The sequence below is a fragment of the Natrix helvetica genome (assembly GCF_964273705.1).
Source record: "Natrix helvetica genome assembly, chromosome: 1".
Taxonomy (NCBI): domain Eukaryota; kingdom Metazoa; phylum Chordata; class Lepidosauria; order Squamata; family Natricidae; genus Natrix; species Natrix helvetica.
In genome coordinates this window covers 9,955,256-10,243,613 of record NC_138548.1, presented here as the reverse complement: position 1 = coordinate 10,243,613, position 288,358 = coordinate 9,955,256, and the positions used below count along the sequence as shown (strand labels likewise).

Here is a 288,358-nt window from a genome sequence, read left to right as displayed (position 1 = left end):
AACCTACACCATGCCTGACAAATGGCAGTCCAATCTCCCCTTGAAAGCCTCCAGTGATGAAGCTGATGGTTTGTCTATTGCTGCCTTCCAGCTGATCGGCTGAGACTTCTTTTGTTGCCCTGCACAGGAGAATAGAGCTGGAAAGCAGATTAGTGGGGCGGGGAGGGAATGGAGATTTTGCAGTATCCTTCCCCTGGAGTGTCGAGGGAATGGAGATTTTGCAGTATCCTTGCCCTGGAGTGGGAAGGGAATGGGGATTTTGCAGTATCCTTGCCCTGGAGTGGGAAGGGAATGGGGATTTTGCAGTATCCTTGCCCTGGAGTGTCGAGGGAATGGAGATTTTGCAGTATCCTTCCCCTGGAGTGGGAAGGGAATGGGGATTTTGCAGTATCCTTGCCCTGGAGTGGGAAGGGAATGGGGATTTTGCAGTATCCTTGCCCTGGAGTGGAGAGGGAATGGGGATTTTGCAGTATCCTTGCCCTGGAGTGAGGAGGGAATGGGGATTTTGCAGTATCCTTGCCCTGGAGTGAGGAGGGAGTGGAGATTTTGCAGTATCCTTGCCCTGGAGTGAGGAGGGAATGGGGCTTTTTCAGTATCCTTGCCCTGGAGTGGGGAGGGAATGGAGATTTTGCAGTATCCTTGCCCTGGAGTGGGAAAGGAATGGGGATTTTGCAGTATCCTTGCCCTGGAGTGAGGAGGGAATGGAGATTTTGCAGTATCCTTCCCCTGGAGTGTCGAGGGAATGGAGATTTTGCAGTATCCTTGCCCTGGAGTGGGAAGGGAATGGGGATTTTGCAGTATCCTTGCCCTGGAGTGGGAAGGGAATGGGGATTTTGCAGTATCCTTGCCCTGGAGTGTCGAGGGAATGGAGATTTTGCAGTATCCTTCCCCTGGAGTGGGAAGGGAATGGGGATTTTGCAGTATCCTTGCCCTGGAGTGGGAAGGGAATGGGGATTTTGCAGTATCCTTGCCCTGGAGTGGGGAGGGAATGGGGATTTTGCAGTATCCTTGCCCTGGAGTGAGGAGGGAATGGGGATTTTGCAGTATCCTTGCCCTGGAGTGAGGAGGGAGTGGAGATTTTGCAGTATCCTTGCCCTGGAGTGAGGAGGGAATGGGGCTTTTTCAGTATCCTTGCCCTGGAGTGGGGAGGGAATGGAGATTTTGCAGTATCCTTGCCCTGGAGTGGGAAAGGAATGGGGATTTTGCAGTATCCTTGCCCTGGAGTGGGGAGGAAATGGGGATTTTGCAGTATCCTTGCCCTGGAGTGGCGAGGGAATGGAGATTTTGCAGTATCCTTTCCCTGGAGTGAGGAGGGAATGGGGATTTTGCAGCATCCTTGCCCTGGAGTGGGGAGGGAATGGAGATTTTGCAGTATCCTTTCCATGGAGTGAGGAGGGAATGGAGATTTTGCTGTATCCTTGCCCTGGAGTGGGAAAGGAATGGGGCTTTTGCAGTATCCTTGCCCTGGAGTGAGAAGGGAATGGGGATTTTGCAGTATCCTTGCCCTGGAAAGGAATGGGGATTTTGCAGTATCCTTGCCCTGGAGTGAGGAGGGAATGGAGATTTTGCAGTATCCTTCCCCTGGAGTGTCGAGGGAATGGAGATTTTGCAGTATCCTTGCCCTGGAGTGGGAAGGGAATGGGGATTTTGCAGTATCCTTGCCCTGGAGTGGGAAGGGAATGGGGATTTTGCAGTATCCTTGCCCTGGAGTGTCGAGGGAATGGAGATTTTGCAGTATCCTTCCCCTGGAGTGGGAAGGGAATGGGGATTTTGCAGTATCCTTGCCCTGGAGTGGGAAGGGAATGGGGATTTTGCAGTATCCTTGCCCTGGAGTGGGGAGGGAATGGGGATTTTGCAGTATCCTTGCCCTGGAGTGAGGAGGGAATGGGGATTTTGCAGTATCCTTGCCCTGGAGTGAGGAGGGAGTGGAGATTTTGCAGTATCCTTGCCCTGGAGTGAGGAGGGAATGGGGCTTTTTCAGTATCCTTGCCCTGGAGTGGGGAGGGAATGGAGATTTTGCAGTATCCTTGCCCTGGAGTGGGAAAGGAATGGGGATTTTGCAGTATCCTTGCCCTGGAGTGGGGAGGAAATGGGGATTTTGCAGTATCCTTGCCCTGGAGTGGCGAGGGAATGGAGATTTTGCAGTATCCTTTCCCTGGAGTGAGGAGGGAATGGGGATTTTGCAGCATCCTTGCCCTGGAGTGGGGAGGGAATGGAGATTTTGCAGTATCCTTTCCATGGAGTGAGGAGGGAATGGAGATTTTGCTGTATCCTTGCCCTGGAGTGGGAAAGGAATGGGGCTTTTGCAGTATCCTTGCCCTGGAGTGAGAAGGGAATGGGGATTTTGCAGTATCCTTGCCCTGGAGTGGGAAAGGAATGGGCCTTTTGCAGTATCCTTGCCCTGGAGTGAGGAGGGAATGGGGATTTTGCAGTATCCTTGCCCTGGAGTGAGGAGGGAATGGGGATTTTGCAGTATCCTTGCCCTGGAGTGGGAAAGGAATGGGGATTTTGCAGTATCCTTGCCCTGGAGTGGGGAGGAAATGGGGATTTTGCAGTATCCTTGCCCTGGAGTGGGGAGGGAATGGGGACTTTTCAGTATCCTTGCCCTGGAGTGGGAAGGGAATGGGGATTTTGCCGTATCCTTGCCCTGGAGTGGGGAGGGAATGGAGATTTTGCAGTATCCTTGCCCTGGAGTGAGGAGGGAATGGGGATTTTGCCGTATCCTTGCCCTGGAGTAGGGAGGGAATGGGGATTTTGCAGTATCCTTGCCCTGGAGTGGGGAGGGAATGGGGATTTTGCAGTATCCTTGCCCTGGAGTGGGGAGGGAATGGAGATTTTACAGTATCCTTCCCCTGCATTGGGGAGGGAATGGGGATTTTGCAGTATCCTTGCCCTGGAGTGGGGAGGGAATGGGGATTTTGCAGTATCCTTGCCCTGGAGTGGGGAGGGAATGGAGATTTTACAGTATCCTTCCCCTGCATTGGGGAGGGAATGGGGATTTTGCAGTATCCTTTCCCTGGAGTGGGGAGGGAATGGGGATTTTGCAGTAACCTTCCCCTGGAATGGGGAGGGAATGGAGATTTTGCAGCCACACCCACCAAGCCACGCCCACCAAGTCACACCCACAGAACCGGTAGTAATTCTTTTTTTAATCCCACCACTGTCAGGAAGCCATCAGCAGCCAATCACGAGCCATCAGGGGATTGCCAGCAACTTTGAATCAATCAATCAGTTTCTACTCCTCTTGGTGCGTCATCCCTCTTCTGCCCACCTTGCCAACTTCCTCTGTGCTCTCTTAGCTGCCACGTGTCCTCTCTGGAGATCCTAGAAACTCTGCTCTCTTTTCTGATCCAGGCAGCAGCAGCAGCTGGTGTGTTGGGTTCCCTCGCCAACACAAAGCTTCTCTTTCTCGGGGGAAGCCCTGCCAAGCAGGAGGTGCGGGGGGGGGGGGGGGGCTGAAAGCAGAGAGCCAGTGAACATGTGGATGGGCAGATGGGTGAGATGCTAGGCCATATGGAGGAATGCAGCAAGCAGGATTGAGAGCTATTCTAAGGCTGAGATGGCCCCGCAGCTGTCCGCCTGCTGCAAGCGACGGGCCCTGGTCCAGAAAACGGAGAATTGGGGTGGGTGGGCCCTCCTGGCTTCTAAGGCCCTCCATTTGAAATCCACACAAAGAGCCTAAATATAACCCACTTAAGGAGCCTGGCGTTATTTGAAGTGGGCAAGGAAAATAGGATGATTAATGGCTCCCACGCTGTCAATAGCCTTCGTTGGTTTTTTTTTTTAATGCAAAATTATCTATGTGATTAAGGATAGAAGCTGAGAATGGGAGAGTGTCTGAGAAAGGGGAAAGAAAGAAAGAAAGAAAGAAAGAAAGAAAGAAAGAAAGAAAGAAAGAAAGAAAGAAAGAAGAAGAGGAGGGAGGAAAGAAAGGAAGGAAGGAAAGAAAAGAAGAAAGAAACCAGACAGAAAGAAAAAAAGAAAGAAAGAAAGAAAGAGGGAAGGAGGGAGGGAGGAAAGGAAGGAAAGAAAGAAGGAAAAGACAGACAGAAAAAATAAAGAAAGAGGGAAGGAGGAAAGGAGTGAAGGAAAGAAAAGAAAGAAAGAAAGAAAGAAAGAAAGAAAGAGGGAAGGAGGAAATAAAGAAATGAAAGAAAGGAGGGAGGGAGGAAAGAAAGGAAGGCAAGAAAGAGAAAGAAAAGAGAGAAAGAAAGAAAAAGAGGGAGGGAGGGAGGGAGGAAAGAAAGAAAGAAAAGAAAGAAGGAGGGAGGAAAGAAAAAAGGAAGGAAGGAAGGAAGAAAGACACAGAGAAAAAAAGACAGACCGACAGAAAGAAAGAGGGAGGGAGGAAAGAAAGAAAGAAATGAAAGAAAGAAAGAAAGAAAGAAAGGAGGTGGAGAGAGGGAGAAAAGAAAGGAAGGAAAGAAAGAAAAGATAAAAAAGAAAGAAAAAGAAAGAAAGAGGGAGGGAGGAAAGAAAGAAATGAAAGAAAGAAAGGAGGAGGGAGGGAGGAACATGACAGAAAGAAAGAAAGAGGGGAGGGAGGTAGGAATGAGGGGGAGAGAAAGAAGTAAAGAGGGAGGGAGGGAGGGAGGGAGGAAAAGGACTGAATACCACCTCTGATCATCACCCAGCAAGAGTCAACCAAGCCTGGGACTCAGGACAGCCTACAGAGTTGCCCCTGCATGGCCCCACGGGAGTCTGACAACCAATCAGAATACAAGCTCAAATTCAAAAGCCCAGAGAGGGTATAAAACCCAGGCACTCTCAGCATCTCTTCCCTTTTTTCCCCCTTCACCCAACATCTTCAAGGCATGTGATCCCGTCCACCATTAAAACCAACTTTCCAAACAGCCGCCATGTTTCCAGTGTCTTTCTCCCCACTTGGAACTGAACCCATGTGGACATTTCTTCCAACATCACTTTGTAAATGATGAAGGCAAAAAACCCTCCACCAGGGCTGGGTTCCTGCTGGCATTGCTGCTGGTTCGGTGCGTCAAAATTTTTTGCTCGCGGGCCCCCCAGACTGCATCTGCACATGTGCAAAACCTTAAAGAATGAAAAAATAAATACATTTTTCCACTGAAAAACAGAACCGAAAAACAAGATGGTGGCCCCGTAGGAGAGTCAGTTCTGGGACGTGGCAGGCATGGGGCACTACCAGCGACCCAGGGCACCAAGATACTACCGGTAGGAGTCCACCTCTGCCTCCCACCACCCGCAAAAGGCTGCTCCTGGGCCTTCGTTCCTTTCATTCTCCTATTTCAAGAATCCGTTTTTTTTTTCCAAACCAAGGGCCTTTTCTCCTGCTGATTTCCTCTTTCAGAACCTCTCTGTCCCCACCCCACCCCGCAAAAAAAATACCCAAGGAAAAGTGACAGAAAAAATGAGGTTCTTTTTTTAAAAAAAAATATTTATTTCCTCTTGCTTTGTTTTGGCGTTCTGTTTATTTCTTTATTTTTATTTATTTATTTGCCAGCACATACAAGGAAACAAGCATGGAAACACGTGAAAAAAAATGGCACCAATAAGTGGGTATAAATAAGCAAAACATAGCCGTAAACACATTAAAAGAGTACATATAAATGGGGACAGTAGGACAGGGACGGTAGGAACGCTGGTGCGCTTATGCACGCCCCCTTAGGGACCTCTTAAGACATGTGTAAGGTCCATGGTGGACAGTTTAAGGCAGTGATGGCTGTTGTTGGGTGCCAAAAAATTCGAGCACGAGCGTACAATAGCCCACACATCAATGGTGGGTTCCAGATCCTGTTGCAATCGGTATGGTGCAACGGGCCCCAGCATCCACCACATGAACGCAAGCAGCGCGGGCATTTCTCCCCACCTTACCTCTTGCGATGCTCCGTGGCGCCTCTGCTGTGCTCCAGCTACTTGGCGGATAAGCACTGAAGAGCTCAAATATAGGCAAGGACGGTGGGCGGGTGGGCCTTCCAGAGCACTGTACCGAAACGGTACCCAGTGCTCCCGGCAGGCACCAGTACGCCTGTACCAGCGCATACCACCTGCAACCCACCATGGCCACACATATCCCGGCGCCTATAATGCAAGGACAGGAAACTGATTGTTTCCGAATCTCCGGTAGGCCCGTTGGGCCCATTTTTCACCCTCCCCAGGCTCCAGAGGCATTCCTGAAGCCCGGGGAGGGGGAAAACGGCCTCCCCGGTCCTTAGAAAGGCTGAAAATTGGCCGGCTGGTGCACACATTCACGCTGGAGCTGACGGCTTGCGTGCTGGCAGATATGGCTCTGCGTGCTACCTGTGGCACATGTACCATAGGTGTGCCATCACGGGTTTAAGGTAAAAGGTATGGGAGTTAGAGGAAATAACAACATGATCGGGTAGGGTGTTCCACACATTTGCTACTCTATTGCTGAAATCATTTTAGAAGGGATTACACTTAGTTTGTATCTATTGATAGTCCTTGTGTTACTGCAGTCCTCAATGGAACTGCATCTACATGGAGGGAAATATGCAGTGGAGTACCCCAAGGCTCTGTTTTAGGCCCATACTCTTCAACATCTTCATCAATGATTTGGATGAGGGAATAAATCATCATATTTGCAGATGACACCAAGCTAGCAGGAATAGCCAACACTCCAGAAGATAGGCTTAAGATACAGAAGGATCTTGACAAACTTGAACATTGGGCACTATCTAATAAAATGAAATTCAATGGTGAAAAGAGTAAGATTCTACATTTAGGCAACAAAAACGGAATGCACAGGTACAGTATAGATGATACCTGGCTCAGTAGTAGTAACTGTGAAAGGGATCTTGGAGTCTAGTGGACAACCATTTAAACAGGAGCCAGCCGTGTGCAGCAGCTGCCAAAAAAGCCATCACAGTTCTAGGCTGCATCAACAGAGGGATAGAATCAAGATCACGTGAAGGGTTAATACCACTCTATAATGCCTTGGTAAGGCCACACTTGGAATACTGCATTCAGTTTTGGTCGCCACGATGTAGAAAAGATGTGGAGACTCTAGAAAGAGTGCAGAGAAGAGCAACAAAGAGGAGTAGGGGACACTGGAGGCTAAAACATAGGAAGAACGGTTGCAGGGACTGGGTATGTTTAGCTTAAGAGAAAGAAGGACTAGGGGAGTCATGATAGCATTGTTCCAATATCTCAGGGGTTGCCACAAAGAAGAGGGAGTCAAAGCTATTCTCCAAGGCACCTGAGGGCAGAACAAGAAGCAATGGGTGGAAACTAATCAAGGAGAGAAGCAACTTAGAACTGAGGAGAAACTTCCTGACAGTGAGAACAATTAATCAGTGGAACAGAAATTGCCTCCAGAAGTTGTGAATGCCCCAACACTGGAAGCCTTTAAGAAGATGTTGGATAGCCATTTGTCTGAAACGGTATAGGGTTTCCTGCCTAGGCAGGGGGTTGGACTAGAAGACCTCCAAGGTCCCTTCCAACTCTACTATTGTATTGTATTGTATTGTATTGTATTGTATTGTATTGTATTGTATTGTATTGCAGTTGAAGTAAAAGTAGTCATTAGCAGGTAGGACGTTATTCTTATTTTATTTTATTTTCCATTTGCACCCAGTAAATTCACTGGCTGCAAAGATCCAAGGGGACGGACACCATTGCTCTTCCCACCCCCCCAACCCCCCACAAATAAAGAAAATAAACTGGAATTTCTCACCGGTTTTGTATCGGTGTCCCTGTCAACACAGGTGGGACCCCCCGGATGCCCACTGAAAATGCCGTACGACTTTCAAAGTATTTTGTTTTTGCATTTTGTTTTCCGATCACGGCTGCCTCGTCAAAGGGGGGGGGGGATTATGGTCCAGCGCAGCGTTGAATCAAAGGAAGTGGGCAAAAGACGGTAGAAAAAAGACGAGTGGAAACCCCAGGAGAACAAGCTGTGCCCTGGAATTTATTCCCTTTGATGGAAAAGAATAGAGGTCTGCGGTTCCTTTCAAAAGAGGAGAGCTTTAGGCAGAAGACGTTTTGATGCTTATTTGGGGCCAGGGATAACCAGGGGATTTGCAGAAATATGTTTCTTTCTTTCTTTCTTTCTTTCTTTCTTTCTTTCTTTCTTTCTTTCTTTCTTTCTTTCTTTCTCTTTTGTTCTTTCTTTCTTTCCTTCCTCCCTTCCTTCCATTTTTCTTCTCTCTCTTTCTTTCCCTCCTTCCTTTCTCTATCTCTTTCTTTTTCTCTTTCTTTCTCTCTTTCTTTCTCTCTTTCTTTTTTCTTCCATCCTTGCTTCTTCCTTCCTCGTTCCCTCCTTTTTAATTAATTTATTTTCTTTTCTTTCTTTTCTTTCTTTTCTTTCTTTTCTTTCTTTTCTTTCTTTTCTTTCTTTTCTTTCTTTTCTTTCTTTTCTTTCTTTTCTTTCTTTTCTTTCTTTTCTTTCTTTTCTTTTCTTTCTTTTTGTCTTTCTCCCTCTCTTTCTTCCTTCCTCTCTCGTTTTCTTTCTTTCTTTCAGTTTCTTTCTTTCTTTCCTTTCTTTTTCTTTCTTTTTTCCTCCCTCCCTCCTTCTTTCTCTTTCTTTCTTTTTCCCTCCCTCCTTCTTTCTTTTTCTTTCTTGTTAGAATAGAATAGAATAACAGAGTTGGAAGGGACCTTGGAGGTCTTTTAGTCCCTGCTTAGGAGGAAACCCTAACCACTTCAGACAAATGGATAGCCAACATCTTAAAGACTTCCAGTGTTGGGGCATTCACAACTTCTGGAGGCAACTTCTGTTCCACTGATTAATTGTTCTAACTGTCAGGAAGTTTCTCCTTAGTTCTAAGTTGCTTCTCTCCTTGATTAGTTTCCACCCATTGCTTCTTGTTCTACCCTCAGGTGCCTTGGAGAATAGCTTGACTCCCTCTTCTTTGTGGCAGCCCCTGAGATATTGGAACACTGCTATCATGTCTCCCCTGGTCCTTCTTTCTTTTAAGCTAGACATATACAGTTCCTGCAACCGTTCTTCATATGTTTTGGCCTCCAAGCCCCAAATCATCTTGGTTGCTCTTCTCTGCACTCTTTCCAGAGTCTCCACATCTTTTTTATATCGTGCCAATGTTTTCCTTTTCTTTTTTCTCTCTCTCTCTTTCTCTCTCTCTCTCGTTCTTTCCTTTCTTATTTATTTGTATCCTGTCTTTTTTTTTTTTAACAAAAATTTTATTGGTTTTTCAAAATTTATAGGGAAAAGGGTAAATGGACAGGTATACAAATTTTGGCAGTTGCAAAATGTGACAGGCGCCCCTCTCTCCATACTCATAGTATACATTTATATATAATGCATTGGTATATAGTTGATTACAATCAGCATATTAGTTCTATTACTAAATTCAATCAAATTAGACATTACAGTATAAAATCCAGATATAATTCCATTATCACTTTCGGTCAGTTTATAATAATATGATTTTCTTGTTTATTTTTGTGATCTGAGTCTTCTTGCTATTGCCCCATCTCCCTCCACTGGCAGAGCTCTGGCCCCTCCCGTGTCCTGCGTGTCCGCTGTAGTGTCTCGTGTTTTTTCTAGGAGTGTTTTGTTTTTTTCCATAAAGGCCTGCGCCTCTATGGGTGAATTGATTCTGATTCTTGTCTCCTCCCAGAATATCAGCATACCTTCAGGCATCAACCATCTAAACCACACCCCTTTCTGGTATAATTTATTCGCTAATTGCGAATAATTCTTCCTTTTTTCTCTAATCTTCTTAGGGATCTGCTTCAGAATGGTTATCTCTATATCATGGTATGTCAATGCTTGCCCCCTTTGTACACCCAGAATTTCATCTCTTGTGCTTTTTCTAAGAAATTTAATGTGAACCTCCCTGGGTACATTGTGTGTTCTAGCATAAGCTGAGTACAGTATAGGTGGTACCGTGCTCAATAGTAGTAACTGTGAGAGGGATCTTGGAGTTCTAGTGGACAACCATTTAAATATGAGCCAGCCGTGCGCAGCAGCTGCCAAAAAAGCCAACACAGTCCTAGGCTGCATCAACAGAGGGATAGAATCAAGATCACGTGAAGGGTTAATACCACTTTATAATGCCTTGGTGAGGCCACACTTGGAATACTGCCTTCAGTTCTGGTCACCACGATGTAGAAAAGATGTGGAGACTCTAGAAAAGAGTGCAGAGAAGAGCAACAAAGAGGATTAGGGGACTGGAGACTAAAACATATGAAGAACGGTTGCAGGAACTGGGTATGTCTAGCTTAAGAGAAAGAAGGACTAGGGGAGACATGATAGCAGTGTTCCAATATCTCAGGGGTTGCCACAAAGAAGAGGGAGTCAAGCTATTCTCCAAGGCACCTGAGGACAGAACAAGAAGCAATGGGTGGAAACTAATCAAGGAGAGAAGCAACTTAGAACTGAGAAGAAACTTCCTGACAGTTAGAACAATTAATCACTGGAACAGAAGTTGCCTCCAGAAGTTGTGAATGCCCCAACACTGAAAGTCTTTAAGCAGATGTTGGATAGCTATTTGTCTGGAACGGTATAGGGTTTCCTGCCTAGGCAGGGGGTTGGACTAGAAGACCTTCAAGGTCTCTTCCAACTCTGCTATTGTATTGTATTGTAAAATGGCCTCACCCGCCCTCAAGAAGGCCGTAAATCAGCCGGCCAGAGCACGTATGCTCACTGGAGCTGACATAGGGCAACGCCTCACATGCCCTCAGATATGGCTCTGTGTGTCGCCTGTGGCATGCTTGCCATCAGTTCGCCATCATGAACCTAAGCAGTCAGTGTGAGCTTAAATCAGGGGTGGTCCAAACTTGGGAACTTTAAGACTTGTGGACTTCAACTCCCAGAATTCCCCAGCCATCTGGCTGGGGAATTCTGGGAGTTGAAGTCCACAAGTCTTAAAGTTCCCAAGTTTGGACCACCTCTAGCTTAAATGGACTCCGGAGGATGGTAGAGGACAGGAAGGCCTGGAGGAACGTTGTCCATGGGGTCGCGATGGGTCGGACACGACTTCGCAACTAACAACAACACCTCCTCAATTATTTTAGGCTTATGGAGTTTCCTCTCGAAAACAGCTGGACAATTGCACAGGGAACTGAAATTGTATTCCAGGAAAGTTAGCTGCTGCGTTTTTGGCTCTGAGGAAGAGGTTAGGAGGCTGAGTGCAGCCCCAGGGATCGAGATGGCTGGAGGATGCTACACTTCGAGGGGGAGACAGTCAGCAGTCAGACAAGGCTGTGACAGCGGCGGAAGAGGTAATTAATTTAATTGTAGAAAGTCGCAGCCAGCTGAATCAGGAAGGCCCAGCGCTGCGGACTTCACTCTGCCCGTCTCCAGGTGAAAGGCCTTCCTAGAAGAGGTGATTCGGTTGAGCAACTCTGCAGCGTTGGTGGGGGAACGAAATACCAAGGAGAACAGAAAGAATGAGTAGATTTTACAGGCTTCTTTGATTGACCTAGAACATTTTAGCTGAGGATCAGGAGGCTGGTTTAAGATAGGGATAGACCTAAATGGAGAGGAGGAGGAGGAGGAGGAGGAGGAGGAGGAGGAGGAGGAGGAGGAGGAGGAGGAGGAGGAGGAGGAGGAGGAGGAGGAGGAAGAAGAAGAAGAAGAAGAAGAAGAAGAAGAAGAAGAAGAAGAAGAAGAAGAAGAAGAAGAAGAAGAAGAAGAAGAAGAAGAAGAGAGGCATGAACAATCTGCAAAGACTTCTTGGATTTGAATGTGGCTACAGAGATTATTTCCAAAATAAATGATTGGAAAAATTATGAAAGACATGAAGAACAAACAAAATAGGCCTTTTTTCTTCCTTCCTTCCTTCCTTCCTTCCTTCCTTCCTTCCTTCCTTCCTTCCTTCCTTCCCTCCCTCTTTCTGTCTTTCTTTCTTTTTCTTTCTTTCCTCCCTCCCTCCCTCTTTCTTTCTTTCTTTCCTACTTTTCTAAGGCCACCCAACTCTGCAATGTGACTTCGAGTGCCATACAACCAAATAATAAGCCACAAAACCTCAAGTAATATATGGGCATATGGACATATATACTTTTTTCCCCTCTTCTGTTTAATTGTGTTCGATTCTCAGGGACGGCCTGGGCTAGAGCCTGCCATTTTCTTGGCAGGGTTTTTCAGAAGTGATTTGCCATTGCCTCCTTCTTAGGGTTGAGAGGAAGTGACTGGTCCAAGACTGGCTTTTATGCCAGAGGCAAGACTAGAACTCCCAATCTCCTGGTTTCTAGCTGGGCGCCTTCACCACTGCACCAAACTGGCTCTCTTATATATGTGGATAATACAAGTGACCAGGGGTGAAATGCTACCGGTTCGGACCAGTTCGCCTGAACCAGTAGTAAGAAATGCTACCGGTTTGGGCAAACTGGTAGTTCCAACGATCAGCTGGGCAACAATCAGCTGACCATCAGAATTACCGTTTGTCCGAACCGGTAGCATTTTTTTTTACTACCGGTTCGGGCGAATGGCGCACATGCAGCAAACCAGTAGCAGACTTCAGAGTCTACCAGCTGAACCAATCCAAATCAGTAGGAACCCACCACTGATACATACATACATACATACATACATATCAGTGGTGGGTTTCAAAAAATTTTAGAACCTCTTCTGTAGGCCTGGCCTGCTTTGTGGGAGTGGCTTGCTGGCCATGTGACCGGGTGGGAGTGGCTTACCAGCCATGTGACTGGTGTGGGCGTGGCCAACTTGTAAAATGTGGTGAAACTCACTTAACAACGCTCTTGCTTAGCAACCAAAATGTTGGCTCAGAAATTCTGGCATTTGAAGCACGCAAGTCTTAAAGCTGTCAAGTTACAAGACCCTCGCACCCCTAACCCTTTAGAAAAGAAAACCTCAGGGGTGTTCAAACTTTACAGCTTTAAGACTTGTGGACTTCAACTCCCAGAATTCCTCCTCTCGCTCTTCATCTTGATGATGTGCAGACGGGCGGGGGGGGGGGGAGGGAGCTGGAATCGGTTCTAAATGGCACTGTAGATTTGTGGAACCTCTTCTATAGAAGAGGGTAGAACTGGCAGGAACCCACATAAATACCACAACACACACATAGGGTTTTTACCGTTTGTAAGCTACCCAGAATAAGTGAGTAAGTGGACAGCCATATAAATCTTCCACATAAATAAATACTATATTTTGATCATTTAATTTCCCTCCCCCTCTTCCCAAGAAATGATTTGGTTGCATGCAGTCAACCAGTATAATGCAGAAGAAATATAATATATAATAATTCTCCTTGGAAGGGGAAATGCATTGGATGGCTCTTTGGCTGTTGTGTCTGAAAAGCCCAGGGACTAGAGACTTAAGGTTAGTTTTATTTTGCAAAAAGACAATGTCTGGTGGGAACCCCAGGGATTTAGACAGCCTTGGGGTCCCAAGGAGCTGGAAGAGGCCAATTCCAGTCAGCGGAATGACCGATGGGGACACTTCAGGACATCAAGCCTCCTCCTCTCCCACCCCCTTAAAACAAACCCTGGCTCTCTTTCATCAGCCCCACCCTCCTCAAACACACACACACACACAACAACCAAGCATCAGAAGTATGCAGAGGCTCCCCCCCCCCATGGGTTGCTAAGCAACAGGATGAAACTTTGCTGGGCTTTTTTTCCCTGCCTGCCTGAAATAATAATCAAAATACCGTATGCCCCTTCGTCCCTTAAGTGTTAGAAGAGTTGTAAGGAAGGGGAAAGGGACTCAACGGGGTTTTGGGGAATAAGAAAAGGGATGCCATCCTAAAATCAGGATAGTTTGGTCTAGTGCAGGGGTCAGCAAACTGTGGCTCTGGAGCCGCATGTGGCTCTTTTCTCCCTCTGCTGCGGCTCCGTCACCGGTCGGTACCACAATTTTGAGAGGAGCTTCCGGTGGGGAGGGGGGGAGAGAAGCAGAGTGCGTCAGGAGAAGACTCTATGGCAAGGGGAGGGTTTTCCAGTCATCTCCACCATTGATAGGGCTTTCGGTTACGACAGGTAGAGGAAAAAGTATGCCACTCTAGGAGGAGACTCTATGGTGGGGGAACTGAACTTCCGGTCAGCGCCAGAATTGAACGGGGGGCTTCCGGTTAGGACCTTTGTGGCTCCCAGTGTTTGTTTTTTTTTTCTGTGGGAAACGGGTCCAAATGGCTCTTTGGGTGTTTACGTTTGCCGACCCCTGCCCTAGGGCAGTGATGGCAAAACCTTTAGGCACCGAATGCCCAAAGTGTGTGTGTGTGCCCAAATAGCAAGGTACACCCCTGTGCATGTGATCTGCGCATGCGCAGCATAGACCCAAAGACCAGCTGGTCAGTGGGAGGCGCACGCGCCTACGCAGCATAGACCCAGAACAGAGCAGGGGAGACGGTGCAGGTGCCCACCGAGTGGGCTGTGTGTGCCACCTCTGGCACACAGGCCATAGGTTTGCCACCACTGCGCTGTAGTAGACTTTTTCATTTGCTTTTTCTTGCCTAAGTGTAAGAAAACCTGACTTTTCTCCTCGTTGCATTTCATTTTCTTGGCTGTCCAGGTCTTTGTGGGTTGGCTCTTTGTTGATGTTCTTGTTTCATTTCCATGCACGTTTTTGCATTACCTGATGCTTTGTTGGTCCAATCAAGAAGTGGGGGGGGGGGTTCCTTTCTGAATGTAACGTGTTTCTTTTTTGTGTGTGTGTCTGTGCCAGGGGTGGCTTCAGTCTTCTCTTGCTGCCAGTTCGCTCCGGGACATGCTTCACGTGTGTGCGTGCGTGCTTAATGTGCGCTATCTGTGCATGCGCAGTAGTCAAAAAAATTGCTTCGGTGCATGCAAAGAAACAAAAAACAAGATGGCTGCGCCTATGGCACTGCTAATAGAACCAGTTCAGGGGCGTGGCCAGCCGAGTTACAACCTACTCAGCCGAACCGGTAGGAACCGATCTCTGGTCTGTGCCAATATTGTGCTAACATTATTATATTTTTTTCTCTCTCCCTCCCTCCCTCTCTCTTTATCTTTCTCCCTCTCCCTCTCCCTCTCCCTCCTTCTCCCTCTCTCTCCCACTCTCTTTATCTTTCTCCCTCTCCCTCCCTCCCTCTCTCCCTCTCCCTCCCTCCCCCTCCATCTCTCTTTCTCTTTCTCTCTCTCCTTCTCCCTCTCTCTCCTTCTCCCTCTCTCTCCCACTCTCTTTATCTTTCTCCCTCTCCCTCCCTCCCTCTCTCTCCCTCCCCCTCCCTCTCCCTCCATCTCTCTTTATCTTTCTCTCTTTCCCTCTCCCTCCCTCCTCCTCTCTCTTTATCTTTTTCTCTCCCTCCCTCCCTCTCCCTCTCCCTCCCTTGCTCTCTCTCCTCTCCCTCCCTCGCCCTCCATCTCTCTTTATCTTTCTCTCTCCCTCCCTGACTCTCCCTCCCTCCCCCTCCATCTCTCTTTTTCTCTCTCTCCTTCTCCCTCCCTCCCCTCTTTATCTTTCTCTCTCCCTCCCTCCCTCCCCCTCCCTCCCCCTCCATCCCCCTCCATCCCTCTTTATCTTTCTCCCCCTCCCTCCCCCTCCCTCCCCCTCCCTCCCCCTTCCTCCCCCTCCCTCCCCCTCCCTCCCCCTCCCTCCCTCTTTATCTTTCTCCCTCCTTCTCATTTGCTCCCTCTCCCTCCCTCCTCCCTCCATCTATCTTTATCTTTCTCTCTCTTCCTCCCCTCTTTATCTTTCTCTCCCCCTCCCTCCCCCTCTCTTTATCTTTCTCTCCCTCCCCCCTCCTTCCCTCTCCCTCCCTCCCTCCCTCTCTCTCTGTCCCTCCCTCCCTCTCTCTTTATCTTTCTCTCTCTCCCTCTCTCCCTAGCTGGCTGGGGAATTCTGGGAGTTGAAGTCCACAAGTCTCAAAGTTGCTAAGGAGTCTAAGATAAATTCAGACCCTGGAGCAGACACCCCCTGCCTGCCTGCCTGTCTGTATGATGCGGAAGCAAAGCAATTAAAAATAAAGACATATTTCCCAGTTGAGATCTTTGCCACAACATTATCCAGCGGTTCACTAGGTGACAATTTGCACTTTCTCTCTCTCTCTCTCTCTCTTTTTCTCGGCCAAGGCTGATCGACTGGAAAATTTGCATTGCCGTTCATAGATGCCCCCCAAAAGCCTCATCGTTATGAGGCAAAATTGGAACCTGCTACCAGGGCTGCCCTATTATGACTCTGGGGCACGCGGACGGGAAAAAAGAACTTTCTGGACTTCTCAGAGGGAGGTTATGCCCAGGGAGGGGGTTGAAAAGAGCAACACACCCCAGTGATGTAAAGCAAAGACCCCGGCCTCTTTCTATGTGCAGGGCGGAACTTTGGTGGCATGGCTCTGGCTGCCATTTTGACTTTTCTGACTCACCGGCAACACAATACAATACAATTCAACACAATAGTAGAGTTGGAAGGGACCTTGGAGGTCTTCTAGTCCAACCCCGTGCCTAGGCAGGAAACCCTATACCGTTTCAGACAAATGGCTATCCAACCTCTTCTTAAAGACTTCCAGTGTTGGAGCACTCACAACTTCTGGAGGCAACTTCTGTTCCACTGATTAATTGTTCTAACTGTCAGGAAGTTTCTCCTCAGTTCTAAGTTGCTTAATTTAATTTATTTTTCTTTTCTTTCTTTTCTTTCTTTTCTTTCTTTTCTTTCTTTTCTTTTCTTTCTTTTCTTTCTTTTCTTTCTTTTCTTTCTTTTCTTTCTTTTCTTTCTTTTTGTCTTTCTCCCTCTCTTTCTTCCTTCCTCTCTCGTTTTCTTTCTTTCTTTCAGTTTCTTTCTTTCTTTCCTTTCTTTTTCTTTCTTTTTTCCTCCCTCCCTCCTTCTTTCTCTTTCTTTCTTTTTCCCTCCCTCCTTCTTTCTTTTTCTTTCTTGTTAGAATAGAATAGAATAACAGAGTTGGAAGGGACCTTGGAGGTCTTTTAGTCCCTGCTTAGGAGGAAACCCTACACTACTTCAGACAAATGGATAGCCAACATCTTAAAGACTTCCAGTGTTGGAGCATTCACAACTTCTGGAGGCAACTTCTGTTCCACTGATTAATTGTTCTAACTGTCAGGAAATTTCTCCTCAGTTCTAAGTTGCTTCTCTCCTTGATTAGTTTCCACCCATTGCTTCTTGTTCTACCCTCAGGTGCTTTGGAGAATAGCTTGACTCCCTCTTCTTTGTGGCAACCTCTGAGATATTGGAATAATGCTATCATGTCTCCCCTAGTCCTTCTTTCTCTTAAGCTAAACATACCCAGTTCCTGCAACCGTTCTTCATGTGTTTTAGTCTCCAGTCCCCTAATCCTCTTTGTTGCTCTTCTCTGCACTCTTTCTAGAGTCTCCACATCTTTTTGCAGATAATAACCGTGTGCCAGGATTGCAAAATAACAGAGCTGTGTCTGCCGTGGTAGCTTTCTGCTAGCCAGGCAAAAAGTCCCTTTTGAAATGCAAAATGTTATTAAGTTTCAACAAAATGTACAATATAAAGAAAAAGAAAAGAGGGAGGGAGAGAGGGGTGGAGGAAGGAAGGAAGGAGAAAATGTACAGGGAGAAGGAAGGAAGGCAGCAGTGGTGGATTGCAGGTGGTATGCCCCGGTATGGGTGTACCGATGCCTGCCCGGAGCACAGGGTACTGTTCCGATATGGTGCTCCAGAGGGCCCACTCACCCACCCGTCATCCTTACCTATCTTTAAACTCTTCGGCGCTTCCGCATACAGCACCTGTGAGACACTCCGCCAAACAGCTAGAGTGTCACGGAGGCGTTGCTGAAGGGTAGGATGCAAGCGCGTGCTGCTTTTGTTCATATGGAGGACGCCGGGCCCCGCTGCAACTGTACCAGTTGCAACGGGATCCAGAACCCACTACTGGCAGGCAGGCAGGGGAAATGAAGGCGGAGGGAGGAAGGAATGAAGGGAGAGGAAGAAAGGAAGGGAGGAAGGAAGGGAGGGAGGAAAAGAGGGTGGGAGAAAAGAAGGAGAATAGGAAAAGGGAAGGAGGAAGGAAGAAAGAAGAAATGGAGGAGGGAGGGAAGAAGATGGTGAGAGGAAGGAGCAAAGGAAAGGAGGAAAAAACGAGGCAGGAAGGAAGGAGGAAGCTAGAGAGAAGAAATGGAGGAGGGAGAAAGGAAGAAAGAGGGAGGAAGCAAGAGAGAAGAAATAGAGGAGGGAGGGAAGAAGAAAGTGAGAGGAAGGAACAAAGGAAAAGAGGAAAAAATGAGGGAGGGAGGAAAGGGAATAGGAGGAAGGAAGGCGGAAGCAAGAGAGAAGAAATGGAGGAGGGAGAAAGGAAGAAAGAAAGAGGAAGAAAGAAAGAAGAAATGGAGGAGGGAGGGAAGAAGAAAGTGAGAGGAAGGAGCAAAGGAAGGGAGGAAAAATGAGGGAGGGAGAAAGGAGAATAGGAGGAAGGAAGGAAGGAAGGAAGGAAGGAAGGAAGGAAGGAAGGAGGAAGCAAGGAAAAGAGGAAAAAATGAGGGGGGGAGGGAGGAGAATAGGAGGAAGGAAGGAGGAAGCAAGAGAGAAGAAATGGAGGGGAGAGAAAAGAAGAAAGAGGGAGGAAGGAAAGAAGAAGAAATGGAGGAGGGAGGGAGGCATAGAAAAAGAATAGCTACAATTTTCTTCCGCACAAATACAAATGTATTCATCTCTTCCTCTAAAATCAACAATACACCTTATGCCTCTCGTCTTAAGCAGACGTGTTGAAGAGAAGGCCTAATAAAAGTTTGCTTCCTCTGCAAATTGAGCATCTCTGCTCTTTTCTAGCGCAGTCTGTCTGCCTTGCTGTTTCCGGCTGGAGCAGTTCATCCTTCTATCAACCTCCCAGCATAGGGGCTCTCCAATCCCATATGGAGGCCATTAAATACGGTGGGAAGTCCTCAAGCCAAAGAGATATTGGAGTCAAAATGTCACTGTCCGTGCGGCTTTCATTATAAAAGCCCAGGCTAGAATTAAAAAAGGCCAACAGTGAAAGAAAAAGAAGTAATTCACATCAGAAATAGCAGAGATGCATACCTTAAAGCCACAGACAAGGAAAGAATTAAAAAAATACCTCTAACTACACCTGACTGGTGAAATTCTCTTTCACAGTAATCCTGCTGGGGAATTCTGGGAGTTGAAGTCCACATATCTTAAAGCATACTGGCTGGGGAATTCTGGGAGTGGAAGTCCATCCATCTTAAAGCATGTTGTCTGGGGAATTCTGGGAGTGGAAGTCCATCCATCTTAAAGCATGTTGGCTGGGGAATTCTGGGAGTGGAAGTCCATCCATATTAAAGCATGTTGGCTGGGGAATTCTGGGAGTGGAAGTCCACCCATCTTAAAGCATGTTGGCTGGGGAATTCTGGGAGTGGAAGTCCACCCATCTTAAAGCATGTTGGCTGGGGAATTCTGGGAGTGGAAGTCCATCCATCTTAAAGCATGTTGGCTGGGGAATTCTGGGAGTGGAAGTCCATCCATATTAAAGCATGTTGGCTGGGGAATTCTGGGAGTGGAAGTCCGCCCATCTTAAAGCATGTTGGCTGGGGAATTCTGGGAGTGGAAGTCCATCCATCTTAAAGCATGTTGGCTGGGGAATTCTGGGAGTGGAAGTCCATCCATCTTAAAGCATGTTGGCTGGGGAATTCTGGGAGTGGAAGTCCACCCATCTTATAGCATGTTGCCTGGGGAATTCTGGGAGTTGAAATCCACCCATCTTAAAACATGCTGGCTGGGGAATTATGGGAGTTGAAGTCTACACATTTTAAAATTACCAAGGTTGAGAAACACTGATTTAGTCGTTGCTCGTTTCTCTGTTGCCTGATAAGCAGTTTTTAGATAGATTTTTTTTTTGTTTTAATTTCAAAATTGCTTGGTTGGGTTTTAATGATGGATGTGTTAGATTTAAAAATGGGGCAGTTGTTGCTGAAGAGTGAGGTTTTTTTGTTCATTTTTCCAATGCCAAAGGCTGCATCAAGTCTATTTCTTACCCTGATCTTTCCCCCCTGAAAAAAGATAAGCACGGTGCCTTTGCCAAATGTTTTATTAAATTAAATGACAATCTCCAATGGCCAAACATTTGATCTCAAAACACAGCAGAAACATTACAGGCAATAATCAGCGGCACAGGAATAAAGGTGGCGAAACCCAGTGGGTGTTACTTCTGAGTAGGCACACACATAATTGCACCAGGCATCGGAGGAGACCGAAAGCGAAGCAGGTGTACCTTATTTTGTGGATTTCTTCCATTCTAGGAAACCATAATGAGCATGTATTTTTTTTTCAAATCACATAATCTGTCAATTAAAAAACCAATAAAATTGCAATTTTATTCGAATTACAGGCCTCCAGATTTTTTCGCTTTCTCATAATGCAGCTCAGTGAGAGCTGAAATCTAGTTTTGGAAAAAAAAAAACCTGGCTTATGCCTTTTGTTGGTTGTCTTCAAATAACACAATAGTTGCTTTCCACCTTCTCTCTCTCTCTCTCTCTCTCTCTCTCTCTCTCTCCCTCCCTCCCTCCCTCTCCCTTTCTCTCTCCCTTTCTCTCTCCCTTTCTTTCTCCCCCTCCCGCTCCCCTTTTCACTCTCTCCCTCTCCCTCTTCTTTTCTCTCTCTTTCTCCCTCCATCTTCCTCTCTCCTTCCCTCTCCCTCTCTCTTTCCCTCCCTCCCCCTCTCTCCCTCTCTCTCATTCTCATTCTCTCCCTCTCATTCTCTTTCTCTCTTTCTCTCTCCTTCCGTTTCATTCTCTCATTCTCTTTCCCTCTCTCATTTTTTCTCTCCCTCTCTGTCTCGCTTCAATTCTCTCTCATTCTCTCTGTCCCTCTCTCATAAACCCTCTCTCTTTCTCTCTCCCTCTGCCTTTCTTTCATTCTCTGTTCCTCTCTCATTCTCTCTTGGTCTTTTGCTCTCCCTCTGTCTCTCATTGTCTTTCATTCTTTCTCTCTCCTGCCCCCCCTCTTTTAAATTAACCTTTTCTCTCTTTTCTTGCCCCCCAGTTGAGCATCTGTTCTTGAGAAACTGAGAAAAGATTCCCACTGTGCCATAGCAGAAAAGAGTATTTTCCTCATAAAGGTCTCCGAAAGGTGAAAAAAACATTTTAATCTGCGATTGCAGGCTACCAAGAATTGGTGGACAAGGTGAGTTCAGTTGCCCACACTTCAACCTGCAAGGGATTATGGAGTCATAAAAAGGAGATGATGATGATTTCCACCTCATTTCCTTTCATGTTGTGACTTTGAAACTCTTTACCCACATCCAACAACCGTATTTTATTTTATTAGGTGTATCCCAGTCGCCCAAGTACTGGTATGTATTCCTAGCTAGAACACAGGACAAACTTCCTCTCAATAAATTTGATTCTTTTCTGGGACTACCGTATTTTTCGGAGTATAAGGCTCCGAAGTATAAGACGCACCTAGCTTTTAGGGAGGAAAACAAGGGGGGGAAATCTGCCTCTGCCTTCCAGCAATTTGCCTCATGCAGCAAACAGCAAGTTTCACTTTCAGTTTAAGTGTCTCCCGATCATCAGCTGTTTCAGGCTGCAGGGATCTCTATAGCCTATTGCAGCCTCTGCAAGCCCCATTTTCCCCGTTTGCTGCAAGGAGGTAAATTGCTGGGAGGCAGAGGCCAAAGGGTGGGGGCCAGTGGGTGGGTGGGTGGGGCTACATTCGGTGTATAAGACGCACCCAAATTTTCACCTTCTTTTAGGGGGGGAAAGGGTGCATCTTATACTCTGAAAAATATGGTATTTCCCTCCCAGAATTCCCCAACCAGCATTTGTGTGCTTCATTTCCCAGCATATCATAGCCAGCTGTGCTAGCTGGGGAATTCTGGGAGTTTGTTAGCTGTCAAACTTTGCTGCAAGGGGTTCGAAATAATCCTGCCTTGAATGGATTACCAAATCTGCATTTCTAAAAGCTTCCCTCCTCAGTTTCTGCTTGGGGGCAGGGCAGGGGTGGGTTTCGGCAGCCGCTAATGCCGGTTCACTCGTGGTTGCCCAGTGCACGCATGCGCTGTACTTAAAAAATGCTTCTGCGCATGTGCAAAAGCCAAAGACAAGATGGCGGCACCAAGAACTGGTTCGGGGGCGTGGCAGGACTGGGTTGCTGCTAGTTCCAGCGATCCAGACTGCCAAATTAATACCGGTTCAGCCAAACCGGTCCGAACCGGTAGGAACCCATCTGTGGGGCAGGGAGACTGGGATTGGTTTCTGCCTCCCTTAAGATTTCCCCCCCCCCCCCTATTTCTCCTTTAGGGAAATATAGTATTTTGCCTTTTTAAAATATTTCCTAATTTTTTTCATTCTTCTAAGAGGGGTGGGTCCTAATTTTCCACAGAAGGAAAAGAAGGAAGGAAGGAAATATTAATTTTTTTAATATTTCCCAAAAATATTTCATTCTTCTAAGAGGGATGGGTCCTAATTTTCCACAGAAGGAAAAGAAGGAAGGTAGGAAGGTAGGAAGGTAGGAAGGTAGGAAGGTAGGAAGGTAGGAAGGAAGGAAGGAAGGAAGAAAGGAAGGAAGGAAGGAAGGAAGAAAGAAAACATCAATTTTTTTAATGTTTCCCAAAATATTTCATTCTTCTAAGAGGGATGGGTCCTAATTTTCCACAGAAGGAAAAGAAGGAAGAAAGGAAATATTAATTTTTTTTAATGTTTCCCAAAATATTTCATTCTTCTAAGAGGGATGGGTCCTAATTTTCCACAGAAGGGAAGGAAGGAAGGAAAGAAAGAAGGAAGGAAGGAAGGAAGGAAGGAAGGAAGGAAGGAAGGAAGGAAGGAAGGAAGAACATTAAATTTTTTAATATTTCCCAAAATATTTCATTCTTCTAAGAGGGATGGATCCTAATTTTCCACAGAAGGAAAAGAAGGAAGGAAGGAAATATTTAATTTTTTAATATTTCCCAAAATATTAGGGGTGGGTCCTAATTTTCCACAGAAGGGAAGGAAGGAAGGAAATATTATTTTTTTTAATATTTCCTAAAATATTTCATTCTTCTAAGAGGGGTAGGTCCTAATTTTCCACAGAAGGGAAGGAAGGAAGGAAATATTTTTTTAATATTTCCCAAAATATTTCATTCTTCTGGGGTGGGGTGGGGGCTTCCCACAACATTAAAACAATATTATTTGTTTCAACCGAAATAGCCCTCATCTATTTCATCTTTCTCCATTCTCACATCCGCTGGATAGATAGGATTTCAGCTCCCTTGATCTCCCACAAACACTTTCGCTGTTGTGAAAAGGGTATCAGAGACCACCAGCAAACAAGTTGTCACGAAGTTTGAGCGTTTTAAGGGTCGGAAGAGGCCACAGCACTGAATCGAGGCAGAAAACGAGGAGAAGCATGCAAAAATTGGCATTTTGCAGCCGAATGTTAGCCAACTAATTTGGCCCTGCTTTGAAGGGGTTATAGAAATGGTCTTCAAAGGATGCAAGCTGGCCCTGGATTGTCAACTTTTAATTTAATTTATTCCATTATTCTGGAGACAGAATTTCTTGCTGCATGCGAGAAGAAACTTGGCTACTCAGCCGCCGATTAGACAAAGCCGAGAATCGTTTAAAATCCTCTCCGGTAGCTGCCATGCCATTTACTTAAGGGTGCTTGAAATAAACAAGGCAGCTGAACCCGACTTTTGCTGGCAAATTCAGGAAAACAGGCTGCCGCTCAAGTGTGTCAGCTCCGCAGTCTGTAAAATTAAAACAGGCTCAAAATGTGAAAATCGAGGCTGCCCATTCCCATCATTGAAAGTGTTGCTTTAAATCAACTGTGGTATAGCAGTGAAGATGCTAGGCTAGGAAGCGGGGAGATTCAGGTTCTAGTCCTCCCTCCCCCCATCACCCCCAGCCATGGAGACTCTTGAAAGTCTTGAACTGCCGGACTAGGAGACTAGAGGCCCAGGTTCAAATCTTCCCAGAGTCACAGTCACTCCCTGAGGAACTCTGAGTTACTGTATTGTCAGAGTATAAGACACACCAAGGTTTTGAAGAGGCAGATTAAACAAAAAAAAAGTTTTTGCACTCTGCAAACCTCCCCAAAACGGCCCATTTTTCATAAAAATGGGCCTCCTCCCCCCAAAAAGGGTATGAATAGCCTTTAGGAGGCTTGTAGAGTGCTCCAGGGGGGGGGGCAAAATGAGCAAAAACGGCCCATTTTTTGCGAAAATTGGCTCGTTTTTTGTCAAAAAAAAAAGGGCATGGATAGCCTTTAGGAGGCTTATGGAGAATTCCTGGGGGCTGGGGGGGGGTTTCCTATATCCTAAAATATTTCATTCTTCTAAGAGGGATGGATCCTAACTTTCCACGAAAGGAAAGGAAAGGAAAGGAAGGAAGGAGATTATAATGAGAGTGAGTGAGGGTCTGAGGGAAGTCCTGCCTTAGCACTTGGCCACCACAGGTGCCCCAACATGAGTGATGTCAAGCTGGCCACACCCACCATGCCCCTCCGGCTACACACACACACATCCCACCAACCGAGATCCAACACAACCATGATGTGGCCTGTAATGAAATCGAGTTTGACAGCCCTGAGGTAGAGCATTGATTTCTGAATTACGCTATTGTGTCATTGACAGATTGAGCATTCCTGCTCAATTCTACTTATTACCGATAGCCGATAGCAAGTAAGCAAAGCAGAGGCTGAAATCCGGCCCTCCTTCAGAAAAGAATATCATCCCTGGAGAAATAGAAAGAGAAAACAACACAAAATAACAATAACAAGCATTTGCATCTGTATGAGATTCAAGGCTTATCAGGATAGTTGGTGTAGAACTTCTGCAAAAGTTTGGAAGCCCTGCCATGGGATTTGTCCACCCATTCAGCTTGGGAAGGGGGAAAATGTCTCCAGGACACCAAATATTGAATGCGTCCCATATGCTTTCTGGAATCTAAGATTTCTTTAACCTCAAAATGTTGCTCTCCTTCAATAAGAAGAGGAACCGGGGGTGAGAGTTGGGGCGGATGGAAGAAAGAAGTGTCCTCTGGTTTTAGCAGGTTCACATGAAATACAGGATAAATCCTCCTTAGGGTCTTTGACAACTCCAATTTTACTGATACAGGATTTATGATTTTCACAATGGGAAACGGACACACGTATTTCGGGCCCAGATTCTTCGATTTCTGGGTAGTCTGCAGAAACTTGGTGGACAAAAACACCCTATCCCCAAGTTGGTAATCTTTTGGTTTGGTTTGGTACTTTTTTTATCCGCCTGTTTTTTGTGAGCTTGGTGAGCCGCGTCTAAAGCTTTGCGGGTCATGGGCCAAAACTGCCGAAGTTGATTACTCCAGTCGGATAAGGATAAAATTTGCGGTTTTTCTTGAGGCATTTCAGGAATTGGCACAAAGTCCTGACCAAACACAACTTTAAAAGGGGTCATTCCGGTACTGCTGTGCACTGAATTATTATACACCACCTCTGCATGTGACAAAAGTTCAGCCCAATTATCCTGTTGATAATTGATAAAACACCGAAGGTACTGCTCCAGAACTGAGTTAGCCCGTTCACAAGCCCCATTAGTCTGTGGATGGTGGGCGGAGCTTAGTCCCTGGGCGGAGCCAATTAGCTTCAGAAACTCCTTCCAGAAGAGGGTGAACTGGACCCCCCCCCATCCAAAATTATGCGTTCAGGTACTCCATGTAACCGGTATACATGTGAAATAAACAACTTAGCTAACGACTTAGCTGATGGGATTTTGGAACAGGGTAGGGATCCTTTGCAAGTTGACATATTGTCTCGCTTAGCAATGGAAATTTTGAGCTCAATTGCGGTCAAAAGTCAAAGGCTACCTGTAAACAGATTTCAAATCTGAGTTTCAATCCATGCATGTATCTTTGCTGTGCTCTGAACTCTGAGTCCTTGGTTAACCTCGATCAAATCATTAAAAGTAAGTAAAAGCTGGTAATTGGTGCATTCTATCAACTCTGTAAATTATGTAACAGGGTAAAATATTGGCTCCGTAACCCACCGGATTTGAAGTGTAACACAGTTCTGCGTAGTCCGAGAAGGGCTTCCACTAAAGTTAAATTCTGCATCCAATTTACTTTTTAGTTTTTCTAGACATGGAGACACACTCCCACAATTTAATGAGCTACTTGTCTAAAGACAAAAAAGAAGACCTTTTGCAAGGCTAGGTACATAAAATCCATGCAGTCACTAGTGTGCACACTTCCAACTCAGTCATTTTGAAGAGATGAACGGAGTGGTAAAACGTTCTTGTGTCATTGTATACAGTAACTAGATGGATACCCATGCTTCGTGACAAAACTATGTAATTGGGCAATGCAGGAGAAATCGGGTTCACTCCAGTTCAATCCGTTGGCTCAGTGGTGGTCGGTGATTGAAACACATAAGGGAATATCACTCCCACTGCCTTGAGTCCGGAAGCAGTTCCATAGGTGGAAGGCGTAGACATTTTGATGAGGGACCAACGTTTAGTACTGTAAGGAGTCCCAGACCACTTCTGAGTGAAGGAGTGGAACGTCTGCCAGTTTGAACTGAGATAACAGAATGTCAGGCAACTGGCAGTTGAAACAGAGTTCTTTTCAGGTGGGGAGGGGGAGTAGAATGTCTAACTCCTTATCATCAGAGCACGTTAATTACTGTATGAGAAATACTAATGATCCGATGGTCATTTCGAAAAATCCTTTCTTAGCGAGCACCTAGAAGCCAAGAGGAACATATGTGCCAAATTTCAAGTTTATAGGCTTTACAGTTCTGGAGATTTTGTGATGTGTGAGTGGTATTTGGCTTTTATTCTGTAAATAGATATTATCTTGAGCTTCCTGTAGGATACAGTTTAAAAGAAAGTCAAGAAGTTGGTTGTGATTGAGGCTCTGCCATCTCGCGTTTTTTTTACCAGATCCTGCCTTTGTAGTTAATCATTGTTGAAGGTTTAGTACAGATAGTCCTTGTCTTACAACTGCAATTGAGCTCGGCAATTATGGTCATAAGTCATGACAATTATATAATGGATCACCACGGGATCAGGTCTGTTTTTATAACTTTTTTGTGGCCATTTTAAGTCAACGTGGTAGTTGTAGCACAAACGTTGTTAAGTGAATGTCACAGTCATGAAGTGAACTTGTGGTTCTCTGTAGCCCATTTTTTGCCAGAAACTGGAAGTAAATGTCGGCAAAATTATCATAAATCATGATCGGACAGCTATGGGGCACTGCCAATGACCTTACATCCATGCCAGTAGCCAAGTCCACAAATACAGTCACATGACTGTGGGATATTTGGAGATGCGTCAGAACTTCCAAAATAGTCATAAATCTTTTTGGAGGGTCTATTGTAACTTTGATCAGTTGTTAAGTGACCAGTCATAAGTCGAGAACTACCTTTAAAAAAGGAAACAGCAGCAATTCATGAGGATAGCCATATATATGTGATTTGTTTCACAACTGTGGCAAAAATGGTTGTAAACGGTTGCTTTTGTGACGTAGAGCAGGGGTGGGTTCCTGCCAGCTCTAACCTCTTCTATAGAAGAGGTTCCACAAATCTACTGTGCCGTTTAGAACCGGTTCCAGCTCCCTCCCCCCGCCCGTCCACACATCATCAAGATGAAGAGCGAGAGGAGGAATTCTGGGAGTTGAAGTCCACAAATCTTAAAGCTGTCAAGTTTGAACACCCCGGGGGGTTTTTTTCTAAAGGGTTAGGGGTGCAAAGGTCTTGTAACTTGACAGCTCTAAGACTTGCGTGCTTCAATGCCAGAGTTCCTGAGCCAACATGACTGGAGGAGGAATTCTGGGAGTTGAAGTCCACAAGTCTTAAAGCTGTCAAGTTTGAACACCCCTGGGGTTTTTTTTCCTAAAGGGTTAGGGGTGCGAGGGTCTTGTAACTTGACAGCTTTAAGACTTGTGTACTTCGAATGCCAGAGTTTCTGAGCCAACATTTTGGTTGCTAAGCAAGAGCGTTAAGTGAGTTTCACCACATTTTACAAGTTGGCCACGTCCACCCAGTCACATGACTGCCAAGCCACTCCCACTCGGTCACATGGCCAGCAAGCCACTCCCACCCAGTCACATGGCCAGCAAGCCACTCCCACAAAGCAGGCACACCTACAGAAGTGGTTCTACACCTCTGGTCTAGAGCCAATAACTTGGTCCTTAACACCAAAAAGACCAAGGAGCTTATAGTGGATTATAGAAGGAATAGATCGGAGATCCAGCCCTTGCTTATCAATGGAGACTGAGTGAAGCAAGTGGCCAGTTTTAAGTTTCTGGGTGTTATCATAAAAGAGGACCTGACGTGGGGCAACTCACATTGCAGCCCTGGTCAAAAGGGCCCAGCAGAGATTAGACTACCTGGGATTTCTCAGGAACCTATGGATACAAGTTTGGTTCAGGCTTCAGCATTTGTTATTAATACAATAGGCCAAGAGAACATAGCCTTTCAAGGCTTCCTTAGAACTGCCACGTATCGCCTACCCATGTATATATAAGGAAAATTTTGTTATAATTGTTTAACCATAAAAGTATATGCTGTCTAGTTTTAATATCTGGTGTGTAATAGAGCTATTTACCAGCCTTATTTAGGTTTCGTTTCTTTACTAATGTTAAGTTTCGTTTCTATGATAAGTTTCCTTTTCTTGTATTTTAAGTTTTAAGTTTCTGTTACGTATGCGATGAGTCATGCTTTCTTGTGATTTCTTATATGCTATTTTCTTATGCGTGTACCTCCCCCCGCTTGAATGAAACTGCTCAATAAAAGAGTCTGCTGCGATCTGTTCGGGGGACATAACATCACCCTGGGCACTTCGTGCTCTCTCACTCCGAGAAACTTCTGGTGTGGTGTCTTTATTGGCTAACTCACCCTTGCGAGGGTCCCTCTAAATTCACTCCTGCGGGAGCTATCAACAAGGAAAGTCCGGGAACCTCGGACAACGAGTGTGTTGCAGGCTCGCTGCGACAGGAAACAACAACCGAATGGAAAACTGCTGGTGAAGAACTTCTACCGCTGTACCATAGAGAGTATTTTAATTGACTGCACCTGTGTATGGTTTGCCAATTGCACAGTGGCAGATAGGGCAGCACTCCAGAGGGTCAACATCATTGCCCAGAGGATCATGGGTTGCCCTCTCCCCTCTTTGGAAGAGCTTTATAGCTCCCACTGTGTCAAGCCGGCCTCCCTCAGCAACCAAGAAAGAAACCACTTAACTCCATTTTGCAGGATGAAGAGTACTTTTACTGGTTGTGAAAAGATAGCAGCTAAGCAAAGCAAGACCTGAGGCAAAAGCGTGCGAAATCATACATATCAATATGTGACCAAACGCCCTCCTCCTGGTAGCCCTCATCCCAGTGTCCAATCTGCAAATCCCTTAGGTGTCATGTGAGTTCCATCTTCAAGGAGCATCATCAGGTTGGTATGCAGGACGGTTGGCCTTGACCGACACCAAGCACTAATCTCCAGCATGCGCAGTAGACGGCGAGACCAAAACTCCCTTTTTACAATCTCTCCTGTACTTAAGCTTCCCCTCCCAAATACCAGCCCCCCTCCCCCTGTTTCAATGGCAGGCGAAAGCAAATAGCAAAACAGAGGCTGACATCCACTGCCTTAAGAAAGTTCAAAACATACTTGAAGATCCATCTTTTCCTGGGCATCCTTTTGTTTTAACTGCAACCATCTGGCCGGTGGTACAGGATAATAAAAACAAGGACAAAAAAGCTGAAAAACAACTTCTGTCCCAGAGCAGTAACTATATTGAATTCGACGGTATAGTGCAATATTAATGCAATATCAATTGTATAGAATGTGAAGGACATGGGATTGTGTTTTTAGTTTTATAGTTTTCTTATGTATGATGTACACTGAAGATGGCGTTTAATTTCGTTGTACGAGGTGCAATGACAATAAAGTAAACTTAACTTAAAACAGGCCACAATTCACTTAACAACAGCCATGCTTAGCAATGCAAATTTGGGGTTCCATTGTGGTCAAAAGTCAGAGGCTACCTCTATTTGATTATCCGGGTTCTCCAAAGGGCCACGAATTTGGTATGAAAAGGGGGCAGGTACACCATTTGCTCCTAATGAACGGGGCCTGTCCTTTGCTCTCTTTTGTGACGGCTTCACCCGTTAGCATCTTCGGTGGCTATCAGTCACTCTCCTCATGGATTCAAGAGTTGTTATCCATAAGTCGTTATCCATGTACATTGGACATTAATATAATTTAGCGAGTCCAGAGGTACTTCACGAGAAGAGTCCTTCACTCCTTTGCTCACAATAGAATTGTCACTGTGTTAATTGTTTGCTAGCCGAACTGATGAGTTACTGCGCAGGTCATAGGCAGGTCATAGGTCCTTATCAGCAATGATTTACTGCGCAGGCTTCTTAACACGTTTCTATATACATCACACATTCCAGAGACTTCTTTCCTTTTGATCTTCTGTTCGTCTGCCAAGGAGGTGGTCGATAATTTGCTATTGCCAAAATGTAACAATTAGATAGATTTGATTTATTTCTATTTTCTTATTTTTGTACTAAAGCTTGTTTTAATTAGAACATGTTCTCGGATTTTTTTATTTTCGCATCTTCTGAAGATATGCTGTTTGGAAAGCCATCGATTCTAGACCTCGTTAGCTCAGGGTGAAATTTTTCCCCTGACAAGAATCCCTTATGCCACCAAGCTCGAAATTTTGGGCTTGGGCAACTTAGAACTACGCTGCCTTCGTTGTGACCTAAGCGTAGTACACAAAATTGTCTGCGACAACGTCCTACCAGTCAACGACTACTTCAACTTCAACCGCAATAATACACGGGAAAATAAAAGATGCAAACTCAAGGTAAACCGCTCCAAACTCGATTGCAGAAAACACAACTTCAGCAACAGAGGGGTCAACGCCTGGAATGCTCTACTTGACTCCGTTGTTACCTCCTCAAACCCCCACAGCTTCAACCTCAAATTGTCTGCCTTGGACCTCACCCCATTCCTAAGAGGTCTGTAAAGGGGGCCGTGCAGAAGTGCGCTACCGTCCCCATTTACGTCCATGTTCATACTTATGCCTGCTGTCTTGTACACGTTTGACAAACCAAATAAACAAAAAAGTAAAATAAGAAGAGTTTTTAAATCTGCCATATGGCGGTTCCGAGATTTAGAGACGGTTGCAATTCAGAGTACATTTGCCCACTGATTGTGCCTTTAAGGAGGCACACACACACACACACACACACACACACACACCGGCTGAACCAAAGAAGCCTTCACTAAGCTGGCAATGATTTGCAGTATTTTTTTGCAAATGATAAGGTGGAATAGATGTGTTATAATGAACTCCGTCTCCTCTCCTCTAAATTGCAATCGTTCATACGCTCTTGAGTTTTGCAGACTTGCTTGACGGCAGATGGAAAAGTCACAAATGGTGATCGCACGACCCTGGGACATGCAACCATTGTAGATACGTGCTGTTTGCCAAGCACCTGAATTCTGATCATAACAGAATAACAAAGTTAGAATGGTCCTTGGAGGTCTTCTAGACCAGCCTCCTGCTCAAGCAAGAAACCCTATACCAGTGATTTTGCCATTGCGTGCCAAAAGTGGGGGGAGCGCAGGAGGGTCGTGTGCAGACGTGCCCACACCCATAATTCTATGTGCGCGACCCCCCGCACATGCGCGCATGACCCCCGCCTTCCCCCACCTCCCCCCCTGCTTTTTGAGCGCAATGGTCTCGTTTTTCGCCCTCCCTAGGCTCCAGAGGCTTTCTAGGAGCCTGGGGAGGGCGGAAACGGCCTCCCCTGCCACCCCAGAGGCTCCAGGAGACTTCCTTGAAGTCTCCGGAGAGCAAAAAATGCCCCTATGGGCAACCCGGAAGTCTGTTCCCGAACTCCCAGGTTGGATGTTGCTATGGTCGTAAGTATGTGGATTGCTTCTAAGTCCCTTTCTTCAGTGCCATGTAACTTTGAATGGTCGCTAAATGAATAGTTGTAAGTCAAGGACTACCTGTATACTTCTTATCTTTCCATTAAGCTCATCGTTGGCCAACAGATACCCATCACGACAGCCTACAGGAATATATAATCTATTCCATGTTGATTAACAGGTGAGAAGAACATATCGTTCAAGTATTCCGCTGTGTTATACCATCTGTACTTCAGGGGGTGGTTGATTTTAACAGGAACCCCCTGCCTCCCCCTCACAGATCAAATATTCAATACATGCTTTGAGGTTTGCTCCACCCAATCATAATTCTGATTAGATATTTACAGAACCTCAGTAGGCTAAAACATATGAAGGATGGTTGCAGGAACTGGGCATGGCTAGTCTAAGGAAGAGAAGGGCCAGGGGAGACATGATAGCAGTCTTCCAATATTTGAGGGGCTGCCACAGAGAGGAGGGGGTCAAGCTATTTTCCAAAGCACCTGAAGGCCAGACAAGGGATAATGGATGGAAACTGAACAAGGAGAGTTTCAACTTAGAAATAAGGAGAACTTTTCTGACAGGGAGAACAATCAACCCATGGAGCAGAAGTTGCCTTCTGAAGTGGTGGGAGCTTCATCACTGGAGGCTTTCAAGAAGAGACTGGACTGCCATCTGTCAGAAATGGTACATGGTCTCCTGCTTGGGTGGGGGGGTTGGACTAGATGACCGACAAGGTCCCTTCCAACTCTGTTAATCTGACTACAAGAAACCATGGAGGGAAGTTAATCAAGGAGAGAGGCAAGCTGGAATTAAGGAGAAACAGTAAGACAATTAAGCAGTGGAACAGTTTGCCATCAGAACTTGTGAGAATTTCATCCAGTTTTGGTCACCACACTATAAAAAAGATGTTGAGACTCTAGAAAAAGTGCAGAGAAGAGCAACCAGGATGATTAGGGGACTGGAGGTTAAAACATATGAAGAACAGTTGCAGGAACTGGGCATGGCTAATCTAGTGAAGAGAAGGACCAGGGGAGACAGGATAGCAGTTTTCCGATATTTGAGGAGCTGCCACAGAGACAAGGGGGTCAAGCTATTTCTCAAAGCACCCGAAGGTCAGACGAGGAATAATGGATGGAAACTGATCAAGGAGAGATTCAACCTAGAAATAAGGAGACATTTTCTGACAGTGAGAGCAATCCACCCATGGAACAGAAATTGCCTTCCGATGTTGTGGAAGCTTCGAACGGTCACTAAACGAACTGTTGTAAGTCGAGGACTCCCTGTACTCACTTTTGTGATCCTTCCTTCTCCTACCTGTGCTATGCAATTGACTACACAAACTGGAAGGCACCTGCAAAAAAGCCAAGGATGCAACTGCATAATTAAAGCTCTCTCCCTTTTCCTGGTGTTGCTTAAGATCAGGGGTGTCGAACTCAAGACCCACGGGCCGGATACGGCCCACGTTGTGCTTAGATCTGGCCCACGGGATCACCCTGCAAACTGGTTTGGACCGGTTCGGCCGAGTAGGTTGTAACTCAGCCAGACACATGCCCAAAGTGGTTCTATTGTTTTTTGCTTCTGCACATGCGCAGAAGCAATTTTTTTACTACTGTGCATGCATGCATCAAACACCCACAAAGCGCACATGTGCCAGAAGCGCGTCCCTGAGTGAACCAGCAGTAAAAGAAGCCGGTACCCACCCCTGCCGCACACAGTCCACCCGGGCTCTGTTTTCAGCCGTGGCAGCCTCCTGCAGCCCCATGCCAGTGAAAATGGAGCTCAGGCTGCAGGAGGCTGTCACAGCTGAAAACGGTGCCTCAATGAGTGATTTTGAGTTGGCCACGCCCCTCTTGTCCCACCCACCAAACAGAACCCTGATGCAGCCCTCAATGAAATGGAGTTTGACACCCCTGTTTAAGATGGAGCCAAAGAAATTGAAACTGGAATGAAATTGCTTGGAGGAATATCAGCCCTGCTCAGATAGGCTGAGGGCGCCCATTTAATGCTGGATGGGAGAAAGCCTCTGGGATTGCTCACCCAGGAGAAGAGTGCGGAAGTCGCTTCACTACTCGGCATTAAAGACAAGGAGAAGATGTCAACAAGCCTTGGAAAGCCAGAAGAGACAGGCAGAGAAGTTGTTGAAGGAATCACAGGGGTTTTCAAAGGTGTTGGGCTGTTTGAAGCCATGAAATGAAGAGAGGCCGGCTACTGCTTTCTCTCTCCACTAAGAGAGAAAGGCTATGGCTGATGCCTTCTTCAGCGGCAGAGACATCACAAGAAGGAGGGAGGAGGAAGAGGAGGAAGAGAGGAGGGGAGAGGGGAGGAGGAGGAGAGAGAAGGAGAGAAGGAGGAGGGGGGAGAGAGGAGGAGGGGGTAGGAGGAGGAGGAGAAAGAGAGGAGGGGAGGGGAAGAGAGAGAAGGAGAAGAGCAGGGAGAAAGGGAGAGAGGAGGAGGAGGAGAGGGAGAAAGAGGAAAGAAGGAGGAGGGGAGGGAGAGCAGGAGCAGGAGGGGAAGGGGAGGAGGAGAAAAGGAGGAGGAGAAATAGAATGAATAGAATAGAATAGAATAGAATAGAATAGAATAGAATAGAATAGAATAGACAGAATTGGAAGGGACCTTGTCGGTCATCCAGTCAACCCCCTGCTCAAGCAGGAAACCCTATATCATTTCTGACAGGTGGCTGTCCAGTCTCTTCTTGAAAGCTTCCAGTGATGGAGGAGGAGGAGGAGGAGGAGGAGGAGGAGGAGGAGGAGGAGGAGGAGGAGGAGGAGGAGATGAAGAAAAGAAACTATCTGAAAGGAGACATCAAACAGATACAGGTAGACCTTGACTTATGACCACAATCGAGCCTTCTCTTCTCTTCTCTTCTCTTCTCTTCTCTTCTCTTCTCTTCTCTTCTCTTCTCTTCTCCTCTCCTCTCCTCTCCTCTCCTCTTCTCCCTTTTCTTCCGTCCTCTCCTCTTCTCTCTCTCTTTCTCTCTCTCTCCTTCTTTCCACCCCTCTCTCTGTCTCTTTCCTCCCTCTCTCATTCTCTCTCTCTCTTTCTCTCCATCTCATTTCTCTCCCTGTCTCTGTCTCCCTCCCTCCCTCCCTCTCTGTCTTCCTGGCACCTCCTCATTAGAACACGTCTAGCCCACCTGCTTCCTCTTCCCTCCCCAAATTCCGTGTTTTCTCCTTGGTGGCCAAGTATAATCCAATTCTGTTTGCATCTCCTTCTCAATTTCCCCACGCACTGCCGCTTCTTAACACAGCCCAGTTTGGTGGCTCTCTAATTTCATGCAGCCCCGGGAAAGGACGGGAGATAAAAAACCAGCAAGATAGAAAATCAGAGATATGGTGGCCAAATCTCTCCAGAAATGTTTTTTTTAGGGGGAGAGGAAGCAATGGCAGATGGACAAGGGGGTGAATTTATCCTGACAAAAAAATCAGAATGAACATGCCAGCCCCTTTCCTGACTGCAGGTAGTCCTCGACTTACGACCACAACGGAGCCCAACATTTCTCTTGCTAAGTGAGACAGTTGTTAAGTGAGTTTTGTCTCATTTTACGAGCTTTCTTGCCACCGTTGTTAAGTGAATCGTTGCAGTTGTTCAGTTAGTAACACAGTTGTGAAGTGAATCTGGATTCCTCATGGACTTTTTTCTTGTCCAAAGGTCACAAAAGGAGATTGCGTGGCCCGGGCCAGGACACTGCGACCGTCATAAATATGAGTCAATTGCCAAACATCTGAATTTTGATCATGTCACCCTGGGGATGCTGGAATGGTCATAAGTGTGAAAAATGATCCTAAGTCACTTTTTTCAGTGCCATTTTAACATTGAACGATTCCTAAACAAACTATTGCCAAGGACTACCTGTACAGTTATTGTAACTTTGGGTTGTAACTTTGACCCATTGTACAAGTAGTCTTCGATTTATGACCGTCCATTTAACAATAGGTCAGTGTTATGACCCAAAGTTACGACAAAGTTATAAAGATGACTTATAACCTATCTATCCTAAAAGTTACGATTTTTATTCTTAAAGTTAGGATTGCTACCTGTAATTAGAAATTAAGTTAAGTTAAGTTAAGTTAAGTTAAGTTAAGTTAAGAATTAAATTAAGTTAAGAATTAAATTAAATTAAATAATTAAATTAAATTAAATTAAATTAAATAATTAAATTAAATTAAATTAAATTAAATTAAATTAAATTAAATTAAATTAAATTAAATTAAATTAAATTAAATTAAATTAAATTAAATTAAATTAAATTAAATTAAATTATTAAATTGCAGGAGCTGCAGCTCACCAATGGATGTATCTGTTAGTTGGAAAAGATTATTTGGTGAGAAATGAGAGAAATGGGAGAAGTGAAAAGGGCTTGCAATCCATCCACTAATGTCTCCTAAAGTTTGCATGAAGAAAGGGTGACAGAAGGAGGGGCCTCAAAACAGCATAGGGGAGGGCTACAATCATATGATCAAAGCCCCACCTCTTATTTACATGCATCCGTCAATCAATCAATAATAGGGATCCTACTGAGATCAGCAAGAGCAGTGTTGTTTAGTAGTTAGCCTGAAGGGTGAGAAAATGTGTCTTCACGTCCCCATTTCCCAGTGAAAGCAAGCAGGCTCTTCCCTTTCGGGGAAAGGCATCGGAGAAAGTTTTAGAAAGGATCAAATCGGGATGGTTAAAATGGGCCAATTTGTGGGCACATTCTACCACATGTGGTGGACTTGTTCTGAAGCTAAAAGATACTGGACTAAAATACACATGTGGTTGGAGAAAGTGATACATAAACATATAGACTTAAAACCAGAACTCTTTTTATTGGGAATAATACCAGAAATATACAACAAGGACTTGAAATATTTGATCATAAATGTGTTAACAGCTGCTAGAATTGTATTTGCCAAAAACTGGAAAAATGAGAAATTACCAACAGAGGAAGAAATTATTCGGAAAATAATGGACTGTGCTGAAATGAGTAATCTTACATTTGAAATTAGAGAACTAGAGGATGAGCAATTTTATAAAGTATGGGATTTGTTTTATCAATGGCTGGATAAAAAAACCTGGAAATGAAACTTCCCCCCCCCCTTTATCTTATCTTATATGTAATAATAATAGAAAGCTATACTTAATGTTGTGAAAGTTTTTTTTCCTCTTTTTATATATGTTAATTTTTTTTACTATGAAATAGATTACTTACTTATACGATATATGAAGAATAATAATGTACTTAATGCATAAGAGTGAGATGATTCAAATTGTTAGGTATGATTGTAGGTGGTGACTATTTTATAAAATGGAATAATGATGATGTAATGAACAATGGATATATATATATATATATATATATATATATATATATATATATATATATATATATATATATATATATATATATATATATATATAATTGAAACACTTAATGACTACATGGATTGATAATTAATAATGGAAAACTATATTTGGAGTTGTGGATGATTGAAAATTCTATGGTTAACGGAAAGTAGAAATGTGTAATATGAATTAATGGGAATTTTTTGACTTAATCTTTATTTTTATTTCTTAGAGATTGGTGATATAATTTTATAAAGACTTATTATTACCTAGTAGATAATTATGGATGTAAGGAAATAAGGGCTGTCACAAATGAAAGAATACTAATGGTAATTTGAACACACAATGCTCAATGAAATATTTAACTATGTTTAATGGATAATCAGTGACTTTATTGTTAATTGTAAAAACCGCTGCACAAAAACTTGTAACCAAACAACATGCTTGATGAAATTGTTTTTCTTTTTTTCTCTCCTTGCTCTTGTTCTGTATGTGTTGTTTTGTCTTTTTTAAAGAAAAATTAAAAAATGATTATATAATATTTATTTATTTATTTATTAATCCATTTTATATGCCGCACCCTTTCCACCAAGGGACTCGGGGCGGCGTACAATTTACTACACAACAAATAAATAACAAGGAGGAGATATACAAAAAGCGTTATACAACACATAATAAATAAATAATCAATTAGTTAAAAACAGCAAAAGCAATTAAAAACAATTAAAACACCCAAAGTCAAACCTAATTTAAAATTTTATCCAGAGGGATTAGAATAGCTATAATTCAGGCCAGGCCGGCTAGTTGGAACAGGTGGGTCTTGAGTTTCGTGCGGAAGGAGCGGAGATCCGTCGTTATCCTGATATCTGCGGGGAGGTCATTCCAGAGGGCTGGGCCCATCACAGAGAAGGCCCTGCCCCTCGGCGGCGCCCTCTGGCATTGCTTGGTGGACGGCACCCGGAGAAGTCCCTCCCTGTGAGAGCGAATTGGTCGCAGGGATGTATGGATGTATGGGCCAATTTGTGATGTTGGAGGAAAGGAAGGATATCGAAGGATGTTCAGCTAAGGAATAGGATAAAATAAAATTAAAATATTGGCACTCCTCCTCCCCCTCCTTCTTCTTCTTCTTCTTCTCCTCCTCCTCCTCCTTCCCCTTCTTCTTTCTTCTTTCTTCTTCTTCTTCTTTTCCTTCTTCTTCTTCCACTACTACTTCTCCTCCTTTCTTCTTTTCTTCTCCTCCTCCTCCTCCTCCTTCTATTCCTTCCCCTTCTTTCTTCTTCTTCTCCTTCTCCTTCTTCTTCTACTAATACTTCTACTTGTCCTCCTCCCTTCTTCTTCTTCTTCTTCTCTTTCTTCTCCTTCCCCTTCTTTTTTCTTCTTTTTCTTCTTTTTCTTCTTTTCCTTCTTCTTCTTCTTCTTCTTCTTCTTCTTCTTCTTCTTCTTCTTCTTCTTCTTCTTCTTCTTCTTCTTCTTCTTCTTCTTCTTCTTCTCTTCCTCCTCCCTTCTCCTTCTTCTCCTCCTCTTTTTCCTTCTCCTCCTTCTCCTTTCCCTTTTCTTCTTCTTCTTCTACTACTACTACTTCTCCTCCTTCTTTTTCTTCTTCTTCTTCTTCCACTACTACCTCTCCCCCTCCTCCCTTCTTCTTCTTCTCCTCCTCCTCCTCCTTCTCCTTCTTTCTTCTTCTTCTCCTTCTTTTTCTTCTACTAGTACTTCTACTTGTCCTCCTCCCTTCTTCTTCTTCTTCTCCCCCTTCTTCTCCTTCCCCTTCTTTTTTCTTCTCCTCCTTCTCTTTCTCCTTCTTCTACTACTTCTACTTCTCCTCATCCTCCCTTTCCTTCTCCTCCTCCTTCTCCTCCTCCTCCTTTTCTTTTTCCTCCTTCTCCTTCCCCTGCTTTTCTTCTTCTTCTTCTTCTTCTTCTTCTTCTTCTTCTTCTTCTTCTTCTTCTTCTTCTTCTTCTTCTTCTTCTTCTTCTACTACTACTACTACTACTACTTCTCCTTCTCCTTTTCCTTCTCCTCCTCCTTCCCCTTCTTCTTTTTCTTCTTCTCCTTCTCCTTCCCCTTCTTCTTTCTTCTTCTTTTTCTTCTTCTTCTTCTCCTCTTCCTCCTCCAACTCTTCCTCCTCCTCCTCCTCCTCCTCCTCCTCCTCCCATCCTTGTCTTTCTCCTCCTTTCCCTTCCCCCTACTCCCCCACTTCTCCTTCTCCTTTTCTTCCCATCCTTCTCCTTAACATTTATACTTTTTATTTATTCTGATTGTGTTTATTTTTTATTATAAACATTAAGGTGGCCCAGCTCCACAATGTCACGGTTCACCTCTTGCAAACAACATCCGGAGGGAAAGGATTTACTCTCTCTGTCCCTCTTCCTCTTACAGTAAATCTCTTGTAAAACTCATCCCCAAAGCCTGGCAGGAGAATTTTCCCTCCTTGCAAAACAGACAACGAAGTTAGGCAAAAGGAAAAAAGGGAAGCCTGTGAAAACGTTATGCCAACCCAGGACGCTGGGATGGAAGGCCAACCGGCGAGCCAAGGCCCAAAGCTGAAGCAGGAGCGCTAATAATATTACAGAAAGAAAAGTCAGCTGGCGGCCGAGCCCGACTAAAACCAGCTCTTCAAAGCCGTAATTTCTAGCACTGCCACATTATTTATCTATATTAATGTTGCTTGAAGCCAAATTAAGCAGCCGGGAGAAAAAGAAAGCGCCCTGCAAAAACAGTGATTAAAGAAAAACAGCGCCTGGCGATCAGAGCAAGCCAAGAGCTTCGGGGTCTTGCCTGTCGCCCCAGAGAGGAACCCATTGTGTGTCTCGAGCTGTCAAAACAAGGCGAAATAAAAAGGCAGCAATTGGCTGGGTTTCTTGGTATCCACCGTGGGGGATTCCCTTTGTAAGACGATTCCTCTTCCCCTCCTTCCTTCCTGCTCCCTCCCTCTCTTTCTCTGCTTCTTTTCCTCTTTCATTCTCTGTCTCCCACAATTTCTGCTACCGGTTCAGGCAAGCCAGTCCGAACCAGCTGAATACCACCTCTGTTGGGTTTAGCCAGTCTAGAGAAAAGGAGGACTAGGGGTGATACGATAGCAGCATCCCAGTATTTGAGAGGCTGCCACAAAGAGGAGGGGATCAACTTATTTTCTAAAATGCCTGAAGGCAGGACAAGAAACAATGGATGGAAACTAATCCAGGAGAGAAGCAAACTGGAATCGAGGAGAAACTTCCTGACAGGGCAAATGATTATCCAGTGGAACTGCTTGCCTCCAGAAACTGTGGCTCCTCCGTCATTGGAGGCTTTTAAGAAGAGACTGGACAGCCACTTGTCTGACATTGTATAGCATCTCCTGTTCGGGGAAGGGGTTGGACTAGAAGACCTCAAAAGTACCTTCCAGTTCTATTTTGATTATCCACAGGCAATCCATGACTGAAAGTTGGATCATAAGGAAGGCTGAGTGCCAAAGAATGGAGGCCTTTGAACTCTGGTGCTGGAGAAGACTCCTGCTCTGAGTCCCTTGGACCGCAAGGTGACCCAACCGTCAGTCCTAGAGGAGATCAACCCTGACTGCTCTTTAGAAGGCCAGATCCTGAAGAGGAAACTCCAATACTTTGGCCACCTAATGAGAAGGAAGGACTCCCTGGAGAAGAGCCTCATGCTGGGAAAGATGGAGGGCAAAAGAAGAAGAAGGGGACGACAGAGAATGAGGGGGATGGATGGAGTCACCGAAGCAGTAGGTGTGAGCTTAAATGGGCTCTGGGGGATGGTAGAGGACAGGAAGGCCTGGAGGAATGTTGTCTATGGGGTTGCGATGGCTTGCACACAACTTCGTAAGTAACAACAGCAACAAAATCCATAACTGGCAACCACAATTGGGGCCAGAATTTTTGTTGTTAAGGAAAAGCCGAACCTGATTTTATGACAATTTTTGCAATGGTTAAGCCAAAAATTGCCGTTCTTAAGTGAATCATGTGGTCATTAAACAAATCTAGGTTTCTCATTGACTTTGTTTGTCAGACGCCAGCTGGGGAGATTGCAAATGGTGATCTCATGACCTCAGAAAGCTGCAACCATCATAAAATACACACCGGTTGCCAAGTGCTCAAGTTATGATTATGTGACCATGGAGTTGCTGCCATGGTTGTGTCAACTCGCAAAGCATTCCTGGCCTGCTCTCGAGTTGCCATAAGCAAGGGGGAGGGCGAACTGAAGAAGCAACATGGCAACCAAAGACCGGAGCACATTCTAGACATATCTTTCTCAAGGTTGTCTCCCAGGGTTACCCTCAGCTGCCGGAGGGGAGTGTTCTTTACAACCCCTGAAATTGCTCCATTGGTGAATGTGATTTATGATACACCCTGGGGATGGGTAGGGTGTGGGAGAGAAATAGAGGGAATAAATGGGGAACTCATCAAATTTGCAGATGACACCAAGCTGGCAGGAATAGCCAACACTCCAGAAGATAGGCTTAAGATACAGAAGGATCTTGACAAACTTGAACATTGGGCACTATCTAATAAAATGAAATTCAATGGTGAAAAGAGTAAGGTTCTACATTTAGGCAAGAAAAACGGAATGCACAGGTACAGTATAGGTGGTGCCTTGCTCAATAGTAGTAACTGTGAGAGGGATCTTGGAGTTCTAGTGGACAACCATTTAAATATGAGCCAGCCGTGTGCAGCAGCTGCCAAAAAAGCCAACACAGTTCTAGGCTGCATCAACAGAGGGATAGAATCAAGATCACGTGAAGTGTTAATACCACTTTATAATGCCTTGGTAAGGCCACACTTGGAATACTGCATTCAGTTCTGGTCGCCATGATGTAAAAAAGATGTGGAGACTCTAGAAAGAGTGCAGAGAAGAGCAACAAAGATGATTAGGGGACTGGAGACTAAAACACATGAAGAACGGTTGCAGGAACTGGGTATGTTTAGCTTAAGAGAAAGAAGGACTAGGGGAGACATGATAGCATTATTCCAATATCTCAGAGGTTGCCACAAAGAAGAGGGAGTCAAACTATTCTCCAAAGCACCTGAGGGTAGAACAAGAAGCAATGGGTGGAAACTAATCAAGGAGAGAAGCAACTTAGAACTGAGGAGAAACTTCCTGACAGTTAGAACAATTAATCAGTGGAACAGAAGTTGCCTCCAGAAGTTGTGAATGCCCCAACACTGGAAGTCTTTAAGAAGATGTTGGATAGCCATCTGTCTGAAAGGGTATAGGGATTCCTGCCTAGGCACGGGGTTGGACTAGAAGACCTCCAAGGTCCCTTCCAACTCTACTATTGTGTTGAATTGTATTGTATTGTGTTGCCGGTGAGTCAGAAAAGTCAAAATGGCAGCCAGAGCCATGCCACCAAAGTTCCGCCCTGCACATAGAAAGAGGCCGGGGTCTTTGCTTTACATCATTGGGGTGTGTTGCTCTTTTCAACCCCCTCCCTGGGCATAACCTCCCTCTGAGAAGTCCAGAAAGTTCTTTTTCCCCGTCCGCGTGCCCCAGAGTCATAATAGGGCAGCCCTGGTAGCAGGTTCCAATTTTGCCTCATAACGATGAGGCTTTTGGGGGGCATCTATGAACGGCAATGCAAATTTTCCAGTCGATCAGCCTTGGCCGAGAAAAAGAGAGAGAGAGAGAGAAAGTGCAAATTGTCACCTAGTGAACCGCTGGATAATGTTGTGGCAAAGATCTCAACTGGGAAATATGTCTTTATTTTTAATTGCTTTGCTTCCGCATCATACAGACAGGCAGGCAGGCAGGCAGGGGGTGTCTGCTCCAGGGTCTGAATTTATCTTAGACTCCTTAGCAACTTTGAGACTTGTGGACTTCAACTCCCAGAATTCCCCAGCCAGCTAGGGAGAGAGGGAGAGAGAGAAAGATAAAGAGAGAGGGAGGGAGGGACAGAGAGAGAGGGAGGGAGGGAGGGAGAGGGAAGGAGGGGGGAGGGAGAGAAAGATAAAGAGAGGGGGAGGGAGGGGGAGAGAAAGATAAAGAGGGGAGGAAGAGAGAGAAAGATAAAGATAGATGGAGGGAGGAGGGAGGGAGAGGGAGCAAATGAGAAGGAGGGAGAAAGATAAAGAGGGAGGGAGGGGGAGGGAGGGGGAGGGAGGGGGAGGGAGGGGGAGGGAGGGGAAGGGAGGGGGAGGGGGAGCTATTCTTCAAGGCACCTGAGGACAGAACAAGAAGCAATGGGTGGAAACTAATCAAGGAGAGAAGCAACTTAGAACTGAGGGGAAACTTCCTGACAGTTAGAACAATTAATCAGTGGAACAGCTTGCCTCCAGAAGTTGTGAATGCCCCAACACTGGAAGTCTTTAAGAAGATGTTGGATAGCCATTTGTCTGAAACGGTATAGGGTTTCCTGCCTAGGCAGGGGGTTGGACTAGAAGACCTCCAAGGTCCCTTCCAACTCTACTATTGTATTGTATTATTGTATTATTGTAAATAGGGTCATGATTGGGCTGTAAATTACGTGGGGTCAGACTTGGCTTCATTTGGGTACATGCAAACATGTTGTTCCTAATAAATAACTGATTTTCTTTTGAAGCTTGGCTTGAGGCTCATGATTTAATTAGGGCATCCCCCACCGCCACCGATCCGCCCATCCGCCCATCCGCCCATCCGCCCATCCGCCCATCCGCCCATCCGCCCATCCGCCCATCCGCCCAGGCTCTATGTCGTCCTATTTAGGCACATTTTTGAGGCCAGGCATAGGAGTGAAAGGTGCGCACATGAGCAAAGCGCATGCATGGAAGGGCGCATGTGCCAGTGAAGCAGGTGCACTTGCAGGGGGTGAACCAGTGGTAACAAAATGTGAAACCCACCACTGATGCCTAAATCCTTCAAGTGTGTGTGTGTGTAGTTGCCCTACGATGCAGCATTTTGCTCAATTGTAGGTTACAAACAGACACAAGAGTTTGCGATTTCTCTTATGTAAGTGTCTGTGTGTGGGTGGGTGGGTGTTTTCGTAGATTTTCACGGGTGTAGGTATGCTGGTCTTGTTCTATTCGGGTCTTTTCCCGTGTAAGATTGAGATTGTCTTAGCAGCATTTCAGGTCTCACTCGCCATCTTCAGGCTGGGTTTGGGGCTTAAAGCATGATCGGAGCTGCCATCTTTCTATAAATCTTGGTGTGTGTGTGTGTGGAGTGCTGGCTTTGTTTCAGTAAGTGGATTGATTTGGCTGTGTGGTTGTATCATGATTGGTAGATTGGTGCTGATTGGTGCTGGCTGTGTGTCCGTTGTTGTTTTGTGTTGTAACGCCCTGGGTGCTGGGTGGGGCTCGTTTGTTGACTAGGGCTGGTTTCCAGATGTCTGGTAGGCGGGAGGTATCATCACGTTTATTCATGTTGTGGGGGTGTTTCTCTATCTCTATTTTGGCTGTGTTGTTACATCTTGATTAGTTGATGGAGTTGATGTGTGCAGCTTAGTCAGCTGTTTCGTAACATCCTGTGTGGCTGAAGTACTAGCTGTGTGCCCATTAGTCTTTTGTCTTGTAACGACCTGGGTAATGGGCTGTGTGATGACATCTTGAGCTCTAGTGTAGTGATATCCTAAGTTCTGTGCTGTAACCTCCTGGGGGGTTGGCTGCATTGTAACATCCTGAGCCTTTGCGTTGTCACCTCCTGTGTTCTGTGATGTAATGTCCTGAGCAGATGGCTGTGATAACATCCTGGGCTTTGGCTTGCCTCCGGGTTTGTGGTTTGGCCATGTGTTCATGGAGTGTGTCAGTTTGCTTTGTGTGTGGGTCGGAGGGGGTTGCAGCAGTTGGTGATGCCGCCGTGGTTTGACTTCTGGACGGTGGTTGCATTTGGTCTACGGGATGGGTTTGGGTTTGAGTCTGGTGAGGGTGATTGGTGGTTGCATCCAGTGTTGTTCTGGGTCCGGTGTCGGTTTTCGTGGCTGGGACTCGTTTGTTGCCTAGGGCTAGTTTCCAGATGTCTGGTACGCGGGAGGTATCATCACGTTTATTCATGTTGTGGGGGCGTTTCTCTATTTTGATGGTTTCCATAATTATTCTCTAGTTGAAGTGTTCAGTTTTGGAGATTAATTTGGTTCCTTCAAAATCAATTTCATGTCCTGTTGGTTTAAGGTGCTGGAAAAGGGAGGAAGTTTTTTTCTTCTTTTCTGACTGCGTTCTTGTGTTCTGCGATGCGTGCATTTATTCTCCTATTAGTTTGTCCAATGTATGTGGCCGGGCAGATTTTGCATGGTATTTCATATATATATGGCTGTGTGTGTGTTTCAGCATAACTCTGGAACAGTGACGTGCAGTCAGGGGAGGCAGGGGAGGCAGAGCCTCACCGCTCTCATCATGAAAATAAAAAAAAATACTCTGGGAAGCCGCGAAAGTGGCTGGGAGAGGCGCACGGCTTGGTTTAGCCTCCCTGGACATCTCAGCAGCAGCCCCAAGTGTGCCGATCTCTCCATTTTTTGCAGCCCGCGAGCCCGGGATCCTTGCAAGGGGAATGGGACCACGTGTGCAGGTGGCTCCTCAATGCCAGCCTCAGATCAGCGCAGCCGCTGTTCCCTTCATGTTGGCTTAGGAAGGAGGGGAATGGACCACGTGTGCAGGGGAAGGGGATCGCGGCTGTGCTAATCTGAGGCTGTGCGCTGCTGAGGAGCCGCCTGCACACGTGGTCCCATTCCCCTTGCAAGGATCCCGGGCTCGCCTAGGTAACATCATCAGTGCTAGAAGGGGGTGGGGAAGGAGGAGAAAGGAGAAGTTTTTCTTCTCAGAAATGTCTTTTCAGTGGAGCTGCGGCAGCCTGTCTGTCCCTTTCTGACATTTCTTTTTAAAAAAAATTATTGGTTTTTTTAACATTTATAAGGGAAAAGGTAAATGGAAAGGTATACAAATTTTGGCAGTTGCAAAGTGTGGCAGGCGCCCCTCTCTCCAAACTCATAGTATACATCTGAGTATAAAACATTGATACATAGTCATATATAATCAGCATATTAATTCTATTGGTATTTTCAATCAGTTTATACATTGTAGTATGTAATCCACATATAATTCCATTACTACTTTCGTTCAGTTTATAACAATGAGATTTTCTTATTCATTTTTGTGATCTGAGCTTTCTTGGTATTGCCCCTTCTCCCCCCGCTGGCAGAGCTCCGGCCCCTCCCGTGTCCTGCATATCCGTTGTAGGATCTTCTGTTTTTTCTAGGTGTGTTTTGTTTTTTTCCATAAAGGCCTGTGCCTCTATGGGTGTATTAATTCTAATTCTTGTCTCCTCCCAGAATATCAGCATACCTTCAGGCATCAACCATCTAAACCACACCCCCTTCTGGTATAATTTATTCGCCAGTTGCGAATAATTTTTCCTTTTCTCCCTAATTTTCTTGGGGATCTGCTTCAAGATGGTTATTTCCCTATCGTGGTATGTCAGTGCCTGCCCCCTTTGTACACCCAGAATTTCGTCCCTTGTGCTTTTTCTAAGAAATTTAATATGGACCTCCCTGGGTACATTGTGTGTTCTGGCATAAGCTGAGTTCACTCTGTAAACCAGATCTATCTCCCATTCCATCTGTTGTTTTTCTTTGTGTATATATTCAGCCAAAATGTTTGTCATAATGTCCCTTATATTTTCCCCATCTGCTTCTATGACATTTTGAAATCTAAGATAAAAGGACATTCTCTCAAATTCTGTTTTCATTTGCTGGGTATCAAGTTCTTTGTTTCCCTTCTGCACCGCTTCTACCCCACCTCACCTCCGCCACCCCACCCTCCACAAGGTCCAGTCTCTGTGAGTTCTTATAGATTTGGACTTGGTTCTCTTTAATTTCTTCTTTCATTTCCTTTAATTGTTTCTTAATTTCTTCCTGGCCCTGTATAAGTTGCTGAAGCATTTGTTGCAAATCCATCTCTGTACTCTTAGGTTGCATCAGGTCTGTAATCTTTGATTGTGTGGCAGGACTGGATGTTGCAGATGTCGGGGCAGAGGTAGCAAAGCCAAGTTTTCCAGGGGGTGGTCTTTTAGGAGACATAGTTAATAAAATAAAGAGTTCAGTCAGTATGGAGAATGGACAACTGGAGAAGCAGAGCAGCCAGATGAGTTCAGGAGGCAGAAGATCCAAGCAGAAGAGAATTTCTCTAGTCAGTCTGGCAATAGAGAAAAATTTTCCCCCCAGAGAGTTCAAAGAATAACAATCCACAAGAGATTATTCTGGGTGGCACGGAGACAAAGACCGGAAGCCTGAATTTTAAAGGTGGAGTCAGGTTTCACAGTTCATGAAGACAACGGAAGTGTGCCATCTTGCCCTGCCAGCTTTGGGCTCAGAGGCATAACAAAGTTTTAAAAGTTCCCAAAGTCCTCAGATCATCAATAAGTTATGGAGCTAGATTCAATGAAAAATCACTTTAGCAAGGGTGAGGCATAATTGGTTGGCTCTCTCCCCTCCTCCTTCCCCTGGGGCTGAGAGCAGAATTGTTCCAAGCCGCTTGTCCAAGGGGGGGGGGAATCCCCCTCCCTCCAGCCGCGCCTCCAAAGTAATCCGAAAGTTAAAGTTTTAAAATGCTGAAAAGTCCTTCAAGTCAAGAAAGGGAATGAAGGGGGGTAGCGCCTCACCACACCGGCGCTGCTTCCTTCTATTTTTTCATCTCCGATCAGCCTGTTGCGAAGACGCGAAGCGCCCTCCAAAACTGCTCCCCGATGCCTAGAGCGAAGCGGGGGGGCCCCCACCAGCTGCCGCCGATGCCGGGATCCCCCGCGAAGCCGCTCCTCCGGCAGGACGCCTCTCCGAGGTGTCCTGTGCCCCCCAAGAAGTGGGGAAGCCCACCGGGGAGCCGGAGCGGGCAAACGACTTGCCCGTCGCCGTCAGCCGCCGGAACCGGAAGTCCCTTTCTGACATTTCTGAGAAGAGAAACTTCTCCGTTTGGGCTGCACCAGTGCGATTGGAGCAACCACACGGTTTGATGACATCACCAGCCTCACCAGTCATAAACCTCACCGCACGTCACTGCTCTGGAATGCCTCAAGCAATTTAAATCAAACTTGTTACACAGATGACTTACTCTCTGGAGAAAAATACTGGGGGGGGAGGTGTCAGACACCCCTAACACCCCTCGGGGTCCGTGTTCTCTTAAGATGCAGCCTGTTGTGCCGTAAAATGGCTTCTACTGTGCAGCGCAGAGGAGTTGCCATGGTAACGGCTTCACAGTACTCCACATGGTGGCTCCCTCTGGTAAGGGGGAAAATCCAACATTAGGAATTATGTTTGGTCCGGATATTTCCCCCCCCCCCCTTATAAATAAATACCAGGACAAGGGCGGGTTATTGGCTAGTGTTTTATAAAAACGTGCCCAATTCCAATTCTACAGGAGTCACGTGTCTCAGATTTTGGAAACATTCTGAAAGTTAGCCCATTCTGAGGGCCCTTAGGGGAAAACATTTTGCCTTTACGTTTTGCCCAGTTAAAAGGTTACAGGCACAAGAGTTCTTCCGCCGTAGTAGCACATAGATAAATATAGATGGGCTTTTATTTTTACGCGTCCGTGGGCGGCTGATTTGTCAGAATGCCAAGCTTCAAGGGCCCTTCAAAGCTTTAAGCATCTCCGCTCAGAATAAGGATGGTCCTTAAGAAATGGCCAAAACATGTAAACCTTATTTATTTAATTTCTACAGCTGCCCATCTCAACAAGGGGTGGCGTACATCATAACTTCACTTGATGCTCTATTACAGAAAGAGGAACAAATCAAGGACCGGCATTATCTGTTCCCAGCGAGCAAAGATTCAAAGGAAGAAGTGTTCACACAACACTTTTTTCCAGATCAATTAGAGAAGGGGTCCTCGAGCTTCAGGCTGCAGATTGGCACCGGGCCGCAGCAGGCCAGAAACTGGATTGCGCAAACAAGCGAAGCCACATCCAGAGGATGCAGGCAGTGTTAAGATCCCAAGTACCGTATTTTTCGGAGTATAAGAGGCACCTTTTTCCCCTCAAAAAAGAGGGTGAAAATCTGGGTGCATCTTATACACTGAATACAGCATTTTTGGACTGCTGAAACCCCGCCCCCTTTTGCAAAAATGGCCGTGTATAGCTTTTAAGAGGCTTCCAGAGTGCTGCTTGTGGCTGGGGAGGGCAAAAATAAGCAGAAAACGGGTTTTTTTTTTTTGCTCATTTTTGCTCCCCCCAGCCCCCAGGAGCACTCTACAAGCCTACTAAAGGCTATTCATGCCTTTTTTCTGATAAAAAAACAGGCCCATTTTCACGGAAAACGCACCATTTTTGGGAGGTTGGCAGAGTGCAAAAACATTTTTTAAAAAATTTGCCTCTTCAAAATCTTGGTGCGTCTTATACTCCGAAAAATACGGTAATAGATCCATAGTAAGGAAAATTCCGAGGCTGGTAGATTCCTCAAAGAATAGCTTTATTGGATATTTATGGCACGCATGCACAGGTGTCACACAGAGCCTTCTCTGTGGGGCATGTCAGCCGTTCACCCGAGCCCTGCTCCACCACAAATGCCCGCGCGCCTCCCGCCAGCCAGATCTCTGCCACGCATGGGGGGTTGGGGTGCATGCGGGGACATGTGCACACATGCGTGGGGCAGGATGTATGCACAGGGGGGGCACTTGCATTGTATTTTTGGGCCTTGTGCAGCACTCCCATGTCCCATTTTGGCTCCCAGGTTGGTGCAGGAGGCCTTCCAGGCCCAAAATGCGGCACAGGGGCGTAGTATGAGGCCCCCTCCCCCATGCTCGCTTTTGGGCCTGGAAGGCCTCCTGCACCAACCTGGGAGCCAAAAATGGGCAAGGGGAGAGGCGAGGCGCATGCCCTGGGTGGGTGGGGGAGCATTGCACATGCATTGCATTATGAATATGGGCAGGCACGATTTTGGCACACGACGACAAAAAGGTTAGCCATCACTGGGATATACCATATTGGCACAGATCTGGTGAAAACAGACTCTGAAGACTCCTGCGGTTTTCATCTAATTAAAGGTAAACGTTTTCCCTTTCCCAAAACAATCAGTCATATGGTCCAATCATGGTGCAATCTGGCAGCCAGGTGACATTGCTCCACCTTCCTCCAACCAGGTGTGAGAATGTCCTTGGTTCCCAAGAGAAAATAGTTTGCTTTGGCTACAGAATCTCAACTATCTCAAATCCCCCCTCCCTATCCCTCAGCTCCAGTGTGGCATCATTGAAGCAGTCAAAAATGGCTTCGGTCAGCTTCAGGTAGTTGACAGGTAGCACACCTTCCAGTCTGTGGGAAAACCTCCCTCCATGGAACCGGTCCATGGCGCCCCAAAGGTTGGGGACTTCTGAGTTAGAGATCTAGCAAACTGTCTGTTGTGGCCCGCCAGCGGCCAGTGGAGCTGGCAGCATATTCGGAGAGTGAGGAGGTTGGGGAGGAACCTGGGCCAGTCCTGAAGTCTGGGAAAGGCTCTGATGAGGGCTCTGTGTCAGAGGCAGAGTGAGGGCCAGGGCCATATGCCAGTTATCAGCTGCCTTCGGAGTCAGACATTAGTGAGGCAGAAGAACAGCTGGAGCCTGTTCCCAGTGTGCCCATGTGCAGAGTCGCCAGATGAAGGGAGCAGCAAAGGAACATGTATCGACTTGGGAGTAAGGCCACAGGCGGATGATGAATGGCCCCTCCCAGAGGAAATAAAAGAGGAGCGAAAGGGGAGTGGAGTTTGCAGGAGACAATTAGTTCGCTTAATTGGTTCGTGACTCTCCAAGACTCCTTGCCAAGTTCTGCAGATATCAGCCTGGCAGCTCTTCAAGCCAGATAAGGTCTGTGACTGCAAATCCTCCCTTGAAAGACTTTGCTGGATGTGAATGAGCAGAATTCACAGTAACTTATTAAAAAGGATTTTTTGTAAGGACAAGGAGTCTGCTTCGCAGTTTCGGGAAGCCTAGGTCATTCATCCAAAATGACAACCCGGAGTTAGCATTAACATGGCTGATTGATACACATGTGTTGCGCAAACGAAGACAATTTGGATGATGGTTTAATTATTTATTTGGAGACTTTGTAACCCGATTCCCATAACCTCTTTTGATGTTTGAAAGCTAGGTTAATCTAAATAACACGCTTGAGGTAAAATGTAGTCATTAAACTCACCAAATGGGTGGAAGAGCAACTGAATGAAGTGGAACGGGGAAACTAAAATGCAGCTAGTCCTCAACCTACCCTGTTTCCCCGAAAGCAAGACCTCCCCAGATAATAAGCCCAATTGGGGTTTTGAGCACATGTGCTAAAATAAGCCCTCCCCCCAAAAATAAGCCCTCCCCGAAAATATTGCAACACAGCAGCAGCCATGAGGTGACCACGCTCGCCGCCTCCTGCACCTCAAAAATAATAAGCCCTCCCTGAAAATAAGGCCAAGGGCTTATTTCGGGGGGGGGGGTCAAAAGAAAATAAGACCCTGCCTTAATTTCGGGGAAATACGGTACGACCACAGCTGAGCCCAACATTTCCGTTGCTAAGCAAGACCATGAAGGGAATTTTGCCCCCTTTTATGACCTTTCTTGCCACAGTTGCTAAGCAAATCACTGTGGTTGTTAAGTGAGGAACAGGGTTGTTAAGAATCTGGGTTCTCCGTTGACATTCCATGTCAGAAGGGCGCAGAAGCGGATCGCGTAACCCTAGGACAATGCAACCATCATAAATATGAATCAGTTGCCAAGCGTCTGAATTTTGAACCTGTGACCGCATGGATGCCACAGTTGTCATAAGGGTGAAAAATGGCCCTAAGTCACCTTCATTTCAGAGTTTTTGTAACTTCAAACAGTCACTAAACAAATTGTTGTAAGTTGAGGACTAGCAGTGTAAAGGAGTTTCTCTAATTCACACAAGCCAAGAACTCCTAAACTCCCCCAAGAAAAGGACTAGAGGACTATCTGTAGTGTAATAGGGAAGGTACTGGATTAGGAACAGAGGGACCTGGGTTCTAATCCTTCTGCAGCTGAATTTGGGCCAGTCTCTCCCTCTCAGTCTAAGAGCCAATCGGGTGTGGTGGAGAAGAGACTGGATGTTGTGGCCCGCCGGCGGCCAGTGGAACAGTGAGGAGGTTGGGGAGAAACATGTGCCAGTCCTGGGAGGCTGAGGAAAGCTCAGATGAGGGCTCTGCGTCGGAGGCAGAGAAGGAGCTAGACAGCAGTGAGGCAGAGGAACAGCTGGAGCCTGTTCCCAGTGTGCGTATGCGCAGAGCTGCCGGAAGACGAGAAGAACTAAGAAAGCAGGATCGACTTGGGAATAAAGCCACACCTTGGAGGCGATTGGCCCCTCCCACAGGAAACAAAAGAGGAACGAATGGGGGAGGGGGCTTTTGCAGGAAACAATTCGTTCCTTCAGTCATTTCCAGAGTGGAAAGTTCTGTTTCTGACGATAAGAGACTCTGTGCCAAGTGTTGCCTTGCCCTGCGTTTGGAAACTAGTTATCTGGCAGCTCTCCAAGCGAGATAAGGTGCGTGTGGATAAACATTCCTCTGGAAGACTGTTTGCTAAGCCTTGCTGACTGTGGATGAAAGGAATTCACAGTCATGTAAATAAAATGGGGTTTTGCCCGGATCAAGACTTTGCTTCTTGCTTTCTAAGGAAGCCTGTGTCAGAACAGTGGACTAGGCGTTGGGAGACCCGGCTCTAATTCCCCTTGAGGGCACGAAAACTCATTGGCTGACTTTAGGCAAGTCCCTCCCTCTCAGCTCAAGACCCAGGTGTTATAGTGGGAAAAAGTCTACCTGTCAGCCTCTATATTGCTTGCTTGCTATCGGCTGCCATAGTAACGGGGAGGGAGGGGGGTTATGGTATTTGGGAGGGGAATTGTGCTGGTGTTGACATCTCGAAAGAGGGAGTTTTGTTCTCACCATCTTCTGCGCATGCTGAAGGCTCGTGTTTGGGTTTGGTCAAGGTCAACCGTCCCTGCATACCAGCCGGATGAGGCCATCTGAAGATGCACCCCATATAACACCTTTGGGGGTTGGAGATTGGACATTTAGGCCAGGGTAACTGGGGGGGAGGGATTTGGGTAAACGTTTGATATGTACAAGTTCGCGCCTTTTTGCCTCAGATCTTGCTTCACTTTCACTGTTTTCACTTCATATCCAGTAAAAGTACCTTTTCTCTAAATCAAAGGAGTTTGGGGGTTTCCTTTCTTGGATGTTGAAGGAGGCACGTCTGACACTACCTCACAAGACCGTTGTTGTGAGAAAAGGAACAATGCTGTATTTTGCAACTTTGAGCTGAACCATGGCAGGATTCAAATCAAATCCATCCCCCATAAGCCTTTCCCCCTCCTCAAACAGTTTCTGTGTTTCTCTCCCTCCTCCTCCTCCTCCTCCCTCCTCCAGGCCACCTGCTGCTTCCCCTCTGAGAATTTTGCATATTCATCTTAATTTGATATTTTATTCCTTTCACATCCATCTTCCTCTCTTTGAGTTTATTTCCATTTCTTTTCTCCAAAATGTTGATGAAAAATTGAAGCAGCTCTTGACTCAACAGGAGGAGTGACTGATTAGATACAGATGATATAACCCTTTACAGCAGAGTTTTCCCAACCTCGGTCATTTTAAGGTTGGGGCATTCTGGGAGTTGAAGTCTACACGTTGTCAGGTTTCCGAAAGATGCCCTAATTGATTCATGAGTCTCGAGCCAAGTTTCAAAAGAAAACTAGTCACTTATTAGGAGCACCATTTGGCAAGATCTTTTTGCAGTCAGTTCTGAGCCTCATTTGAATTATAGCTGAACTTTACCCCTGTTCCTTCCCTCCCCTCAGTCTGTGTCATAAATCACATTCCCCAATGAGGTGCACGCCTCCTAAACCTGCTGCACACATCTTAAAATGCCCAAGGTTAGGAAATCCACTTTACAGAAAGAGCCACTCACTCTTTGCTAGAGATGCTCCAATAGAGGTTGGAAACCCATCTGCCGAAATCCCTTCGTTTGCATCCCTGCACCAAGCAGTGGGCTGGACTAGATGACCTCAAGGGAATTTTTCATTTCTGGGACTCTTGACCGAGTTACTACCCTGTTTCCCTGAAAATAAGACCCAACCGGAAAATAAACCCTAGCATGTTTTTCCAGGATGCTTGTAATATAAGCCCTACCCCCAAAAATAAGCCCCAGTTAAGATCATCAGCCTGATGGATGCAATTAGTACCATATTTCCCCCAAAATAAGATCTAACAAGAAAATAAGCTCTAATGCATGTTTTGGAGCAAAAAATAATATAAGACCCAGTCTTATTTTTGGGGAAACGTGGTAAATCATTGTTCAGTCTTGCAGAAGAAGAGCAATAGCTAAATTTAGTTAAGAGTTGACGCTGGCTGAGCAAACAAACGTTTATAATGCGTGTGCATGAATACACATTGCCGGCGCAACGTAGTGCATAGTCCCCTGGCAATTGGAACACAGAATAATTTTTAAACTTAAATGCTAAACTAAATGTAAATCTAAATTTAAATTCTAAATTTAAATTCTAATTGGATTTCAATTCTCAATTAAATTATAATAAATTCATTTTGGCAATGCCTGAACTCTGGGAAGATTTTGCTTAACTCTGGTTCCTTCGATAAGAAGCTTCTTAGAAATTCAATTTCTTTTTACTACCAGTTCTGGTGGGCATGGCAGGGGAAGGTTACTGCAAAATCCCCATTCCCTCCCCACTCCAGGGGAAGGATACTGCAAAATCCCCATTCCCTCCCCACTCCAGGGGAAGGATACTGCAAAATCCCCATTCCCTCCCCACTCCAGGGGAAGGATACTGCAAAATCCCCATTCCCTCCCCACTCCAGGGGAAGGATACTGCAAAATCCCCATTCCCTCCCCAATGCAGGGGAAGGATACCGCAAAATCCCCATTCCCTCCCCACTCCAGGGGAAGGATACCGCAAAATCTCCATTCCCTCCCCACTCCAGGGGAAGGATACTGCAAAATCCCCATTCCCTCCCCACTCCAGGGGAAGGATACTGCAAAATCCCCATTCCCTCCCCACTCCAGGGGAAGGATACTGCAAAATCCCCATTCCCTCCCCACTCCAGGGGAAGGATACTGCAAAATCCCCATTCCCTCCCCATTCCAGGGGAAGGATACTGCAAAATCCCCATTCCCTCCCCACTCCAGGGGAAGGATACTGCAAAATCCCCATTCCCTCCCCACTCCAGGGGAAGGATACTGCAAAATCCCCATTCCCTCCCCACTCCAGGGGAAGGATACTGCAAAATCCCCATTCCCTCCCCACTCCAGGGGAAGGATACCGCAAAATCTCCATTCCCTCCCCACTCCAGGGGAAGGATACTGCAAAATCCCCATTCCCTCCCCACTCCAGGGGAAGGATACTGCAAAATCCCCTCCCAACTCCAGGGGAAAGATACTGCAAAATCTCCATTCCCTCCCCACTCCAGGGGAAGGATACTGCAAAATCTCCATTCCCTCCCCACTCCAGGGGAAGGATACCGCAAAATCTCCATTCCCTCCCCACTCCAGGGGAAGGATACTGCAAAATCCCCATTCCCTCCCCACTCCAGGGGAAGGATACCGCAAAATCTCCATTCCCTCCCCACTCCAGGGGAAGGATACTGCAAAATCCCCATTCCCTCCCTACTCCAGGGGAAGGATACTGCAAAATCCCCATTCCCCCCCCCCCACTCCAGGGCAAGGATACTGCAAAATCCCCATTCCCCCCCCACTCCAGGGGAAGGATACTGCAAAATCCCCATTCCCTCCCCACTCCAGGAGAAGGATACTGCAAAATCCCCATTCCCTCCCCACTCCAGGAGAAGGATACTGCAAAATCCCCATTCCCTCCCCACTCCAGGGGAAGGATACTGCAAAATCCCCATTCCCTCCCCACTCCAGGGGAAGGATACTGCAAAATCCCCATTCCCTCCCTACTCCAGGGGAAGGATACTGCAAAATCCCCATTCCCCCCCCACTCCAGGGCAAGGATACTGCAAAATCCCCATTCCCCCCCCACTCCAGGGCAAGGATACCGCAAAATCCCCATTCCCCCCCCACTCCAGGGGAAGGATACCGCAAAATCCCCTCCCAACTCCAGGGGAAAGATACTGCAAAATCTCCATTCCCTCCCCACTCCAGGGGAAGGATACTGCAAAATCTCCATTCCCTCCCCACTCCAGGGGAAGGATACTGCAAAATCTCCATTCCCTCCCCACTCCAGGGGAAGGATACTGCAAAATCCCCATTCCCTCCCCACTCCAGGGGAAGGATACTGTAAAATCTCCATTCCCTTCCCACTCCAGGGGAAGGATACTGCAAAATCTCCATTCCCTCCCCACTCCAGGGGAAGGATACTGCAAAATCCCCATTCCCTCCCCACTCCAGGGGAAGGATACTGCAAAATCCCCTCCCAACTCCAGGGGAAAGATACTGCAAAATCTCCATTCCCTCCCCACTCCAGGGGAAGGATACTGCAAAATCTCCATTCCCTCCCCACTCCAGGGGAAGGATACCGCAAAATCTCCATTCCCTCCCCACTCCAGGGGAAGGATACTGCAAAATCCCCATTCCCTCCCCACTCCAGGGGAAGGATACCGCAAAATCTCCATTCCCTCCCCACTCCAGGGGAAGGATACTGCAAAATCCCCATTCCCTCCCTACTCCAGGGGAAGGATACTGCAAAATCCCCATTCCCCCCCCCCCACTCCAGGGCAAGGATACTGCAAAATCCCCATTCCCCCCCCACTCCAGGGGAAGGATACTGCAAAATCCCCATTCCCTCCCCACTCCAGGAGAAGGATACTGCAAAATCCCCATTCCCTCCCCACTCCAGGAGAAGGATACTGCAAAATCCCCATTCCCTCCCCACTCCAGGGGAAGGATACTGCAAAATCCCCATTCCCTCCCCACTCCAGGGGAAGGATACTGCAAAATCCCCATTCCCTCCCTACTCCAGGGGAAGGATACTGCAAAATCCCCATTCCCCCCCCACTCCAGGGCAAGGATACTGCAAAATCCCCATTCCCCCCCCCCCACTCCAGGGGAAGGATACTGCAAAATCCCCATTCCCTCCCCACTCCAGGGGAAGGATACTGCAAAATCCCCATTCCCTCCCCACTCCAGGGGAAGGATACTGCAAAATCCCCATCACCCCCCACTCCAGGGGAAGGATACTGCAAAATCCCCATTCCCTCCCCACTCCAGGGGAAGGATACTGCAAAATCCCCATTCCCTCCCCACTCCAGGGGAAGGATACTGCAAAATCCCCATTCCCTCCCCACTCCAGGGGAAGGATACTGCAAAATCCCCATTCCCTCCCCACTCCAGGGGAAGGATACTGCAAAATCTCCATTCCCTCCCCACTCCAGGGGAAGGATACTGCAAAATCCCCATTCCCTCCCCACTCCAGGGGAAGGATACTGCAAAATCTTCATTCCCTCCCCACTCCAGGGGAAGGTTACTGCAAAATCCCCATTCCCTCCCCACTCCAGGGGAAGGATACTGCAAAATCCCCATTCCCTCCCCACTCCAGGGGAAGGATACTGCAAAATCTCCATTCCCTCCCCACTCCAGGGGAAGGTTACTGCAAAATCCCCATTCCCTCCCCACTCCAGGGGAAGGATACTGCAAAATCCCCATTCCCCCCCCCACTCCAGGGGAAGGATACTGCAAAATCCCCATTCCCTCCCCACTCCAGGGGAAGGATACTGCAAAATCTCCATTCCCTCCCCACTCCAGGGGAAGGATACTGCAAAATCCCCATTCCCTCCTGACTCCAGGGGAAGGATACTGCAAAATCCCCATTCCCTCCCCACTCCAGGGGAAAGATACTGCAAAATCCCCATCACCCCCCACTCCAGGGGAAGGATACTGCAAAATCCCCATTCCCTCCCCACTCCAGGGGAAGGATACTGCAAAATCCCCATTCCCTCCCCACTCCAGGGGAAGGATACTGCAAAATCTCCATTCCCTCCCCACTCCAGGGGAAGGATACTGCAAAATCCCCATTCCCTCCTGACTCCAGGGGAAGGATACTGCAAAATCCCCATTCCCTCCCCACTCCAGGGGAAAGATACTGCAAAATCCCCATCACCCCCCACTCCAGGGGAAGGATACTGCAAAATCCCCATTCCCTCCCCACTCCAGGGGAAGGATACTGCAAAATCCCCATTCCCTCCCCACTCCAGGGGAAGGATACTGCAAAATCCCCATTCCCTCCCCACTCCAGGGGAAAGATACTGCAAAATCCCCATCACCCCCCACTCCAGGGGAAGGATACTGCAAAATCCCCATTCCCTCCCCACTCCAGGGGAAGGATACTGCAAAATCCCCATTCCCTCCCCACTCCAGGGGAAGGATACTGCAAAATCCCCATTCCCTCCCCACTCCAGGGGAAGGTTACTGCAAAATCCCCATTCCCTCCCCACTCCAGGGGAAGGATACTGCAAAATCCCCATTCCCTCCCCACTCCAGGGGAAGGATACTGTAAAATCTCCATTCCCTTCCCACTCCAGGGGAAGGATACTGCAAAATCCCCATTCCCTCCCCACTCCAGGGGAAGGATACTGCAAAATCCCCATTCCCTCCCCACTCCAGGGGAAGGATACTGCAAAATCTCCATTCCCTCCCCACTCCAGGGGAAGGATACTGCAAAATCCCCATTCCCTCCCCACTCCAGGGGAAGGATACTGCAAAATCCCCATTCCCTCCCCACTCCAGGGGAAGGATACTGCAAAATCCCCATTCCCTCCCCACTCCAGGGGAAGGATACTGCAAAATCCCCATTCCCTCCCCACTCCAGGGGAAGGATACTGCAAAATCCCCATTCCCTCCCCACTCCAGGGGAAGGATACTGCAAAATCCCCATTCCCTCCCCACTCCAGGGGAAGGATACTGCAAAATCTTCATTCCCTCCCCACTCCAGGGGAAGGTTACTGCAAAATCCCCATTCCCTCCCCACTCCAGGGGAAGGATACTGCAAAATCCCCATTCCCTCCCCACTCCAGGGGAAGGATACTGCAAAATCTCCATTCCCTCCCCACTCCAGGGGAAGGTTACTGCAAAATCCCCATTCCCTCCCCACTCCAGGGGAAGGATACTGCAAAATCCCCATTCCCTCCCCACTCCAGGGGAAGGATACTGCAAAATCCCCATTCCCTCCCCACTCCAGGGGAAGGATACTGCAAAATCCCCATTCCCTCCCCACTCCAGGGGAAGGATACTGCAAAATCTTCATTCCCTCCCCACTCCAGGGGAAGGTTACTGCAAAATCCCCATTCCCTCCCCACTCCAGGGGAAGGATACTGCAAAATCCCCATTCCCTCCCCACTCCAGGGGAAGGATACTGCAAAATCTCCATTCCCTCCCCACTCCAGGGGAAGGTTACTGCAAAATCCCCATTCCCTCCCCACTCCTGGGGGAAGGATATTGCAAAATCCCCATTCCGTCCCCACTCTGAGGCCAGCCACAGGTAGTATTTGCCAGTTCTCCAAACTATTCAAAATTTCCGCTACCGCTTCTCCGGAACCTGTCAGAACCTGCTGAATTTCATCCCTGCTCTGGGTTTACTTCCAAGTGGGGAAAAAAACACTGGATTCATGGAGGTTGTTTGGAAAGATGGTTTAATGGTGAACAGGATCAAATGTCTTGGAGCTCCTGGGTGGAAAAGGGAAGAGATGCTGAGAGTCCCTGGGTTTTATGCCCTCTCTGGGCTTTGAACTTCCTGGGGCAAAGGAAGAGTATCCTGATAGGTTGCTGTCAGAGGTCATAGGTAGCTTTGTAGGTTGTCCGTGTGCTATGTTTGGTTGAAATTTGGTGGGTGGTGCAATGACGGGCAATGAAACGGCTCTGCCTGAAGGGGGTAGATATTTGTTATGTAGAATAGACTGGCTCAGGCCTTAATGGCCCATTGACAAAGGTGGGAGGGGAGCTATTAAGAGTGAGTCTGTTTCCTGCCTTAAAACATGTTTCTCCATTCCAGGGAAATATAATATTCTGTCTTTTTAATATTTCATTTTTCTAGGAGAGGGGTGGATGCTAACTTCCTTCCGCACCAAAGACCCCAAATCATAATTTATACCCCCTGATGCCTTCATGTTCCCAGTTGTCCTTGCTGGTCCTTCTTCGAGTCAAGTTTCCCATTTTTGTCTGATTTCTGAAAAAAAGAATATTAAAGGAAGGGGAGGAATCTGCAGAATTGAGGAACGCAAGTTTTCCTGGAGGTTAACTTGTCCAGTTTTGATAACCATGCTCCTGATTTAGATACCGGATGGATGGCTTTTTTTCCCGCCTGGTTAATCATTCGTCGATATCTTCAAAAGCACACAGCTATCGGAAGGTGTTATCTAAGGAAAAGAAGAAGAAAAAACACCAACCTGACATTTTACTTCCTAATCTACTCTTAGTTCTTCGATATTCTGTTTGCATTGCTCGCCCGGATGAAGAAACGGAGATAATCAGGGGATGGTTTAATTTAGTCCTGTCTTGAGGACAAGCAAAGACTTCTAGGTCAAAGCTTGGTGGTGGTACACGGTTACTATGCCAACCGGCATCCCCGGATGGTCTAGAGCCCCAGCGAGCAGGGCTTCTGGTTGCTATAGCAACAGGCCTGGACCATTCTAGAGTGAGAGGTCTACTTGTGTACAACGCAAGGCCTGGTGGCTGGTCTTGCTCTGACCGAGGCTTCCCAAGAGTATGAAGCAAACTCCTGGTCCCGACAAAAAAAGCCTTTTATTCATTGACTGTGAATTCTGCTCATTCACATCCAGCAAAGTCTTTCAAGGGAGGATTTGTGGTCACAGACCTTATCTGGCTTGGAGAGCTGCCAGGCCGATCTCTGAAGAACTTGGCCAGGAGCCTCGGAGAGTCACGAACCAATTAAGCGAACTAATTGTCTCTCCTGCAAACTCAACTCCCCTTTCGCCTTCTTTTATTTCCTCTGGGAGGGGTCATTCATTGTCCACCTGTGGCCTTACTCCCAAGTCGACCCCTGGTCTTTAGTTGTTCCCTTCGTCTGGCAACTCTGCGCATGCGCACATTGGGAACAGGCTCCAGCTGTTCTTCTGCCTCACTGATGTCTGACTCCGAAGGCAGCTGATAACTGTCAAGACGGCTCTGGCCCCATCTCTGCCTCTGACACAGAGCCCTCATCAGAGCCTTCCCCAGACTCCAGGACTGGCTCAGGTTCCTCCCCAACCTCCTCACTGTCAGAATCTTCTGCCAGCTCTTCTGATCACTGGCAGGCCTCAACAGGCCCTCCATGCCATGCCCCCCACCATCCAGGGAAGGTGATCAAGGGACCTTTGTGCCTTTGGTAGAGCCCTGTTTGACAAAACAAGATGGTCACCCCAAGCTGAGGATGCCAGAGGTGGTGAATGCTGGCGGGATGTTGGGGAGCTAATTTTTTGGAGAGACACTTAGGTGTAGTGGTTGTGATGCAGTGGCCTAGAGCTCTCCCCTCACAATCAGGAGGCTGTGAGTTCAATCTTAGGTAGAGGCAGATATTTCTCTCTCTGGGCATACTGAGAATATATATCTGCTGGGAAAAAACTCCGCATTGGCAACAGGAAGGGCATCTGGCCAGTAAACACACAGCTCCATTTAATTACCCCTGAAAGGGATTATGGGGTCGTTTAATAAGGAGGAGGATGACTTAGGTCCGGGATTGCGAACCCATGGCACGCATGCCACAGGTGGCACGCGGAGCCATTTGTCAGGGCACGCGAGGCGTTGCCCTGTCAGCTGGCCAGTGCACATGCGCGAGCTGGCCAGCTGAGTTCAGTCTTTTTAAAGCCATTTTTTGCCCTCCCCATGCTCCAGAGGCTTTATAGGAGCCTGGGGAGGGCGAAAAGAGCCTTCCCTGACACACACACACCCCGCCAGAGGCCCTACAGAGGCTTCAGAAGGCTTCCCTAAAGGCTCCGGAGGGCAAAAAACAACCCTATGAGCAAACCGGAAGTCACTTTGCTCGCAGGGTCATTTTTTGTCCTCCGGAGCCTTCAGGGAAGCCACCTGAGGGCTCCTGAACGCTCCGGAGGGCTAAAATCGGCCCTACAAGCAATCCGGAAGTGACTTCTGGTTTGCTCGGAGGGTCGTTTTTTGCCCTCCGGAGGCTTCAGGGAAGCTCCTGAAGCCTCTGTAGGGCCACCGGGGCGGGGGGGAGGCTGTTTTTGCCCTCCCCAGGCTCCTATAGAGCCTCTGGAGCCTCGGGAGGGCGAAAAAAGCATTTTAAAATGGGGGGAGCACATGTCATGCGTGCATGCACGCTGGGGGAATTGCGTATTGCATTATGAGTGCAGCACACCCGCGCATGACCCCCCTGCGCTGCCCCCACTTATGGCACGCGAGTCGAAAAATGTTCGCCATCGCTGACTTAGGTGTAGTAGTTAAAGTCAGGGCTAGAAACCAGGAGACTAGGTGAGTTCTAGTCCTGTCGTATGGAGGAAACCTGGCTCGGTGGCTTTGGGCCAATCACGAGGAAGTTGTGTATTCTAGTCCCACCTTAAGCATGGAAGCTGGCTGGGTGACTCTGGGCCAATCACCAGCAGGTGTTGTGTTCTAGTCCCGCCTTAAGCATGAAAGCTAGCTGTGTGACCAGATCAATCACTTTCTCTCAGCCTAATCTACCTCACAGGGCTGTTGTTGTGAGGAAAATGGGAGAAGGAAGGAGTATTACGCATGCTGCTAAGTGAGAAATTTGTTAAGTGACTTTGGCCCCAGTTTATGACCTTTCTTGCCAGAGTTGTTAAGTGAATCACTGCAGTTGTTAAGTGAGTCACATGGGTGGTTAAGCGAATCTGGCTTCCCCATTGACTTTCCTTGTCGGAAGGTCGCAAAAGCTAATCATGTGACCCTGGGACAATACAATACAATACAATAGCAGAGTTGGAAGGGACCTTGGAGGTCTTCTAGTCCAACCCCCTGCCTAGGAAACTGCAACCGTCATAAATGTGAGTCATTTGTCAAGCACACAAAGGTGAACCACGTGACCGCGGAAGATGCTGCAACAGTCACAAGTGCGAAAAATGGTTGTAAGTCACTTTTCCCAGTGCTGTTGTTAACGGTCACTAAGCTGTTGTAAGTTGAGGGTTACCTATAGAAGGTTTCCTGCTTGATCGGGGGGAGGGGGGTGTTGGGGTTGGACTGGAAGACCTCCAAGGTCCCTTCCAATTCTGTGATTCTGTATGCACCGCCCAGCATCTCCGAAAGGAGAAAGGCGCCTCAAATAACTTCTTTTCAAACCCGGGAGTTCGAAAATAAACTCCAATCTGGGTTTGTGGCTCCCTCTGATCTGCCATCGTCCCAGTGGGAAGCGGGGAGAGGAACGCCACTGAAGCAGAGCTAGACGTATGAAGGTGGATCCCGGCGGGAATTTTCAAAAAGAAAAAGAAAAGAAAAAAACCCATTGCATTATTTGGGTGACTTATCTTGTCTCTTCCTTTCAAAGCTCCCAGTGATATCTCCTCTCCTGATAGCTGCAAGAGGAGAAGGGAGGAGGAGAGGGGGAAGAGAGGGGAAGAGGAAAGAAGGAAGGGGAGGAGGAAGGAAGGAAGAAGGTAGAGAAGGGAAGTTAAGATGTAAGGTGTCGCAAAACAAAATGGAGGCACGGGGTGGCAAGACATTGACTCAAACTGTATTATATGTGTGTGTGTAAAAATGAATATAGACACTATGACGAATTGACAAATGTTACATTGCAGTTATAAGAATGTGTATCTAAGAATGAAGTTGAAAGGGAAAAATAAAAAACTTTTTACACACACACACACACACACACACAGCTCCCAGCGTGTTTGCAACACAGGAAGAGTTGTCACTGTACGCAGCACACTTCTTCCTATACGTAGCACACTCAAGGGAGGGTGATGAAGACTAAAATAAAAATAAAATAAAATAAAACCCAAGATGACAAATCCTGGCAAAGCTGGTTGTGACTCTTCTGGATGAAAGTGAGCAGACAATTAAGATTAACGATTAACAACATTAGGACAATTAACAACATTAAGAGTTGTTTACTGAATTTTGGGAAGCTTCTTCTCCTGTAACATTGTACTGCTAACTAGGGCATACAAAACCTTTGCTAGACCAATCCTTGAATACAGCTCATCTGCCTGGAATCCACACTGTATATTGGACATTAATAAGATCAAGCAGGTCCAGAGCAGAGGTGGCAGGGGTGGGTTCCTGCCAGTTCTAACCTCTTCTATAGAAGAGGTTCCACAAATCTACCGTGCCAGCTCCCTCCCACCGCCCGTCCGCACATCATCAAGATGAAGAGCGAGAGGAGGAATTCTGGGAGTTGAAGTCCACAAGTCTTAAAGCTGTCAAGTTTGAACACCCCTGGGGTTTTTTTTTCTAAAGAATTAGGAGTGCAAGGGTCTTGTAACTTGACAGCTTTAAGACTTGCACACTTCAGTGCCAGAGTTCCTGAGCCAACATGACTGGAGGAGGAATTCTGGGAGTTGAAGTCCACAAGTCTTAAAGCTGTCACGTTTGAACACCCCTGGTTTTTTTTTTTTTCCTAAAGGGTTAGGGATGCAAGGGTCTTGTAACTTGACAGCTTTAAGACTAGCGGGCTTCAAATGCCAGAGTTTCTGAGCTAACATTTTGGTTGCTAAGCAAGAGCGTTGTTAAGTGAGTTTCACCACATTTTACAAGTTGGCCATGCCCACCCAGTCACATGGCTGGCAAGCCACTCCCACACGGTCACATGGCCAGCAAGCCACTCCCACAAAGCAGGCCACACCTATAGAAGAGGTCCTAAAATATTTGGAAACCCACCACTGAGAGGTGGGTTCCAACTGTTTCAGACTGGCTTGGCCAAGTAGGCAGTAACTTGGCCTGCCATGCCACCGAACTGGTTCTCTCCACGGCGCCATAAGCACCACCATCTTGGGTTTTTTTTAGTACTGCGCATGCATCAAGTGTGTGCACACGGCGTGTCCCTGAACGAACCGGCAGTAGCAGCATCCAGAACTCACCCATGGCCCAGAGGTATTTCACGAGACTCCACTCCTCTGCTCACAATAGAATCCCTATTGTGGTCATAAGTCAGCGGCTACCTCTATTTGACTATCCGGGTTCTCCAAAGGGCCACGAATTCGCTATGAAAAGCGGGCAGATACACCATTCGCTTCAAATGAACGGGGCCTGTCCTTTGCTCTCTTTTGTGAAGGCTTCACCCGTTAGCGTCTTTGGTGGCTGTCAGTCACTTTCCTCATGGATTCAAGAGTTGTTATCTGTAAGTCGTAATCCATGTATATCGGACATTGGCACAATCAAGCGAGTCCAGAGGTACTTCACGAGAAGAGTCCTCCGCTCCTCTGCTCACAATAGAATCCCTTATGCCACCAGGCTCAAAATTTTGGGATTGGACAACTTAGAACTACGCCACCTTCGTTGTGACCTAAGCGTAGTACACAAAATTGTCTGCTACAACGTCCTACCAGTCAACGACTACTTCAACTTCAACCACAATAATACATGGGCAAACAATAGATACAAACTCAAGGTAAACCGCTCCAAACTCGATTGCAGAAAATACGACTTCAGCAACAGAGGGGTCAACGCCTGGAATGCTCTGCCTGACTCCGTTGTTACCTCCTCAAACCCCCACAGTGTCACTGCGTTAATTGGTTTGCTAGACAAGCTGAACTGAATAGTTACTGAAGACTTATTGCGCAGGTCATAAGCTTTATCAGCAATGATTTACTGCGCATGCTGAACATGTTTATATACATCACACATTCCAGAGAGTTCTTCCCTTTTGATCTTTGTCCGTCTGCCAGGAAACTGGGAGACAAACTGCTTCTGCCAAAATGTAACAATTAGATAGCTTTGTTTATTTCCTTATTTCTTATTTGTGTATTAAAGTTTGTTTTTAATTAGAACTTGCTATTGGACTTTACTTTCATTTCTTGAAGATATGCCTGTTTGGAAAAGCCGTCGACTCCTAGACCTCATTTAGTTCAGGGTGAAATATTCCCCTGACACACAGCTTCAACCTCAAATTGTCTATCGTGGACCTCACCCCATTCCTAAGAGGTCCGTAAAGGGGGCCGTGCAGAAGTGCGCTACCGTCCCCATTTATGTCCAGGTTCATACTTGTACCTGCTATCTTGTACACGTTTGACAAACCAAATAAACAAAAAAGTAAAATAAGAAGAGTATAAGCCCACCAGCGTGCCTACCGTCCCTGTCCTACGGTCCCCATTTATTTGTATTCATTTCTTGCATTCATGTCCATGTTTATGTTTATACCTGCTATCTTTTACATGTTTGACAAACGAATACAAATACAACTACAAATACAATTCAAGAAAAATAAGTCCGTTTCCCCTGCATGCCCAACCTACAAAGTTTTGGAAAATGCCAAGAAACCCTGCTGCAGATCTGGAGCCTCAATCTGGTCTAATCCTGGTTGTCTTGCGTCGGGAGGGTTGGTTAAAAAAAAGTAGAAGTCAAAATGGCAGCCGAAATGGTGGGATCGAAGCCCCGCCCCCTGGGTAATCCACAAAAAAGAAATGGAGTGGCGTATTGACTCATTGGTTGTGGTTGCCATCTTGACATTTGTGACGCCCCCCTTCCCTGCTCTCAGTCCCAGCAAAACTCAGAGGAAGGACAAGATGGCATAATCACAGCCAGTGTGGTTCTAAAATCAGGGTTTATAGTACACCATGACACTGTCATGGTTCCAAATAGCACCCAAAAGTAAATCAGAGTCCGAGGCAAAGGATTGCTCAAAGTTCCAATTGATTAAGAGAGCCATGTTGGCACATCTGGGAAAACCCGGATCTGAAAGCTTCCTGGTTTCCCCCACCCAGTTGAAAGTTCAAGATCTTGCCCCCACACCCACAAGCCCATCCCATGGTCCAATCTCCCACTGCCATGCTGGAATCTTCCACCCACCCAGTTCTGGTCAGGTGCAGAGGAACAAAGACAAAGGATGACCTTGGCTTTCTAGAAAGAATGTTGTTATGGCTACATATCATCTAACTCCGTCCAATCCCCCCTCCTGTTTTCCCACAATAGCAAATGCATAGTAGAATAATAGAAAGTGTGGCAGGCCGAAGATCCAAAGAAAAGATGGCTACAGGCCTGATAGACAGGTGAATGCAGCCTGCTGAGAGTCTGTAGAGATTTCTCAGTCCTCCAGGACATGGTCATCCCAAAGGTGCTTTTTTCAGGAGGCAACTCGACTTGGTTTTTTTTTTTCTTTTGAAGACGTTTCGCTTCTCCTCCAAGAAGCTTCTTCAGCTCTGACTGGATGGTTGGGGAATGGAAGGATTGATATTCCTTGCAGACAGCTGGTCATTTGCATCCTTTGAGAGGGCCGTTGAGGCCACCTGGAGGTTTCTCTGTGTCCTCAGGGTCACCAGAGTGGTGCAAATGGTTCCTGTCGCCTGCAATTTATCCTCTGGAAATCCATTCCTACTCCCACACCATTCCAAGGGTTCTTCATCCCAAATTGTATTTGGGGCAACCATGACCTGGATGACTGAGAATCTCTACAGACTTTTAGTTATACAATTTGGGGTGAGCACCCTTGGAATGGAGTGGGAGTAGGAACGGATTTCCAGAGGATAAATTGCAGACGACAGGAACCATTTGCACCGCTCAGGTGACCCTGAGGACACAGATAAAGGATGCAAATGACCAGCTGATATTTTGATTTTGATATTCTGCAAGGAATATCAATCTATTTGATATTCTATTTTGATTTTGATATTCTGCAAGGAATATCAATCCTTCCATTCCCTACTATCCTGTCAGAGCTGAAGAAGCTTCTTGGATGAGAAACGAAACCTCTTCAAAAGACAAAAAAACCAAGAAAGTTCAGAAGCCTCCTGAAAAAGCATCTTTGGGATAGCCTGCTAAGCTAACTATGGTTTAAGGCAGTGCTTCTCAACCTTGGTCACCTGAAGATGCGTGGACTTCAACTCCCAGAATCCCCCAGCCAACAGAGCTGGCTGGGGAATTCTGGGAGTTGAAATCCACGCATCTTCAGGTGACCAAGGTTGAGAAACACTAGTTTAAGGCAATATGTGAAGAGGAGTGACTGAAAACTAGGCATATTTATCCCATATTAACCTAGCTCACCATGTATTTCCGTACATGAGGGAGGAAAAGAGAAACAGGTGACTGTATTTCTAAAAATAATTTCTTCGGGTTAAAACAAAACAAAGCGAAGAAAGGGGCCTGAGAAAATGATTTTTTTTTTAAAAAAATCTTCTTTTGAAATAAAATAATAATAAAAGCGTGGACCTGAACAAACCATTGCTGAATTTTAAAAAAATCAGAACGCTCCTCTGAACACACAGCTGAATGGCAGAATGGATGAAATAGTCATTTCATTTATTCGTTCATTTATTATTTCTAACCCATCTTTATTATTTTTATCAAAAAACTCATTGATAGAAGTTAAGACTCTTAAGTCGCCAGGCATACCTTAAACATGATTTCAAAAATAAAAATAAGTCACTGTCATTTTCGGATGAAAGGAAATTTCTCAGTGCAATATTTATTTTATTTTTTATTATTTTAGATTTGTTATCTCGCCTTTATTATTTTCATATGCCTTGAATCAGAGGAATTCTCTTTTAAGGAGCTTTAGTTCAGCAGGGAGATATTTCCCTGGCATAAGAGCTGCTATCCCTTAACCTTCAAACAGGACATTTTTTTTTAGCTTTTTAGTCTGGCCTATTACACTCTGGATATCTCCAGGTGGTCCCCCATCCCGAGGCCTAGCTACCACCCGCATTGTTTATCTTCTTGAAATCAGCTGCGATTTCTGCCATGCAGAGTCTACAATGATCTCTCATGTGCCAAATTGCCAGCAATTCCTTCTGTTTCTCCTGGTTTCTGGATATATTTGGGCTACCGAAGGACCAAGCTGGACTCCAAGCAGCTGTTAATGGCTTCATAAAATAATTTACCTCTTGCGCTAAGAGGGTATCATGATTCGCCCAAAGGTAATTTCTCCCCTCCAAACAGCAGTTTTCATTTTGCGAGCAGGGAACCATGCAGCGAAGATACGGAAAAGATTTGATCCTGGTTTATTCTTGCCCGCTTTTATTGTTGCTGCGGGCAAGGCATGAGGTCAGCGGGCTGACTTTGGGGGTATTTTGCACCTGGAGGATTGTGATGCTAAATCAACCTTGTGTTGGAGTCGCTTCTCAAAGGTTTTTTTTTTGCTCCTCGTATTGTACAGGGGGCAGGCAGAACAGATGGGGCTGTTAAAAGGGCTAAATAATGACCACAGGTCTTCTGCTAGCTGGAAAGGAAAGGATCTTGTATATCTTAATCCTGTTTTCTTTTCTTATCTTGTGCTGCCAGGTGAGCTGAGTTGCTGGAACGAAATGGTCCCTTATCTTTCCAGGTGCTTTGGGTTAAGAAGGTGGGTTGTATGTCAGCAGAGGAATGTTAACAGAGGAATACACTTTCTGTATAAAGAAGTGAAAGATAAGTTCTTCTCTCCTTCCTTCCTTCCTTCCTTCCTTCCTTCCTTCCTTCCTTTCCTTCATCTCCTTACTCCCTTCTTTCATCCCTCTATTCCTTTCTTTCCTCCTCTCCATTTTCCTTCCCTCCTCTTCTTTCCTCCTCTCCTTCCTTTTCTCCCTTCACTCCTCCCTCTCTTCCTTTCTTTCCTCCTCTCCTTCATTTTACTTCCCTCCTCTTTTTTCCTCCTCTCCATTTTTCCTTCCTTCCTCTTTTTTCCTCCTCTCCTTCCTTTTCTTCCTTCCCTCCTCCATTCTTTCCTTCCTCTCTTCCTTTCTTTCCTCCTCTCCTTCATTTTCCTTCCCTCCTCTTCTTCTTTTTTCCTCCTCTCCATTTTTCCTTCCTTCCTCTTTTTTTCCTCCTCTCCTTCCTTTTCTTCCTTCCCTTCCCCATTCTTTCCTCCATCTCCTTCCTTTCCCCTCCCTCCCTCTCTCTTCCTTTCTTTCCTCCGTCTTCTTCCTTTTTTCTTTCTTCCTTATGACCTTTCTTTCCTTCCTCCCTCCTTGTCCCCCTTCTTGAATAAAACAGAGCTGGAAGGGGCCTTGGAGGTCTTCTAGTCTAGCCCCCTGCTCGAGCAGGAGAACCTATACTATTTCAGATAAGTGGCTGCCTAGTTTCTTCTTAAAAGAAAGAAACTTCCAGTGATTTCTGAAGACAAGCTATTCCATTGGTCAATTGTCCTCACTGTTAGGAAGTTCCTCTTTAATTCCAGGTTGCTTCTCTCTTTGATTAGTTTCTATCCATTGTTTCTCATCCTGCCTTCTGGTGTTTTGGACAATAGTTTGACCCCCTCTTCTTTATGGCAGCCCCTCAAATACTGGAGTACTGCATCATGTCACCCTTAATGCTTATTTTCTTTAGACTAGCCAAAGCCAAATCCTGCAGCCATTCTTCATATGTTTTGGTCTCCAGGTCTTTGTTCATCTTACTCTTACTCTTCTCTGCACTTCTCCCCCCAAGTCTCAACATCTTTTTTTGCAGTATGGTGACCAAAATTGGTTGCAGTATTCCAGGTGTGGTCTTATGAGGGTTTTATGAAGTGGTGCTAGTACCACTTCATGTGATCTTGATTCTATGTCTCTGTTTAGACAACCCAGGATTGTATTAGTTCTTTTGACTGCTGCATACGGCTGGCTCAGGGGTGGGTTGTTGCAGGTTTTACACAACCCCTACATGTGTGTGCTGTTCAATGTAAATAGTTCTTCACGCACTATCATCTATTTATCTTGTCTGTCTGTCTGTCTGTCTGTCTATCTATCTATCTATCTATCTATCTATCTATCTATCTATCTATCTATCTATCAATCATCTATCTATCATCTATCTATCTATCTATCATCTATCTATCTATCTATCTATCTATCTATCTATCTATCTATCTATCTATTACCTGTCCATTTATCTGTCTGTCCGTCTATCTATCTATCTATCTATCTATCTATCTATCTATCTATCTATCTATCTATCTATCTATCTATCTATCTATCTATCATCTATCTATCTATCTATCTATCTATCATCTATCTATCTATCTATCTATCATCTATCTATCTATCTATCTATCATCAATCTATCTAACTATCATCTATCTATCTATCTATCTATCTATCTATCTATCTATCTATCTATCTATCATCTATCTATCTATCTATCTATCATCTATCTATCTATCATCTATCTATCTATCTATCTATCTATCTATCTATCTATCATCTATCTATCTATCTATCATCTATCTATCTATCTATCATCTATCTATCTATCTATCATCTATCATCTATCATCTATCTATCTATCTATCTATCTATCTATCATCTATCTATCTATCTATCATCTATCTATCTATCATCTATCTATCTATCTATCTATCATCTATCTATCTATCTATCATCTATCTATCTATCTATCTATCTATCATCTATCTATCTATCTATCATCTATCATCTATCATCTATCTATCTATCTATCTATCTATCTATCATCTATCTATCTATCATCTATCTATCTATCTTTCTATCTATCTATCTATCTATCTATCTATCTATCATCTATCTATCTATCTATCTATCTATCATCTATCTATCTATCATCTATCTATCTATCTATCTATCACGTATCTATCTATCTATCTATCTATCTATCAATCTATCTATCTATCTATCATCTATCTATCATCTATCTATCTATCTATCTATCTATCTATCTATCTATCTATCATCTATCTATGTATCTATCTATCATCTATCTATCTATCTATCTATCTATCATCTGTCTATCTATCTATCTATCTATCTATCTATCTATCTATCTATCTATCTATCTATCTATCTATCTATTACCTGTCCATTTATCTGTCTGTCCGTCTGTCTGTCTGTTCAGACCAGTTTGCCCGAACTGGTAATTAAAAAAATGCTACTGGTTCGGGCAAACCGAATTTCCGACGCTCGATTTATATTAACTGGAACCGTCAGATTTCCTGCTTTCTACCTAATCTAAATCGCCTGGCACAGCTGATTCCCCCACCCCACCCGTTTTTCTTACCTTTGTAGACGAGCTTGATAGCAGGCTCGTCCCGTTTTGATGCATGTGCAGAAAGTCCTGCGCATGCACGGAAGTGACATGTGTGTGCGTTCACATTTGCGAACCAGTAGCAAAGGTAAGTTGATTTCACTCCTGCATCTATCTATCTATCTATCTATCTATCTATCTATCTATCTATCTATCTATCTATCTATCTATCTATCTATCTATCTATATCTATTTATCTATCATCTATCATCTATCATCTATCATCTATCATCTATCTTCATCTATCATCTATCTATTTATCTATCTTCATCTATCTATTATCTATATTATCCATCATCTATCATCTATCTATTTATCTATCTTCATCTATATTATCTATATTATCTATCATCTATCTATTTATCTATCTTCATCTATCTATTATCTATATTATCCATCATCTATCATCTATCTATTTATCTATCTTCATCTATATTATCTATATTATCTATCATCTATCATCTATCTATTTATCTATCTTCATCTATCTATTATCTATATTATCTATCATCTATCATCTATCTATTTATCTATCTTCATCTATATTATCTATATTATCTATCATCTATCATCTATCTATTTATCTATCTTCATCTATCTATCTATCATCTATCATCTATCATCTATCAATCTATCTATCATCTATCTATTTATCTATCTTCATCTATCTATTATCTATATTATCTATCATCTATCATCTATCATCTATCAATCTATCAATCTATCAATCATCTATCATCTATCTATTTATCTATCCATCTATCTATCTATCTATCGTCTATATTATCTATCATCTATCTTCATCTATCTCTATCATCTATCAATCAAGTATCTATCTATCACTATCATCTATCTATCTATCATCTATTATCTGTCTATCATCTATCTATCTATCTATCTATCTATCTATCTATCTATCTATCTTCATCTATCTATTATCTATATTATCTATCATCTATCATCTATCATCTATCAATCTATCTATCATCTATCTATATATCTTCATCTATCTATCTATCATCTATCTTCATCTTTCATCTATCTATCATCTATCATCTATCATCTATCTTCATCTATCTATATATCATCTAACTAACTTACTAATTAAGTAATTAACTATATCAGTAGTCCTTGATTTACGGCAGAGGTGGTATTCAGCCAGTTCTGACAGGTTCTGGAGAACCGGTAGCGGAAATTTTGAGTATTTCGGAGAACTGGCAAATAGGCTGGTCCCGCCCCTGCTGCCTCCCAGCCACCTAGCTGATCTTCTTTTGTTGCCCTGCACAGGAGAACGGAGCTGGAAAGCAGGTTCGTAGGGCGGGGAGGGAATGGGGATTTTGCAGTATCCTTCCACTGCCATGCCCACCGAGCCACGCCCACAGAACCAGTAGTAAAAAAATTTGAATCCCACCACTGACTTACCACCATTTATTTAGTGGTGTTTATAGTTGCAATGGTGCTGTAAAAAGTGACTTAGGGCCAGTCTTTGCACTTTTAACCATCTAAGCATCACTACCATCACATGATTACAATTTGGGTGCTTGGCAATCAGCACGTATTTATGATGGTTGCAGCATCCCGGGATCATGTGATTGCCATTTGGACCTTCCCCAATTTTATTTATTTTTTATATCCCAGAGCTTTTGGCAACAGGTTGGATCCTTTTGTTTCTCCCCCCCCCCTCCAAAAGTGACTTGGACAAAGGCATCACCCGAAACCCCCTCGCATCTTTCTCCCCCACCCCTCTGATTTAAAAAAAAAGTATTTGAGAAGTTGCATATAAACAGGAGTAATTACGTGTTTTTTTTTTAAAAAAAAGCGTGCGGTAGAGAAATTTACATTAAAGAAGCTTGAAGTGGGAAAATCTATGTGTCATAGAATGAATGCACGGTAATTTGCATTAAAAATATAACCGGTCGTTAACGTAGCCATTGACGTAAGTGGGAGCAATTGCACACAAAGGATCTGTTTGTTAGGAGACGGAGCAAATATACGGGGATCTTTTTTTCAAATCCTAAGCGGGATCCTGCCTTGAGAACAGGGGGGCAAAGTGCATTTTTATTCTTTGCACTTGCAAGCCCATCTTTACCCATGATGCACCTGATTGGCAGGCAATCCTTGACTTACGACCAGACTTCCTACTGCTAAGAAAAGTGGTTGCTAAGTGAGTTGTGCACAATTTTATACTTTTTCTTTGGCTTTCTTTAAGCCAGAGGTCTCCAACCTTGGCAACTTTTAAGCCTGGCGGACTTCAACTCCCAGAATTCCCCAGCCAGCAGAATTCTGGGAGTTGAAGTCCGCCAGGCTTAAAGGTTGCCAAGATTGGAGATTTCTGGCTGGGGAATTCTGGGAGTTGAAGTCCGCCAGGCTTAAAAGTTGCCAAGATTGGAGACCCCTGGTTTAAGCAAATCACTATATAGATCTTCCTCGACTTACGAATACAATTGAGCCCAGAATGTCTGTTCTTAAGGGAGACAGTTTTGCCCCATTTTACGGCCTTTCTTGCCACAGAACGAATGACTACAGTTGATAAGTTAGTAATCCGGTCTTTAAGAATCTGGCTTCCCCATTGGCTTTGCTGGACATAAGGTCACAAAAGGGGGTCAAGTGACCCTGGGGACACAGCGACGACGGACGTAAATAGGAACCAGTTGCCTAGCGTCTGAATTTTGATCACATCACCATGGGGATGCTGCAAATATTGTAAGTGTGAAAAATGTCGTTGTTGTGGCTCGCCATAAGCCAGCGGAGCTGGTGGCAGACAGTGAGGAGGGTTGGGGAGGAACCTGGGCCAGTCCTGGAGTCTGGGGAAGGCTCTGTTGAGGGCTCTGTGTCGGAAGCAGGGATGGGCCAGGGCCATGTGACAGTTATCAGCTGCCTTCGGAATCAGAGATCAGTGGGGCAGAAGAACAGCTGGAGCCTGTTCCCAGTGTGTGCATGCGCAGAGCTGCCAGGAGAAGGGAACAGCTAAGGAACAAGGGCCGACTCAGGAGTAAGGGACAGGTGGACGATGAATGGCCCCTCCCAGAGGAAATAAAAAAGGAGCGAAAGGGGAGTGGAGTTTGCAGGAGACCATTAGTTCACTTAATTGGTTCGTGACTCTCCGAGACTCCTCGTCAGGTTTTGCAGATATCCCCCTGGCAGTTCTCCAAGCTAGATAAGGTCTGTGACCGTAAATCCTCCCTTGACAGACTTTGCTGGATGTGAATGAGCAGAATTCACAATAAATTAATAAAAGGGGTTTTTGTCGGGACCAGGAGTTTGCTTCATGCTCTTGGGAAGCCTCGGTCAGAACAGGCCTTTTCGGTAAGATGAAAAGAGTTCCCTCCGCTTTCCCGACGACTCCCGAGACTTGATTAGTTTTACTTTAACATTCGCGCATCCTGGCTTGTTGTTCCACCCTTTCCCCAGCCTGTTTATTTAATTACGGCTGCTCTGGAAACCTAACAAATGAGCGATGGCTTGCAATGAGGAGCAGGTGTCCCCTTGATCTGGTTTCCATGACTCCAGCGTGCAGCCGGAGCCGGGTGGGTGGGTGGGGAGGCTGCCGGCTTGGTGTTATTATAATTTTATTACAGCCGCTTCAAAAATTATCACTGGGAGAGGGAGAGATGTTTTTTTAAAAATAGAATAAACGAAAGGCAGAATCAAAGAAAGAACGGAAGAGGCTGGGAATAGGGCTGCCTCAGTTTCTCTCTCTCTCTTTCTCCCTCTTTCCTCGGGCCCCCTTCCCCTCCCAAAGTGGGATCTGGGAAACAATTGGATGTGTCTTATGAAAAATGGGGAAACAGCAAAGATGTGTCGCAGGGGAGGGGGTTCAATCAGAATAGAGCTTGAAGGGACCTTGGAGGTCTTCTAGTCCAACCCGCTGCTCAAGCAGGAGACCCTTTACCATTTCAGACAAACAGCTGTCTAGACTTTAAAACCTCCAGTGTTGGGGCATTTGCAACTTCTGGAGGCAAGTTGTGCCACTGATTAATTGTCCTCACTGTCAGGAATTTTCTCCTTAATTCCAAGTTGCTTCTCTCCTGGATTAGTTTCGATCCATTGTTCCTTATCCTGCCTTCTGGTGCTTTGGAAAATAAGTTGATCCCATAATTTTACCACCAGTTTGCCGCGCACCAAAAATGTGTATGCTCGCACATGTGCATCTTGCAGGCATGCACAAGGCTTAGAAAATGTAGCTAGAAAATGACTACTATATATATATATGTATACTTTTTGTTGTTGTTTTTTTTAAAGGAGAATACATGTTAAAATTAAATATGTATATTGAAAAGGAATTATACAGACCATCAACATAAAATGGAGCTTGCTCAGAAGATGGAATACACCAAGAAAATGAGATGAAGAGTGGGAAATAGAGAGGGACGTAGAGGAGAGAGGGTAAGGGGGGAAGAGGAGGAGAGAAAGAAGGAGTGGAAAGGGGAGAGAGGACAAGGAGAGAGGAAGGGGAAGTAGAGAAGAGAAGGACGACAGAGGGAAGAAAGGAGGTAGGGAGGAGGAGAGAGGGAGAAGAAAGTGATGGATAAGGTACAATACAATACAATACAATAGTAGAGTTCGAAGGGACCTTGGAGGTCTTCTAGTCCAACCCTCTGCCTAGGCAGGAAACCCTATACCGTTCCAGACAAATGGCTATCCAACATCTTCTTAAAGGCTCCAGTGTTGGGGCATTCACAACTTCTGGAGGCAAGTTGTTCCATGGATTAATTGTTCTAACTGTCAGGAAGTTTCTCCTCAGTTCTAAGTTGCTTCTCTCCTTGATTAGTTTCCACCCATTGCTTCTTGTTCTACCCTCAGGTGCCTTGGAGAATAGCTTGACTCCCTCTCCTTTGTGGCAACCCCTGAGATATTGGAAGACTGCTATCATGTCTCCCCTAGTCCTTCTTTCTCTTAAGCTAGACATACCTAGTTCCTGCAACCATTCTTCATATATAGGGTGTACGGAGAGCAGAAGAGCCAATAATTGTTTTGGGGAGTGGATGGCAAGACGAATCGATGTAAACATTTAATAATACAATAAGGTGACCAACCGTCCTCCTTTAGGGAGGACAGTCCTTCTTTTGTAAGTTCTGTCCTCCCTCGAAAAGTGTCCTCCTACATGTCCTCCTTTTTGATATTTGAAGGCTAATCTGTTGCACGTTTTGTGACGTATTTTATTAAACAGTTTTTAATGGTGTTTTTTTTACTTCATCGCAAGTATATTGAACAGATATTGAATCTTGTGTTGAATTTTTATCTAAAGAAATGCTAGACATTAGAATAGACGACAATTGTCTCTTTGAAGAAATTAGAAGACTGAATGTATATTTAAATTCTGAAAAATTAATACAATGGGAAAATCAACATGTTGAAATTGATAAAAGATGGGTAGATATTTTCAGCCATTTCAAAAATGAACATATTCCATGTGAACATTTCTTTATACTTGTTCAATTTACGTTGTGCTGCCCTGGAACTAATGCAGCAGTTGAAAGAGTTTTTTTCAATTGCCAATGATTTTTCGACAAGTGAGAAATCGAGATTGAATGTTGATACTCTAGCTGTAGCACTTGCCGTAAAATTCAATATGAAGGATATTTCTTGTTCAGATACTTCCAATATATTGTTAGAAAATGATACATTGACAAAAAATATTAATTCAATGGAAAAGTACTCATTTAAATAATAATTAACAGGCATGTAAGCATAATTACAATATAAAATGTTGCATATATCATATTTTAGTGTATTATTGTTGCAATGAATAAAATATTTCTTTTATTTACGATATATTTTTTCCAATTTATTTGTCCTCCTTTTCATTGTAAAAAAGTTGGTCACCTTAAATAGAATACGATGTTGGCTATGTAATAGTATACATGTGGTTATATGTTATGAAAATGAAAAAAGAAAACACTTTATAATATGAAAATGTAGCTAAATAGGACAGCATAGTGCCAGGGTGGATAGGCAGGCCCACCCACAGGTTGGCACTACCATTTCGCCCGAACCGGTCCGAATCGGCTGAATACCACCACTAAGTTGATCCCTTCCTCTTTGTGGCAGCCATCGTGATTTTGGTGCTTGTATCTTTCCTGTCTCCTCCTGCAGAGAGGGACGTTTTGGCGCCTGGTGCCAATTTTCTGGGAAGAAAACGAATCCCAGGAGTTGGATTTTAATTAGTGGCAGTTTGTCTTCGACTTACAACCATTTGTTTCAGCGGTTCGAAGTTACAACAGCACTGAAAAAATTTGATTTGCAACTTACAACTCTTGCAGCGTCCCCACGATCCAAATTCGGGCACTCGGCCACCTGCGTGTTTTTGTGACGGTCACAGCATCCCGGGGTCACGGGAGACACTTTTGCGACCTTCCCAGCTGGCGTCTGACAAGCAAAGTCAATGGGAGAGTTGGATCCACTAGTTCTAGTCCCACCTTAGGCATGAAAGATTGCTGGGTGACTTTGAGCCAATCACCAGGAGACGGTGAGTTCTAGTCCCACCTTAGGCATGAAAGATTGCTGGGTGACTTTGAGCCAATCACCAGGAGACGGTGAGTTCTAGTCCCACCTTAGGCATGAAAGATTGCTGGGTGACTTTGAGCCAATCACCAGGAGACGGTGAGTTCTAGTCCCACCTTAGGCATGAAAGATTGCTGGGTGACTTTGAGCCAATCACCAGGAGACGGTGAGTTCTAGTCCCACCTTAGGCATGAAAGATTGCTGGGTGACTTTGAGCCAATCACCAGGAGACGGTGAGTTCTAGTCCCACCTTAGGCATGAAAGATTGCTGGGTGACTTTGAGCCAATCACCAGGAGACGGTGAGTTCTAGTCCCACCTTAGGCATGAAAGATTGCTGGGTGACTTTGAGCCAATCACCAGGAGACGGTGAGTTCTAGTCCCACCTTAGGCATGAAAGATTGCTGGGTGACTTTGAGCCAATCACCAGGAGACGGTGAGTTCTAGTCCCACCTTAGGCATGAAAGATTGCTGGGTGACTTTGAGCCAATCACCAGGAGACGGTGAGTTCTAGTCCCACCTTAGGCATGAAAGATTGCTGGGTGACTTTGAGCCAATCACCAGGAGACGGTGAGTTCTAGTCCCACCTTAGGCATGAAAGATTGCTGGGTGACTTTGAGCCAATCACCAGGAGACGGTGAGTTCTAGTCCCACCTTAGGCATGAAAGATTGCTGGGTGACTTTGAGCCAATCACCAGGAGACGGTGAGTTCTAGTCCCACCTTAGGCATGAAAGATTGCTGGGTGACTTTGAGCCAATCACCAGGAGACGGTGAGTTCTAGTCCCACCTTAGGCATGAAAGATTGCTGGGTGACTTTGAGCCAATCACCAGGAGACGGTGAGTTCTAGTCCCACCTTAGGCATGAAAGATTGCTGGGTGACTTTGAGCCAATCACCAGGAGACGGTGAGTTCTAGTCCCACCTTAGGCATGAAAGATTGCTGGGTGACTTTGAGCCAATCACCAGGAGACGGTGAGTTCTAGTCCCACCTTAGGCATGAAAGATTGCTGGGTGACTTTGAGCCAATCACCAGGAGACGGTGAGTTCTAGTCCCACCTTAGGCATGAAAGATTGCTGGGTGACTTTGAGCCAATCACCAGGAGACGGTGAGTTCTAGTCCCACCTTAGGCATGAAAGATTGCTGGGTGACTTTGAGCCAATCACCAGGAGACGGTGAGTTCTAGTCCCACCTTAGGCATGAAAGATTGCTGGGTGACTTTGAGCCAATCACCAGGAGACGGTGAGTTCTAGTCCCACCTTAGGCATGAAAGATTGCTGGGTGACTTTGAGCCAATCACCAGGAGACGGTGAGTTCTAGTCCCACCTTAGGCATGAAAGATTGCTGGGTGACTTTGAACCAATCACCAGGAGACGGTGAGTTCTAGTCCCACTTTAGGCATGAAAGATTGCTGGGTGACTTTGAACCAATCACCAGGAGACGGTGAGTTCTAGTCCCACTTTAGGCATGAAAGATTGCTGGGTGACTTTGAACCAATCACCAGGAGACGGTGAGTTCTAGTCCCACTTTAGGCATGAAAGATTGCTGGGTGACTTTGAACCAATCACCAGGAGACGGTGAGTTCTAGTCCCACTTTAGGCATGAAAGATTGCTGGGTGACTTTGAGCCAGTCACTAGGAGACGGTGAGTTCTAGTCCCACGTTAGGCATGAAAGATTGCTGGGTGACTTTGAGCCAATCACCAGGAGACGGTGAGTTCTATAATACAATACAATACAATAGCAGAGTTGGAAGGGACCTTGGAGGTCTTCTAGTCCAACCCCCTGCCTAGGCAGGAAACCCTATACCGTTCCAGACAAATGGCTATCCAACATCTTCTTAAAGGCTTCCAGTGTTGGGGCATTCAAAACTTCTGGAGGCAACTTCTGTTCCACTGATTAATTGTTCTCACTGTCAGGAAATTTCTCCTCAGTTCTAAGTTGCTTCTCTCCTTGATTAGTTTCCACCCATTGCTTCTTGTCCTGCCCTCAGGTGCCTTGGAGAATAGCTTGACTCCCTCTTCTTTGTGGCAACCCCTGAGATATTGGAAGACTGCTATCATGTCTCCCCTAGTCCTTCTTTCTCTTAAGCTAAACATACCCAGTTCCTGCAACCGTTCTTCATATGTTTTAGCCTCCAGTCCCCTAATCCTCTTTGTTGCTCTTTTCTGCACTCTTTCTAGAATCTCAACATCTTTTCTACATTCTAGTCCCACCTTATGCACGAATGCCAGCTTGGTGACTAGCAATCACCAGATAGTGAGTTCTAGTCCCACCTTAGGCATGAAAGATTGCTCGGTGACTTTAGGCCAATCACCAGGAGATGTTGAGTTCCTCTGTGGGGGGAAAAAAGTGTATTATCTTCATTTCTATCTGAATCGCCTGATGTTTAGTTCTGTGAAATATTAGGGGGAGAGAAGGTGGCTTCTTTCTTGGCCAGCAATAGGCAACTGGGTCAATCTCACACAGGACCTGCAGACTCAAGAAGATGCTTTGATGCGTCCTTTCCGTTTTGCAAATTTGCAGACGACCGTCGGAACGAGAGAGAATGGCCAGTTCTCCACAGCTGCATCGGATTGTGGATTGGGGGGAGAAAATCAGGGGGTCAGAGGAGGAACGTCAGAAAGCGGTGGGCGGGACAGAAATTAAAAGGCAATTGCTCCTGGGTCATCCACCCAAGATCCCCAGCACTTGGCCCCCCGTACGGAAAGAGTGACCTACAGGTGGCAGGAATGAAGGCGGATGAAAATATGCTGCTGTTAACATTTGAGTGAGTGTTTTTATGACCCACGGTCAGACAAATTGAGAACAACGTGGTGAAGGTTGGTGGCATTCATTTAGTTCGGATCTCATTTTCCAAGCTTCCCTTCCCCCGACCCTCCACACATCCACGGTTCTGTGTTGCAGTAGGACAGGGGTGTCCAAACTTGGGAACTTTAAGACTTGTGGACTTCAACTCCCAGAATTCCCCAGCCAGCCTGGATGGGGAATTCTGGGAGTTGAAGTCCACAAGTCTTAAAGTTCCCAAGTTTGGACACCCCTGCAGTAGGAGGTGGGTTCCTACCACTTTGGACCGGTTCGACCAAGTAGGAACTCGGTCTGCCACGCCCCCAAACCAGTTCTATCGTCGTCGGTGCCATTTTGACTTTCGGTTCTGCGAATGCGCAGAACGATCTTCATTGCAAAAATGCAATTTTCCCCCTTTTCTAATTTGTGCGCATGCGCAAACCTTGTCGGGTGCAAACACGCATGCCCGCCGAACCAACAGTAATGCCGGCATCAGCCCACCTCTGGTTACAGTCCTTTGCTAATTACAGCTATAAAGCATAAAGACATACATATAATAATAGGGTTAGAAGGGATATTGGAGGTCTTCTAGTCCAACACCTTGCTCAAGCAGGAGGCCCTATACCAGCCACCCCCAACTTTTGCGGCTTGGTGGCCCAGTTGGGGGTGGGTGGGGTAGGGAGAAGGGAATTGGGCCGCGCACTCTGACTAGCCAATTCCAAATAGGCCACCGCACAATATTGGGCCACGGCCCAGAGGTCAGGGACCTCTGCCGTATACCATTCTGGACAAATAACAGAATAACAGGGCTGGAAGGGACCTCAGAGCTCTTCTAGTCCAACCCCCTGCTCAAATAGGGAAACCTTAGATCAGGGTGTCAAACTCAAGGCCCGCGGGCCGGATCCGGCCCACAATGTGATCGGATCCGGCCCACGGGCCATCCTGGTCTACCCAGTGCTAAGAGGAAAGATTGGGCAGCCTGGCTTCGGCCTGGTTTACCCAATGCGAAGAGGAAATATGCCAGCAGTTTGGGGAGTGGCGTCAAGCTGGCCACGCCCACCCAGTTGGCCACACCCACCCATTCGGTCACTCCCACCTCCACCCCACCTGACATCAACCACAGCCCTCAATGAAATTGAGTTTGACACTCCTGGATTAGACTACCCAATCCCTACAACTGTTCTTTGTATATTTTAGCCTCCAGGCCCCTAATCACGAGGCAAAGCCACCTGAAGAAGCAATGGATGAAAACTAATCCAGGAGAGAAGCAGCTTAGAACTAAGGAGAAATTTCCTGGCAGTGACCCAAAATAAATAAATAAATGGAATGGCTTTGCTTCCAGAAGTTGTAAATGCACCAACACTGGAAGTTTAAAATAAGAGACTGGACAATCATTTGTCTGAAATGTTATAGGGTTTCCTGCCTGAGCAGGAGGTTGGGCTAGAAGACCTCCAAGGTCCACCTTCCAAGTCTAATGCACAAGACTATACAAATGAGGCTCAGACTCTAGAAATAGTGCAGAGAAAAGCAGCAAAGATGATTAGGGGGTTGGAGTCTAAAACGTATCAATATTTGCAGGAATTGGGTATGTTTAGTGAGCAGAACTGGGGGTGACGTGATAGCAGCCTTCCAATACTTGAGGGGCTGCCACAAAGAAGAGGGAGTCAAGCTATTCTCCAAAGCCCCCGAAGGCAGGACAAGAAGAAATGGATGGAAACGGATCAAGGAGCGATCCACACTAGAACTAGGGAGAAATGTCCTGTCAGGGAGAGCAATTAATCAGTGGAACGACTTGCCTCCAGATGTTCTGGATGCCCCAATACTAAAGGTTTTTAAGAGACTGGAGAACCAATTGTCTGAAACGGTGTAGGTCCATGATGGCGAACCTATGGGACATGTGCCACAGGTGGCACACGCAGCTATTTGTGAAGGCACGTGAGGTGTTGCCCTGTCAGTGCTGGCCAGCTGACTTTGGACTTCTTTTAAGGCTGTTTTTCGCCCTCCGGAGATTTCCTTGAAGCCTCCGAAGTGCGAACAACTGGCCCTACGGGCAAACCGGAAGTTCGGGAACAGACTTAGGGGTTATCTCTTAGGGCCGTTTTTCGTCCTCCGGAGCATTCAGGGAAGCCTCCTGAAGGCTTTGGAGGGCGAAAAATGGCCCTACCGGGGGGGGGGGTACACCACAAGCAAGGCTGTTTTCCTTAGGCTCATAGAAAGCCTCTTGAACCTGGGGAGGGCAAAAAAAGCACGCCAAAAGCAGGGGGTTCATGCTGCACACACCCTGGGGTCGCACACATAGCATTATGGGTGTGTGCACGCTTGTGCACGACCCCCCTGCGCTCCCCCTGCTTTTGGCACGTGATCCAAAACAGGTTAGCCATCACTGGTGTAAGGTCTCCTGCTTGAGTAGGGTGTTGGGATAGACCTCCAAGGTCCGTATCAACCTTATGATTCTATACCTGTTTTCTTGGACAACTTCCTTCCAAGAAATTGACCACTTACTATGGTGGCATCTTCCATGGGCTGCCACAAAGAAGAGGGAATCAAGCTATTCTCCAAAGCAGCTGAGGGTAGAACAAGAAGCAATGGGTGGAAACTAATCAAGGAGAGAAGCAACCTAGAACTGAGGAGAAACTTCCTGACAGAACAATTAATCAGTGGAACAGAAGTTGCCTCCAGAAGTTGTGAATGCTGCAACACTGGAAGTCTTTAAGAAGATGTTGGATAGCCATTTGTCTGAAGTGGTTTAGGGTTTCCTGCCTGAGCAGGGGGTTGGGCTAGAAGACCTCCAAGGTCCCTTCTAAATTTGTTATTCTGTTAAATAAACTGTGTGGCTGTTTCAATCAAGAATAACGCTCAACGTTTGCCCAGAGTGGTCCATTTCTCAGGATTTGACATCAACACATGGAATGTTGTCCCTTAACTCTTCCAGTGTAAATGCAAAACCATGACCCAAAACATTTGGGAACGCAACAGTTTCAATCAGCCTCCCGCATTGCTTCTCACATACTCCCAATGGAGCTAAGGGTGCAAGTTTGGCGCAAAACAGCTTTGCCCGTTTTGAAAGGGAGGCAGTGAGGTGTTGTTGTTGCATTTTCCTGCGTGGGGGGAAAAATATAGGAGCCCATCAATGTAAGGACTGCCCTATTGTCAAATCAAAGTCAAGAACAGGCGTCATGGAAATCTGGAATTTACATTGTGGGGATTTAAAAATAAACTTTCCTTGCGGAGGCTGCCTCGCTCGATCCGGTAAAACATTTTTCCCTGACTCATTTGTTCTTCAACTCCTTTCCTTCATTTCATTAAATCAGTGTTTCTCAACCTGGGCCGCTTGAAGGTGTGTGGACTTCAACTCCGCACACCTTCAAGCGGCCCAGGTTGAGAAACACTGCATTAAATGGGAAACTATCTTTTAATTTGGGCCTTCAGCCATGCCGCAATTTCTACTGTGGGGAAACTGAGAGGCGGGATTATATGGAGTATGGGAGATATATAGTCAAAATAACATTCCTTTCTCAGAGAGTCAAGGACATCTTGCCCTGCAGCTGCGATCCTGGGCAGCATCTCCAGTTTTGGACGGTGCCTGATTGCAACAAAGTCCATATTTTGGGCAGAGAGCACATGTGGGTGCTGGGCAGGGACTTGGACTTTCTTTTGAAAACCTTTCAGATTCGGGGTTTTCCCAGATGTGCCAATATGACACCTCTAATAAAATGGAACTTTGAAGAAACTCAAAGCCTCCGAATCTTCTTTCGTTGAGGGGGGTTACTTGGATTCCGGACATTATCCCAAATCTGAAAGTTTCCAGGTTTTCTCCACCCAAGTGAAAGTTCACGTCCCTGCCCATCATAATCCTGACAGATACACCCTGATCCTGAGGCGGAATTCTGCGGAAAATGCAGCAGGTTTGATCCCCAAGGACTTACATTGCAAACGGAAGTTGCAGGCAATCAGGAACAGCAGGAGTTAACAATGGCAGAATTAGTACAGGAGAACAAACGCATCAGGACTAGATTCAGCCGTCCGCCTGCATTTAAAAGACAAAAGCTGCTCTTTTGAAGACAACAAAGTCCATATTTTGGGCAGAGAGGACTTCTGGTTTGAAAGAGGGGTCAAAGAGGCCATCTATGTCAAAATAGAACAGACTGATTTAATGTTTTTAGTTCTTTTTTATGGTTTTTCTAGTTTGGTACGCCTTTCACTGGTGTCGGTTTAAATTAAATGATTTAATGTTGCAGCTTTTTATGGTTGGTTTGTTTTTTCTAGTTTTCTACACAGCCCAGGGTCCGCCGAAGACAATTTAAATTAATCGATCAATTAATTAACCATAATATTTCCTTCTATAGCCTCGACCTTACCAAATCCCCGGCATTTTGCTAGCCATGCAACTTGGATAGCAGCTTCAAGGAAACGGTTTTTAAAAATGCTCCTTTTTCCCCATCTCGGATGCGGGTTAAGGTAGATATTCTTTTATGCGTCGCAGAAAGTTGTGAGTGCTAAGACTTTCATGGGGGTCGCCTAAGACCATCTACATGGGGCTTCCTTTGAGATGCACTCGGAGACTACAGTTGGTCCAGAACGCGGCCGCGCGGGTGATCATGGGGAGGACTAGATTCTCCCCTGTAACACCTCTCCTGCGCGAGCTGCACTGGCTTCCTGTGGTCTTCCGAGTGCGTTTCAAGGTCTTGATTATGATCTTTAAAGCGCTCCATGGCACAGGGCCTAGTTACATGCAGGATCGCATCCTGCCCCACACATCCCTACGACCAATCCGCTCTCACAGAGAGGGACTTCTCCGGGTGCCGACCGCCAAACAGTGTCGGGGGGCGACACCCAGGAGCAGAGCCTTCTCTGTGATGGGCCCAGCCCTGTGGAATGACCTCCCCCGGGACATCAGGATTACTTCCGATCTCCGCTCCTTCCGTGTACAACTGAAAACCCACCTCTTCCAACTATCTGGCCTGGCTCAACCGTAATTTTCTCGTACTCCTCCTGACTGTCTGTTTTTTAACATTTTGAATTTGGATTGTACATGGGGTTTTGTAATTAGGGTATTTTAATGGTTTTTAATTGTCTATGTATTGTATCTGTTAACCTCCTCCGAACATGTGTGTCTTTGTACTTATGTATGTCATGGATTTATGTAAATGTTATATGTTTTTTACTCCATTGTACGCCGCCCCGAGTCCTTTTCGGAAAGGGAGCGGCTAATAAATTTAAATTATTATTATTATTATTATTATTATCGGAAAACACATATTTTCAAAAAAAATATGGAAAACATAAAATAATGTTATGGTTGGGGGTCACCACAACATGAGGAACTGTATTAAAGGGTCGCGGCATTAGGAAGGTTGAAACCCATTGATCTAGGTCAGGGGTGGGGAACTGTGGCTCTTTTGCGACTTGTGGACTTCAACTCCCAGAATTCCAGAACCAACATAGCTGCCTCAGGAATTCTGGGAGTTGAAGTCCACAAGTCGCAAAAGAGCCACAGTTCCCCACCCCTGATCTAGGTCCTTGAAGATAAACGAATGTCACGCCTTCCACAGGTGGCACACGGAGCCATTTGTCAGGACACGCGAGGTGATGCCTTGTCCGCTGGCCAGCTGCCTTTTTTTGAGGCCATTTTTCGCCCTCCGGAGGCTTCCGGTTTGCTCGTAGGACCGTTTTTTTTGCCCTCCGGAGCCTTCAGGGAAGCCGGCGCATGGCGCATGACACACACACCCTGTGCTTCCCCCGCTTTTGGCACGGCAGCCAAAAAAGGTTTGCCATCGCTGATCTAGGTCAATGTTTCCCAATCTCAGAACATTTAAGAGGTATGGACTTCAACTCCCAAAATTACCCAGCCAGAAATCTATGTACCTTAAAGACTGAGAAACACTGAAATATGTGGTGAATAGCAGATGTCAATTCTAGTCCCGCCTTAAGCATGAAAGCTGGCTGGGGGATTTTGGGCCAATCACCAGGAGACTGGGAGTTCTAGCCCCTCCTTAAGCATGAAAGTCATCTGAGTGGCTTTGGGCCAATCACCAAGAGACTGGGAGTTCTAGTCTCTCTTTAAGGATGAAAAAGCCAGCTGGGTGGCTTTGGGACAACCACCAAGAGACTGGGAGTTCTAGTCTCACTTTAAGGATGAAAAAGCCAGCTGGGTGACTTTGGGACAATCAACCAAGAGACTGGGAGTTCTAGTCTCACTTTAAGGATGAAAAAGCCAGCTGGGTGACTTTGGGACAATCAACCAAGAGACTGGGAGTTCTAGTCTCACTTTAAGGATGAAAAAGCCAGCTGGGTGACTTTGGGACAATCAACCAAGAGACTGGGAGTTCTAGTCTCACTTTAAGGATGAAAAAGCCAGCTGGGTGACTTTGGGACAATCAACCAAGAGACTGGGAGTTCTAGTCTCACTTTAAGGATGAAAAAGCCAGCTGGGTGACTTTGGGACAATCAACCAAGAGACTGGGAGTTCTAGTCTCTATTTAAGGATGAAAAAGCCAGCTGGGTGACTTTGGGACAATCACCAAGAGACTGGGAGTTCTAGTCTCACTTTAAGGATGAAAAAGCCAGCTGGGTGACTTTGGGACAATCACCAAGAGACTGGGAGTTCTAGTCTCACTTTAAGGATGAAAAAGCCAGCTGGGTGACTTTGGGACAACCACCAAGAGACTGGGAGTTCTAGTCTCTCTTTAAGGATGAAAAAGCCAGCTGGGTGACTTTGGGACAATCAACCAAGAGACTGGGAGTTCTAGTCTCTCTTTAAGGATGAAAAAGCCAGCTGGGTGACTTTGGGACAACCACCAAGAGACTGGGAGTTCTAGTCTCACTTTAAGGATGAAAAAGCCAGCTGGGTGACTTTGGGACAACCACCAAGAGACTGGGAGTTCTAGTCTCTCTTTAAGGATGAAAAAGCCAGCTGGGTGACTTTGGGACAATCAACCAAGAGACTGGGAGTTCTAGTCTCTCTTTAAGGATGAAAAAGCCAGCTGGGTGACTTTGGGACAATCAACCAAGAGACTGGGAGTTCTAGTCTCACTTTAAGGATGAAAAAGCCAGCTGGGTGACTTTGGGACAATCAACCAAGAGACTGGGAGTTCTAGTCTCACTTTAAGGATGAAAAAGCCAGCTGGGTGACTTTGGGACAATCACCAAGAGACTGGGAGTTCTAGTCTCACTTTAAGGATGAAAAAGCCAGCTGGGTGACTTTGGGACAACCACCAAGAGACTGGGAGTTCTAGTCTCACTTTAAGGATGAAAAAGCCAGCTGGGTGACTTTGGGACAACCACCAAGAGACTGGGAGTTCTAGTCTCTCTTTAAGGATGAAAAAGCCAGCTGGGTGACTTTGGGACAATCAACCAAGAGACTGGGAGTTCTAGTCTCTCTTTAAGGATGAAAAAGCCAGCTGGGTGGCTTTGGGACAATCACCAAGAGACTGGGAGTTCTAGTCTCACTTTAAGGATGAAAAAGCCAGCTGGGTGACTTTGGGACAATCAACCAAGAGACTGGGAGTTCTAGTCTCACTTTAAGGATGAAAAAGCCAGCTGGGTGACTTTGGGACAATCACCAAGAGACTGGGAGTTCTAGTCTCACTTTAAGGATGAAAAAGCCAGCTGGGTGACTTTGGGACAATCAACCAAGAGACTGGGAGTTCTAGTCTCACTTTAAGGATGAAAAAGCCAGCTGGGTGACTTTGGGACAATCAACCAAGAGACTGGGAGTTCTAGTCTCACTTTAAGGATGAAAAAGCCAGCTGGGTGGCTTTGGGACAATCACCAAGAGACTGGGAGTTCTAGTCTCACTTTAAGGATGAAAAAGCCAGCTGGGTGACTTTGGGACAATCAACCAAGAGACTGGGAGTTCTAGTCTCACTTTAAGGATGAAAAAGCCAGCTGGGTGACTTTGGGACAATCAACCAAGAGACTGGGAGTTCTAGTCTCACTTTAAGGATGAAAAAGCCAGCTGGGTGACTTTGGGACAATCAACCAAGAGACTGGGAGTTCTAGTCTCACTTTAAGGATGAAAAAGCCAGCTGGGTGACTTTGGGACAATCAACCAAGAGACTGGGAGTACTAGTCTCACTTTAAGGATGAAAAAGCCAGCTGGGTGACTTTGGGACAATCAACCAAGAGACTGGGAGTTCTAGTCTCACTTTAAGGATGAAAAAGCCAGCTGGGTGACTTTGGGACAATCAACCAAGAGACTGGGAGTTCTAGTCTCACTTTAAGGATGAAAAAGCCAGCTGGGTGGCTTTGGGACAATCACCAAGAGACTGGGAGTTCTAGTCTCACTTTAAGGATGAAAAAGCCAGCTGGGTGACTTTGGGACAATCAACCAAGAGACTGGGAGTTCTAGTCTCACTTTAAGGATGAAAAAGCCAGCTGGATGACTTTGGGACAATCACCAAGAGACTGGGAGTTCTAGTGTCACTTTAAGGATGAAAAAGCCAGCTGGGTGACTTTGGGACAACCACCAAGAGACTGGGAGTTCTAGTCTCTCTTTAAGGATGAAAAAGCCAGCTGGGTGACTTTGGGACAATCACCAAGAGACTGGGAGTTCTAGTCTCTCTTTAAGGATGAAAAAGCCAGCTGGGTGACTTTGGGACAACCACCAAGAGACTGGGAGTTCTAGTCTCTCTTTAAGGATGAAAAAGCCAGCTGGGTGACTTTGGGACAATCACCAAGAGACTGGGAGTTCTAGTCTCACTTTAAGGATGAAAAAGCCAGCTGGGTGACTTTGGGACAATCACCAAGAGACTGGGAGTTCTAGTCTCACTTTAAGGATGAAAAAGCCAGCTGGGTGACTTTGGGACAATCAACCAAGAGACTGGGAGTTCTAGTCTCACTTTAAGGATGAAAAAGCCAGCTGGGTGGCTTTGGGACAATCACCAAGAGACTGGGAGTTCTAGTCTCACTTTAAGGATGAAAAAGCCAGCTGGGTGACTTTGGGACAATCACCAAGAGACTGGGAGTTCTAGTCTCACTTTAAGGATGAAAAAGCCAGCTGGGTGACTTTGGGACAACCACCAAGAGACTGGGAGTTCTAGTCTCTCTTTAAGGATGAAAAAGCCAGCTGGGTGACTTTGGGACAATCAACCAAGAGACTGGGAGTTCTAGTCTCTCTTTAAGGATGAAAAAGCCAGCTGGGTGACTTTGGGACAATCAACCAAGAGACTGGGAGTTCTAGTCTCACTTTAAGGATGAAAAAGCCAGCTGGGTGACTTTGGGACAACCACCAAGAGACTGGGAGTTCTAGTCTCACTTTAAGGATGAAAAAGCCAGCTGGGTGACTTTGGGACAACCACCAAGAGACTGGGAGTTCTAGTCTCACTTTAAGGATGAAAAAGCCAGCTGGGTGACTTTGGGACAATCACCAAGAGACTGGGAGTTCTAGTCTCACTTTAAGGATGAAAAAGCCAGCTGGGTGACTTTGGGACAACCACCAAGAGACTGGGAGTTCTAGTCTCTCTTTAAGGATGAAAAAGCCAGCTGGGTGACTTTGGGACAATCACCAAGAGACTGGGAGTTCTAGTCTCACTTTAAGCATGAAAGTCATCTGGGTGATTTTGGGTCCATCACCAGGAGACTGGGAGTGCTAGTCCTGCCTTAGATATGAAATCTGGCTGGGTGACTTTGGACCAATCCCTGTCTTTTCAACCCAACCCACCTAACAGGGCTGTTGTTGTTGTGGGGAAAATAGAAGCTCAGTATGTTCAGGACCTTGAATCATTTCTAAAAGAGGCAGGATAAAAATCAAAGAAAGAAAGAAAGAAATAAAATAAAAATAGGAGCATCTAAACCCTGATGAGGAAAGGTTGAGTCTCAACCAATTTTGGATTGGTTTTAAGGTAAACAAACCAATCTGGGGTACCAAATAAACCCTGTTCCCTTTCTTCCCCCCACTATTCACTCCCCCTTTTCCTTCCCTAATTTCCCTAATATTTTCTTTTGTATTCTCTTGTATGTTATATTACAAACTGTAGGATGTCAGCACCTACCCCTCTCCTAGGAAAATGAGATATTTTAGGAAGTATTAAAAGGGCAGAATATTTCCCCCTAAAAGGGAGACAGAGACTCAACGCCCCCCTCCCTTTGTCAATGGGGCCATTAAGGCCTGAGCCAGTCTATTCTACATAACAAAGATCTATCTCCTTCAGGCACAGCCATAGTATAGGAATTGCCCAAAGCCCCTTCATTACATCATCACCCAGCGAGAGTCAACCAAGCTTGGGACTCAAAAGACAACCTACAAAGTTACCCCGGCATGGCCCCATTGGAGTCTGACAACCAATCAGAATACAGCCTCAAATTCAAAAGCCCCTTAAAGAGGGCATAAAACCAGGGCACTCTCCGCATCTCTTCCCTTTTTTTTTTTCTTCTTTTGCCCAGGATCTCAAACCATGTGGTCCTCTCCACCATTAAACCATCTTTCCAAGCTGCCTCTACGTTTCTAGTGTCTTCCTTCCCACTTGGAACCGAAACCCAGGAGGTCATTTTGTCAGGCCTGCAGCCATCTTTTCTTTCCGGATCTTTGGCCTGCCACACTTTCTATTATTCTGCTATGCATTTTTCTATGGTGGGAAAATGGGAGGGAGGGATTGTAGGAGTTAGATGCAATGTAGCCATAACAACATTCTTTCCAGAAAGCCAAGGTCATCCTTTGTCTTTGCACCTCTGCACCTGACCGGAACTGGGTGGGTGGAAGATGCCAGCATGGCAGTGGGAGATTGGACCATGGGATGGGCTTGTGGGTGTGGGGGCAAGATCCTGAACTTTCAACTGGGTGGGGAAAACCGGGAAGCTTTCAGATCCGGGTTTTCCCAGATGTGCCAACATGGCTCTCTTCATCAATTGGAACTTTGAGCAATACTTTGCCTCGGACTCTGATTTACTTTCGGATGCAATTTGGAATCCTGACACATTTCTTCCCCCAAAACTAATCAAACTATATATCGGAACACTAAAACTCAGTCATTTCTGGGCTGATTTCACACCCTGTTCATTTGGGCAACACACAGTGGCTAAAAGGCACTCGTGTTCAAAGCAAAATAACCTCAACAACAGAACGACAACAAAGCAACAACCTCGGTCAAAGCTTTTAGCAAGCAGGTGATAACTGACTCCCGCCCTGCACATCGTTCGCATGCATGCACACGGAGGCCCCAGGAAGCCGTCCTTTAGCAGCAACTGGGGAGAGGAAAAATGTCGTTTATCTCTCTGCCATCGTGCCTCCTCCTGACATAATGTGAAGACGGGCTTCCCCCTGGGGGATGCAGCTGCAGGCAGCTCGCTCTCTCCCAGCCGGTGGCTGTTTGATATGCATCCCTGGGTCTGTTCTTGAAGAGGTGGCGATCTTCCTTCCCCCAAGAGCAATGGGGCTCTTCCTTCCCTACATCCCCCCCCCCATTCCTCCTCCTCCTTCTCCTCCCCGTCCCCCTCCAACCTCCTTCTCCTCCTCTTCTTCTTCTTCTCCTCCTCCTCCTCCTCCTCCTCCTCCTCCTCCTCCTCCTCCTCCTCCTCTTCTCCTCCTTTTCCTCCTCCTCTCTCCTCCCTCTTCTTCTTCTTCTTCTCTTCCTCCTCCTCATCTTCTTCTCCCCCTCCCCCATCCTCCTCCTCTTCTCCTCCTCTTCTTCTCTCTCCTTCTTCCCTCCTCCTCCTCCTATTCTCCCCCTCCCCCTCCCCTTCTTCTTCTTCTTCTTCTTCTTCTTCTTCATCTTCATCTTCTTCTTCTTTTTTATCCTCCTCCCCCTCCCTCTTCTTCTTCTTCTTCTTCTCTTCTTCTTCTTCTTCTTCTTCTTCTTCTTCTTCTTCTTCTTTTTATCCTCCTCCTCCCCCTCCCCCTCCTCTTCTTCTTCTCTTCCTCCCCCCTCTTCTTCTCCTCCTTCTCTTCCTCTTCTTCTTCTTCTCTTCCTCCTCCTCTTCCCCCTTTTCCTCCCCCTCTTCTTCTCTTTCTTCCCTCCTCCTCCTCCTCTCCTCCTCCTCCTCCTCCCCTCCTGCAGCTGAAAGCTCTGCCCTCTTTTGCAAGGAGAAAAGGGCCTATCCAATGCCAGGGACAGGATTTGGCCAGCACTAGTATGGAGGAGGGGGAGAGAGAAAAGAACAGGAACAAAATGGGGAGGGGGTTTTCCCCTCTCAATTGGATGCCTGCCAGATGTGGCTGAACCTCAGCTCCGGAATTCCTAGTGAACTGGATCCACTAAGAAGCTTGGGGTCCATGCAGCAGGCCAGATGTCCTTGGATTGTGCCCCCATCAACACAGGTTGGCCTTCGGTGAAGGCCTCTACTGATTGACACTTTAGAGTTTAGTTTGATAGTGTGGGGAATAACCTTATCTCAGAGGGGGAGGAAGAGGAGGGGGAGGAAGAGGGAGGAGAGAGATGAGAGAGAGAAGAAAAAAGGAGAAGAAGAGGGAGGAGGAGGAGGTGGAAGGAGAAGGAAGAGGAGGAGGAGGAGGAGAAAGAAGAAGAGGAGGAGGGGAGGAGGAGGTAGAGAAGAAGAAGAAGAAGAAGAAGAAGAAGAAGAAGAAGAAGAAGAAGAAGAAGAAGAAGAAGAAGAAGAAGAAGAAAAATAAGAGGGAGGAGGGGGAGGAGAAGAAGAAGAGGGGGGAGAATTAGAGGAGTGGAGGAGGAGGAAGAGGAGAAGACAAAAAGGAGGAGGAGGAAGAAGAAGAAGAAAGAAGGGGAAGGAGGAGAAGGAGGAGAAGGAGGAGGAGGAGGAGGAGGAGGAGGAGAAGGAGAAGGAGAAGGAGAAGGAGAAGAAGAAGAAGAAGAAGAAGAAGAAGAAGAAGAAGAAGAAGAAGAAGAAGAAGAAGAAGAGGAGGGAGGAGAATTAGAGGAGTGGAGGAGGAGGAAGAGGAGAAGACAAAAAGGAGGAGGAGGAGAAAGAAGAAGAAGAAAGAAGAAGGGGAAGGAGGAGAAGGAGGAGAAGGAGAAGGAGAAGGAGAAGAAGAAGAAGAAGAAGAAGAAGAAGAAGAAGAAGAAGAAGAAGAAGAAGAAGAAGAAGAAGAAGAAGAAGAAGAAGAAGAAGAAGAAGAAGACTAATTGGATAGGAGGCCACTACAAAATATGCAGGAAAATAAAAAAAGGCCAACTCTAGTCTGCATTGCTGCCAAGAAAACCCCATGGAGGGCCATGAGTTCAACTCCAGAGAGGCATCTTGAGAATAACAGCCCCCTCTGGAGTACTTCTTAGAGCCTACTACTTGATTGCATGTTCACCAAATGTCTACACATCTTGATGAATCATCCCATTTTCCACATTGATACAGTCCTCTGAGGGTGCAAAATGAGGTCTAGTAGCATGAAACGTTCCACCAGTCTACAACACAGTCCTTTCAACAGTTCCAAGAAGGCTCCACACCCATTTGACCCTAAAGACACAGGCAAACCTCCAGGTGACCTTAACAGCCCACTAAAAGGAAGCAAAGGACCAGCTGTCTGCAAGGAGTATAAATCCTTCCGTTCCCTGCCAACCAATCAGATCTGAAGAAGCTTCTGGGATGAGAAGCGAAACGTCTTCAAAGAAAACCACCCAAAAGTCCAGTTGCCTCTTGAAAAAGCACCATTGGGATTTTATTCCTTGGGATTTATTTAGGAGCAGAAATCCAGAGCCACCAAGCCTCCAGAGAAGGAAACCACAAGGCAGAAGGGAAAGTCCTGATGCCTACAATCATGGCTGGTGCAATATCTCTTTTGAACTGTGGAGATTTTTCACTCATCCAGGGTTATCCCAAAAGTGCTTTTTCAAGAGGCAACTGGACTTTGTTTTCCCTTTGGGAAAGAAGACATTTCGCTTCTCATCCCAGGAGCTTCATCGTAACTGCAAAGAAATACAATCTTCCCATCCTCCCCAGTCACAAATAGAATAGAATAGAATAGACAAATAGAATACAGAACAGAATAGAATAAGAGAGTTGGAAGGGACCTTGGAGGTCTTCTAGTCCAACCCCCTGCCTAGGCAGGAAACCCTATACCATTTCAGACAAATAGCTATCCAACATCTTCTTAAAGACTTCCAGCGTTGGGGCATTCACAACTTCTGGAGGCAACTTCTGTTCCACTGATTAATTGTTCTAACTGTCAGGAAATTTCTCCTTAGTTCTAAGCTGCTTCTCTCCTTGATTAGTTTCCATCCATTGCTTCTTGTTCTACCCTCAGGTGCCTTGGAGACTAGTTTGACTCCCTCTTCTTTGTGGCATCCCTTGAGATATTGGAAGACTGCTATCATGTCTCCCCTAGTCCTTCTTTTCATTAAACTAGACAAACCCAGTTCCTGCAACCGTTCCTCATATGTTTTAGTCTCCAGTCCCCTAATCCTCTTTGTTGCTCTTCTCTGCACTCTTTCTAGAGTCTCCACATCTTTTTTACATCGTGGCGACCAGAACTGAATGCCGTATTCCAAGTGTGGCCTTACCAAGGCATTATAAAGTGGTATTAACACTTCACGTGATCTTGATTCTATCCCTCTGTTGATGCAGCCTAGGACTGTGTTGGCTTTTTTGGCAGCTGCTGCATATTAACTAGGATTATGAGGTAGTGGCTTCCAATCTTCTTGACAGCAGTTATAAATACATTTATATTTTGCCTTCTCTCTCTCTCTAAAGTTATATCATAATTTCCTTCCTTTTATAATCTACCCTGCCCAATCTTCAAAGCCATAAATCACATTTTTCTCTTTTCTTTTCAGCAAAAAGTCATAAGGGGTTCCTAGTCACTGACTAATGTAGTTTTTATCTGTCTGTAATCAAAAAAGTTAATTTTGCCATCCCTGCTAGTCCTGTCATCTTCACCATCCTTTCCCCTGGGGTGGCATTTTTGCACATCTGAATAGCCTCCCAGCAGTGAACTTATATAAAAATAATCTTTCATTTGACAGGGTTCCAAGTAACACCCCTAAGGAAAGAAAAACCCTGAGGCTTAAGTTTCCTCAAAGCTCCATTTTATTAGAGATCTCATCTTGGCACATCTGGGAAAACCCCGAATAAGTGAAAGTCCAAGCCTCTGCCTAGCACCCACATGTCTGTCACATGGCCCAATCTGGTCCCGTAAGACTGGAGATGCCTCCCAGTCACACCACTCCAGGTACAGGGCAAGATGTCCTTGACATTCTGAGAAAGGAATGTTATTTATATATCTATATATCTCCCACATCCATACAATCTCCCCTCCCATTTTCCCACAGCATTGAATGTGGCAGGCCAGAAGGCCTAATGCACAGGATGGCTTCCAGGCCTGACACTGTGACTCTTTCCTAATTGGCTTTCCATTAATCCCAATGTAGTAAGTTAAAACCCGTCCCCCTCTGCTAGAAAACTGAAATATCCTGGGAAATATTAAGAAGGCAGAATATTATATTTCCCTGGATGTGAAAAGGGAGAAACATGTTTTTAAAGACAAAGTAGCTCCCCGCAGCTTCCTACTCCCCACCCCCAACTTTGTCAACGAGGCATTAAAGCCTGAGCTAGTCTACTTTACATAATAAAGGTAGAACTAGCCTTCCACAAAAACTCACCACATGGCATCTGGGAACTCAACCAAACTTGGACTCAAAATACAGGCTAGAGAGTTGCCCCTCCATGGCCCCATGGGAGTCTGACAACCAGCAAGCCCCTTCTTTTCTCTCTTTTCTTCTTTACCCAACTTCTGGAAGCATGTGAACCCCCCCCCCCTTTTCTGTTCAGGAGTTCAAGCCATGGGATCCTGTCCACCATTAAACCATCTTTCCAAGCAGCCTCCATGTTTCCAGTGTCTTTTTCCCCACTTGGAACTGAACCCAGAAGGACATGTCTTCCAACGCCAGCAAGAATTATTCTGTTTTCAAACGAATGTTCTTTAAAATTCCTTGCATTTGTTTGAACTCGGGAACTTCTGCTTATTTTACAAGTCTACCAGACCTGATAAAAAATAATCCTTCATGTTGTCCACATTTCCAGCATGCGGGAAGAAAGTGACTTCCGTACAAACTACTTTTCGTCGAACAAACGTAATCCTAAAGCAGGATTAGAACTCAGGATCTCCTGATGTCTTTCACCACTGCGTGAAACTGGCTGTTCAAAGCCATTTCTTCTCCTTTAGTGGGTCCATCCATCAAAGAGGGAATGGACTGAAGTGAGGGAGTGGAGATGGGATGCTAGACATCTCCTTTAAAATTTTCCGGGTGGGGGCAGATGGGATTGACCCATGTAGAATTATATCGAATTATATAGAACAACAGAGTTGGAAGGGATCTTGGAGGTCTTCTAGTCCAACCCCCTACTTAGGCAGGAAACCATATACCACTTCAGACAAATGGTTACCCAACCTCTTCTTAAAAACTTCCAGTGTTGGAGCATTTACAACTTCTGGAGGCAACTTCTGTTCCACTGGTTAATTGTTCTACCCGTCAGGAAATTTCTCCTTAGTTCTAAGTTGCTTCTCTCCTTGATTAGTTTCCACCCATTCCACCCTCTAGTTTGACTTTGTTCTATTGCCTGTGCTTGCATAATGTTGAATTCCAATATTGCATGGTCACTTGCCCCCAGGGTTCCTATGGCTTCAACACCTTCTGTCCTTTCCTCTCTGTTAGTGAGAATTAAGCCCAATATGGCTGATCCCCTTGTTCCCCTTCTCTCTACTTTTTGGGAAACAAAGTTGTCTGCTAGGTTTGCTAGGAACCTGTTGGATCTTCCACTTGGTGCAGAGTTTGTCTCCCAGTTGATGTCAGGGTCGTTAAAATCCCCCATTACTATTGTGGTGTGCTTCCTACATACCTTAGTTAGCTGACTAGCAAAAGGTTCATCCATTTCCTCTGTTTGGTTGGGTGGCCTGTAGTGTAGACCTATGGCAATGTCACCCCCCACCACCACTTTAATATGCATTCAAGGTAGTTCTCATCATTGTTGTGCTCTATTTCTGTAAAGAGATAAGGTGGATGCAGACTCTTGGCTGATATTTTCTTGGCTCTGGGGCTCTGTATGACTGTTGGCCTCTTCCAGGGACGTGTCTTTTTAATTGCTTGTATCATAAGGAGCCGGAGTCTTGTGGGAGTCAGATGTCTCCTAAATCTAATAAAGGAAGGAAGAAACTGCTCACAAGAGTCCAGCCAAATGGCTTAATTGACTCTTCCCCAAATGACCCCAAATTCCTTTCTAACATTGAAGTGTGTGGGTGTGGGTGTGCATGAGAGAGAGAGAGAGACAGAGAGACAGAGAGTCAGAAAGAAAGAAAGAAAGAAAGAAAGAAAGAAAGAAAGAAAGAAAGAAAGAAAGAAGGAGGGAGGGAGGGAGGGAGGGAGGGAGAGAGGGAGGGAGGGAGAGAGAGAGAGAAAAAGAGAGGGAGAGAAAGAAATAAAAAGAAAGAGGGAGGGAGAGAGAGAAAGAGAGGCAGAGAGACAGAGAAAAAAGAAAGAGAAAGAGAGAGAAAGAAAAAGAAAGAGAAGGAGGAAGGGAGGGAGAGAGAAAGAGAGAGGGAGGGAGAGAGAGAAAGAGGAAGGGAGGGAGGGAGAGGGTAAGAGAGAAAGAAGGAAAGAAAGAAAGAGAAAGAGAGAAAGAGAAAGAAAGAGAAAGAAAGAGAGAGAGAGAGAAAGAAAAAGAAAGAGAAGGAGGGAGGGAGGGAGAGAGAAAAAGAAAGAGAGAGGGAGGGAGGGAGAGAGAAAAAGAGAGGAAGGGAGGGAGGGAGAGGGCAAGAGAGAAAGAAGGAAAGAAAGAAAAAAGAAAGAGAAAGAGAGAAAGAGAAAGAAGGAGAGAAAGAGAGAGAAAGAAAAAGAAAGAGAAGGAGGGAGGGAGAGAGAGAAAAAAAGAAAGAGAGAGGGAGGGAGAGAGAAAAAGAGAGGAAGGGAGGGAGGGAGAGGGTAAGAGAGAAAGAAGGAAAAAAAGAAAAAAGAAAGAAAGAGAAAGAGAGAAAGGAAAAGAAAGAGAAGGAGGAAGTGAGGGAGAGAGAAAGAGAAAGAAAGAGAGGGGGGAGGGAGAGGGTAAGAGAAAAAGAAGGAAAGAAAGAAAAAAGAAAGAAAGAGAAGGAAAGAGAGAGAAAGAAAAAGAGAGAGAGTAGGAAAGAAAGAAAGAAAGAAAGAAAGAAAGAAAGAAAGAAAGAAAGAAAGAAAGCAGAGAGAGAGAGAAAGAGAGAGAAGCCGCCAATGAAACCCAGCAGAGTGCTTCTGAATATGAGACAATGTTGCCCTCTTAGGTGGCTTTGAGAGTAAAAGCAGTAAATGGTAAAGAACAGGTGTGAATGAATAAATGAAAGGAAGGAAGGAAGGAAGGAAGGAAGGAAGGAAGGAAGGAAGGAAGGAAGGAAGGAAGGAAGGAAGGAAGGAAGGAAGGAAGGAAGGAAGGAGAATGAGATATGTTGTGTGTGAAACAAAGACAAAGTAGATAATAGGTTGACCTTGTAGAATGGAGGAATACCTGCACGGAAATACAACTGTGGGTAGTCCTCAATTTACGACTATGGCCGTTCATTTAACAACCATTGGAAGTAACCATAGTGTTGGGGAAAAAAGTGACCTGGGTTGTAAGGGTCTTCCCTTAAGTGTCTTCCCACTTTAAGACTGTTGTTGCAGCCGCCTAGTGGTCACGTGATGGAAAGGCAGGGGCTTAGCAACTGGCACGTACTGTATATAATTGACTTTTGCAGTAATCCCGGGGTCCCACAATGGCCGTTTGCAAGCTTCCCAGGGGGCCTCTGACAAGCAGAGTCAATAGAAAAGCTGGATTTGCTTCAGGAGCGCTGCAAAAAAAGATAGTAAAATCAGGGGCAACTCACTTAGGGACGGCATTGCTTAGAGATCGAACCTCGGCTCCCCATTACGGTCATAAATTGAGAACTACCTGCATGGATTGAATTATGAATTCTTTAAAAAGCTAAGATGTATGCCCAAAAAGCATTAATTGATGAGATTTAGATAGTTATGGGTGGAAGGAAGGAAGGAAGGAAGGAAGGAAGGAAGGGAGGGAGGGAGGGAGGGAGGGAGGGAGGGAGGGAGGGGGTGAGGGAGGGAGGGAATGAGAAATAGGTATGTTGTTGTCCCTGTGAAATTAGGAGAAAGGGGAAGGATGCAAGACGCCTGACCTTAGGAAGGGAGCTGCTAAATATATCCAGGGAAATGAAGTTGTAGGTTTAATTAGGAACAAATTGTCTAAATGGATAAAATGTATGCCAGAAAGTAATTGGTGTCATTCTGATGGTTGAAAGCCAGGTGCATATGAAATTAGGTATCTGTAGGTTGGTGATAATTTCATGTTACTCTCCAGTGAATGGTGATAATTGGAAAACAATGTGAGTCTGGGAGGAAATTGTGGGAGTTTGGACACAAGGAACCGAAAAGGCCATTTGGAGATGCCAAAATGAATGAGGAAGGTGGCTGTGCGTTGACTATTTACTTAGCAGAAGACCGAATGTAGTTTAAGCAAAAATCTATTTAAGTGTTTGCATGGAAGAAAAGAGAATCGTCTCCAGCTCAAAGTTCAAAAGATTCAATGCTGTTCTTATTTTTCGAAGTCCAAGACTGATTTGAGCCAGTCTAATGTGTCTTGTCTAGTGGAAAGAAGGACCAGGGGGATGACATGATAGCAGTCTTCCAATATTTGAAGGGCTGCTGCCCCAAAGAAGAGGGAGTCAAGTAAAAACTCCTGACGGGTTTTTTTTAATTCTGTGACTTTGGGAATTTTATTAGGGGATTTTAAATTGTGTTTTAACTGTTTTTTATTTATCTTCCTACCTCCTCCATGTACATGTATTCGTTTATTTCGTTTGTGTATTGTCCATACTGTTTTTATGTGTTTTATTGTACGCCGCCCCAGTCCTTCGGGAGAGGGGGCGGCTAAGAAATAAATTTTATTATTATTATTAAGCTAGTCTCCAAAGCACCTGAAAGCAGGACGGGAAACAATGGGTAAAAACTAATCAAAGAGAGAAGCAATCTGAATCAAGGAGAAATTTCCTGATAGTGAGAACAATTAATCAGTAGAATAATTAATTTAATTGCCTCTAGAACAGAATGGCAAGGAACAGAACAAAACGAACAGAATAAGCAGAGTTGGAAGGAACCTTGGAGGTCTTCTAGTCCAACCCCCTGCTCAGACAGGAGACCCTACACCATTTCAGACAATTGGCTGTCCAACATCTTCTTAAAAGCCTCCAGTGTTGGGGCATTCACAACATCTGGAGGCAAGTCGTTCTACTGATTAATTGTTCTAACAAGTCAGGAAATTTCTCCTGAGTTCTAGGTTGCTTCTCTCCTTGATTAGTTTCCACCCATTGCTTCTTGTCCTGCCTTCAGGTGCTTTGGGAAATAGCTTGATGTTAAAGCAAGGTTGCCTGGATCCAGATAAAGGAATTCAGAACCGATAGAAACAGCTGGCCAGGTAGCCTTAGGAGGTGACCTTCTAGATTCCCATTGAAATGTCCCTTTGAATTGCCTTCATCACCCCGCCACCCACCCCGCCCACCTCCCATAAGTGATTCATTCATCCATCCATTCCAAAACAAACACACCCTCCTGTCAATGATGCATTACATCCCCAAAGTTATGATGATGGCTCTTTTTCTTCTAAGTCATCCCAATCCTTCCGAGACACCCACCAGGGTGGAAGCAAAATGAGGGGGGGGGCAGACAAAAGACAGGAAAAGGTCAGTCTGAGCATTATCACAACGTGGTCTGAACACAAGGGTGTGGGGGTTTTGTGCGTGTGTCTACATGCATTTTCACAGCTGGCTCCAAGAGGCTCCTTGCCAAGGAAATCACGGCCATTGAAAGAACCGCTGTGTCTTTGGCAGGAGGAGAAAAAAAAACCTGCAGGCTCTGCTTTTAAAAATCTGGGCTACCCGAGGAGTTTGGGTAGCCAAAAGGGATCCCGAAAGGCACAAATTGTCGTTTCAATCCGTCACAGGAAGCGAGGTTGCCATTCAGTTTTGCCCCAGGTGGGTGTGAGATGATCGCAAGAACACAAACTTTGACGTCTTTCTTGCCAGCAAACTTTTCCAATTTTGTGAATCCTTCTTCCATAAAGTACACCTAAAAATTGAGTCTGAAAATCCTCCCAGTGTAATTAGAATAGAATAGAACAGAAGAGAAGAGTTGGAAGGGACCTTGGAGGTCTTCTAGTCCAACCCCCTGCTTGGGCAGGAAACCCTGCACCACTTCAGACAAATGGTTATCCAATCTCTTCTTCAAAACATCCAATGTTGGAGCATTCACAATTTCTGGAGGCAAGCTGTTCCACTGACTAATTGTTCTTACTGTCAGGAAATTTCTCCTCAGTTCTAAGTTGCTTCTTTCCTTGATTAGTTTCCACCCATTGCTTCTTGTTCTACCCTCAGGTGGTTTGGAGAAAAGCTTTGAACTTTAGCTTCCTGTTCCTGTGGCAAGGGCAGGTATTCTATTTGTTGCAGACTCCCATGTGGAGTCATGTGCAAATCGGGTCTGAGATAAGTTTCGTTGAACCTTGTTGGGTGATGTAATGGAGGAAGGGGCTTGGTTGTGCCATGTGGTGAGTTCTTCTGATAGATAGTTCTATTGTGTCCCGGAGGGTCCTGTCTTAATCCCATCACCCTGGAGCTGGAGGTCTTTTGTTTTGCAGATAGGTTGGCCCAGTCTTAATTCGCACCAAATATCTGCTGGGGGCAGGGAACTGCTCTTTGTCTTTAAAAACATGTTTCTTCTTTTCTCATCCAGGAAATATAATATTCTGCCTTTGTAATATTTCCTAAAATATTTCATTTTTGTAGGAGTTGGGTGGGAGCTAACTTTCTACAATTGAATATCCCTGTTTTAGACACAGAAAATCGAAGATATTTAGTCATTCCTGCAGTATGTCTCATGCAAATAAAGGTAAAGGTTCCCCTCGCATATATGTGCTAGTCGTTCCCGACTCTAGGGGGCGGTGCTCATCTCCGTTTCAAAGCCGAAGAGCCAGCGCTGCCCAAAAACGTCTCCGTGGTCATGTGGCTGGCATGACTAAACGCCGAAGGCGCGCGGAATGCTGTTACCTTCCCACCAGAGGTGGTCCCTAATTTTCTACTTGTATTTTTAACATGTTTTCAAACTGCTAGGTTGGCAGACATGGGACAAGTAATGGGAGCTCACTCCGCTATTTGGCGCTAGGGATTTGAACCGCTGAATTGCCGACCTTTCTGACCGACAAGCATAGCATCTTAGCCACTGAGCCACTGCGTCTCTTTCTCATGCAAATAAAAGACCCCAAACTGGACTTTTATGTCACAGGACACAGGAGGAAGATATGGGAAAATTATTTTCATGGACAGCCTTCCCCCCCGCCCCCTCCCTTGCTGAAATGGTGGAGGGCTTGAAACATTCAATCCCTTCGTCTGAATGGCATATTCTGTAGAGATATTTGCCGCATAATCAGCTCCTGTTTTCTCTGAAGGTTAGCAGGCCGTACAGATCAATATTATGCCCATCTATTGCTACTGGCAATAGCTTGTTTAACAACTCATAATACACTCAGGTTTTGCGTAGCCCAAAGCTAAAAGCTGGCAGATCTGACAGTGAAGGCTTCACTGCGCCAGGAATACTTTACATCTGTGGTTTGATCTTCGCTGTTTGTCATTAAGATGCATGGGGTTTTAAAATCAGTGTGGGAAGTTAGCACCCACCCCTCTCCTACAAAAATGAAATATTCTAGGAAATATTTAAAAAAGGCGGAATGTTATATTTCCCCGGATGAGAAATGGAGAAACATGTTTTCAGGCAGGAAGGAGACTCACCCTTAATAGCTCCCACCATCCTCAATAGCCCACAGAAGATGTCTGCACTTAAGAGAGAAAGAGATAGCTGGGTCTATTCATAGGCAAATGTCCTCAAACAAGATCCAACAAAGGTAGGATTAGCCCTTTACCAGTTCCTACCAGTTCGGACCAGTTCAGCAGAGTAGGTAGTAATTCGGCCTTCCATGCCCCCAAACCGGTTCTCATCTTGTTTCCCCCCCCTCCCCTTGTAACGAGAGTAATACAGGGGGTTAAAAATCATACACCTAAACACCTCTTAGGGTGGATTAGCTAGATCGAGGGGGGGGCAGCCTGTCAGACCTGGAAGCCATTTGGGCCTTCAGGCCTGCCACTTTTTCTACCATGGGAAAATGGGAGGGGGGAATTATATGGAGTATGGGTGAGATATAGTCAAAATGACATTCTTTCCTCAGACAGTCAAGGACAACTTGCCCTAAAGCTGTATGGTGTGACTGGGAGGTTACAGAATAATTCTGTAATTCTGGTTCTTATTCCCCAAGACATCTTCCCTTGAGTCTTGGGAATAGATGCTTCTTATAAAGGACACCTTCAGCTTTCCCTGAAAATATCAGACACCTGCCTACCTCCCAAAATATGAGAGAGAAAGAGAGGAGAGATTTGAATTCTACATCTTGGGGTTCATACGTGACTGAACCTGGGATAACGAACCTGGCAGATCCAGGTTGTTGGCCAAGAATCAAAAGGAAGGTGACCAGACTGAGCTCAACTCTTGTTCTTGCTCTGCCTTCCAAGTGTCCCTGGGATACCCAGCCATATGCTTGGGGGGGGGGGGGGGGAGAGAAAGAGAAAGAGAAAGAGAGAGGGAGAGGAGGAGAGAGAGAGATGGTGAGAGAGAGAGAGGAAGAGGGAGAGAGGGGGGAGAGAGAGAAAGAGAGAGGGGAAAGAGAGAGAAAGAGAGGGGGGAGTGGGAGAGGGGGAGAGAGATAGAAAGAGAAAGAGAGAGGGTGAGAGAGAGATGGAAGGGAGAGGGGGGAGAGAGAGAGGAAGAGGGAAAGGGGGAGAAAGAGAAAGAGAGAGGGGAGAGAGAGATGGAGGGGAGAAAGAGAGATAGAGAGAGAGTGGGGAGAAAGAGAGGGAGAGAGGGGGAGAGAGGGGGAGAGAGAGAGAGAAATGGAGAGGGGAGAGAGAGATGGAGGGGAGAAAGAGAGATGGAGAGAGAGTGGGAAGAAAGAGAGGGAGGGAGGGGGGAGAGAGAGAAATGGAGAGGGGAGAGAGAGATGGAGGGGAGAAAGAGAGATGGAGAGAGAGTGGGAAGAAAGAGAGGGAGAGAGAGGGAGAGAGGGGAGAGAGAGAGAGAAATAGAGAGGGGGAGGGAAAGGGGGAGAGAGAGAGACGGAGGGAGGGGGGAGAGAGGTAGAAAGAGAAAGAGGGGGAGATAGAGAGGGGGAGAAAGAGAAGGAGAGGGGGGAGACAGAGAGAAAGAGAAAGAGAGAGTGCAGGGAAAGAGAGGGAGAGGTGGAGAGAGCGCTAAGGATCTGTAATTTGAATTCTTGCTGAGTTTGAACCTCTACCAAGTGGCCTCTACCCAGATCCTATGTCTGGGGCAAGTGTGTCTGTGTGGGCGCCCGGTGCTTTTATTTCCATTAATCACGTACTTCGTACGGTGCATTTAGCTTGCCAAAGGAGAGGAGACATGAAGTCTCCAGAAACTGCTTGGAAGAAAGCCAGTTATTTCCCTCTGATCTCATCCAGCAAAAGTTCATTGGTTTACAACGAAGCTGAGAAGACTTTCTTATCACCTGCTTCCTTCGATCTTTCTTTTTTTAAATGGGTGGCCCACCGCTACCTCACCTGAACCCTTTTTCTCCCTCTTGGGAGTCAGCCCTTCATCTCAGTCCTGCTACGTCTTGGAGGTGTTTTTTTTTTTTTTTACCCCCAAACTAAGAGGCGAAGGAACACCTGGGCAACTACAAAGCTTGACTAATTGCCTCCCTCGTCGTTCTGGGTGCCAACTCTAATGCCCACTCAATTCCTTTGCCCATCAGACTCCCCACTTCGGCCAAGAGCAGAGATGAGAAAGTGTTCCTCCGTTTGAACAGGAGACAGTAGTTTGCGCCAACGGCCAAAAAACCTAATTGGATCAGAGATGGTATCCAGTCGGTTCGGACCGGATCACTCAAACCTGTAGTGGAAATCGCGGGTGGGACTGCTCTATGCCATCCTATTTAGGCATGTTTTCTTTTTCTTTTCTTTTTTGTAATTTTTTAATATTTTTTCCTTTCAAATTCATTCTTAGATATACATTCTTATAGTTGTTATTTAACATATGTCAATTCATATCATTTTTACGCCTGTATATTTACAATACAATACAATAGTAGAGTTGGAAGGGACCTTGGAGGTCTTCTAGTCCAACCCCCTGCCTAGGCAGGAAACCCTATACCGTTTCAGACAGATGGCTATCCAACATCTTCTTAAAGACTTCCAGTGTTGGGGCATTCACAACTTCTGGAGGCAACTTCTGTTCCACTGATTAATTGTTCTAACTGTCAGGAAATTTCTCCTCAGTTCTAAGTTGCTTCTCTCCTTGATTAGTTTCCACCCATTGCTTCTTGTCCTGCCCTCGGGTGCCTTGGAGAATAGTTTGACTCCCTCTTCTTTGTGGCAGCCCCTGAGATATTGGAAGACTGCTATCATGTCTCCCCTAGTCCTTCTTTCTATTAAATTAGACATACCCAGTTCCTGCAACCGTTCTTCATATGTTTCAGCCTCCAGTCCCCTAATCCTCTTTGTTGCTCTTCTCTGCACTCTTTCTAGAGTCTCCACATCTTTTTTACATCGTGGCGACCAGAACTGAATGCAGTATTCCAAGTACATTTTAATATTTTCTTATTTCCCCTCCCCCTATATTAATCATGTGTCGTCTGAGATACTTATTTCATGTTTTGTTCCTTTTTCTTTCTATTTATACCTTTTTTTTCAAACCGCTCGTAAAATCGCCCCCATGTCCTGCAGTAGACTGATTTCTCTTTGTCCTTTATTCTCAATGTCAACCTGTTCGTTTCTGCACAATCCAATATCTTCTTTATTACTTCCCATTCCAACGGGACTATTTAGGCATGTCTTCAAGCCACACCCATGCATGCCAGCAGTGCCTCTGATCAAAGCACATGCACGGAATGCCACATTTGCGAACTGGTAGGGAAAGTAAGTGAATACCCCCCCATCCACCCCTGAATATGATCCTCGATTGTATAAACAGAGGCACGGAATCAAATACAATAATACAATACAATACAATAGTAGAGTTGGAAGGCACCTTGGAGGTCTTCTAGTCCAACCCCCTACCTAGGCAGGAAACCCTATACCGTTTGAGACAAATGGCTATCCAACATCTTCATAAAGACTTCCAGTGTTGGGGCATTCACAACTTCTGGAGGCAACTTCTGTTCCACTGATTCATTGTTCTCACTGTCAGGAAGTTTCTCCTCCATTCTAAGTTGCTTCTCTCCTTGATTAGTTTCCACTCATTGCTTCTTGTTCTACCCTCAGGTGCCTTGGAGAATAGTTTGACTCCCTCTTCTTTGTGGCAACCCCTGAGATATTGGAAGACTGCTATCATGTCTCTACCCTAGTCCTTCTTTTCATTAAACATTAGACATACCCAGTTCCTGCAACCGTTCTTCATATGTTTTAGTCTCCAGTCCCCTAATCCTCTTTGTTGCTCTTCTCTGCACTCTTTCTACAGTCTCCACATCTTTTTTACATCGTGGCGACCAGAACTGAATGCAGTATTCCAAGTCAAAATAACGTGAAGTATTAGTACCGGTTTATAAAGGCTTAGTAAGGCCACGCCCGGAATCCTGCGTCCAATTTTGGTCAACGCATTACAAAAAAGATGTTGAGACTTTGGGGAAAAGTGCAACGAAGAGCAACTAAAGATGATTAAAGACCTGGAGACTAAAACACCTGAAGAACATTTGCAGGAATTGGGTCTGGCTAGTTGAAAGAAAAGAAGGAGTAAGGGGAACATGATAGCAGTCTTTCAGTATTTGAGAGGCTGCCACAAAGAAGAGGGGGTCAACTGATTTTCCAAAGCACCTGAAGGCAAGACAAGAAACGATGAATGGAAACTAATCAAGGGAAGAAGCAACGTAGAGTTTTAAGGAGAAACTTCCTGACAGCGAGGACAATTCACCAGTGGAACAGCCTGCCACCAGAAGTTGTGGATGCTCCATCACTGAAGGTTTTTGGAATGGACGTCCATTTGTCTGAACTGATATAGGGTTCTCCCACTTGAGCAGGGGGTTGGATTATAAGACCTCCATGGTCCCTTCCAGCTCTGTTCTGATTTTATTTATTTATACATTAGAAGAAGGAGAAGAAGAAGAGGAAGAAGAAGGAGGAGGAGGAGAAGGAGGAGAAGAAGAAGAAGGAGGAGGAGGAGGAGGAGGAGGAGGAGAAGAAGAAGAAGAAGAAGAAGAAGAAGAAGAAGAAGAAGAAGAAGAAGAAGAAGAAGAAGAAGAAGAAGAAGAAGAAGAAGAAGAAGAAGAAGAAGAAGAAGAAGAAGAAGAAGAAGAAACGGACGGAAAATTCCACCTCAGTAACTAAATGGACAATTTACTCTTGCCATAAAATACAAGAAAAGGGTTGCAAATGTTGACACACAGCCTGCAAGCAGAGAGAGGAAGAACTCATTTTTGCTGCCTGTAAATAATCTATGGAACAATGGTTTTGTGTCCACGGTTAGGGATAAATAGAAGATATTAAATGTTAAGTCTGTTCTGCCTTTTTATGAGGCAATAGGAATACCATGTCAAACTCAGCTATTGACCAATTTAAATTTGTGTATTCCTGGAGCAGAATGTGCAAACTTTCTTTTGGCAAACGTGTCCCTTTATATTAGTCAGCAAGTAGCCATTTTAATTCGATTGCTACTTAGACGTAGGCAAGGAGGACGCCCACAAGGCCTTCAAGTCATCTGGAGAAGTGGAGTGTTTTGTTTTTTTTAAGGCTAGTTTTATTCCTGTATTTGAGAGGCTGCCACAAAGAGAAGAGGGTCAATTTATTTTCCCCAAGCACCAGAGGACAAGACAAGAAACAATGGATGGAAGCCAATCAAGGAGATAAGCTATCTGGAACTAAGGAGAAACTTCCTGACAGTGAGAACAATTAACCAGTGGAACAGAAGTTTCCTCCAGAAGTTGTAGGTTGCTTTATCACTGGAGGTTTTCAAGAAGAGACTGCACTGGAAGAGACTTGTCTGAAATGGTATGGGGTCTCCTGCTTGAGCAGGGAATGGGGTGGGGTGGGGTGGGGTAGAGTAGAGTAGCAGAGTTGGAAGGGACCTTGGAGGTCTTCTAGTCCAACCCCCTGCCTAGGCAGGAAACCCTATACCAGTGGTGGGCAACCTTTTTTTTCAACTGAGCCAAATCTCGCCAAAACCACAATTGAAATTTATTTTGAGAGCCACATTTTTAAAACCGAAAATACACTGTTTTTAGTTTCAATAAACTCTGGTATTTGAAGCACGCAAGTCTTAAAGCTGTCAAGTTGCAAGACCTTTGCACCCCTAACCCTTTAGAAAAAAAAACCCAGGGGTCTTCAAACCTGACAGCTTTAAGACTTGTGGACTTCAACTCCCAGAATTCCTCCTCCAGTCATGTTGGCTCAGGAACTCTGGCATTGAAGCATGCAAGTCTTAAAGCTGTCAAGTTGCAAGACCCTCGCACCCCCAACCCTTTAGAAAAAAAAAACCAGGGTCTTCAAACCTGACAGCTTGAAGACTTGTGGACTTCAACTCCCAGAATTCTGAGAATTGAAGTCCACCAAGGGCATCAATCATATTAGCCCAGGGATCTGCAAAATTGGCTCTTAAGACTGGTGGACTTCAACTCCCAGAATTCTGAGAATTGAAGTCCACCAGTCTTAAAACAGCCAACTTTGCAGACCTCTGTGTTAGCCCAAAGCCTGGCGCTGGGCGGGCTTTGCTCCCCCATTGGTGGAGCCCCAAGAAGCGAGGAGGGAGAAAAAGAGACTGAGGCCAAGGAGCTTCCCCCCCGCCCCCTCCCAGCAAAAATCTAACCGGGGAGCCGGGCGGGCAGTAGCAAATTAGCCGATCACGCCGCGTGGGCAGTAGCAAATTAACCGATCACGTGGCGTGATCGGCTAATTTGCTACTGCCCGCCCGGCTCCCCGGTTAGATTTTTGCTGGGAGGGGGCGGGGGGGAAGCTCCTTAGCCTCCGTTTCTTTTTCTGCCTCCTCGCTTCTCGTCCCCGCCCGACTTCAGGATCCTCCCTAATCATTGTGGGTCGAAAAGAAAAAAGGGAAAGGGGCGCTTGTTTTGAAGTGCCCGAGAGGAGGGAGGGGAGCGGGCGCCCGGCACACAGAAGAGCCGCATTAAAATATGTAAAGAGCCGCATGTGGCTCGCGAGCCGTGGCTTGCCGACCATTGCCCTATACCATTTCAGACAAATGGCTATCCAACATCTTCTTAAAGACTTAAAGAATGCAAGCAGCATTCATGACTTCTGGAGGCAAGCTGTTCCGCTGGTTAATTGTTCTAACTGTCAGGAAATTTCTCCTCAGTTCTAAGTTGCTTCTCTCCTTGATTAGTTTCCACCCATTGCTTCTTGTTCTACCCTCAGGTGCTTTGGAGAATAGCTTGACTCCCTCTTCTTTGTGGCGGCCCCTGAGATATTGGAAGACTGCTATCATGTCTCTCCTAAAGTTGCCGAGATTAAGAAATTCGGGGTTGGAGAGTATGCAGATTTCATTTTTGTTGAAATTCTAGCTATATTTCCAACTCCTTGTAAAACAAAAATATACACACACTCATTCACACATGTAGAAAAATGCCCTATAAGCACTGCCTCCATAGGCATTCATTTTCATGAGTCTAGAACCCTGACAACAGAAGTGGGTCTAGTCAAGGCTTTGGTTTTCCCAGTTGCAATGGATGGCTGTGAAGGTTGGACCATAAGGAAGGCTGAGTGCCAAAGAATGGAGGCCTTTGAACTCTGGTGCTGGAGAAGACTCCTGTGAGTCCCTTGGACTGCAAGGCGATCCAACCGGTCAGTCCTAGAGGAGATCAACCCTGACTGCTCTTTAGAAGGCCAGATCCTGAAGAGGAAACTCAAATCCTTTGGCCACCTAATGGGAAGGAAGGACTCACTGGAGAAGAGCCTCATGCTGGGAAAGATGGAGGGCAAAAGAAGAAGAAGGGGACGACAGAGAATGAGGTGGCTGGATGGAGTCCCCCAAAGCAGTCGGCATGAGCTTAAATGGACTCCGGGGGATGGTAGAGGACAGGAAGGCCTGGAGGAACGTTGTCGATGGGGTCGCGATGGATCAGACACGACTTCACAACTAACAACAACAGAATTTAAATTCTTTGTAACCTGTTTGATTTCTGGATTTTTTTTTTTCTTTCATTGCAAATTACAAGGGCATTGCACATCACTGGAGAAATAGAAGGCAGCAGATCTGCAATTCTTTTCTTCCTTATCGGCATCTCGGTCACCCGATGAGAGTTTTTTAGCATTGTTCTTCCTATCAAAGAGGGATTTCCTAGCGCGAGCCAGAGATGACCCAAGACATTGGGTTGAACTTCAAAGGAAGTAAATTAATCTGTTTCCATGGGAACAAGGAGCCGTCAGAAACTTTTTTTTTCTCATCCTTCTTCTGAGCCGGCACAGAGGGAGCCTGGGTGTTTGGATGCAAGCATTCAAATGGCCTGAGGAAGGCAGGCAAAGGTGAAAAGGGGACAGGTAATCTCGATGGAGGGTGGCTCAGTGGCTAAGACGCTGAGCTTGTCGATCAGAAAAGTCGGCAGTTTGGCAATTCGAATCCGGAGTGCGGCGTAACGGAGTGAGCTCCCGTTTACTTGTCCCAGCTTCTGCCAACCTAGCAGTTCGAAAGCACGTAGAAAAATAGGAACCACCTTTGGTGGGAAGTAACAGCGTTCCTTGTGCCTTTAGTCATGCCGGCCACGTGACCACAGAGACGTCTTCGGATAGCGCTGGCTCTTCGGCTTTGAAACGGAGATGAGCACCGCCCTCTAGAGTCAGGAAGGACTAGCAAATATGTTGAGGGGAACCTTTACCTTTATGGCTTTCTTTGCTTACCTGGCCAGGGGATACAGGTGAGTGATGTTGTTTGCTACTCTAGACTTCCCACTGCCCCCCCCCCCATCCCATGGCTCACGATTTCTCCATTACGGGTAGTCCTCTACTTATCACCATTCATTCAGCTACCGTTCAAAGGTACAAGGGCATCAAGGAAAATAACTTATGACCGGTCCTCATACTTACGACCATCACAGAATCCCCACTGGCACATGAAGCATCCCCACTGCCCTACTGCCAGTTTTAGTCACCACGATGTAAAAAAAAAAAAAAAAGATGTGGAGACTCAAAAAGAGTGCAGAGAAGAGCAACAAAGACTGGAGGCTGAAACATAGGAAGAACAGTTGCAGGAACTGGGTATGTCTAGTTTAATGAAAAGAAGGATTAAGAATGACAAGATAGCAGTCTTCCAATATCTCAGGGGTTGCCACAAAGAAGAGGGATTCAAGCTATTCTCCAAGGCGCCTGAGGATAGAACAAGAAGCAATGGGTGGAAACTAATCAAGGAGAGAAGCAACCTAGAACTAAGGAGAAATTTCCTGACAGTTAGAACAATTAACCAGTGGAACAACTTGCCTCCAGAAGTTGTGGCTTTTAAGGAGAGAACTGGAAAGCCACTATAAGGTCTCCTGCTTGAGCAGGGGGCTGGACTAGAAGAGGGTCGTGATTATATATCCGTTTGTTTTGTCCTCCTGCAATCCCCATTTCTGTCTCATCTACAATTCCTCTGTGTGCTTTTGTTATCGCTTTCTGTCTCTCGCCCGCTTGCAAGATCGCCCATTTGACATTCAGTCAAGTAAAAAATTAATTGGACCGGTTAAGTTGCTGTTGGATGGAAATCAGCCGGCTTTTGGGTGCAGATTAAATGGACAGCTGCGTACACACCTAGCCTAGTCCAATCCCATGAACTCCATTCCACACATTAGGAAAGCTTTGTGTTCTGACCGAGGCTTCCCCCAGCAGCACGAAGCCGAGTCCTCGTCCCGATAAAACCCTTTCATTTAATGTACAGTAAATTCCTCTCCAGCACAGCCTTTCCTCTCCCAGTCTTGCAAGATAGTTCACAATTACCGACCTTGATCAGGCTTGGAGAGTTTCCAGGCCGATATCTTTCAGATGCTGCAATACTTGGCAAGAATGCAGGAATGAACGAATTTCTCTTGCAAACACCCCCAACAATCTGGGTCCTCGTTTTACCCACCTCGGAAGGATTGGAAGGCTGAGTCAACCTTGAGCTTGGTGAGATTTGAACTGCCAAATTGCAGGCAGCCGGCAGGCAGCAGAAGTAGCCTGCAGTACTACACTCTGACCACTGCGCCACCGTGCCTCATGTGTTTATGCTAAACAGGGAAGAGGAGTGAGGTTTAGTTTGTATTGGATGGAGATCAGATTCAGCTTTTGTTGATGCAGCCAGGATTTTAATCGGGTTTTTTGACAGAACTCCACCTGTCCCCTCTTTACAACACAGTCCTTTCAGTTTGGGGTGTCCTCAACTTGCAACATTTCCTTTAGTGACCATTCAAAGTTACGACGCCACTGGGGAAAAAAGTGACTGGTGACCAGTTTTCACATTTACGACCGTTGTAGCATCCCTGCGGTCACATGATCAAAATCCAGCCGCTTGGCAACTGACTCCTATTTACGATGGTCGCAGTGTCCCGGGCTCACGGGATCGCCTTTTGCAACCTTCTGACCAGAAAAGTCCTTGGGGGAAGCCACTGGACCTACAACGGCGGGACTAATTTAACAACTGCAGTGAGTCACTTAAGAGCTGTGGCAAGAAAGGTCGTAAAATGGGGCAAACTCGCTTCACAAATGTTTCAGTTAGCAACAGAAGTGTTGGGCTCATTTGTGGTCATAAGTCGAGGACTACCTGTAGTTCCAAGACAGTTCCACACCCATTTGCACTATGAAGGTGGTGACCCTTCTCCTATGGGATCCAAGTGGCCTCAATGTCTCTCAGAAAGAGTGCTAATGACCAGACGGCTGCAAGGGATATAAATCTTTCCTTTCTCACCTTTCAGTCAGAGGTGAAGAAGTTCCTTGTATGAGAAGCAAAACTTCTTCAAGGAAAAAGAAAGAAAGTCCAGTTACCTTTTCATGGATGGCTCATGCTTTCATATCTGTGAACTACCTGGACACCCAAACCCTACTCTCAAAACCTACTCCTGAGCCTGATATCACTTGTACCTGTGCATTTAGAATATAGAATAGAAAAGAAAAGAGCATAGAATAGAATAGAATAGAATAGAATAGAATAGAATAGAATAGAATAGAATAGAATAGAATATAGAATATGGAATGGAATGGAATAGAATAGAAAGTAACAGAATATAGAATATAGAGAATAGAATAGAATAGAATAGAATAGAATAGAATAGAATATAGAATATGAAATGGAATGGAATAGAACAGAATATAGAATATAGAGAATAGAATAGAAAGAATAGAATAGAGTAGAGTAGAGTAGAATAGGAATAGGATAGGATAGGATAGGATAGGATAGGATAGGATAGGATAGGATAGGATAGGATAGGATAGGACAGGACAGGACAGGATAGGATAGGATAGAATATGGAATGGAGTGGAGTGGAGTATAATAGAATAGAATAGAACAGAATATAGAATAGAATATAGAGAAGAGAATAGAATAGAATGTAGAATAGAATATAGGGTAGAATAGAATAGAACAGAATATAGAATATATAGAATAGAATAGAACAGAATAGAATAGAATAAGAGTTGGAAGGGACCTTGGAGGTCTTCTAGTCCAACCTCCTGCTCAGGCAGGAAACCCTACACCACTTCAGACAAATGGCTATCCAACATCTTCTTAAAAACTTCCAGTGTTGGAGCATTCACAACTTCTGGAGGCAACTTCTGTTCTACTGATTAATTGTTCTCACTGTCAGAATTTGTTTTTCTTTCTCTTGCCTAAGTGCAAAACTTTACACTCTCACTAGTGAACTGCACCATCAAGGATGTGACCCAAAATTTCACGTCCATCCAAATCCTTTTGAATCTTGAACCTGTCTGCATCTTTTGAGACCAAGCAAAACAGACTTCAAAACCCATTTTTCCCAGGTCTGCAGTAAAAGCTTCACAAAAAATCCATTAAGATTTGCTACCAGCTGTTTTTCACCAAGGTTCATATTAAAGGACTGCTGGGCAAGGATGAATTGGGGTGAAGAAATATCAAAATTGAGCTGGCTTGTATGTTGCTTGAAAGGGGGGGGGGGGTTAGAGAGGAGAGACAAAAAGACAATTTCCTTTCATGAATGAAGGATTGAATGAATGTCGGCAGAATTAGCAAAGGAGAAGGTTTTGAAGAGGCACATTTTTTTAAAAAGTGTTTGACTCTGCAAACCTCCCCAAAATGGCCCATTTTTCACGAAAACGGACCCGTTTTTTGTCAAAAAAGGGGCATGGATGGCCTTTAGGAAGGTTATAGAGTGTTCCTGGTGGCTGAGGGGGGGCAAAAATGAGCAAAAAACAGCCCATTGTTTGCTCATTTCTGCCCTCCCCAGCCCCCAGGAGCCCTCTGAAAGCCTCCTACAACCTATGCACGGCCATTTTGTTGAAGGGGGCAGGGTTTCGCGGGGCAAAAAAAGCTGTATTCAGTGTATAAGATGCCCCCAGATTTTCAGCCTCTTGTTTGAAGAAAAAAGGTGTGTCTTATACTCTGAAAAATACGGTAATTTATCAATTGCAGTGATTCACTTAAGAAAGGTTGTAAAATGGGCCAAAACCAGTGGTGGGTTCCATGTCCTGTTGCCACCAGTACGGTGCAACGGGGCCGGGCGCCCACCATGTGTACCCACTGCCCGTGATGCTCCAGCTGCTCGGTGGAGCATTGCACAGGCGCCGTACGCTCCGTGCGCATGCACAAATGCCCCGATCGGCTCAAATAGCGGTAAGGAGAGCAGGCGGGCAGGTGGGCCCTCCAAAGCACCGTACCAGAACGGTACCTGGTGCTCCCAGCAGGCCCCAGTTCGCCCGTATCTCACCACTGGCCAAAACTCAGTTAAAGACAGAGGTTTTGGGCTCAATTGTGGTCGTAGATTGAGGACTACCTGTTCAGGAGGTGCCTTTGAATCAGTGGTGGGTTTCAAATTTTTTTGGAACCTACTCTGTGGGTGTGGCCTCCTTTGTGGGAGTGGCTTGCCGGCCATGTGACCTGGTGGGAGTGGCTTGGCAGTCATGTGACCAGGTGGGCATGGCTAACTTGGAAAATGTGGTGAAACTCACTTAACGATGCTCTTGCTTAGCAACCAAAATTTTGGGCTCAATTGTGGTCATAAGTTCTTTTTCTTTCTTTCTTTCATCTCTCTCTCCCACTTTCTTTTTTTCTTTTTCTTTTTCTCTCTCTCTCTGGCTCTTTCTCTCTCTCTCCCTCTCTCCCTCTCTGTCTCCCTCTGTCATTTTCTCTGGGTGTCTATCTGTCTGTCTCTCTCTCTGTATCTCTGTCTCTCTCTCCTCCTTCCCCCATCTCTGTCACTCTGTGTGTGTGTGTCTGTCTGTCTCTCACTCACTCTGTGTGTGTGTGTGTGTCTGTCTCTGTCTCTGTCTCTCCCTCTGTCTCTCTCCCCTCCCTTCCTCTCTCTCTGTCACTCTGTGTATGTGGGTGTGTCTGTCTCTCACTCATTCACTTAATCACTCACTCTGTGTGTGTCTCTCTATCTTTCTCTCCCTCCCTCCCCCTCTCTGTCTGTGTGTGTGTGTGTGTGTGTGTGTGTGTGTGTGTGTGTCAGTCTCTCTGATTCCCTCCCTCACTCCCTCTCTCTGTCTGTCTGTCTGTCTCACTCACACACACACACTGTGGTCACCTTGTTGAGTGTTCCAATCACATTTGAAACACTCAACAACTGGCTTGCATTTATGGTATTTTGCAGCATTCTGCAGTAATAGGACCAAAATATATGCTTTTAACCATATATTTTGGTCCTATGACTGCAGAATGCTGCAAAATACCATAAATGCAGGCCAGTTGTTGAGTGTTTCAAATGTGATTGGAACACTCAACAAGGTGACCACAGTGTGTGTGTGTGTGTGTGAGTGAGACAGACAGACAGAGAGAGAGAGGAACAGAGAGGGAGTGAGAGAGGGAATCAGAGAGAGACTGACAGAGTCTGACAGAATCAGAGAGGTACTTTTAACTACCTGGCAGCGGCGTTTTTCCTTGGGGGGCTCCTCAGAACATCCTAAGACTTCGGAGGGAAGCCTCCAGCCCGGAGCAGGAGCAAAGCCCCTTTTCCAACTGGCCTTTCCTCGCTTGGAGGGCTTTGGAGGGAAGCTTCTGCATAAGCCCGGCCGAGTGACAACAAGTTCCCACCGTTACGAAGCCTCGGAGGCTGTAATTTTCTGAGCTGTGCGCGCCCGCCTGTTTTCCACGGCGTGGAGCAGCAGCGAGGCTCTGCCAGGCCGGCAATGACTCAGGATGCCATCCGGGAAGACGAGGAACGCGAGGGGGGACCGTTGACGGCCTCCGCAATCATCGCTCGCCTCGCAGAGCCTCGTTGCTGCTCCACGCCGTGGAAAACAGGCGCGCGCGCACAGCTCAGAAAATTACAGCCTCCGAGACTTCGTAACGGCGGGAACTTGTTGTCACTCGGCCGGGCTTATGCAGAAGCTTCCCTCTGAAGCGTTCTGAGCCTCGGAGGCTGTAATTTTCTGAGCTGTGCGCGCCCGCCTGTTTTCCACGGCGTGGAGCAGCAGCGAGGTTTGTGTGGCCGGCAATCACTCCAAATGCCATCCAAGAAGACGAGGAACGCGAGGGGGGACCGTTGACGGCCTCCGCAATCATCGCTCGCCTCGCAGAGCCTCGCTGCTGCTCCAGGCCGTGGAAAACAGGCGCGCGCGCACAGCTCAGAAAATTACAGCCTCCGAGACTTCGTAACGGCGGGAACTTGTTGTCACTCGGCCGGGCTTATGCAGAAGCTTCCCTCCGAAGCGTTCTGAGCCTCGGAGGCTGTAATTTTCTGAGCTGTGCGCGCGCGCCTGTTTTCCACGGCCTGGAGCAGCAGCGAGGCTCTGCGAGGCGAGCGATGATTGCGGAGGCCGTCAACGGTCCCCCCTCGCGTTCCTCGTCTTCCCGGATGGCATCCTGAGTCATTGCCGGCCTCGCAGAGCCTCGCTGCTGCTCCACGCCGTGGAAAACAGGCGCGCGCGCACAGCTCAGAAAATTACAGCCTCCAAGACTTCGTAACGGCGGGAACTTGTTGTCACTCGGCCGGGCTTATGCAGAAGCTTCCCTCCGAAGCGTTCTGAGCCTCGGAGGCTGTAATTTTCTGAGCTGTGCGCGCGCGCCTGTTTTCCACGGCGTGGAGCAGCAGCGAGGCTCTGCGAGGCGAGCGATGATTGCGGAGGCCGTCAACGGTCCCCCCTCGCGTTCCTCGTCTTCCCGGATGGCATCCTGAGTCATTGCCGGCCTCGCAGAGCCTCGCTGCTGCTCCACGCCGTGGAAAACAGGCGCGCGCGCACAGCTCAGAAAATTACAGCCTCCGAGGCTCAGAACGCTTCGGAGGGAAGCTTCTGCATAAGCCCGGCCGAGTGACAACAAGTTCCCGCCGTTACGAAGTCTCGGAGGCTGTAATTTTCTGAGCTGTGCGCGCGCGCCTGTTTTCCACTTCGTAACGGCGGGAACTTGTTGTCACTCACCCGGGCTTCTGCAGAAGCTTCCCTCCAAAGCCCTCCAAGCGAGGAAAGGCCAGTTGGGAAACGGGCCAGAAGACAAGGAACAGCAGTGGCGGCGGGGAGTCAGCCCCGATGCAAAAAAAACGCCAAGGGGGCGGGGCCGGAAATTACTTCCGGGTTCATTCTTCAACCGGTTCGCACGATCCGGTGCGATCCGGTAGAAACCCACCACTGCTTTGAATGAATCCCAGCATTCAGCCCTGAGCTGAATTAATCTCCATCCAGGAAGGAGCACACAAAACTACAGCCCACCAGCATGGAATAGATACAATACAATACAATACAATACAATACAATACAATACAATACAATACAATACAATACAATACAATACAATACAATACAATACAATACAATACAATACAATAGCAGAGTTGGAAGGGACCTTGGAGGTCTTCTAGTCCAACCCCCCTGCCTAGGCAGGAAACCCTATACCGTTCCAGACAAATGGTTATCCAACCTCTTCTTAAAGACTTCCAGTGTTGGAGCCTTCACAACTTCTGGAGGCAACTTCTGTTCCACTGGTTAATTGTTCTCACTGTCAGGAAATTTCTCCTCAGTTCTAAGTTGCTTCTCTCCTTGATTAGTTTCCACCCATTGCTTCTTGTTCTACCCTCAGGTGCTTTGGAGAATAGTTTGACTCCCTCTTCTTTGTGGCATCCCCTGAGATATTGGAAGACTGCTATCATGTCTCCCCTAGTCCTTCTTTCTATTAAACTAGACATCCCCAGTTCCTGCAACCGTTCTTCATATGATAACCTAGTTAACCTCCACAGTAGGAAAAAAATAGAGCGCACTTTGATTCCGTTCCAGATAACACTTAACAAGTGGGAAAGGTGGAAAGAAAAAGACGAGGAGTTCCACCTTTAGCAAAGTGGGTTGATTTGATTCCAGCAGTAATCCGTAAACTGCTAAAACACCTGTAGGGCCAGGTTGGCGACTGTCTATGGAGGAGTCAATGAATCCAGTCCAATCCAGGGTGGAGGGTGGACTCCACTCCAAGAATTTATGATTCCCCAGAGCACTTGAGGGCAGGACAAGAAGCAATGGGTGGAAACTAATCAAGGAGAGAAGCAACCTAGAACTACGGATAAAATTTCCTGACAGTTAGAACAACTGATCAGTGGAACAACTTGCCTCCAGAAGTTATGCATGCTCCAACACTGGAAGTTTTTAGGAAAAGAGTGGACAACCATTTGTCTAAAATGGTATGGGGCACCGATCTTCAAACTACGGCCCACGGGCCAGATACAGCCCACCAATGCAAAGTATCTGCCCCGCGAAGTGGTGGGATTCAGCCCCGCCCCTTGCCCCGCCCCTCACCATCGGCGGCCTCTTCCAGCGAGAATCCACTCCAGCTGCACGTCTGGTTAGTTATTCCACCGGTTCGCCAGAGCTGATCTTCTGATCCCACCGCTGCTGCCGAAGGTGAGGCCAAAGGGTGCTGGGGAGGACCAGCTGATGGAGGGCTGCTCTCGCCAGCGCAGCCACGTGATCCAGGGCTGGCGGGTGAGTAGGGGAGGGGCTGCTGCTGGCTTGAAAAGTAGTGCTTTAAAAGTCTTTAAAAACGCTTTAAAAACAGCCTTTCAGGATGTTTTTCGCACCCAGGGCCAGTGGGTGGGGAAGGGAGGGGCAAGTACAGTAGGGACAATGGCAAAATGGACTGCTAAATTGGCCATGACTTTCTAGCCACGCCCACCCAGCCGGTCCGCCCCCCCCAAACACTCTGAGGGACCATGGAATCGACCCCCTGTTTAAAAAGTTTGAGGACCCCTGGTATAGTCTGAGCAGGGGGTTGGACTAGAAGACCTCCAAGGTCCCTTCCAACTCTGCCATTCTGTTCTTTTCTACCCTGGAGAGATCAGTTTGAATCCTCTTTAGCTTTCCAAGGTGAGCCAAGTTTGGCTAAGAACTGCCAGCCAGCTGGGAAAATGCCAATATCCAAAGAGGTAAAGCGGGAAAATTGCTTCTCACCACCTGTTGTAGTTTCACAAAGGGCTCTTTTACCACCCAGCTTATTCCTGTCTTTCTCTGTGGGCTGACAGGTGGGCCTCCTTCCAAAAAGACCTGAGCTGTGCTCTTTGCATTTTTATTTTTATTTTTATTTCTACTTTGCAAGCACAGCTCTAGGCAGTGTGCCTGGTTCAAAAACTTTTCAAGAATACACTTGAGGCTGGGAGTTTGTTTCATTCTTTGCAACTTTTCTCTTGAATTGGAGTTTTAAAGAGTCTCGGTGGCGCAGTGGTTAGAGTGCAGTGCCGCTACTTCTGCTGATTGCCAGCTGCCCAGCAGTTTGGCAGCTCAAATGCCAAATCTCAGTTCAAATCTCATCAGGCTCAAGGTTAACTCAGCCTTCCATCTTTCCGAGGTCGGTAAAATGAGGACCCAAATTGCTGGGGGCAATATGCTGACTCACCTCTCATCATGAAATAATATATAATATATAATAATAATATATATTTCCTCCCATCCCTTTTACATGGCTCCCGCTAAGCTCCGGTAAGGAGAAGAGCCTTTGGGGAGTGAAGAGGAAGAGGAGGGAGGAGGAGGAGGAGGTGCCCGCGTGCGGGGCGGTGCCAGCTGGGCAACCGGCGGAGGCAGGAGGGTTCTCGGAAGCGCCAATAACCTACCTGCCTCCGCTGTACTTTGCGCGCTCCTCGCAACTGCAATAGACGTCCAGAAGTGGCAGGGGCTGTTGGGCTGGAAGCCCAAACCCCATTAGCCACAAAAGCCGCTTCTGGACGGATATTGCAGTCGTGAGGAGTGCACGAAGTCCAGCAGAGGCAGGAAGGTTCTCGTCGTTCCCCAGTCGCTTTCGTGGCTTCGTCATCAAGACAAAGTCCGGGAGCGCCGACAACATTTCTGCCTCCGCTGGACTTCATCTTGATGACGTCGCCGCAGCTGCCAGGTGCGGACGGACGGAGGTAGCCAGAGTGGCACCGAGGCAGTCTGGCGGGCAAGCGACCGAGGATCAGGCTACCTGATCCTCCATCGCTCGCTCGCTCGCTCTTTCGTCCGCCCGGGCCACCTCGGCGTCACTTTGGCTACCTCCGTCCGGCCGCGCCCAGCAGCTGCGGCGATGTCATCAAGACGAAGTGGCTTGGAGGCGAAGCGCTTTTCAGTGCTTTTCTGTGCGTCTGGCGTTTAGGTAGATAGCCGGACCTAAACACCAGACGCACAGAAAAGCACTGAAAAGCAGCTGCTGTTGGGGACCGTGGAGCGCGAGCCGGTGGAGCGCGCTCAGGAAGGCAGGGAATGGGATCACGTGTGCTGGAGGCTGAGGCAGCCTTTTCTTGGGGGGAAAAAAATACACCTTTGGGACAACCAATCATGACCTGGATGACTCCATAGACACATGACCACCGGATGCTGTGATTGTCCTAAATATATGCCAGTTGCCAAGCACCCAAATTTTAATCACATAACCGTGGGAATGCCATACAACAGCCATAAATGCCATGATCGGTTGTAAGTCACTTTTTTCAGTGGTGTTGTTAACTTCAAACAGTCACTAAACGAAATGGCTTTAAGTCAAGGAGCGCTTGCATTCAAACGGAGGTGAGGTTGTGACAACACAAAGAATGGTGTCTCATAAAAGGTTGTGTTTCCCTGTTCCGATCCAGGCTTCCTTAGAAAGCAAGAAGCAAAGTCTCGGTCCCGGCAAAACCCCTTTTACTTACACAACTATGAATTCCTTTCATCCACAGTCAGCAAGGCTTAGCAAACAGTCTTTCAGAGGAATGTTTATCCACACGAACCTTATCTCGTTTGGAGAGCTGCCAAATGACTAGTTTCCAAACGCAGGGCAAGGCAAAACTTGGTACAGGGTCTCTTATCGTCACAAACGGAATTTTCCACTCTTGAAATGAACGAATGAAAGAATTGTTTCCTGTAAAAGCCCACTCCCCGTTTGCTGCTCTTTTATTTCCTCTGGGAGGGGCCAATTACCTCCAAGGTGTGGCTTTACTCCCAAGTCGACCCTAATTTCTTAGTTGTGCTTGTTCTGTGCATGCATACCAGTGGTGGGATTCAAATTTTCTTACTACCGGTTCTGTGGGCGTGGCTTGGTGGGCATGGCATGGCTTGGTAAGCCAGATGGATTCGTAACTGGCTGACCAACCGCACTCAACGGGTAGTCCTCAATGGAACTGCATCTACATGGAGGGAAGTATGCAGTGGAGTACCCCAAGGCTCTGTTTTAGGCCCAGTACTCTTCAACATCTTCATCAATGATTTGGATGAGGGAATAAATGGGGAACTCATCAAATTTGCAGATGACACCAAGCTGGCAGGAATAGCCAACACTCCAGAAGATAGGCTTAAGATACAGAAGGATCTTGACAAACTTGAACATTGGGCACTATCTAATAAAATGAAATTCAATGGTGAAAAGAGTAAGGTTCTACATTTAGGCAACAAAAACGGAATGCACAGGTACAGTATAGGTGGTACCTTCCTCAACAGTAGTAACTGTGAAAGGGATCTTGGAGTCCTAGTGGACAACCATTTAAATATGAGCCAGCCGTGTGCAGCAGCTGCCAAAAAAGCCAACACAGTTCTAGGCTGCATCAACAGAGGGATAGAATCAAGATCACGTGAAGTGTTAATACCACTTTATAATGCCTTGGGAAGGCCACACTTGGAATATGGCATTCAGTTCTGGTCGCCACGATGTAAAAAAGATGTGGAGACTCTAGAAAGAGTGCAGAGAAGAGCAACGAAGATGATTAGGGGACTGGAGACTAAAACATATGAAGAACGGTTGCAGGAACTGGGTATGTCTAGCTTAAGAGAAAGAAGGACTAGGGGAGACATGATAGCATCGTTCCAATATCTCAGGGGTTGCCACAAAGAAGAGGGAGTCAAGCTATTCTCCAAGGCACCTGAGGGTAGAACAAGAAGCAATGGGTGGAAACTAATCAAGGAGAGAAGCAACTTAGAACTGAGGAGAAATTTCCTGACAGTTAGAACAATGAATCAGTGGAACAGAAGTTGCCTCCAGAAGTTGTGAATGCCCCAACACTGGAAGTCTTTAAGAAGATGTTGGATAGCCATCTCTCTGAAACGGTATAGGGTTTCCTGCCTAGGCAGGGGGTTGGACTAGAAGACCTCCAAGGTCCCGTCCAACTCTACTATTGTATTGTATTATTGATGGGTGTGGCTTGGTGGGCCTGGCAGGGGAAGAATACTGTAAAATCTCCTTTCCCTCCCGATCAGCTGGGACTCGGGAGGCAGAGAATAGATGGGGGCAGGGCCAGTCAGAGGTAGTATTTACCGGTTCTCTGAACTACTCAAAATTTCCACTGCCGGTTGTCCAGAACTGGTCAGAACTTGCTGAATATCACCTCTGATGCGCATATTGGGAACAGGCTCCAGCTGTTTCTCTGCCTCACTGCTGTCTATCTCCTTCTCTGCCTCTGATGAGAGCCCTAATCTGAGCTTTCCTCAGCCCCAAGGACTGGGCCATGTTCCTCCCCAACCTCCTCACTGTCTGACTCTTGCTGCCAGCTCTGTTGGCTGCCGGCAGCCCACAACATTCCCAAGCACAAAAACAATTGCACCATCCTGATTGTGAGAAGCAAACATGCAGTTCTAAAGAACTGAAGAAGTTTCTTGGAGGTGAAGTGAAAAGTCTTCAAGGAAAAAACAAAGGAAGTCCAGTTTGCCTTTTGAAAAAACACCTTTGTCTGTCTGTGTCTGTCAGTCAGTCAGTCAGTCTGTCTGTCTGTCTGTCTGTCTGTCTGTCTGTCTATCTATCTATCATCTACATACCCTACCTACCTACCTAGCTATCTACCTACGTACTATCTTCTATCTGTCTGTCTGTCAATAGCTATCTATCTATCTATCTATCTATCTATCTATCTATCTATCTATCTATCTATCTCTCTCTCTCTCTCTCTCTCTCTATCTATCTATCTATCTATCTATCTATCTATCTATCTCTCTATCTCTCTATCTATCTATCTATCTATCTCTCTATCTCTCTCTATATCTATCTATCTATCTATCTATCTATCTATCTATCTCTCTATCTCTCTATCTCTCTATCTCTCTCTATCTATATCTATCTATCTATCTATCTATCTATCTCTCTATCTCTCTATCTATCTATCTATCTATCTATCTCTCTATCTATCTATCTATCTATCTCTCTATCTCTCTCTATATCTATCTATCTATCTATCTATCTATCTATCTATCTATCTATCTATCTATCGCTTAGCTATCTATCATTTACATACCCTAGCTAGCTCTATCTATCTATCTATCTATCTATCTATCTATCTATCTATCTATCTATCTATCTATCTATCGCTTAGCTATCTATCATTTACATACCCTAGCTAGCTAGCTAGCTAGCTCTGTCTCTCTCTGTCTCTGTCTCTGTCTCTGTCTCTCTCTCTCTCTCTCTCTCTCTATCTATCTATATCTATCTATCTATCTATCTATCTATCTATCTATCTATCTATCTATCTATCGCTTAGCTATCAATCATTTACATACCCTAGCTAGCTCTATCTATCTATCTATCTATCTATCTATCTATCTATCTATCTATCTATCTATCTATCTATCTATCTACCTACCTACCTACCTACCTACCTACCTACCTACCCACCCACCCACCCACCCACCCACCTACCTACCTATCATCAGAGTTAGGTTTTTCAATCAGCTATTTATCTTCTATCCATCTGTCCATCCTGAAGTTAGTATATACATATAGCTACATGTACTCAATGCAAATTAGTTCTTTTCAAGCAAATTTTGGTTGACTCCAAAAGAATACCTGTTATTTATCTGTGAAAATGCTTTAGGCATACTTAACTTCTTTATTTTCCTGTCCTTTTAAGCATTCCACTGTAGGTGACATTGAGATCTGAAGGAAACAAAAACCCAACAAATCAGAATATTTTACATTTGTTTGGCATAGGATTTGGTTCAGGAAAATCCCTGCTGATTTACGTCTGTGTATGTTTGCAAGTTGGAAAACAATTGTTGAAGACATTTTTGTCCCTCTTTTATACCGTGCATTCACCGAATTAAAAATTCTTGGGAAACAAAAATCTGTGATGTCTATTTCCATTTGCAGTGTTATAAGTACTTCAGTTAAAATGATATAAATTTCCCACCCTCGTTAATTGCAGACCTTTTAACACTGATCTTTGCAGTTGTTAGTACTACATTTTGTAGTGTCTAATAAAGCCACATTTTTTTACTCTGTCAAAACTTGAAAAACTTGATTATCCAATTAATCCTATTTGCTCACTGACCTGGAAGCCAGCCACACTGAAAATAAACAAAGCTTTTGGGGAAATGATAGGGAAGAGACCGTTTTTGATTTAAGGAACTGAGGGTGCCACCTTTCGCATCCTCTGTGAGTGACATGATAGCAGCCTTCCAATGTTTGAGGGGCTGCCACAAAGAAGAGGGAGTCAAACTATTCTCCAAAGCACCCGAGGGCAGAACAAGAAGCAAGGGGTGGAAACTAATCAAGGAGAGATTCAACCTAAAACTAAGGAGGAATTTCCTGACAGTGAGAACAATAAATTAGTAGAAGAATTTGCTCTTTGATTCAGAGGTTGTGGGGACTCCATCATGGGAGGGTTTTAAGAAGAAACTGTAGAGCCATTTGTCTGAAATGATATAGAACGGTGATGGCTAATCTTTTTCTCTTCACATGCTGAAATCGTGCCCATACCCACAATGCAGTGCGCCCGCCACCCTTGCGCATTTGTATGCAACTCCATCACACACATGCGTACGCGACACCACCACCACCTGGCACGGCCTACTCAGCCTCCTGCACCGGGGGGGGGGGGGGGGCATTTTTGCTCTCCCCAGGCTCCGGAGTTTTTCGTTGAGCCTCCAGGAGGGCGAAAACCAGGGGTGGGTTCCTGCCAGTTGTAACCTCTTCTATAGAAGAGGTTCCACAAATCTACAGTGCCATTTAGAACCGGTTCCAGCTCCCTCCCCCCCTCCCCGTCCGCACATCATCAAGATGAAGAGCGAGATGAGGAATTCTGGGAGCTGAAGTCCACAAGTCTTAAAGCTACCAAGTTTGAACACCCCTGGGTTATTTTTTTTCTAAAGGGTTAGGGATGCGAGGGTCTTGTAACTTGACAGCTTTAAGACTTGCACACTTCAATGCCAGAGTTTCTGAGCCAACATTTTGGTTGCTAAGCAAGAGCATTGTTAAGTGAATTTTGCCACATTTTACAAGTTGATCACACCAGGGACGTGCGGTCAGGGGAGGCAAGGGAGGCAGAGCCTCACCTCTCTTCATGAAATAATAGTATAATATTATATACATCCGTCCAGCCGCGCCCGGGAGCTGCGTAGGCAGAAATGTTGTCGGCGCTCCCGGATGACGAAGGCACGAAAGCAACTGGGGACAGTTGCTTTTGTGCCTTCGTCATCCAGGAGCACCAACATTTCTGCCTCCGCCCTCCGCAGCTCCCGGGCGTGGCAGGACGGGTATAGCCACAGCGATGCCGAGGCGGTCCGGGCGGACGAAAGAGCAAGCGAGGCAGCCTGATCCTCGGTCGCTCACCCGCCGGACTGCCTCGCCGCCATTCTGGCTACCTCCGTCTGGGCGCGCCCGGGAGCTGCGGAGGGCAGAGGCAGAAATGTTGTCGGCGCTCCCGGATGACGAAGGCACAAAAGCGACTGGGGAACAACGAGAACCTTCCTGCCTCTGCTGGATATCGCGCGCTCCTCGCGACTGCAATATGCAGTCGCGAGGAGCGCGCAAAGTCCAGCAGAGGCAGGAAGGTTCTCGTCGTTCCCCAGTCGCTTTCGAGGACTGCGGAGCGCGAGCCGGCGGAGCATGCTCAGGAAGGCGGGGAATGGGATCACGTGTGCTGGAGGCTGAGGCAGCCTGAGCCTCCAGCACACGTGGTCCCATTCCCCGCCTTCCTGATGACGTCACCAGCCTCACCAGCCATAAACCTCACCGCACGTCACTGGATCACACCCACCCAGTCACATGGCAGGCAAGCCACTTCCACCCGGTCACATGGCTGGCAAGCCACTCCCAGAGACATGATAGCAGTATTCCAATATCTCAGGGGTTGCCACAAAGAAGAGGGAGTCAAACTATTCTTCAAAGGACCTGAGGGCAGGACAAGAAGCAATGGGTGGAAACTAATCAAGGAGAGAAGCAACTTTGAACTAAGGAGAAACTTCCTGACAGTTAGAACAATTAATCAGTGGAACAGCTTGCCTCCAGAAATTGTGAATGCTCCGACACTGGAAGTCTTTAAGAAAATGTTGGATAGCCATTTGTCTCAAACGGTATAGGGTTTCCTGCCTAGACAGGGGGTTGGACTAGAAGACCTCCAAGGTCCCTTCCAACTCTGGTATTGCATTGTAAAATCTTGCCACCACAGGATATAATTAGCTCTCGCGCGGGGCACCATTGGTTTAATGAATTCCCCACTGCAACTCTTTGCACTGACAAATTCATTAGCTGAATATTCATGGTGACTAAATGAATATTCAGAATAGACTAGAAGAGGAACACACCCTTCAGGATTCTTTTTTTGGCATGGAAAAGGAATGGAAGACAGGATGGTGTTTTCTCTGATTGTTTTTCAACTGAAATCAAAGCTGGGCCATAGGAAATAATTGAGAGCTGAGGGATAACACCCCCCCCCTCCAAGAAATGGGATCCAGGACCTATTGGACCAAACGGGGGTCTGAATCAAAGAACAAATGAGCTTCCCGGCAGCGGTAAGGCAGCTATCTGGCGCTACAAAATTTGAAAGAAAATACCGAAGAATATATATTCACCAGGCAGCAGGGGACCCTTGCTTCAATACGCCCCTGGCTTGGAAAACAATCTTTTAAATCGCCAACGTGTTATTTTCGGATTATGCCTTTCTTAGTTTTGTTGTCCTTGCGATGCCTGCTCTATAGGTGCAATTCCCACTGTTATGTTTCGAATGGGGAAAAAAAAAAACCAGTTAACGGTAACAATATAATCAATAACAATCCAGCAAATCCACAGGAGGGGGAAAGAAAAAGAAAGCTGTAAAAAACAAAACGGGCGTAACCACAATCAATGGCTCTCTAAATGAGAACACTCTTCCGTTTCAGAGGGAGCCCACTAGGGTTGGGTGGCCAATAGAGAAGAGACGGGAATGGAATGGAATAGAATAGGGAATAGGGAATAGGGAATAGGGAATAGGGAATAGGGACTGGACTGGACTGGACTGGGCTAGAGTAGAGTAGAGTAGAGTAGAGTAGAGAGAAGAGAAGAGAAGAGAAGAGAAGAGAAGAGAAGAGAAAATGGAACAGAACGGAATGGAATGGAATAGAATAGAATATAAAAAATAGAATAGAATTAGGAATAGAATAGAATAGAATTAGGAATAGAAATAGAATGTAATAGAAAGGAATAGGAATAGAATTAGGAATAGGAATAGGAATAGAATAGAATAGAATAAGGAATACGAATAGGAATAGAAAAGAAGAGAAGAGGAAGAGAAGAGGAAGAAAAAGAGAATAGAAATAGAATAGGAATAGAATAGGAATAGGAATGTAATAGAATAGAATGGAATAGAAAGGAATAGGTATAGGAATAGAATAGAATGTAATAGAAAAGAATAGGAATAGAATTAGGAATAGAATAGAATAGAATAGAATAGAATAGAATAGAATCTCCAGACAAGGAATTTGTCTTTGGTGCATATGCTCTCAGTGTACATAAAGAAAAATAAAATACATTCATCAAGAATCATAAGATACAACACTTAAGTGATAGTCATAGGTTACTAATAAGCAATCAAATAATACTAGGAAACAAAGAAAACAATATACATTGTAAAGATACAAGCAACATGGTTATAGTCATAAGTGGAAAGAGATAGGTACTAGGAAGGATGAGAAGAATAATAGTAATGCAGTCTTAGTAAATAATTTGACACTAAACAAATTGATAAATAAATAAATATTGCCTTCTTCAGGATCTTCTTCCAACCAGCCCTGGGATTTGCTAGTCCTCGCCTGTAATCTAACCTGTAATCTAACCTGACCTGACCCTGCTTATGGTTTTGAGATCAGCCATGCTCCACCGAGGGCCAATTTGAGAAGGATTGTTTCAATCTGAATTGAATTACGGTATGGATCGATACGGTTCCCAAAACTCATTTGGTAGCGTATCAAGTGTTGGTCTTTTTTTTTTTTCCCCTGGCAAAAACTGACTCCTGTTTTCCAAATTCGTTCTAAAGAAGCTTCAGAATTCATTTGCCATTTCTCTTCATTGATTTTGCTGGTTTGAGGTTAGATAATCCCTTGGGGGTGAATGGACGAGATGGCAATACCAAAGTGCAAAAGATCGACACTCCATGTAATTCTACAGGATTACCAGTAGAAGAAAATGCCTGTGGAATCGTGGGCTCCTTGGTGCTGTCTTCTTTCAGATGTTTCATTACCTAACTAGTTAACATCATCAGTGCTAAAAAGGAGTAGGTTTGCTCTCTATTTATATATTAGTGGTTTGCCCTTTCAAGAGTTGGTAGGAATATTCTTGGTAGTTCCTCGATTAGGCTGTTGTTTACTGTTGGATTGTTTGTCTGAGTTAATAGTTTCTTGATTGGGATATGGTTTACTGCTTGAATTGGTCTAGTACAGGGGTGTCCAAACTTGGCAACTTTAAGACTTGTGGACTTCAACTCCCAGAATTCTGGGAGTTGAAGTCCACAAGTCTTAAAGTTGCCAAGTTTGGACACCCCTGGTCTAGTATTAATCTTGGTGTTAATCTCTGCTTATCTGGGTGTTGCCTCCTGGTGAAGAGTTGTGGTGGTCTTTTAATTTTCTAGGTAGCAGGGTTTATATATATACATACATACATACATACATACATACATACATACATACATACATACATACATACATACATACATACATACATCAGTGTTGGAAGAAATGTCCTTCTGGATTCAGTTCCAAGTGGGGAGAAAGACACTGGAAACATGGTGGCTGTTTGGAAAGATGGTTTTAATGGTGGACAGGACCATATGCCCTGAAGATGTTGGGTGAAGAAGAAAAAAAAGGGCAGAGATGCTGAGAGTCCCTGGGTTTTATACCCTCTCTGGACTTTTGAATTTGAGCTTGTATTCTGATTGGTTGTCAGACTCCCGTGGGGCCATGCAGGGGCAACTCTGTAGGCTGTCCTGAGTCCCAGGCTTGGTTGAGTCTTGCTGGGTGATGTAATCTTCCCAGGTGCCATGTGGTGAGATGGGTAGAGGGCAGTGGTGGGATTCAATTTTTTTTACTACTGGTTCTGTGGGTGTGGCTTGGTGGGTGTGGCAGGGAAATGATACTGTAAAATCAGCCAATGGGATACATTTCTCGGAAAGGAATAGGAAACACTAAGGTGGGGTCCAAGAGAGGGCATAAAACTCAGGCACTCTCAGCATCTCTTCCCTTTTTTTCCCCCTTCACCCAACATCTTCAAGGCATGTGATCCTGTCCACCATTAAAACCAACTTTCCAAACAGCTGCCATGCTCCCAGTGTCTTTCTCCCCACTTGGAACTGAACCCATGTGGATATTTCTTCCAACATTGTCTTCGAAAGAAACTTGTTTGTCAAAGAGACCGAGAACAGAGGGAGATAAAGGCAAGGTTATTTTTCAACCTTAAACGCTCCCCTAACCCCCACCATCCTTCTGCTCGGCTTTGCACAAAGACACAAGATCTTGGAGATTTGGGGCAACTCAAAATTTATTTTATTTATTTCTTAGATTTTTAGACCGCCCCTCTCCCAAAAAGGGACTCCCATCGGATCTTTTGCGCCTTGCAGAAAACAGTTGTTCTTCTTCGCCTCCTCTCCCTTTTCCAATCTGCTGTGGGGTGTAAACTCTGAGCCCAGCAACATCTAGTGGGCAGGAGCTAAAATAACACGTCTTTCTTCTCTGAAGACTGTAGATAAAGGTCTTCGCATAAGAGCAACTTTATAATGGAGCCACAATAACCAGCAGCAATAATGGCAGGGTGAACAGGCAGACGGAATCATACTTGGCCGGGTCATTTTGCTCTTGAGAAAGGATCTCAGCAGGCGTGAGGTTGGGTTTTTTTTTTTTTACCCAGCCACAGGTGGAAAGCAATTTAGAGGAGGCTTGTCTGAGGCTTATTCACCAGATCTGCAATGGCCTGCGAGGAGAATTAAGGGTAATTGAAGGAAATAAATAAATAATAAGTTACTCTTTCATATAAAAGTGCAAAATGTAACGCGAAGGTGTGAGACTCTCGGGCGCTGTTTTTCCTGTTGGCAATTAAGCCACAAATGTAAGCAGTAACGACAATACAGGATGACTTGCTAAAATTCCTTTGATATTGAGATGCAGTAAAATAAGTCTGAAGGCAAGGACACCAGTTGGTGAGATGGGAACACATCCCCATCCCTCGCCTAAAATGAAAGAACGAAGTGGCACAGATAAGATAAAGGGGTCTGCAGGGATCTCTTGAAATGCGAATTAACTTCAAAGAATGACTTTGGAGATGAGGAGGGCGTCTTCTTCTTCTTAGGCATCAGGCGTAACGATTAGAAAAGTATAAATTGTATTGCTTGAAACTTGTTTTTTGTGTTCCTTGTACTCAAGCCATTGGGAAGAAGAGTCTGGGAGGCCGCGCTTGCAACTGCTATCTCATTTCTTTGAAATAAACCTTTGAATTGTGAACGAGACTTGTCTTTCGCATTGTGAGTATAAGAATTGGGTTTTAATATCTCACATAATGTTGGAAGAAATGTCCTTTTGGGTTCAGTTCCAAGTGGGGGAGAAAGACACTGGAAACATGGTGGCTGTTTGGGAAGATGGTTTTAAGGGTGGACAGGAGCACATGGTTTAATGTCCTGGGGGGAAAGGGGATCACATGCCTTGAAGGTCTTGAAGAAAAAAGGGAAAAGGTGCTGAGAGTCCCTTGGTTTTATACCCTCTCTTGGGCCCCACCTTAGTGTTTCCTGTTCCTGTCCGAGAAATGTATCCCATTGGCTGTAAAAGACTCCCAAGAGGCAGTGGTCTTAGCTAACTTTGTAGGCTGACTGTGTCCCAGGCTTGGGTGATGCAATCTCCCCAGGTGTCATGTGGTGAGATGGGTAGAGGGCTAATCCTATCATGGCCTGAGGGCCACATCTTAATCCCATCACCCTGGAGCTGAAGGGGGTAGATCTTTGTTATGTAGAATAGGCTGGCTCAGGCCCTAATGGCCCATTGACAAAGGTGCGGGAGGTGAGTTTCTGCCTCCCTTTTAGGGGGAAATATTCTGCCCTTTTAATATTTCCTAAAATATTTCATTTTTCTAGGAGAGGGGTGGCTGCTTATTTCCTACACTAAGAAAAGAATTAACTCTTTGGATCAGTGGTGGGATTCAAAAATGATTACTACCAATCTGTGGGCGTGGCTAGTGGGCATGGCTGGGGAAGGATACTGCAAAATCCCAATCTCCTCCCTATCAGCTGGATGTCAGGCCTGTAGTTATGTTTCTTTTTAGGATCTTTGGCCTGCCAGACTTTGTATTAATTTCTTATGCTGTTTCATTAGTGTAGTAGTTGGGAGGGGGAAATAGAAAGGAATAGATTTGTGGAATGTATTGTTGTCATTCTTTTATAGAAGCCAAGGTCATCTTTTGTCTCCGCACCTCGACACCTGACCGGAAGCAGAGAGGTGTAGATGCCAGCGTGGAAGATAATGATCGGAACATGTGATGGATTTGTGGGTGTGGGGATAAGATCATGAACTTTCAACTGGGTGGAATTCCAGGAAGAACATTAGAGTTGGAATTCCATAGACGTGCTAACTTGCCTGTATGATTAAATTGGAACCTTAAGGATGATTCTGCCTGGTCTCTGATTGATTTCATACATGGTATTTAGAATGCCTGACACTGGAACTCGGCAGGCAGAGAATAGGTGGGGCGGGGCCAGCCAGAGGTGGTATTTACCGGTTCTCCGAACTACTCAAAATTTCTGCTACCGGTTCTCCAGAACTGGTCAGAACAGGCTGAATACCACCTCTGTTTTGAATGCTTGGTGAGTTAGGAGTGGGGTTTCAGCTCAAGAGGGCTGTGCGTTAGCTGCACCCCGATGGGTGGGGCTGATTCTGCAAGCAGTGCTGTCTCAATTCCACTAATCTGGAGGAAAGGGAAGGAGGAGAACCTCTTGGGAAAGAGCTGCTCACTCACCAGTTAAAAATCTATGGAGAGTCTCAGTCATCCAGGTTACGGTTGTCCCAAGGATGTTTTTTTTCCGGAGGCAACTCGACTTTCTTGTTTTGTTTTGTTTTTTTCTTTGAAGAAAAGATGTTTCGCTTCTCATGCAAGAAGCTTCTTCAGCTCTGACTGGATGGTGGGGAATGGAAGGATTTATATTCCTTGCAGACAGCTGGTCATTTGCATCCTTTTTAGAGAGCTGTTGAGGCTGCCTGGAGGATCGTTTGAAAGATGGGTCAAAGAGGCCATCTATGTTAAAATTCTATTCTATATTCTATTCCTATTCCTATTCTGTTCTATTCCATTCCCTTCTTCATTCCTTATTCTGTTCTGTTCTGTTCTCTCCTCTTCCATTCCATTCCATTCTCTATTCTATTCTATTCTATTCTATTCTATTCCATTCCATTCCATTCTTTATACCTTATTCTGTTCTGTTCTGTTCTGTTCTCTCCTCTCCTTTTCCATTCCATTCCATTCTCTATTCTCTATTCTATTCCTTTCCATACCTTTCCATTCCATTCTATTCTATAATATTCTATTCGATACTATTCTATTCGATACTATTCCATTCCATTCTAAATGCACAGGTACAAGTGGTAGCAGGCTCAGGAGTAGGATTTGAGAGAAGGGTTTGGGTGTCGAGGTAGGTCACAGATATGAAGCATGAGCAGCTGTGTAAAGGTACCTGGGTTTTATTACTTTTTCCTTGAAGATGTTTCGCTTCTCATACAAGAAGCAGCTCCAACTGAATGATGGGGAATGGAAGGATTTATACTCCTTGCAGACAGCTGGTCATCTGCACCCTTTTTTAGAGAGATGTTGAGGCTACTTGGAGGTTGATTTGAAAGAGGAGTCAAAGAGGCCAACTATGTCAAAATTGAACAGCCCCCTCTCTCAACAGAGGGGGTGGGATACGACATCATCTATCTCCAGTCTACAACACGGTCCTTTCAGCACCTCCAAGAAGGCTCCAAACCCATTTGCACCATTCAGGTGATATTGAGGACATAGATAAACATCCAAGAGGCCTCAACAATTCTCTCAAAGGATGCAAATGACCAGCTGTCTGCAAGGAGGATAAATCCTTCCATTCTCCACTATCCTGTCAGTGTTGAAGAAGCTTCTTGGATGAGAAGCAAAACATCTTCAAAAAAACCCAAGAAAGTCCAGTTGCCTCCTGATAAAGCAGCTTTGGGACACTTACCTGTTATATTTACAAATTCATCACTGCTCTGATTCAGCCGGAGACCTTCTTTCTCCAGTAGTGGACACTTGTCTCTTGTTAGAAAATGATGAATAAGAACCAGTAATCAGTAGAACTTTGCTTCTTGGAATTGTGGATACTCCATCACTGGAGGTTTTTTTAAAAAGGCTGGAGGATCACTTGTTTGGGATGGTATAAGGATTCCTGTCTTGGGGAGGGGGTTGGACTAGAGGACCTCCAAAATCCCTTCCAGCCCTATGATTCAATGATTCAAAGAGTAGTTTCTTCACCTCTTCCAATCCCTTCTTGGCCCCTTTGTCATCTGCAGTTCCCTTGGCTGTGATGATTTACAGATCTATTTTAATAACACGTTACATACAATGCTGCTGACAGATTATTTTTCTTTGCCAAAAAAGCGTAGGCAATTAATTGCGTTAGGTTTATTCAAACAATCAATGAATTCTGGATGTATTTTTGTAGTAGATACGGAAGAGGGGAAGAATAGAAGCATCTTTGTCTAAAACGGTCCCTAACACACATTCTTTTTACTCTTATTAAGGGGAGAGGGAAATGCCTCTTTCCTGACAGCGAGAACAATTCATCAGCGGAACAATTTGCCTTCAGAAGCTGTGGGGGCTGCGTCACTGGAGGTTTTTAAGAAGCGATTGGACAGCTACTTGTCTGAAATGGTGCAGGATCTCCTGCTTCAGCAGGGGATTGGAAGACCGCCAAGGTCCTTTCCAATTCTGCAATTCTGATTGTCTAAACCAAGGGTGTCAAACTCGATTTCATTGAGGGCTGCATCAGGGTTGTGTTTGACCTTGGGGGTGTGTGTGTGGCCAGCATGATGTCACTCATGTCGGGGGCGCCTGTGGTGGCCCAAGTGCTCTGCCAGGGAAAATGGGCTCCCGGCTCCTATTTTCGGCTGCGGTGGCCTCTTGCAGACCTCTGCCACAAAAATACACCCCCGCCTCGAGCTCTGTTTTCGCTGTGAGAGGGCTGCAGGAGGCGATCACAGTCAAAACGAAGCCTGGGATGACTGCGCTGGCCGGGCATCGCGGGTCGGTCCTTCGCTGTTTCCAGGGCGGCCCCGCAGGACAGATCTAAGCATCCTATGGGCCGTATCTGGCCCGCAGGCCTTGAGTTTGAGACCCCTGGTTCAGTGGTGGGATTCAGCCGGTTTGGGCCGGTTCAGGCGAACCAGTTGTTAAATTGCTGGCTGGCCCTGCCCCTTCCTGCCCCGCCCCTTCCAGGAGTCCCCACGCGCCCTGTTTTGGCAAGCCGATAAGTGCAGGGAGGCCTATTAGGCCCAAAATGGGGCGCCGAGGGGCACCCCCGGCCCGTTTTTGTTTCCAGGGGAGTGCATGTCACTACGTTAATTGTTTGCTAGCTGAACTGGATAGTTACTGCGCAGGTCATAGGCCTTATCAACAATGATTTACTGTGCATGCTTCTTAACACGTTTCTTTATACATCACACATTCCAGAGACTTCTCTACTTTTGATCTTCTGTTCATCTGCCAAGAAGGTGGACGACAATTGCTCTTGCCAAAATGTAACAATTAGATAGATTTGTTTATTCTTATTTTTCATATTCAATTTTGTTTTTTAATTAGAACATGTTATTGGGTCTTATTTTCGCTTTTTCTGAAGATATGCTGTTTGGAAAGCCGTCGATTCACACCTCGTCAGCTCAGGGTGAAATTTCCCCTGACAGTGCAGGAGGCTGAATGCTGCCTGTCACACCCCCTGGCCACCCGCACCATGGCCACACCTGCCCAATCGCTCATTAGGGCAGAGAACCGGTTGTTACATTATTTGAATCCCACCACTGCCCTTGTCTAATGGTACGAAAGCTTTCTCGTGTATGTCCATACGCTACGTTGTCTTAGGATTTCCTCAACTTTTTCATGGAGGAGAGAATGCTTCTCCTCCGATAGCTTTGATGCCTCCTGTATCTCATAGATACAATAATACAATAGTAGAGTTGGAAGGGACCTTGGAGGTCTTCTAGTCCAACCCCCTGCCTAGGCAGGAAACCCTATACCATTCCAGACAAATGGCTATCCAACATGTTCTTAAAGACTTCCAGTGCAATGCAATGCAATACAATACAATAATACAATACAATACAATGCAATACAATACAATAATACAATACAATACAATACAATACAATACAATACAATAATACAATACAATACAATAATACAATGCAATGCAATGCAATGCAATGCAATGCAATGCAATACAATACAATAATACAATACAATACAATGCAATGCAATACAATAAATACAATACAATACAATAATACAATACAATATAATACAATACAATACAATACAATACAGTAGCAGAGTTGGAAGGGACCTTGGAGGTCTTCTAGTCCAACCCCCTGCCTAGGCAGGAAACCCTATACCGTTTCAGACAAATGGCTATCCAGCATCTTCTTAAAGACTTCCAGTGTTGGGGCATTCACAACTTCTGGAGGCAAGCTGTTCCACTGATTAATTGTTCTAACTGTCAGGAAGTTTCTCCTTAGTTCTAAGTTGCTTCTCTCCTTGATTAGTTTCCACCCATTGCTTCTTGTTCTACCCTCAGGTGCCTTGGAGAATAGTTTGACTCCCTCTTCTTTGTGGCAACCCCTGAGATATTGGAACACTGCTATCATGTCTCCCCTAGTCCTTCTTTCTCTTAAGCTACCTGCAACCGTTCTTCATATGTTTTAGTCTCCAGTCCCCTAAATGTGCATCCAGTCCCCTAGATGTGCATGAGAAGATCGCACCAATGATAGAAAAAAGCACCCCCATCTTTTGCTTTGGGAAAACGAGAGGATGCCTCTTCCGAAATGGCAGCGATGTGTTTTAGAATTGCATAATCTCAAGACGGTATTCCTCCCTCTTCCCTCCCCTCCACGCAGCACAAGAAATTTCATCCAAGAGGATGCCAATGTTTTCCTAAGGCAATACAATAAATTGCGTGGGGCTGCAGCAACCCGTCTCGTCAGATATGATTCCCATTTATGATAAAGCCACCCTGCAATCTGAAAGTTTTGCATTTGGACATGTTCTCCCTTTGGGGAGTTCTAAGCAACTTAGAACTGAGGAGAAATTTCCTGACAGTTAGGACAATTAATGAGTGGAACAGCTTGCCTCCAGAAGTTGTGAATGCCCCAACACTGGAAGTCTTTAAGAAGATGTTGGATAGCCATTTGTCTGAAACGGTATAGGGTTTCCTGCCTGGGCAGGGGGTTGGACTAGAAGACCTCCAAGGTCCCTTCCAACTCTACTATTGTATTGTATTGTATTGGTGAGGGCCTATGGAACAGAGAACAGCAATGCTGCTTTAAATATACCTGACAGAGAATAGAAGAGAATAAAAACTTTATTGTCACTTTAAATGTACACTAATCAGCATACATTAAAATGAAATGTCATTGCATTCAGTTCTCCAAAGATAACCATTATCCATATATCTCTCTTGTTCTCCGTTTCCTCCCTAAACGCTGTTACAAAGCCAGGAGGTATATCTCATTTAAAGCATTCATAGGTTACCACATAAAAAGTAGCATTTCTTACTTTTAAAGCCAGTTTGGTGCAATAGTTAAGGTGGAAACCAGTCCTTGCACTTATGACTGTTGTGGCATTCCCCGCACCCCTGCCCCGCATCACACGATCAAAATCCGTGCATGTATTTAGGACAGTTGAAACATTCTGGGATCGACCGGACAACACTTTGTTTATATAATGTGTGAAAATTTGTATTAAAAAATAAAAAACCTTGACTTAAAAAATAAATAAAAAAGAAACATTTTGGGATCGTGTGATCACTATTGGTGACCTTTCCCAGCTGGCTTCCAACACGCAAAAATCAACGGAGGAAGGCGGATTCACTTAACGACTGCGGGCTTTGTTTAACAGTGGCAGCGGTTCACTTAGCAACCAAGGCAAAAAAAGTAGTACAAAGGCAACTCACTAAACGATTGCCTTGCTTAGCAACAGATATTCTGGTCCTAATTGTGGCCGTAAGTCGAGGACTGTCTGTAATCTTGTACAAGCTGAGGCAAGGCAGTGCTTTGATGGTGCCTGGAGACCAGTGCTGGGATTCAGCCTATTTGGGAGAACCGGTTGTTAACTTTCTAAGCAGTTCGGAGAACCGGTTGTTGGAAGAAATCTCATTTTGTTTTTTTCCCACTTTACAGGGCTAATCCTGTAAGGAAGGCAGGAAGGAAACATTCTGGTGTTGTTTCTTGCCTAATCTTTATTGCCCTGCTTACAGAAACTGCCTCTCCGGTTAACCCCTTATGACATTGTAATAGCTAAGGCGAAGCACCCATCGCCGTGACGTTGAGTTGGCCATGCCCACCCAGTCACATGACCACTGTGCCACGCCTTCCCAGCTGGTTATTAGGGCAGAGAACCAGTTGTTAAATCATTTGAATCCCACCACTGCTGGAGACTCAACATTTCCCTCGTATTTGAGAGAAGGATATAAAAATACAGAGGAGTGACAGCCTTATCGCAAACATTGCTGCAATCCAGAGGTTCTGTTTTCTTCCCCTGAGAGTTTTTGAGTGTTTGTCGGCTTTTCTTTAAAAATAAACACCTCGATCTTATTTTAAGGTTTTACACAAAACTTTTGGTGTGTTCCCACTTTAGGAAGCCAACAGACTATGCCACCGATTTTGGTAAACCGCTGGGTGGGATTTGTAGAATGGGGGGGGGGGAATAATAGAACGACTGTGGCAAATGGAAACAGTGACGGTACCAGGTGCCTTGGCTGCAATCCCAAAACAACTGGAACACCATTCCAACACTATCGGCATAAATCAGTCGATTGCAAAAGGCAATGTTATTTGGCACAAAGTACATCCTGCGACAATACCTTTAGCACCAATCAACGGGAACATGTGCCTATCCTAGGCCCTTGGGAAGGCCTTGATAGGTGGGGAAAAAAATGCCACATCCAGTCCTTTTTTAAAAAAAAGAGTTTTATTATTTTTCAACGACAAAAATAAGCATTCCATCTTTCCTTATGCAGTGTGTCGTCTGGGTACAAACATCTCTGTGCAACATCGTTCCTCATTTGCCACATCTTTCACATTCGTATTACCATTATTCCCCTAAGCTTAGTATTAGAATATATTGAGCATTTAAACGTCATAAAACTCTCCATTTTTCTTACTATTTTCTAGTAATAATATCATATCAACATTAAACATAATTATTCTCATCATACACATACAAACAGTTTTATATCTTTATGTAAGTCTACTTATTTTTTTTAGCTTTCTTAATTTCCAAACTCCTTTTCTCTCTCTCCAACCACTGGTAAAATACTTCCCAAATCATATAATATTCAGTTTGCTCTTTCTCCTTAATTGCTCCTGTTAATCTGTTCATTTCTGCCCATTCTAATATTTTCCTTATCGCCTTCCCATCAATAGGGATCTCTTCACTTTTCCAATGTTGTACAAATACATCCAGTTGTATTCCAAAAACATCTGGCTGAGATTGGACAACCATTTGTCTGAAATGGTGTTGGGGTTTCCTGCTTGAGCAGGGGATTGGACTAGAGGACCTCCAAGGTCCCTTCCAACTTTGTTATTCTGACTGTATGACGGGGAGTTCAGGACACAGTTATGTGCTGAAGGTAAAAATCTGCATTGCTTACAAACACTGAAAGATTTTGATGAGAGGGTGGCATTGGCTCTTAAAAGAGTAAAAGGCTCTTCTAAGCCAGGAGTTTGATGCTATCGTACCCAACGGATCTCTCTGAATGTTCTTCTGTCCCACTGCCCTTTCTCAGAATGCATCCGAGGCGTTCGGTCCAAAGAGGTTCCCCAGGCAACGGAAGATGCAGTCATAGTCTCCGTGGCAACATCGCTCGCCTTACTCTGATTACTTAAGCCATGCAGAGACTCAAGGCAGGTTGGTATCCACAGGGGGTTGAGCAGCATTAAGAAAAGGTCCAGGAAGGAAAATAACCCAGAGGCCCAGGAATTTAGGAAGCTGCTCCCACCGGGTCCAAGTACTGTTACTGAGTACTGAGTTGTTTTTTCTAGCTAGTCATCACGGTTGCCCATCCATAAATGTCTTTGGTCAGATGTCTCAAGGAACCTGGATAAACTATTTGGTCAAATCCCACCTAATAGAACAGTATTTTTTTTAAAAAAACAAACATTTAGATAGTAGCTGAAGGGACACGGTGGCTCAGTGGCTAAGACGCTGAGCTTGTCGATCAGAAGGTCGACAGCTCAGTGGTTCGAATCCCTAGCGCCGTGTAACAGAGTGAGCTCCCGTTACTTGTCCCAGCTTCTGCCAACCTAGCAGTTTGAAAGCACATAAAAAAAATGCAAGTAGAAAAATAAGGACCATCTTTGGTGGGAAGGGAACAGCATTCCATGCGTCTTTGGCGTTTAGTCATGCTGGCCACATGACCACGGAGACGTCTTCAGACAGCGCTGCCTCTTCGGCTTTGAAACGGAGATGAGCAGTGCCCCCTAGAGCAGGGAACAACTAGCACATATGTGCGAGGGGAACCTTTACCTATAGTAGCTGAGTTCACACAAGTTCAACTGACTGTTTACTGATCAGTCAACCAGATTCACCCACCATGATCATTATAGCTAAGTCCTATGGGTGTGTGTGGACATATATGTGTGTCTTAGCATGTTGTGCAAATCTCTTTGGCTCATTTAAAGTTCAGGGCAGGGTCCAAAGTCAGAAAAAAGTGGATTGATTGCAGAAGTGAGTTAACTGTGTTTAAGTGTAAGTATAATCTTTATTGTCATTGTACTTAAATACAACGAAACACACCCAACTGTAGAGGATGAAACCTCATCACCAACAGCAACAAGACTCTAGAGTCAGACAAACCAGGTGAGCTGAGCTTCCCCTACACAAAATTAAGGATGTTAATTGCATACTACCCCCAGTTCAGTTTACCAAATTTTGAATTTCTAGAAAATACAACAATTTATTCGTGCTGTGCACATTGGCATACTTCCAGGCAACAGTAATAAACATTGTCTCATTCTCAATATCTAAGCAAAGCCAGTGGGTAGAAGATCACTAGGATAACAGAATAAAAGAATTGGAAGGGACCTTGGAGGTCTTCTAGTCCAACCCCCTGCTGAAGCAGGAGATACTCTATACCATTCCAGACATGTAGCTGTCCAGTCTCTTCTTTTAATAGCCTCCAGTGTGGGAGAACCCACAACTTCTGGAGGCAACTTCTGTTCCACTGATTAATTGTTCTCACTGTCAGGAAATCTTTCCATAATTCCAGGTAGCTTCTCTCCTTGGTTACTTTCCACCCATTGCTTCTTGTCCTGCTCTCAGGTGCTTTAGAAAATAGCTTGACTCCCTCTTTTTTATGGCAACCCCTGAGGTATTGGAAGACTGCTATCATGTCTCCCCTAGTCCTCCTTTCCATTAGTCTAGACCAGTGATGGCTAACTTTTTTGTCATGGTGTGCCAAAAGCAGGGGGGAGTCGTGCGCATGCGTGCATGCCCACACCCATAATACAATGCCCTCCCCCTATGCATGCATGCACAACGCTCCCTGCAGCCCTTACTGAAGCTTCTGGACCTCCGGGAGGCGCGTTGGGCCATTTTTTGCCTTCCGGAGGGAGAAAAATGGCCAAAAATCTAGGCAGAAAATTAGCTGACCAGCGCCCGCATGCCCACTGAAGCTGACAGGGCAACGCCTCATGTGCCCTCAGAAATGGCTCCGCGTGCCACCTGTGGCATGCATGCCATAGGTTCGCCATCACAGGACTAGACATACCCAATTCCTGAAACTATTCTTCATATGTTTTGGCCTCCAGCCCCTTAATCATTTTGCTGGTCTTTTCTACAATCTTTCTAGAGTCTCAACATCTGTTTTATATCATGGTGAGCAAAACACAGTTCTAGGCTGCATCAACAGAGCAATGGGTGGAAACTAATCAAGGAGAGAAGCAACCTGGAATTAAGGAGAAACTTCCTGACAGTGAGAACAATTAATCAGTGGAACAGAAGTTGCCTCCAGAAGTTGTAAATGCCCCAACACTGGAAGTCTTTAAGAAGATGTTGGATAGCCATTTGTCTGAAACGGTATAGGGTTTCCTGCCTAGGCAGGGGGTTGGACTAGAAGACCTCCAAGGTCCCTTCCAACTCTACTATTGTATTATTGTATTAAAACTGGATGGAATATTCCTGGTGTGGTCTTACCAAGGCAGTATAAAGTGGTATCATGGGTCTACTAACTAGATGAATAGGCAAATAAAACAAAAATCCTGGAGCAGACATACCTAATATTGGGCTCTAATAGTGCATCACAGCTCTGCCCGTTTTGATCTGCAAATAACAGGCAAAGGTTTGATCAAAGATTGTCCTCAATTTACAAACACAATTCGAATCAGAATTTCTATCCCTAAGCAAGGCAGTTGTTAAATGAGTTTTGCCCCATTTTACAACCTTTTTGTCACAGTTAGGCGAATCACTTTGTTCATTAAGCAAATCACACGGACATTAAGTGAATCTGGCTTCCCCCATTGGTTTTGCTTGTTAGAAGCCAGCTGGGAGGTCACAAATGGGGATCACATGACCCCTGAATACTGCAACCATCCTAAATGCATGCTCCGAGTCCCTTTTGGGAGAGGGGGCGGTCTAGAAGTGCTAATTAAATTAAATTAAATTAAATTAAATGCTCGTTGCCAAGTGCCCAAATTTGACCATTGAAACCCTGTGATAGTTGTAAGAGCAAGAACTGGTCATAAGTCTTTTTTTTTTAGTGAAGTTACTGTATATAACTTCAGTTTTGGTCATCACATTATATAAAAGATGTTGAGATTCTAGAAAAAGTGCAGAGAGACCAACCAGGATGATTAGGGGACTGGAGGCTAAAACATATGAAGAACGGTTGCAGGAACTGGGCATGGCTAGCCTAGTGAAGAGAAGGACCAGAGGAGAAATGATAGCAGTGTTGCAACAGAGAGGGGGGGGGGTGTCAAGCTATTCTCCAAAGCCCCTGAAGGCCAGAAGAAGGAATAATGGATGGAAACTGACCAAGGAGAGATTCAACCAAGAAACAAGGAGGAACTTTCTGACAGTGAGAACAATCAACCCATGGAACAGAAATTGTGGGGGCTTCATCACTTGAGGCTTTCAAGAAGAGATTGGACTGCCATTTATCAGATATGGTGTTGGGTTTCCTGCTTGAGGTGGTGTGTGTTGGACTAGATTACCTATAACAGTGATGGCGAACCTATGGCACGCGTGTCACAGGTGGCACGCGGAGCCATTTGTCAGGGCACACAAGGCGCTGCCCTGTCAGCTGGCCAGCGTGCATGCGCGCTCTGGCCAGCTGAGTTCACCCTTTTTTAAAGCCATTTTTCGCCCTCCCCAGGCTCCAGAGCCTTTATAGGAACCCGGGGAGGGCGAAAAGAGCCTCCCCCGCCCCCCCCCCAAAGGCCCTCTGGATGCTTCATGAGCTTCCCTGAAGCCTCCGGAGTGCAAAAAACCAGCCCTACGGGCAAACCAGAAATTCGGGAACGGACTTCCGGTTTGCTCAGAGGTTCATTTTGACTGCTCCAGAGGCTTCAGGGAAGCGTCCTGAAGGTCCCTCAAGCCTCCAGAGGGCTTCCGGGGGGGCGGAGGGCGGTGGAGGCTGTTTTTGCCCTCCCCAGGCTCCTATAAAGCCTCTGGAGCCTGGGGAGGGCAAAAAAAGCATGCAAAAAATGGGGGGGAGCGCCTGTAGTGCGCGCATGTGCACTGGGGGGTTGCACATTGCATTATGGGTGCGGCACACCCACACACTACCCCCCTGCACTCCTCCCACTTATGGCACACGAGCCAAAAAAGGTTCGCCATCGCTGACCTATAAGGTCCCTTCCAACTCTGTTAATCTGTTTAAAAAAAACTCCAGTTGCTAAACAAATGGTTGTAAGTCAAGGACTAGCTGTAGCCATTATCTTGACTTTGTTGATCACACCTAACCAAACTACGGCCAAGAAAACTGGGTATGAAATCATTCAAGGTGACTCAACTTGAAGGTGTGTCTACTTTTTTATTCAGCAAGGAAAATTTCTAGGTCTTCTGGCTGGCTGTTGATAGAACCAGGCTGAGCTACTTTGGGAAGTCAGAGGACTGGGGAAGGAAGCAAGGTGGTGGGGAAAATAGCATACAGGCAGGTAGGATTGGCCAGTCCCATCTTTTTAAGGTGGTGTGAGAGTAATGGAAGAAGTCCATTACTCTCACCTAGAACTAAGGAGAAATTTCCTGACACTGAGAACAATTAATCAGTGGAACAGCTTGCCTCCAGAAGTTCATCACTGGAGGCTTTTAAAGAAAAGGCTGGACGGCCATTTGTTCAGAATGTTATAGGGCAGGGGTATCAAAATTAAGGCCCAGGGGATGGATTCGACCTTTAGGGGGGGTTAGATTTGTGACTCTGTTAGTGAAAACAGGCACCCTCCTGAGCTCCATTTTCTCTGGCCAAGGGTTGCAGGAAGCCGTCGCAGCCGAAAACGGAGTTCGGGAAACTGTTTTCACTGGCAGAGCGCTTGGGCCTCCACAGGCACCCCGGACACGAGTGAAGTCGAGCTGGCCATGCCCACCAAGGCCACGCCCATGCGGCCCCCGAAGGTCAAATACAACCCTGACGTGGCCCTCAATGAAATCGAGTTCGACACCCCTGATTTAAGGTGTCCTGCTTGGGCAGGGGGTTGGACTAGAAGACCTCCAAGATCCTTTCCAACTCTGTTATTCTGTATGTCTAGGCAGGGGTGTCCAAACTTGGCAACTTTAAGACTTGTGGACTTCAACTCCCAGAATTCCCCAGCCAGCTCTGCTGGCTGGGGAATTCTGGGAGTTGAAGTCCACAAGTCTTAAAGTTGCCAAGTTTGGACACCCCTGGTCTAGGGGGTCATGTCCTCAAAATGGCATGAAACTGATATAATTCTTAGCAATTGTGCCTCCGGGATTGGATTGGATTTGAAGGGAATTCCAGGGCTTGCAGAAAAAAAGAGGCTTAAGTATAATAATAGTAATTTATCAAATTTATATGCTGCCCAAGTCTAAGTGTTGATTTAGGACCCTGGGACTTTCAGGAAACCTTCATTGTGGGGGGGAAAATAGGATTGTTCAGCCTCTTTCATGACAACTACCAAACTTAGTAAAGAATGTTGAAGGTGGGAATCAACCAACAGCTAAATTGCCAAAAATTGCTGACCTACAAAAGGCCTGGCCCCAATTTAATCTAGATCTGTTAGTTTTGTGGGTACAACTTATGTGGGTATGATTTGCTTCTGTTTCTGCTCCTGGGCACCAAAACACACGAATTCCCTGAAGCATGGATTTTCTCCACATAGCAGCAAGGATGCTATGGCAACAATTTTGCACTTGTTGATCACAAAATTTGGGAAGGTGGTAGCAGATTGGAGAAAACATCACCTGGCCTTGAAGCAATTATTCAGATTACTCACACCCAAAGTATCTAAATTCCAAATCAACCATTAGCTGTTAAGTAGTATAGAAAAGACTGAATAATTCTAGCCATTCACAGCTGAAATGACATTTTAGTATTTTTCTCCAAACTGGCCTGGGATTAGATATATTGGGTCCATGTATTTAAGCAAATTCCTCTGATTTTCACAATAGAGCATGGGTGAGCAACTATGGCCTTTTACGACTTGTGGGCTTCAACTCCCAGAATTCCTGAGCCAGCCATATATTAAGTTCTAATTAACAATGATATGAAATAGAACATAGAACCTTAGCGCTGGAAGAGATCTTGGAAGTATAGAATAACAGAGTTGGAAGGGATTTTGGAGGTCTTCTAGTCCATCCCACTACTTAGGCAGGAAAACCTATACCACTTCAGACAAATGGTTATCCAACATCTTCTTTAAAACTTCCAGTGTTGGAGGATCCACAACTTCTAGAGCAGTGATGGCGAACCTTTTTTGGCTCACGTGCCACAAGTGGGGGGAGAGCAGGGGGGTCGAGTGCAGGCGTGCCACACCCATAATGCAACGTGCGACACCCCCCAGTGTGCATGCGCGCACAACGCGCGACACCCCCCATTTTTACATGCTTTTTTCGCCCTCCTCAGGCTCCAGGGGCTTTATAGGAGCCTGGGGAGGGCGAAAAGAGCCTCCCCCGACCCCCCCCCGAGGCCCTCCGGAGGCTTCAGGGACCGTCCGGAGGCTTCCCTGAAGCCTTCAGAGCGCTTAAAACCACCCTCCGAGCAAACCGGAAGTGACTTCCGGGTTGCTCGGAGGGTCGTTTTAAGTGCTCCGAAGGCATCAGGGACCGTCCGAGGCTTCCCTGATGCCTTCGGAGCACTTAAAACGACCCTCCGAGCAACACGGAAGTCACTTCCTTTTTGCTCGGAGGGTGGTTTTAAGCGTTCCGAAGGCTTCAGGGACGGTCCCTGAAGCCTCCGGGGGGGCTCTTTTCGCCCTCCCCAGGCTCCTATAAAGCCTCTGGAGCCTGGGGAAGGCGAAAAATAGCTTTTAAAAAGGTGAACTCAGGTGCGCCTCGCGTGCCCTGACAAATGGCTTCATGTGCCACATGTGGCACGCGTGCCATAGGTTCGCCATCACTGTTCTAGAGGCACTGATTAATTGTTCTAACTATCAGGAAATTTCTCTTTAGTTCCAAGTTGCTTCTCTCTTTGACCCATTGCCTCTTGTCCTGCCCTCAGGTGCTTTGGAGAATAGCTTGAACTTCCTCTTCTTTGTGGCAACCCCTGAGATATTGGAAGACTCCTATCATGTCTCCCCTAGTCCTTCTTTTCATCACACTAGACATACCCAGTTCCTGCAACCATTCTTCATATGTTTTCGCCTCCAGTCCCCTAATCATCTTTGTTGCTCTTCTCTGCACTTTTTTTAGAGTCTCCACATCTTTTCTACATCTGGTCCAACTAGAGCAGGGATGTCTAACTCGCAGCCCACAGCCCAGATGGGTCACGTGCTGGCCCCACACCTGCCCGGTTTAGCAAAGGGGTGGGGGGAACGTCCTGATATGTCACGTGATGACGACGTGGCGATGCGAGTTTGACACCCCTGGAGTCTTCTAGTCCAACACCTTGCTCAAAGCAGGAGACTTTATATCTACCTGGTCAAATGTTGTCCAGTCTATTCAAGCTTGTCCACTGATTAATTGTTCTGTGAGACAATTTCTTCTTAGTTTCAGATTGGATCTATCTTTAACAAGCTTCCATCCATTACTTCTTGTCCTCCCCTGTGGTGCCCTAGAGACTACGTCAATTCCCTCTTCTCTGTAGCCATCCATGCATCCATCCATGCATCCATGCATCCATGCATCCATCCATCTATCTATCTATCTCTAATCTTATCCATCCACACACCTATCCAACTAATTATTCTCTGTCTGTGTCTGTCTGTATCCATCCATCCATCTATCCATCCATCTATCCATATCTATCTATCTATCTATCTATCTATCTATCTATCTATCTATCTATCTATCATCTATCTATCTATCTATCTATCTATCTATCTATCCCTATCTATCTATCTATCTATCTATCTATCTATCTATCTATCTATCATCTATCTATCATCTATCTATCTATCTATCATTATCTATCTATCTATCTATCTCTAAATCCTGAAGCATCTCTAATTGTTCAGGTGTCTCATTTCCACTTTCTGTTCAAACTTTCACAAAAGTAAATATCACCATTTTCTGAAGCAAGGCTACCCTCATGTGGTGATAATAGATATTACCTTTCTAAAAATGATGGCACTGATTTCTGGAGCTGTGCCCTAAATACAGATAATCCTTGACAAAAGTTTGTTTAGTGACCATTCAAAGTTACAATGGCACTGAAAAAAAGCAACTAATGGCCATTTTTCACACTTACGAATCCCTATGGTTATGTGGTTTATATTTGGTTGCTTGACAAGCGGTTTCATATTTATGACGGCTGTGGTGTCCCGGGGTCATGTGATCCGCTTTTGCGACCATCCGACAAGCAAAATCAGTGGGGGAGCCAGATTCATTTAACAACCATGTTCCCAACTTAACAACTGGTTCACTTAACAATTGTGCCAAGAAAAGTCATTAAATGGGGCAAAACTCACTTAACAACTGTCTCACTTAGCAAGAGAAATTTTGAGCTCAATTGTGGTTGTAAATTGAGGATTACCTGTAATGCAATTATTTTTTAAAAAATCACCAGGCAGCCTGCTAGTATATTTTACACAGTAAGGCAGAATCCAATTTTGGAAATAAATATGGGAGTGCCACCAAATAGGTTTTTTAGGATTATTCCCAGTTCTGGACATAGGCAATACAAGTAAAATAAAAAAATAGAGTGACTGAGTACTGACGGGGCTAGATTAAGAAGTTCCCCTCAATCATAGAAGCTCAGCTTTTGCCTGGCCCTTGTCCCTCAAACAAGCCTACATCACAAGTTTGTTGTGGTGATAAAATCTGGAGAAAGGAGAAGAATTCAGACTGCCTTGATTTCTTTCTGAAGAAACTGTGAGTTATACATTTTACAAAGTAGACACAAGTAATTATCTGACTCATTGGGCTTTAAGAGAATGAAAGTCCCTTCTGAAGTACCAAAACAGGTTGGTTGGGGTGGAAACGAAATAGGGCAATGAAAGATAGGAAACAAAAAAATTAGGACAGAAATCTGGACTTGGTTGGGAACTGAATTCAGCATCCTGTTCTGACTTAGGCTTCCTGATACAGTAAAAAGCACACGCTTAGTCCCCAAAACTCTCTTTTTATTTCAAAGGCTGTGAATTATGTTCATTCACAGCCCGTAATGAGTCCCAAATAGTTTGTAAAGAGTCCTACAGTAGGCTGCCAAAATCTTTCGGGTTAAGGCTGCTAAGCACCCACCTTTATCTTCCTTGAAACGCTGCCAAAGACTTATTTGGAAATTAGCATGGCAAGGCCACATGGAGCAAAGAGTCAAAACGGAACTTCAGAAGGTAAACTGACCAGCATGAACAAAGTTGCTTCCTACATAGGCTCACGTGCCTTTGTTCCTCCTTTATGTCCTATGGGAGGGACCAATCACCTCCAAGCCTTACTGGTCAGTAAGGTCAGTTCTTAAGTGAATCTGTTGTTAAATGTTGATTGCCGAGTGCCCGAATTTTGATCACGTGATTGTGGGGATGCTGCAATGGTTGGAAATGCAGGGACTGGTTGTCACTTTTTTCAGTGTCATTGCAACTTTGGTCACTAAATGAATAGTTGTAAGTCAAGAATTACCTAAACAGGTAGTCCTCAACTTACAACAGTTCATTTAGTGACCATTTGAAGTAACCAGCCCCCTAGCCCCTACATGCTTTTCCTGTTGCCAGAACATCTCTGAGACATCTATGTCCCATTCAACAGATTTTAGTGACTTTTCATCATCATTTGCTCGCTTGGAAGCATCACTTCAGTTTTCCTCTCCTCCATAAGTCTGCATGGCTGGCTGGCTGCTGTGGTAACCGATGCCTTCAGAATGGGGGATCAAGCAGGATCGGCTCAGCATCCTTGCTCGACCAAAAATCAACCACCAAGTTCTACTCCCCAGGTGAGAATTCCTATTTTCTCAAAACTCCCTGGATTTAAAGCATATTCACAGGTGAAATGCAGAGGCAGTGAAAATATCTCTTATTTCGTTGTATGTGTATACTGTGTATCAGTGGTGGGTTCCGGATCCCGTTGTAACCGACATGCTGCAACGGGGCCGGGAGTCCACCACATGCGTACCCACTGCCAGCGACGCTCCAGCTGCTCGGCCGAGCGTCATGCAGGTGGCGTACGCTCCGTGCACGTGCGCAAATGGCCCGGTTGGGTCAAATACAGGTAAGGAGAGCGGGTGGGCCCTCCGGAGCACCATACCGGAACGGTACCTGTACTCCCAGCAGGCATACCGGTCATGATCCACCACTGCTGTGTATATACGTACAAAGACAATGAAGTAAAGTGAATAGAATAACATTCAATAATGTTAGGAGTCAGAAGAAGAAGGTTTATGGAGATAAGAAATTCTGAGGTTTTAATTTAGATTAATTTGGTTTCCCTTTTTTTTCTCTCTGCAGACCTTCCGTATACTGGGTAGATAAAATACCCAAAGAGCAGCCGAGATACACAATTCCAGGTGAGTTAGTCAGAATTTATGTTCCGGAGCAAAGATACCTGGACTGTGACCTGCACGTGGTATCCGGTGTGCCCTTTTGACAGATCTTAAAATACCTGTAGACTGGATGGGCCAACATTTTCAATCCTTTAGGAAGGACGCAATGAGTGCTCACGGCTCTTCCTAGTGACCTCATGGCATCGTGATAGATCACTGGCCATTTATCCAGCAATCTTGTTTATTTTTAAGAGGCCACAAGAATATTGCTGGTTTTCCTCAACCCCTACGTAGATATAATTTCCCACAGTTACGGGAACTCAAGCCCAGCACACCTATTGCGCGTTAGGTTTCACTAGGACAGTGTTTCTCAGCCTTAGCAATTCTAAAATGTGTGTGGACTTCAACTCCCAGAATTCCCCAGCTATCATTTCATCAAAAGCTTGTTATTCTAAAGCATGGGTCCCCACAGGCTGCATGCGGCCCGCCGAAGCCATTAATCCGGCCCGTGCAGGACCACGAGGCCCTGCCCACATCACCCCAACCACTCTTCGGCCAAGCGTATGACTTACCTTCGTGAGCCCCATGGACTAGAACTGAAAGGTAAATTGGCCTGCAGACACTTCTGGAGGCGGGAAAGGTGAAAATCGGGGCACCCAGATGCCCCAGGAGGCAAAAAAATGGGCGAAAACGGCTCATTTTTCACCTCCCCTCCTCCAGAAGATAGAGAGAGAGAGGGAGAGACACGGAGAGAGAGAGAGACAGAAAGTGAGAGAGAGCGGGAGGGAGGGGGAGAAATATATATATATATATATATATATATTGTGTGTGTGTGTGTGTGTGTGTGTGTGTGTGTGTGTGTATGTATGTATGTATGTATGTATGTATGTATGTATGTATGTATGTATGTTACAACCCCTGGTATGACTAAGATATATACAGCCCGGGTTCAAATCCCAGTAAGGGTATGGCTAGCTGATGAGAGCTAATTAGCTCGAAATAGATCTATACTAGTCTCCCTTTATTTATTTATCAGTACAATTACAACACACACACACACACACACACACACACACACACACACATATATATATATATATATATATATATATATATAGTCAAGCTCCTTGGGGCTGAGAAGAATTGCTGAAAAACTAAGTGTCCTAAAGTGGACCACTGGACTCCTAAACAACTGAAAAAACAATCTAGTAAAAAAAAAGGCAATTAAAAGAGCAACATGCAAACAAAAGCAAATAAAACATTCCCAGGAGCAAATCAAATTAAAGTTTAATTTGTGTGCATTGTTCAATGGATGGTTAAATTGGTCACACCCACCCAGTCACATGACCACCTAGCCACGCCCACCCAGCCAGTCCAGCCCCCCCCCCCAACAGTCTGAGGGATCGTGAATTGGCCCCCTATTTAAAAGGTTTGAGGACCCCTGCTCTAAAGACATCCAAGATGTAATGAGATATGCCAAAATAACACTTTTGGATTTAGGAAACAGATAAACAACACAACATGAACCCGTGAAAGAAGGAATCTATCATAGTTAATGTATCAGCAAATAATTAGAAAGGTAAAGAATTATAACACGTAAAAAGTGATCATAAAAACCGAAGGGACTTGAAAAAGTAAAACTGTTTATATATTTATTTGTGTATTAAGCATATGCTCCTTACCTTGCCAAAGGTGAATCTAGATACATATAAAACTGAGTTTGTTTATTGGGCTGTATCTATGAAATCTTTACTGAAATATAATGACAGAGCAAAGAAAAACATTGTGTAATAAAAGGGAAGGAAAATTTGAAAGAGGTAATCACAGTGGATCAATGAAAAGAGTTACAGAAAAAAGCCAATTAAATTTACTCCAAGCTAAATTGATACAAGTGATATATAACTTCACCAGCTGCCAAAATGATAAACCATATATTGTAATAATAAACACTGGAATTGCCATAACAAAGAAGGAACATTATATCATATGGGATGGTCATGAAAACAAAATGCCAAAAGTACTAGAAAGAAATAACATTGAAACATTCAGAATATTTTTTTAAAAAAATGATTTGAAATCACAAATATTTTTAGTAGAAATGACTCCAGTGAATATAAATGAAGGGCATCACAACTCTGGGAATGTTAGTCTAACCTGCGCTGTTTCTCACTTCCCTTCCTGACTCTCTTTTGCAGTTATGACTTCCAGGCAGGAAGAGTTGTCTGAATTCAAGATGGTCCAACCAGGCTACAAATATAACAGGTGGGGGGAGAAAGTGAGCTAATCTGAAGACTCTGCCAAGCATGGACTTTGATGGGAAAAGAGAAAATTAATTTGGCCATGTGGAGTTGATGCTGAAACTCTAGAAAGAGTGCAGAGAAGAGCAACAAAGAGGATTAGGGGACTGGAGACTAAAACATATGAAGAACGGTTGCAGGAACTGGCTGTGTCTAGTTTAATAGAAAGAAGGACTAGGGGAGACATGATAGCAGTCTTCCAATATCTCAGGGGCTGCCACAAAGAAGAGGGAGTCAAGCTATTCTCCAAGGCACCTGAGGGTAGAACAAGAAGCAATGGGTGGAAACTAATCAAGGAGGGAAGCAACTTAGAACTGAGGAGAAATTTCCTGACAGTGAGAACAATTAATCAGTGGAACAGAAGTTGCCCCCAGAAGTTGTGAATGCTCCAACACTGGAAGTCTTTAAGAAGATGTTGGATAACCATTTGTCTGAAATGGTATAGGGTTTCCTACCTAAGCAGGGGGCTGGACTAGAAGACCTCCAAGGTCCCTTCCAACTCTGTTATTCTATTCTAATCAAGGAGAGAAGCAACCTAGAACTAAGGAGGTATTTCCTGACAAGTTAGAACAATTAATCAGTAGAAAACCCATTTCCCCACAATAGAAATTGCATAGTAGAATAATAGAAAGTATGGCAAGCCAAAGATCCAAAAGAAAAGATACCTTCAGGCCTCACATAGAATAGAGTAGGGTAGGGTAGGGTAGGGTAGAAGAGAATTCAATTGACAGTGATTGGATTTGTAACACAAGTCAAATTAGTAAATTCACACTAAGTTACTATTAACAAGTAACAATAGTCAAATAAATTATGCTATGATTAGAATAAGATTAGCACAATGAACTTTGCATGTTTTCTTTTTGGTCTTCTTAATTGTTTTTTCTTCTTCTTACTTCTTTTTTTATGTCAAACTAGATTTTTTTCTGAGACGCCAGTAACACCCACAGCTCTGAACGTGTTGGCATCGCCCAGGTTAATTAACCTGTCACGGCCCCGACCCGTCACGGATATCTCGGAGTTAAATAATGTTAACTGGTTTATGGTATGGACAACTTTTGCCAAACGGCTTCCATTCCTGTTCACGTAATATATATTTGCCATAGTGGGATCAGAAAATCTAGTACATCTTTTTTTTTAAAGTCATAGCCTTACCCTACCAATGCTCAGGTTCTACTGTATTTTTTATATCTATCCGTAGCAAGAAAGAGGATTTGCTTTTTCCCTCCAAGGAGAAGAGAATTTTCTCAGGGGTTGGGAATGCATCTAATTAGCAATGAGGTGGCCAAGGACCTTGTGTAAATATCCTGTCTTTCATTGTTCAGTAATGTTGCCAATAATCTGCAGCTTTCTTAGCTCTACAAACTTCCTTTCAATCCCTTAAGAGGGAACTCTTCCCATGTGATTTTTAAAAAAAACAATGATGCTACAGTTGTCGCTCTAATGGGACTCTTGCCTTTGAGAAATGATTAAAGAATCTCCTTTTCAGCCCTGGGGAAATTTGGAGGAATCTTCCATCTCATATCCATCAGTTGAATGGACAATTTGGAAAAATTGGTGCTTAGCTCTAGCCCAGTGGTTCTCAACCTGTGGATTGGGACCCCTTTGGGGGTCAAACGACCCTTTCACAGGGGTCGCCTAAGACCATCGGAAAACACACATTTTCGATGGTCTTAGGAACTCAGACACCAATTTGATGGTTGGGGGTCACCACAACATGAGGAACTGTATTAAAGGGTCGCGGCATTGGGAAGGTTGAGAACCACTGCTCTAGCCAGTATTTATTTAGCTATTTAAACAATTAAGATGGATGCCCATCTTGCAAATGGGTTTAAAGTAGGTTTGAAACCAACACCAACAATCCAAAACAATTGAAAACAATTCTAACAGCAATCTAGATGGCAAATCTAGACAGCATACTAAAAAAACAGAGACATCACCCTACCAACAAAAGTGTGTCTAATCAAGGCTATGATTTTCCCAGTTGCAATGTGTGGCTGTGAAGGTTGGACCATAAGAGGGGAGGAGGAGGAGCTTCCGGCGATGGCAGTCGCCTCCTGAAGCTCCAGAATACCACGGAGCTCAGCGATGGGCGAAAAGGTTATTTCCGACCCTCATTTCCATCTGAGGGTCGGAAGTCAGTTAGTATGACCACCCTGGCCCATTTTCGACCCATTTGGGTCCGCTAGGGTGAATCAGAAGACTGGAGGGAAGGATAAAGAGCGAACGATCTGTGGAATGGGGGAGAGAGACCGGCATCGGAAATGCCGGCGTGTGTGGAAATGGCAACGTTCGGAGCGTTTTGGAGCGTTGTGGAGCGTTTTTGAGAGAGTGCTTAGAAAGAGGAATTGCGAGGAGAGGCTGGAAGGAAAGAGGCTGAGGATGGAAAGAGGCTGGTGAGCTGGACGTTTGTGACTGCGTTTTGGAGTGTTTTGGAACGTGAGGCTCGAAGGGAAGAGGCTGAACGTGAGGCTGGAGGCTGGAGCTTTTTGGAACGTGAGGCTGGAGGCTGGAGCGTTTTGGAACGTGAGGCTGGAAGGGAAAAGGCTGTCCCGCTGGTGAGGAAAGAGGTTGTGAGCTGGAAATGGCGATGTTTGTGACAGCCTTTTGGAGCGTTTTGGAACGTTTTGCAGAGAGCGACAGGAAGGAAGAAGGTGAGAACGGCTGGAAGGAGGAATGTGAGGTTGGAAGGAAAGAGACTGGTGAATGGGTGAACCGAGAGGATTGGAAGGAGCGAGCTGGTGAGCTGAGAGGTTGGAAGGAGAGAAGGAGAGACTGGAAGGAAAGCGAGGAAAATGGAGAGAGAGGAAAAAGAAGGAGTTGGAAGGACACTGGAAGATGAGAGGCTGGTTTCAACAGCAGCCGCTGAAAGAGCTGTCATGGATGCCAGTAACATCACTAGGACATTGGGACTATTTGGATTATACCCTAGACCATCTCTCCTCCACCCAGACCACCATTTGGTCATCTAAGAACTCTTCCCCCCCCCCTTTTTTTTCTATGACTGACCATTTACCATCTATAACATTTTGACCCCATCGTGTTTTTAAGATTCTAAGATTAAGTTTATTTATTCGAGGTTTGACCTGCTCCGCCTGCGGGAGACCCCCCTCTCACAGGCATGGCCCTTGACACTTGCAAGGGCCCACCTTGATGACGGGTTTATAGACCCCGAGAGGTGGAAGAAACGGAGGCTCAGGGGGTTTTTAGTTAAATGTTTTTAAAAATCTTTTAGGGGTTTAGGGGTTGGGGGGTGGGTGGGTCAGATCAGGAGCGATGACAGAGCCAGGTCACCAGGTGGGGTCACGAGCAGAAGGAGCGGAGAGGAGGAGGGGGGAGAGGATATCATTCCTATACAGGGCTCTTTGATTCCAACAGTCGTAGGGAGGGGCAGATACGAGGACAGATTAACAACTCGCAGTCGGTTGGGAGACCGTGGGTGCTGGTTACACCCGGTCGCTTGTACCAACCCCCGCGTTCTAGGTGGTCAGGATCTGCAGGCCCAGGGCCTGAGGCTGTTGTTATGCAATGCGAGGTCCGTTGTCAATAAGGCCCCCCTCATTCATGATCTAATTTTGGAGGGGGAGCTAGACCTCGCGGGAATAACGGAAACCTGGTTGGGCCACGAGGGAGGTTTACCCCTCGTGGAAATGTGCCCACCAGGTTACCAAGCATTTCACCAGCCCCGGGCCCGGGGAAGGGGCGGTGGGGTAGCAGTGATTATCCGGGAGGACTTAGAGCCAAGGGAGTCCACTGTGCCACAGACGTCCGGATGTGAATCCCTTGTTGTGAAATGGGGCCCTGGGAGGCAGTTGGGCCTGCTGATAGTATACCTGGCTCCCCGCCATACATCAGCGACCCTGCCTGAGCTCCTCGAGCTGATCGCATCGGTGGCGGTTGAGACCCCCAAACTTCTAGTGATGGGGGATTTTAACCTGCCATCGGTGGGAGAAGCATCAGAGGGGGTTCGGGAGTTCATGGCTTCCATGATAGCCATGGACCTGACTCAAATGATTCAGGGCCCGACACACGAGGGAGGTCACACCTTGGACCTTGTTTTTGTCTCTGGCCAGTGGTTGAGTGATCTGGGAGGAGTGAATTTAACCATCACTCCTCTGTCATGGTCAGATCACTCACTCCTCCGACTTGGCTTCCCTGGTGCTACCCCTCGCTGCGGGGAGGCGGAACTGGAAAACACTAGATGGTTCCGCCCCAGGCGCCTGATGGAACCAGATAGGTTCCAGACGGAGCTTGGGCCACCTCCTGCAGCCCTGACCCGCCCTCGGGTAGAGGACCTGGTGGCCGCGTGGAATAATGCGACTACCGGGGCCTTGAACCGGGTGGCGCCTTTGCGGCCTCTCCGGCGGCAACGATCCACCCTGGCTCCTTGGTTTACCGAGGAGCTAAGGGTGATGAAGCGCCGCAAGAGATGCCTAGAGAGTCGTTGGAGATCCTCCCGATCCGAATTTGACCGAGCACAGGTACGAGCCCATTTAAGGACGTACCTAGTGGCATTGAGAACGGCCAAACGTCAATATTGTGCCGCTCTCATTGCATCCGCAGAGAACCGCCCTGCCGCCCTGTTTCGGGTGTCCCGCTCCCTTCTGTTTCAGAGGCCGCGGGAGGCCCCTTTACAGAGCAGGGCAGAGGAATTTGGGAAATATCTGCAGGATAAAGTCGCTCAAATCCGGAAGGATTGGGTCCCCTTCAGTGGCCCAGTCGAGACGCCAGTGGCGAGTCTTGAGAAACCTTTTTGGGAGGAGTTTGACTTGGTTGTCATCGAGGATTTGGACAGATTGCGTGGACGACTGCGACCTACCACATGTTTACTGGACCCATGTCCCTCCTGGCTTGTACTGGCATCCTGGGAGGTTACACGCGACTGGCTCCTGGGCCTAGTGAACGCTTCGTTGGGTGAGGGGTCTCTTCCGGCCGCCTTGAAAGAGGCGGTGGTGAGACCCTTGCTCAAGAAGCCTTCCCTGGACCCTACGGAGCTGGCCAATTATCGTCCTGTCTCCAACCTTCCCTTTTTGGCGAAGGTTGTAGAGAGTGTGGTGGCTTCTCAGTTCCCACGACATCTGGAGGAGAATGATTATCTAGACCCGCGCCAGTCCGGCTTTCGCCCCGGGCACAGTACAGAGACGGCCTTGGTCGCGTTGGTGGATGATCTCTGGAGGGCCAGAGATAGGGGTTGTTCCTCTATCCTGGTCCTATTAGATCTCTCGGCGGCTTTTGATACCATCGACCATGGTATCCTGTTGCACCGACTGGAGGGGTTGGGGGTCCGGGGCACCGTTTTGCGGTGATTCGGCTCCTACCTCTCTGGCCGGACGCAACGTGTGTTGGCAGGGGAGCAGAGGTCGACCCTAAGCCCCCTTACTTGTGGGGTGCCACAGGGGTCGGTCCTCTCGCCACTCCTGTTCAACACATACATGAAGCCGCTGGGTGAGATCATCCGTGGTTTCGGGGTGGGATATCATCTGTACGCTGATGATACTCAGCTGTACATTTCCACCCCGAACCACCCCAACGAGGCCGTCGAAGTGATGTCCCGGTGTGTGGAAGCCGTACGGGTCTGGATGGATGACAACTGACTCAAGCTCAACCCTTCCAAGACGGAGTGGCTGTGGGTTCCGGCCCCCCGGTTCAACCAGTTAATCCCATCTCTGGCCATTGGGGGCATTCAACTCGCCTCCGTGGAGCGGGCGCGCAATTTGGGCATCCTCCTGGATGCCAGGCTGTCCATGGATGACCATGTGACAGCCGTGGCCAGAGGGGCGTTCCACCAGGTTCGCCTGGTGCGCCAATTGCGCCCCCTATTGGACCGGGACGCCCTACGCACAGTCACCCATGCGCTGGTGACGTCTCGCCTGGACTACTGTAACGCTCTCTACATGGGGCTTCCCTTGAAATGCACTCGGAGACTGCAGTTGGTCCAGAATGCGGCCGCGCGGGTGATTATGGGGAGTACTAAGTACTCCCATGTGACACCTCTCCTGCGCGAGCTGCACTGGCTTCCTGTGGTCTATCGGGTGCGTTTCAAGGTCTTGATTACGATCTTTAAAGCGCTCCATGGCTCAGGACCTAGTTACCTGCGGGATCGTATTCTGCCCCATACATCCCTGCGACCCATCCGCTCGCACAGAGAGGGACTTCTCCAGGTGCCGTCCACCAGACAGTGCCATGGGGCGGCGCCTAGGAGCAGAGCCTTCTCTATGGCGGGCCCAGCCCTGTGGAATGACCTCCCCCCAGATATTAGGACCACTACTGACCTCCGCTCCTTCCGTGTAAAGCTCAAAACCCACCTATTCCAAATAGCCGGCCTGGCTCAATCATAACTTCATAACGCTCCTGATGGGTTTTTTAATTCAGTAATTTTATTTAATGGGATTTTAAATTGCGTTTTTTAATTGTCTTTCACTTATGAGTCTACCTCCTCCATGCACATGTATATGTCTTTGTTCTTTATGTATGTATGTGTGTCTTTATCTGTATTTTATCTGTTTTGATTGTACGCCGCCCCGAGTCCTTCGGGAGAGGGTTGCGGCTAATCAAATAAAAATTATTATTATTATTATTATTAAGAAAGGCTGAGCACCAAAGAATGGAGGCCTTTGAACTCTGGTGCTGGAGAAGAAGACTCCTGCATTGAGTCCCTTGGACTGCAAGGCCATCCAACCGGTCAACCCTGACTGCTCTTTAGAAGGCCAGATCCTGAAGAGGAAACTCAAGTACTTTGGTCACCTAATGAGAAGGAAGGACTCACTGGAGAAGAGCCTCATGCTGGGGAAGATGGAGGGCAAAAGGAGAAGAAGGGGACGACAGAGAATGAGGTGGTTCAATGGAGTCACCAAAGCAGTTGACGTGAGCTTGAATGGACTCCGGGGGATGGTAGAAGACAGGAAGGCCTGAAGGAGCGTTGTCCATGAGGTCACGATGGTTCGGACATGACTTTGCAACTAACAACATAACAGCAATCAAACATAGTGCGCCTGAGGTCTAAAAAACAAAAAACCCCATCCCTTCCATCCTGCAAATCGGGGTCTCCAAACTTGGCAACTTTAAGTCTTGTGGGCTTTCAAAATTCTGCAGCCAGCCAAGCTGGCTGTACTAAATGTTCTAAATCAAGTTTGGAGACCCATGCTGTAAATCAAAGGGCACATAAACAACAAACTGACCAGGCTAATCTAACATCTAAGCCTCAGTGTTTAAGGGGAAAGCCAGGTCCTTAGACTTATGGAAGGCTAACAGGATTGGGGTAATCAGATTTACTGGGGGATGCTGCTCCATAGGACAAGCAGTACAACTGAGAAAGCATATTTTCCAGGTTGTGTTTGATGGCACCGATTCACAAATGAGACCCGAGCATGCCCAAAGTTGGATCTGGTGAAGTGAGCAGAAATGATCCGAGACAAGAGAACCTACAAATAATCTGGCCTTGTACCATGTACAGCTTTATGGATGACAACCAGTACCTTGAAATGCACTCAGAAACCCACTGGAAGCCAGTACAAGTTATGCAGCTGTGGTGTTATGTGTTTGCATTGGGAAATGCTCAAAAGTGCTCAAGCTGTAGAATTCTGGGCCCCTCAAGGACATGTAGAATGTGTTGGCAAAGTCCAAATGGATGACATCACTCAGCCTTCATGCAGATCAGGAGTTGCCAATCTTGGCATCTTTAAGATATATGGACTTCAACTCCCAGAATTCCCCAGCCAGTCATGGAGACACACCTGGTCTACATAAAGACTGGGTGATATCATCCATCTGGATTTCTTTGGCACATTCTGGCTTGGGAAATTCTAGGAGTTGCAGTCCACACATCTTAAAGTTGCTAAGGTTGGACACCCCTGATGCAGATGTTGACCAAGAAGAGACAGGGGGCATCCTGCAAAGTACGGCCTAGAAACAGATCCTTCAACAATGACTGAAACTAGCTGCAAAGAAAGGGACTCTCCATAGCCCCATGCAGTGGTGAAATTCTTTTTCTTTTACTACCGGTTCTGTGGGCGTGGCTTGGTGGATGCAGTGTGGCTTGGCGGACGTGGCTTGGTAGGCATGGCAGGGGAATGATATTGCAAATTCTGCATTCCCACCCCATTTCAGGGGAAGGGTACTGCAAAATCTCCATTCCCACCCACTCTCAGGCCAACCAGAGGTGTCATTTGCCGATTTTCTGAACTAGTCAAAATTTCTGCTACCGGTTCTCCAGAACCTGTCAGAACTTGCTGGATTTCACCCCTGGCCCCATGCCTCACACCACTACTCCCTGATCCGGAAGTATACCGTGATCAATGGTGTCAAAATCCACTGAAAAAGAGACCCAGAATGGATGCACTATCCCAAACCAACTAGAGATGGACCCCCTCCTCCACCATTGGGCTTCAAAAATTTTAGCAAGAGGTTCTCTGCCTGGTTGATGGGTGGGTGTGGCCATGGTGGGCATGGCCTAGTCGGCCTCCTGCACCAGGGCAGGGTGTGTGTGTATTTTTGCCCTCCCCTGGCTCCGAATGCTTTCCTTGAGCCTTCGGGAGGGCCAAAACAGCATCCCCAGGTTCCGGAGGCCCACTGGAGGCCAGAAATGGGCCCATTTCTGGCATTCCCAAACTTCCGGTAGGGCCGTTTTTTGCCCTCTCTGAGCCTCCAAGTGCGTCCTGCACTTACCTGCATCCAAAACAGGCCACGTGGGGAATCCTGGGAGGGACAGGGTGGGCGGGGCCAACCAGAAGTGGGATTTGGGGGTTCTCTGAACTGCACAGAATCTTAGCTAGAAGTTCTCCCAAACCCCCAGCAACACACCCCTGGTTCTGAATGACATTTCAAGATGTTTGTTTCTCTTCTGATGTGGTCTCTGCAACTCCAGAATAGACTGGTAGAAACTTTTTTTCAGAACTTGAAAATCCACTATAAGTCGGTACAGCCAGCATAGAAGCAGAGGAGCAATAGAAATTATTTAGTAGCAGGTTCACACAAGTTAAATCCTGAAAATAACCGCCATGTTCCGAGAACACGCTGCACCTAAACAAATAAATTGTGACTTACTGTATTTTTCGGAGTATAAGACGCACCTTTTTCCCCCTCAAAAGAGGGTGAAAATTTGGGTGCGTGTTATACACCGAATGTAGCCCCACCCGCCCACACCTACCCTTTGGCCTCTGCCTCCTTGCAGCAAACGGAGAAAATGGGGCTAGCGGAGGCGGCAATAGGCTATGGCAATCCCTGCAGCCTGAAACAGCTGATCGTGCTTAAACTGAAAGTGAAACTTGCTGTTTGCTGCAAGGAGGCAAATTGCTGGGAGGCAGAGGCAGATTTTTTCTTCTTCTAATCAGGCTGTTTGCTGAAAGGAGGTAAGTCAATAATTATAAATGCCTATAGAATGTTCAAATTATTAGACTTTTTAAAAGGCTGCTTTATTATTGTTTTAGATAACTTAACAAAACGAAGAAGCTTTTTAAAAGAAATGCTTGATTTGAAGATGACCAGTGCTATTGTATTTTCTTTTAAATGGCACAGAATAATGTATATTTCCAGAAAGCCACATCGATTTTAACATCTGTACTAGTACAGTCTGAAATGTAACACCACAAACAGTGTATATCTTCTGTACCGTTTGCTGCAAGGAGGCAAATTGCTGGGAGGCAGATTTTTCCCCCCTTGTTTTCCTCCCCAAAAGCTAGGTGCATCTTATACTTCGGAGCGTCTTATACTCCAAAAAATATGGTAATATAAGAGCCTGGACCGCATGACATGCTGAGACCATACAGAAAGTCCTTGATTTACAACCATTGGCTTAGTGATTATTCAAAGTTACATGGCACTGGGAAAAGTCCCTTATGGCCATTTTCATATTTACAACTGTTGCAGCATCCCCACATGATCAAAATTGGACGTTTTGCAACTGACTCATATTTATGACATTTCAAGTGTCCAGGGTCATGTGATCACTTTTTGCGACCTTCTGCCAAGCCAACTCCATGGGGAAGCCAGCTTGACGTAACATCCATGCTTCTGACTTAACAACTGCAGCGATTCACTTAACAGCTATGGCAAAAAAGGTTGTAAAATGGAGCACAACTCACTTAACAATTGTCTTGCTTAGCAACCTAAATTCTGAGTTCAATTGCAGTCATAATTTGAGGACTACCTGTAGTTGAGTTCTTTCCACAACACAGTGAACCCAGGGGTGGGTTTCAAAAAATTTTACCACCGGTTCGGTGGGCGTGGCTAGATCGGTGGGCATGCGACTGAGTGGGCATAGCCAACTTGACATCACTCACGCACACTTAAGTCACATGACCCCCTCACCAAGCCATGCCCATCGAAACAGCGAAAAGTTTTTACCAGGGGGGGGGGGGCGCCTCCAGCGTCGCTGGAGCTAAGGGAGCACGTACAAACTACCCAGCAAGAAAAAAAGTTTTTGTCCTCCCCGGCCCCAGGGACACTCTGCAGGCTTCAGCAGGGCTGGGGGGAGGCAAAAACACCTCTGTGTTTTGGTCCGTTTTTCACAAAACTGAAGGCATTTTTGGCATCCCTCAGCCCTGCTGAAGCCTGCAAAGTGGTTCTGGGGGCTGAGGGATGCCAAAAATGCCTCCATTTTTGCAAAAAATGGCCCATCTCTGGGACCTTTCTGGGACTGGCATGCGCACACCATTAAAAAAAAAGGAGGGGGGGAAATACATGCTTTCAATGAAGATTGTTCTGCGCATGTGCAGAACAGAAAATAAAAATGGCGGCACCCAGGATAGAACCGGTACGGTGACATGTCCAGCCGAGTTACTACCTATTTGGACGAACTGGGCCGAACCGTTAGAAACCCACCTCTGAGTGAACCACAAATGATCCAATTCCATATTAGACCCATCTGACTTATGGTATGAATGCAGCCACCCTGGCAGCTTTGCTTAGCAATGTCACAAAACTACTTTTAAGATGACAAATTACATTTATTTCTTATTTATTTATTACTCAAATTTATGTAGCTATCTGCCTCCCCCCCCCCAAGGGGTAGCATATTAATTAATGGCGCACTTGAATTCAAAATATTTTGAACTCTAACATTTCTTTCAAGATTATAATATCCTGTTCAATATTCTAGGTTCAAAACCGCTGCGCTTTAAGAGCACTTTACCAGAAGTGTTTTGACACCGCTTGGACTGTTGTGGAAATGTTATGAGTGCAAAATGGTTGGGTCAAGCACAAAACACCAATTTCAGACTTAACACCTTTCTGTAGTGGTTGAAACAGTGTAGGCTGGTAACCGTGCGTTTTGAATTCAAAGTGACTGCTTTGATTTTGAACAGTCCTGCAAACTCCTAGCTGTGTTTGAACAGAATCAAATGCATTTTTTTCCATTGGGATCTTATCTATTCTTATGGAGTGTGGTCTTTGATAGGCCCCTGATAAATAACTCATGCCTCACACCATCCTTTGTTGGCTCTTTTTATGCTGCTTTAGGTGAGTTTTAACCCAGGTCAGGGTTTTGTTTACAGTGGTGGGATCCTACCGGTTTTAACAACCAGTTCAGTGATTGTGCGCTTCGCATGATGCACAGTTTTGAGAAAATGTAACTCCACATTACTGCTGGGGAGGAAAACAGCTGAGGCGCGGCAATCCGCTCTTCCGCATGACTCAGCTGAGAAGATATACTGTATTTTTCAGACTATAAGACGCATCAGAGTATAAGACGCACCATGATTTTGAAGAGGTAAATTAAAAAAAAAGTTTTTACACTCTGCATGCCTTCCAAACAGTCTGCATACCTCGTTTTTTGCACACACAAAAGGGGGGGGGGGGTGCATGCAGAGCTTTGAGAGGCTTGTAGAGTGCTCCTGGAGGCTGGAGGCCCCAAAAACGAGCAAAACGTTTACTCATTTTTGCCCTCTCCAGACTTTGCAAGCCTCCCAAACCCTCTGCACATCCATTTTTGCAAAGAGGGCAGAGTTTCAATAGGGCAAAAATGCTGTATTCAGTGTATAAGATGCACCAAAATATTCACCCTCTTTTTGGGGGGAAAAAGATGCATCTGATACTCCGAAAAATACGGTAGATGAGTTAAGCGCAGGAGCGGGCAGGCGGGCCCACTTCATCATTGGAGCAAACCGATTTGCTCCCAGCTGAGGGTCGGAGCTACCAGTTCACCTGAACTGGTCTGAACCGGTAAAATCCCACCCCTGGTTTTCTAGCGGCTTACCAATTTATGTGAAGTCAGTCTTAATGCAATTGAATCTATTGTGTAAACCCAGTGGTGGGTTTCAAAATTTTTTGGAACCTACTCTGTGGGTGTGGCCTCCTTTGTGGGAGTGGCTTGCCAGCCATGTGACCAGGTGGGAGTGGCTTGCCGGCCATGTGACCGGGTGGGAGTGGCTTGGCAGTCATGTGACCGGATGGGAGTGGCCAAGACAATGTCACTGAATTTTTTGCCCCAATGGATGATCTACAAAAAGAAGATATAAAAAAGGAAATTTATTATTTTGTGCACTTACTACTTAAATAAGATTAAAATTAAACCCCAAAATTTAGTCAACCCCTCAGTCAGGTGTGTTCTATGTATGTGGCCCTGTCTCTCCCCATACCTGCTTCCACGTTTTTTGTAGCGTGTTAGTCTCCTTTGTTCTGTTCTCTCCATCCTTTCTTTCTTGTTCACTCATACCCCAAGAGAATATATTCCCCATAGAACTAAGCTGCCATGCAGCATTTGCAAACCTGAAAATAAGTAAGACAGATCTTAAATTGTAGTTACTTTCAAGACAGAAGCTGAATTGTGGTTATTTTCCCACTAGTTTCACAATAATTCCTCGTACATTCTTAAACAGAACAGTCAGTCCCTAAGAGGGAGCAAAATCCATTTCGCTAAGGCACTGCAAGAGAAGGTGTCCAAATGAGAATACAAAGGAACATTCTTGTAAGCAGAAGTGGTATTCAGCAGCTTCTAACCAGTTCTGGAGAACTGGTAGCGGAAATTTTGAGTAGTTCAGAGAACCGGTAAATAAACTGCCCCTGCCCCCATCTATTCTCTGTCTCCCGAGTCCCAGCTGATTGGGAGAAAAATGGGGATTTTGCAGTAACCTTCCCCTGGAGTGGGGAGGGAATGGGGATTTTACAGTATCCTTCCCCTGTCACGCCCACCAAGCCACACCCACCAAGCCATGCCATGTCCACCAAGCCACGCCCACAGAACCAGTAGTAAAAAAATTTGAATCCCACCACTGCTTGTAAGCCATCCAGAGTCGTTTGACAGTGTAATGGGCAGCATATAAATTTAATAAATAAATATACATAAGATTCACCCAGCATACAAAAAATAAAAATCTTGAACACACCCTGAAAACTATCAAAACCAACAATGTGTTTTTACCTGCTTCAGAAACAGGAAACTTTGAAAATGACTAAATGAAAGGACTTAGAAGTGCCAAAAGGGTAAAGGGAAGGGTGCAGAAAAATGCAAAAGGGGGAGAGTCACACAACCATGACTTAAAAACATGAAATAGGCAAAACCTTTCTGCCTCAAAATAGTACAGGACAGGTGGTCCTTGACTTAAGATCACAATTCAGCCCAATATTTCTGTTGTTAAGTGAGACATTTGTTAAGTGAGTTTTGCCCCGTTTTATGACCATTCTTGCTACAGTTGTTGATAAGTTACTAACATGATTACTAAGTAACTAAAACGTACTCACTGACTTTGCTTGTCAAAAGGTTGCAAAAGGGGATCGCATGACCTTGGGACACAGAAACGGTCACAAGTATGACCATGTTCTGACCTAGGCTTCCTCAGAAAGCATAAATCACAATCTTAGTCCCCAAAAACCTCTTTTATTTATACGGCTGTAAATTATGGTCATTAACCGTCCGCAAGGCTTCACAAACAGTCTGCGAAGGTTCCGACAGATGTCTGCTCGAGTTGCCACAGTCTTTCAGGGGAATGTTGATAAACACCCACCTTGTCTCCCTTGGAATGCTGCCAGAGACCTAATTGCCAAATGCAGAGCAAGGCCAAAATTAGCACAGAGTAAAACAGAACTTTTCAAAGCTTGAACCGACCAGATGAACTAATTGCTTCCTGCAAAAGCTCATGTCCCATTCGCTCCTCTTTTATGTCTTATGGGAGGGGCCAATCGTCTCCAAGCCTTACTCCCAAGTCGACCCTGTTTTCCTAATTGTTCTTGCCTTCTGGCAGCTCTGCGCATGCGCACACTGGGAACAGGCTCCCATTGTTCTTCTGCCTCGCTGATGTCAGACTCCAGAGGCTCCGGAGGCAGCTAATAACTACCGGATGGCCTTGGTTCCCTCTCTGCCTCTGACGCAGAGCCCTCGTCTGAGCCATCCCCAGACCCCAGGACTGGCCCATGTTCCTCTCCACCTCCTTACTTCTGAATCTGCTGCCAGCTCTGCTGGTGAGCCACACTAGAACTGTTGCCCAGCATCTGAATTTTGATCACATGATCATGGGTATGCTACAAAGGTTGTGTGAAAAATGGTAATGTCACTTTTTTTCAGTGCCGTTGCTTCTTTTAACTGATCACTAAACTGTTGTAACTCAAGGACTAACTGTATAACATCATGGGTCATCCAACAATGTTGAATAATAGAAGATTTAGATCCCCAGAATTGGAGATACAGGAAGATACTTTTACAATACAATAATACAATAATACAATAGCAGAGTTGGAAGGGACCTTGGAGGTCTTCTAGTCCCACCCCCTGCCTAGGCAGGAAACCCTATACCATTTCAGGCAAATGGCTATCCAACATCTTCTTAAAGACGTTGGGGCATTCACAACTTCTGGAGGCAAGCTGTTCCACTGATTAATTGTTCTACTTTTGAAAGGGAGACAGGGGTTTGGGCAGAAATTTTGAAAACTAGGCAGTGGAAGAGTGTAGAGATGGGAGAAATACCTAGATTGAACAGCCAAAAAATAGATGCAGGGAGAGAGAAAGATCCAAGAGAGGAATATGGGAGACAAGTAAAAAAAAAGCATAGCAATTTAAGTACTGAAGTGAGCATGAGGCGATGGATAGATGATTTCTTTTTATGGTTATTTTTCTGATTTGCTTTTCTTTTTCTCTCTCCTTTCCTTTTTTAGGTAGGTGACATGATTAGAAGTTAGATAGGGTAGAAAGAAAACGTCTTTTAATAAACGGTGATATAATTAAAAGTTAGAATAAGAGATAGAAATAAGAGAAAGGGGGAATATTAATGTACATGTTTTTATATAATAAAATAAAAGCAATAACAAGAGAAAACATGGAATAATTGAATAATGACCAACTGCAATGTAAGTATGTACTCCTATTAGAAATATATAAGTTGGTTGAATGCAATAATTATGATTAATTTTATTAGTTTTATTTCAGAGGTGGGTTACTACTGGTTCGCACACGTTTGGGCGAACCGAGAGTGGAAATTGCGACTGGGTTGCTGAACTGGTAGGGATGGCAGGCTGGCCACGCCCCTGAACCAGTTCCCCGGTCACCCATGCTGTTGACTGCATGTTTTTTACTCCTTTTTTAATGTTCTGCACATTCCACAGAACAATTTATAGGCAACTGTTCATGCACAGCGCACATCCGACGTGCGCACAAGCAGTGAACAGACAGTAACGCCAGCAGTTACCCACCCATTTTATTTGTATTAGAATGTATGACACCCAGGTGCCAGTGTTGACGCATTGATATGTTGATAAAAAAATAAAAAAACTTTTTTAAAAAAAGGTTTAGATCCCCCAAAAGGAAGTTGTTTTCACATACTGAATCTACACAGTGGCTGCCACAAGTTATAATTATAGACCTAGAGTGACATCATGGCTTGAAAAGTGGCATGGGACAAGCATGTGGTAGGAACACAGTTCATAGATCACTGACGGTTAATCCTGTGGTGTAAACACAGCTCATGGGTTTTTAATCTGATCCAGAAGAGGGATGATAAAGCTGTGGTAAAATTTGATTGGCAGCATCTTCATGCTAATTTGTACTTGTTCTCAGTTTGGACTGTGGTGATAGGGGACATTTAAATTCATTCGTGGAAAAGACAAGCTTTGTTTCTTTTGTTTAGGTGAGAAAAGGAGCCTTAACTGCAGTTCCCACACCACGGATAATTGATCTAGCCAAACCAAAGTGCGGTCCCATAATTTCAGAGAGTAAGTAATCCAACTACAGCTGGAAGGGACTTGGGAGGTCTTCTAGCCCAACCTCCTGCTAAAGCAGGAGACTCTTTACCATTTCAGACAGGTACAGTAGCTATCCAGTCTCATTACAAAATTCCAGTGATGGAGGCACCCACAACTTCTGGAGGCAAGCTATTCCACTGATTAATTGTTCTCACTGTTAGCAAGTTTCTCCTTAATTCCAGGTTGCTTCTCTCCTTGGTTAATTCCCATCCACTGTTTCTTATCTTGCCTGTTTTGGAAAATAAGTTGACCCCCTCTTCTTCGTGACAGCCTCTCAAATAGCAATAGCACTTAGACTTATACCGCTTCACAGTGTTTTACAGCCCTCTCTAAGCGGCTTACAGAGTCAGCCTATTGCCCCCAACAATCTGGGTCCTCATTTTACCCACCTCGGAAGGATGGAAGGCTGAGTCAACTTTGAGCCTGATGAGATTCGATCTGTAAACTGCTGGCAGCTGGTGATCAGCAGAAGTAGCCTGCAGTACTGCACTCTAACCACTGCGCCACTGTGGCTCTTAATTCCAAATACTGGAATACTGCTATCATGTCACCTCCAGTCCTTCTTTTCTCTAGAGTAATACTCAGTTCCTGCGACCCTTCTTATATTTTAGTCTCCAGGTCTTTAATCAACTTAGTTGTTCTTCTTTGCACATTTTCCAGAGTCTCAACATCTTTTTTGTAATGTGGTTACCAAAACTGGAATGCAGGATTCCAGGTGTGATCTTAAGTAATCTGTTCCTACCCTTCCTATTATTGACAAGATAAGCTTGCTCTTTGCACCAGTTCAGTTGCAGATCCTTTGGGAGCTCTTAGTTATAGGGGAGGGGGGGAGATGTGTCACACTGCTTACTAAATAATAAATCTCCTTCCAATTTTTAGAAGATTAGTAACAGGAGAATAGAGCTGTACAAACATAGGTGCCTCTGTGCATTGGCTGAATGACTCCCTATAGCGCCTGAGATTCCCTTCCCACAGCTATACAGTGCAGGAATGGTTCCCCATTTCCCCATGAGGAAAGATGGATGAAGATGATCAAATCATAGACATCAATTCCCTCTCCTCTACAAACATTTTTCTTGATTAAGGAAAAGGAAAATATATATATATTAAAAAATGACTATTCTGATCTATAATTCAGCACATACTGGCCATATATAAAATGTTACCAAAAATAATACCTCTTAAAAACACAACACAGAAGGAAGGAACTGTAGATGGTAGGTAGGGAGGTAGGTAGGTAGGTAGGTAGGTAGGTAGGTAGGTAGGAGAGAGAGAGAGAGAGAGAGAGAGAGAGAGAGAGAGAGAGAGAGAGAGAGAGAGAGAGAGAGAGAGAGAGAGACTCTGTAACCAAACAAGGCAGATACAGATTTCAACGCATAATTAGAACTGCAGAAAAAACAATTGCTACCAACCTGCCTTCCATCGAGGACCTATATACTGCATGAGTCAAAAAGAGGGCTGTGAAAATATCTACAGACTCCTCATTTCCTGGACATAAATTGCTCCAACTTCTACCCTCAAAACGATGCTATAGGGCACTGCACACCAGAACAACTAGACACAAGGACAGTTTTTTCCCGAATGCCATCACTCTGCTAAACAACTAATTCCCACAACACTGTCAAATTACCTACTAAGACTATATTACTATTATTATTCTTTTCCTTCCTAGTACCTCTCTCTTTCCACTTATGACTATAACCATGTTGCTTGTATCTTTAAAATTTATATTGTTTGTTTCCTCGTATAATTTGATTGCTTATTAGTAACCTATGACTATCACTAAGTGTTGTATCTTATGATTCTTGATGAATGTATTCTATTTTATTTTTCTTTACGTACACTGAGAGCATATGCACCAAAGACAAATTCCTTGTGTGTCCAAGAAAATAATAATCATTGCTCTAAGTAGGGCAGTGATTCCTGTATTTTATTTAGTATGCCAGATATACAGATTTCCCAACAGAAAAAAAAATATTTGGAGCTCAGGGTTGAAATGAAGAGTTCTTGGTGCTCTCTGAGTTTGGTAGTTCTCTTGCAGATGTTTCATTAGCTGGTGGACTGCAGTTTAGGTAATGAAACATGTGCAAGAAAACCAGCAAGCTCAGACCTCTCATACAGATTTTCCTTGCTTGTTAATAAAATCCATATAGCTAGGGATAAAGTCTGGGGAAAACAGGCATCCTTGACAAACAGTCACTGTTATGAAATCATATTGACAGACCTTTGTATTTCAAATGCCAATTTAGCAGTGGAATTACTAAACATACTCTGAAATATCTAGTACAGGTGGTCCTTGCTTAATGACCAGTTGTCAGGGTTCCAGGTAACACCCCCAACAAAAGAAGACTTCGAGGCTTGAGATGCCTCAAAGTTCCCTTTTGTTAGAGATGTCATATTGGCACAATATGAAAACTTCCAGGTGTTCCCCACCCAAGTAAAAGCCCAAGCTCCTGCCCAGCACCCACATGTTTGTCACCTGGCCCAATCAGGCACCGTCCCAACTGGAGATGCCTCCTATTCACTTCTCTCCAGGTGCAGGGCAAGATGTCCTTGACTCTCTGAGAGAGGAATGTTATTTTGGCTATATATCTCCCACACTCCATATAATCCCCCCTCCCATTTTGCAACAGTTATTGAATGTGGCAGGCCGGAAGGCCCAATGCAAAAGACGGCTTCCAGGCCTGACACCAGTCTTATGACTATGCTAAATTACAACGGCAATGGAATGGGTGCTTTACAGCCCATAAAGCCCTCCCAAACCATCTTAAATGAATGCACAGCCTCCCCCACAGTCATGTCAGTTTTATGAACAGTTGTGGCATTCTGCAGTCATGTGCAATTTGAGAGGTGTTTTTTTTTGCCAATTTCTGGCATTTTTTGCCAGTTTCAGGCCAAAAAGCCCATTCAAATGAATGGGTTTGCTTAACAATCACTTGTTCGCTTAAGGACTGTGTGAAAAAGGACAGAAAATTACCGTACCTCTAGTCAGGTGGCTTACAAACATACTTCTGGGCTCAATTACAGTTGTAAGTCAAGGACTACTTGTAGAAGCTAAACAAGTTTTTGTTAATATTGATTTCATTTTAAGAAGGATCTTTCAATGTTTTCAATGCATCTTTCAAAATACCATAATGTAACTATTAAAACCACTTTTGGCATCAAGACCAAACATTATTTGCTGAAATAAATGTATTCTGGTGAAATACTTTGAAGTTAATTAAACTCAGCTATTAAGTATTAAAAAGTTAAGATACATTGAGTCATGGTGACAATATTATGTGAAGTCCAAAGGCTACCCTAAAGTTTTCTAAATTATTTTTAAACTGAGCTTCTTGGGAGTAAAAGAATTAAATCTATGTCTATGAGTCACTATCCAACTATAGAAGGATTAACTATAATTCAATAGATTAATATAATAATTAATATACAACTATAATGAAATAGATCTCCAAACAAATAAAAATCCTCACTGCTTAGCTTATAGTGGAGTCAAATAATTATCTACAGATTTAGCTCCGAAAAGGAACTGAATTTTATTTTATTTTATTCCAGCCAATTATCAAAGCCAAATATATTCCAATGAAAGCATAGAAAATTAAACCCATATTTCCTAATACGTAGTTAACCAGAATTTGAGTATTGAAAAACTGATTTAGATGTCCTTGCCATTGACTTTTTTGAATAGTGTATTATGATGCAATAAAAATGGGGAGAACTACCTTATCATTCAATTTTAATGACATTCAATTAATTTTGGATACTCTAAAGCAGGATAGGCTATGCAGAACCTATGAGAACCAGTGTGTTTATAACATCTCATGGAACCTCAAAATTTTATATATATATTTAAAAAATCATTACTAAAAATGGTTGAAATCCCAGAAGGATGGCAAGCATATTGAAGCCATTTGTAATTTTAAGCACGAATGCTAAAGTCTTGGGGAACTGATCACTGAAATTCCATGAGATTGCAATTGTTTTTAACTTTTGGCATTTATTGCCTGAAAGGATTGATGACTACTGCTCTTAGAAATTCTAAAATCTCTGCCAATTGCAAGCCACTTTCTAGAATTTAAATTAACTGGTTGGGGTGGGGGGAAAACTGACCGTAGGCAGTTTCATCAAGATAAATGAAAAAGTCTAGATGCCACCTGAAACCTCAAGCCCTTAACATACCACTATTTCCACAAGAATCCAGTGGCATCCAATTTTATTCACTGTCAAGGCACAAGGAACAGGCCCACACTGTCAGGCATAATAAAGAATCATCATCTTCTTTTAAGGACCCCATAATCCCTTGTGGGGTGGAATCTAAGCAACTGAATGGAGCTAGCAGATTGTTTAATGGCTAGACGCCCTCCCTGTCACCAATGCAGAGTTTTGTTCAGCAGATAAATTCTCATTGTGCCCAGAGAGAGAAATATCTGCCCCTGCCTAGGATCGAACTCTTAGCCCCCTGGTTGTGAGGCGAGAGCTCCACCTCTAGGCCACCACACCACTCCTATTACGACAATAAAGGATAACTGTAAATATTGTTGTATTTACAAGAATCTGACCAGACTGATTACATTCTCTTGGGAATGGTCAGATAAAAGCTTTAGGGAATTTGAGGGAGGTAAGGTCTGTGCCACTCTCTGTGCCCTCTCTTCACACGCACACACGCACACTCTAGCTGGAGATTTTATCACATCTACAATAGTGAGGAAAACAACTAAATATGGTGCTTAAATTTTATATTAAGAAAACTGGAAATACAGTCTTACAATGTGTCAACTGCATGTAAAACAGTTTTACACTCACCCATATTTTCAGTTAATACTGTAGAGGTTGTGCTCGACTTATGACCACAATTGGGATTGGACTTTAAGTTGCCAAGCAATGTAGTTATTAAGTGAGTCATCATATGAGTGGACTCAATTTTACAATTATTTTTTACTGTGGTTATTAAGCAAATTGCATGGTTGTTAAGTGGACCATGCAGTCATTAAATGACTCTGGCTTCCCCAATTGATTTTGCCTCTCAGAAGCTAGATGGGAAGGTCACATATCGCAATCACATAACTACAAGATAGTCTACAAAGTCATAAATGGGAGCCAGTTGGCAACGGTCCCAGTTGTGGCCATGGGGATGATGGGGCAGTCATTACTCTAAAGACAGGTTGTAAGTCACTATTTTCGAAGCCATCATACCATTGTTAACTGTTGTTAACATTGTTAAGTCAAGGACTAACTGCAAAACCTTGATTTAGTAGACCATTTTGGGAGAAAGGTGTCCATTAAATCTGAACGTCTATTAAATCCAAATTAAATTGCTCCAAATAACAATAGAGCATTACATGACACAAAAGATGTGAACTGATGCAAATTACAAATTATATAAATTAGGCTGATTGTTGATTTATGTAAACAAACTTTGAAAAGAATGGATTTGTTTGTTCTTGCCAACTAGGGCCAGGTTTGCTATATTTTACACCAGTTACATTTCAGAATAGAATTCAAAGGCAGTTTGGTGTCAAACCTTTGCATCCGTTTCATCCATTAATGAGAAAATTTTGAATTATGCCACCAAGATCTTTTGCTCCAAGTAGGAATGCTACACACTGGCTGAATTTGAGCAAAGGTAACACTGGCCATGCCCGGTTTCCACCTGTGAAACCAGCAGGAACTGACTCTAGGTCTCCCAAATTGTAAACTCGTTCTATCAAGGAGAGCAAAACCCTCTCTAGAGCTGACTGGAACATAAAAAGAAATTATTACTGCACAAATAGAAACCATGTCTTGGTAGGACTGTTTCTGTGTTGTCCCATTCACACTCTCACAGCCTCTGGGCACTAAGTCAAGAATTCTACAGCATCTTTAGCCTAACCCAGGCTATAGATATTCATCTGGACATCAGCAGCATACTAATGATACTGTATCTTAAATTGACAGGTAACATCTCCTTGCAGTCTCATGCAGGTGTTACAGAACAGAGGGAAGTAGAACAAACTCTGTGGCCCACCACTGGGAATATCAATCAGGCCAATCCCTCAAACTGACTGGCATCACCCACTTAAGAGAGAAGTAGAATCATGGCAGAACAAAGCTTTCTATCTTAACACTTTGAAGCAGTTTAGAAGGAGACTGTTGTTGAGCCTATAGAGTGCCACCAATTCAAGAGTCTATGGAGATTCTCAGTCATCCAGGTCATGGTTATCCCAAAGGTGCTTTTTCAAAAGGCAACCGGACTTCCTTGGTTTTGCTTGAAAATGGTTCTTTTCCTCCAAAAAGCTTCTTCAGTTCCAACTGAAGGCCCATTAGCTTCTCAACAACCTTCCCTTAAAGAAGAAGGTGGACAGTTCTCCAATACAGCTAGAAGATCTCTTCAAGAAAAGCCACTTCATCTTCTCCATCAAAATATCTGGCAAAAACCCTCAAAAAGGATTCCAGTTACTCAGTACCCCATACCCTTTATTCCAGTGGTGAAATTCTTTTTTTTTTACTACCAGTTCTGTGGGCATGGCTTGGTGGGCATGGCAGAGGCAGGATATTGCAAAATCTCCATTCCCACCTCACTCCGGGGCCAGCCAGAGGTGGTATTTTCCGGTTCTCCAAACTACTCAAAATTTCCGCTACCGGTTCTCCAGAACCTGTCAAAACCTGCTGGATTTCACCCCTGCTTTATTTTCTGCTAGCTCTGGTGTTGCCTATTGACTGGGTGGTATAATCCCAGAGGAGCAGACTGCAACTTGAGTCTCATAGTTAGTGCTACATAGCTTCAGGTGGAAACTGTGTGCAGAGAGCTTTTGACCATCTGGCTGGCTCACTGGCTGTAGTCCTTTCTAAAACAAGAGAACCAGGTGACAGTAATTCATTTTTTTTCATCACTAAGTGCATGAACCCTTCACTCTACACCAGTGGTGGGATTCAAATCATTTAACAACCGGTTCTCTGCCCTAATGATTTCTCCCAATAACCAGTTCACCAAACTGCTCAGAAACTTAACAACCGGTTTTCCCAAAGTGGTGCAAACTGGCTGAATCCCACCACTGCTCTACGCAGCACTGCCTTTGAACACCACCCAGAAATTTCATTTCAAAAGGCAGTGGGTTATTTGGGGGGGGGGGCTGAGTTCATCACCATAAATGTGTTCCACTGATGCTTCAGGCCTTGAACTAACCTATTTTCTTCTAGGTGCAATTCCAAGCGCTTGGCTTTACATAGCTTGGCTACTCGCGTTATAACTGACTCATCTGATTCAGGCATGTCAGGAAAACTGCTTGTGACCCACTGTTGTGGATGATCACATGGATGATTTACAAGGGTTTGTTTTTCAGCAATCGCCATTATGTGGTGGAACAGTCTTCCTGCAAACTTGTTGCCCAGCCTAGTGTTAACACTCTGAAATCTGCTAACCACAGAATGCTTATGGTAACTCAGATGAGCTGTGGGTTTTGGTGTTTGTTTGTTTTTCATTGTGATTTGTAATGCTACTTGATATAACTACTTATCTATTCTTTGTCATTGTTTTATTGCACTTGTATCATACACATTGCAACTGTTAAGAATGTACAGTAATTGATTTCAAAGTGCAAACTGAATAAATACTTGATAAAATAGTTTGATCAAAGCCAAGATGAGGTTAAACTAAATGTCAGTATCATAAGAAATAATTCTTATAACATTCTTACTGCAAAAATTTTAAAGAACAATAACTTTCCGGCTTGGTTTTGAAAGCCTTCAATTCTGATCATTATATCTACAACCTTCAGTACATGACTTTAAGCCAAAGATTCTCTCATTCTTGGCTCTGATATAATATTGGTCCAGCTTCCAGAGGTGGTTCAGTGATTAAACCCAAAGGGTCCACTCTCACTGGACATGGGGACTTTCCCTATTTGTAAATGCAATGACCCAAAACGAGGTGAGAGAGGCATAGTAAATTTCCTACGGTACATTTTTTGTTGACTTCAAGGATGAATGAACACTTTACCATAGCAGTGGGAAGGTCCATATAACAGTGCTGCAGCAAGCTGTTAGGGTGGGGCAGGGACCAGAATGAAGGTATCCTGGCAGATGCATGTCTCACTGCATCCTTATCAAAATCACTAGTACGGGGACAATTTGCTGTGGATTCAGTGTAACTATTATAATTTGCGCTCTCATTCTGCTTAGTAATAAGTATACCCTTTAGTGTATTGCAATTTCTAAAATTTTGATTGCAACCTTGATATTAATTCATCTCATTATGACATGAATTAATAATATCAAGGTTGCAATTAAAATTTTAGAAATCCAATAGTCAAAAAGCATCCCATGTATTAAATACTTGTTTAACAAAAGGACTTTAACTATTAAGGTGTACTTACTTTTGGTGCCCAACTCACACATAAGAGCAAGCATGGGAAAAAACACAACCTCTTCTTGACTTGCAATCTCTATAATGAAGTGGGAGAAAACAGCTGAGTTGGTCTTTCTTTGCTAAACTGCTGGACAGCAATGTAAACCCTTGGATCCAACTATTTCTATCATCCAAGGTACCTCATAAGAGGAAAGCAGCATTTATAAAGTCAATTCCTTAAAACTACTGGATATTTGAAATCTTATTGTTTGAGGAATTTTGCATCATTTTAGTTTATCTTTGTATTTTTTTAGAAACATTGGTCATGGTCAGTTTAGCCTTTAACATTTGCTTCTCTCTCTCCTGGGTTTGTTCTTGCAGAGCCACATAGAAGACGCCGTTCTCTTCCTACAGCAGAAAAATTAGACAAGCTCTCCAGACCCCGGATCTATATTTTTGAAGAGCACGACCCATACAAAGTTTCCAAGGCTGCTCTCAAATACAATCCTTCTCCCCGCATTCTTGAAATTAGTCGTCCAGCAAGAGTGCGAGGAAGAATAATTTGAATTGTGCAGATGTTGGTTTTCCTTGTTTCTGTATTATTTGGGAAACCAATTAAAGGATTTTGCATCTCTCAGAACTGTAAACTGCCTATCATATACATCATCAGTGGATCAGTGGTTAGGCCCCTGGCTACTTCTGCCTGATGACCTTAACTCAAACAGATTCTGCTCAGCTTGATCTTCAGCACAATTCCATCTGCCGGAAACATTGCTGGTTCTTTGGAATCAAGTAGTATCATGGATCACATAAAATCTTTGCTTAAGCCAATCAGATTCTGGCTGTGATACAGGTTTCAATACCTTATCTTGAGATGTAGAATATGCACAAATTATCATTTTTTTGATAAGAACATAACAAATCCTCCAACATTATACGTATGTGGGTAATTTATTTTTTACAGCTAAAGTAAGAGAAGCAAGCAAGAAAAAACATATTAGGCCTAGACTTTATTACAAAAGCACTCACTGGACATTAAAATCCAGATCTTTCATATTGCACTAAAGCAAACAGAATCTACACCCCAAGGATTTTAAATTGTATTCTTTCTTGTCCTATACTTGAACAAAACAAAAATATTTGTGTTGTGTTACATCACATGTTTTTAAATATTTGAAATTTCCATTAACACAATTTCCTTTCTTTTACTAAACGTATTAGTGCTTTTAGGAATACTTGCCTCCATGATGTCCTTTTTATCTAATAGCTGATTAATATATGCATCATAGAAACTTAACAGTTCTATGTATAAGCCAATTCTGTTGCAAAATGCTGTTTACATTGATACGTTGGTTTACATTTACGTTTAGAATCAAATTTGAAAATTTCCAACAGGTCAGATAGTACTCGTAAGAAATATAGAACATTGTGTTTCTATTAACTTTAAACAGTAGACAGCTAAATATTTCTGGGCAACTTACAAGTGCTATTCCTTCATTCCTGAATAACATTACGGTAATTCCTAGTTTAGGTTCAAGTGTGCCTCTTTTGAAGACTACCCTAAACTTGATGCAACTTACAGTATCTAGAACTGTTCTCTCCAAAGTGAACTGCACAACAATCAATTTGGAAGAAGTGTGGAGAAGGATTTAAAGGATGGAAAGAGTGCTTTTAGTCTCTATAAAGCTTACAAAACCAATATTGTCCCTTAACTTTCCCAAATTTATAAAATGCAAGAAGATATGAGCCAAAATGTTTGGCTCCATCTAGTTTGACAGTTCTACAAATTGTGAAAGAAAGTCTGGGGACCACATATGGACAGTTTGGGGGAAAGGACATATATCAGAAAGTATGCTTCAGAGAGGCATGATCTTATGCAGTCAATGTAGTCAACACAGCAAAGTTTAAACCAAAGATAAGCAAAGATGGATGATTTTCAGTAGATCAAAAAGCGTTTTTTAATGTTAGTTATTTATGCACGCGTTCATTCAATTTATAGCTCTGTAATGTAATGTAATAACAATTACTGGTACCTATAGTCTTTTACTTGTTGAATCCAGATGCTGAAATCAAGAAAATAGGAATAAGTTTTGTGTGAAAAAAGTTGTGTGTGTATCCCAAGCCTATATTTAAAACAAATTCCTCAGACTAACTATGCTGTCCCTTTGTTGAAGGATTTTCTCTATTATAATACAATACAATACAATACAATACTAGAGTTGGAAGGGACCTTGGAGGTCTTCTAGTCCAACCCCCTGCCTAGGCAGGAAACCCTATACCGTTTCAGACAGATGGCTATCCAACATCTTCTTAAAGACTTCCAGTGTTGGGGCATTCACAACTTCTGGAGGCAAGCTGTTCCACTGATTAATTGTTCTAACTGTCAGGAAATTTCTCCTCAGTTCTAAGTTGCTTCTCTCCTTGATTAGTTTCCTCTCATTGCTTCTTGTTCTACCCTCAGGTGCCTTGGAGAATAGTTTGACTCCCTCTTCTTTGTGGCAGCCCCTGAGATATTGGAAGACTGCTATCATGTCTCTCCTAGTCCTTCTTTCTCTTAAGCTAAACATACCTAGTTCCTGCAACCGTTCTTCATATGTTTTAGTTTCCAGTCCCCTAATCATCTTTGTTGCTCTTCTCTGCACTCTTTCTAGAGTCTCCACATCTTTTTTACATCGTGGCGACCAGAACTGAATGCAGTATTCCAAGTGTGGCCTTACCAAAGCATTATAAAGTGGTATTAACACTTCACGTGATCATGATTCTATCCCCGTTGATGCAGCCTAGGACTGTGTTGGCTTTTTTGGCAGCTGCTGCACACGGCTGGCTCATATTTAAATGGTTGTCCACTAGCACTCCAAGATCCCTTTCACAGTTACTACTACACCTATACTGTACCTGTGCATTCCATTTTTGTTGCCTAAATGTAGAACCTTACTCTTATTAATAAATTAGGTTCTATATGCCTGAAGTCTACCTGTCCCTGCTCGAAAGAAAATTATGGAATGATTTATTCAATTATTTTACACCTTATTTTGTTGAATTGCGTGTGGACAATGAAACTTTTCCATTCATATACTTCTATCACTATTTCTGTGTCTCCAATTTTTTAATCTTAGAATCTTAATTTTCACCTTATTGCTTGCTCGTTTTCAGCAGAATACAGTAACTGATTTCACATACTGCACTGTATATTTATGCATTAAATAAAATATAATAAGTGGATTCATAACCAAATCAAAGCATGGATGAACCCAAATAATAGCTCATAGACTAAAGATGATAAATTTAATCACCCAAAAACCAGTCAGTCTGGCTCTATGAGATTCTGGATGAAAAAAGCCTATAGATACCTGGAAACATCATGCATGATATTCATCCTTTATCTTAGCTTTGTCCTCATCTCTTTCCTGTTAATTTTTACAATTCATTAACTCTTTACTCTACTATTCATTTCTTGTTCCTGTTCTTTCACAACATTATTTTAACCCCCTAGCCCATTTTGACTACTTTCATGTACCATGCATACTAATTTTCCCACATTTAACTTTGATCACGTGAACTGAATCACATTTTGCACACTCAACATACTTTAATATTGCCCAGTGATGTTCCTTATTCTCCTGCCTGGCCTGTTAAAATTCTGCCTTATTCCCATGTTTTATTCCACTTACTTTTTTGGTGTCCACTTTTCATGTTGTCCATTAACGTTATTTCTCATAAGTGGCCTTCCATTTGCCTATTTTTAATCATAGCCATTCTTTTCTCTGCTAGGTATTCACAATAATTCATATTTCTTATGTATTAAAACTGGATAACATTGCAACGTGCATTATATGGGGCTGTCTTGGAAAGCTACTTTGAAACTTCAGTTGGTACAAAATACAGATCCCTTCCTCCTCTTGAGAGCTGTTATAACCGTGACGGTGAACTTGTGGCACGTGGAGCCATATTTGCTGGCACGGCAGCCCTTGGCAGTCCTCAGCTCCTGCGCGCACTGATTTTCAGCCTTCCGGAGGGCCTAGGAAGGCCGTTTTCACCCTCCAGAGGCTCCAGAGGCTTTCCTGAAGCCCGAGGAGGGTGAGAAATGACCCAACGGGCAAACCTCCAGTTCCCTAATCATCTTTGTTGCTCTTCTCTGCACTCTTTCTAAAGTCTCAACGTCTTTTTTACATCGTGGCGACCAAAACTGAATGCCGTATTCCAAGTGTGGCCTTACCAAGGCCTTATAAAGTGGTATTAACCCTTCACATGATCTTGATTCTATCCCTCTGTTGATGCAGCCTAGGACTGTGCTGGCTTTTTTGGCAGCTGCTGCACACGGCTGGCTCCTATTTAAATGGTTGTCCACTAGGACTCCAAGATCCCTCTCGCAGTTACTACTATTGGAACACTGGAAGTTTTTAAGAAGATGCTGGATGAAGATGTTTGAAGTGGTGTAGGGTTCCCTGCCTAAGCAGGGGGTTGGACTAGAAGACCTCCAAGGTCCCTTCCAACTTTGTTGAATTATAAATTCAACAGGCACCACATATACTGTATCTGTACCTTTGGTTTTGCTTGCATAAATGTAGTTTTACTTTCCACGCCATTCTTTCCACATCCTTTCCTTCCCTAAGAAGCCCCCTCAGCTCTCCCCCTTCAGCATCCCTGACATCCCCCAATTCCCTCCATCTCCCCCCCTCCTTTTTTTTTTAACCTCAGCTTCTCCCCTCGCCCGCGTTCATCTCCCTCCCGGCGGGTCGCCAGAGCCGGCTCCCCGCTCCCTCCAGGTCCCCGCTGGGCTCTGAGACCCTCACCTGCCTCACCTGTCCCTCCCTCTCCGCCGACCTTCGACGTTTCCCCCCTCCCCACCCCTCAGCTTTCCACGCCCCACATTTTTACCTCAGAGCGCTCTCGGGTCGGCCTCCCCCCACCCATCGACGACCCCCCCCACCCATCACCCGCGAGCACCCCCCCTCCTCCAAGCCCCCCCCTCTCTCGCGCGCGGCCCTCCCCTCTCGCTCCGTTCCCGTGCGCGGCAGCCAATCAGCGCGCGCCTCCACATCCGGGGCTCTCCTGCCTCCCCCCCCCCGCCGCCGTTCTCACTCTCGGCTATGGCGGAGGTGAGTGTGTGAGAGAGAGAGAGTGGGGGGGGGGGAGAAAGTCGGCTCCCTCTCCCCCTCCCCCCTCCTCCCCTCCCCCCTCCGAAGAGAAGGGGGCACCCCGTGGGGCGAGGGGTTCGGGGGGATAGACTCTCGGGGCGCAGGAAGGTGGGGAGCCAGGGCAGGGGCTGTTTTTGGGGAGGGGGGTAGCAGGTGGGACTTGCAGGTGAGAGAGTTCCTGGGTGGGGGGGATGTGGGGGGGGCGTGGGGGGGGATGAAGGGGCCGGAGAGGCGAGGAGGATGGAGGAGTTGGGACTTGGCTGGGGGTGCAGCGCCTGGGGTCGGAGGGGCAGGGCAGGAGCGGGGTCTCGAGTGGGTTAGAGTTTGTGGGGTTATGGTGGGGGACAGGTGGGAAGGTGTGGCCGAGGGGGGGCACTTCGGGAGGGTCGTTAAAACTTCTGGAGGGACTTTGGGTTACTGGGGGGGCTTCAGCAAGGATGGGCAGGTTTGGACGATGGGGATGGAGGGGGGCAAACTTGTGGACCAGAGGAAGATGAAGATTTGGGGGTGCAGAGCTGAAGGTGGGAGTGCTGAGGCCTTCTGGGTGTGGGGGCAGGGAGCTGATGAGAGATTGGGGTGCTCTGCGAAGATCTGGGGTGCAGGGGAGATAGAACTGTTGCCCTTAGGATTGGGGGTGCAGGATTGATTAGAGGGCAGGTGTTGCAAAAACAACTGGGATTCTTGAGAGTTTGCAAAATATTTTTTGGGGGGGTGTAATTTTATAAATACGTCTTTTGAGGGTTTGCGGATGCTCGCCTTGTGACTTTTTCCAGGGTTTAAACATTCAGGGCGGGGGTCTTTTATTGGGAAACAGTTGTGTTTAGAGGAATTCAAGAAAAATTGGGTTTTAGGGCACTTCGGTGGAGTTGGGATTACTTTTTGGGGAGGTGGGGATAACTTGAGGTTTGCCTTGGAGGGGCCACAAATGAATGGGGGGGGGGGTGTTCTCAGGACGAAGTGGCTCCCAAAATTAAGGAGTCCGAGGATGGGTGCGAAGGTTGTGTGTCAAATGGTCCAGATGGGACGTGGTGTGGTTGGCATGCTTCTAATCAGGATAGTTCATCTACAAAGATGTAAGTTTTTGGTGTGATAAATATAAAGTACCTGGAAGGTTACGTTTTGAATTTGCAAAATGGAGGAAGGGGTGACCTTCGGGAGCATAACTGAAATTTGGAGAATCGAGCTAGAAATTGTGTATCTACTGAGGGGAAAAAGCCGGAAATTCTAAGAAGCTTGATTCAAGTTTGAAGGGATGATAAAAGAGTAGGAAATATTGGAAAAATACATGTAGGGTATTTGGGGAGAAAGACTTGGAGCTGCTGACAAATTTGTGTAGTCCATGTTCAAGGTTGCACTTGGTGGAAATGACTGCACTTGGAAGAAAAGAGATGATGTAGCTGTATTTGTTTAGAAACTAACACCCGGCTTTGAAGAGCAACAAGCTTTAAATCTGACAAATATTGGAGAGAGGCAGAAGGTTTGAACGTCCCATCTAAAGATCTCAAGAGGGTCAGTTTGGGGGTTTTTTTTGGCCATCTGAAGAAACAACAAACCAAAATCTTGAGTCATCCAATGGCCAAGGTGAAAATGAAAAAAAATGGTTTTCTGAAAGGGGATGGTGCATGTCCGCAGACCATTGGGGAATTAAAAGTTAGGGAGTTCTTTAAAGATTACATCTGCTTTGCAATGGCCTTGGTAGAGGTTTTGGAGTAAAGAAAAATAATTGGACGTGAGTGAGATAAGGTGGAGGCAGCTGGAATTTGGGTGGGCTGAAGATGAAGGACAAGAAGATAAAGAGCTGTGTGAGAGAATGTGAAAAGGAGAACTTGGAAAGGGGGGAGAAAAAAAAAGAACTGGTGAAATAGAGGTCTTCACCTCTGTAACATTTGTGCAGAGTAATGAAGTCAGAAGGGACCTTGGAGGTCTTCTAGCTCCTTCCAGTTGCTCCTTTGATGAGATTGTTCATTAATGTCTTAATCTTCACCCTGAGGTTTTTTCTTTTTTAATTTGGTGGGATTATGTAGGTGTAGGATCGAAGTTTTAAAAAATAGGAAATAGACCTTTGGGTGTGTCAAATGTAGTTATCTTACTTCACATGTTGTATATCAAATATGTGTACACTTCAAGGATGATTTGGATGAAAGGTTTAAGAACTCACACAAGGGCAGCAGTTACCTCTCTGCTGTTCCTTAAACCCATCTTTCTTCCGGCTTCTGCATGGTACCAAAAATACACATCACTACTTTATGGGACACGATGGCTCAGTGGCTAAGACACTAAGCTTGTCGATCAGAAAGGTTGGCAGTTCAGCGGTTCAAATCCCTAGCGCCGCGTAACGGAGTGAGCTCCCGTTACTTGTCCCAGCTTCTGCCAACCTAGCAGTTCAAAAGCACGTAAAAATGCAAGTAGAAAAATAGGGACCACCTTTGGTGGGAAGGTAACAGCACTCCGTGTGCCTTTGGCCTTTAGTTATGCTGGCCACATGACCATGGAGACATCTTCGGACAGTGCTGGCTCTTCGGCTTTGAAACAGAGATGAGCACCACCCCCTAGAGTCGGGAACGACTAGCACATATGTGCAAGGGGAACCTTTACCTTTATGGAGTCAATTCACAACTTCATCCTGAAAACCCTCGACATTTTGACTTTTGAAATGTCAGAATGGTAAAACTCCATTACTTATGGTCGCTGATTTATATTTTAGTATGTACACCTTTTTATTGCTTTTTTGTGTTTTTATTGCATTTTAAACTATAATTTCCATGAGCGTGGCTAACGGAATAACAAGAGCTGGAAGGGACCAAATGCCTGCTCAAAGCTGTCAACTCTCTACCATTTCAGACAAATGGTTCTCCAATCTCTTCTTAAAAACTTCCAGTGTTGGAGCGCCCACAACATCTGGAGGCCAGCCGTTTCACTGGTTAATTGTTCTCTCAGGAAATTTCTCCTTAGTTCTAGGTTGCTTCTCTCCTTGATTAGTTTCCACCCATTGCTTCTTGTTCTACCCTCAGGTGCCTTGGAGAATAGTTTGACTCCCTCTTCTTTGTGGCAGTCCCATAGATATCGGAAGACTGCTATCATGTCTCCCCTAGTCCTTCTCAGTAGATGGGCAACTAGGAATATTTAAAATAAATAAATAATGAGTAAGTCTATCCTTGTTCCAGATGTTAATGCTAATGAGTGTAACCTCTGGGCTATAAAGAAGAAAGATTGGTGTGCCAATTTAAGGGGGGAAATTCACATGTTCACAGCTGTCAGGTTCTGTATGGACTGTGAAATTGGATTGTGACTGTGAAGCGGTACTGTGGGTGGACAATCTTTTTATTTATTTCATTTGAAACACTCTTGCGCTGCCTTTTGTTTGGGGTTAGCGTCTTAGGGCGAATATATCAAATCCTGATTTAAATATCATTTTTTTTTGGACTGAAATTTGATGTCCCCAAGGAAACCGTAGGCATCGGGATCTTGGTGTCTCATGAAGTATGACCTCATTCTAGAACACATTTTTGGTTCCAAGATGTGTTGAACTCATAGAATTCTCAAGTGGCATCGCTGAAATTGCCTGTGAATGATGGAAGGTGATGTCCAGCACTTCTGGAGGCATGAAATTGAGGCTACGAAGTAGAGTATCGCTGCCTATTTTGTCTCACTCCCAACTCTGCTTTTCCAATATTATCCATTGCTGACCTGATGTTGGTGATTTGTTTAAGGAAGCAGCTGCTCTTTTTGAGACAGCTTTGAATAGGAAAATAGACTTTGGGAATCATCCTCGGGGGTTTCTCAGTGCCGCCTTGATTTTATTTCTTTATATTAAATCTATGCTCTTTTCCTATCAAATGCAATGCTCAGGAAACCCACCGTGATAAAATAACAAGCAAAACAGGTTTTATATTTTATAGACATGCGGACAAAATCTATTTAGAATAGGACAGCACCAAAAATAAATAAACACTGATTAAAATGCTTCAATTTTTTTTTAAAAAAAATGTCAGGTTAAGCTGCCAAAACTTGCCTGATTTCTTTTTGATAAAAAGATTAAAGCGGGGAAAAGAATAACAAAAATGGATTTAGCTTGGTCTTCCCTTGAAAAAAAAGTTCCAACAATTGGAAATAATCTTTAGTTAGTTTTTCCTGCCATTTTTGGGAGGATCAGTAATGATGACCAGCACCCTCCTAGATTAATAGAAGTGAGAAAAATTCTTAAAACATCACCACTTTCTGAAATAGACTACTTCCCCTTAAAGTTATCCACATTTTGTGGTCAATCCTTTCAGATTCTACTGAGAATTCTCAGTGACCAACATGAAGATTACTATTGGTCCCAATGATAAGTCTTCACACTGTTGTCCAAAATATAGTTTGGAAGATCCAGAATAAGTTTCTTTGAAATGTGTTTGAATATTAGTAGCTCGGGTTGGTGGTTAGGCTGTTGGTTTGCGCTCCGAGCATGGCAATTTGGTTGCAAACATTTCGCCACCATTCGAGGAGACGTCGTCAGTGCGTTTTGTTCAAAGAACTCAAAACGCACTGACGATATCTCCTCGAATGGGGACAAAACGTTTGCAACCGAATTGTCGAGCTCAAACCAACAGCATAGGTTTCTTTGCTTGGAGCAGCGCTGGGTGCAATCTGAAAACTGGGATAAACGGCAATTTATTTGGGTTCCCCCCCTTCCCCCCACAATAGCTGTACTATCTTCTCAAGGACAAAGTCATTGAGTTTACTTAGCAGCTGCGAGCTCCAAGGTTTAACTAAAATATGCATTAAGATTTGGGTATCTGCTAAGACTTAATACTGTTAGAAGAATCCCTAATGTTCCTGTTCCTCCTTGATTATTAATCAGAATAGAGCTAGAAGGGACCTTGGAGGTCTTCTAGTCCAGTTCCCTGCTCGAGCAGGAAAACCTACATACGTGGTGGTGAACCGTAACCAAGTGCCCAAGCAGGAATGCACATGCGTGTGCATACCAGAGCGTGGAAACCTGACGGCTAGCTGGCCGGTGCGCATACACCGGTCATTGGGTACATGCACACCTATGCCAGCCACCTGGTCTTCGTGTTTCCGTGTGCAGATGCATGCTGTTTAGCTGGTCTTAGGTTTCCAGTGCTCTGGCGCAAGCAAAGACCAACCGGCCAGTGCACATTGCATGCGCCAGAAACCCAATGCACCAGAAACCCAAAAGCCAGGTGGCTGGCACTTGTATGTGCACCGGATCGCTGGTCGTTGGGCGTCCAGCACTCCGGCACACACGAAGACCAGCTGGTGAAAACCGGGAAAAAAAAGCAGAAAAGCAGCTGGCGAAGGTGCGCGTGCCCACAGAGAGGGCTCTGCATGCCACCTCTGGCACGCGCGCCATGGGTTCGCCATCACGGCCCTATGTTATTTCAGACAAGTGGCTGTCCAATTTCTTAAAAATCTCCAGTGATGGTGCACCCACAACCTCTGCAGGCAAGCTGATACACTGGTTAATTGTTCTGGCTGTGAGGAAGTTTCTCCTTAATTCCAGGTTGCCCAGGAGCATGCAAACGAGCGGTGAGGCAGCCTACTCATACTTTCCATCTGATTTGCACCAAAGGGTTGTCCAGGAAAATCTAAAGTCTCGACGCTGAGTTCAGAGTCTTAACTCCCATGTTTGGTTCATCTGTATTTTCTTCTTTAAGCCTCAAAGACTTTTAACCATGCAGAATTACCGAGTAATAAAGCGTCAAGCGTACCCTTAGGTACTTTATAAATATAAGGTTTATAATCCAGCAATATAAATGTGCAGTTAATAATACTATGAAGTCTTCCTGTCTGTAATTGTTGTGTAATAGAATTTCTGAAACATTGGCTTTTTTCATTTGGGTAGCAAAAAGCAAGAGGGTGTTTTGGGGGTTTTACTTGTGAATTATTATACAGTAACTTTTGAGAAAAAGAAGGACTCACTTGTATTTCCTAGGTTCTCTAGCCATTAGATTTGGCAGGAAGTTTCTCCTTAGTTCTGGGTTGCTTCTCTCCTTGATTAGTTTCCATCCATTGCTTCTTGTCCTGGCTTCTGGTGCTTTGGAGAATAAGTGAAGCCCCTCTTCTTTGTGGCAGCCCCTCAAATATTGGAGCGCTGTTATCACGTCACGTGCCACAGGTAGCACATGGGGCCATTTGTTAGGGCATGCACGCGCTGGCCAGCTGACTTCGGACTTCTTTTGAGGCCGTTTTTCGCCCTCCGGAGCGCGAAAAACCGGCCCTATGGGCAAACCGGAAGTCACCATTGCCCGTAGGTCTGTTTTTTGCCCTCCGGAGTCTTCAGGGAAGCTCCCGAGGCTTCCAGAGGGCGTCCTGGGGGGGAGACTGTTTTCACTCTCCCCAGGTTCCTAGAAAGCCTCTGGAGCCTGGGAAGGGTGAAAACACCGCGCCAAAAGGGGGGTGGGGTCGCTGGTCGTGCCAACATGTGCGCGGGGAGTGAGGTTGCGCACATAGCATTATGGATATGGCGCGCCCGAGCACGACCCCCCTCCGCTCCCCCCGCTTTTGGCACAGGAGCCAAAAAAGGTTCGCCATCACTGCCCTACGCCATCCCAGTTTCCTTGCCTAAATGTAGAACCTTGCATCAGAACATTCCTTGTTGAAGAAATTACTTGGGGGGGGGGGGGAAGATTCTGGTTGAAAACATCTGTACGTCCTTTATCATGAAAATGGATAACCACTGTAGATGGTCATCAAGAGGATTGAGGAACCCAAGCACTGACTCCAGAGGACCTGCAGATAAATGGAGTGCTAAAGTAAACTTACCAAGAGGTCAAGACTTTGTAACCTAACTCCACCCCACCCCTTCCAATTAAACTTGATTAAAAAGTCTCTGGCAGCCTCCATTTCTTCATGAGGATTAGCTGCTCGGGGCTTGGCATTAGTCTTGATAACTAGGTGTATTTACCGCAGCCGCTCTATTTAGGTTTGTTACAGGGGTGAAATCCTCCTGGTTCAGCCTGGTTCAGCTGAACCAGTTGGGACGATTGTCCTTGCTTCTGCCAACTGGTAGTAAAAAAAAGCTTCTGAGGATCGCGCAGATCAGCTGGGAGCCGCGCGGATCAGCTGGGAGCCGCTTGATCGTCAGAAGCTTGTTTTTCCCACTTTTTAAAGCATTTTTCCTGCCTATTTGCCCAAACCAGCAGGAAAAAAATCCTTTATAAAGTGAAAAAAAGTTGGCCACACCCACCCAGTTGCATGAACACCCAAGCCACGCCCACAGAACCTGTGGGAACAAAATTTAGGTTTCACCACTGGTTTGTTAGGACGTGATTCTTGACTCCATTTTTGGGTTTTTTGGCTTCCCTTCAGTAGTGTCAGGTTGTTGGAGATGCCTGGACAAGTCCCTGCAGTTTTCTTGATAAGGCTTTTCGGGTGGTTTGCCATTGTCTCCTTCCTAGGGTTGAGAGAAAGTGACTGGCCCAAGGTCACCAAGCTGGCTTCGTATCCAAGGCAGAACTAGAACTCTCAGTCCCCAGTTACTCTGGCCCAAAGTAACTTTCATGCCTAAGGCAGGGCTAGAACTCACATTCTCCTAGTGATTGCCCCAAAATCACCCTACTAGCTTTCATGCCTAAGGCAGGACTAGAACTCACTGTCTCCTGGTGATTGGGCCCAAAATCACCCATCCAACTTTCATGCCTAAGGCAGGACTAGAACTCACTGTCTCCTGGTGATTGGGCCCAAAATCACCCATCCAACTTTCATGCCTAAGGCAGGGCTAGAACTCACAGTCTCCTGGTGATTGGCCCAAAATCACCCATCCAATTTTCATGCCTAAGGCATGGCTAGAATTCACAGTCGCCTAGTGATTGCCCCAAAATCACCCTACTAGCTTTCATACCTAAGGCAGGACTAGAACTCCCAGTCTCCGGGTGATTGGCCCAAAATCACCCAGCCAACTTTCATACCTAAGGCAGGACTAGAACTCCCAGTCTTCTGGTGATTGGCCCAAAATCACCCATCCAATTTTCATGCCTAAGGCAGGGCTAGAACTCACAGTCACCTAGTGATTGCCCCAAAATCACCCTACTACCTTTCATGCCTATGGCAGGACTAGAACTCACAGACTCCTGGTGATTGCCTACCCTGTTGGCTTTCATTCCTAAGGCAGGACTAGAATTCCCAGTTTCCCGGTTTCTAGCCTGATGCCTTTACTACTATACCCTCTTACTATTGACACCTATTGAATATACCAAGGAGGTTGTCCCTTGTTTGCCCATGGAGTGAAATGCTTCCACATACCCCTTTCTCCTGTATAGAACAGGTCAAACCTGGATGGGAAATAAACTTTTGCAATTTTTCAGGCACCAAACCATACACTGGCTTTAAAGTTAATGGTTGCAGTTCATGGGCTTGTTCGGGTAGCCCCCAGAAAGACTGACTCAAAGGCACACATTTATATTTTTACCAGCATGTTGAATTGTATGAGAGTCTGAACTCTTAAAACCTATGTAGCAACCTTAGTTGTAATATAACTAAGCCTGTATTTTTTTTTAGCAGGCAGACTGTTGCATTTTAGACCAACAAAAGCATCTGAATCTTTTTTCAAAGACATCCCCATACAGAGTAGGTAATATATTGGTCCTTTCCCGGTTATTTCCTTTTCCCAGTGATCCGATTTATACAATTCACCTTTTTAAAAGCAGGTTTTCCCGTTGATATTTTCATGAAGCCCTTAATAGAATAGAATAGAATAGAATAGAATAGAATAGAATAGAATAGAATAGAATAGAATAGAATAGAATTCTTTATCGGCCAGGTGTAATTGGACACACAAGGAATTTGTCTGGTGCATATGCTCTCGGTGTACATAAAAGAAAAGATACGTTCGTCAAGAATCATGAGATACAACACTTAATTAGAGTCAGAGGGTACAAATAAGCAATCCGGAAACAATATAAATCAGAAGGATACAAGCCACAAACTTACAGTCCTGCAGTCGTAAATGGGAGGAGATGGGTGATAGGAACGATGAGAAGACTAATAGTAATAGTAATGCAGCCTTAGTGAATGGTTTGACAGTGGTGAGGGAATTATTTGTTTAGCAGAGTGATGGCTTTCGGGGGGGGGGGCTGTACTTGTGTCTAGTTGCCTTGGTGTGCAGTGCTCTATACCGTTGTTTTGAGGATAGGAGTTGAAACCATTTATGTCCAGAATGCGAGGGGTTTGTAAATACTTTCACAGCCCTCTTTGACTCGTGCAATGTACATGTGCAGTTATCCCCTTTCCAATATTACTATCCCGTCTGATTACTATCAGCACAGATCTTATTAAGGTATGTTTGAAGCTGGGCTATTTTTTTTTATCAAATTAACTTCTTTTAACTTTCATAAATTAAAGCAAATGAATCACCTCAACTTTGGCATTTATGAAGAAGTTGAAAAGCTTCCATTTGGGAAAAGTGAAAAGATTCCTATTGATGAGAAGGCGATTAGGAAAATTATTAGAATGTGCAGAAATGAACAGAGTAACACTAACAATTAAAGAGAAAGAACAAACTGAATATTATATGATATGGGAAGTATTTTATCAATGATTAGAGAATCATTGGGGCAGCTCGGCGCAATCCACAAGTTGCTGCGCGAGGAAAGGCGGGAGGAGAGTGAGTGAGGAGCTTCCTGGAGCAATGGCGGTCTGCCTGAGAGCTCCTTAGATCCACGAGCTCTTTTAAGGGAGCAGGGGTGCTGCCGGCCCCCTTTTTACATCATGGGGGCCAGGTGTCCAATAAACAGCCTCCCTGGGTCTTTTTATGACCCAAGGGGGTCTCCCAGGGTGGCTTGAAGACCTGGAAATAGCTCGGAGAGTGGACCGATGAGCTGCCGATGAGAGACGCCGCCCAGAAACGCCGTTTTTGAGACCGGAGGAGTTGAGTTCGCCGTTCTGGGAGCGGAGAGGTTTGGAGGAGCTCGGAAGAATGGCGAAAGGCGAAGAAACGGCACCTGGAGCGTGCGGGGGCGTGCTGTGGTCGTTTTTGGAGGCTTGTGGCTTGGAGCGAGCCAAGGACTGGAGCAGGAAGGACTGGAGGCCGGTAGGAGCGGCGTTGGGGCTTGTAATGGTTTGGCTGGAGTGCTTAGAACTTGGATGCAGGCCTAGGCAAGACCTAAATGCCGAAGGCCTGGTAGGAGAAGGGCTGCGTTCCAGGAGGCTGCTTGGAGGCTGGGGGGGAGGCTTGTTGGGAACTGGCAGGAGTTTTAACATCAGACTTGGCAGGGGAGTTTTTTACCTCCTGCCAGCCACCTCCTTGACTGTTCCGTTTACCCCCCCCCCCCCCCGCTGGCTTTTGGATTAACAACTGCCCCTGTTTTTCATCCGTGCGCGCCCTGGAGGTTTTTTACCTCCCTATCTTCATCTGACTGACCATCTGCCCCTTGCCCATTATCAAGCAAAAATCCATCTACCCCTCGCCATCCACCATTGACCACCCACTAGCCCCCACTTACTGACCGGCACCTGACCAGCTTATTATCATCACTACCCCCCCTCATCTTGGACTGGACGATTCTCTTTGCACCGGAACCCGGCTTTTTCAATTTTATTGGACTATGGCGTATTGACCACACCATCTGCAGCACAGAGCCTAGGCCCTGATGAATTTTTTAACAGCATATGTACTCTAGGCTAGACCTAATCCTACTGCGGGAGTCCCCCCTCTCGCAGGTGTGGCCCTCCGCCCTTTCAAGGGCCCACCTTGATGACGGATTCATTAATCCCGAGAGGTGGAGGAAGCGGAGACTTAGGGGGTTTTTAGTTAAATGTTTTTTTAATTCTTTTAGGGGTTGGGGGGTGGGTGGGTCAGATCAGGAGCGATGACAGAGCCAGGTCACCAGGTGGGGTCTTGAGCAGAAGGAGTAGAGAGGAGGAGGGGGGAGAGGATATCATTCCTATACAGGGCTCCTTGATTCCAACAGTCGTAGGGAGGGGCAGATACGAGGACAGATTAACAACTCGCAGTCGGTTGGGAGACCGTGGGTGCTGGTTACACCCGGTCGCTTGTACCAACCCCCGCGTTCTAGGTGGTCAGGATCTGCAGGCCCAGGGCCTGAGGCTGTTGTTATGCAATGCGAGGTCCGTTGTCAATAAGGCCCCTCTCATTCATTATCTAATTTTGGAGGGGGAGCCGGACCTCGCGGGAATAACGGAAACCTGGTTGGGCCACGAGCGAGGGTTACCCCTCGTGGAAATGTGCCCACCAGGTTACCAAGCATTTCACCAGCCCCGGGCCCGGGGAAGGGGCGGTGGGGTAGCAGTGATTATCCGGGAGGACTTAGAGCCGAGGGAGTCCACTGTGCCACAGACGTCCGGATGTGAATCCCTTGTTGTGAAATGGGGCCCTGGGAGGCAGTTGGGCCTGCTGATAGTATACCTGGCTCCCCGCCATACATCAGCGACCCTGCCTGAGCTCCTCGAGCTGATCTCATCGGTGGCGGTTGAGACCCCCAAACTTCTAGTGATGGGGGATTTTAACCTGCCGTCGGTGGGAGAAGCATCAGAGGGGGTTCGGGAGTTCATGGCTTCCATGATAGCCATGGACCTGACTCAAATGATTCAGGGCCTGACACACGAGGGAGGTCACACCTTGGACCTTGTTTTTGTCTCTGGCCAGTGGTTGAGTGATCTGGGAGGAGTGAATTTAACCATCACTCCTCTGTCATGGTCAGATCACTCACTCCTCCGACTTGACTTCCCTGGTGCTACCCCTCGCTGCGGGGAGGCGGAACCGGAAAACACTAGATGGTTCCGCCCCAGGCGCTTGATGGAACCAGACAGGTTCCAGACGGAGCTTGGGCCACCTCCTGCAGCCCTGACCTGCCCTCGGGTAGAGGACCTGGTGGCCGCGTGGAATAATGCGACTACCGGGGCCTTGAACCGGGTGGCGCCTTTGCGGCCTCTCCGGCGGCAACGATCCACCCTGGCTCCTTGGTTTACCGAGGAGCTAAGGGTGATGAAGCGCCGCAAGAGATGCCTAGAGAGTCGTTGGAGATCCTCCCGATCCGAATTTGACCGAGCACAGGTACGAGCCCATTTAAGGATGTACCTAGTGGCATTGAGAACGGCCAAACGTCAATATTGTGCCGCTCTCATTGCATCCGCAGAGAACCGCCCTGCCGCCCTGTTTCGGGTGTCCCGCTCCCTTCTGTTTCAGAGGCCGTGGGAGGCCCCTCTACAAGGTAGGGCAGAGGAGTTTGGGAAATATCTGCAGGATAAAGTCGCTCAAATCCGGAAGGATTGGGTCCCCTTCAGTGGCCCAGTCGAGACGCCAGTGGCGAGTCTTGAGAAACCTTTTTGGGAGGAGTTTGACTTGGTTGTCATCGAGGATTTGGACAGATTGCGTGGACGACTGCGACCTACCACATGTTTACTGGACCCGTGTCCCTCCTGGCTTGTACTGGCATCCTGGGAGTTTACACGCGACTGGCTCCTGGGCCTAGTGAACGCTTCGTTGGGTGAGGGGTCTCTCCCGGCCGCCTTGAAAGAGGCGGTGATGAGACCCTTGCTCAAGAAGCCTTCCCTGGACCCTACAGAGCTGGCCAATTATCGTCCTGTCTCCAACCTTCCCTTTTTAGCGAAGGTTGTAGAGAGTGTGGTGGCTTCTCAGTTTCCACGACATCTGGAGGATAATGATTATCTAGACCCGTGCCAGTCCGGCTTTTGCCCTGGGCACAGCACAGAGACGGCCTTGGTCGCGTTGGTAGATGATCTCTGGAGGGCCAGAGATAGGGGCTGTTCCTCTATCCTGGTCCTATTAGACCTCTCGGCGGCTTTTGATACCATCGACCATGGTATCCTGTTGCACCGACTGGAGGGGTTGGGGGTCTGGGGCACCGTCTTGCGGTGGTTTGGCTCCTACCTCTCTGGCCGGACGCAACGTGTGTTGGCAGGGGAGCAGAGGTCGACCCTATGCCCCCTGACTTGTGGGGTGCCACAGGGGCGGTCCTCTCGCCACTCCTGTTCAACACATACATGAAGCCGCTGGGTGAGATCATCCGTGGTTTCGGGGTGGGATATCATCTGTACGCTGATGATACTCAGCTGTACATTTCCACCCCGAACCACCCCAACGAGGCCGTCGAAGTGATGTCCTGGTGTGTGGAAGCCGTACGGGTCTGGATGGATGACAACAGACTCAGGCTCAACCCTTCCAAGACGGAGTGGCTGTGGGTTCCGGCTCCCCGGTTCAACCAGATAATTCCATCCCTGGCCATTCGGGGCATTCAACTCGCCCCCGTGGAGCGGGCGCACAATTTGGGCGTCCTCCTAGATGCCAGGCTGTCCATGGATGAACATGTGACAGCCGTGGCCAGGGGGGCGTTCCACCAGGTTCGCCTGGTGCGCCAATTGCGCCCCCTATTGGACCGGGACGCCCTACGCACAGTCACCCATGCGCTGGTGACGTCTCGCCTGGACTATTGTAACGCTCTCTACATGGGGCTTCCCTTGAAATGCACTCGGAGACTGCAGTTGGTCCAGAATGCGGCCGCGCGGGTGATTATGGGGAGTACTAAGTACTCCCATGTGACACCTCTCCTGCGCGAGCTGCACTGGCTTCCTGTGGTCTATCGAGTGCGTTTCAAGGTCTTGATTACGATCTTTAAAGCGCTCCATGGCTCAGGACCTAGTTACCTGCGGGATCGTATTCTGCCCCATACATCCCTACGACCCATCCGCTCGCACAGAGAGGGACTTCTCCAGGTGCCGTCCACCAGACAGTGCCATGGGGCGGCGCCTAGGAGCAGAGCCTTCTCTGTGGCGGGCCCAGCCCTGTGGAATGACCTCCCCCGGATATTAGGACCACTACTGATCTCCGCTCCTTCCGTGTCAAGCTCAAGACCCACCTTTTCCAAATAGCTGGCCTGGCTCAACCATAACTTCGTATCGCTCCTGATGGGTTTTTTAATTTAGTAATTTTATTTAAGGGGATTTTAAATTGTGTTTTTAACTGTCTTTCACTTATAAGTCAACTCTCCTCCATGCACATATGTATATGTCTCTGTTCTTTTTGTATATATGTTTGTCTTATGTGTATTTTTATCCGTTTTGATTGTACGCCGCCCCGAGTCCTTCGGGAGAGGGTTGCGGCTAATCAAATAAAATTATTATTATTATTATTATTATTATTATTATTATTATTATTATTATTATTATTATTATTATTATTATTATTAAAAAGTGAAATTGGAAATAAAAGAAGATTAAAGAAGGATATAAAATATGTTAAGAGGTATAAATAAGATAACTGTTAGTATTATGTTTAATTGTTTAAGATACTATAATTTTAAGACTATAGAAATAATATTAACATGAATGATGTTGTAGATGCTGAAGGCTGTTGCAATGAGATATTTGTATCCAGACGACACACTGTTTAAGGAAATATGGAAAGATCCATCATATATATATTCAAAACTTGAAATTAGGCACATATGTTCCTCTTGGCTTCTAGGTGCTCACTAAAAAAGGATTTTTCAAAATTGGATTAAAAGGATTTTTCAAAATTGACCATCAGATCATTAGCATTTCTTACATTATTATTAACACGCTCTGATGCTAAGGAGTTAGATGTTCTACTCCCCCTCCCCACCTGAAAAGAACTCTGCTCCAACTGCCACTTGGGTGTGGGCATGGCCAGCGCATGACTCATCTGGCCTGCAGGCTGGGAGTTTACACATTCTACTCCCCCTCCCCACCTGAAAAAACGCTCTAATGCTAAGGAGTTAAGACTGAGGGAGAGAAGGGGATAAGATAGGAAAGGCCTCTGTGGGGCCAGCCTGAAGGAGAGAGGAGAGGCTTCTGTGGGGCACGCCTGAGGGAGAGAAGGGGAGAGGAGAGGCCGATGGTAACTACTCATTAATGTTCAAGCTTTAACTGTCAATTTATCAAGCCCAATCACGTAGTTCCGCGTGTCCAACAAGGTTTTAAATATGTGTAACTGCGGACTTCACTGTTTTGGATTGCTGTACAGTATTGTAAGAATGTCCTGTATGTCTTATGGAGATTCTTAGTCATCCAGGTTGGGGTTGTCCCAAAGGTGCTTTTCCAAAAGGCAACTGGATTTTCTTGGGCTTTCTTTTTCTTTGGGAACGTTTTGCTTCTCGTCCAAGAAGCCCAGTTGCCATTTGGAAAAAAGCACCTTTGGGTGTAAGAACATCCTATTTCTTCTTTTGTTTTTATTGAATCATATACACTTCCTATTCCTGAGTTTCCCCTGGAGAGATTTTGTCAAAAGCCTTTTGGAAAAGCTCCGATGAAGGACTTGCCATTCGGAAGACGTGTTTATTCTGTGGTTGTTGCTGCTTTTTTTTTATTATTCAAAGGGAAGAATTGCCTTTGCAAAGACTTTTATAATTTTGTCTCAGTCAATGCTTTCCACCACGTTGGATAATAATCCTTATACAATATCAGAAAAGCATTGCTTGAGGGTGCGTGTGTGTAATTATATACCCTGTTTCCCTCAAAATAAGACCTCCCCAGATAATAAGCCCAATTGGGCTTTTGAGCGCATGCGTATCCAACTTCTTTTGCAATTACCTTTTGAGGCTTTCCCTCCTTATGGAGGGTGTCAATGATGGTTTTCTGCACAACTGTCAGGTCAGCAGTCTTTCCCATGATTGTGATTCCTCCTGAACCAGACTGAGAGGCCATTTAAAGGCTCGGGAACCCTTTGCAGGCGTTATGGCTTAATTAGCTGATTAGAGTGGGACACTTTGAGCCTAGAATATTGCACCTTTTCACAATATTCTAATTTTCTGAGATTGTGGATTTGGGGTTTTCATGAGCTGTAAGCCATAATCATCACAATTATGACAAATCTTGAACTATCTTGCTTTGCATGCAATGAGTCTATCTCATGCGTTAGTTTCACCTTTTAAGTTGCATTACTGAAACAAATGAACTTTTGCATGATATTCTAATTTTTTGAGTTTTACCTGTATATCCGTCTCCCTCATTATTAGTTTAGATTTTTGGATGATTATTTTTAAGCACATGTATAGATTCGTTCTTTCTTTCTTTTTTGTTCATTTTGGCAACACTTCCATTTTCTCTAATAGCTTCCTTGACAATGCTAATTAATCATTTTGGAGAGGTCTTGAACTCAAGTACCTTACTTGACCTGTGGTAAATGGTCTATGAATGTGATTTTTCAGGAACCCTCCCCCCCCGCCCGCAAGCAACCCAAAGTGATTTGATCCCTTCAACTTTCCTTTTCAACTGCTTTTAAAGCAGTCCCCTCAATTTCAGGGGCTTTCTATTCCTGCCTGGAAGGGATAGGAGTGGGCTGAGCTGCCTGAAATATTTTTTTCCACTTGTCGATAAATTGAATCCGTTCGGTGCTATGTCAACACTTCCATTTGGATCAGTGAGACCTGAGTCTCGGGCGAGATTTAAGGCTTCAAGGCTTTAAAAATGGCACTTCTGTCTCGTGAGTGGAATGTGGATCCATCCCATCCTTGAGCATTTATAGTTACTCCTCAACTTATAACAGTTCGTTTAATGACCATTTAAAGGTAGTGTTGTGGCCCACCAGAGGCAGTGGAGCTGGCAGCAGATACGGACTGTGAGGAGGTTGGGGAGGAACATGGGCCAGTCCTGGAGTCTGGGGAAGGCTCTGATGAGGGCTCTGTGTCAGAGGCAGAGTGAGGGCCAGGGCCATATGCCAGTTATCAGCTGCCTTCAGAGTCGGACATCAGCGAGGCAGACAAAAAGCTGGAACCTGTTCCCAGTGTACGCATGCGCAGAGTTGCCAGACGAAGGGAACAGCTAAAGAACAGGGGTTGACTTGGGAGTAGGGCCACAGGGGGACGATGAATGGCCCCTCCCAGAGGAAATAAAAGAGGAGCGAAAGGGGAGTGGAGTTTGCAGGAGACAATTAGTTCCCTTAATTGGTTCCTGACTCTCCGAGACTCCTTGCCAAGTTCTGCAGATCTCGGCCTGGCAGCTCTCCAAGCCAGATAAGGACTGTGACTGTAAATCCTCCCTTGAAAGACTTTGCTGGATGTGAATGAGCAGAATTCACAGTCAATTAATAAAAGGGTATTTTTGTCAGGACCAGAAGTTTACTTCATGCTTGGGAAGCCCTCGGTCAGAAAAGTCACTTATGACCATTTTTCATACTTACAACCGTGGCAACATCCCCATTATCAAAATTCAGACACTTGGCAACTGATTCATATTTATGACGGTTGCAATGCCCCGTGGTCATGTGATCCCCTTTTTGTGACCACCTGACAAGCAAAGTCAATGGGGAAGCCACATTCACTTAACGACCATGTTACTAACTTAAGAACTGCAGTGATTCACTTAACAAATGTAACAAATGTAACTCATTTAACAATCGTCAGCATTCCAAGCAGTGACGTGCGGTGAGGTTTATGACTGGTGAGGCACTGACACAGTGCTGGGTTTCAAATATTTTTAGACTTGTGGACTTCAACTCCCAGAATTCCACAGCCAGGCATGCTCAGTTCCAATTTAAAGCGACAGCATTTGTTTTTCTCCTTTGCTCCTTCTTTCTTTTTCTTTTTCTTCTCCTTCCCCTCCTTCCTCCCTCTCTCCCTTCCTCCCCCTCTCTCAAACACACACACACATACACACACACACACACACACACACACACACACACAGAAGTTGGATTGGACTATCTCTCCTACCCCTTCCCTCTCTCACTCACTCTCAACCAAACCCCCCCCCCACAAAAGTTAGATTGGATATCTTTTCCAGTGGCTTGAAAGCAGCTCCTCTGTCATCCCCCCCCCCATTCCCCTGCTGCCTTTCCCAAACACCTCCACCAATGCAAATGCAGCCTGCTGTCTGGGTGGGAAATGCCTGGAACACAATAAAGCCCACCCACCACCTCCTGCTGGCAGGCTGGGGTGAGAGGAGAGGCAGAGAAGCCGGAGGGGAGCTGAGCCGAGCCTTCCAAAAGAAAGAGGCTGGGGGGAAGTATGTGTACTACAGCATGGCTCTTTGCCTGGCTTCCTGCCTCCTCCTGTGGTCTCCTCAGTGCTCGCTTGTGCTCTCCCTCCCCAAGTGTAGTTTGATTGCAGGTGGAGACACGTTGCCTTTTCAAACTTGTAATCAGTGAAGCTGGGCTAGATTTTTATATAGTTTTATCCAGCTGTGTGTGTGTGAGAGAGAAATGAATGGGGGCCTGGGGAGGAAGTCACTACACTTGGGGAGGGAGAGCATCAGTGAGGTTAAGCAGAGTCATCCATGGTGAGGCAGCAACTAGCTCAGCTTTTTCCTTTTACTTTTTTTTTCATGATGAGAGTGGTGAGGCTGTGCCTCACCTGCCTCACCTGCCTCACCTGACTGCACGTCACGGATTCCAAGTAATGCACCCATAGAAAGCAGAACTCCAAGGCAGGTAGATTCCCCCAAAGAACAATTTATTGGGTACATCCTATTGGCACAACAGGTTTAAAGCCGACTCTGAACGTTCCCACGGCTTTCACTTAATTAAAAAGTAAACATTCCCCCTTTTTCCCAAGTCACTGGTCACACTGTCCAATCAAGGTGCTGGCTAGTTGCTGGGTTACTTCACTCCTCCTCTGGCCAGCCACCTGTGAGAATGTCCTTGGTTCCCACAGGGAAACTTAAATTTATTTTGGCTACAAAACCCCATCTAGCTATTCCCCCCCTCTCTGTCCCTTCTTCTGCTTTGTAACAACCCTGGAGCCTCCAAGTTGACCTCAGCCAGGTACATTTCAGGGTTGACAATCGTGTTACTAACTTAAGAACTGAAGTGATTCACTTAACAAATGTAATCAAATGGAGAATTTTCACTTAAGAAAGGTCTCACCAACAAAAAAATTAAGTATTTTAAGTATACCTAACACAGTGTAACGGAGTAAGCTCCCGTTACTTGCCCCAGCTTCTGCCAACCTAGCAGTTTGAAAGCACGTAAAAAATGCAAGTAGAAAAACAGGAACCACCTTTGGCAGGAAGGGAACAGAGTTCCACGCGCCTTCGGCATTTAGTCATGTCGGCCACATGACCACGGAGACGTCTTCGGACAGTGCTGGCTCTTGGGCTATAAAACGGAGATGAGCACCGCCCCTAGAGTTGGAAAAGACTAGCACATATGTGCGATGGGAAGCTTACCAAGTCAAGGTCTATCTGTAACTAGAGTCACCCATCCTTTCCTCCTCTGGATACTTCCCTCGTTTCCTTTCCCATATAAAGGTGTTTTGGTTACAGTCACACGTCCCTGATAATAAATCATTATGAGGTATTGCCACTCCTATCTGTTCCGTGAAGAATTTGATCTCTTTTGAGATTTATGGATTTGTTTGCTATTATGATCCCTTTTGACATACAGAGCAACAATCTTATTATTTTCTTTACAAGTAGAGTGACGTTCAATTGATGTTGAGGCTGTGGGTACCTTTGTATTTCTTCTTCTTCTTGTCAACAGTGTGGAAATTGGTTGCCATTGCCATCTCCAACAACTTTTTCAGCGCTCTAGAATACAGCTAGTCCTCCACTTATGACCACAATCGAGCCCACGTTTTCTGTCGTTAAGTGAGTTTTGCCCCATTTTAGACCTTTCTTCACGCAGTTGTGCTGGCGTGCGTCAGCCATCATGCAAAAATTTTGGGTGCAATTCAGAGGTAGGCTCCTACTGGTTCGGCCCGGTTTGGCCGAACCGGTAGTGGCATGCCTGCTTGGGTTCGCAGAACTGGCAGTGACCCAGGCTGGCCACGCCCCCGAACCAGTTCTCTGGTTACCACCGCCATCTTTTTTTTTTTTAGTTCTGCGCATGCGCAGAACAATTTCCATTCGACTGCGCTTGTGCACGCAATGCACATCCAGCACCGCACCCAAGTGAACTGGCTGAAACCCACCCTCCTGGCGCAATTGTGGTCATAAGTTGAGGACTACCTATAATTTGCAAGAGAAACTGTTTTGGACCACTTCTTCGTTAGTAACATGGTCAAAATAGCGAATTGTCGAGAGCATTTTTGTTGGAAGACATCGAGTCTCTTCTTAATACGGGTAATCCTCAACTTACGGCCACAAATTGAGCCCAAAGTTCCTGTTGCTAAGTCAGGCGGTTGTGAAATGAACTTTGCCCCGTTTGACCACCTTTCTTGCCTGAGTTGGTAAGTGAACCACAGCAGTTGTTAAGTGAGTAACACAGTTGTTAAGTGAATCTGGCTTCCCCCATTGACTTTGCTTGTCAGAAAGTCGCCAAAAGGGGATCCCATGACCCTGGGACACTACAACCGTCATAAATACTGGCCAGTTGCCAAGCGCCTGAATTTTGATCATCTGACCACGGGGATACTGCAGTGGCCCTAAGCGTGAAAAACGGTCACAAGTCACTTTTGTCAGTGCCATTGTAACTTTGAACCCTCACTAAATGAACGATTGTAAGTCGAGGACTACTTGTGCTCCCCATGGTCTCCCATCCAACTGTAATCCATTCCAGGACTTCGGTTGGCACATGATTTGGTCGTGAACGGAATCAAGACCGACTGCGCATGCGCGGACACACAAAAAGGAGGCACGGAAGGGGAAATTGCTGCGGCTGTGTTTGATTGCCACTCGTGAACAGGGTGAAACATTTAGCGCAGTGATGGCTGACCTTTTTCTCCCCATGTGCCAAAAGTGTGCGGGCACGTGCAACAGCATGCGGGCGTGTGCCCACACCTATAATGCAATGCCCATGCAACACTCCCACTTATTGCGTCCGCAGATAACCGCCCCGCCGCCCTGTTTAGGGTGACCCGCTCCCTCCTTTCCCAGAGGCCGCGGGAAGCCCCCTTGCAGGGTAGAGCAGAGGAATTTGGGGAATATCTGCAGGACAAAATCGCTCAGATTCGCAGCGAATGGGTCTCCGTTAGCGGTCCAGAAGAGACGTCGGAGGTGGGTCTTGAGGTGCCATCCTGGGAGGAGTTTGACTCTGTTACTTCCGACGATATGGACAGGTTACGTGGATGACTACGAGCCACCACATGTTTACTGGACCCGTGTCCCTCCTGGCTTATACTGGCATCCTGGGAGGTCACACGAGGCTGGCTCCAGGAACTAGTGAACGCTTCACTGAGAGAGGGGTCCTTGCCGGCCGTCTTGAAAGAGGCGGTGATGAGGCCCCTACTCAAGAAGCCTTCCCTGGACCCAGCTAAGTTAGTTAATTACCGTCCCGTCTCCAACCTTCCCTTTTTGGCGAAGGTTGTAGAGAGTGTGGTGGCGCAACAGTTCCCACGGCACTTGGAGGAAATTGATTATCTGGATCCGCGCCAGTTCGGCTTCCGGCCCGGTCACAGCACGGAGACGGCTTTGGTCGCGTTGGTGGATGATCTCTGGAGGGCCAGAGATGGGGGTTGTTCCTCCATCTTGGTCCTATTAGATCTCTCGGCGGCTTTCGATACCATCAACCATGGTATCCTACTGCGTCGCCTGGAGGGGTTGGGGGTGAGGGGCACCGTTCTGTGGTGGTTCTCCTCCTACCTCTCTGGTCGAACGCAATGTGTGTTGACAGGGGGGCAGAGGTCGAGCCTGAGGCCGCTCACTTGTGGGGTGCCGCAAGGCTCGGTCCTCTCGCCTCTCCTGTTCAACACATACATGAAGCCACTGGGCGAGATCATTCGTGGGTTCGGGGTAGATTATCATCTGTACGCTGATGACACACAGCTGTACATCTCTACCCCGGACCACCCCAACGATGCCTTCGAAGTGATGTCCCGATGTCTGGAAGCCGTTCGGATCTGGATGGGAAGTAACAGACTCAAGCTCAACCCATCCAAGACGGAGTGGCTGTGGTTACCGGCACCCCGGTTCAACCAGTTACGTCCATCACTGGCCATTGGGGGCGAACAGCTGGCCCCCATGGATCGGGCACGCAATTTGGGCGTCCTCCTGAATGCCCGGCTGTCAATGGATGACCATGTGACAGCCGTGGCAAGGGGGGGTGTTTCACCAGGTTCGCCTGGTGCGCCAATTGCGTCACCTATTGGACCGGAACGCCCTCTGCACAGTCCCTCATGCGCTTGTGACGTCTCGACTGGACTACTGTAATGCTCTCTACATGGGGCTCCCCTTGAGATGCACCCGAAGGCTGCAGCTGGTTCAGAATGCGGCCGCGCGGACAATTGTGGGAGTCACTAGATACTCCCACGTAACACCTTTGCTGCGCGGGCTGCACTGGCTACCTGTGGCTTTCCGGGTGCGTTTCAAGGTGTTGGTTATCATCTTTAAAGCGCTCCATGGCACAGGACCTAGTTATTTGCGGGATCGTATCCTGCCCCATACATCCCTTCGGTCGATTCGCTCTCACAGAGAGGGACTCCTCCGGGTGCCGTCCACTAGGCAATGCCAGCGGGCGACGCCCAGGAGTAGGGCCTTCTCTGTGATGGGCCCGACCCTCTGGAATGACCTCCCCCCCGGATATCAGAACTACCACCGACCTCCGCTCCTTCCGTAAGAAGCTTAAAGCTCACCTGTTCAATTTAGCCGGCCTGGCCTAACTCCCAATTTTAGTCCCTCAAGCCTGCATTTTTAAATTTTTAGGGTTATGCTTTTTAGTTGATTTTAACTTTTACCATTCTGTACAGCTGTATTAGGTTTAATTCGTTTTTAAGGGTATAGGGTATTTATCTTTTGTATCTGTTTTTAATGAGACGCCTGTACACCGCCCCGAGTCCCTTCGGGGAGAGGGGGCGGTCTATAAATCTTGAAAAATAAAAAATAAATAAAATAAATCATAAGTTAGGAACTCGTTGTTAGGTGAATCTAGCTTCCCCCTTGTCAGAAGGTCGCAAAACGCGATCGCATGGCCTCAGGACACACCAACCGTCATAAATACGAACTAATTGCATTTAGTGGCCATGGCCATGTGATCAAAATTCAAACGCTTGGCAACTGACTCATATTTATGACGGTCGCTGTGTCCCGAGGTCACGTGATCCCCTTTTACGACCTCCTGACAAACCAAGTCAAAGGGGGAAGGCAGATTCACTTAACAACGGGGCTACTAACTTATCAACTGCAGTGATTCACTTCAACTGAGGCACGACCAGAAGGATGTTGCAAAGGTCGTAACTCTGAAAAACGGTCACTTTTTTCAGCGCCATTGTAACTTTGTGAACAGTCGGTAAACGAACTGTTGTAAGTCAAGGACTACCTGTATACGATCAGCTGGGATTTCAGGGTGTTGTTGTTGTGTAGGAGAACTGGAATTCCCTTGATCCTTATCTATCCCCAATTTGCTTTGGCCGTTATTAGGTCAGATTCTTGTAGAGAGTGGTTAGCATGCAATAAACCTGCATTCATTTGAACCGCTCTGGCTCCGAATTGTTTTTACGCTCGACAATAACTGAGCCAGCTTTTAAAATTCTTTTTGGCACCAATCTGGAAAGGTTATTTGAAAGAGATTTCTAGGAATTGGCATCCAAATTCTTTGCTTCTGGGCATCTACTTTGCTGCCATTCAAAAGAAATTGGAAAGCAAAATTTATATGCGTCCAGGCAGTCCTCGACTTACGACCACAGTTGAGCCCCACATTTCTGCGGCTAAGCGAGGCCCTTGTTCAAGTGAGCTTTGCCCCATCTTACGACCTTTCTTGTCACAGTCGTTAAGCGAATCACTGCAGTTGATTAGTCAACTAGTTGTTAAGCGAATCTGGCTTCCCCATTGACTTTGCTTGTCGGGAGGTCGCAAAAGGGGATCACCGGAGCCCCTCGGGACATTGCAAATATGAGTCAGTTGCCAAGTGTCTGGATTTTGATCACGTGACCACGAGGATGCCGCAAAGGTCATAACCGTGAAAACGGTTGTAAGTCTGGGTTTTCAGTGGCGTTGTAAATTTGAACGGTCACTAAACGGACTGTTGTAAATTAAGGAGTCCCTGTATGTCTGTTAAACCACTAGTGGAGGATTTTGAATTGTCCCTCAAGTGGTTCTGTTCTCCGCTCCTGGCATTTAGTAGATTCTTTCCCCCAAGCCAGGGGTCAGCAAACTTAAACACTCAAAGAGCCATTTTCCACAGAAAAGAAAACACCGGGAGCCACAAAGGTCCTAACCGGAAGCCCCCATTCAATTCTGGAGCTGAGCGGAAGTTCAGTTCCCCCACCATAGAGTCTCCTCCTAGCGCGGCGTCCTTTTTCCTCTACCTGTCAAAACTGAAAGCCCTATCAATGGCGGAGACAACTGGAAAACCCTCCCCTTGCCATAGAGTCTTCTCCTGGCGCACTGTGCTTCCCTCCCCCTCTCCCCACCGGAAGCTCCTCTCAAAAGTGTAGCGCCGACTGGTGACGGAGCCGCAGCAGAGGGAGGAAAGAGCCACATGCGGCTCTGGAGCCACAGTTGGCTGACCCCTGCTCCGAGCCATCAAGCCATCTCTAATGAGGACAGATCCACAATTTACTAATAAGCCCCGTGGGGATAACGCATTACAACACATATGTTCCTGCCTAGAGGTTGAAGCAGGGGTGAAATGCTACCAGTTCAGGCCAGTTCACCCGAACCGGTAGCAAAATATACTTTATAAAGTTTTTTTAAAAAACATTCCGACAATCACACATCGCACAGCTGATATTTGGAACTTAAAAAAAAAAAACTTTTAAAGCATTTTTTTTACTATAGGTTCTCCAGAAATGCGGGGGTGGAGGGGTCCGTTTTTGCTCCCAGCAGGCTTTCCTGGAGCCTGCTTGGCCAAAAACTGGGGGGGGGGGGCGGGGGGGCTGAGAAAGAGAGAGAGAAACAGAGAGAGAGAGAGAAAGAAGGGAGAAAGAAAGAAAAAGACAGAAAGGGAGGGAGGGAGGGGAAAAGGAGAGGAAGGAAGGACAAAAAACCGGGCATTAGATGCAGCTTCAGAGGATAATCCAGGGCTGGAAGGGGCCTGGAGGTCATCTAGTCCAACCCTGCTCCAGCAGGACATGGTTAAAGTGAGTTTCTGTCTTTTGATCCCCCAGTTACATGACTGCATAGCCACGCCCACCCAGTCACATAACCCCCACCCAGCCACGCCCACAGAAGCAGTAAAAAAAATAGATTTCACCTCTGGGTTGAAGGCATCTTCCTCACCGGGTTTTCCTAGAAGGCCATGAACTAGGGTAGTCCCCAACTTAACCACAGTTCATTTAGTGACCGTTCAAAGTTGCAGCGGCGCGGGAAAAAAGTGACTTATGACCATTTTTTACACTTTACGTTTTTGACCGTGGCAGCAACCTCATGTCATCAAAGTTCAGACATTTGGGCAGCTGGTTCATATTTATGACGGTTTCTGGATCCCGAGGTCACGGGATCCCCTCTTTGCGACCTTCTGACCAGCAAAGTCAAGGGGGAAGCCAGGTTCACTTAACAACCGTGTGGCTATCTTAGCTGCAGTGATTCACTTAACAGCTGTGGCAAAACAAGGTTGTAAAACGGGGGGCAAATCTCATTTGACAGATGTCTCATTTATCAACCGAAGTGTTGGGCTCAATTGGGGTCGTAAGAGGAGGACGAGTATCCTGAATTGTCTGAGTATTGTCTGAAACAGTATAGGGTTTCCTGCCTAGGCAGGGGGTTGGACTAGAAGACCTCCAAGGTCCCTTCCAACTCTGCTATTGTATTGTATTGTATACTGCCTTTATTATATCTACGTGTAACTCAAGGCAACCTTCCTCCTGCTGTTTTTCCCACAGCAACAATCCTGCGAGGCGGGTTGGGCTGAGAAAGATTAACTGGTCCAAATAAATACATTGCACCACAGTTCCTATCATCCCAGCTGCTGGGTTGCTGAGAATGATGGTAGTTCTAGTTCAGGGGTGTCAGACTCGATTTCATTGAGGGCCACATCATGGTTGTGTGTGTGTGTGTGTGTGTGTGTGTGTGTGTGTGTGTTCCAGCAGAACTCTGGAACGCCTCGAACAATTTCAACCAAATTTGGTACACAGATGACTTACTCCCCGGAAACAAATACTGTGTGTGGTAAGACACCCCTAACACCCCTCAGGGTGTGCCTTCTGTTAAAATACAGCCTGTTGTGCCTTTAAATGGCTTCTACTGTACTGCCATAAAATGGCTTCTACTGTACAGCGCAGTGGAGTTGCCATGGTAACGGCTTCACAGTACTCCACAAGGGGGCTCCTTCTGGTAAAGGGGAAAATTCAACATTAGAAATTACGTTTGGTCCGGACATTTTCCCCCCTATAAATAAATACCCAGGCAATGGCGGGTTATCAGCTACTAATAAATATGAATTGTGAAATAACTCCTTTTTCCTTTAAAGGCCTCGATTGGGAGGCAAAGCCCAAGGATCGTGTCTTATCCTGCACATAACTTATGTTCTGGGCGACCCAATCTTCATACCACGGCAGGTAAGGGGACCTTCCAGTCTCAAGACCGGTCTGTTTGAATGATTGTTCATTAATTTTGCATTATGTGATTGTTCATTAATATTCCTCCTGATACTGCTTTGGTTCTCCATCTCTGCAACCAACTTGCTGCGCGTCCACCAAAAAATACCAAAACACTCAGAATTCCCCAGCCAGCTTTGTGATGTCCGACCCATCATAACCCCATGGATAACGTTCCTCCAGGCCTTCCTGTCCTCTACTATCCCTGGAGTCCATTTAAGCTCACGCCAATTGCTTCAGTTACTCCATCCAGCCACTTCATTCTCTGTCGTCCCCCTCTTCTTCTTTTGTCCTCCATCTTTCCCAGCATGAGGCTCTTCTCCAGGGAGTCCTTCCTTCTCATTAGGTGGCCAAAGGATTTGAGTTTCCTCTTCAGGATTTAGGACCTTCTAAAGAGCAGTCAGGGTTGATCTCCTCTAGGACTGACCGGTTGGATTGCCTTGCAGTCCAAGGGACTCGCAGGAGTCTCCTCCAGCACCAGAGTTCAAAGGCCTCCATTCTTTGGCGCTCAGCCTTCCTTATGGCCCAACCGTCACAGCCATCCATTGCAACTGGGAAAACCACAGCCTTGATTAGACCCACTTTTGTTGGCAGGGTGATGTCTCTGCTTTTGCAGTATGCTTTCTAGATTTGCCATAGGTTTTCTCCCCAGGAGCCAACGTCTTAATTTCTTGGCTGCAGTCCCCACCTGCGGTTATCTTGGAGCCCAGCTATAAATTTTATAAATAATAAAATTTAGAATTTAGAATTTCAGTTCTAGAGTGGCTAACGGTAGCCTGTTTCTTCCCTCCTTCCATTACTTCCCTTCCATCCACACAGTGGTGTCTATGGGCTCAGCTGACCACCGATTCAACCTGGCTGAGATCCTGTCCCAGAACTACGGAGTACAGGAAAAAACGGAGGAGGCCGACGAGGAACCAGACCACGCAGAGGAGAAAGCGAAGCCTTTGGAAGAGATAGAGAAGAGTTTCAATGCCGCCCAGGTAAGGAGCTTGGAGGTCTATTCTCGTGTCTTCTTTGCTTACCCAGGGAAGGTCTATGGAGATTCTCAGTCATCCATGCCATGGTTGTCCCAAAAGTGCTTTTTTCAAGCGGCAACTGGACTTCCTTGTTTTTTCTTTCGAAGACGTTTCGCTTCTCATCCAAGAAGCTTCTACAGCTCTGACTGGATGGTGGGGAACGGAAGGATTTATATTCCTTGCAGACAGCTGTGTCAACTCAGAAGCGAACTTGCAGACAGCTTTTAATTTGCATTCTTTTTAGAGAGTTGTTAAGGCTACTTGGAGGTTTGTCTGTGTCCTCAGGGTCACCTGAGTGGTGCAAATGGTTCCTGTAGTCTGCAATTTTTCCTCTGGAAATCCCTTCCTACTCTGACACTCTTCAAAGGATCTTCGTCCCAAATTGTATGGTTCCGCCCCAGGCGCCTGATGGAACCGGATAGGTTCCAGACGGAGCTTGGGCCATTCCCTGTAGACCTGACCCGCTCCCGGATGGAGGACCTGGTGGCCGCATGGAATAGTGCGGCCGCCGGGGCCTTAGACCGGGTGGCGCCTTTGCGGCCTCTCCTGTGGCAATGAACCACCCTGGCTCCTTGGTTTACCGAGGAGTTAAGGGCGATGAAACGCCACAAGAGACGCCTAGAGAGCAGATGGAGATCCTCCCGTTCCGAATTTGACCGAACACAGGTAAGAACCTATTTAAGGACATACCTTGTGGCATTAAGAGTGGCCAAACGCCGACATTGCGCCGCTCTTATTGCGTCCGCAGACAACCGCCCTGCCGCCCTGTTTCGGGTGACCCGCTCCCTCCTATCACAGAGGCCGCGGGAAGCCCCCCTGCAGGGCAGGACAGAGGAATTTGGGGAATATCTGCAGGATAAAATCGCTCAAATCCGGAGGGAATGGGTCCCCCTCAGTGATCCAGGGGGGATGCCCGAGGCGAGTCTTGAGAGACCATTCTGGGAGGAGTTTGACTCTGTTGCCACCGATGATTTGGACAGGTTGCGTGGGCGACTGCGAGCCACCACATGTTTATTGGACCCCCGACATTAGGACAACTACCGATCTCCGCTCCTTCCGCAAGAAACTCAAGACCCACCTGTTCCAACTAGCCGGCCTGGCTTAATTAGAACTCCACTCTCTAATCCCCCTGGCAATTTTAAATTGTAAATTCTAATTTTAGGGTATTTTAATTGTTTTTAACTTTATTCTTACTGTTTTTTAACACTGTGGCTATTATTATTATTTATGAACTGTAAAAGTTTTTATGTATACCTCCTCCGTGCCATATGTCTGTATATTTGATTGTATGCCGCCCCGAGTCCCTTTGTGGAGAGGGAGCGACTTATAAATTGAATAAATTGAAATTGAAATTGTATAGCTAAAAGTTTCTAGAGATTCTCAGTCAGTTGGAGGCTAAAACTATAAGAACGGTTGCTGGAATTAAGTATGTCTGATTTAATGAAAGGAAGGACTAGGGGTGACGTAATAGCAGTCTTCCAATATCTCAGGGGCTGCCACAAAGAAGAGGGGGGCAATCTATTCTGTAAAGCACCTGAAGGCAGGACAAGAATCAATGCACGGAAACTAATCGAGGAGAGAATCAACCTAGAATTAAGGAGGAATTTCCCGACAGAACAATTAATCAGTGGAACAGCTTGCCTCTGAAACTTATGGATGCTCCAACACTGGAAGTATGTATGTAGAGATTCTCAGTCATCCAGGTCGTGGTTGTCCCAAAGGTGCTTTTTCAGGAGGCAAGTGGACTTTCTTGTTTTTTCTTTTGAAGACGTTTCACTTCTCATCTAAGAAGCTTCTTCAGCTCTGACTGGATGATGGGGAATGGAGGGGTTTATATTCCTTGCAGGCAGCTATGTCAACTCACAAGCGAACTTGGCTGAAGCCGTGTTGTGCTGCCTCAAAATTGCCACGAAGCCTGAGAAAGAAGGGGAGTCGATAGCCCAGTCAAAGCAAAAGGTTTTCGTGTGGGAACCAAGGTCATTGTAACAGATGGCTGTTGAAGGAGGAGAGGAGCCTGCCAGCTGTTTCCATTGGACCATGTAACTGGTGACACCTGGGAGGGGGGATTTTTACTCTTTTTAATTAGGTGAAAACTGTGGGAACTTTCAGGGTTGGTTTTCACTGACTATGCCGCTATGATGTATCCAAGAAACATGTTCTTAGCGGAATCTACCTGCCTCGGAGTTCTGCTTTCAATGGGTACCTTACTCGGGACGCTGACAAGCTGGTCATTTGCATCCTTTTAGAGAGTCATTGAGTCCACTTGGAGGATGGTTTGAAAGAGGTCAAAGAAGCCATCTATGTCAACATTGAATAGACCTTTAATACAATACAATAGTAGAGTTGGAAGGGACCTTGGAGGCCTTCTAGTCCAACCCCCTGCCTAGGCAGGAAACCCTATACCATTTCAGACAAATGGCTATCCAACATCTTCTTAAAGACTTCCAGTGTTGGGGCATTTACAACTTCTGGAGGCAACTTCTGTTCCACTGATTAATTGTTCTAACTGTCAGGAAATTTCTCTTCAGTTCTAAGTTGCTTCTCTCCTTGATTAGTTTCCACCCATTGCTTCTTGTTCTACCCTCAGGTGCCTTGGAGAATAGTTTGACTCCCTCTTCTTTGTGGAAACCCCTGAGATATTGGAAGACTGCTATCATGTCTCTCCTAGTCCTTCTTTCTATTAAACTAGACATACCCAGTTCCTGCAACCGTTCTTCATATATTTTAGTCTCCAGTCCCCTAATCATCTTTGTTGCTCTTCTCTGCACTCTTTCTAGAGTCTCCACATCTTTTCTACACCGTGGTGACCAAAACTGAATGCAGTATTCCAAGTGTGGCCTTACCAAGGCCTTATAAAGTGGTATTAACACTTCACGTGATCTTGATTCTATCCCTCTGTTGATGCAGCCTAGGACTGTGTTGGCTTTTTTGGCAGCTGCTGCACACTGCTGGCTCATATTTAAATGGTTGTCCACTAGGACTCCAAGATCCCTTTCACAGTTACTACTACTGAGCAAGGTATCACCTATACTGTACCTGTGCATTCCATTTTTGTTCCATGTAGAACCTTACTCTTTTCACCATTGAATTTCATTTTATTAGATAGTGCCCAATGTTCAAGTTTGTCAAGGTCCTTCTGTATCTTAAGCCTATCTTCTGGAGTGTTGGCTATTCCTGCCAGCTTGGTGTCATCTACAAATTTGATGAGTTCCCCATTTATTCCCTCATTTCTCAATGGAGGGGGAGGGATACGACATCATCTATCTAAAACATATGAAGAACGGTTGCAGGAACTGGGTATGTCTAGTTTAATAGAAAGAAGGACTAGGGGAGACATGATAGCAGTCTTCCAATATCTCAGGTGTTGCCACAAAGAAGAGGGAGTCAAACTATTCTCCAAGGCACCTGAGGACAGAACAAGAAGCAATGGGTGGAAACTAATCAAGGAGAGAAGCAACTTAGAACTGAGGAGAAATTTCCTGATAGAACAATTAATCAGTGGAACAGAAGTTGCCTCCAGAAGTTGTGAATGCCCCAACACTGGAAGTCTTTAAGAAGATGTTGGATAGCCATTTGTCTGAAATGGTATAGGGTTTCCTGCCCAGGCAGGGGTTTGGACTAGAAGACCTCCAAGGTCCCTTCCAACTCTACTATTGTATTGTATTGTATTATTGTATCTCCAGTCTACAACACAATCCTTTCAGCACTTCCAAGAAGGTTCGACATCCATTTGCTCTACTCAGGTGACCCTGAGGACACAGATAGACCTCCAGGTGGCCTCGACGACTCTCTAAAAAGGATGCAAATGACCAGCTGTCTGCAAGGAGTATAAATCCTTCCATTCCCCATCATCCAGTCAGAGCTGAAGAAGCTTCTTGGATGAGAAGCAAAACATATTCAAAAACGTACAACTGTTTGTCACACTTAGGACCGTTGCAGCATCCCCCCCGCCCCATGGTCACGTGATCAAAATTCAGACGCTTGGCGACTCGTAGCGATGACGGTGGCAAGTGTCCTGGAGTTACGTGCTCCCCTTTTGTGACCTCCTGACAAGCGAAGTCAATGGGGAAGCTGGAGTCATTTAACAGTCATGACACTACTAACTTAAAAACTGCAGTGATTCACTTATCAACTGTGGAAAAGAAAGGTCAGGAAATGGGGGCGAAATTCACTTCACCAATGGTTCGCTCAGCAACGGAAATGTTGGGCTCAGTTGTGGTCGTAAGTTGAAGACTACCTGTAGTCTGGCCTCTGCTATTTTCTTCCATGAGCCACTCCAAAGACCTACCACCTCTTTATTCCCTTTTCTCTTTAGACAAGGGATTCCAGCACTACAGCAATAGCAATAGCACTTAGGCTTAGATATACCACTTCAACAGCTTTACAGCCCTCTCTGAGCAGTTTACAGAGTCAGCCTATTGCCCCCAACAATCTGGGTCCTCATTTTACCCACCTCGGAAGGACGGAAGGCTGAGTCAATCTGAGTCAGCCTGGTGAGATTCGAACGGCCAAACTGCAGCCATCCGGCAGTCAGCAAAAGTAGCCTGCAGTACTGCACCCTAACCGCTGCGCCACCGTGGCTCACAGCGTTGCCAAGTGTTCGAAAGGAGGTCATGTGACTGCAGGGAGGGCAGTAAGCAATGGGGTACCACAAGGTTCCATCTTGGGCCCAGGGTCATGGTTCCAAGTAATGCTCCCAACCAATTTGTCTGGAACGGTATAGGGTTTCCTGCCTAGGCAGGGGGTTGGACTAGAAGACCTCCAAGGTCCCTTCCAACTCTACTATAAGAAAAAAAAAATCAGGACTCTTGAGGCCTAGGCTTCCTCAAAAATCCTGTTTATTTGGGTACATCGTATCTGCATGGTCAAATGTGAAACCAAGACTGAATAATTCCCGCGTTTTTGGTATCATTAAAGAATAGATACCGTCCACACACACACACACCACCACTTTTGTGTCATGTTAGCCAACCAAGCAGGCGATGAACTTCTCAGCACTCCAGTTCTGACCGAGGCTTCCCCAGCAGCACGAAGCCGACTCCTCGTCCCGATAAACCCCTTTTATTTAATTGACAGTGAATTCATTTCCACCCAAGTCTTTCCTCTCCCACCTTCTTTCAAGGTAGTTCACAATTATCAACCTTGATCAGGCTTGGAGAGTGGCCAGGCCGATACCTTTCAGACACCTCCGCAATACTTGGCAAGAATGCAGGAATGAATTCATTGTCTCCTGCAAACCCCCCTCCCCTTTCGCTCCTCTTTTATTCCCTATGGGAGGGCCATTCACCGTCCACCTGTGGCTTTATTCCCAAGTTGACCCTTGTTCCTTAGCTGTTCCCTTCATCTGGCAACTCTGCGCATGCCCACACTGGAAACAGGCTCCAGCTGTTCTTCTGCCTCACTGATGTCTGACTCTGAAGGCAGCTGATAATTGGCATACGGCCCTGGCCCCCTCTCTGCCTCCGACACAGAGCCCTCATCAGAGCCTTCCCCAGACTCCAGGACTGGCCCAGGTTCCTCCCCAACCTCCTCACTGTCCGAATCTGCTGCCAGCTCTGCTGGCAGGTCACAACAACTCCCTCCTGCTGTTGCTAGGGCACGTTGATCTGACCTTGGTCCTCAGGAGCCTTATTGTTGTTATGTCTGGCACCTTGGAGGAAGGCATCCTACATTCCATGAGTCCCCCTAACCCCCCTAAGTATGGCAACTAAGAAACGAAACAAGAAAAATATGGCTTCAGCTAGAGTCATTTCGAGAGTTGACACCAAGTACTTTTCAATATCTTCTTCATAAATGACTCAGATGAGGGAATAGAAGGGGAACTTACCAAATTTGCGGATGATACTAAGCTGGCAGCAAGAGCCAATATCCAAGATGACAGGCTCAAGATCCAGATGGATCTTGACAGGCTTGAACCCTGGGCCCTACCTAACAAAATGAAATTCAATGTAGAGAAAAGTAAAGTATTACACTTAGGCAAGAAAAACCAAAAGTTCACATATAAACTGGTTGAAACCAGGCTTGATAGCAGTGACTGGGAGAAGGATCTGGGAGTCTTAGTGGACAACCAGTTAAATAAGAGCCAGCAGTGTGTAGCGGCAGCCAAAATAATCAATGCAATCATACATTGCATTAACAGAGGGATACAATCAAGATCAAGGGAGGTACTAATACCACTATAGAAAGCCCTAATAAGACCACACCTACAGTACTGCATCCAGTTTTGGTCACCTCACTATAAAAAAGATGTGGAGACTCTAGAAAAAGTGCAGAGAAGAGCAACTAAGATGATTAGGGGACTGGAGGCTGAAACATACGAAGAACGGTTGCAGGAACTGGGTATGTCTAATTTAATACCCAATACTCAAGCTCAACCCCTCCAAGACTGAGTGGCTGTGGCTACCGGCAGCCCGGTTCAGTCAGTTGATTCCATCGCTGACCATAGGGGGCGAGCAATTGCCCCCTGTGGAACGGGCGCGCAATTTGGGCGTCCTCCTAGATGCCCGGCTGTCAATGGATGACCATGTGGCAGCCGTGGCAAGGGGGGCGTTCCACCAGGTGCGCCAATTGCGCCCCCTACTGGACCGGGATGCCCTACGCACGGTCACTCATGCACTGGTGACGTCTCAGCTGGACTACTGCAATGCCCTCTACATGGGGCTTCCCTTGGGACGCGCTCGAAGACTGCAGCTAGTCCAGAACGCAGCCGCGCGGGCTATTTTTGGAAGTACTAGGTACTCCCACGTAACACCGCTCCTGCGCGAGCTGCACTGGCTGCCTGTGGTCTTTCGGGTGCGTTTCAAGGTGTTAATCACCATCTTTAAAGCGCTCCATGGCTCAGGACCTAGGTACTTGCGGGATCGCATCCTACCACACACTTCCCTGCGACCGATTCGCTCTCACAGGGAGGGGCTCCTCCGGGTGCCGTCCACTAGGCAGTGCCAACGGGCGACACCTAGGAGTAGAGCCTTCTCTGTGATGGGCCCAACCCTCTGGAATGACCTCCCCCCCGATATCAGAACCACCACTGACTTTCTCTCCTTTCGACGAAAACTGAAGACTCACCTGTTCCATTTAGCCGGCCTGGACCATTCATAACCTCATCATACCTCTTGGCAGTTATATTTTAATTGGGTAATTTTAATTGGGTATTTTTTAAGATTGTTTATATATTGTTTTCATCTGCTTTACCTGTACAGTGTTGTATTGCCTCCTCTTCTATGTTTTTATGTTTGCATGTTTGTAGTCCATTTTATCTATTTCATTTGACTGTACACCGCCCCGAGTCCCTTTGGGGAGAGGGGGCGGTATAAAAATCGAAATAAAGGTAAGGTAAAGGTAATGAAAAGAAGGACTAGGGGAGACATGAGTGCAGTCTTCCAATATTTGAGGAGCTGCCACAGAGAGGAGGGGGTCAAGCTATTTTCCAAAGCACCAGAAGGCCAGACAAGGAATAATGGATGGAAACTGACCAAGGAGAGATTCAACCTGGAAATAAGGAGAAATTTTCTGACAGTGAGAAAAATCAACCAATGGAACAGAAGTTGCCTTCGGAAGTTATGGGAGCTTCATCACTGGAGGCTTTCAAGAAGAGACTGGACTCTCCATTTGTCAGAAATGGTGTAGGGTCTCCTGCTTGGGCAGGGGGGTTGGACTCGATGACCTACAAGGTCCCTTCCAACTCTCTTATTCTGTTAAGATTTCTGTTAAGGGAGAGGGGCAGAAGTCAGAACTTTGGAACTGCATCATAAATACCTTGGGAAGGTATGTAAGAACTTCAGACGGTTGCTGCGCTGCCAGTCATAACTCGAGAACTAGCTCTATGCGACCACGACTGAGCCCACAATTTTGTTGCTAAGCGAGACAGTTCTCCAATGAATTTTGCCCCATTGTACAACTTTTCTTGCCGCCGTTGATTAAGTGAATCCCTGCAGTTAAGTTACTAACACAAAAATTCGTAACTGTATCCGGCTTCCGTATTGACTTTGCTCGTCAGAAGGTCACAAAAGGGGATCACATGACCCCAGGACACTGTGACCATCATCAATACTTGCCAGTTGCCACGTGCTTGAAATTTTGATTATGTGACCACGGAGATACTGCAAAACGGCCAAAACACGTGAAAAATGGTCACTTTGGTTAGAGCTATTGTAACTTTGAACCGTCACTAAATGAAGTATTTTATGTCGAGGATTACTTGTGCTCACTGACGCCTTGTATTTCTCCACACTCCCCCATCCATGTATGACTAGGCCTAACTCTTGCTTGGCTTGTAACCCCAGATAAGGTCAGCTGGGTATCTGCTACCAGCTACTAAGACTTTCCCTTGGTTGGATATCTTCTATAATTTGAATACAAGTTGTCAGGGCTCCAAGTAAGACCCCCCCAATGAAAGAAGACTCCGAGACTTGAGATTCCTCAAAAATCCATTTTATTAGCGATGTCATCTTGACACATCTGGGAAAACCCGAATCTGAAAGCTTCCAGGTTTTCCCCACACAAATGAAAGTCCCAGTCCCTGCCCAGCACCCCCATGTCCATCACATGGCCCAATCAGGCACCATCCAAAACTGGAGATGCCTCCCAATCATACCTCTCAAGGTGCAGGGCAAGATGGCCTTGACTCTCTGAGAAAGGAATGTTATTTTGATTATTAAACTCCCACACTCCATACAATCCCGCCTCCCATTTTCCCACAGCAATCAATGTATCAGGCCTGAAGGGCTAATGCAAAAGATGGCTTCCAGGTCTGACCCTCATTTAACAAAAAAACACTCTCTTAGCAAAATAAATGTTGGGCTCAATTGTGGCCCTAAGTCGAGGACTACTAGAGAGAGAGGGAGAGAGAGAGGAAGGAAGGGAGGGAGGGAGGGAGGAAGAAAGAAAGAAAGAAAGAAAGAAAGAGAAAGAAAGAAAGAAAGAAAGAAAGAAAGAAAAAAGAAAGAAGAAGAAAGGTGGGTGGGTGGAAAGAAGGAAGGATATAAATACATACGCACACACAAACACACACACATACATCTACACATACATATATATCATAGGTAGTTAGGTGGGGGGGAGATATGTATGTATGTATGTTTGTATGTATGTATGTATTGTGTCACAACCCCTGGTATGCCCAAATATGGGAGGGAACACACCGCTTCCCTTTTCTGTCTTTCGGCTCACTCCAGGAGACCATCCAGTTTCCTGGAGTGAGCTGAAAGGCAGAAAAGGGAAGCGGTGTGTTCCCTCCCATATTTGGGCATACCAGGGGTTGTGACACAATACATACCGATAAGGAGGAGAGCCTGTGGCTTAGTGGCTAATACAACTGCCTAATAGGTAACACAGCCCAGGTTCAATTTCCAGTAAGGGTATGGCTAGCTGATGAGAGCTAAATAGCTTGAAATAGATCTATACTAGTCTCCCTTTATTTATTTATCAGCACAAATACAACACACACACACACACAGAGACATATATATCCTCTATAAGTTCAAGTCCCTGCCCAGCACCCACATGTCCATCGTATTGTCCAATCAAGCACCATCCAAAACTGGAAATACCTCCCCGTCACACCCCTCAAGGTACAGGGCAAGATGTCCTTGACTCTCTGAGAAAGGAATGTTATTTAGACTATATATCTCCCACACTCCATCCAATCTCCCCTCCCATTTCCCCACAGCAGAAAATATGGCAGGCCTGAAGGCACAAATTAAAAGATGGCTTCTGGGTCTGACACAAGCAGTCCTCGGCCTACGCGCCACAACTGAGCCCAGACTTTCTGTCACTAAATGAATGGTTGTAACTCAAGGACGACCCCTACGCCCCTATATATTGCGCTGCTTGATTTTCCACTTCCCCATCGCCAGAACTGAATCAGTGTCACTCTTGTTTGGCCACTCAGAACAGTGAGATGCCCTTTGAAGAGCTGCTGGCACTGTATGGCTATGAGGCTTCAGACGCCATCTCTGAGCAGGAGAGCGAGAGCAACGATGCCACGCCCAATCTTCCAGACATGACCCTGGATAAGGTAGGGGGGTGATGATCCAAACTGCCTTGTCCGGTGGGGTGCCCAGGTTGAGATGTTATGTGTTAGGATGTATTGATTCTCCTGGATTTTAATTTGTTACGTCGTTTCCGTCCCGTTGTATTGCTTTTACAAATAACTCAAATGACAGAGTCTCCTCTTCCTGTTTCCCCGCCACAACAAAACCGTGAAGCAAGTTGGAATGAGAGAGAGAGTGACTGGCCCAAAGTCACCCAGCTGGCTTTCCTGGCTAAGGTGGGACTAGAACTCACAGTCTCCTGGTGATTGGCCCAAAGTCACTCAGCTAGCTTTCCTGGCTAAGGTGGGACTAGAACTCACTGTCTCCTGGTGATTGGCCCAAAGTCACCCAGCCGGCTTTCATGGCTAAAATGGGACTAGAACTCACTGTCTCCTGGTGATTGGCCCAAAGTCACCCAGCCGGCTTTCATGGCTAAAATCGGATTAGAACTCACTGTCTCCTGGTGATTGGCCCAAAGTCACCCAGCCGGCTTTCATGGCTAAAATGGGACTAGAACTCACTGTCTCCTGGTGATTGGCCCAAAGTCACCCAGCCGGCTTTCATGGCTAAAATGGGACTAGAACTCACTGTCTCCTGGTGATTTGTGCAAAGTCTCCCAGCTGGCTTTCCTGGCTAAGGTAGGACTAGAACTCACTGTCTCCTGGTGATTGGCCCAAAGTCACCCAGCCGGCTTTCATGGCTAAAATGGGACTAGAACTCACTGTCTCCTGGTGATTTGTGCAAAGTCTCCCAGCTGGCTTTCCTGGCTAAGGTAGGACTAGAACTCACTGTCTCCTGGTGATTGGCCCAAAGTCACCCAGCCGGCTTTCATGGCTAAAATGGGACTAGAACTCACTGTCTCCTGGTGATTTGTGCAAAGTCTCCCAGCTGGCTTTCCTGGCTAAGGTAGGACTAGAACTCACTGTCTCCTGGTGATTGGCCCAAAGTCACCCAGCCGGCTTTCATGGCTAAAATGGGACTAGAACTCACTGTCTCCTGGTGATTTGTGCAAAGTCTCCCAGCTGGCTTTCCTGGCTAAAGTAGGACTAGAACTCACTGTCTCCTGGTGATTGGCCCAAAGTCACCCAGCCGGCTTTCATGGCTAAAATGGGACTAGAACTCACTGTCTCCTGGTGATTTGTGCAAAGTCTCCCAGCTGGCTTTCCTGGCTAAGGTAGGACTAGAACTCACTGTCTCCTGGTGATTGGCCCAAAGTCACCCAGCCGACTTTCATGGCTAAAATGGGACTAGAACTCACTGTCTCCTGGTGACTGACCCAAAGTCACCCAGCTGGCTTTCCTGGCTAAGGTGGGACTAGAACTCACTGTCTCCTGGTGATTTGTGCAAAGTATCCCAGCCGGCTTTCCTGGCTAAGGTGGGACTAGAACTCACTGTCTCCTGGTGATTGGCCCAAAGTCACCCAGCCGGCTTTCATGGCTAAAATGGGACTAGAACTCACTGTCTCCTGGTGATTTGTGCAAAGTCTCCCAGCTGGCTTTCCTGGCTAAGGTAGGACTAGAACTCACTGTCTCCTGGTGATTGGCCCAAAGTCACCCAGCCGGCTTTCATGGCTAAAATGGGACTAGAACTCACTGTCTCCTGGTGATTTGTGCAAAGTCTCCCAGCTGGCTTTCCTGGCTAAGGTAGGACTAGAACTCACTGTCTCCTGGTGATTGGCCCAAAGTCACCCAATTGACTTTCATGGCTAAAATGGGACTAGAACTCACTGTCTCCTGGTGACTGGCCCAAAGTCACCCAGCTGGCTTTCCTGGCTAAGGTGGGACTAGAACTCACTGTCTCCTGGTGATTTGTGCAAAGTATTCCAGCCGGCTTTCATGGCTAAAATGGGACTAGAAGTCACTGTCTCCTGGTGATTGGCCCAAAGTCACCCAGCTGGCATTCATGGCTAAGTTGGAACTAGAACTCATTGTCTCCTGGTGATTGGCCCAAAGTCACCCAGTTGACTTTCAGGGCTAGGATGGGACTAGAATTTACAGTCTCCAGCTTCTAACTGACTCTCTTTTCCTTAATAGCCATCCTAAACGTACCTCAACACAATTGCTGTGTTCGTATACTGTACACGCAATGCCCAAAGTAATAAACCATAGTGTGGCTTGACATCCTAGCTGCTTCCCACAATACCCCGAACTGCCAATTACTTTAAAGCCATTTGAGCTTAGGCTAGCACGTTGGTCCAACCCACCAACACCTCCCTGAATGTTATGAGCTCCCAGGGTCATCAGTCTGTCGTTGACCTTCCTGAGTCTATCGCCTCTTCGTTAAAGGGAAGGACAAGCAGAATTTTTTTTTCCCCAGCTATTTCATAAAGAGGAGATCTTTCTCGCGGATTGCTCGCTGCTCCTTGCTCCCTGGAGATGCCAAGAAGAAAACGGGGATTTGCTGCGCTCAGAAGCCGGTCCTCCCACAACAAAGAGGGGTCTCTACCTTTTGTAGGCGAGGCTTACATATTCCTTAATAATTTTGAATAACTTGCAGACTCAAGCGGAAAAAAAAGCCTGTACTTTACTATTATTATTATTATTATTATTATTATTATTATTATTATTATTATTATTATTATTATTATTATTATTATTTAAGATCTAATCTTCAATTTGATTCACTGTCTGGGACTGGTAAAAACTTTTAACAGTTCAAGTCCTAACCAAAAAGCTGTTAAGGTAACGTCTGACTATATAGGCAGTTCCGAGTAAGGTGGGTTTTTGTTTTTTGCAAAGCCAGGATATTCAGGTATGATAAATTCAAAATTTCCATGTATCTAGGCTGCCTTTTGGGTGTTGCTCCTAAAGCTCCTATTACTGTTGTACAGACATTGATCTCTTCCTCTGCCATCGCTCAACTTCAATTATTATTATTGTTGACGTTTCTGTTGTTGTTGTTGATCATTGCACAGTCTGTTCAGAGTCTGTTTTGTCTACCTGTCGAGTCCTTACCAAGGACCTGGGATAGGCAGATCTGGATGTTTCACGGTGTTACAGATATTGTAGCAGGATGGAAGCTGTTAAAGTAAAGCCGCCTTCTGCAATTGACTGGTGGCAAATTTGTCGATGCTTATGGCGTTGTAGTGCCCCAGTTGTTTTGGGACTGCACCCAAGGCGCCTATTATTATTGGCATTACCCTTGCTTGCCTTTGCCACAATTGTTCTATTTCTATTTGTAGGTCTTTGTATTTTGTTATCTTCTCTAGTTCTTTCTCTTCTACTCTGCCGTCTCCAGGCACTGCTACGTCCACGATCCAAACTTTTTCATCTTCCTTATCGACAATTGTTAAGACTGTTTAGGTGTTATGTGGCTGGTGGCCTGTCTGTTTGAATTCTAAAGTCGTAGAACAATTTTAACTTCTTCATTTTCTATGACTTTCTCTATTCCCCATAGTGAGGGGAGGAGTATCCACTATCCTTGTCCTCTCATTGATTGGACTGAGACAGATAAGTTCCTTGGGCCACACCCTGGTCACCAGGTACTACCCAGTTATCTTCTCAGTCCCTCAACGGACGGCTGTGCTCATCCCAAACTCCTGAGATCTTGAACTAATTAATACTACCGCAAGCCTCTATCGCAAATTGATTCTACTCTGCCTGCGTGAGTACCTGGGACTTAACTAAATCCCCGCTGGGGGAGGAAAGCCCGTGCACCAGCCCTCTAGGGCAGCGTGCAGCCTAGGTCACTAGCGTGAGACCTAGGGCACTAAGTGAGGACCCTTGCCGGGCTAGCTAGCCGGGCGCTCTGCTGAATCTTCTGCAGGGAAGGCTACATCCAAGGAGGCTATCGGCGCCGGAGTGCTCCGCCGCTCCCCTCAGGGGTCAAGCGACGAACCGCGGTGTTTTTTAAAAGCCGCGGAGCGCCCGCGCCTGCCTGCGATTGCCGGAAGAAAAGAAAACGAGTTACAGAGAGCAGGGGGAGGTGAGAGAGACCTCCAGCGGCAGCGGAAGTCGCACAGTAGCTCGCAGAGCACAAGCCGCTTCTACAGGCACCCGGGAAAGGGATTTTTTGAATTTGGAGCCCAGCGCCATCTTGAAACCACGTGACCCAAGATGGCGGCCGCACGCGGCACAGAGGATACCGGCAGGAGCCAAGTCCTCAGCCCTGCAGCCAGCAGCCCCACCGGAGGCACTGAAGAGCCCTTAATCAGGTGAGACGCTACAAATGATAGTTCTGTTAAGGGTGGGGGAGGCAAGGCAAAGTCCCAAAAAAAGCACATCTCCTCCAAAGGGGCCAAAGAGGCAAGCTGTGGCTCCCAGCCTCCCAGACCGGGCTCTAAGTACGAAAGGCAGAGGCACCAAGCCCTGGAGCGCATCTACCACAAGGCCAGCAGCAAGAAGGCTCCCCCTGGCCAGGAACCTGAGGGGAGATTACTAGGGCTCCATTCACCCGGCAGGACTGCAGAAGGGGAGCCTCCCCTACAGGTGAGAACCTCCACACCTCCACTCACCACAGCAGCGGGGCCATCGCCTCAGGTCTTCCCTTCTACACCTGCTGGTATGGGGGCTGGACAGCCAGCCACAACAGTGCTCCCAAATTTCCAGGATATGATGATGTGGCCCTTTCAGCAGTGCATGGCAGCGGCTTTTCAACAGCCCCAGATGCAGCCCCAGGTGGCACCCTTGCCAATGGTCTCTGAGGGTCTGGAGCCCCAGGAGGAGGACCCTCCAAGTTCCCCGGCCTCGTCCCAGGAGGACAGAGACTCGGAATCCGAAGAGGGCGAAATCAGAGAGGATAGACTCTCTGAAGACGAAGGCATGCCTCCTCCTAAACCTACCTTTTCCGGATTGTTCCAGCCCTCTTGTATAAATCCCTGCTGTTCAAGGCCACGACAGCTGCCAAACTTGGCAACAAACCAGCAGAAACACCAATGCACCCCCAAGGTTTCTCAGCTGAGAACATCTTTGAAGAGCAGGCCATCGAGACCGACACGGTGCCCACACCCAAGTCCTTTCTTGACCTGGTCAGGCGACAATGGGCATCCCCCACGGCAGGTCCCATGCCCACCTCTACGGACAAGACATTCTTCAACGTGGACAACGACATGGCTCAGGTGCTGTTGCAACTCGCCATCAATGCACCTGTTACGGCCCTGCATACACCTGCTAACATGCCCGGGGAACCAGAGGATACTCTGAAACCGGAAGACAAGAAGGCTGGTCTCACCTTACAGAGGAGCCACCAAGCGGCAGCCTGGGCAGCGAAAGCAGCCACCACCGCCTCCTTCTTTAACCGGTCTTCTCTACTGTGGCTACAGGATCTCCAGCAGCGAATCCCCATTTCGGATGTCAGGTCACACCAAGACATCATCAAGCTAGTGGCTGCCATCCAATTTTCTTTGGATGCCACCTTAGCTGCAGTCAGGTTTGCCTCTAGGGCAATCGCCTCTTCCGTAGCATCTCGCAGGTTGCTTTGGCTGCGGCAGTGGCAGGCAGACGTACGCCACAAATGGCGCCTGGCATTAAGTTCTTGACACCCAAGGTAGCCATTTTGGTGGCCATCACCTCCGCCAGGACGATATCCGAACTACAGGCACTGTCTACCAGGGAAGATCTCTGCATGTTCCACCAGGACAGGGTGGTGCTACGGTTGGACCCCTCCTTCATACCCAAGGTGTGCTCTTGCTTCCACCGCTTGCAGGAGCTGATATTGCCCAATTTCTGCCCGGAGCCTCCCCACCCTTTAGAGAGGAAGTAGCACACCTTGGATGTTAGAAGGGCTCTGAGAATCTACCTCAGAAGAACCCGGCCGAACAGAAGAACAGAAGCCCTGTTTGTCTCTTTCCAGCCGGAATCCTGGGGAACAAGGTGACATCCACCACCATAGGCAGGTGGTTACGAACCTGTATTGCTACTGCCCACCAAGCACGGGGTCTGCAGACACCGAGGTCTATCACAGCACATTCTACACAAAGCACGGCCACCTCAACAGCCTGGGCCACGCAGGCCTCCCTGACTGAGATCTGTAGGGCAGCTATGTGGTCTTCCCCCTCACCTTTTGTGAGGAACTACAAGTTGGACTCGTTTGCTTCTGCGGAAGCCTCCTTCGGGTGTAGGGTGTTACAGGCTGTTCACAGGGCGGGGGAAACGCATCGCCAGGCATAGGTCTGTACATATACTCTACATGTGTAACCCTCCCTAGGAATGTGTAAGCTTTGGTACGTCCCATCCTGGATACTCCTCCCCTCACTACGGAGAAAGGGTGTTGGTACTTACCTGATACGCCTCTTCTCATAGTGGGGGAGGAGTATCCAGCCCCTCCCTGATATGGTTATATAGCGGTAACGTTATGTTGGGTTGTTGAACTGTTCTGTTTGAGAAATAAATAAAGGTTTTAAGTCTAAGAAAAAGGTCTGGAGTGGATGACACAGTGAGTCAGATAGAGTTTCTTCGCCGATAACTGGGTAGTACCTGGTGACCAGGGCGTGGCCCAAGGAACTTATCTGTCTCAGTCCAATCAACGAGAGGACAAGGTCAACCCATCCTGGATACTCCTCCCCCACTATGAGAATAGGCATATCAGGTAAATACCAAGGCCCTTTTTATGGTCCCACCAGTTTTTGCTAGCAGGCAAATGATATTTCTTGCAAATCTTCCAAAACACCATTGTTGCTATTTTGTCATGCCACTTGGCTTGTAGTTGGTCTGTGCGATCTTCTTGTAGCAGCTTACCAGGTGGTCCATTGTTTCTGCAGCTTCTTTGCATAGGTGGCGCGTACTGCCTGTTGCTGTCTTCTCAATTCTGGCTTTCTTAAGCATTTGTCCTTAAGGTTTGGTCTTCTGCAGCCAGAATTAGTCCCTCAGCCTGTCAGGGTTCCAAATTGCATCTGAAAGTAAATCAGAGTCCGAGGCAAAGTTCCAATTGATGAAGAGAGCCATGTTGGCACTCCTGGGAAAACCCGAATCTGAAAGCTTCCCGGTTTTCCCCACCTGGTTGAAAGTTCAAGATCTTGCCCCCACACCCACAAGTCCATCCCATGGTACAATCTCCCACTGCCACGCTGGCAGCTTCCACCCATCCCGGTCAGGTGCAGAGGTGCAGAGACAAAGGATGACCTTGGCTTTCTAGAGAGAATTTTGTTATGGCTACATAGCATCTCACTCCTTGCAATCCCCCCTCCCATTTTCCCACCATAGAAAACGCATAGCAGAATAATAGAAAGTGTGGCAGGCCAAAGATCCAAAGGAAAAGATGGCTGCAGGGCCTGGCACAGTCTCTTTCTTCAACTTTCCTACCCTTAGCCATTGCCAGGTCTTGTTATGTATCTGCTTTCCTTGTTATTGTTTTTAATGTACTGTCTATGTAGCGCTTTCTCTTCCCATGCCTCCATTCTGTTCTTCATTTGGTCTTTCTTGCAGGCCAGTTTGGTCTCTCCAGTAGTCAGTAAACGTTAGTGTTAGTATGGTTCGTCGCACAGTCAGCCAGATGTTCAGATTGGATTTCGCATTTTTATCCACCTATTGAGTCCTTCCCAAGGACCTGAGAGAGGCAGATGTGGATATTTGATGTCTTAAAAGGTATTGTCGCAGGTATTGTCAGTTGTTCCGAGTCAAGCTGCCTTTTGCAATTGACCGATGGAGATTTTATCAATGCCGACGGTGTTCAAATGCTGCTCCAGGTGTTTTGGGATTGTAATGCAATACAATAGTAGAGTTGGAAGGGACCTTGGAGGTCTTCTAGTCCAACCCCCTGCCTAGGCAGGAAACCCTATACCGTTTCAGACAAATGGCTATCCAACATCTTCTTAAAGACTTCCAGTGTTGGGGCATTCACAACTTCTGGAGGCAACTTCTGTTCCACTGATTAATTGTTCTAACTGTCAGGAAGTTTCTCCTCAGTTCTGTTGCTTCTCTCCTTGATTAGTTTCCACCCATTGCTTCTTGTTCTACCCTCAGGTGCCCTGGAGAATAGTTTGACTCCCTCTTCTTTGTGGCAACCCCTGAGATATTGGAAGACTGCTATCATGTCTCCCCTAGTCCTTCTTTCTCTTAAGCTAGACATACCCAGTTCCTGCAACCGTTCCTCATATGTTTTAGCCTCCAGTCCCCTAATCCTCTTTGTTGCTCTTCTCTGCACTCTTTCTAGAGTCTCCACATCTTTTCTACATCGTGGCCGAGACACCACGTTACATTGTCCCCGAGACGCCTATCGCTATTGGTTCTACCTTTGCTTTCCTTTGCCACAGTCGCCCTGCTTCTATTTCCAGGTCTTTTTGTTTTCTTTTTTAATCTTCTCCAGTTGTCCTCTTCCTTTCTGCTGTCTCCAGGCACTGCCACGTCCACTTTTCAAACTTTCTTATCAACAGTTGATAAGTCTGGGCTATTGTTGTGGCAGGTGTCTGTCAGTCTTGAATTCTAAAGCCCCAGAGTACTTTAGCTTCTTCGTTTTCTATTTCTCTACTTTATGGTCCCACCGCTTCTTGCTTGCAGGCAAATGGTATTTCTTGCAGATCTTCCAATGCACCTTTGTTGCTACTTTGCACTGCTGTTGTTTGTAGTTAGTTGCTATCATTCACGGTTATGCGCTAGGTTTATTATTACACACTAAATCTCTCACAGCTGATAAAATGCAGTGACCACTATGTTTTTTTGTCTAATGTATATGTATATTTATCCTTTGGGGATGACTACAGTATTATTACTTCTCTCTTTTATTATTTTTACCTCTCTCTTTTATTGGCTGTACATTTTAGTATTATTGTTATATTCTGTTATTTTGCAAGTGCACCAAAAGCTTCTTTACCAGAGACAAATTCTTTGTGGGTCTAACCACACTTGGACAAATAAACAAAGTCTAAGTATATAAGCATTTAGATCAGTGTTTTGCAACCTTGGCAATTTTAAGATGCGTGCAGTTTTATACCCAGAAATCCACAGCCAACCGGGCTGTGGTCCACACAAGTCTCCGGAGATTCTCAATCATCCAGATCATAGTTATCTCAAAATGTTGTGGCTGGCAGCAGAATCAGACAGTGAGGAAGTTGGGGAGGAGCATGGGCCACTCCTGGAGTCTGGGGAAAGCTCTGACGAGGGCTCTGCATCGGAAGCAGAGACGGGGCTGAGGCCCTCTGGCAGTGACCAGGTGCTTTTGGAGCTAGGCAGCAGTGAGGCAGAGGAACAGCTGGATCCTGTTCCCAGTGTTTGCATGCGCAGAGCTGCCAGAAGAAAAGAACAACTCAGAAAACAGGGTCGACTTGAGAATAAAGTCACAGATGGAAGGTGAATGGGCCCTCCCATAGGAAATAAAAGAGGAGCGAAAGGGGAGTGGGCTTTTGCAGGAAACAATTCGTTTGTTTCAGGAGTGTGAAAATCTGTCCGTGAATCTCAGAGACTCTGTACCAGGTCTTTCCTTGCACAAGCACTTCATTTGGAAAATATTTACAGCTTTCCAAGATAGATAAGGTCTGTGGTCATAAATATTCCTTTGAAAGACTGTTTGCCAGGCCCAACGCTGCTTGCCTCCAGAAGTTGTGAATGCCCCAACACTGGAAGTCTTTAAGAAGATGTTGGATAGCCATTTGTCTGAAACGGTATCAGGGTTTCCTGCCTAGGCAGGGGGTTGGACTAGAAGACCTCCAAGGTCCCTTCCAACTCTGCTATTGTATTGTATTGTATTGTATAGTTGCTTGTCTGTTTTGATGAACCTTCCCTATATAATTAATCATTCTCTTATGCTTTTGGATTTCTAACTTCTGTTTCTGTTAGTTAGCCATTGATAAAACAAATCCCATGTTAAAAAGCATTCCATTTCATCTTTCTCCTTGATTTTAAGTCTCATCAACCCGATTTTTGACTCTACATAATCTTGTCTTTTTTAAAAAAAAAAATCTCTTTTTTCTGATTGTCAAATGAAGGAGCAGATCGCCAAGGATCTACTTTCTGGAGAAGAAGAGGAGGAGACGCAGTCTTCGGCAGATGACCTGACGCCTTCGGTCACTTCTCATGATGCCTCAGACCTTTTCCCCAATCAGACCGGCTGTAAGTTTGATTAAGAGCATCTCTTAGAAGTGGGCAAACGGAAAGATGGAGCAGTTCAGCTCTTTGTGGTACATCAGGCTGCAGATTGGCAGCTGCAGCGCCACGATAAAGAGATTGTCCCCAGCACGCTTCTTCACACAGGTCATCCTTGATTTACAGCCATTCGTTTAGCGACCATTTGAAGTTAGAGCAAGCCCTGCAAAAAAAAAAAGTGATTGACAACCGGTCATCACATTTACATTCCTTGCAGCATCCCCGTGGTCCTGTGATCAAAATTTGGGTGCTGGCAACCAGTGTGTATTTATGATGGTTATCCCCAAAGGTGCTTTTTCAGGAGGCTTCTGGGCTTTCTTGTTTTTTTTCTTTTGAAGAGGTTTCGCTTCTCATCGAAGAAGCGTCTTCAGCTCCGACTGGATGGTGGGGAATGGAAGGGTTTATACTCTTTGCAGACAGCTGGTCATTTGCATCCTTTTTAGAGAGCCACTTGGAGGTTGATCTGTGTCCTCAGGGACATCTGAGTGGTGCAAATGGGTATGAAGAAGTGGTGGGTTTCAAAAATTTTTAGAACCTCTTCTGTAGGTGTGGCCTGCTTGGTGGGAGTGGCCTGCCGGCCATGTGACCGGGTGGGAGTGGCCAACTTGTAAAATGTGGTGAAACTCACTTAACAACGCTCTTGCTTAGCAACCAAAATGTTGGCTCAGAAACTCTGGCATTTGATGCACGCAAGTCTTAAAGCTGTCAAGTTACAAGACCCTTGCACCCCTAACCCTTTAGGAAAAAAAACCTCAGGGGTGTTCAAACTTGACAGCTTTAAGACTTGTGGACTTCAACTCCCAGAATTCCTCCTCCAGTCATGTTGGCTCAGAAACTCTGGCATTTGAAGTACGCAAGTCTTAAAGCTGTCAAGTTACAAGACCATTGCACCCCTAACCCTTTAGAAAAAAACCCCAGGGGTGTTCAAACTTGACAGCTTTAAGACTTGTGGACTTCAACTCCCAGAATTCCTCCTCTCGCTCTTCATCTTGATGATGTGCGGACGGGCAGGGAGAGGGAGCTGGAACCGGTTCTAAACGGCACGGTAGATTTGTGGAACCTCTTCTATAGAAGAGGGTAGAACTGGCAGGAACCCACCCCTGGTATGAAGCCTTCTTGACTGCAGGATGTTTTCTGCCCTGTGTCCCTTCCCGGTTGAAGTCAGGCGCAGGTTTGTTGAGGATGAACCTGTGTTGGCTGCATCTCAAGCTGAAGCGCAAATGGTGCCTGAATTCTGCAATTCTTCTGGAAATCCGTTAATGCCTCCTCACCATTTGAAGGGTGTTCATCCCAAAGTGCACAGCTATAATAGGTCTATGGGCCTACTAGCACCTTTGGGACAACCTGGAGGTTTTTAAGAAGAGACTAGACAGTCCCTTGTCTGAAATGATATAGGTCTGTAATGGCGAACCTAAGGCACGCGTGTCACAGGTGGCACGTGGAGCCATTTGTCAGGGCACACGAGGTGTTGCCCTGTCAGCTGGCCAGCGTGCATGCATGCTCGTGCTGGCCAGCTGACTTCGGCCTTCTTTTGAGGCCATTTTTCGCCCTCTGGAGGCTTCCTTGAAAAACCGTCCCTACGGGCGAACTGGAAGTTCGAGAATGGACTTCCAGTTTGCTCGTAGGGCCACTTTTAGCCCTCTGGAGGCTTCCCTGAAGGCTCCAGAGGGCAAAAAACAACCCTATGAGCAAACCGGGAGCTCCAGTTTGTCTGTAGGGCCAATTTTAGCCCTCCGGAGCCTTCAGGAAAGCCTCCCGAAGGCTCCGGAGTGCTAAAACTGGCCCTTCGAGCAAACAGGAAGTCTGTTCCTGAACCCCCAGTTTGTCCGTAGGGCCGGTTTTTCGCGCTCCGGAGGCTTGAGAGAAGCTCCTGAAGCCTCCGGAGGACCTCCGGGGGGGGGGGGGGGCAAAAACGGGGAGGGGGAAGCGCTGGTTGTTCGTGCATGGGGTTGTGCGCATAGCATTATGGGTGTGGCACACCCGCACACGACCCCCCTGCGCTCCTCCCACTTCTGGCACACGAGCCAAAAAAGGTTCACCATCACTGATATAGGTTCTCCTGCTTGAGCAAGGGGGCTGGACTAGAAGACCTCCAAGGCGCCTTCCAGCTTCTATTCTATTTTATTCTATTTCTTATTCCTATTCCCATTCCCTAGTCTGGTCTAGCCTATTTCCTATTCTACGCTATGCTATTCCTTATTGCTATTCCTATCCCCATTCCATTCAATTTCCTATTCCATTCCATCCATGAACTGGATGACTGAGAATTTCCATAGACATTTATGACAATTTCAGCATCCCGTGATCCACTATTTGCAACTTTCCCTGCTGGCTTCTTTCAATTCAAGCAAAGTCAGTGGGAAAAGTTGGATTAGCTTAATGATTCACTTGTGATTCACTTAACAACTGCAGTAATTCAGTAAGTTGTTGTGGCATAACTGGGTTAAGGTCATAAAATTGGTCATGAAATACAATACAATACAATAGTAGAGTTGGAAGGGACCTTGGAGGTCTTCTAGTCCAACCCCCTGCCTAGGCAGGAAACCCTATACCGTTTCAGACAAATAGCTATCCATCATCTTCTTAAAGACTTCCAGTGTTGGGGCATTCACAACTTCTGGAGGCAAGCTGTTCCACTGATTAATTGTTCTCACTGTCAGGAAATTTCTCCTCAGTTCTAAGTTGCTTCTCTCCTTGATTAGTTTCCACCCATTGCTTCTTGTTCTACCCTCAGGTGCTTTGGAGAATAGTTTGACTCCCTCTTCTTTGTGGCAACCTCTGAGATATTGGAATAATGCTATCATGTCTCCCCTAGTCCTTCTTTCTCTTAAGCTAAACATACCCAGTTCCTGCAACCGTTCTTCATATGTTTTAGTCTCCAGTCCCCTAATCATCTTTGTTGCTCTTCTCTGCACTCTTTCTAGAGTCTCCACATCTTTTTTACATCGTGGCGACCAGAACTGAATGCAGTATTCCAAGTGTGGCCTTACCAAGGCATTATAAAGTGGTATTAACACTTCACGTGATCTTGATTCTATCCCTCTGTTGATGCAGCCTAGAACTGTGTTGGCTTTTTTGGCAGCTGCTGCACACTGCTGGCTCATATTTAAATGGTTGTCCACTAGGACTCCAAGATCCCTTTCACAGTTACTACTACTGAGTAAGGTATCACCTATACTGTACCTGTGCATTCCGTTTTTGTTGCCTAAATGTAGAACCTTACTCTTTTCACCATTGAATTTCATTTTATTAGATAGTGCCCAATGTTCAAGTTTGTCAAGATCCTTCTGTATCTTAAGCCTATCTTCTGGAGTGTTGGCTATTCCTGCCAGCTTGGTATCATCTGCAAATTTGATGAGTTCCCCATTTATTCCCTCATCCAAATCATTGATGAAGATGTTGAAGAGTACTGGGCCTAAAACAGAGCCTTGGGGTACTCCACTGCATACTTCCCTCCATGTAGATGCAGTTCCATTGAGAACTACACGTTGAGTGCGGTTGGTCAGCCAGTTACCAATCCATCTGGTGGTGAGGCTGTCTAACCCACATTCTTCTACTTTATCTAGTAGTAGGTTATGGTCTACCTTATCAAAAGCCTTACTGAAGTCCAAGTAAACTATATCAACGGCATTCCTCTGGTCCACTAATTTTGTCACATTATCAAAGAATGCAATAAGATTAGTCTGGCATGATCTGTTTTTGACAAATCCATGTTGGCTTTTGGCTATTACTTTGTTTGCTTCTAGGTGTTCGCAAATTCGTTGCTTGATTATTTTTTCCAGAATCTTTCCTGGTATTGAGGTTAGGCTGATAGGTCTGTAGTTTCCTGGATCTAATTTTTTCCCTTTTTTGAAGATGGGAACCACATCAGCTCTTTTCCAGTCCTCTGGTAGTTCCCCGGTGTTCCAGGATCTCTGAAAGATATAATTCAGTGGTTCTGAGATCTCGTCTGCTAGTTCCTTCAGAACTCTGGGGTGTAATCCATCCGGTCCTGGTGATTTGAACTCATCTAGGGTAGACAGGTGCTCACTTACCATTTTCTTCCCTATTTCAATTTGTGTTCCTAATTTTGTGGTGCTGCTTTTGATAGGTTGGACTGTTTTATCCCTTTGTGTAAAGACAGATGCAAAACATGAGTTAAATAGTTCTGCTTTCTCCCTGTTGCTTGTCACCTTCTTGCCACTTTCTCCTAGCAATGGACCAATTGTTTCCTTAACTTTTTTCTTGTTTTTAACATGTTGGAAGAAGCTTTTTTTGTTAATTTTTACTTTTGTGGCAAGCCTTTCTTCATTGTGAGCCTTAGCTTTCCTCACTTCATCTTTACAGGCTCGGGCTATTTGCTGATATTCTGCCTTAGTTATGTCCCCCTCCTTCCACTTTTTATACTTACTTTTTTTGTCTTTCAGTTTGTCAGATAGTTGTTTATGCAGCCATGCTGGTTTCTTTTGGGAGCTGTTGTTTTTCTTCTTCATTGGTATTGTGTTAGACTGGGCTTTTCTAATCTCATTTTTCAAAATTTCCCAAGCTTCTTGAGTTGTTTTCCCCTCGAGGATTCTCATCCATGGAATTTTTCCCAAGCTCTCTCTAAGTTTATTGAAATTAGCTTTCTTAAAGTCCAAGACTCTAGTTTGACTTTGTTCTACTACTTGTGTTTGGATAATGTTGAATTCCAATATTGCATGGTCACTTGCCCCCAGGGTTCCTATGACTTCAACACCTTCTATCATTTCCTCTCTGTTAGTGAGAATTAAGTCCAGTATGGCTGATCCCCTTGTTTCCTTCTCTACTTTTTGGAAAACAAAGTTGTCTGCTAGGTTTGTTAGGAACCTGTTGGATCTTCCACTTGGTGCAGAGTTTGTTTCCCAGTTGATGTCAGGGTAGTTAAAATCTCCCATTACTATTGTGGTGTGCTTCCTACATACCTTAGTTAGCTGACTAGCAAAAAGTTCATCTTCTTCCTCTGCTTGGTTGGGTGGCCTGTAGTATAGACCTATGGCAATGTCATTTCCCCCACAACCTTTAATATTGACCCAAATGCATTCAAGATAGTTCTCATTATTGTTGTGCTCTATTTCTGTAGAGACATAGTTATTTCTTATATATAGTGCAACTCCACCTCCTCTTTTATTTGGTCTATTTCTTTTAAATAATTTAAATCCTTCTAGCTGTATGTTCCATTTGTCAGTTTCATCCCACCAAGTTTCTGTAATGGCAATAATATCATATCTGCCCTCTTTTACTTGAATTTCTAATTCTCCCTGTTTATTCCTCATGCTCTGTGCATTGGTATATAGACATTTGAGTCCATTTTGATTGACCTTGTGTTTACTGTCTACATAACCTGTATTATGCCTGACTGCCCCTATTTTCTTGCCACTTGTGTGATTCATGCACATGGTATGACAATCACTATTACATGCTTGGTTTTGCTTGACAGCAGGAGTGATAATCTTACCTACACACACATCTATGTTACATGCATTTATAACCCTATGAATTTTAGTTTGCTGGGGACAGAGATGTTCTGTATCTATTAATTCTCTGTCCCCGCTCTTCAGTTTAAATGTTTATCAAGAAAATCTGTGAATTTAATGCCAAGTAACTCAGTTCCTTTCTTGGATGGGTGCAACCCATCTCTTTTGTACAGTTTCTCATTGGACCAGCTACAGGCTTCATGACTAATAAAACCAAAGCCTTCCCTTTTACACCACTCCTTTAGCCAAACATTAAACTCTGCTACACGCTGGCCCTTCCCTTTTTGTTCCTTATATACAGGTAAAACCTCTGAAAAGATAAGCCTACAACCTATACTATTAAGTTCATACCCCAAGTTCTGGAAATCATTCTGCACAGAAAGTACATCTTTCTGGGATAGATCATTAGTGCCAAGATGTATAATAGCATCAACGTCACAGTCCTTACTTGCATTCTTGACTATCTTAAGAATACGCCTCTTGTCTCTGCTGGCAGTAGCACCTGGCAGACACCTGACCTCTTTTAAAACCTCCGTATCCTCTCCTAAATTGACATCTCTTACGATTGAATCACCAACCAGAAGGTGACTTCTCTTTTTACATACCTTGATCTTCTTCTGCGACTGATGTGTGATACCTGGTTCCCCTTTTCGCCTTTCCGAAGAAAGTTCTTCGTTTTGGACCACGATCCCCTGCTTATTTGAGTCATCATTATCACAACTGCCTTGACCTATCTCTTTAGTGTCCCCATTAAGGTCAGCAAGGGCACTATATCTGTTTTGCTGGGTCACAGCAAAAGCTTTGGGTTTATGGTTCACAGCTCTCAACCTGCCAGATCCCACAGTTGTCCAGACAGCTCTTCTCCTGCAAGATCTTTGTGGTAGAGGGGGCTGATAGTGTGGCTTCACCATAGAGTGGAATGGCTGACGTAGACACCTAGTTTCTGCTTGGAGAGCACAGATTACAGATTCTAGATAGGTAATCTGCCTATGTAGACTCGTAATTTGTTTACAAAGGGGACAGTATCCAAATTTGAAAAGAGTACTGCGAAAGACAGGTGCAAAACAGCTATTACATTGAACTAAGCCAGTCATTTTGAAATAAATAAAATCACAATCTCAAACACACTAATCCAGAATGTATTATTGCTATTTTGGTTTATAGATATATGATTCGCGCGCCGTTAGGCGCGCGGGCCCCCACCTCAGTGTCTTTGTCTTGTGACTCACCCCCTCCTTCTCTCCAGCAGCTCCAATCCTAGCTTCAGGAAGATTCAAATGATATGGAGTTTAAGGGCCCCCACCTCAGTGTCTTTGTCAGGCGAAACTCATTTAATTAGTACTTTGCTTAGCAACAGAAATGTTGTGGTCGTAGGTCGAGGAAATGTTGTGGTCGTAGGTCGAGGACTACCCATACTGACCTTATTCATACAACCTACTTAACAGGCTCAAAGATTGTTCCAGTAGTCTACAGGTTGTCCTCGACTCATTTAGTGACTGTTCAAAGTTGTAACATCCCCATGGTCACATGAGCAAAATTCAGAGGTTTGGCAACTGCCTCATATTTATGACGGTTACACCCGGGGTCGGGTGATCACCCTTTGCGACCTTCTAACAAGCAAAGTGAACGGGGAAGCCAGATTCACTTAACAACCAGGTTACTCACTTATCAACTGCAGTGATTCACTTAGCAACTGTGGCAAGACAAGTCGCAAAACTCACTTAACAGCTGTCTCACTCAACAACAGAAAGACATTCCCAAAGATATCTCTGATCTTCTTCATCCATCTTACTCAGTGTCTTGCCTTTCTTTTTCCTTCATTCAAGTATCACTGCTGTATTTTTCTATCCCACCCAATATCTAAGTGGCTGCCACAAAGAAGAGGAAGTCTGCCTATTCTCCAAAGCAGGGGTCTCCAACCTTTCAGACCTCAGAGACCACTAAAGTCATAATTTTAAATCCCGCGGACCACTAACTTGATCTGCCTAATGACCGGCTGGGTGAGTGTGGCTAGATGGACATGTGACTGGGTGGGCGTGGCCAACTCAATGTCACTCATGTCGAGGGGGCGCCTCACCAGCCTCAACTCACCCCTCCCCTCCTACCCACTACTTGCCTGCCCGCCTGTGCTCTTTAAGGCCCCAACAGGAAGCAGTTGCTGGAGCTAAGCAGCCCCCATGAGAAAGAGTTGGCAAAACAGCTCAGTTCAAATTGGATCTGACCGAGAAGGAGGCTCAGCAGGAGCTCCTCACTGAGGACTAGGAGCATAGGCTTTCCAAGCAGAGGGAAGACCTGCGGGAGTGCAAGACCAGCTACCAGCACCTGGAGGCTCAGTGGGCTGAGATGGTCAGCCAGTTCCAGGCCGTGATGCAGTCCCACTGGAACGAGGCCCTCCGGCTCTTTACCACCAGCGGTGCTTCCCTCCAGCCTTCGCCCAAAGCCCCCCACCAGGAGGCTGAAGCAGACCCCAAGTCAGAATTTCTGTCACTTCCGGTTTGCTCGGAGGGTGGTTTTAAGCGTTCCGAAGGCTTCAGGGAAGCCTCCGGACAGTCCCTGAAGCCTCCGGAGGGCCTCCGGGGGGTCGGGGGAGCCTCTTTTCGCCCTCCCCAGGCTCCTATAAAGCCCCTGGAGCCTGGGGAGGGCGAAAAAAACATGTAAAAATGGGGGGGGTCGTGCGTTGTGCACGCATGCGCACTGGGGGGGGTCGCGCGTTGCATTATGGGTGCGGCACGCCCGCACTCAACCCCCCTGCGCTCCCCCCACTTGTGGCACGCGAGCCAAAAAAGGTTAGCCATCACTGGTATAGGCTCTCCTTCCTGAGCTGGTGGCTGGACTAGAAGACCTCCAAAGTCCCTTCCAACTCTGTTTTTCTGTTACCTGTTCGCATCACGTGTCCCATAATATGTGAGATTCTGCTTGCTAATTGTGTCCTTGGGATAACCTTTATTTCCTCTTGGCCCAATTGATTGACTCTTCTTAAAGTCCATGGTAACTTAGTAACCCACAATTCAGAGGTGTCAGTCTTCTACCTCCTCTAATTCTTTCTTAAATGCCCAGCTTTCGCAGCTACGCTTTGCTCCTAGGGAGACCCATTGCTTTCACTCTTCTGATCTCTGTTGTCATAGAAATATCCTTACCCTTCACGATCTTGCCTAAATTGGCCACTTCCGTCTTCCCTGGGCTTAATCTTTACGTCTCCAGCAAGCCTCCCGCTTCGTTTTCTACTTCGGCCTGAGAAAACAAATCTTTCCGCCACTTTTACTTTCCCCCCCCCCTCCCATTCAGCTGAAAATTTTATATGTTACCGAAGCGCTTTTTTTCAAGAGGCAACTGGACTTTCTGGTTTTTCTTTTAAAGACGTTTCTCTTCTCATCCAAGAAGCTTCTTCAGCTCTGAGTGGATGGTGGGGAACGGAAGGATTTATGCTCCTTGCAGACAGCTGGTCCTTTGCATCCTTTTTAGAGGGTCGTAGAGGCCACTTGGAGGCTGGTTTGAAAGAGGGGCCAAAGGGGCCACCTGTGTCAAAATTGAACAGTCCCCTCTCAACAGAGGGGGAGGGATGCGACATTTATATTCCGTTTCCACTCATATGACCCTGAAGACACAGCTAAATCTCCAAGTGGCCTCAACGATTTTCTAAAAGGGTGCAATTGTTAAGTGAATCACTGCAACGGTTAAGGTTAATCAGTGGAACAGCTTGCCTCCAGAGGTTGTGAATGCCCCAACACTGGAAGTCTTTAAGAAGATGTTGGATACAATACAATACAATAGCAGAGTTGGAAGGGACCTTGGAGGTCTTCTAGTCCAACCCCCTGCCTAGGCAGGAAACCCTATACCGTTTCAGACAAATGGCTATCCAACATCTTCTTAAAGACTTCCAGTGTTGGGGCATTCACAACTTCTGGAGGCAACTTCTGTTCCACTAATTAATTGTTCTAACTGTCAGGAAATTTCTCCTCAGTTCTAAGTTGCTTCTCTCCTTGATTAATTTCCACCCATTGCTTCTTGTTCTACCCTCAGGTGACTTGGAGAATAGTTTGACCCCCTCTTCTTTGTGATTGTCTGAAACGGTATTGGGTTTCCTGCCTAGGCAGGGGGTTGGACTAAAAGACCTCCAAGGTCCCTTCCAACTCTGCTATTGTATTGTATTGTAAGGTAGTAGTAATACCAATAGCACATATACCGCTTCACAGTGCTTTTACAAGCCTCTCTAAACGCTTTACAGAGTTATACTATTGCCCCCCAACAATCTGGGTCCTCATTTTACCCATCTTGGACGGATGGAAGGCTGAGTCAACCTTGAGCCTGGTGATAGTCGAACTGCCAAATTGCAAGCAGCCGGCAGTCAGCAGAAGTAGCCTGCAGTACCGCACTCTAACCACTGTTCCACCACAGCTCTTGTAACACTCTTGTTAAGTAAACCTGTCTCCCCCCCCCCCATAGAATGTACTTGTCAGAACGGCGCAAAAGGGGATCCTGTGACCCCAGCATACTTCAACCGTCATAAATATGAACCAGTTCTCAAGCAGCTGAATTTTGATCATGTGGCCATGGGGATGCCGCGATGAATCTAAGTGTGGAAAACGGCCCTTTTTTCCCTTTTTTCAGCAATGTAGCTTTGAATGGTCGCTAAATGAACTGTCGTAAGTTGAGGACTTCCTGTATTTTGAGAGAAAGGGCCTGTAATACGCAGGCTTCGAACCAACTGCTCCTCTAGACGTTTAATGAATGAGGGATAACAGAAGGAAAGTAACCCAAGATGCAAAACATTTACAGAAACGGCCCTGGCAAGTTTTCTCACCTTTTCTGAATGAGTGTTGGACCACTTTTTCAAGGAATATCCAGCCAGTGTGCCAGTTGGATGGGAATTGTAGTCCAAAACTACAATTTGCAAATTTGGGGTTGAGGAAGCTTTAAAAGTGGGATGCATACACTTTTTTTTATAAAAGAAAAATGATGAACGCTTTGGATATACACTTCTTCATCCACCTTTTTATAGTAGTTTATTCAATATATGTATATATGTAGAACATTCTATATTCCAGGATGTAGCTGAAAATATTACAGCTGCTTACAATTTTGTATGTGTTGTGTGTGAGGGACGCGGTGGCTCAGTGGCTAAGACGCTGAGCTTGTCAATCAGAAAGGTTGGCAATTCAGCAGTTCAAATCCCTAGCGCCGCATAACGGAGTGAGCTCCCATTAATTGTCCCAGCTTCTGCCAACCTAGCAGTTTGAAAGCACGTAAAAAATGCAAGTATAAAAATAAGAACCACCTTCGGCGTTTAGTCATGCCGGCCACATGACCACAGAGACATCTTCAGACAGTGCTGGCCCTTCGGCTTTGTAACGGAGATGAGCACCTTAGAGTCCAGAATGACTAGCACATATGTGCAAGTGGAACCTTTACCTTTATGTTGTGTGTGTTTGTGTGTTAAAAGCAGCCCATTTCCTTCATAGAGCAACTCTGTGTACCATCTGCAAGTAAAATATTAAAACATAAAAACTGTATACGAATATAGTTAGCTGTTGTGGCCCAGCAGGAGCCGTTGGAGCTGCCACCAGACTCCGAGAGTGAGGGTCCCTATGAGTCGGCTCTGGAGAATGAGGAGGACCTTGGGCAGGGTTCTGACTCTGAGCAAGGATGGGAGAGTCTGGTCGGCCACCAGGAGGCGCCTGAGGCATGGAGCAGCGGTGAGAGCCAAAGGAGGGGGGGCTCCTGATGCCATGCCTTGGAGCAGTGGGGAGGAGTCACGGGACCGTGACTCAGACATCAGCAGGGAGTTCTTAGATGCTCGTTACCGCCACGCCCACAGACGCAGGGAGCAAGGGCGCAATTATTGGCGGTAAGGGCTCTCAGCTGCTGATAAGTAGACTCCCCTTCAGTCTATAAAAGGATTGACTGAGCATACGCCCTTTGCAGAAGTCAACAAAGGAATTATTCAAGAAGTTCGGTCTTGGAAACGTAGCATGCTGGATAGCTGCTATCGTGTCTTGTGTCTGTGAGCCTTGTCATGGTGGTTTACTGCCAAGGATCTGTCTGTCTGTCTGTGCAATAAATCCTGTTAAAGTAGTATTGTTCCGGAGCGTGTTCTGTGTGGGCGAGGGAAGAAGTGGGGTCAGAACAGTTAGCTATAGAATAGCTACAAACTGCTACAGAATCAACGGCGAAAGTATTGGAAGAAACATCACGTTACAATCTGACTAAATCAAGATTTAAAAAAATAGAGATAATATCTACCCAAAGAGAGTCGATATTTGTGACTTCGTTGGTAGACAAAATAATTATCCAATTTGACTCCAAATTGTCCTAAACTGCTTTAGAACAGTTGTTAAGTGTCCTCTGCCTGTTTATCTGCTTTATTATTGACAAAACCAAATGGGGAGCTCAGGGCTGAAGTGTGAGGTCCTTGTTGGTCTCTGAGCTTGGTTGTTTCCTTGCAGACGTCTCATAACCCTACTAGGTAATATAATCAGTGCTACAAGGCAGTAGGATTCGTTCCCAACTCCCATGCTCTCAGCAAACCCCGTTCGCTTCTAGCATCGATGATGTTGCCTAGTTGGGTCATGAAACATTTGCAAAAAAAAAAAAAAAGAACCAAGCTCAGAGGCCACCAAGGACAACCCCACCCCCCCCCACCCCAAAAAACCCAATTTTCTCAAAAGCAGAAAGAGGTCATTTTGTCTTTTCTTTTCCCCCCCAAGCTAATTTTGTGGCAGACGGAGAGAAGGCTCCTTGTTCCTCCCCTTGTGCTTCCTTCTCAGCTGAAGACTCCGAAGAAGATTCCATCACTCCTAATGACTGCAAGAAGGTAAGGGCTTTGGCATCCCATAATTGTCACCCCTCATTAACCCAGGGGGCCTGAGTGGTGTGTGGTGGCCTAGAGGCGGAGCTCTCGCCTCACTATCAGGATGCTGTGAGTGTCAGGATTCCAAATAGCATCCGAAAGTAAATCATAGTCCGAGACAAAGGATTGCCCAAAGTTCCAATTGATTAAGAGAGCCGTGTTGGCACATCTGGGAAAACCCGAATCTGAAAGCTTCCCGGTTTTCCCCACCCAGTTGAAAGTCCAAGATCTTGCCCCCACACCCACAAGTCCATCACACGGTCCAATCTCCCACTGCCATGCTGGCAGCTTCCACCCATCCAGTTCTGGTCAGGTGCAGAGTTGCAAAGAGAAAGGATGACCTTGGCTTTCTAGAAAGAATGTTGTTATGGCTACATAGCATTTAACTCCATACAATCCCCCCTCCCATTTTCCCACCATAGAAAAGGCATAGTGAAATAATAGAAAGTGTGGCAGGCCAAAGATCCAAGAGGAATATGGCTGCAGGCCTCACAGTGAGTCAGTGGTGTGTTTCAACCAGTCTAACGACCGGTTCGCTGAGTGCTCACTTTCCCTGAGCCTCTGGGAGGGCGAAAACTGCCTCCCCTGGGCTCCGGAGGCCCTCCGCCTGTTTCCGGTCTTCCGGAAGTTCTCCCCTCTCCCTGAGCCTCCGCATGGGTCCTGCACTTACCTCGCATCCAAAGCGGGCCACGTGGAGACTCCTGAGAGGGGCAGGGTGGGAGGGGCCAGCCAGGGGTGGGATTTGGAGGTTCTCCGAACCAGCCATAACGTTAGCTACAGGTTCTCCCAATCCCAGGCGAACCCATAGCAGCGAACCCAGTAGTGAAATTCAGTTTTTTTTTACTACCGGTTCTGTGGGCGTGGCTTGGTGGGCGTGGCAGGGGAAGGATAGTGCAAAACCTCCATTCCCATCCCACTCTGGGGCCAGCCAGAGGTGGCATTTGCCGATTCTCTGAACTACTCAAAATTTCCGCTACTGGTTCTCTGAACTACTCAAAATTTCTACTACTGGTTCTCCAGAACCTGCTGGATTTCACCCCTGAACCCAGCCCTGATTACCTGTACCACCGAAGCTACTTAGAGATTTCAGTTAAGTAAACAGGTATCCGTTTTGCAGATGCTCCACCCTCAAAGATGGCGTCCTTCCGCTTATAATATCTACACATTTTACTCTCCCCCCCCCCTTTTTTTTAGGAGATCATGGTGGGACCTCAGTACCAGGCTGTCATCCCTCTCTTGCATTTGAACAGGCAGGGCGAAAAAGGTGAGCAATTTTTCTCGCGCGGAGCCTTGTTGTTTTAGCCTTCGGTGGTGCTCTATGGGTGTCTTTAATCTCTCTTCCTAGACCAGGGGTCGGCAACCTTAAACACTCAAAGAGCCACAAAGAGCCTTCTTCCTTCCCTTCTTCTTTAAATACCTGCTTCTCTGAATTCAGAATTCTATTTAGGCTTGATTTTAATGATTTATGCATATTTTTTATAATTTCATGTAGTTCTTCAAATTCCCACCTTTCCATAATGTCCAGTTCCAAAGTTACAGTTAATTATACAATTCTTATTTCAGAGTTCTGGTCCACCTTAAATTTATCTAATTCAGCTGCTGTGGAGAAGAGCGACGGGAGCCATCTTGGTCTTTTGTTCTTCCTTAATGTCCAGTTCCAAAATTGCAGTTAGTTATACAGATCTTATTTTGAAGTTCTGGTCCACCTTAAATTTAGCTAATTCAACTAGTGTAAAAATCGAAGAGAAGCTTGAGCCATCTTGATCTTTTGCAGAAAAAAGAAAAGAAAAAAACCATTGTATTTTCCCAGTTCTTGGTTTTTTTTTAATTTTTCCCTTGCTACTTTCCACCTCTCATTGGTTACAGTTGCTCAAAATATATTAATTGGAACACAATTGCATACAGCCAAATTTGGGTATGTTTCTCTTCGCCTCCTGCTTTTCCAAGTTCTGGTATATGGCAGTTGGTTATTTAAAACTTCCCGCACAGGCAAGATTAGGTTATCAGTTGTCAGTGAGAAAAAGTGTTCTTTCTTCCTTGTTGCATTCCACCTCTCATTGATTGGAGTTGCTTAAGATATATTAGTTGGAAGAAATTTGGATGAAGTAATTCCTTCGGAATGTTTGGTTTCTATTTCAAATCCAAAACCAAATGTAGAGCTTGTATTTGAGTGGGTTTGTCACTTCTCTGCTTTCTCCCTTTCTGTCCGAATTGTTTCAAACAAATGGCTTTTTGGGGGGGGCTAGTGTTTCAACCCTCCATTTTCCCTTTCTTTCTTTCCTTATGCCAAAATCCAGATCTGTCTATTAATACTATTTGTACTCTCAAGATTCTTTGCCTTTTCCAAGTTTTGATTTATGACTGTGGGTTAAATGAATTTTCTTACCAGTCTTTCATCTTGCCCCAACATTCATGTTCAGTTGCTTTGGCTGGAAGCCAGCTTCTTTTGCAGCCATGTTGCCATGCTGCTGCCCCTATTCTGATTCAGAGGGCAAATCTCTGACCTGCAAGGGACCTGTTGTCTCCCCCTGGGTCTGATGAGACGTTGCCCCTTCTTCGCCCCACCTCCAGGGGAGTTCTGATCCAAAAGAGGATCCCGGAGTTGATTTATCAGACAGGGTTCATGTGAGGCTCTTCAGAGTTCACATCCCCCATGTCTGTCCAGCTGGAGAACTTCCTGTCAGATCTCGGCTTTCATACTTAAAGTGGGACGGAAACTCATAATTTCCTGGTTTCTTGGCCAAGACCTTAATCACTAAACTCTGGGTTTAATCTCTCTCTTTCTCTCCCTCTCTCCGTCTCACTCACTGACTGTTTCTTTCTTCGCCTAGTCTATGAAAACGATGACCAGTTGCTGTGGGACCCAAACATCCTCCCGGAGAGGGAGGTGGAAGAATTCCTCTTCCGAGCCATCAAGAGGAGATGGGATGAAGTCTCCAACGCCAGGCTTCCCGAAGGAGAGATGGTGAAGGATAACGAACAAGTGAGTGCTGTCTGGCTAAGTCTCCCCCATCACGAGGGAGATTGCTGCAAGGAAAACGCTCCTGAGCGGTAGGAAGATTAATTAATGGGTTTATTTAAAAATGCTGATGCCGCCTCAAGCCTCCCCTCAAGCAGAGAAGGACACTAGGGCTGTGATGGCGAACCTATGGTACATGTGCCAGAGGTGGCACGCAGAGCCGTCTCTATGGGCTGTTGCCAGTTGCTCTTCTTCTGCAGCGTCAGAAATCCAAAGACCAGCTGGCCAGTGCGCATGTGTACACTGGAAAGCAGAAGAGCAGCTGGCAACGGCATGCGTGCCCCAAGAGAGGGCTCTGTGGGCCACCTCTGCCATGTGTGCCATAGGTTCTCCATCACAGGCCTAGGGCAGCTGCACTCGTGGTCTTTGCCCACACCGGAAACCCTAAGACCAGGTGGGCGGTGCGCATGCTGTTCTTTGGGTTTCTGGTGCTCTGGCGCACGCACATGCATGCATCCCTGTGAGTTCCAGTTTGGGCACACAGTGCCAAAAAGGTTTGCCATCATTGTACTAGGGCAACAACAACAACAAAAAAAGATTAGCCTGCCTTCAAAGGGGTTTCAGCCCTAACAGTGATTCTCAACTTAACATTTGTGCAAAAGACATGCCCAGGTCAGACAAAGCTTTAGCTACTAGATCCGTGATGGCGAACCTATAACATGCATGATTTTTCACCGTCTCTACAAGACAGTTATGGTCCTCAAGGGATCCCCAAGATGGCCGGGATATCCGGAGCCCCCGGAGAACACGTCGTGTCGCCGCAACGCTGGCCACGCCCCTCGGCATGCATAGTTTTTACGGCCAGCTGATTTTTGGGTCTCTGCCACTCATGCAAGAGCAAGGGGGCGCATGTGGGGGATGTACATGTACAAGGGGATGCAGCGCCCCCCCACCTCCCCAGGCCCATTTTTGCTCCCAGGAGACTGCAGAGAGGCCTACTAGGCCCCAAATGGGGTGTGGCGGGGTCACACACATATGTGCGGGATGCGGGGGTCACTCAGGCGGTCACGTGTGCATGCGCGGGGGGTATGCGGGGGGGTCGCGCGCACATTGCATTATGGGTGCCCTTTTGGCACACGACAACAAAAAGGTTAGCCATCCCTGTACTAGATGCTAAAGTTGGCAGGTGCTTGACTGGGGAAGATGTTACCTAGTTGGGGGGTGGGGAAAATACAACCAGCTCAGAGAGCACCGAGGACTGCACAGATTAACCCTGAGCTACAGATATTTTCTTCTCTTGGAGAAGAAAGATGTTTCTAAGCCCTGCTAAGATGTCAAGGTCTTTGGCAATGAATATCTCGATGCCAATGGAGGGATCCTTGGTGCTCTCTGAGCTTGGTTGGTTTCGTGCAGATGTTTTATTACCCAAAGATATCACTGCTAGAAGGGAACGGGAGGTGGAGAAGGAGGTGGAGGACATGGAGGAGAAGGAGAAGTGGAGCAGGAGGAGGGATATGGAGGAGGTGAAGAAGGAGGACATGGAGGAGAACAGGCGGAGGACATGGAGGAAGACATGGAGAGGAGGAGTTGTTGGTGGTGGACAAGCAGGACATGGAGGAGGAGGAGAAGTGGAGCAGGAGGAGGACATGGAGCAGGTAGAGAAGGAGGAGTTGGAGAAGGAGGACATGGGCATGGAGAGAAGGAGGACGTGATGGAGGAGGAGGACATGGAGAGGAGGAGGTGGTGAAGAAGGAGGACAGGGAGGAAGACATGGAGAGCAGGAGGTGGTGGTGGAAAATCAGGACATGGAGGAGGTGGAGAAGGAGGACATGGACATGGAGAGGAGGAGGAGGTGGTAGAGAAGGAGGAGGTGGTGGAGGAGGAGGACATGGAGAGGAGGAGGTGGTGGTGGAGAAGCAGGACATGGAGGAGGAGGAGAAGTGGAGCAGGAAGAGGACATGGAGGAGGTGGAGGTGGAGGAGGAGGTGGAGAGGAGGAGGTGGTGGTGGTGGAGAAGGAGGACATGGAGGAGGAGGAGGACATGGAGAGGAAGAGGAAGTGGAGAAGGAGGACATGGAGGAGAACAGGTGGAGGACATGGAGAAAGACATGGAGAGGAGGAGGTGGTGGTGGAGAAGCAGGACATGGGTGCAGAACATAGAGGAGGTGGAGCAGAAGAGGAAGATGAGGACATGGAAGAAAACGACTGTGGCGTCCTTGGTGCTCCCTTAACGTGGTTGTTTGCTTGCACACGTTTCTTCATAATATGCAGCAGTTGAGCTGAGTCCCTCCTTAGTCATTGTTATCCCATACTTTTTGTGCACGGTGGTAGACAATGACAAGGTCTTGCTCCTTCTTCCCATCCCCTTCCCTGCTCAGGTTCTTGTTTCTCAGCAGTCTCTTTCTTGTCCCCGTAGCCCAGCGGTTCTCAAATAGTGGGGCGCGCCCCCCTGGGGGGGGCACGAGGCTCCGTAAAGGGGGGCGCGAAGGCTCCCTTTCCATCTGGGTGCAACGGCGGCGGCGTGGGCGAGGCATAATGTATCCCGCCTGGAAGTGGCAGCACTTCGGACTGTGGATTTTCATTGGAGCCGCGGGCTGGAGCTGTGCAAGAAGCCTGCTCGGGCGGGGGTGGGAGGGAGGGAAGCATGGCTGTCCCAGGCTTCCCTCCCTTCCCCCCCCCCCCAGCCCAAGCAAACTTTTTGCACAGCTCCAGCCCGCGGCTCTGATGAGTCTCTGAGCAGTCCCCAGCGCTGCCACTTCAAGCCGGAATATATTCTGCAATGCCCTCGGCGGCGTCTTTATGCAGGTAGCTCGCCTCCCTGCCAGCAGCTCCACCGCCAGCATTCCGTCTGGAAGCGGAAGCGCAACAGCCGCTGTTGGGGAAGGGACAAAGGGGCGGCGGTCGCCCGATCTTGCCACCGCCACCCCTTCGCCCCTGGTAACGGCGACTGTTGTGCTGCTGCTTCCAGCTGGGATGCTGGAGGAGCTGCTGGCAGGGAGGGAGGGAAGAAAGGGAGGAGGGAGTAAGGATAGACAAGCAAGAGGGAAAGAAGAAAGAAGGCAAGCAGGCAGGAAAGAGGCAGAAGGAAGGAGGGAAGAATGGAACTGGAAGGGAGGCAGGGAAGGAGGGAGGGAGAAAGGAAGGATAGGAGGATAGGGAAAGAGGAAAGAAGGCAGGCAGGCAGGGGGAAAGAGGAAGGAGGGAACTGGAAGGGAGGCAGGAAGGAAGGGAAGGAGGAAGGGAGGGTGGAAGGAAGGATAGACAAGCAAGAGGGAAAGAGGAAAGAAGGCAAGCAGGCAGGAAGGAGGCAGAAGGAAGGAGGGAAGAATGGAACTGGAAGGGAGGCAGGGAAGGAGGGAGGGAGAAAGGAAGGATAGGAGGATAGGGAAAGAGGAAAGAAGGCAGGCAGGCAGGGGGAAAGAGGAAGGAGGGAACTGGAAGGGAGGCAGGAAGGAAGGGAAGGAGGAAGGGAGGGTGGAAGGAAGGATAGACAAGTAAGAGGGAAAGAGGAAAGAAAGCATGTGACTACGGTGGGAGACGAGGAAAGACCGGTGTGCTATGTTATGCAGAGGTGTACTTATAACAAGTTTATAGACAAATTATACTATTTACAGTCGCGCGGGGGGGGGGGGCACGAAATGTTTTCTTCTTCCTAGGGGGGGCATGACAGAAAATAATTGAGAAGCACTGCCGTAGCCAAAGCTGCTTTTCTCATCCTCCCATCTCCCTGTGCGATTGTATCCCCCACAGGCCCTCTACGAATTGGTGAAATGTAACTTCAACGCAGAAGAAGCTTTGCGGAGACTCCGGTTCAACGTGAAGGTCATTCGAGGTGAGACCAAAGGCAGTTCTTCTATCTTTCTCTTCTTTCTATCTTTCTGTTGCTTGTGTCCTGACCTAGGCGTCCCAAAAGCACGAAGCCGACTCCTTGTCCCGGTAAAACGCCTTTTATTTAGGTTAAAGGGAATTCCTCTCCAGAAACGTCCCAGCCAACAGTCTTTCGAGAGATTTCACAACTACAGACCTTGATCAGGCTTGGAGAGCGGCCAGGCCGATATCTTCCAAACGCCACTCTGTAGCAGATAATGCTTGGCAAGAAGTCAGGAACAGATCTTCACCCTAAGGAATTGAACTAATTGCCTCCTGCAAACTCCACTCCCCTTTCACTTCTCTTTATTTCCTATGGGAGGGGCCATTCACCGTCCACCTCTGGCCTTACTCCCAAGTCAACCTCTGTTCTTTAGCTGTTCCCTTCTCCTGGCAGCTCTGCGCATGCGCACACTGGGAACAGGCTCCAGCTGTTCTTCCGCCTCACTGATGTCTGACTCTGAAGGCAGCTGATAACTGTCAAGACGGCTCTGGCCCCCTCTCTGCCTCCGACGCAGAGCCCTCATCAGAGCCTTCCCCAGACTCCAGGACTGGGCCAGGTTCCTCCCCAACCTCCTCACTCTCTGAATCTGCTGCCAGATCCGCTGGTTGGCCAGAAGAGTTTGGCAGAAGTTCTGTAGTCCCACTGGAAAAAACACCTTTCCTCCGGATTCCCCAAGCTCACCTTTTCAAACCTGGTGCCCTCGAGGAGAACAGGTAGCCTTCAACTTACAACAGTTCGCTTCGTGAGCATTGGAAGTTGCAACGGCATTGCATAAAGTGACTTGTGACCAATTTCCACACTTACGACCATTGCAGCATCCCCCACAGTCACGTGATCGAAATTCAGACGCTTGGCAACTGGCTCCTATTTACGATGGTTGTAGTGTCCCGGGGTCACGTGATCCCCTTTTGCGACCTTCCGACGAGCAAAGCCAATGGGGAAGCCAGATTCACTTAATGACCGTGTTAGTAACTTAACAACTGCAGGGACTCACTTAACAATTGTGTCAAGGAAAGCTGTAAAATGGAACATAATTCACTTAACGTCTGTCTTGCTTAGCAACAGAAATTTTGGGCTTAATTGTGCCCATAAGTCGTGGACTATCTGTACTTATTACAAGATTTAAACAAACAGTAGCATAAAAGAAATAAAAAAAGATGTAAAGAGACTTGGTAGATAAAGAATAAAGTGCCACTAAATGAACAAAGTGTTTGCACATACCACCAAATTTGAATTTCCTTATCTCATTAATTGATTATTGAAATGTATAGAACTAGGTTTCTTATATCATTTTAACTAAAAATCCCTAGTTCTTACCATACTTTTCGGAGTATAAGACGCACCAAGGTTTTGAAGAGGAACATTTTAAAAAAAATGTTTTTGCACTCTGCAGACCTCCCAAAAACGGACCTTTTTTTCTGAAAATGGACCCATTTTTTGTCAGAAAAGGGGCATTAATAGCCTTTAGCAGGCTTCCAGAATGCTCCTGGAGGCTGGGGCGGCAAAAAATAAGCAATAAACGGCCCATTTTTCGCTCATTTTTGCCCTCCCCAGCCCCCAGGAGCACTCTGGAAGCCTCCCCAAGACTATGCACGGCCATTTTTGGAAAGGGGGAGGGGTTTCTGGAGGCCAGAAATGCTGTATTCAGGGTATAAGACGCACCCAGATTTTCACCCTCTTTTTTGAGGGGAAAAGGTGCGTCTGATACTCCGAAAAATGCGGTAATATAAGAACATTCATATTCGTCTAGGCCAGCGGTTCTCAACCTGTGGGTCGCGACCCCTTTGGGGGTCGAACGACCTTTTCACAGGGGTCGCCGAGGAGCCTCCCGCGGAGAGGCTGGCGAAAAGCCGGCTCAAAGGGAAGGAGCAGCTCGGGTTCCCTGTGCGGCGGAAGGAGAGGGGTGTGTGTGTGTGTGTGTGTGGTGGGTGGGGGAAAAGTAGGAGCCGGAATTGAGGCGAGGAGGGGGAAAAGAGAGAAGCGTGCAGCACAGAGGACGCTGCGAAAGCAGCTCGCTTCGAGTGATGGAGGTTGATGGGCAGAGCTACAGAAGCCAAGAGATACCATTTCTGAGGCGTAAAACAAGGCGGGGAAAGTAAAATAAAATAAAGGAACGTGGGATGCACGTACGCTGAGATTCCCTATTAAGACTGTTACCCATGCTTAGCATGGATAACAGTCTTAATAGGCTTTGGCTCCTCTCCTGCGTCTCCCTGCTGACCCAATCGCGCAATCTGTTCTCCGCCCCGAGAAGGCACGAGCCTCTCGCCTTCTTTTGCGATTCCGCGTCCTTCGCAGGCAACTCAGTGTCGGGAAGAGCTCCAGCCCTTTTCTTGTGCTCAACTCTTCCACGTGTGCGCGCAAGCAAACTACCCTCCTGGGCCAGGATCAAGGCGGAGGGGACAACGGCTCTCCTCCCGCTGTCGCCACTGCGCAATGAGGTGAGTAACTGGGTACGCAGCGCAGGGGAGCCACGCTGCGCAGGAGACTCCTCAGCGCCAGACTCAGGTCAGCGCGAGCTGCGGTCCCCTTCATGTTGGCTCAGGAAGGAGGGGAACGGGGAGCAGCAGCAGCTGGTTGGATGCAATGAGGGAAGAGCTCCAGTTCTCCTGCGCTGCGCAGGGCTCTCCTTGCACAGGGCTCTGGAACTCTTCCCTCTCTGCATCCAGAGACGGCTGCTCCGGCTCTTTCCTGAATCAACACAAAGGGGACCGACCTGAGTCTGGCGCTGAAAAGTCTCCTGCGCAGCGCAGCCAGCTACTCAGTTCTCAGTGGGGGCAGCGGAAGGAGTCGTTGTCCCCGCCGCCGTGATCCGACCCAGGAGGTTATTTTGCTTGCACGCACAAGAAAGAGATGAAAGAGAAAAGGGGAAAAGAGAGAAAGATAGAGAGAGAGAGAAGTGAAAGAGAGCTGGAAGGAGAGAATGGGAGACAGGGAAAATAGAGGGAAACAAATTAGAGGGAGAAGGGGGAGAGGGAGAAAGAAATGAAAGAGAGCTGAAGGGAGAGAATGAGAGAGGGAAACTAATCAGGGGGAAAGAAAGGAAGGAAAGAAAGAAAGAAAAAGAAAGAAACAAACAAACAAACGTTCTCAGACCTATGACGAAAGCAATGGCAAGCTAGATCTCTTGCCAGGAAAACTGCAGTTTGCCAGAAGGCACAAATTGGAAGCAAATCTGATTTTTTAAAAAGAAAATAACAGAGATGGCAAAAGAATTGCATTTGAAAATAAGATTATTTATAACTTGGGATAACTATTATATTGTCAAACTCAAAAGAAATCAAAATATATATCCCATTGCTGTTAGTATTGGTGTTGCTTGCCAGCTTCTATCAACTTAGAGTTCACTACGAAAAGATTACAGAGAAGCAATTTCCTACAATTAATAACTTTATTTTGGATTCTCTATCGTATTCAATGGGAAAGAAAGAAAAAGAAAGAGGGAAAGGGAAAGAAGGAAAGAAAGGAAGGAAGGAAGAAGAGAAAGGGAGAGGAAAAATAGAGAAAAAGAGAAATGGGAGGGAGGGGGAGAGAAGAAAGAGAGAGACCCTATTCCCACAGAAAACACTGAGCCATGAAACCTTGGTAGGCATGTCTGGGGTGGGGGGGGAATGTCATGTGACTGGGTGGGAGTGAAGTTGAGTTGCCCACACCCACCCCGGTTTTGTCCCTCCCGGTGTTACATAGTAGCCACGAAAATAATTTTATGGTTGTGAGTCACCACAACATGAGAAACTGTATGAGAGGGTTACGGCGTTAGGAAGGTTGAGAACTCTTGGTCTAGGCCAGCGATGGCGAACCTTTTTTGGCTCGCGTGCCATAAGTGGGGGGAGCGCAGGGGGGGTCGTATGAGGGTGTGCTACACCCATAATGCAATACGTGACACCCCCCCAGTGCACATGCACGCACTACAGGCGCTCCCCCCCCCATTTTTACAATTTTTTTCGCCCTCCCCAGGCAACAGAGGCTTTATAGGAGCCTGGGGAGGGCGAAAACAGCCTCCCCCGCCCCCCCGGAGGCGTCAGGGAAGCCTCCGGACGGTCCCTGACGCCTTCGGAGCGCTCAAAACGACCCTCCGAGCAAACAGGAAGTGACTTCCAGTTTGCTCGGAGGGTCGTTTTGAGCGCTCCGAAGGCGTCAGGGAAGCTCCTGAAGCCTCCAGTGGGCCTCCGGGCGGGGCAGGGGAGTCTCTTTTCGCCCTCCCCAGGCTCCTATAAAGCCTCTGGAGCCTGGGGAGGGCGAAAAATGGCTTTAAAAAAGGGTGAACTCAGCTGGCCAGAGCGCGCATGCGCACTGGCCAGCTGACAGGGCAGCGCCTCGCGTGCCCTGACAAATGGCTCTGCATGCCACCTGTGGCACACACGTGTGCCATAGGTTCGCCATCATGGTCTAGGCATTGATATTTGAACATAGATCTTTTTAACATTTATCCTGCATTGGGTTCTATTAATCTGAATTAAATGTTAATAACTATTGCTAGACCATGTATGTTTTTGCCTGGCGCTAAATAAATAAACTAATATTGTTCACCCTACTATTGGTGCAGGCATTCCTCGACTTACGACCACCGTTGAGCCCAACATTTCTGTTGCTAAAGTGAGACCATTTGTTAAGTGAGCTTTGGCCCATTTTCCGACCTTTCTCGCTAGCGTCGTCCAGTGGATCGCTGCAGCCGTTAAGTTAGTCGCACGGTGGCTAAGTGAATCTGGGTTCCCCGTGGTCTTTGCTGGTCAGAAGGTCGCAAAAGGGGATCACCTGACCCCAGGACGCTGCAACCGTCATAAATATGAGTCAGTTGCCAAGTGTCTGAATCTGGATCACGTGACTATAGGGATGCTGCAGTGATTATAAGTGTGGGGAAAAATGACATACGTCCCTTTTTTTCTTTTGTAAAAAGTTTTTTATTTTTATTTTTTAACATGCATATAATCCAAAGTATACCATTACATCTTAACAAACATTTTTTTAAAAATATTCCATATTGTATCAATTCCTCTTTTACCATCAAGTCATATCAATTTTCATTTGATCTTCTGCTTTCCATACACCATATTATAGTCTGTTTCATCTTCAACCTTTCTCCTCTCCCCCTCTCCTCCTCCCTACCCCTTTTCTTCCCTCTGCCATCTCTCTCTTCTCTACTTCCCCTTGCTCTCTCCCTCTCCTCTCTCCTCTTTCCACACCTTCCCTCTCTCCTTCTCTTTTCCTCCCTTCTGCTTCTCTCTCTCCTGTCTCCTCTCTCTCTCTTTCCCTCTCTTTTTCCCCCTTCCACTCTCTAATTTGCATGGTGTATTTCAGCATCTGAGCAAGCTCCATTTAATATTAGTGGCATTAATAATTATATTCCAGAAAATATTTTCCATATTGCTAATTTTGCATACATTCTCCTTTTAAAAGTATACTTATGTACAGGTTCCACTTTTTTTCAGTAATATAACTTTGAACGGTCATTAAATGGACTACTGTAGAATTAGAAAGGAAAGTGGGGTGGAAATTAAAAAGAAAAGAAAAGAAAAAGAGGTTGATTAAAGGTAAAGGTTACGCATGGATCAATTTCACCCCTGAGCAGAGTTCTAAACCTGGATCTCCAGTTTAATCTCAGCCCTTAATATGAAGAGAAGGGCTGCTGGATTAACAAAAGACCCATCCTGCCAAAGACGTGGTTGAAAGCATCGGCCGCACAGAGCCCATCAACCCCAATATCCAGGTGGATTTAAGGACAAGAGTTAATGAAGAATTAATCAAGGGAGGGTTTGAACACCTCACCGAGCCTTATTACACTAAGCTCTGAGACGTCATCCAAACCAGGACTGTGATTAAGATGGAGAACATTGGCTACATTATCAAGCCATGGTTGGTGTCAGGCTTCCAAATAGCATCCAAAAGTAAATCAGAATCCAAGGCAAAGTATTGTTCAAAATTCCAATTGATTAAGAGAGCCGTGTTGGCACATCTGGGAAAACCTGAATCTGAAAGCTTCCCGGTTTCCCCTCCTCCCAGTTGAAAGTTCAAGATCTTGCCCCCACACCCACAAGTCCATCCCATGGTCCAATCTCCCACTGCCATGCTGGCAGCTTCCACCCATCCAATTCCGGTCAGGTGCAGAGTTGCAAAGGATGACCTTGGCTTTCTAGAAAGAATTCTGTTATGGCTACATATCATCTAACTCCATCCAATCCCCGCTCCCATTTTCCCTTAATAGAAAAATGCATACTAGAATGATAGAAAGTGTGGCAGGGCAAAGAACCTCGGCGCAGGGTGGGAGGCAGTTCAACGTCACTTGCGTCTGGGGTGCCTAGGATGGCCTCAGTGTTCTGCCAGCGAAAACAGAGCTCGGGAGGGCTGCACGTGGCCCTCGCGAGCCACATTTTCACTTGCGGAGGCACTGCGGGCCAGTCCTTTGCTGTTTCCAGGCTGGCCCCATGGGCCAGATCTGAGCACCCTGTGGGCTGGAGTTTGACATCCCTGACCTAAATCATCGTGTATGTCTGAAGGAGGTTCAATCAGCCGTTGAATTTCCTCTTCCAGCTTCTATATGACAGAATAACAGAGTTGGAAGGGACCTTGGGAGGTCTTCTAGTCCAACCCCCTGCTCAAGCAGGAAATCCTATACCATTTCAGACAAATGGCTGTCCAACATCTTCTTAAAATCTTCCTGTGTTAGAGCATCCACAACTTCTGGAGGCACGTTGTTCCACTGGTTAATTGTTCTCACTGTCAGGACATTTCTCCTTAGTTCAAGGTTGCTTCTCTCCTTGATTAGTTTCCACCCATTGCTTCTTGTCCTGCCTGGAAACTAATCAAGGAGAGAAGCAACTTAGAACTGAGGAGAAATTTCCTGAAAGTCAGAACAATTAATCAGTGGAACAGAAGTTGCCTCCAGAAGTTGTGAATGCCCCAACACTGGAAGTCTTTAAGAAGATGTTGGATAGCTATTTGTCTCAAACGGTATAGGGTTTCCTACCTAGGCAGGGGGTTGGACTAGAAGACCTCCAAGGTCCCTTCCAACTTTGCTATTGTATGTCACACACACACCCCAGTTCTCCTTTTCCCTAGACTGGAATGCCCAATTCCAGAAACCATTCTTTGTTTAAGCCTCCAGTCCCTTAATAGCAATAGCAATAAGACTTACTGTATTTTTCGGACGATAAGACGCATTGGTGTATAAGACACACCAAGATTTCAAAGACGTAAGTAAGAAAAAAACATTTTTGTCCTCCCCAGCAGCACTCTGCAGGCTTCAGCAGGGCTGGGGGAAGGCAAAAATCCCCTGGTTTTTGCCAGTTTTTCACAAAAATGTGATCACATGACCCTGGTCACTGCAACCATCCTAAATGTGAGTCAGTTGTCAAGCATCCAAATGTAAATCGCGTAACTATGGGGATGCTGCAACGGTCGTTAAATGTGAAAAATGATCATAAGTCACCTTTTTCGGTTCCAATGTAACTTTAAACGGTCCCTAAAGCGAACTGTTGTAAGTTGAGGACTACCTGTACTCAAAGCAATTCATTTAGTGAACGTTGAAAGATACAACGGTACTGAAGACCTATGACGTATGACCGTTTTTCACATTTACGATCTATGGCAGCATCCCCATGGTCACAAGATCAGTATTCAGACCCTTGGCAACTGACTCATGTTTACGACGGTTGCAGTGTCCCGGGGTCACGTGAACCCCCCTTTTTGGGACCTTCAGACCAGCAAAGTCAATGGGGAAGCCGGATTCGCTGAACAGCCGTGTGACTAACTTAACAGCCGTAGTGATTCGCTTAACAACGGTGGCAAGAGAAGTTGCGAAATGGGGCAAAACTAAATGAACGTCTCGCTTAACCACAGACATTTTGGGCCCGTCATAAGTCAAGGATTAGCTATAATCTGGTTCTTGCACCCTCTCCTCTCCCTCTCAGATCTTGCTAAGCAGTTTGTGCCCTGTGTGCGAAAGTCGAAGAACAGGCCGTTTCCAAGGCACTCCTGCGTCTTCGGCCTTGAAAGAAAGAATCGTGGATCAGCGATCGATGCAACAATTAAATGCAGTCACTTCCAATAAAGTCAGGATCTCGTTGCAGAACGATGCGGAAAGAGCAGAGAAACATCTCAGTCAGGGCTTGGGATTGAAGCATATTTCTCCTTTAAAAAAAGAAAAAGTCTGCACAGCTTTAAAAAAATCTACTTGAAGTGCTCTAATTTCTAAAAGTTTAGGAAAAATCTTTTTTCTTTATTGAGGATATCTATCTATCTATCTCATCTATCTCTATCTGTCCATCTATCTTATCTCTATCTATTTATCTATCGTATCTATATCTGTCCATCTATCATCTATATCTATCTTATCTATTTATCTCATCTATCTCTATATGTCCATCTATCTTATCTCTATCTATCTATCTATCCTATCTATCTATCTTATCTATCTCTATCTGTCCATCCATCTTATCTCTATCTATCTATTTATCTCATCTATCTCTCTCTGTCCATCTATCTTATCTATAGCTATCTATCTTATCTATATCTGTCCATCTATCATCTATATCTTATCTATCATCTATCTATCTATCTATCTATCTATCTATCTATCTTATCTATCTTATCTATCACTATCTGTCCATCCATCTTATCTCTATCTATCTATTTATCTCATCTATCTCTCTCTGTCCATCTATCTTATCTATAGCTATCTATCTTATCTATATCTGTCCATCTATCATCTATATCTTATCTATCATCTATCTATCTATCTATCTATCTATCTATCTATCTATCTATCTATCTTATCTATCTTATCTATCACTATCTGTCCATCTATCTTATCTATCTCTATCTTATCTATCTATCTATCTTATCTATCTCTATCTGTCCATCTATCTTATCTCTATCTATCTGTGGTGGGTTGCAGGCAGTACGCCCCGGTACACACATACCGGAGCCAGCCCGGCGCACCGGATACCGTTCCGGTACAGTGCTCCGGAGCGCCTGCCCGAGCTCCTAACCAGAGTTTAAAGGCTTTTGTGCTTCCGCGCAGGCACGTGGCATGTACAGCGCCTGAGCAACACACCGCGGAGCAGCTGGAGCATTGCTGAGCATTGCGGAGGCACTTGAACGCATGCGCACACAGCACGCATCCATGAGGACGCTGCTGGCCCCGTTCCAACCGTACCGGTTGAAACAGGATTTACAACCCACCACTTCTATCTATCTATCTATCTATCTATCTATCTATCTATCTATCCATATCTATCCACTTATATCTATCTTTCTATTTATATCTATCTATCTATCCATTTATCTATATCTATCCACTCACATCTATCTATCTTTTTATTTATCTCTATCTATCCATCCATCTATCCATCTATCTTATCTATATCTATCAACTGGCATCTATTATCTTATCTATCTCTATCTATCCAATTATCTCATCTGTTTCTATCTATCCATCTATATCCGTGATGGAGAACCTTTGGCACACATGCCACAGGCGGCACATGAACCATATCTGAGGGCATGGATGCATTGCCCCATGTCAGCTCCACCGTGCATGTGCCTGCTACCCAGCTGATTTTCGGCCTTCCGGAGGGCATGGGGAGGCCATTTCCGCTCTCCCCAGGCTTCAGGAAAGCCTCCTGAAGACTGGGGAGGGCGAAAAATGGGCCCACCGGAAGTCAGGAAATGGGCCATTTCCGGCCTCCTAAGAACCTCCGGGGGGGGGGGGGATGTTTTCGCCCTTTTCAGGCTCCAAGAAAGCCATGCACACCTGCACGGGGGGCAGTGTGGGGGTGTCGCACACGCAGGTGGGAACAACAGGGCATTTAATTACGGGTGTGAGCACGCATGCACATGCGCACGATAGCGTGCGTACGTGTGCTTTTGGCACCCGAGGGAAAAAGTGTTCGCCATCACTGATCTTTATCTGTCTATCTATCTATCTATCTATCTATCTATCTATCTATCTATCTATCTATCTATCTATCTATCTATCTAATCATCTGTCAAGCCTGTCTGTCTGTCCATCTATCTATATTTATCTATTTTACCTATTTATCTACCTACCTACCTACCTATCTAAGATATATATGTGTGTGTGTGTATGTATATGTATCTTTCCCTCCTTCCCTCTTTTTTTCCTTCTTTCTTTCTCTTTTTTCTTTCCTTACCTCTTTCTTTCCTTTCTTCCTTCATTCATTCCACCCTCCCTCTTTCCTTCCTTTCTTCTTTCTTTCTTTCTCTTTTTTCTTTCCTTACCTCTTTCTTTCCTTTCTTCCTTCATTCATTCTACCCTCCCTCTTTCTTTCTTTCTTTCTCTCTCTCTCTCTCTCTCTCTCTCTTTCTTTCTTTCTTTCTTTCTTTCTTTCTTTCTTTCTTTCTAATAGTCCTCGACTTAGGGCCACAGTTAAACCCAAAGCTTTCTTTTGCTAAGAGAGACAGTTGTTAAGTGAGTTTTGCCCCCATTTGACCACGTTTCTGGCCCCAGTTGTTAAGTGAATCGCTGCAGTTGTTAAGTGAGTTAATGAATTCTTGTTAAATTAATCCGGCTTCCCCATTGACTTCGCTTGTCAAGAAGGTCGCGAGAGGTGATCACATGACCCCAGGGCACTGCGACCGTCTTAAATAGGAGTCACTTGCCAATATTTTAATTTTGATCATGTGACCCTGGGGCTGCTGCAATAGTTGTGTGAACAATGGCCATAAGTCACTTTTATCAGTGTCGTAACTTTGAATGGCCACTAAAAAAAACCTGTTTTAAGTTGAGAACTACCCGTACGAAGATGACCGTAGAGACAGACTGCATCAACTGTCAGAAAAATGTGACTTTAGGACAAGAAAATACGAGAAAAAAAGCTTGCTTCTCTTACTTTGATTCTTTTTTGATGGCTTTTAAGATTCTGCTCTTATAACCAATAGCCGTGATGGCGAACCTATGGCCATTTGTGGAGCCATTTGTTAGGGTACGCGAGGCGTTGCCCTCTCAGCTCCAGCATGCATGCGCGCACTGGCCAGCTGACTTTGGCCTTCATTTTCTGCTGCTTTTCGCCCTCCGGAGACGTCAGGAAATCCCCCTGAAGCCTCCGGAGGGCGGAAAACGGTCCTACGGGCAACCTGGAAGTGACTTCCGGTTTGCCCGTAGGGCCGTTTTTCGCCCTTGGGAGGCTTCAGGGGGCTTCCCTGAAGGCTCTGGAGAGTGAAAAACGGCCCTAAGGGAAAACCGAAAATCCATTCCCAAACATCCAGGTTGCTTATAGGGCTGTTTTTCGCCCTCCAGAGCCTTTAGGGAAGCTTCCGGAGAGCCTGCAGGGGGGCAGGGGAGGCCATTTTCACCCTCCCCAGGCTCCTAGAAAGCCTCTGAAGCCTGGGGAGGGCAAAAAACGGGTCCATTGCACTCCAAAAGGGGGGGATCACGAGCATGTGTGCGGGGGGTCGCAAGCATAGAATTATGGGGGTGGGCACGTCCGTGCACGACCCCACTGCACTCCCCCCACTTTTGGCACACGATGTGAAAAAGGTTAGCCACCTATAGCAACAAAGTCGAAATTCTAGTATTTCTGGTAGCCGTTATATCCTGACCTGGCCTAACTCGAAGGGCTGACGTTCTGTTCTTCATTGCTTCTCTCCCCCTTCCAGATGAGCTGTGTGCCTGGAGTGAAGAAGAATGCAGGAACTTTGAACATGGATTCCGGGTGCATGGAAAAAACTTCCACCTTATTCAAGCCAACAAGGTAATTTTAAAGTCGCCCACTTTCAAAACCAGCCAGGTACCTGTAGGCGCCTCTGGGGAATCCTAAGCAGGATGGTGGCTCCATTGCAAAGGGGCAGAGGATAAGGCTAAGTTGCAGGAGGATGACTTCCCTTCTTGCCCCTTCTTAACCTTCTTGCATGGCCCGGCAACTTTGGGCATCGTGATGACAATTTAATACAATACAATAGTAGAGTTGGAAGGGACCTTGGAGGTCTTCTAGTCCAACCCCCTGCCTAGGCAGGAAACCCTATACCGTTTCAGACAAATAGCGATCCAACATCTTCTTAAAGACTTCCAGTGTTGGGGCATTCACAACTTCTGGAGGCAAGCTGTTCCACGGATTAATTGTTCTCATGTTTAGGAAATTTCTCCTCAGTTCTAAGTTGTTTCTCTCCTTGATTAGTTTCCACCCGTTGCTTCTTGTTCTACCCTCAGGTGCCTTGAGAATAGTTTGACTCCCTCTTCTTTGTGGCAGCCAATGAGATATTGGAACATTGCTATCATGTCTCCCCTAGTCCTTCTTTCTCTTACGCTAAACACACCCAGTTCCTGCAACCGTTCTTCCAATGTTTTAGTCTCCAGACTAAAACATATTTAGACCAAGGGTGTCCAACCTTGGCAAGTTAAAGTGTCAGCCTCTATATTGCTTGCTTGCTATCGGCTGCCATAGTAATGGGGAGAGAGGGAGGGGGGTTATGGTATTTGGGAGGGGAACCGTGCCGGAGGAGATGTCACAAAAGAGGGAGTTTTGTTCTTGCCATCTTCTGCGTTTGCTGGTGTTTGGGTTTGGTCAAGGTCAACCGTCTGTGCATACCAGCCAGATGAGGCCATCTGAAGATGCACCCCACATGACACCCTTGGGAGTTGCAGATTGGACATTTAGGCCGGGGTAACGGGGGGGGGGGGGAGTTGGATAAATGTTTGAGATGTACAAGTTCGCGTCTTTTTTGCCCAAAATCTTGCTTCACTTTCGCTGTTTTCATTTCACATTAAGTAAAAGTACCTTTTCTCTAAATCAATGGAGTTGGGAGTTTTTCTTTCTTGGATGTTGAAGGAGGCACGCCTGACGTAAAAGACCCGTGGGCTTGCTGATTTTCTGGAAGGGAAACAGAATTAGAATTAACACAGTGGAAGAGGCTGAAGCCTTCACTAAAAAACATTTTTCTCTCCTAGAGGATGAAAATAAGGGAGGTGGTGAAAAAGGCAGCAATGTACAAGATATGGGGGGAAGGGGGGCCATGGCTCCATCTGGGGACGGGGAGGAGGGAGCAATATCGAAAAGACTCAGATCACAAAAATAAATGTATTTGAAATTTATTTTTATTTATTTATTATTTTGACTTCTTAGTCGCCCCCTCTCCCCCAAGGGACTCGGGGCGACGTACACCAGCAGCGGTTACAACGATACAATATGGAGGAGGTGGAACAATAAATAAATAAATTACAATAATTTAAAACAATTAAAAAACCCCAATGATAGTTAAAGTTAAAAATTAAAATTAAAAATGCCCAAGAGGTGGAGAAGCTCTAAATTAAGCCAGGCCGGCTAGTCGGAACAGGTGGGTCTTAAGTTTCGTGCGGAAGGAGCGGAGGTCAGTCGTTGTCCTAATGTCTGGGGGGAGGTCATTCCAAAGGGTAGGGCCCATCACAGAGAAGGCCCTACTCCTGGGCGTCGCCCTCTGGCACTCTCTGGAGGACGGCACCCGGAGGAGTCCCTCTCTGTGAGAGCAAATAGGTCGCAGGGATGTGTGGGGCAGAACGCGATCCCGCAGGTATCCTCTCAAACCCTCTGCATGCCCCGCTTTTCACAAAAAAATATCGTCGTAATTGTTGATATATTAGAAAGTGACAAAGAACGAGATGATTGAACACATGATTGATATTAATGTAAGAATTCTGTTTATGCTTATCTTTTATACGTTGTTTTCAACATTGAAAAAAATTGTGAGATTTGGAGGGATTTCTGCCACTAGCACGGGAGCTGCCAAAATTTTCTATGTACCTTTGTACCCTTTCCCCATAAATGTTTTTAAAAACCAATAAAATCTTTAATAAAAAAAAAAGACCTGTGGGCTTCAAGTCCCAGAATTCCTCAGGCAGCCATGTGCACTTTATTCTGCTCGTCATAGCCGACTCTACGGGCGGTGCTCCTCTCTGTTGCAAGGCCATTCAGATGTGCCTTCCGTGGGTCATGACTTCACGGAGCACAGAGTTACCTTCCCGCTCAGGTTTTCAGCGGACAAGCCCATCATCTGAACTGCTAAGCCATCGTCCTGCCCTACTTACCGTATTTTTCAGAGTATAAGACGCACCTTCCCCCCCCCCCAAAAAAGGGTGAAAATCTGGGTGTTTCTTATACACTGAATACAGCATTTTTGGCCTCCCGAAACCCCGCCTCCTTCACAAAAAATGGACATGCAGAAGGTTTGGGAGGTCTGCAGAGTGCAAAAACTTTTTTTTTTTTATTTACCTCTTCAAAATATTGGTGCGTCGTATAATCCGGTGCGTCTTATACACTGAAAAATACGGTATATGTAAACCCTCCCTTATTTATCTTCTAAATCTCTAATGGCGAAACCAATGGCACACGTGCCAGAGGTGGCACGCAGAGCTCTCTCTGTGGGCACACGCACTTTCGCCAGCTGCTCTTCTAGTTTCCGGCATGCATGTGTGCTGTCCAACTGTTCTTGGCGGGTGTCAGAGCACCGGAAAACAGCCTGAAAATGGCCATTTTGAGAGGCCGTTTCTCAAGCCAAAAACAGCCAGAAAATAGCCCTAAAAACAGCTTTAAAACATCCCAAAGCATCAAAAAACAGACTGCTTTTGGGGCTCTTTCCCAGGCCATTTTCAGGCTGTTTTTTCAGGCCATTTTGTGAGCATTTATAGCCTGTTTTTCAGCTGAAAAATGCCCCCCAAATGGCTGGAAAATGGCCTGAAAATGGCCCAATAACCGGTAAAAACAGCCAAAAACAGGCATGCACGTGCCGGCCAGCTGGTCTTTAGGTTTCTGGCACTTCAGCACAGGCACATGGCTTCTGGTTTGGGCACTTTGTGCCGAAAAGATTTGCCATCACTGTTCTAAACCAAGGCTGGATTCTGAAAGGAAACATTTCAGAATACAGAATGCATTCAGTTCTGGTCTCCACGATGTAAAAAAGATGTGGAGACTCTAGAAAGAGTGCAGAGAAGAGCAACGGAGAGGATTAGGGGACTGGAGGCTAAAACATATGAGGAACGGTTGCAGGAACTGGGTATGTTTAGCTTAAGAGAAAGAAGGACTAGGGGAGACATGATAGCAGTCTTCCGATATCTCAGGGGCTGCCACAAAGAAGAGGGAGTCAAACTATTCTCCAAGGCACCTGAGGGTAGAACAAGAAGCAACGGGTGGAAACTAATCAAGGAGAGAAACAACTTAGAACTGAGGAGAAACTTCCTGACAGTGAGAACAATTAATCAGTGGAACAGAAGTTGCCTCCAGAAGTTGTAAATGCCCCAACACTGGAAGTCTTTAAGAAGATGTTGGATAGCCATCTGTTTGAAATGGTATAGGGTTTCCTGCCTAGGCAGGGGGTTGGACTAGAAGACCTCCAAGGTCCCTTCCAACTCTGCTATTGTATTGTAATGTATTGTATTTGGCCACTAGAGGTACGGAGTGAATTGATTCCATCCTCTTTATTTAATGTTTGGGTTTGATGGCAATGCCTTTTAATGTTGTGTACTGCTGAGCACCATTCAGGACTGGGGTGGATTATAAGCATGGCAGATAATCATTTTTTTAAAAAACCACATTTATTTTTATCTCAATCTGTCCTGTTCTGCTCTTTAGCCCCAGAGGTTCCCAGAGTGGTTTTCGTGGCTGTAGCACAGTGTTTCTCAAACTTGGTGACTTTAAGTCCTGTGGACTTCAACTCGATTCTGGGAGTTGAAGTCCACAGGACTTAAAGTCACCAAGTTTGAGAAACACTGCTGTAGCACATCATGCTAAACTTGATTTAGCAAACCACAGTTGCTGTTCTTCATTTATTGTTTATTGATTATGGTAATTTGCATGCCGGCGACTTGTCTGACGGCGGACATCAAAGTATTAAACCCTATATAGGTAGTCCTCAATTTCCAGCCATTTGTTTAGTGACCCTTTGAAGTTACAACAGCACTGAAAAAAGTGACTTATCATTTTTCGCCCTTGCAACAGCCCCGTGATCACGCAATCAAAATTCAGATGTTTGTCAGCTGGCATGTATTTATGATGGTTGCCATATCCTGGGGTCAGCGCTCCCCTTTTGCGGCCTTCTGGCAAGCAAATTTAATGGGGAAGCCATTATTCACTTAATAACCATGTCACTAACTTCACAACTGCAGTGATTCCCTTAACCCAGAGGTGTCCAAACTTGGCAACTTTAAGACTTGTGGACTTCAACTCCCAGAATTCCCCAGCCAGCTGGCTGGGGAATTCTGGGAGTTGAAGTCCACAAGTCTTAAAGTTGCCAAGTTTGGACACCCCTGCCTTAACCGCTGTGGCAAGAAAAGTTGTAAAATAGGGCAAAACTCACTTAATGACTGTCTCGTCATTAAATTTGGGCTTCATTGTAGTTGTAAACCGAGGACTACTCATATAGGTAAATGTTCCCCTCACACATACCATATTTTTCGGAGTATAAGATGCACCGTTTCCCCTCAAAATAGAAGGTGAAAATCTGGGTGCTTCTTATACACTGAATATAGCATTTTTTGCCTCCCGAAATAGCCTTTAGGAGGCTTTCAGAGTGCTCCCGGGGGCTGGGGAGGACAGAAATAAGCGAAAAACAGGCTGTTTTTTTGCTCATTTTTGTCCCCCCCTGCCCCCAGGAGCACTCTACAAGCCTCCTAATGGCTATGCATACCCTTTTTTGACAGAAAACAGGGCAGTTTTCATGAAAAACGGGCCATTTTTGGGAGGTCTGCAGAGTGCAAAAACTTTTTTTTTTTAATTTGCCTCTTCGAAATCTTGGTGCGTCTTATACGCTGAAAAATACGGTATGTGCTAGTTGTTCCTGACTCTAGGGGGCGATGCTCATCTCTGTTTCAAATCCAAAGAACCAGCGCTGTTCGAAGACGTCTCCGTGGTCATGTGGCCAGCATGACAAAACGCCGAAGGCGCACAGAGCGCTGTTCCCTTCCCACCAAAGGTGGTCCCTATTTTTCTACTTGCCTATTTTTACGTGCTTTCGAACTGCTAGGTTGGCAGAAGCTGGGACAAGTCACGGGAGCTCACTCCGTTACGCCGCACTTTCTGATCGACAAGCTCGGCGCCTTAGCCACTGAGCCATTGCATCCCTAATAACAGAACGCCAGATTAGAATACAAGTAGCCCTTGACATACGACTGTAACGGTGCCTGCCTGATACAGTCATAAACCAGGTCATCACGAGTCTTTCAAAGATTCACCTTCTTATACTGATCCTTGTAACCTATCAAGGCATCAGGAGGATTCCCATACCTGGTTGTATGAAGAGAATGTATATTTTAAAGCAGGGGTCTCCAGCCTTGGGGACTTTAAGCCTGGCAGACTTCAACTCCCAGAATTCCCCAGCCAGCAAAGCTGGAAGTTGATGTCAGCTTTGGAAGCCATATTAACACCGGAAGCTTCCACGCTGCCACATTCTTGTGCTTGGGAAATTAGGGGGGAGGGGGGGAATTTAGTAGAAGGGATGTAGTTAAACATAATAGCATTTTTCTTTTCGGTCAAGGTGATGGTATTCCCGCTCCAGGAGAAGGAGTTGTTGAAGTGAGGTCTCGAGTTGGGACAGATGGGAATTGGACCATGTGATGGACTGATGGGTGCAGGGGTTGGGTTTGGGCTTTTGACTTACTGAAGGGAAACCCAAAACGCTCAGATTCGGGTTTTCCCAGGTGTGCCATTATACCTGCTCTAATCAAATGAAACTTTGAGAAAATGTCTGTGTCAGCATTCCAAAAAGCATCCAAAAGTAAATCAGAGTCCAAGGCAAAGGATTGCTCAAAGTTCCAATTGATTAAGAGAGCCATGTTGGCACGTCTGGGAAAACCTGAATCTGAAAGCTTCCCGGTTTTCCCCACCCAGTTGAAAGTTCAGGATCTTGCCCCCACCTCCACAAGTCCACCCCATGGTCCAATCTCCCACTGCCATGCTGGCAGCTTCCACCCATCCAATTCCGGTCAGGTGCAGAGACAAAGGATGACCTTGGCTTTCTGGAAAGAATGTTGTTATGGCTACATAGCATTTAACTCTGTACAATCCCCCCCCTCCCCATTTTCCCACAATAGAAAATGCATAGTAGAATAATAGATAGTGTGGCAGGCCAAAAATCCAAAAGAAAAGATGGCTGCGGGCCCAACAATAGCATTTTTCTTTTCGGTCAAGGTCAGGGTATTCCTGCACCTGGAGTGGTTGAAGTGATGTCTCGAGTTGGGATGGATGAGGGTTGGACCATGTGATGGACTGATGGGTGCAGGAGTTAGGTTTGGACTTTTGACTTACTAAGTGGAAAACCCCGAACTCTCAGATTCAGGTTTTCCCAGATATGCCAGTATACCTGCTCTAATAAAATGAAACTTTGAGAAAATGTCTGCCTTGGAGTTTTCAATTGGAGTTGGGCTCTTCTAGAATGCTTACCGTTGAAGTTCACAGATGTCAGGCCTGCAGAAAATGGGAGGGGGGGATCGTACGGAGTTAAATGATATGTAGCCATAACAACATTCTTTCTAGAAAGCCAAGGTCATCCTTTGTCTCTGCACCTCTGCACCTGATCGGAATTGGATGGGTGGAAGCTGCCAGCATGGCAGTGGGAGATTGGACCATGGGATGGGCTTGTGGGTGTGGGGGCAAGATCTTGAACTTTCAACTGGGTGCGGAAAACAGGGAAGCTTTCAGATTCGGGTTTCCCCAGATGTGCCAACACGGCTCTCTTAATCAATTGGAACTTCGAGGAATATTTTGCCTTGGACTCTGATTTACTTTTGGATGCTATTTGAAACGCTGACACCAGACTTAAAGTTGCCAAGGTTGGAGAGTGCCTGTTTTAAAGGATCCTGGTGTCTGTTTCCCATTTCTAGCAGATCCCAGGAAGGCCGGTCTTCCATTCAATTCAATTAGAGCTGGAAGGGACCTTGGAGGTCTTCTAGTCCAACCCCCTGCTCAAGCAGGAGACCCTTATACCATTTCAGACAAGTGGCTGTCCAGTCTTTTCAAATAACTCCTCGCCCTTCTTCCTGTTTTTGTAGGTCCGGACCCGGTCGGTGGGTGAGTGCGTGGAATACTATTACATATGGAAGAAATCGGAACGGTACGACTACTTCACCCAACAGACGCGGTTTGGAAGGAAGAAGTACGTCCTACCTCCTGAAGCCACTTGCTGGCCAGAAAGTAATGTCTGGTGTCATCTGGCCAGAGGTGGCGAAAGCGTGAATCCCCATGGAATTGCGCCCAGAGCGTTTGACCCAAATCCTTAGGGGCCTTGAGTCCAGAGATCTGCATACGGGCAGTTGAAAGCAGGAAATGAATACACACACACACCCTTGGTAAAGTCAGAATTTGGTAGAGTACAGGAAGTCTTTGAGCTTTTAAAGTTACTAAACGGAAGGAAGGGAGGAAGGAAGGACAGACGGATGTACAGTGGTGCCACAGTAGAGCGAATGCAGTATTGCAGGGTAACTCTGCCCACTGCCAAGAATTCGATCCTGACCGGTGCAAGGTTGACATCACATGGCCAGGTCTAACATAGATGGAAATTTTTAATCTTTGGTTTTAATCCTACAAGGTCTCTTAGGGTTGTGGACTGTGAAAGACTCTACCGGTAGTCCTCGACTTACAACAGCTTGTTCAGTGACCGTTCAAAGTCTAAAACGGCACTGAAAAAAGTGACGCAGGGTCGCTTTTCACACTTACGACCTTTGCAGCAGATGTACCATAAAGTGATCTAAATTCAAATGCTTGGCAGCTGGATCGTACTTATGACGATGGCAGGGTCCCAAGGTCACACGATCCCTTTTTACGACCTTCTGTCAAGCCAAGTCAATGAGGAAACCAGAATCCCTGAGCCACTGGGTTAATAACTTATCAACTGTGGTGATTCGCTTAAGAACTGTGGCAAGAAAGGTCGTAAAGCGGGGCAAAGCTCACTTAACGACAAATTTTGGGCTCAATTGTGGTCGTAGGTCGAGGACTGCCTGTAGTCTGTTTCTTTTTTTGTCCAGATGGAAAAGCCACCTACATATTTGCCCCTCTTTTGTCTCCTTTCGTCTCTCCAACTGCATAGGGATTACGGGGATAACTTTTTAGACGGCGGGGAAGTGGAAAGCGCCAGCCGCGTGCGAAGCTCTCCGCCCATCGCGTCAGCCACTGGCTGCCTGGATTCCTGTTTCAACCCGGATCATTTAGCAATGGAGACCGCAGGTACGTTTTTACAAGATCGGATGTCTTCTTGATCCCAGTAAACCAGGGTGGTCAGTCCTGTGTGTGGGTGCCTCAAAAGAAAGAGAGGTAGGATTGCTTGTATCCTAGGAACAGAAACAGAATTTAGGTAAATTCCACACTAGCTCATAGACGTCGAGAAGAGATACAAAAACTTGGTGCATTTCAGTGTTAAATTTATATTTTACCGACAAAGAAATAAAGGGAATTGTGGCCTATCAGCAGCCAGCAGAGCTGGCAGCAGATTCGGACAGTGAGGAAGTTGGGGAGGAACATGGTCCAATCCTGGAGTCTGGGGAAGGCTCTGATGAGGGCTCTGTGTCGGAGGCAGAGATGGGGTCAGGGCCTTCTGATAGTTATCAGCTGCCTTCAGAGTCAGACATCACGAACAGCTGGAGCCTGTTCCCAGTGTGCGCATGTACAGAGTTGCCAGATGAAGGGAGCAGCTAAAGAACAGGGGTTGACTTGGGAGTAAGGCCACAGGTGGATGATGAATGGCCCCTCCCAGAGGAAATAAAAGAGGAGCAAAAGGGGAGTGGAGTTTGCAGGAGACGATTAGTTCGCTTAATTGGTTCGTGACTCTCCAAGACTCCTTGCCAAGTTTTGCAGATATCGGCCTGTCAGCTCTCCAAGCCAGATAAGGTCTGTGACTGTAAATCCTACTTTGAAAGACTTTGCTGGATATGAATGAGTAGAATTCACAATAAATTAATAAAAGGGGTTTTTGTCAGGACAAGGAGTTTGCTTCATGTTCTTGGAAAGCCTCAGTCAGAACAGGAGACTAGTATAGATCTATTTCAAGCTATTTAGCTCTCATCAGCTAGCCATACCCTTCTGGGATTCGAATCCAGAGGGTATAGCTAGCTGACGAGAAAACAGCTTGAAATAGATCTATACTAGTCTCCTTTTATTTCTCTGTCAGTACAACGTGCATTTAACACAAAAGCAGTTTGTCACAAAAGTGACTGCCTGCGAAGTCTCCTGGATTAGGGCTGAAAGGCGAAAGCAGAAGCCGTATTGCTCAGTCCCATAATTGGGTAGACCAGGTTGCCCTGACAGACTGGTCCCATCGGAGAAACACTTGATGCATTTCATATAAAAAATACATTACTTTGCCATGTAGCAAGCCAGAGCTGAGCTGAGTTGAATGAAGGCAGCTTCGCTTTACGTATGTAAATACAGATTGTGCTTCACTACCGTGATTATTGGGTTCGAACCAACCACCGCAGTTGCCAGTATTGGAACTATAAATGGGGGCTGGTTGATAATCCTGATTGTGATTGTGGGAGCGTCCTGCAAGCTTGCATCATATTTCTCCCCTCATAAGGTTCCCTGGATCCCTGCAAGAAACACATTGTGTCAAGGGCACTGCTGTCCACTGGCTAAACTATGTAGCTACAGGTAGATAGGTTGGTAGATAGATAAGATAGATAGGTAGGTAGATAGGTAGATAAGAAGATTAGGTAGATAGATAAGATAGGTAGGTAGGTAGATAAGATAGGTAGGTAGGTAGGTAGATAAGAGGTAGGTAGGTAGGTAGGTAGGTAAGATAGGTAGATGTTGTGGCCCAGCAGGAGCCGTTGGAGTTGCCACAAGACTCCGACAGCGAGGGTCCCTCTGAGTTGGCTCAAGAGGAGGTGGGGGACCCTGGACAGGGTTCCGACGCTGAGCAGGGCGCAGAGAGGCTGGTTGGCCACCAGGGGGCGCCTGAGGCATGGAGCAGTGGTGAAAGCCAAAGGAAGGGGGCTCCTGATGTCATGCCTTGGAGCAGTGGGGAGGAGTTACAGGACAGTGAGTCAGACATCAGCAGTGAGCTATTAGATGCTCGTTACCGACGTGCTACCCGGCGTAAGGAGCAATTGAGCAATTACAGGAGGTAATGGCTCTCAGCTGCTGATAATTAGACTCCTCTCCAGACTATAAAGGGACTGCTTGTGGACACACCCTTTGCAGGAATCAACTGATCATTGGAGTTGGAGAAGCTCAGAGCTGTGTCATACTTTGGCAGGCTGGATTGCTGCCAAAGGGTTTACCTGGATTGCTGCCAATCTGTTCCCTGGACCTTGGCAGGCAGGAGTGCTGCTAAGGTGATTATCTGGAGCTTGGTAGCTGGATTGCTGCCAAGGGGTGTCGCTGTAGCTGGATTGCTGCCCAGAGTGCTATCTTGAACTTGGCAGGCTGGATTGCTGCCAAGGTGGAACCTGTATGTCAATAAACATCTGGAAGAGACTTTGTGTCGGAGTGTCTTGGTATACAAGAGGAGGGGGTCAGAACAGGTAGATAGGTAGGTAGATAAGATAGGTAGATGTTCTAACCCCCCCCCCTCTTCGTATACCAAAGCACTCCGAGACAAAGAAACTGCAATACGATTTATTAACACACAGATTAGACCTTGGCAGCAATCCAGCACCAACTAGACCTTGGCAGCAATCCAGCCTGCCAAGATAGGACACAGACCCAATAGCTTCTCCAGCTCTGGTAAATGTGTTGATTCCTGCAAACAGTTTCCGGAAAGTCATTCCTTATATACAGTCTTGAGAGGAGCCTAATTACAACCACCTGGGTCCAATTATCTCCTGTAACTGCGTAGCTGTTCTCTGCGTCTATCAGCCCTCCGTTGCCAGGCATCCAGAACCCACTCCCTTGTCTCCTCCCCACTGCTCCAATGCATGACGTCAGGCTCACACTCCCTTTGCCTTTCAAAACTGCTCCATGCCTCAGGTGCCTCCTGGTGGCCAACTAGCCTCTCTGATCCCTGCTAGGAGTCGGAACCCTGTCCAGGGTCCTCCACATCCTCCAGCGCCGACTCATAGGGACCCTCACTGTCGGAGTCTGGTGGCACCTCCAAAGGCTCCTGCTGGCCCACAACAGGTAGATAAGATAGATAGATAAGAGATAGATAGATGATGATAGATAGATAGATAGATAGATAGATAGATAGATAGATAGATAGATAGATAGATGATAGATAGATGATAGATAGATGATACATAGATAGATAGATAGATAGATAGATAGATAGATAGATAGATAGATAGATAGATAGATAGATAGATAGATGATAGATAGATAGATAGATAGATGATAGATAGCTAGATGATAGATAGATAGATAGATAGATAGATAGATGATAGATAGATAGATAGATAGATAGATAGATAGATAGATAGATAGATAGATAGATAGATGATAGATGATGATAGATAGATAGATAGATAGATAGATAGATAGATAGATAGATAGATAGATAGATAGATAGATAGATAGATAGATAGATAGATAGATGATAGAATGAATTCTTTATTGGTCAAGTGTAATTGGACACACAAGGAATTTGTCTTTGGTGCAGATGCTCTCAGTGTACATAAAAAGACAAGATACTTTTTGTCAAGAATCATAAGGCACAACACTTAATGATAGTCATAGAGTACAAATCAGCAATCAGGAAACAATATCAATATAAATCGTAAGGATGCAAGCAAGCAACTTACAGTCCTGCAGTCCTAAGCGGGAGGAGATGGGTGATAGGATCAATAAGAAGATTAATAATAATAGTTATGCAGCCTTAATGAATGGTTTGACAGTGGTGAGGGAATTATTTGTTTAGCAGAGTGATGGCGTTCAGGAAAAAAATGTCCTTGTGTCTAGTTGTCTTGGTGTGCAGTGCTCTATAGCAGTGATGGTGAACCTATGGCATGCGTGCCACAGGTGGCACGCGGAGCCATTTGTCAGGGCACGTGAGGCGCTGCCCTGTCAGCTGGCCAGCGCACATGCGCGCGCTGGCCAGCTGAGTTCACCCTTTTTTAAAGCCATTTTTTGCCCTCCCCAGGCTCCAGAGGCTTTATAGGAGCCTGGGGAGGGCGAAAAGAGCCTCCCCCGCCTCCCCGGAGGCCCTCTGGAAGCTTCATGAACGTAAAAACCCGTCCCTACGGGCAAACTGGAACTTCGGGAAACGGACTTGCAGTTTGCTCGGAGGGTCATTTTGAGCGCTCCGAAGGCGTCAGGGAAGCCTCCGGATGGTCCCTGAAGCCTTCAGAGGGCTCAAAACGACCCTCCGAAGCCTCCGGAGAGCGTCCAGGGAGGCAGGGGAGGCTGTTTTCGCCCTCCCTAGGCTCCTATAAAGCCTCCGGAGCCTGGGGAAGGCGAAAAAAGCATGTAAAAATGGGGGAAGAGCGCCTGTAGTGCGTGCATGCGCACTGGGGGGTCACGCACTGCACGCCCCCCCCTGCGCTCCCCCCACTTATGGCACGCGAGCCAATAAAGGTTCGCCATCGCTGCTCTATAGCCTCACTTTGAGGGTAGGAGTTGAAACAATTTATCTCCAGGATGCGAGGGGTCTGTAAATATTTTCACAGCCCTCTTTCTCACAGTGGGCAGAGCCTCCATGGAAGACAGGTTGGCAGTAATTGTTTTTTCTGCAGTTCTAATTATCCTTTGAAGTCTGTGTCTGTCTTGTTGGGTTGCAGAACCAAAGGTTGGGCCATCATATAACTGCTTATACATCACTTTATTCATCCCTCTTTCTGCATGTTTTTTTAAATAATGCACTGCTCTGTTGTTTTATATTTTGATAGGCATTTTATATGCTGTTTTTGTGAAGTTTTTGGTGCATTAATGCTGTATCCTGTTATCCCACACTCTGTGTGTGTGTGTAAGAAATGATACACACGCACACACACATACATAGATACATACAGTATATAGATATGTGCGTGTATGTATATATATACACATATACAGATATAGATATGTAAAAACTTCCAATATTGGAGCATTTACAACTTCTGGAGTCAAGTTGTTCCACTGATTAATTTTTGTCACTATCAGGAAATTTCTCCTTAGCTCTTGATTGAATGATTCTTTGATTAGTTTCCACCCATTGCTTCTTGTTCTACCCTCAGGTGCCTTGGAGAATAGTTTGACTCCCTCTTCTTTGTGGCAACCCCTGAGATATTGGAACACTGCTATCATGTCTCCCCTGGTCCTTCTTTCTATTAAACTAGACATACCCAGTTCCTGCAACCGTTCTTCATATGTTTTAGTCTCCAGTCCCCTAATCCTCTTTGTTGCTCTTCTCTGCACTCTTTCTAGAGTCTCCACATACTTTTTACATCGTGGCGACCAAAACTGAATGCTGTATTCCAAGTGTGGCCTTACCAAGGCATTATAAAGTGGTATTAACTCTTCACGTGATCTTGATTCTCTCCCTCTGTTGATGCAGCCTAGAACTGTGTTGGCTTTTTTGGCAGCTGCTGCACACGGCTGGCTCCTATTTAAATGGTTGTCCACTAGGACTCCAAGATCCCTCTCACAGTTACTACTATTTAGCCATTTTAGGGGAAGGGACAAGAATTGTGTACTCCCCCTCTGACTTACAGCACTGTTAATGTAGATATCCTGGCCCAGTTCCGTATCTATATTGCTCAGCTACCAGACCGAAAAAAGCTTAGGGCAGTTTATGAAATGCAAGGTAATGAGTGATACTGAATGAATTGGGTTGTTGGTTTTCTTCCCCCTCCTTACACTTCCCAATCCTCTGCAGAGCCATTGAGCATTGAAAGCGCAGCCTGCAGTCTCGGCAGCACCAGCGAATCTGGGCACGGCTACGAGTGCAGCACGCCTTCAGAAACAAACTGTTCCTTCGACCCCCCCGAGGAGGTGCCCCCCGCCAGCCGTGTCCCGACGTACCTTCAGCACCCATCAAATCCCTCCGAAGCCGGGTTCTACCAGATGGCCGCGATGGATAAGCAGGAGGAGCCCTTGCGGTGCTCGGGAGAAGCGATTGCCGTGGACTTCCCCCCACTCCCCGAGAGCGTCACGGAAAGCTTACCTTTAATTTCCAGCCACGCGGGACTGGAGGGAGATCCAGAGACGTTGGTGGCCCCTGCGCAAGTGTCCTTAGCTGTCCCCGATTTCAGCCTCCTGGGTCTTGGAGAAGTCGATAGCCTCCTGACCACTCAACAAGCCTGCCCAGCGCCCGTGGCCACTTCAGACTCAGTGTCTCAGTGACAGCGGCCATTGAGAGGTTCTTTGTAGGCGCGGAGCTGACTCGGATTCTGGGGGAGAAGAGGGGACAAGAGATCGAAAATATTGGCTAGACAATGATCTTTTCCTGGTCCTCGGTGACAAACCTGCTGCTCCTCCCCTTCCGAAATCCGAGGAGCACCGGTTCCCCCACCAGTCCCGCCCCTGGCCGTTCCAGGGTCTCTCCGGCAAAACCAAACACCTCCGTCACAATCTCCTGTGCAGCTATCGCAGGAGCTGGCCGAAGGGAACTGTAACCCCCATGGGGTCATCACGGACGGAGGGGGACCCCTCAAAGCCATGCGGGACAGACCGAGTCTTCCCCCCACCCCACCCGCCGTCTCCACATTCAGCCAAACACCTCAGTTTTGCCAGGGGAAGGCGCTTTGGCCCCAGAACGGACAGTCTGCAGGGAAGAAGGCTGACCACGAGCACTTTGAAGAGGGGGCAGGCGGGCTGGACGGGGGTGGAATGCAAGGTTTCCCGGAGCGCAGGACTAGAAGTAAAAATGCATCAGGTTCCTTCCTAATCACCGGAGCAAAATAGGGTAGAGAATACCTGAATTCCAGTTTCATCAGCTGTCGGGACTGGTACCTCTCCTAGTTCAGGTCTTTTCCCGTACACCTGATTCGGTGCGGACGGGTGAGAGCACCTGAGTGTGCGGCTCTACCGGCGTATGCGGGATGACTTGTTGCCAAATGTTTGTGATTGCACCCTTGTGTGGTTAGAACGAGCGGAAACCCTGTTGGATCCTGTTTTCTCCTCCCTCGTGACCTCGCTCTGGTGGGGGCGTCCTCGAAGTCAGGTGCACTTTTGGGGCAGAAAACAGGTCCGGGGGGGGGGGACGGGACACATCTCTCCGATCCTCAGTGTTTCTCAACCCTGGCAACTTCAGCTCCCAGAGTTCCCACGCTGGCATTTGGTGGACTTCAACTCCCAGAATTCCCCTGAGCCATGTATGGCTGAGGAATTCTGGGAGTTGAAGTCCATCCGCCCATCTTAAAAGTCGCCCTGGTTCAGAAACAGTGCCCTCTACAGGAAATTGCTCGCAAGGCTTTTTTTTTCTGATAAAGTCACATTTAGTGAAGAAGCCGGGCAAGTAGGGAGATAAAAGAATGAGGAGCGGAAAAGAGAGGAAATTGGCCTAGCGACATCTTTGGATGGTATTCAGTGCCCCTTCCCCATTTTTGCCCATCCCCCTTCACACACACACACACACACACACACACAAACACACACACACACCAAAAACATACATTCCATGTTTAGCAGAATGATTTCAAGCAAGGGAAAGATTGCAGGGGGGGGGGACACTCCACCCTCTGATTTTATTATCTTTTATTTTTTGCTAGAGAAAAAGATATTTTTCACAACTACTCCTCCATTCGCAGCAATTCTAGTGCTACTACTTCTTCTTCTTCCGTGTGCCAAACAGGGACCTGGAGGGTGGATGGGGGGGAGCGCAGAGAGGTGTAAGTGAGGGAAGGGGGGCGAATGAAGAGTTAATTTATTTTTCCCCCCCCCCATCCAACCCCCCGCCCCCCCCCCATCCTCTCCTAGCTTGGCTGTTTTGACCACTTTGGCAGGATTAGCAAGGACAAAGGTGGTGCCATAACACTCAGCCCGCTTCTCGGCGGTGTTCCTGGATTGCGGTTTTGGATCCTTTCCTTTTTAAAATTTTTTAAATAATTGTGAAGTCCCGAAGAGGGGGTATTTATTGCATTTATACTCTTAAAAGAAAAACATCCCACCCCCTAATCCCGACTCCCGATTCAACAAGATAAGAGCTTGGCGTTCTCCCCAATTTTGTACAGCTGGAGCCTTAGAACAGGAAACAAACGGGACACGAGGATACCACCTTACCCCATAATCCCCCACCTTGCTTCCCATCCAATCCCCCCGCATCGTTTGTGGGCTGTTTCTGCCTCTTCTCCCCCCCCCCCCCCCCCCCCGATGTTTTGGTGAGGAAGCGAAGGTTGGGTGCAGGAGCGTTTTGATTTATTTTTTATTTTATTTTTAAATCGTTCTGGATCCGGTCGGAGAGCTCATCTGTCCTTCATCCTCCCAGCTTCTTTTGAAGTGGAAGGTCAAGGGCTGTCTCTCGCCTCTCCCACCACAGGCCTTGGGGAGCCTCTGGAAGAAGAGAGCTTGAAATAAAAAAAAAACGGGGCGTTAGGTCAACAGGGAAGGAAAACCCGCTGCAAAAATGAAGCGGCGATGACAAGGTGGCAGGATCTGCTTTAGGGACCAGCGCTGGTGGCAGACGGAGTGTCTAGGCCAGGGGTGTCCAAACTTGGGAACTTTTAAGACTTGTGGACTTCAACTCCCAGAATTCTGGGAGTTGAAGTCCACAAGTCTTAAAGTTCCCAAGTTTGGACACCCCTGGTCTAGGCTGCTTGAGCTGAGAATTCAATGTTTTACCAGCAGTGTTTCTCAACCTTGGCGACTTTAAGTCCTGTGGACTTCAACTCCCAGAATTCCCCAGCCAGGAGTTGAAGTCCACAGGACTAAAAGTCACCAAGGTTGAGAAAAATTGTTCTACAGTTGGGGCCTTCCCTGCAGCTCAGCAGAGACGAAAACCCCTTTTAGGACTGTCCCAGAAATATATTTCCTTTTCTGTCTCTCTCTCTTTCTCTCTCTCTTCCTTCGCATTCAATGCTCCTCTGGATTCAGTGAAACCCCCCCTCCCCCCAAAAAACCTGGTTTCTCATGAGTTCCACCATAGCACCATGATGGAGAACCTATGGCACGCAGAGCCATGTCGCCTAGCACACGCGGCGTCGCCCGTTCCTCTTCTGTGTTTCTGGTGCGCATGCTCACGCAACAGTCACCTGGCCTTCATGCATGTGGGAGTGCTGGAAACTGGAAGGGCTGGTCTTCCATTTTCGGGCATGAGCATGGGTGCCAACCAGTTGATCGTCATGCGTGCCAGTAACCGGAAGACTAGCTGGCGGGCATGCACGTGCCTGCCCCTTGGACAGCTCCTCTTCCGGGTTGCGTGGCAGACGAGCGCGCATGCCATAGCATTTGCGGCTAAAAAAAAAATACATCTTTTTTTTTTTTTGGCAGCAAAATAAGAATTCCGCTCCTTTTTCCGACGTCCCGTATTCTTTTCTTCCTTCTCCCTTCCCCGCCCGCCTTTCTCGTCCTCATTTAATCCTTGATTATTCTGAGGTTCTGGATTTCGTCCCCCGCTGTCGCCCCAGACCGGTCAGTCTGCAGCTCTCAGGGTTTAACATTTCTTCCAAGGGGCTTCCCATGTTCAGTCGTCGTTCCGGATACCGTACAACAAAACGCACGCCCTGCTCCCCCCCCCCCCTAGTTTTGAGAATGCCTGTCCATTCCTTTGCGCGGGGCTAGGTCTGTCCTTTAGAGGAGCGTAACAACTTTCGATATCTTGGCATGACGAACGGTCTCCGGAACGTTCCACGGGATCACGTAAAACCCACGCAGGACAAAAACAAATGTATTGGTACATGATTTCTCAGGTCACCCAAAAGAGTTCCACATTCCCCCCTTTCAGACCAACGTCCCGAATGCTTTTCTTCTCTTGCTGCATTCCTAGGTTCTACCAGTAGGGGGGAGCAGAGGTTCTGCCGGTGGATTCCCCCTGTTGGCAGAAAGTTGCAATTGGCAACAGGAAGCTCTTGTGTGACCTTTGCCCTTCGTTGTGTTTTAGAGAAGGGTCTTGGGCCATAGAGGTTTGGGCCCTTCTTGATGGATGTATCCCCCCCCCATCCCAATCAAACCCCATCTAATTCAGCGCTTCTCAACTCTGGGCTATTTTAACGTGTGGACTACAACTCCCAGAATTCCCAAGCCAACCATGCTGGCTGGGGAATTCTGGGAGTTGAAGTCCACGTATCTTAAAAGTGGCCATAGTTAAGAAACACTGGTTTAATGGAAGCAACCATCAATCCGTACAATCCCCATTGTTCATAATGCCCTTTCTCAAAAAAGAATATATATATATATATATATATAAATATAAATATTTTGCTCCGATGAATCCTTTTAACATCTTGTTCCCTCGCTTCCTTTGGAATGGGCCCTATTTCATTCCTTCTGTTTTAATATTTGAAAATGTCTTATTTATACTATGAATTTTTCAAGTTTGTTTACATTGGGGCTGGGGAGGGGGGGAATCTTCTTTTTTTTTTTAAAGGAATACCGTGCTAATGAGGGGAGAGGGAGGGAAGGGAAGGGCCGTTCTTCAAAAGAAGAAAATCTTCTTTATTCCTTTATTTTGTTACAAAGCGTTCATTTATCTTCGTTGCCTTTTTCTTTTTTTCCTGGTTGCCTCTCTCCCTGCCCCCCCCCTCCCTCCCGACTGCTGAAGCCGCGGAGGGATCTCCACTGTGAAGTGATATTGCCTTGAATACCCTTCATTTATTTATTTAATTAAAAGCATAAGTTTGTGGAGGGGAAGAAAAAAAACCAAATGGGAGACTTGTGTCTTTTTTAAAAATATATATATATAAATAAATATATATCTATATCTATATCTCACTTTCTTTCTGTTCTCCCCCCTTTCCCTTTTCTGATTTATCCTCCCCTTTTTTGCCTTCTTGCCTTACTTCTCACTATTCTGGTTCTTTTTTCTTTTTCTTTTTTGTCGTTTTCCCCACCGTTTGTTTATTTGTTTTTTGCATCAAGGCAGGGGTGTCCAAACTTGGGAACTTTAAGACTTGTGGACTTGAACTCCCAGAATTCCCCAGCCAGCCATGCTGGCTGGGGAATTCTGGAAGTTGAAGTCCACAAGTCTTAAAGTTCCCAAGTTTGGACACCCCTGCATTAAGGTATCTATCAGCAAGGGACGCTGTGGCTCAGTGGCTATGATGCTGAGCTTGTCGATCAGTAAGGTCGGCAGTTCGAATCTTTAGCACCGCGTAACGGAGTGAGCTCCCGTGATTTGTCCCAGCTTCTGCCGACCTAGCAGTTCGAAAGCACGTAAAAAATGCAAGTAGAAAAATAGGAACCACCTTTGGTGGGAAGGGAACAGCGTTCCGTGCGCCTTCTGTGTTTTGTCATGCCAGCCACATGACCACAGAGACATCTTTAGACAGCGCTGGCTCTTTGGCTTTGAAACGGAGATGAGCATCGCCCCCTAGAGTCGGGAACGACTAGCACGTATGTGTGAGGGGAACCTTTACCTATCAGTGGGACAGCTTCGCTACCTCACCAGAAGAGTTCAAATCCAGGTAGTCCTCTGCTCTAAACAGATAGTTTTTAATAAATTCAATAAAAGTCTGCCTTCCTGAAGTTTAAATCCACATTTCCACATTCTGCAGACCTAATATTTGGTTATGGGCACTATATGCTGTAGAACAGGTAGTCCTCAACTTACAACCACAATCGAGCCCAACATTTATGCGGCCAAGCGAGAAATTGGGTGAGTTTTGCCCTGTTTTGCGTCGTTTCCTGTCATGTGTGTCAAATGGATCACTGTCGTTGTTAAATTAGTAGCACGGTTGTTAAGTGAATCTGGACTCCCCATGGACTTTGCTTGTCAGAAGGTCGTAAAAGTAGATCACATGGCCCTGGCACAGGGCAATGGTCATAAATGTGAGTCGGTTATCAAGCGTCCATCACGTGACCATGGGGATGTTACAGTGGTCGTAAGTGTGAAAAATGGTGACAAGTCCCTTTTTTCAATGGCATAATTTGGAGCGGTCACTGAACTGTAAGTCGAGGTCTACCTATACTTTCAAATCCTGCTTAGTCTTCCTTTCTTATTTATTTATCATTTGTGAAACCAATTTACAGAGCCAACCATGTAGGTGAGAATTATAACGCTTTATAATGCCTTGGTAAGGCCAAACTTGGAATACAGCGTTCAGTTTTGGTCGCCACGATATTAAAAAGATGTGGAGACTCTAGAAAGAGTGCAGAGAAGAGCAACAAAGATGGTTAGGGGACTGGAGGCTAAAACGTATGAAGAATGGTTGCAGGAACTGGGTATATCTACTTTAATGAAAAAAAGGACCAGGGGAGACATGATAGCAGTCTTCCAATATCTCAGGGGTTGCCCTAAAGAAGAGGAAGTTCTCCAAAGCACCTGAGGGCAGAATAAGAAGAGTGAGTGGAAACTAATCAAGGAGAGAAGCAACTTAGAAATAGGGAGAAATATCCTGACAGAACAATTAATCAGTGGAACTGCTTGCCTCCAGAAGTTGTGAATGCCCCAACACTGGAAGTTTTTAAGAAGTGATTGGACAACCATTTGTCTGAAATGTATAGGGTTTCCTGCCTAAGGAGGGGGTTGGACTAGAAGATCTCCAAGGTCCCTTCCAACTCTTTGTTATTATGTAAACATTCTCCTTACAGGTTTTTCTTTTCAATCCTCTGATCAATGCCCTTTTTTTGCACCCATTCCACTCTATTCAGGCTCTTTTTTAAAAAAAAGAAAGAACTGGATGCAATACTTGAGATGAGCTTCAAGTAGACTAAACAATAGCTGATAATGGAGACAGCCCAGATTGTGTTGCTCATAACACAATCAGCCAAGGACAAGAGTCTTATTATTTTCTAATGCAAGCCCCTTCTGAATAGACATAAGGCTACAGTCACCTCGAATGGAGTCAAGGTAAGTCCTTGACTTATGACTACAATTGGGACCAGGATTTCCCCTGGTGGTTGTTAAATAGAATAACAGTTGGAAGGGACCTTGGAGGTCTTCTAGTCCAACCCCCTGCTTAGGCAGGAAACCCTACACCATTTCAGACAAATGGTTATCCAACACCTTGGATAAAAACACCCAGTGTTGGAGCATTTACAACTTCTGGAGGGAAGTTGTTCCATTGATTAATTGTTCTAACTGTTAGGAAATTTCTCCTTAGTTTTAAGTTGCTTCTCTCCTTGATTAGTTTCCATCTGTTGCTTCTTGTCCTGCCTTCAGGGGCTATAGGGAATAAGTTGACTCCCTCTTCTTTGTGGCAGCCCTTGAGATATTGGAAGACTGCTATCATGTCTCCCCTAGACCTTCTTTTCATTAAACATTAGTCATACCCAGTTCCTGCAACCGTTCTTGGTATGTTTTAGCCTCCAGTCTCCTAATCATCTTTGTTGCTCTTCTCTGCACTCTTTCTAGAGTCTCCACATACTTTTTACATCGTGGCGACCAAAACTGAAGGCAGTATTCCAAGTGTGACCTTACCAAGGCCTTATAAAGTGGTATTAACACTTCACCTGATCTTGATTCTGTCCCTCTGTTGATGCAGCCGAGAACTGTGTTGGCTTTTTTGGCAGCTGCTGCACACAGCTGGCTCCTATTTAAGTGATTGTCCACTAGGACACCATGGACTACTCTAGGCAGCTTACAACAATAAAAAGAAATGAAAAGAGGGAAAACAAATACTCGGGTTTCCTTCCTGAAACAGAATCACAAGTTTGAGTGGGGAACTACCGTTAGCTTTATGAATGCACCTAATGTTGCATTTTGGAGATGAAAGGCATTAAAGGTTTAGAGTCCCTTCTAATTTTGCAATGAATTTCATCAAAGGACAATTCAGGTGTTTAGCATAGAAAAAGCTTGCAATACCTACATGCTCTTCTCTGCACTCTTTCTAGAGTCTCCACATCTTTTCTACGTCGTGGCGAACAAAACTGGATGCCGTATTCCAAGTGTGGCCTTACCAAGACATTATAAAGTGGTATCAACCCTTCACGTGATCTTGATTCTATCCCTCTGTTGATGCAGCCTAGAACTGTGTTGGCTTTTTTGGCAGCTGCTTCACACAGTGCTTGATTGTGTGATTTTTCATTGTTGTTTACAATTAAAACTTTTTAATTGGTTTATCAAAGTATAAAATGCAAAGGAAGAAAACATGAAAAAGTAAAAAGAGAGGAAGGGAAAACGGGGGGGGGATATATAGTGTAATGGGAGGGGGAGAAGGAAAAAGGCACCGACTTCTGACTCTCTTTGGCACAAAGGTAACAACATTACAACTACAACTTTTTGCTTTTACACAGCAATATGTACAAGCCATTTCTATAACAATGAGCCTGTCTAATTTACAAAAATAGAATCAAAGTTTCATTATTATTATTTTCCTCATTGCCAACACAAAATCCGGAAGCGATTTCGAACTCGAGACAAAATATAAAATTATCCCTTATTTGGATAAAAGAAAGCATTTTAACCATCTCAGCTTGCTTTGCTGTGAGGAATAATATATCATTCACTTTCATATTTTCAAATCTAATCCGTAATACCTTACCAACTTTAAAATTTATTTATTTATTTATTTATTTTCAAAATTTATAGACCGCCCCCTCTCCCCGAAGGGACTCGGGGCGGTGTACAGGCATCTCATTAAAAAACAGGTACAAAAGATAGATACCCTTAAAGACATTCCCTTAAAAGCGAATTAAACTTAAATTCAACTGTACAGAATAATAAAAGTTAAAATCAACTAAAAAGCATACCCCTAAAAATTTAAAAATACAGGCTTGAGGGACTAAAATTGGTATTAGGCCAGGCCGGCAAAATTGAACAGGTGGGTTTTAAGCTTCTTACGGAAGGAGCAGAGGTCGGTGGTAGTTCTGATATCCGGGGGGGAGGTCATTCCAGAGGGTCGGGCCCATCACAGAGAAGGCCCTACTCCTGGGCGTTGCCCGCTGGCATTGCCTAGTGGACGGCACCCAGAGGAGTCCCTCCCTGTGAGAGCGAATTGGCCGAAGGGATGTGTGGGGCAGGATAAGATCCCGCAAATAGCTAGGTCTTGTGCCATGGAGCGCTTTAAAGATGATAACCAACACCTTGAAACGCACCCGGAAAGCCACAGGTAGCCAGTGCAGCCCGCGCAGCAGAGGTGTTACGTGGGAGTATCTAGTAGCTCCCACAATTGTCCGCGCGGCCGCATTCTGAACCAGCTGCAGCCTTCGGATGCATCTCAAGGGGAGCCCCATGTAGAGAGCATTACAGTAGTCCAGTCGGGACGTCACAAGCGCATGGGTGACTGTGCAGAGGACGTTCCGGTCCAATAGGGGACGCAATTGGCGCAACAGGCGAACCTGGTGAAACGCCCCCCTTGCCACGGCTGTCACATGGTCATCCATTGACAGCCGGGCATCCAGGAGGACGCCCAAATTGCGTGCCCGATCCATGGGGGCCAGCTGCTCGCCCCCAATGGCCAGTGATGGAATCAGCTGATTGAACCGGGGTGCCGGTAGCCACAGCCACTCCGTCTTGGACAGGTTGAGCTTGAGTCTGTTATTTCCCATCCAGATCCATACGGCTTCCAGACATCGGGACATCACTTCGACGGAATATTGTTCAGCCTTACTTAAATAAAGAACGGCATACCTGCCTGTATGTACATACAGTACATACTCATTTTATACATACAAAACTAAGGTTAAAAAAAATAAATCCAGACCTTTTGTTGTTGTTAAATGAATCACAGCAGTTGTTAAGTAAATCTAGCTTCTCTCTTGATTTTTGCTTGTCCAATGCTGGCTGGGAAGGTCGCAATGAGTGAATTCAGGAAGTTCGGACCAGTTCTGTAGAACCAGTAGCAGAAATTTTGAGTAGTTCGGAGAACTGGTAAATACGACCTCTGGCTGGCCCCGCCCCATCTATTCTCTATCTCCCGAGTCCCAGCTGATCAGGAAGGAATGGGGATTTTACAATAACCTTCCCCTGCCACGGCCACCAAGCCACGGCCACAGAACCGGTAGTAAAAAAAATTTGAATCCCACCACTGCCCGCCATCATTGTAAATACAGGTAGTCCTCGACTTACAACAATTCATTTAGTGACCATTCAAGGTTAGAACAGCACTGAAAAGAGCGACCGATGGCCATTTTTCAAACTTAACAATCTTTGTAGCATCCCGAGGATCATGTGATCAAAAGTCAGATGCTTGGCCATTGGTTCATACTTACGACCGTCGCTGTGTCGCAAGGTCACGTGATCCCCTTTTGTGAACTTTTGACAACCAAAATCAATGGGGGGGGGAGACAGATTCACTTAGCAACTATGTTACTAACTTACTAACTGCAATGATTCACCTGGCAACGGTGGCAAGAAAGGTCACAAAATGGGGCAAAACTCCCTTAAGAAATGTTTCACTAAACAACATAAATGTTGGGCTCCATAGGGGTCGTAAGTCGAGGACTACCTAAAAGTACCAGTGGCCGTACGCCAGAACTTTGATCACGTGACCGTGGGTGGTGGGGGTTGCTGCAATGGTCGTAAGTGTGAGGACCGATCACAAGTCGCTTCTTAGTGCTGATGTAAGTGGGCACTAAACAAAAAGTCGTAAGTCGAGGATTACCAGTAAAAATGTTTCAAACAGAGCCTCAGATTGCAAAGATATTTTGGCACTATGGCTGATATGTCAAAAGCTTCCCATGGATGCACAGCATGGGAGGACTTCAACCTTAAGGATAAATCAAACCCCACTTAACCAGGAATTGAAAATCACTCTTAATGTTATCAAATACTAGCTGATAACTTGGCGTTGCCCAGGTATTTATTTATAGGGGGAAAATGTCCGGACCAAACATAATTTCTAATGTTGGATTTTCCCGCTTACCAGAGGGAGCCCCCTTGTGAAGTACTGTGAAGCCATTACCATGGCAACTCCACTGCGGGAAGTACAGTAGAAGCCATTTTACAGCAGTACAGTAGAAGCCACTGTCACATTCCGGCGTTCATGTTGAATACAAACACAGTCAGTTTGTTTGGTGAAAAACTTTATCTCTATCTAATATTACGTGATAACCAGCACTAAATGACTATGATACAAAGGTAAGCAAATCCAAGTCAGTTCTAACCAAGTTAACACCATCACTCATATATACACCATTACCCCACCCAGCTCCACCCACAACTCCACCCAGATGACACCCAACCACCATCACCAATCACCATGACCCACACCCTCAGCCACATTCCCACTCAGTCTCATCATAGCCTCCTTCCTGGTTAGCCCATTCGAGCAGAAGAGTTATGGCAGAGTAGGCAGTTGTACCCGAGTAGAAGAGTTACTCTGCAGAGCGGTGAGGGAAGCCTTGCAGAGCCACATGCAGCTACAGGCTCCGCCAACATCAGAGAGTCAACATCAACATGGCAGCATTGGTGGTGTGTAAGCATGGCTGAGCGGGTGTGGCAATGGACTGGCTCCCCCCTGAATGGCAGCCCGAGGGCTGACATGCCGCCCCCCTCTACCACTGGAGAGGATTCCGGAAGACAAAAAGTGCTATTAGCGGTATCCTCTATAGCAGGGGTGTCCAAACTTGAGAACTTTAAGACTTGTGGACTTCAACTCCCAGAATTCCCCAGCCAGCCATGCTGGCTGGGGAATTCTGGGAGTTGAAGTCCACAAGTCTTAAAGTTCTCAAGTTTGGACACCCCTGCTCTATAGATTTATCAGGGTATCAATGGTGGAACCGGGCAATCAGGCGTGGTGCATGCACCTCAGATGACCTCACCCATGATGTGTCTGTAACCAGATATCCCTTCCAAACTACTAAATATTGTAAAGTGCCATGACGACAACGGGAATCTACTATCTGTTCGATTTCATAATGGCGTTCACCATCAACCTGCACTGGAGACTGTGGTGTTGAAAGATTACGTAGCCCAGTGGTGGTCACCGGTTTGAGTAAACTGCTGTGAAACACCGGGTGAATTTTCCCCAACAGGGGAGGCAGCCTTAGTTCTACAGTGAGCCGATTCATTACTCTTGACGATTGGGAATGGACCTATGAACTTGGGACCCAGCTTACAACAGGGCACTTTAAGGCGTATGTGCTTGGTAGATAAAAATACTTTATCCCCGACCCGAAACGTTGGTTGTGGACTAGGTTTCTTGTTGGCGTATCTCTTGTATGTTTATGCTGCTACCTGCAATGCTTTTCGGACATTTTCCCACACTGGATGCATGTAGTCTATCCATTCCTTTATGGTTCCGTGATCAGCAGTGGCTTGGGGACATTCAGGTATAGCCATGAAATCAAACCCATTCACACTCCGGTATGGGGTACACCCAGTACTACTATGCACTGCATTGTTATGTGCAACTTCAGCAAATGGCAGTAGATCCGCCCAGTCAGTTTGCTGATATTGCAAATAACGGAGATACCGTTCCACTGCAGCGTTAGCCCTCTCTGCTGTGCCATTGGTAGCCAGATGGAACGCAGAACTCAAACCCTGAGAGGACACCACCCTCCTCAGGAAGCTGCGCCAAAATTGAGCAGTAAACTGTACCCCATGATCTGAAATTACACATTTAGGTACACCATGCAAACGGTAAATATGTACTAGGAATAGTTTGGCCAATTTTTTAGCTGACGGGAGCCCTGGACAGGCAATGAAATGATCCTGTTTCGAGAACAAATCAACTACTGTCCAGATAACAGTATCCCCCCACTCTCCGGCAGCTGCACAATGAAATCCATCATTATGTCTTCCCAGGGC

At 46.0% G+C, this 288,358-nt stretch overlaps 2 protein-coding genes across 3 annotated transcripts; both read left to right on the top strand.

The window, feature by feature from the left end:
- The first annotated feature begins 132,363 nt into the window (after window positions 1–132,363).
- On the top strand, window positions 132,364–178,620 carry SPMAP2 (sperm microtubule associated protein 2). The gene is made up of 7 exons (XM_081939975.1): window positions 132,364–132,451; window positions 150,610–150,724; window positions 151,236–151,294; window positions 153,466–153,532; window positions 154,483–154,609; window positions 169,614–169,698; window positions 178,433–178,620. The coding sequence occupies exons 2-7, from the start codon at window positions 150,642–150,644 to the stop codon at window positions 178,615–178,617; spliced, it is 606 nt and encodes a 201-aa protein (XP_081796101.1). The 5' UTR covers window positions 132,364–132,451; window positions 150,610–150,641; the 3' UTR covers window positions 178,618–178,620.
- Window positions 178,621–183,081: 4,461 nt separating this feature from the next.
- MIER2 (MIER family member 2) lies at window positions 183,082–277,416 on the top strand. Of its 2 annotated transcripts, none has more exons than XM_081959116.1 (13): window positions 183,082–183,150; window positions 209,408–209,495; window positions 210,354–210,517; window positions 220,443–220,568; window positions 230,441–230,564; window positions 242,776–242,882; window positions 244,113–244,182; window positions 245,750–245,901; window positions 249,628–249,709; window positions 261,365–261,459; window positions 268,719–268,780; window positions 269,753–269,889; window positions 275,450–277,416. In XM_081959116.1, exons 1-13 carry the CDS (start codon window positions 183,142–183,144, stop codon window positions 275,914–275,916), a joined length of 1,683 nt encoding a protein of 560 aa, XP_081815242.1. In that variant the 5' UTR covers window positions 183,082–183,141; the 3' UTR covers window positions 275,917–277,416. The 2 variants fall into 2 exon arrangements, with proteins under 2 accessions (XP_081815242.1, XP_081815241.1); XM_081959115.1 differs by having other exon boundaries at window positions 268,719–268,822.
- Window positions 277,417–288,358: the final 10,942 nt, after the last annotated feature.

What these genes read in the sequence shown, in the direction of transcription:
- MIER2 (XM_081959115.1), top strand. An exon ending in TGGTGAAGGATAACGAACAA is followed by an intron (nt 245,902 to 249,627) that starts GTGAGTGCTGTC and finishes TATCCCCCACAG; the next exon opens with GCCCTCTACGAATTGGTGAA. An exon ending in ACCTTATTCAAGCCAACAAG is followed by an intron (nt 261,460 to 268,718) that starts GTAATTTTAAAG and finishes CTGTTTTTGTAG; the next exon opens with GTCCGGACCCGGTCGGTGGG.
- SPMAP2 (XM_081939975.1), top strand. Translation starts at nt 150,642, where the DNA reads ATGCCTTCAGAATGGGGGATCAAGCAGGATCGGCTCAGCATCCTTGCT. An exon ending in ATAATGTTAACTGGTTTATG is followed by an intron (nt 154,610 to 169,613) that starts GTATGGACAACT and finishes TCTTTTGTTTAG; the next exon opens with GTGAGAAAAGGAGCCTTAAC. An exon ending in CGGTCCCATAATTTCAGAGA is followed by an intron (nt 169,699 to 178,432) that starts GTAAGTAATCCA and finishes TTGTTCTTGCAG; the next exon opens with AGCCACATAGAAGACGCCGT.